At 40.0% G+C, this 253,334-nt stretch overlaps 5 protein-coding genes and 2 non-coding genes across 16 annotated transcripts; 4 read left to right on the top strand and 3 right to left on the bottom strand.

The window, feature by feature from the left end:
• The first annotated feature begins 4,315 nt into the window (after positions 1–4,315).
• On the top strand, positions 4,316–5,310 carry LOC119655803. 2 transcript variants are annotated; one of them, XM_038061902.1, is made up of 4 exons: positions 4,316–4,621; positions 4,678–4,800; positions 4,856–5,071; positions 5,128–5,310. In XM_038061902.1, the coding sequence occupies exons 1-3, from the start codon at positions 4,467–4,469 to the stop codon at positions 5,034–5,036; spliced, it is 459 nt and encodes a 152-aa protein (XP_037917830.1). In that variant the 5' UTR covers positions 4,316–4,466; the 3' UTR covers positions 5,037–5,071; positions 5,128–5,310. The 2 variants fall into 2 exon arrangements, with proteins under 2 accessions (XP_037917830.1, XP_037917829.1); XM_038061901.1 differs by having other exon boundaries at positions 4,318–4,621; positions 4,856–5,310.
• Positions 5,311–11,043: 5,733 nt separating this feature from the next.
• On the bottom strand, positions 11,044–11,576 carry LOC119656056 (probable peptide chain release factor C12orf65 homolog, mitochondrial). Its single transcript, XM_038062329.1, has one exon. It carries the CDS (start codon positions 11,539–11,541, stop codon positions 11,098–11,100), a length of 444 nt encoding a protein of 147 aa, XP_037918257.1. The 5' UTR covers positions 11,542–11,576; the 3' UTR covers positions 11,044–11,097.
• LOC119656057 (MIEF1 upstream open reading frame protein) lies at positions 11,441–12,088 on the bottom strand. Its single transcript, XM_038062330.1, has 2 exons — positions 11,641–12,088; positions 11,441–11,582 (listed from the first exon to the last, which is right to left on the bottom strand). The coding sequence occupies exons 1-2, from the start codon at positions 11,806–11,808 to the stop codon at positions 11,544–11,546; spliced, it is 207 nt and encodes a 68-aa protein (XP_037918258.1). The 5' UTR covers positions 11,809–12,088; the 3' UTR covers positions 11,441–11,543.
• A 141-nt stretch (positions 12,089–12,229) lies between these two features.
• On the top strand, positions 12,230–227,333 carry LOC119656054 (dnaJ homolog subfamily B member 6). 9 transcript variants are annotated; one of them, XM_038062319.1, is made up of 10 exons: positions 12,230–12,395; positions 47,725–47,799; positions 94,289–94,323; positions 161,463–161,587; positions 215,094–215,442; positions 215,514–215,623; positions 219,590–219,769; positions 220,551–220,751; positions 220,814–221,081; positions 225,741–227,333. In XM_038062319.1, the coding sequence occupies exons 5-10, from the start codon at positions 215,378–215,380 to the stop codon at positions 225,844–225,846; spliced, it is 930 nt and encodes a 309-aa protein (XP_037918247.1). In that variant the 5' UTR covers positions 12,230–12,395; positions 47,725–47,799; positions 94,289–94,323; positions 161,463–161,587; positions 215,094–215,377; the 3' UTR covers positions 225,847–227,333. The 9 variants fall into 9 exon arrangements, with proteins under 9 accessions (XP_037918247.1, XP_037918250.1, XP_037918255.1 ...); XM_038062327.1 differs by having other exon boundaries at positions 12,231–12,395; positions 219,590–219,733; XM_038062320.1 differs by lacking the exon at positions 12,230–12,395 and adding an exon at positions 47,600–47,665.
• On the top strand, positions 209,207–209,328 carry LOC119656349. The gene has a single exon (XR_005250051.1). It is a non-coding gene; the product is annotated as a U4atac minor spliceosomal RNA (small nuclear RNA).
• A 5,253-nt stretch (positions 227,334–232,586) lies between the features above and the next one.
• Positions 232,587–235,606, bottom strand: LOC119655955 (E3 ubiquitin-protein ligase RNF25). The gene is made up of 5 exons (XM_038062172.1): positions 235,372–235,606; positions 235,216–235,287; positions 234,694–235,153; positions 234,145–234,462; positions 232,587–234,083 (listed from the first exon to the last, which is right to left on the bottom strand). The coding sequence occupies exons 1-5, from the start codon at positions 235,377–235,379 to the stop codon at positions 233,808–233,810; spliced, it is 1,134 nt and encodes a 377-aa protein (XP_037918100.1). The 5' UTR covers positions 235,380–235,606; the 3' UTR covers positions 232,587–233,807.
• Positions 235,607–235,880: 274 nt separating this feature from the next.
• On the top strand, positions 235,881–235,954 carry Trnai-aau. Its single transcript has one exon. It is a non-coding gene; the product is annotated as a tRNA-Ile (tRNA).
• Positions 235,955–253,334: the final 17,380 nt, after the last annotated feature.

Raw genomic sequence — 253,334 nt, 5'->3', positions numbered from 1 at the left:
TGTTCCGCGGATTCCGCTTCCTCATCATAAAATGGGCATGTGTCATTTTGGAAATTTATCCAGTTAGTGAATTATGTCTAATTAAAACACACAAAATGCAAAATTTCCTGCTTCTCGACAAGATAAACTTTACAGTATATTTGTTTGTTTCAGACAGGAAAAGTTTAGTGTGTCTAGCAGAATTTAGGCTCGGCCGCCTGTCACTATGGGAAGCTGGTTCCGAATTGCTGATTGAAAAATTGAGTAATGTATTTCAAGCCGCGCCAGATGACATGTTCATGGTACCAGCAATACCCAGACATACAGTTCTATGCAGTGCGACTAGTTTAAGTTCAGTCCCCATATAATAGTAATAATAATCGTTGGCGCAACAATCCATATTGGATCTAGGCCTTGAAGTGTGTTAGAGCACTTCATTCAAGACCGTAACGGTACACTACAGTAGACTGTAGGAGGCAATGTGGTCAGCATTGCGCTCGATTATTACCCTGATTTGATTCAGTGTCACCAGTGAGATTTGAACCGCGACCAGTCCCCATGTCTAGACAAAAGTCTGCCTACCAGCCCATATGCCCATATGTATGGGTTCGATTCATAATGCATCATCATCAATGGCACAACAACCGGTATCCGATCTAGGCCTGCCTTAATAAGGAACTCCCGACATCCCGGTTTTTCGCCGAGATCCACCAATTCGATATTCCTAAAAGCTGTACCATATAGCTTCCTGTCCTACGCCATCGCTCCATCTCAGGCATGATCTGCCTCGTTTTCTTATACTACCATAGATATGGCCCTTATAGACTTTGCGGGCGAGATCATCCTCATCCATATAGATTAGGTGCAACTTATTGAGCCGGATTTTATCCACAACCAGACGATCATGGTACCGCTCATAGATTTCGTCGTTATGTAAGCTACGGAATCTTCCATCCTCATGTAAGGAACCAAACATATGATGAGACGTTTCAAGCGGAAGAGTTTTTGTGAGCTGAAATAAGCTCTGTTGGCTGTCAACAACCCTACGCGGATTTCATCGTCGTAGCTGGTGTCGGTTGTGATTTTCAACCCTAGATAGGAAAAATTATGAATGGTCTCAAAGTCGTAGTCTTCTATCTTTATTCTTCTCATTTGACTAGTGCGATTTGATGTTGTTTTTGTTTGGTTGGCTTTTGGTGCTGACGTTTCCATCATATATTTCGTCTTGCCCTTACTGTTGTACAGCCCAAGATCTCACGGGCGACCTTAAAGTCAATGAAAATATAGTGCAACAGTTTTTCCATCGCTTGCCCCAGATAAAATCTGATCTGTTGATGATTTGCCTGGAGTGAAGCCTCTTTGTATGGGCCAATGATTATCTGGGCATATGAAGTTATCCGACCTAGCAGGATAGGGAAGAATATCGGTATGCGCGATTCTTTCGTTCCGTTGCTAGCTTACATTGATCGCCGAACCAGCCGTTCCGACTTTTTTTCCGACTGAGGTCAAGTATGTTTGCGGTCGTATGATAAAGCTCTTCAGGTGATTGTGAAGATCATTTGTTGATGCTTCATCTCCAGGATCTCTGTTGACTGTGGTCATTGCGGCATGCATTTCTCCCTTATAGGTCTGTGCTGTGGATGGCTTCAGTGTTAACTCTCATCTGATTGTCAGAGGGGAGTCTAGGTGGTGTTGTTATACGAGCCCGGAGCACCATGCCAACGAAATTGTGATCCGAGTTTATATTTGTCCACTCCCGCTATATTTTCTGACATTCATCAAGGCTGAGGTGGCGGCGTTCAATCAACGGTAATTGAATAATCCACAATCCGTTATCATTAGTATCCTTATGTAAGCTATGGGAGCCGACGTATCGCCTGAATACAGGCTCCACCCCTACTTGGCTGTTAAAATCGCCATTTTGTATGATTTCGATTTTAATATCATACCTCTGACAAGATTCGAAGGTTCGTTTTGTCGCCATATTATATAATCACCTTTACATATTTATTCCGAAGAAGCTTCTTATCTAGAACAATTTCCAAATAATTCACTTCAGCTGAGAATTAAAGGGTTATTTCCTTCATCCCTGGAAGGCAAAGACAGTTTCCTCTACGATGCGTTATATAGTTTCAATAGCTAACAGAGCCACGTCATCCGCATAAGCTCCGGCGTGTATTGGTAAATTTTATAGTTCACATAAAAGTAAGTTGCTCAACATAAAAGTGGCTTTAGCACACCTTCCTGGGGGCAACTTTCCGTCCTTCTGTTATCACCCACTTCAGTACTCTCTGCGTTATCATAGCATAGATCCACTTAATTACAATTTCATCCACACCATGCTTTCTGGCAGGCTCACAAACTGTTTGCGAAGGTGCACAGTCAGGGGCTCTGTCAATGTCCGCGAACACTCTCATGGCGTAGTCGCCTTCAGAATTACATCTTCTATCTTTGATATCAAAGAGTGAAGCGCAGACTCACAGGATTCTCCCCCCTGGTAAGAATGTTGGTTTTCATTTATCGGATACGACCTTAGTTCCTCTTCGCCTATGTGGCACTCAACCCTCCTCTCTAGACATTTCAGTGGGAATGATGTTAGGCTGATTCATCAGGAGGACTTTGGCTTTAAATAGTCACTTTTCCCAGGCTTAGGTATGGAGACTTCCTTAACCTTCTGGCAAGAGGTAGGCACGTAGTCGAAAGCAAAACATCCTCGAAAAAATAATTCTTAGAAGTCGCTCTAGGTGCTCTCCTTTAGCACGATTCAGAAGTCATCTAGTTAATTTCCTGAGTGTTTGCAGTTCTTGATTCCACCAGAACACCTTTTTACCATTTAAGTTTCGGGTAATAGGACAAACCTCTTTAAACCACTACAAATGTATAAATTCAAAGTTTCGATAGTGAACCTGCACAAACGCAGTCATGAGACCAGCTAAAGAAATAAAATCAACTAGTTTCTCTCCTCTAGGACCATGTTTGCTGTTCGCCCAATAAATATATTGAGCGTTTGCATCACAATCTATTAAGAGTTCAAGCAGACAGTGCAGGCTTTCCAATATAATGGAGAGCATCTTCTTCATAGATTTCCCCGGAGGAGAATATGAATTAGGCAAGTCCTGCGAAATCTGTGTCTATTTAATCAAATCGACCACATCAATAACAGCAATAAATTTAGGATTTGTTTTCTAAATGGACTGGTTACCTTCGCTTAAGTGCTGAACAGAGCGTTGGCCACTAAATGCAATACGGACCACCTACAACCAGAGGTAAACTTCCTTGCTGCGCAAATGTCATAACTTTTATAACTCTGCTTTCGTAAGAAAAGTACACGGAGCATAGTGACAACCAGAAGTCCCCCATTGCATTGGTCAGGCGAGCAGGAGCCACCACAAAAAATAATTTATTACGAATGCGCTCGCTTTATATTTTTATAAGTAACTGCCAGTTGCCGGGGTACTGAAGTTTCTTGGCTCCAACTGTGACGTCACACAACATGGCGCGGGCTTTCCAGTCAGTTTGAATTTGGTTGAAGTTTCAAATGCTGATAATTTCAAAACACACCGTTTTTTTCAAAAACGGTCTTTGAGCGTTCGTATCATCGGAGTACGCTGGTCTGACTCTATCTCAAACGAAGAACTCGGTCGGCCTGACATATGCACTGTGATTGGAAGGCGGAAGCGGCAGTGGGTAGGTCAGACACTCTCTCAAGATGACTGACAAAGGGCATTTGGCGCAGAACAGCAAATGATTGGTGCGAGGGTCTTGGAAGGTCGTGGCAACCATATATCTCTTTACATCTTGAATAGTGCTACTAACGTATAAAATCCGGTTCATGTAAATTATGCATTCGAAATGCGTACAGTCGGCTTTCTTATTATAAATTAAAGTACTTCCTTGTTTTTCGTGGGCAAGACCACCTCTTGTAATTCTTTTACTTTTGATGAAGGAATTTTTCAATACCCCCCCCCCCCCCCCCCCCCTCATCCACAGCGCCAGCTCGTATGGGATGGACATGAAAGTTGCCAGCCTGATTTCTTCGACATTCACTGCTTCAGTGGAAGCCACATTTCTTAACTATTAAATGCAGTTAATCATAGCAGAAGTAATACTAATAGTCTTAAAGTGCTTATTGTTATGTATGGCCAATTTAAAATTAAAATTAATTAATTAACGGTTTCGTCAAATTTTCACGGGGTTGGGTTCTCAATCACAAATAAATTTCATGTAATTTGGTAACATCATCGTCGCCGGACAACCAAAACAAATGTTGTACAAATGTCATCCAGAATTTCCCTCATGCGGCACCGTCGTATGCATTGCCAACCTCCGAGGTTGGAAAATTAAATTCGTTTTACATAACTTTTTGACATTTTCGTCTGGCCGGGAGGTGCTGCATTTTTAGACGTAGTGAGAACTTCCGCAATTTTAATCGCAAATTCCATTCGTGTTACAAGCTTGTGCGTGTAATAAATTGAAGACAAAATAAGATGAGTTCCACACCAGCTGACTGCAAATTGTGTGCGAAAATTGGTTTGAGGCCACTCACACGGGAAAATGTTCTTTTTTACTATATTCCAATGCAGAGCGTAGTCTCGTATGCGGCACTTTCAGTGAATATCATGAATCCGACGCTGGTAGCGAGGTAATGGAGCGAATGCCACAGTTTTGTAGTCTGAAGTTAACCTTTTCGTTCTGCAGGCTCGTGCCTAAAAAGGACATTACCAATGTCCTCCTGCTTCACACTCTCTTCGGTGTCACGTTGTATATTTACAGCCGGCCCCATTTGAAGGCAATCACAACCGGCAAGAGGGCAGCCTACAGGTAAAACATTCACTGAATCTTGAGATGCTGAGACAAAATGAATCCGTAATTTCAGCCTGCTAGGCGGAGCACTCTTCTCCATGGGATCGGTTCTACTATGGGCAATTGTCCGCAGCGGAATACCGAAGGCAAATTGCGTCGCCACAGCAGCTGGACTAGCGTCCGGGGCAGTAATCCTCAAGCTGGGACACGACTACTTGGAGGATTGCGACAAAGCTGCATCAAATAAGAACTAAGGACTTAGCGGCGTAGTCGATAGTTTAGTAAATATGTTAGCAAGGTTTCTTCGGGTGATGAAAATCCGGCATTTACTTGCGAAAATTTCAGGAAGTCATGGTCATACTGAGAGGCAAATTGTTGAGTCGCGACAAGTGCAATTTTACACCCCATGTTGGACTATTTATTTGCTGTATCGCTATTTTGTAATTTGGATAATTTTGTAAAGGAGTTGTGTGAAAATTACCACGTTGAGTCATTTACATTATAATAAAATCATTTCTTAAAAAGTTATCGCAGTTGGACTTTGTTATCATCCAAGTGAGAATATTTCGCAACATCCAATTGAATTGGGGAATAGATAGGGCAAGCACGCTTTAATCACTTTTATTGCGTCAGAACGCGGTGCGCTTTGTTGAATGTTTCAGCCAAAGATTCGAGTTCGAGATTCTGAATCAACAGCTTTATGTATGTGTTCGGGATGATGTTGGGACAGTGATCCTATTATTGGCGGGAAGATCTTTTAGTTTTATTCCCCTTGGCCATCGCCATGTTGACACGAACACTGGCGGCGCGTGCAATGAACCATTCCTGTTGTGCGACTATTTTTGGATTTCATCAAATCCGCTTTTTAAGACGGGCGGAGTAGAGCAAGAGTTGTCTTTCAATGGTTCATGAAATTATTCAAAATGTTTTGTGCGTGCTCTCTAATTTGTTCCGGGCAGTAATCCCTAGCAGCATGAGATGCAAGCGCTACTAGAAGTTGAACACCAAATTTCGGAATAAATTTTATCCTTCCGTTTATTTAGAAAAAAAGTATATCTAACTATGCTACATTGTTGGGATTGTTGTGTTGTATATTGTTTTATGATCTGCAACCAGACGCTATTATCGCAAAAGTAGCAACCTATTTTTACTTGACAGCATGGTATATTCCAAGGGGTACCGGATTAGTCGTAACATTCTTGGTCAGCACAAGTCCGCACTGATTGCTCAAAAACTTCCAAGGAATTTAATATTTGATGATATGTGGAGTGGGGTGAGCCGTAGTTAGTGAATCTGCACCAAAAGTTTGTTGTCTTACCCGGGGGTACTCACATAGAAAATGTTGCGTAGATATCCTTGTTACAGGATGGACAAGTATCATCTTGTAATATTCCTATACTGAATATGTATATGCCCAGATAGCGAATTATGGCCAGTGAGAATGCCAACCACATTTTTGTAATTCTTCCTGCTGCTTTCCGAAAGAGTGAAATTTGTAGGATGTTTGTTTCTGAGTTTGGTGTGTCTAGCAGCATTTAGGTTCTGCCACTTGTCCTCATGGGGAACTTTTTCCCACTTTTTGATAGTGTACAGTAAGGTCTTGAATGCAGTGATCTAACACACTTCAATGACCAGATCCAATTGGATTGTTGCACCGCCAGTTATTATTACTTCTATCCTGTGCCAGGTTTTTGCTACTGACACTTTAATGCTGGTTGCGTTCATTTGTCTTTACGCGACAGACAACAGTTACCTGAAGTAGTTTTACCATATTAAATGTAAGTATTGAGTTCAAACGATTTCTACACTCTTGAACGGTTTATGATGTGAGTCTAATGGCCGCTTAGACTGAAACCATTGGACAAGATGCAACCCTGAAGGACTCCGCGTTGTTCCTCAAATTCCCCTGGGATTTTCTTTCGAAGCAGCACGTAATATTTTGCGCCATCACTCTTATAATAGTTGCTCTGGAATGCCCATCTTGCGTAAAGCGCGTCAGATCCACTCCCTGTTCACGCTATTGAAAGCTATCTCGAAGTAAATGAAGAGAAGATGAAGTGAAGATTTGAACTCCCCACATTGTTCCAGAATTATCTGTACTGTGTTGGTGTGGTCAATGCAGAACCATCCCGAACGGAAACTAGTTGGTTCTCCGTCAAGTTTCGAGGGGTTATTGGTTGCATTGTAGGATTGGTTTAGAAATTATCTTTGCCACACTCAAAACGGGCGCCGTTCTTTGGAATTCTAAAGATCATTCCCTTTTTCTACTCCCTGGGAAAGATCTAGGATTTTTATTTCTGTCCGAGTGGAAATAGTAGATCTACAGTAAATGCAGGTACAGCGATAAATAATTGTGATGTCACCGACGAGCCCAGCGGCTTTACTCCATTCAAAGCCGTTCCTGATCGAAGTAGTTTCTCTTCTGTTTAGACCGATCGGCTTCCACAATTCCACAAGTCAGCCAGATCTTATGTCGTCCCTTTGGGACGTGGCCGACCAGCTGCAAGCGAAGGTAAACCACCATTAGATGGTGATCCCTTTCGATGTCAGCGCTCCCTTGTTGCGCACATCCAGGAGACAATTACCAAATGCACCACTGTTTGCAAAGTGGTCAATCTGATTCCTCGTACGGTATGGGTCAGTTGAAACCCAATTGACTTTATGAGAGGCTCTGTGTTCGAACAATGTGCCAACATTGTCGTGGCAGCGGAAACTGAAGAAATCAATAAATTTCTCACCATTATCGTTACCGTCGCCAAGACCGTGCCTCCCCGTCACAAATCCGAGTAAGCTGTTGTCAGAACACACGTTGGCATTCAGATCACCCATCATGATCGCAATGTCATCTTTAGAAAGCCTCTGGACTGTATGTAATTGCTCGTGGAAAGCATTCTTCTCAACTATGTTGGAAGTCTCTGTTGATGCATAGCACTATACAGTTGTGATGCTTCTTAACCTGGACCGGAATCTTGCAGTGAGAAGTCTGCCAAAAGTCACCTCCCAGGTCAAGAGCGGCACCTACCTTGCGGTAGCCGTCAGTAACAATCTGAATTCGCATCTGCTACCACTTGGCTTTCCACAGAACAAAAGTACATTGACATAAGAAGGAGGTGAGTACTGTCCAGAGTCCCACCATCTAACTTCGCTTAGACGCAGAGTGTCAAGCTTACATCGTTGGAATTCTCGCTCGAACATTCTGGCGACCGTCGATACCGTTTCCGATACTTGAAAACTTTTAGTAGCGAAGCACTGAAATAAGTACTTATGTTATTTGTTAAAATAAAATCGACTTGCAAAAAGGAAAAGCTATGTGTTTAAATTGTACAATCAATGCCCTTGTTAAGGAGCGTGCGCACATTCCAGATACAAGTAACATGCTGCTTCCAGTAGCCAAAGGTCAGATCCTATCTGAGGTGTTGTTGACATTTCGGTAGCAAAAACGTTTCGAAATTTTCAGGTTGCAAGCCCAGAAATTTCGATCCCTTTTACAACAACCAGGGAAGACTTTGAATATATTTTTAGGCCGATAGGGCATCTTCCTTGGCTATTGCCCTCTCAGCAAAAATAGGCTAATAATCCTTTGGCTATTCTTCCATAGGTACAAAGTGCAATCTGTCAGGTCTAGCATTACATGTCGCTTTTTCGAAGGATCAAGTTTAAAATGAAGAAATCTATGTTACTTAACCATTCCATTTTTTTTTAATTTTATCTTGAAAATTAATTCAAGCCAGATACTATGAAATGCTGCAATTTTTTGCGAGTTGCGAATTGAATACGCGTACTTTGGCTTCATTTACTAAAGGTTCGCTGCCTTATCCTCGAAAATGGATCCCGCAAGAGAACCCTCCACTTTTTTCGTTCTCACATGGACCATTGGCCAGTGGAATGATCGCCTCATGCAGTAGGTTCTGCGGTTAAAGCTGGAGGGACAGTTTTCGACAATCGAATCCTGGTTCGATCTCTTTCAGTGGCAGAGATCTTCCCATAAATGAACGAAATAGTTATCTCGGATCTGTGGTTTCAGTCAATGATCACTGCACCATGAAATCACTTTGTGTATCAGCGTAGCTTGCTAACTCAGGCGGACATTTGCGTTATTCACCTAACTAGCTTTCCGATTAGCAAAAGCAATGGACGCCGCCGCGCTATAATGGAGGTGAAGATGTTGCTTTGTGAAGATAGTCCCGACCAATATGTTTGGATGAGTTCCATTTTCGCCCTGCCCGCTCGTTCGGACAGACAGTTGATGGGTTGCAACCATCCTTGTTTATTTCCGGCCCAAGTGGATTTACACCTCCCAGTTGGTAGCCCCGGATAATTACTATTCAACCTGGTGGTGAAATAAAGTGAGCGGCTGCGACGACCACCCGGCATAACACGAACTTATGAAAGGGGGAAAGGAAAAGATGGCTTATGATCTTATATCTATGGCATTCTGTTACATTACTACACCACAGAGGCATCTCGTGGAAACCGCTCCAAAGATAATATTACGCTACTTTGACCCCGATAGTAATCTTGGCAGGGCTACAAATACTTTCATAATTATGACATTATTTAGTAGGCAGTGCAGGCTGTTCATGCCTGATCCCGGCTCTAAACATAAACTCCCCCGCGTAACATACCTAGTTGCACAATGGGAGCATTTAAGGCGACTTCACTTTCTAGCTCAGACCCATAATATCATGACAACAATAACAATTACGACAGAATCTTGTTATTAAATTGAGGAATTCTACTATAAATATATTAATATAAATCTGCAATGGTCAACTACTGAAAAGGTAGAAAAGCCCATTGCCCCAGTGGCGTGGCACCGTGGAAAGTAGTTATTCTGACATCAGAGGGAGATGCCATCGAGGAGTTCGAACAAGGGTTACGAGAAAAGCTTTACAAGCTCGAGCTGTTTTACACTCCCTTGTCAGGAAAAGAAATTAACGTCATCCACGTGGAAACCCAAGCCATCTCATGAAGGCCACGACCCAACGTATCGCCTGAATACGGGCTCCGCCCCTACTTGGCTGTTAACATCTCCTAGTATGATTTTGATATCATTCCTGGGACAGGCTTCAAGGGTTCGAGTTGTCAGCCGTACCCAATTTCCAACCTAAAAGACCAGTTGAAAATCAATTTTTCTTGTTTTTAGGCGCGAGGGGTCACCTTCAACCTCCTTCGTCTGCAGCTTTTCGTTAAGAAAACTCCCAGCGGTCACCACGTGGAAGTGGGATAAGGTTTGATTGCTGCTTCTAGAAAAAATATTTCATGAATCAAAACTCAACACCGTCTCCGTCGCTAGTAACGATTTATTGTCATGTATAAAAATCCAATCGTTGGCAAATTTGTCGCAAAAATGAGGTAGCATAGTTCCCGATAATAATTTACAGTATTTGAAGTACTTGAATTATAAGATACAGCGGTCCAGCCTGTGGCACTCTATTGAACATGCTCTTTCGCCAGTCATACTAGTAATCTTGACTAACAATATTTTTGTGATGTTAATGGTTTTCAAGTAGGTCGAAGAGCAATCGGTTTTACATGCCTGGATAGACAACTATGTAATATTATGACTATGAATATTATATTTCACTGTTCGCTGCAAAATATCCCTGGCCGTACCCGTCGTGACTGCCAACTGCCACGTGTTGTCGGCCTAATTTGCTACATGAAAATGCCATTTTACACGGATCGTTTTACACAATAAGGACAACCAGACGATACCGGGCCTCAGTTCATTTCCTTGAAAGTCTCCAACTCTTCTTTCTTGCAACGGGGTTCGTGTTACGTAATCATATGCGAAATGCTGAATTCCACAACAGCTACTCTCCGATCAGGGCCTATTTGCCCCACAATTAAAAATAAAGGGCTTCAGTTGCAATTGTTTTTTAACGGCACAGTAAATCAATAATAAACTAAGATAATTATTTTGAAAAAGCCTTTCCTTTGATAAATCCTGAATTGGAAAAATGAATTTGAGCACGTTTTTTTCCGCCCAAAAAATGGATTATTATCAGCTTGGCCTTAGCTACTTCACCGCCAGTTTTATGAAAAACATTTCCACGGACTTTCCATCTATGAAGTCACTCAGAAGTGGCCTCTAAATCATCAACAAGGATGCGATCATTTACCAACATTATTATTTACGTACATTTGAATAAGTAAATGGGCGATAAGGCTTTGTGTAAAACAAAGGTCTAAATGAAGCGCTGCACGCAAAAAGCCGAAACAGTTCAGTATTATTCCTGAAACGATTGAAATTCCACGTTTCCAACATAGCACAAAATTTATTACGAAAACTAGCTAACAACTGGACTACATTCACTCTTCGTTACCACTATTGAATCCTGCTTTCCACCTCTCCTTCATTTCCCTGAGTTTGTTCCGCTTGCGCGTTTTCTCTGCGATTTTCTTCGACTCAATGGCTTTTGTCTGCGACTCTATCGACATTTCACCGTTCAACATGTTATCCAGCTTCGTCAACAAGATCTTCCTGGCTTCCTCTCTATTTCTCGAAGCTACTCTGTGTATGTGACATTTGACCACAATGTTTGTGGGTTTATGACGGAGGACACAACAATTGGAAGTCTTGTTTACGGCTTGCCCACCTGGACCACTTCCACGTACGAACTGCTCCTCTAAATCATCTTCATTCAATGAGGGGAACCGAGAGTAATCGACATTTTTGAACTTGGTTCTGATCTGGGCAGTGGCAAAAGAGGAAGTACGTTGCAGGATTATACCACGAAAGAAGCCGGCAGACATCCCTAGATGACTCGACCGTTGCGTAAGAGAGTCTCGCCCCGCTAAAATCATAAGTTTCATATATTTTTGCCAAATTACTGACTTACTCGACCTTCATACCTTGAAGAAAAACTCAATTTCTTTCGGGTCTTTCAAGTCCTTATTCTCACGGAACTCGTCCCGAATCCGTGAAAGGAAGTAGTTCTTGTCAGTATATTTCAGTTGGTGGCCGTACCGGATCAAATGCTTGTATAACTTTAAAACTTGCTGGCGTGATGGATTCACCATAATATCGGACGAATCAAAACTTTACAGTAGAAAAACAAGTGTGGATTTACGCAAGTTGATAACCGCGAAACAACCTCACACTTTTGTTGACATTTCACACGTGCGTTCTAGCAGTTGGTATGAACGTCAATTTAATTAAGTCATTAAAACTTCAAGTTAATTTCCTAAGGAACAATAGAGACACAAAGAAATAAAGGCACCCAATTGGCGCCCACATTACTCTGCATCATAGCATGCTTCGTCCAAAAGCCCTTGCCTGGATGTTTATTTCAATAGAACCGCCTAAAATGCAAGCATTACCAAGTGCATCAAAATTTCCCTGTTGTGGAATCCGGTGAGGCAGCCAACTGTTACGATTAGTTGGGGGCCGTTGGAAGGAAAATATTTGTTTTACGAAACAGCTGTTTCGAGGTGTTTGACACTAAGTAGAAGGTAAACGCAGGTTTCGGTAGATTTTTCTCGACCAAGTGTTTTTACAGTTTAGGCCCGTTTATTTTAGCCCTTCAGGTGAACAAGGAAGTGTGAGGACGAGTAGTGAGAGTGCTTTGCATCGCGAATTCTTGGAAGGATTTATCTGCAAATTTCAGGTGAGTTCTAATTTGTTTCTTAGACTTAGAATCCTTCCATTTTTAGAATCTCCTCCTAACCAGTGATGGAATGACGAAATTGGGGATTTTGCATATGAGGAGTATAATTTAACTATTGTAGTTCCGTTGGAATTGTTTAATTCTGGGTTTCTAATCAATGAATGGCGTCCGAAAACCAAAGATTACATCCTTTTGGTCCTGGCTCATTCCACATTATTGCTCATACAAGGATTTAGTTCTGTACAGACGGCTCGGAATATTTGTCACTCCTTCAGCATTATACAAGGAGGACAAGTTTGTTTTTAGTAAAAGCCGACACGGTTCCGAATGAAGGGTCTTGAAGGAACTAGAAAACAGTACGGTTAAATCGTTCAACATGTATGATACATATATATTAAATGAAAACACTTAGTAAGTCCATAGCAGAATTCTTAGTTTCGCAGTTCCCAAAGAGCATCAAAGTTTTTTTCAATATCTTTGGTCAGTTTTGTTTACATTTTCCGGTTTATCCCAGTTTTTAATTTGAAAGTTAGTTAACAAGCAACACGGTAATTGCAGTGATAAGGACAGGGTAAAATATTGCTAGAATGAATAAGAAAAAGTTTTATTCATTTTGGTTTTCACTGACTTATAAGAAGATAGAATATCTTGTAAATGTGATGGTTGTGGTTACAGCAAAATATCAGAATGAATTACGATAGGATTCCAGGCATTAGACTTTGCTTCCCTACTAGAAGTCATAGTCTTGTAACTGATGAGTTCCTTCATTTCGTGTTATCTTGGAAAGCCGAAGTGAGTACTGGTCAAATTACATGTCATGAACAAACCTGATGCAAGCGAATTTTGTCGTAGTTCTCCTGTGTCTGTGAAATATGACAAGGAAGGATGAAAAGAAATTACCAGGTGAAGTGGATGCTTGGCAGCGCAAATTCAGTAAAAGCTTTTTCGGTACACTCGAATTGTTTATCTAAATGAATCTTTAACATCGGACCTGCTTCTCATTGTGATGTTCACAATGTGAGAGCTTCTAAAGAGAGAATGTTATTATTTTCCGAGTTATCACAATCTCGGCAGATGTCGGATTTTACCTAATACTAGCACTAAGTGCCAGGCATTTAGGCTCAGACGATCCTACCTACTTAAAAACTAAAGGGACGCTGGTGGTAGTGGCCGGTGGTAGGTCAATGGGAGAATCCGTCCAGTACTCCCCGCAACATCGAGCACGTATGCAGAATGGTGTACTTTTGCCTGGTTTGAACCAGACTGTGCGAAAGTCGCAGGACATCAAGGGAAGCCGTGAGGGATTTAGGTACAATACCTGTAGCTGACAATATTTTGGGAACTACAACCACCCGGTCGAAACGCCAAATTTCTTTGATTTGCCGAGTTCATAGTCATAGTTCAGCTTCTTCCTACATAGTTCCGCTCATGTTGCTATCATATTATGAGGGATAGCAACATCAATAATATACGCGGAGCGACCCGTCTTGTCAACTAACAGTACATCAGGCTTGTTGTGTGGAGTATGGCAATCAGTCAGGACTTGCCGGTCCTAATACATGCTGTAATCAGAACTATCAAGTACTGCTTGCGGCTCATATCGGTAAACCGGGCATGTTCCCGTGATCAGCCCATGCTTGTATTCAAGGTTTTGATGGATAAACTTACATACAACATTATGCCTGATGATGTATGCACCGGTGCCATAACAGTACAGCCAGAAATGAGCTGGTCCAACGTCTCTAACACCAAACCACACATTCTGCACTGGTCGGTCTCCACCTGTTCTTTCATGATGAGCTTTTTATAAGCTCGGGTGGCGACCACGCCGTCCTGAATGGCACACATGAACCCCTCCGTCTCAGCAAAAAGCTCCCCAGCACACAGCCATCTGTTTGATAAATGCAAATCGACAAATGGCTATCAAAGATAATTCACGTGTTTACCGTGCATTGCCTTCGACTTCCATTCATCGATCTGCTCTTGGTCCGACTTCACCCCACTCAGAGGATTGAAAGAGTCAGTCCACAGTCTGCCTTACAGACAGCCGCATGCAAGGGACTCGCCTGCTCTTTGCTGTAAAGATAAGCGTGCAGCGAGTCGACTTAGCGCCACCACGCCCCTACCTCCGATTTCGCGGGGGTAGGTTTATCCGCTCCACGGTAGACTTTGGATGATGCATTCGGAATTTGGACATAGTTGTCCGTATCCGCCGCTGGATGTTTTCCAGATTGGCCTTCGTCCACGGCGATATTTCGAATGCATAAGCCAGCGAAGGGATAGCGAATACATTCAACGTGCTTATTTTATTCTTCCCCGAGAGATGCGATTTCGGTACCAGCTTTACACGTCGCAAGAATTCGACAGCAGAGCATCCTTCAGATTACCAACTCGAGCATGGATTCCTTGCGGAATTCCTTGGTACTAGAAGTAGAAGTCTGGAGGTCACCAATGGTATGTCCTGTATATGGCTCGTGATGACCTTTGCGGATGGCTTGGATTCGTCATTTGTCTAACCGAAACTCCATCCGAATATCACGGCTGAACATGTCCATTATTCGCAACAGACTTCTAAGGTGGTCGTCAGTGCCAGCATACAGCTTGATGTCATCTAAGTACATCAAGTGTGTCAGTTCGCACTTAGCACGTAGGCCATACTTTATTGCAAAACCATGCCCTGTAGCACCATTCAGTAGCCATGAAAGGGGGTTTAGTGCCATACAAAACCAAAGGGGACTCAACGAATCCCCCTGGAAGATGTCCCTCCGTGTACGGATGGACTCTGAGGTATTAGCACCCTCAGATGTACACACCGTGGTATGCCACCCTTCCATGACTGTGGCCAAAAACTTTATTAGTCTCGGATCAATGCGATATAGATGTAGGATATCGAATAGCCAGGTATGCGGAACGCTATCAAAAGCCTTGGCATATGCGATATAGCAACTAAAGAGGTTTTTTTGGCCTCTAGTTGCTTGTCCTACAACTACCGAGTCGATAATGAGTTGCTCTTTGCAACCCCTTGACCCAACTCGGTAAGCAAGTAATCGGTCTTGTGTCTACGGGGTCCTGCTCCGTGTCCTTCTTAAGGATAAGGTGGGTAATCCCCGGAGTGAGGAATGATGGAAATTTCTCCGGCCGACTCATGACTTCATTTATACTGCGTGTCAACCGACTGTGTACGCTGGTAAATTTCTTATATCAGAAATTCTGCACCCGATCCAGACCAGGGCCGTTCCAGTTCTTCGAGCTGTTCATAGCCCGCCGAACTTCCTCTTCGGTAACATCCGCAAAATTCATGCCAGGCGTATTGACATGGCGGGTGCCTTCGGCAGTGATCCACTCAGCATGCTCAGCATGCTGGGTCCACCCCAATATTCTTTCGCTTCCGTCACCGAAAACTGTACTGTCTGGACGCCCTGTTGGGATTCGTTGAGAGATCTGAAAAAGCTCAGCTGGTTCCTCGCGTATGTTGCATTCTGCATACCGTGGGAACCGACTGTATATGACAGAAAGTTTTTGCTTTAGTGTGTCCAGAATTTCAACTACGGATGTCTCACTGAGCATGGCATAATTCCGGTAAACTCCCTCTCCCCCTCTCTGGAGAAGTCTCTTGTAGATGACCTTTTCGAGTCTCTTTCCTACCGCGTCGATAAGTCAAATCGGGCGGTATGATGTTGGATACTGGTTGCTTATTCGGCTTCGGGAGCAAAACTAATTTTTGCCTCTTCCACCCAGCGGGGAAAAGTCCCTCTACCATGCATGTTTCAAATACGCTAAGCCAGTCGGGTCTGATTTTAACAGCTAGTTTAAGAGCTCTATTGAAAACAGCATCCAGACCGGAAGCCTTATTATCACCAAATCTACGCACGCCCCTCCTTGGTTATTGCAGGTATGGTGTCTGTCTGTCTGTCACACCCGATTTGTTTTTATATTTTATTGATCTCAGAAAATACGCTGTTTTGTTTAAATTGAAAACCTAATTAAACCTAAACGTCTTTGCTTTTGTTTTTTTACTTTTTCGTATTTTTCAACTATTTGAAATGCACACTTAAAAAAGTTACTCAAATCGAAGAATGTGAGTATTGAAAAAGGAGTTATTTTTTCCTAAATACGCAGATCTTCTCGGCACTTTTTGTACATAATTGTATTTATTTGCAGCAATTACGTAGCTAAAAGTATCGACACCAGTTAAGGGAAAATTTAGTTAATTGCGAATGCGGGCATTATTGTTCACTTTGTGGAATGGAAACGTTAATTAAAGATTCAGTGAAGGTTGTGATTCATTTTATTTCGTTCTAGTCTCTGATCGAGGCTTTTTCGGTTACCGCACACAATGTTTGGGAATTTGCTTGTAGTCCTTCTATTAGAAGAGTGGGAGATTGATCGTTTTGCGGGTAAGAATATTTCTATGATCCTGTGCATGGAGAAAAATCCTGAAGCCAAATGAAAGACGAATCGGAGAATCCTTTTAACATTATCATCATCATCAACGGCGCAACAACCGGTATCCGGTCTAGGCCTGCCTTAATAAGGAACTCCAGACATCCCGGTTTTGCGCCGAGGTCCACCAATTCGATATCCCTAAAAGCTGTCTGGCGTCCTGACCTACGCCATCGCTCCATCTTAGGCAGGGTCTGCGTCGTTTTCTTTTTCTACTATAGATATTGCCCTTATAGACTTTCCGGGCTGGATCATCCTCATCCATATGGATTAAGTAACCCGCCCACTGTAACCTATTGAGCCGGATTTTATCCACAACCTGACGGTCATGGTATCGCTCATAGATTTCGTCATTATGTAGGCTACGGATTTGTCCATCCTTATGTCGGGGGCCAAAATTCCTTCGGAGGATTCTTCTCTCGAACGCGGCCAAGAGTTGGCAATTCTTCTTGCTAAGAACCCAAGTTTCCGAGGAATACATGAGGACTGGCAAGATCATTGTCTTGTACAGTAAGAGCTTTGACCCTATGGTGAGACGTTTCAAGCGGAACAGGTTTTGTAAGCTGAAATAAGCTCTGTTGGCTGACAACAACCGTGCGCGGCTTTCATCACCATAGCTGTTATCGGTTGTGATTTTCGACCTTAGATAGGAGAAATTATCAACGGTCTCAAAGTTGCATTCTCCTATCTTTATTCTTCCCGTTTGACCAGTGCGGTTTGATGTTGCCGATTAGTTGGTTTTCGGTGCTGACATTGTCACCATATATTTTGTCTTGCCTTCATTGATGTGCAGCCCAAGATCCCGCCCCAATGGCCGCCTGTTCAATCTGGATGAAGGGAGTTTATACGTCTCGGGTGATTCTTCCAATGATGTCGATATCGTCAGCATACGCCAGTAGTTGGGTGGACTTAAAGAGGATCGTACCTCTTGCATTTACCTCAGCATCATTGATCACTTTCTCGAGGGCCAGGTTAAAGAGGACGCATGATAGAGCATCCCCTTGTCGTAGACCGTTATTGATGTCGAATGGTCTTGAGAGTGATCCTACTGCTTTTATCTGGCCTCGCACGTTGGTCAGGGTCAGCCTAGTCAGTCTTATCAGTTTCGTCGGGATACCGAATTCTTTCATGGCCGTGTCCAGTTTTACCCTGGCTATGCTATCATAGGCGGCTTCAAAGTCGATGAATAGATGGTGCAACTGTTGTCCATATTCCAACAGTTTTTCCATTGCTTGCCCCAGAGAGAAAATCTGATCTGTTGTTGATTTGCCTGGAGTGAAGCCTTTTTGGTATGGGCCAATGATGTTGTGGGCGTATGGGGCTAATCGGCCTAGCAAGATAGCGGAGAATATCTTAAAGATGGTACTCAGCAACGTGATACCTCTATAATTGCTGCACTGTGTGATATCTGCCTTTTTATGTATGTGTGCCTGGTGCGGATGCTCCCTGTACTTTTCGAGTTCACGGACCTGTTGATTCTCCCAGGCTTCCTTTTTCCGTCTGTGCAGTCGCTCCTCTGCTCGACGGTGTTCGTGATAAGTCTCTGCACGTGCCCGCGTTCTTTCAGAATGCAACATTACTCGGTATGCGACATTCTTCCGTTCCGTTGCTAGCTTACATTCATCGTCAAACCAGTCGTTCCGACTCCTTTTGAGGCTGGGGCCAAGTATGTTTGTGTTCGTATCAATGATAACGTTCTACCGGTGGTTGTGAAGATCATTTGTTGATGCTTCATCTCCAGGTCCTCTGTTGACTGCGGTTATTGCGGCATCCATTTCCCCATTATATGTGTCGCGGAGGGCTGTGTTATGGATGGTTTCAGTGTTAACTCTCACCTGATTGTCAGAGGGGATTCTGAGTGGTGTTGTAATTCGACCTCGGAGCACCATGCCAACGAGATAGTGATCCGAGTCTATATTGGCCCCCCTATATGTTCTAACATTCATCAAGGCTGAGAGGTGGCGGCCTTTAATCAACACGTGATCAATTGGGTTGAAAGTGGTCTCGTCTGGAGAGGCTCATGTATGTTTGTGGACCGCTTTCCGCGCAAACCAGGTACTTCCAACAACCATTTCGTGTGACACTGCTATTTGGATAATCCGCAGTCCGTTATCATTTGTATTTCGGTGTAAGTTATGGGAGCCAACGTATCGCCTGAATATGGGCTCCTTCCCTACTTGGCTGTTAAAATCCCCAAGAATGATTTTGATATCATATCTGGGACAGGCTTCGAGGGTTCGTTCTACTGCCTTGTAGAAGGTGTCCTTCTCCGACTCTGCAGTCTCCTCTGTAAGGGCGTGAACGTTAATGGGGCTTATATTTCTAAACTTGCCTCGCAAACGCAGAGTGCATAGCCGTTCGCTTATGTTTTCAAAGCCGATAACAGCAGGTTTCATTTTGACTAAGAAAGCTACTCCGGGCACATAGTTCACTGGATGGCCACTATAATATATGGTGTAGCGCCTTTTCTCCAGGAAACCGATCCCTGTCCAACGCATCTTCTGTAACGCTGTTACATCAGTCCTATATTGGGACAGGGTATAGGCTAGCTGCTCAGCAGCATTTGGTCTGTACAGGGAGCGCACGTTCCATGAGAAAATGCGCAAATCGTTATTCCTTTGTCGTTGCCGGGTTCGTCGTTGTATAATTCGTCCAGTCCGGGGCTCCTGTTGTGGCTTCGTAACAAGTTGTTTTCCGTGTAGGGTTGTCAGCCCTACCACCTTTTAACATTACCAATCCTCAATCCGATCGCTGCGCTCCATGTTTCGAACAACCAGAATTTAGTTCTAACTTGCACTGCTCATTACGAAGTAGGTCTTTCTGTGAAGTTGGGTGCCATGCAGTCTGCAGATCCAACCAATGGTTCCCGTGATACTGCTTTGATTTTATCCATGATTTCTGGGTATTTGAACTGTACAAGTTGCTACAATCAACATCATCGGGTTTGTGCTCCGCGAAATCTAATAAATGTGTCCATTGATCTTGAACAAAGCATAGGCGTTCTTTGCACAGTTTACCATTTAACTAATGTGTATGCCGCTTGGTGAGTTTATTGCTGACTTGCGTGGGATGCTTGGAGAAGATAATTGCCACGAGTATACTGGGATGGGATTCAGAAATCAGTTGGTGAATGGAAAATTCTGGGATGATAATTATCGAACACCTACAACTAGTGTACGTTTTAAAATAGAATTTACCATGATGCAATGGAACATTGTCTGCACTTTGTCTATGTCGTAATTATCTGTTTTTAGGGTTTATATAAAAGGCACGGGAAGATAATCGTTTCAAAAGGAAGCAACCATTCATCATCAAATTGCATTGCGCAATAAAATAGATGTCATGACGAGGCTTCAGTAATAACTTTCATTCAATTTCGCTCCGTTCAATCAAATAACGAAATGAATACATTACAAGGCATATTTTTTGTAGGAAAACGATTACGATTTTGCCAATTGGCCATTAAATTTATTTTTTGGGCCATAATCCGGTAAACATTTAATTTCGATGTTGAAACTGCGATGAATTTTCATATAATTCCGTTGAACATGTTTATGAAAATGGTGAAAGTGATTATTTGTCTGTAAACAGACTGTTATGTTCAATGGGTAAGTAATTATCATAATTCGAAGAGACCGTTTGTAATACTTTTCCATTCGAATGAGCCATTCTCTAGCCTTTTTGAACGCGGGCATATTGAGATCGAATTTAGGAACTATCATATGAAATGCAAATCCGATGCATTGGTATCGTTACTAGAATTCAAGACAATTATTTGTGATTGCAAGCCAACTTTTACGTCGCCCTGAGTTTTGGGCATAGGATAGTGGTCTATTCTACGGTTGGGAGCTGTTCATATAATTTCCAATCAGATCTGAACTACTTTATAAGGAAACTTTGAATTTGCATGCATTGTTCTTTTCAGCTATATTTCTGTAAGACATATTGTAGTTGAAACCTTCCCTGGTTCAATATCTACTACCGCTTTTCCCGTGCATATATTTTTCTAGCCGTGTTTTTCTGAGATAATCGAGTTATAGTGGCTCTGGGCTGCATAGAAATTATAACAATAACAGCATCCTAACAAGATGATAATTTACGGCTAGCTGCTGTTGTATCCGAATCGCAATAATGCAGTCGTATCTTATGATCACGAATAGCTTCCAGAAATTTCATATATTCAGAAAATGAAATCAAGAGAAACTTAGCGCATACTTTAGGAATATGCTCGTAGCATGAATGAATTTGGAGTTGTTTCCTTTGCTGGAAATGTTATCAGTCAAAATATATCTGCACGGCATTCCTTCATGCACAGTCTGAATGCACTTTGATTAGTTGAGGTTTGAGAAACCCGTTGCGTCTTACGAAGGTTACCTAATTTGAAGTTTGTGGTTAGGACCTGTACACCTCTAATGAAATTGCGTGCTGTGTTTATCTCCTTTTAATCTAAAACAAATTGCTCCGTTTTACTGTTACTACTAACATTAATTGGGCTAGGTAGAGACTTTTTCGGTTTATCAAGTTTGAATATAATTGGAAAAAATGAAATGATCCGCTACCAAACCAAATCAACAAAGACGATCATTTCTGTTATAGAAAGCTATTCTTGAAGAAAAATACTGAATGCCCTATAATGACTAGAAACTTGGTTTCAAGAGCCTACTGCGGCGCTATCGAGGTATAATTAACTGTCAACTGGTATGTGCAGTAAATCATAGTGTGATGCGTTTGCACGTTTCGACGACGCGATGCCAGATAAGTCCAGTAAAACCAAACAACATGTGGGCAATTATCTATCAATCCCATAGTGAGGCGGTTGAATGCATTATGTCTTCAGATAGAAATTGGAATGTGATGAATAAAGTAGAGAAAATGCGCGAATGCACTCACTCAAACACACCTATTAGATTCTACATTGGTGATTAATGCCTACTGTTATTAAAGAGAGTTTTCTTGTTGCCTTTTCTATCTTCAAAATGTAGGTATTCTTCATTGTGCCAGATTTGCTGTGAGACTTTCATGAGCATTCCTGTAAGTTTCTCTTTAAGCATGGCATTGCCATCATCAGTAATACTTTATCAGCTTTCCAAAATTATGGAAAATAAAGAAGAACATTCCTGTAATAAGAAAATAAACATGTTCCTTGTAAGTTGGAATCTAAGAATACAGACTACTAAAAGAGATAGGAATCTGCTAACAACCTGGTAATTTCGAAACCCTACCGCTATCGAAATGCCAACAACGGGTTATATATCAACTGACCTTACAGCTATGATTTTGGCTATCGAAAACCGATTATGATTGGTTTTTAGAACGTGGGCATGCTCCTTGACAACGATATCGAGCGTCCTTCCAATATCCACTTTCTCCAACTCGAGCTAGAGTTCTAGAGTTCTATGCTGAAAATTCTGGGTCTAACGAAGTGAGATGGTGGGACTCTGGACAGTATTCATTCCTCTTACGACACTGCATTTTTATACTTAGGAAAGCGCGAATCCGGTATCAGATTATTGCTAACACCTACCGCAAGGCACTCTCAGCATCGATCGCTTATACGATCCAATTTCCGCTCGACAGTACTGATCGGTGGTCGGTAGTCAACCAGCCCCAAAGGACAAGTCACAAGATGTGCATGAGTGCGGAGTCAGAATTGAAGGCTCTATTGATCGCTGCGAGGGGTGGAGGTCTGATAATTTGCGAAATCTTGGGAAGTTCGGAGTAATGTGCGCCATGTCAAGGGCTATTGCGCTGGTAAGAAAGCAGAAGCCACCACAGACTGGAATGAATTCAGAAGTGTATAACGCATGAAGAAAGAACTTGTATGTGGTCGCAAATCTTTCGATGGTCCTGTGAAGGATGTTAATGGTCGATTCCTCTTCCACGATGGCGAGCAGCAGAAGAGTGAGAAGACTTTACTAGGTTCTTAACCGTATCACATCCGGTGAAGTTCTACCTCTTGTGGATGAGTTCCTGTAGCATGCGGATACGGACTGTTCATCCAAACAAGAGGCCATCAATGCACTCAAAAGGAGTAAAGCCACTGGGTTTGACGATCTCTCCGCAGAGGTATTTATCGTTGTTCTTTCACAAACATCTCGACTACGCCGATAACATCTGTTTTTTCTCTGACCGATGCCACTCGACGCATTAACAGTGAGTTGAGACTGTTTAGTGTTAATGTTTTTCCTGTATTGGTATATCGGAGTAGCACTTGGAAAGTGACCACCACTGTCACTAAAAAGCTTCAAGCCTTCGTCAACAGTTGTCTGCGACTTTCATCGGGGTACGCTGGTCTGATGCAATTTCTAAAGAAGAACAGGCCAGTTAGTCGTGGACGAGCTGATAGAAAGGCGGAAGTGGCAGCGGACAGGTCACACATTAATATTTTACCGACCGGAAGCCTATTAATCGGATTTTTGTCGCCGACGTTTACCGACCGATAACCTATTAATCGGCTTTTTATCACTGATGCAACCACATCGCCTTTTAATCGACTGCCATGGCGATAAACAATTTATTATTATATGAGGAATAATTTGTTATTTAGTATTCGGTCTACTGCTCAAATACACTAACTGCTACATTTTCAACAGTTTCAAAAAATTTACTATTCGCGATGAACGAAAAAATTAGGATTCGATTATTTGTACTATTTATGAGATTGTCCTGACAGTTAGAAAGTAATAATAGTAATGAAAATAATGGCAGCGATATAATAGTTCGGAATCGGACAGAGATATTCCCGTGAGACAGTCTGAATCGAAACAGAGCCGACGCACAGTGCATCGCTCTGTAGATAAAAATCGAAATGTAGTTTGAAAAGAATCGAGTCGATGTGTCACACCCGATTTATTCGGAAACGGCGGGACCGATTGTCATGAAAATTGGATGGAGTATGTGATCTGTTGTTCCCTTTACATATAGTAAGTGGCACCATCTTGTGTTAAGTTTGAGGGCGCTTGCCATGTGGCCATGTGGGATATCAAATGAAAGGGCTCAATTAGTAGTTTTCGAAACTGATCCCATATTTGATATCGGGTGAATACGTACTTTATATGTATGTGTTTACTTTTATGCTCGAAGTAAATTGAAAATAGATGTACGATTAATTTATATACATGCATATAGAATACAGTATTCGGTAATATGCAATGTCCGTTTGTTTAGGGTGAATATATCTATATCTGTAATATGTATGTATTTCTTGTAATTAAAGAAATATGAAGGAATATTTTAGGGTTTTTAGCCATATACGAATGGAGAAATGTGCGTAGAAAGTTTCTGACATAAGATGAACATAAGGGTATAAGGGATAATATAAGGCATAGCTTTGGGAAGTTTGAATGAAAATTAACTAATAATTATTGTCGTTGAAATTTTTTCATTACACAAAAATTGGTGGATGTATGACGTCATCATCATATAAAGTAAAGCTATATGAACGGCGGGGTCCATGGGGACATTTTAATTTTCCCTTTTTAGCTTTTTTTAGTTGTTTGTATGTCAGTATGAATTACTCGAGACATACATGTGTATTTATATGTATGTGCTAATTCGGCTTGCAGGTAGTGTCCAATAGGATAGACATGTGTATACGTTAGTACCAGTGGTATTTACTTTAAGTACATATTTGTATGCCTTTATGCACGGTGTAAAGTGGAAATACGTTAAGATGCACCCGATCAATTTGGATAGGCAACGTTTGTTTATTTAGGATTAGCAAAATATTGATGTCTTTGATAAGTATGTACATATGTATACCTAGATTTTAGCATATAATGAAGGAATATTTTGCATTTTTTGCTGTGTACGAAAAGAAAATCGTGCATAGAGAGTTCTCCACATAAGATGAACACAAAACCTTTTACCCGAAGCGCCCAGCTTCTGGTATCTCGAATGGTTTAAATAAGGACTATATCAGTTGCAATTTATCTTTCGTGTGAAACGCCTCATATTTTGAACAGAAGCCTGTCTCCGAACATGGAATATACGGATAGGTTCTGAGAACGACAATTGTTACATTTTTTGGGGTACGCATTTTGAGTCCTCACTCCCCTACGTTTCATTCAGTATCAGAAATCAGTTTCGAAAAGTACTAATTGATACTTCACACGACCTTATTCTGTGGGAAAAAAATTTACATAACCCTTTTGCATGTATAGGGCGCCCACTCAATCCAGCCCAAAATTCACAGATAACACATTCTTATCAAATTGCGTGGCAATTGGTTCATCCGTTTCCGTGCAAACCAGGTGTGGCAAACAGATAAACAGACATTGAATCTGCAGTGTTAGGATACCGGGATTCGGTTCTAAGAAACCATTTGCCAATGGCGAGTTGAAAGGACTACTCGATTCCAGTGGTATAAGGTTGAATGTCCGAAAAAATCAAGTGGTAATCCTAAGCAATAAAAACTCAGGAAAGAAATAAAATCCAAGTTGGGGATTTCATGAATTTAAATTTTCAACGCTATTTGCTTTTGATGAGGAGTCCATGATAAAGATTGTAAACTCATTATACGAAACGGCTGTCAAAATTTTACATAGCAAGTCCGGAATGAGAAATATCAAATGTCTTAGTAGATTAAGTTGTTACGTTTTCCATATTTTCTATACTGTACTGTATTGTATATGATTTTTCTAGTTTGTATCGTAACTTTTGTTTTTCGTGATGTTTCCTGCCGTTTCTTTTGAATAGATTTGTAGTTGGTTTGCGGGTAATTTGTATTTTCAGTTCCCACTTTTTTATCACATCAAATAATCGGAGGAACTTATCGTTTCTGTTCTAACGCCCTTTATCATTCTCATTCAAATATTCAACAGCATGTATTCAGTAGGGTTGGTCGTTCCAACATTGATACCGAATCTTTTTCAAATCTATATAATGTAGATTAAGAAAGAAGTTTCTCCCTGCTATCATTCTAGATCGAATGGTATCATATAAAGCAATTTCTATCCCATAGATTTTGAACCTTAGGTTAGCATGATAATCAGTTGTTAAGCTCAGATTTTTGGGATACTTTCATTGTCGCAATATCTAGATCATATTCTTTCCATTTAAACGAATAAGTTGCATGCTATTGCTATTGTATAGTATGGAGAATAATACCCATTACAGGGTTACTTGTATGATATGCAACATAGAATGTTCTTTAACCCCTTCGGTACTAGTCATTTATATATCCCAAGGATTGAGCCCAGAACATTAATGGGATTGCCTCTCGCTACACTTTAAATGAAGTGTTAAATCATGTACGTAGCTTTAGTGTTGAGAAACTGACATGAAGGAAGCATTTCTGAAATCTCACTTAAAAATAATTGATTGAGACCAACGTTCATGAGGGAAGAACATATCGGATTTGTCAAGTTCTCATGGGAATTGGCTTAATAATTTTAGAGATACATTTTTCGTATCCGTCGCGTGCTTTTATACAAGAGTTCACGTGTCCTTTATCGATGTGCGGGTCCGCACTTGGTCCTGGAGATGGCTAAACAGGGGGAATCGCGCGAGCCTAACTGGTGAAATTAAAATACAAAAAATAACGTCTCGACCGCGCCCGTGGATAGCATCCTATATCGATGTTTCTCCTGTCCCAGAAGTATGGTGAGGCGCGACCTTCGAAGTTGCCTTCTTGCCTTGGTGTCATAAAGGACATTCTATTGGAGGATGCCCATTGAAAAGAAAATCGAGCGTTTCTGGAGCTGTTAAGCGCCTATTCCACTTGCTGGAAACAATAATAAATTTACTCTCATTAGAAGCGGGAGCGTGGACAGTTTTTAGTATCGAATAATAGTGCGGTGAACGCAAGACTTCGATAATTTAAGTTGAGGTGTCATCTTAGGTTTGAATTTGCTTTCCCTGTATAGAAAAATTGTAGCAGCTTCCGTTCCAATAATAAATTCACGGACTTTCCTCATTATAGGAACGTTTTCGCTACAGGAACGACAAATTCGAACTAACTAGAATTGTTCGTAAATAACGTAAATACGTAGTAATGACAGTAATAATAAATGTTCTACAAAGGTAAAACAAACTTTCGGCCGGCAGGGTATATGATAAAGCAGTGCGCTGTGAATTCTAGTTCTCCCATTCAGCATATTCACTAGATTTAGTCCACAGGTAAAAAGTTGGGTACAATGAGAAAGTTATCAATGCTGTAAATGCGTATTTCGATGAACTTGATTATGTATTTACACTACAAAAAGTCGGGAAACTAGAAGGTGGGCGCTTCATGTATGAAACGTCTTGCGTATTTCTTATATAAAAACATTTGAGGGGACATGTGCTCCATTAATACCTAGCGCATGCTATACATGCTTGTATTAATTTTTTCGTGGAACTGACATTCAAAGTTTTAGAATTTGCGATAAAGTGACAATTTTGACCTGTTGTAACCTTGTTAGTTATACTACGATTTCCACCAAGATGATCATGTTTTATATTATAGCCTATATTTCTGCAAAATTTCATGTTGCTAAGATGAACTTTAGCGGAATTTTGTAGACAATGACTAAAACTTATAGTAAAATAATATTACTAACTTTATCTGAACAGATATCGGTATGGAGGGTATTTCGGAACTTAGGCACCATATCGCTGCTGCTTCGTAATTTTTTCAAATTTTTCGGTTGGGGGAGACAGAATGGGTCCCTCTAAAGGAAATGACCACTTTCAGTCCCCGTCCTTACCCCTTGTGCATAAAATGTCAAAACTGAATTCAGGGTACGCATCGTGACTTTTCCTTTGATACTCCACATGACTAGATTTGGTGAAAAATTTTACTTGCATATCAAAACCTTTACAACAGTGAAAATATAAATGTGGGCGTCATGGGAAAAATCTAAACGCAAAAGAAGGAATTACTATCTTTGTGACTGAAAAAAAGACTAACAACAATCTCAACAAGGTTCTAAATGTTGGAAATATATTTATAAAAGACATTTAGTAAGTGCCAAATATAAGCCGTTGTAAGAATATTCTAAGAAATTCTCTTTTTTTGCTAATATTTTGAAGTTACGTTTAGTTTGTATTTTTTTGAGGTTTTGTGTAAAACAAAACCTTATTATAATCGAGTCGATGTCTGTCTGTCTGTCACACCCGATTTATTTGGAAACGGCTAGACCGATTATCACGAAAATGGTAGGAGCATATGATCTGTTCCCTTTACATGCAGCAAGTGGCCCCATTTTGCGTTAAGTTTAAGGGGGGCTCCCCATACATGTGAATAGAGGATGCTCTTATGTCCATTCTAGAACTACCAAATTTGGCATGGGTATAAGGGATAACATAAGGCACAATTTGGTCAAGTTTGAAGAAAATCCAACTATTATTAGCAAAGTTATAGTTTGAAACTTTGCCATTTTTTGTGAATTTCATGCACTTTACAACCTGTATGACATCATCATCACATATCAATTCGTCAATACCACAACGAAGGGAGTTCGTGTGAATGGCGTCGCAAAGAATTATTGTGTTTTAGTTTTTTAGTCATTTGTATATGAATATCAATTACTTCAAACAGACATGTGTGTATGTAGGTATATAATATATGTGTGCTAAATAAGTTTGCGGGTAGTGTCTAATTCAGATAGATATATTTGTACATTAAACCAACCGTATTTAATATGCGTACTATATATGTACATATGTATGCTTTTGTGCACGAAGTAAATCGGAAATATGGGTACGATCAATTTATATACGTGCATATATGTTCAGTATTTGGAAATCGACAGTTTGTCTGTTTAGGGTGGGGATAATATCTATGGCTGTAATATGTACGTATATTTTGTAGTTTGGAAAAGAATGAATGAATGATGAAGGAATATGTTGGGTCTCTAGCTATATACGGATAGAAAAATGTGCGTTGAAGTTTCTTACATAAGATAAACACAAAACCTTGATACCTTGTTTTATATTTCATTGATCTCAGAAAAAAATCTGTTTTTTGTTTAAATTCAGAGCCTAATTAATCCTAAAAATATGTTTGCTTTGTTTTTTTTTCGATATTTTTTCATATTTTTCAACTATCTGAAGTATCTACTTAAGAAAGATACTCAAAATCGAAGACTGTAAGTAATATGTAAATATGTGATGAAAGATCTATGATAAATTTAGCGAAAATTTGATTTGTATTTAAAAAAGGGGTTATTTTCTTACGCAAATTTTCTCCATATTTTTTTAAAAATAAAATACTATTTATTTGCTTTTTAAGGTTTCGTATGAAACAAAACCTTATTAGAATCGAGTAAATGTCTGCCTGTCACACCCGATTTATTCGGAAACGGCTAGACCGATCGACACAAAATTTGATGAGAACGTGTGGTCTGTGAAGTCTTTTAAGGGGAGGATGGGGGGGTTTGCCGTACATGCGAAAGAGGGATGCATTTTGTTTTACAGTGTATAGTGGGATATCAAATGAAAGGGCTTGATTAGTACTTTTCGAAACTGGTCCCATATTTGATATCGCATCAAATATAGGGGAGTGAGGGCTCAAAATATGACCACCAAAAGTCTCAGGTCTCATTCTCAGAACATATCCAACTGAAAAATCTGGTGTATCTAATCGTGTATATCGCGTTCCGATATCTGCACAAATAAAGTTAATGGTAGTATATTAGCATATTTTAGAAATTTGCCGGAAACCCCCTTAAGTTCATGCTAGAAGTATAAAATTTGGCACTTGCATAAGAGATAACATAAGGCATAACTTTGATAAGCTTGAAAGGAAATCCAACTCTTATTAAGGTGAAACTTTTATATTTTGTGCGAATTTCGAGTATTCTAAAATGTGAATGGCGACATCATAACACATCAACTTGTCAATACCTCAACAAAATAAACACATATGAATGGGAGGTCGCTGGGAAACATTTCGTCTTAAGTTGTTAATCATTTATATATCAATATCAAATACTCGAGGCAGATATATGTACATATATGCTAATGAACCTTCGGGGTAGTGCTTAATTCAGATGTATATATTTGTACATTGAACCAGCGGTATTAAATATTTTGTATATGTCATATGTATTTATGCTTTTGTGCACGACGTAAATCGGAAATATGGATACGATCAATTTATATAAGTATATGCTTATAATATTCGGCAAAAGGTAATGTTTGTTTATCTAGGGTGAGAATCTGCGTAGAAAGTTTCTCACAAAAATGAACACAAAACTTTTATACCCGAAACACCAGCTTCCGGTATCCCAACTTGTTTCTAATTGGGGTAATTTTGGCCCCAAGACAAAAATTACATATCGACAATAATTAAGGGTTAAAAATGTATAAGTCTTTATGGAGATCACTTTGAAAATTAAATGAAAAAATGATTCAACTCAATGTATTCGTTTCTATTACCGCGAAGCGCGGTTCACTGTCTTTAAAAGTAGGTAGCACTCCTAACCATTGAGGGCAAAATGGGGAATGACGCTGGGATATATTTTTGATTTGAGACGTTGATGCGTCGGTCACAAAACATGCCTGTTGTAGTACATCCCTTCATCCAGGGTAAAGTGATTTCTTTACATAGTTCATCTTTAATAGCTGATCCGAGATACTTAAATCGCTCCCTCTCACTGGCTGTGGAAAGCTCTGTTTTATTCAGATTCATTTTGGGACCGTAACGCATCAGTGGATCATTTCACTTTTGAACAAATTGCTCAAGATGAGCGTGACTGACCAAGACAAGAATTGGCGAGAGGCGCTTCCTTGATAAACACCGGCCCACCACCCAGTTTTGGTATACTTAAACCACTCCGAACTTTACATTTGGGATTGCGATAGAGCTATTTCACCTACCGTATGAACTCCTCTGGCACCGGTTGTTGGTGCACATTTAAACGCCTTCTCTAAATGAAGGAATGCAATCTAGACTGACCAATGTTTATCACGGCGTTATATCAATTTGTGGATAATATTTTTAGTTTGAGGTCATGTCTTGTTTTCTCGCGAAATGCGACCATTCAATTCGCGGGGCAGCAATCAACGTCCGATGTGTATATAACTTGCCTGGTCTACGATTTATGACAAAGGCAGTTTACTCGCTCCTAAACAGTACAAACGTTCCTTGAGCAAAATGTTGTTTTGGTGGAAAGCTTCTTATTTTAACCTGTTTTCCCCTCGAGTCGCCTGAACGAAGACGAATAGAGGATGCGGTCAATAATGTTTCCTTCAACATCTGGGAAGATTTGACTATTTGGTTCGATTATGTAGAAGATGGAAATTTATTGAATGAGGTGGACTGCACCTACGCTTTCGTTCTCTACTTTCACAATGGTTGCAGTACTCCCTACCCTTTTTTTCATGTAACTTTAAGAACAGAATCCACCCGATCATTGCATCCAGCGCTGAACATTCATTCAATTTCCGTGTGAATGAATAGTAATTTGATGCAAATTCCAAATCTATAAATATGATAAATATGAATCTTTGTTCCAACTTGCAATGTACTCGTAATATGGGACTGATATTAATCTTCATAAAATAAGGTTTCAATGTGCCATCAATCAATTATTCGTTTAATACAGACTAGAAAGGGATGTGAAAATGCTAAGATTGGTTCATAGCATACGAAATAGGGACCATAAATTTTCCACTTTACTTCTAAGCACATAAAATACAAAGCATCTACGATATTTTCTTTTTCAAGAATAAATAGCCTCGTTGTGGTGAATATGAATTTATTACTACGTGAACTATTCGAACTGAGTGACCAAAGGTAATAGCGCCGTAAACCTTATTACACTCTTGTCTTAGCTATGGCGCAGGAGACGTGATTTAGCTTAAATACACAAAAACCGTTAAGCAATAAATTTCTCTTATTAATCACAAGTTTAGGTCATAAGTTCACATAGAATCACACTTGACCATAATTTATGTTTTGCGAGATGCGATTCATTGCATTCAACATGGGGATCATAAAATATCAACGCATCAATGCACAATAACAAGAGAACCAGACATGGATGAGATAGTCGATGGCAAATGGCAGTTGGAGGCTAGAAGACGTGAAAATGCAATTCGTTATGGTTGGGTAGAGTCTTGACTGGGTTTCCTGAAGGCATGTGCAGTACACTGATCAATGATTACATTGATGACGCTAAACGATCATGGTCCTAGAAAGCTCGGACAAAAAGCATCAGCGAAGCAAGTAAGCAAGGCTACATCATGCTCAACACATTGCACATAAATTTTGCTGATTTCCAATAGAATAGACAATTAATAATGTCTTTTTCATAGTTTCGTTGCCGAACAGACATTGCTTGAATGGTTGTTCAGGTTTCAGTACAGATCACCGAGATGGAGAATGATTGATGTTGACCGTTCCAGGACAACTGAACGATCAGAGAGTTGTAACTATTAGCATTTGAGTAATATTGTAATTTGTTGCAGGCAACACATCCGCCATGCAGTGGATCTGAGATCAAACGTCCCAAATTCATGATCAGTTTGCAGTAATGGCTTTCAACAATTCTTTCATGACTGATGTTCGAGCTCATAAATTAAGATCAGTTCTACCGATCAAAGGTATCTATGTCATTATGTTTAAGCGATCCATCAAGATAATGTCCATCATCTGATCAAGATCGTGCCGATCATTCTGAATATTGCCTGAATTTCACCTTCCACATCGGAAACTAGGATAACAATGTGATAATAAGATGTTCATCGGTGGAATGCACGATTATGTTGTGGTTCAAGGCAACTCGTCTCGAGTGCTGCTCTAAATATTGTAGAACAGATACAGATCGTTTTGTCCAACACATGATATTATCTTCGGAATAAATAGAAAGGAAATTGGATAATTTCTTTATTCCTGACGTCTGAACCAAGTCTGAAAGTAGATGCCATATATTTTGACATTGGAGCTTGTTGTTGTTTTCTTATGTGTGCTCCATTTGAATCTCTGATTTAGCATTAATTTGCATATTACAGTTGTGAATCTACGGCAATCTATGCTTGCGAAAAGTATTAGAATTTTGAAGTTGTGTCAAATGTTGAAATATAATGTTTTGTCTTAAGGTTGCACTAGTCGTTTGGAGAGCTATCGGGCGCGCGCGTCTTTCAAATCGTCAAATTAGCCAATTCTTGGAGTTTGGCAGTCAATCTTCCAAGTGAAAAGCAAAAAGTAAGATGCTCCTTTTTGGGTAAAGTTTTCGTTGTTAGAATGGCGAAAGTAAACTTTCAGATTCTAGTTTTTAGTTTAGTTAGTTTTAAACTGGTATATATAATAGTTAGCAATATGATTATCTTCAACGTTTCTCTAGTCACGTGAAAGTAAATTTCGAAGAAATTTTTCAAAATCTGCAATTAACGTTCATGAGTAATAAAAATTAAATTCAAATTCAAATTTTTCCGTTTTAATTTCACAGAAATTTTTTTTTTCTGCAAACACGCATATTTAATGTTTACATGATTGATTGAAAACGACGTCCAAACCATGTTTCCACAGCTTTTATTTCAGCGAAAGGCAAATTTGTTAAACCTCATTACTGATCTCCTTTTGGGCCGTATGGACGCTTGTCTTGGAAGTGTCTTCTTGCGTTTGTCGATCAAACTATTGATGATTCGGTCGGTGTATCCGTTATCTGGATACTGAAATAGTGTTGGCCTCTTTTGGCATGTCTTCCGAAGATATGTAAAGGGTTAGCATCTGGTGGTTCATGTGGTTGAGAGACCCGGTGACCCGGTGGAGGCGACCCGGATGCCGGTTTCAGGACATGCTGTAAGCAGAACTAAGGAGTATTGCCTGCGGCTCATACCGGAAAACGGGACATCTTCCCATGATCAGTCCTCGCTTGTATGCAATACTTTGATGGATCACCTTACATACAGCATTCTGCCTGTTCGTGTATTGCATCGGCGCCATAACATTGCAGGCAGAAATGAGATTGTCCAACGTCTCTCACGCTGAACCATACATTCTGCACTGGTTCTTTTTCCACCCGCTCTTTCGTGACGAGCTCTTTATCTCGGGCACACATGGATCCCTCCGTCTCAACAAAAAAGCTCCCCAGCACAAAGTCATCTGTTCAACAGATCGACCTACTGTTGCCAGAGGCATGCAAACGAGTCGCCTGGTCCTTGCTGTAAAAATAAGGCGGGGATGTTGTACCGCAATGTTAACCACGCCTCTGCCTGAGAAGTCCCGAGGAAGGTTCATCCGCTCCATACCAGAATTTGCGTGCTGCATTCGAAATCTGGAAGCATCTGGACGTTTTCCGGATCGATTTTCGTCTACGACAATATTCCGAATGCATAAGTCAGAGAGGGGATAGCGAATACATTCGATGCACTTATTTTATTCTTCCGCGAGAGATGCGATTTCAACGCCAGCTTCACACGTCTCAGAAGTTCGGACAGCAGAGTTTCTTTCAAATCACCAACTCGAGTAATGGTCTCGGTTTCGGTTACAGCATGCGGCTCGTGATGCCCTTTGCTGATGGCGTGAATTCGACATTTGTCTAATCCCAATTCCATCCGAATATCACGGCTAAATATGTTTATTGCATACAAGGTGATATCATCTTATTCATCAAGTGTGTCAGCCCGCACTTAGCACGTAGGGCATACTTTATAGCGAAACCATGCCATATAACATCATTCAGTAGCCATGAAAGGGAGTTCAGTGCCATGCAAAACCAAAGAGGACTCAACGGATTCCCCTGGAAGATGTCCCTGCTTATACAGATAGGCTCTGAGGTGTTGGTACCCTTAGATGAGCGCACTGATAAGGTGCCACACTTTCGTGACTGTTGCTAAAAACTTTATTAGTTTAGTGCGAAACAAAACCTTATTAGAATCGAGTCGATGTCTGTCACCCGGTTTATTCGGAAACGGCTGGATCGATTGTCACGAAAATTGGTGAGAGCGTGTGGTCTTTTGTTCCTTTTACATACAGTAAGTGGTGCCATTTTATGTTAAGTGTAAGGTGGCTCCCCATATATGTGAATGGAGGGTTCACATTTCTTTTCACAGAATGTGGCCATGTGGGTTATCAAATGAAAGGGCTCAATTGGTAGTTTTCGCCATATTTGATATCGGGTGAAAAGTAGGGGAGTTAAGGCTCAAAATATGACCCTTAAACAGGTCTCGTTCTCAGAACTTACCCAACCACATCTAGGTTTCAAAATACATTCCATTTCGACATCTGCACAAATAAAGTTGACAATAGTAGTTAGCATCTTTTAGAAATTTAGCCAGGAACCCCCCTTAAGTTCATGCTAGAAATACAAAGTTTGGCACTTCTATAAGGGATAACATAAGGCACAACTTTGGGAAGTTTGAAGAAATTTAAAAGGTGAAACTTTTACATTTTGTGTGGATTTCGTGCATTCTAAAACGTGTATGACATCATCGTAATATAAATATTCGTCAATACCATAACAAAGTGAGGTTGCAAGGGAACACCGTTTTAGTTTTTAAGGTTTTGTTGGTCAGAAACGGGGGGAACTGTGAACGCTCAGACATGCAGTAAAAACCCCCCTTAAGTTTATCCCAGAGTTATATACCCGAATCGCCAGCTTTCGGTATTCCAACTTGTTTTATTGCAAAGTATTATCCAGTTATGTTACAAATGGCCATAAAAAAATGTATTTTCATTTTTATCTGAACTAGAAAAGTCGTTGGATTTAGTTAAATAAAATTAGTGTTTGATAGAAGGATTTAAAAAATACGCATTTTTCACAAAATGGAGGACAGTCAAAGTCAACGGTCCGATGTTTCACTAAAAATACGATCGTTTTTCTGCTATAAAACGGCTATTTTTTATGGAAAAAAATCGAACGATTAAGCACTACATTTTTTTATGATTGATAATCCTGCCAAATTTCAGTTCAGTAGTTTTGGAGTAATTTTGGTCATCATCATCAACGGCGCAACAGTCGGTATCCGGCTAGACCTGCTTTAATAAGGAAGGTTTTGCGTCTGGCGTCTTGGCCTACGCCATCGCTCCATCTTAGGCAGGGTCTGCCTCGTCTTCTTTTTCTACCATAGATATTGCCCTTATAGACTTTCCGGGCTGGATCATCCTCATACATACGGATTAAACGACCCGCCCACCGTAACCTATTGAGGCGGATTTTATCCACAATCGGACGGTCATGGTATCGCTCATAGATTCCGTCGTTATGTAGGCTACGGAATTGTTCATCCTCATGTAGGGGGCAAAAAATTTTTCGGAGGATTCTTCTCTCGAACGCGGCCAAGAGTTCGTAGTTCTTCTTGCTAAGAACCCAAGTTTGAGGACAGTTTTTGTAAGCTGAAATAGTGCACGGATTTCATCATCGTACCTGTTATCGGTTGTAATTTTATCAACGGTGTCAAAGTTGGAGTTTCCTTTCTTTATTCTTCCCGTTTGACCAGTGCAGTTTGATGTTGTTGATTGGTTGGTTTTTGGTGCTGACGCTGCCACCATATACTTTGTCTTGCCTTCATTGATGTGCAGCCCAAGATCTCGCCCTAATTGCCGCCGGCTCGATCTGGATGAAGGCAGTTTGTACGTCTCGGCTCGTTCTTTCCGTGATGTCGGTATCGTCAGCATAGGCCAGTAGTTGGGTGGACTTAAAGACGATCGTACCTCTTCCATTTACCTCAGCATCACGGATCACTTTTTCGAGGGCCAGGTTAAAGGGGACGCATGATAGGGCATTTCCTTGCCGTAACGCATTTAAAAATTTAACTGCAGATCGTTTACAGAACGGATATCTCAGTCAATTTTATGCGGATCGAATTGAAATTTTAAAGACGTATTTTCAGATGGTTATATATATCAAAAAATGCAATAAAATAAAATATTTTTTTCAAAGTTACAAGTGGTGTTAATCCTCTAATATCTGTTCATTGTCTGTCTGTCTGATGTATAGTATAGTATAGTATGCTATTCTCTATGGAATGGTACATATTTTGAGGCCTAGGTTTAATAAATGAGCATTGCTCTGAATTTTTTTAAATTTTTTTGGTTGGGTAGTTTGTAATGATATGTGTGGAATAGGAGATCAGGCCGATCATCCTGAGTGGCCGATAACGACCTAGAGGGCAGAGCTATCCCAAAAAGCTAAACAAATTGGCAAAATTGACCGTGAAGGTCCGCCCACAAAGATTGAAGCTCTATCAAAGTGCTCGGTCGACACGTTCTTGCACGCCTCTATGATAGCCAGGCTCGGGAATGTGGGGGGGTTCCTTTGAGCGCTTTGATCCCTCACGCTTCATTACTTAAAACAACGTGCCTTTTACGATGCGTGGGTCCGCACCGGATTTTAACTTCGATTTTACAAGGAATTTCGCGACGGCCTATCGATGGACAAACAGAACGCGAGCTAAATTGGAAAATAAAAAACCGGCTCGACCGCGCGCGTGGAGCCGTAAGTCTCCGGACCCGAGTGCCGCGATCAAGGAGGGGAAGATCCACGACGGATCTTCGTCTCGAGTGCTGTCTCTTCCGCCTCAGATTTTGTACGAGGCGCGGCCTCTGAGGTTCCCACCCTTCCTCGACATCCTCCGGCCAGTGATTCGTTTAGAGGATGTCCCTTCAATAGGAATTCTGCGGGAGTAAGGAGGAACTAAGGGGAGGAAGTCCTCAAACTACTTCAGATTATTCAATCATTATTATTCAACACATGTTAAAACAAAAATTATTACAAAAAAAAAAAGAAAGGAAAATAAAGATAACTAAAAGGTAAAACTTATAAGAAAAGAATAAAATAAAATAAAAATCAGAAAAAAAAAGAAGAAGAAGAAAAGAAAATAAACAAAACACTTACCCAGATGTCACTCCGAGCTCGGATTGATGCTTCTGGTGCCTATTTTTTTTTTTTAAATTCAAAATATTAATAATTACAAAATATATAGTCCTTAGAAAAAAACTAACGTTAATTCACTTCCTCTCTATAATTTCGTACTTCATGTTTTATGAGTTTGTTTTGTTTATACACAGCGCGGGAATTCCGACACTTTACTTCTGCCGCTAAATATTAACTTCATTCATTTGATATTTCGATTATCTGTCTTTTCAATTGTTTTTCTACTTTTTGCCTTAAATCACTGTACATTTATCATTTGTTAACGATTGAACGATTTGCCAACGATTTGAACTTATTCACGGAATCTTCGGTTAAAAATCACTTGCGTTAGGATTTAGCACGAAATGGTGTTAGCTTTCTTGATTGAATTCCTTTCTTTCGCTTGCGAAAACCTTCACATCTTCGGATTAATGATCCTCTTCTCTTCTCCAAGAATTTAAAAATTCACTTTTGTTCCTCTTCCTCCTCTCCAAGACTTTAAAAATTCACTTTTGTTCCTCTTCCTCCTCTCCAAGACTGTAAAAATTCACTTTTGTTCCTCTTCCTCCTCTCCAAGACTTTAAAAATTCACTTTTGTTCCTCTTCCTCCTCTCCAAGACTTTCCAAATTCACTTTTTCCTCTTCCTCGATCCTCAAGCCAAAAAAACCGCTCCTCTTTTCTTTTCCTCCGTCCTCACTCAGCACCAAAAACCAAATCCCCTGCCGCCAAAACTCTTCTCCCCAGCAACATCCTCGCTGTCTTTGTTCGTGCACCGCTTCTATTCCCGCTACATAGCCTTTCTCACTCGGCAATGTTGCGGCAACATGCGCATGCGCCTGCAGATGCGGCAAATCATTCGCCTCCTGTCAAGATCAATTCGCTCGTATGCATTGAATAATGTGCAATCTGCGGCGAACATTAAGGCAATTGCACACTATTAAATGCATTGTTTAAGCAAATTAATTAAGAAAGAGCCGAATGAAATTCCGCTCCCGTCGCGCAGCCGCGGTCACTACAGGGCAGCTGGGTTTTCGGGACCCACGCATCGGAAAAGGCACGTTGTTTTAAGTAATGAAGCGTGAGGGATCAAAGCGCTCAAAGGACCCCCCCACATTCCCGAGCCTGGCTAGCACAGAGGCGTGCAAGAACGTGTCGACCGAGCACTTTGATGGAGCTTCAATCTTTGTGGGCGGACCTTCACGGTCAATTTAGCCAAATTGTTTAGATTTTTTGGGATAGCTCTGCCCTCTAGGTCGTTATCGGCCACTAAGGATGATCGACCTGATCTCCTATTTCCATTCTTACCATTACAAGTTTTCAGAAACGAGACCTATCTTATTATACGTTTGCATATTTTGACCTGTCACTCCATTTTGCAACCTACGTCAAATCTGCTCATTTGAATATATGCGGGCTAATGAAGTTTGTGGGTAGTGTCTAATTCAGACAGATATATTTGTACATTAACCAGAGCCGTATTTAATGTACGTACTGTATATGTACATATGTATGCTCTTATGCACGAAGTAAATCGGAAATATGTATGTATATATCGGAAATATGTATGTACAGTACTCGGAAATAGGCAGGTCGTTTGTTTACGGTGAGGATAATATCTATGGCTGTAATATATACGTATGTCTTGTAGTTTGGAAAAATATGAGGGAATATGTTGGATCTGTAGCTATATACGGATAGAAAAATGTGTGTTGCAGTTTCTTACATAAGATGAACATAAAACCTTTATCCTCGGAGCGAGCTTCCGCTATTCCGACTTGTTTTAAATATGCCGAATTTAGGCTAGATAGTTATTGAAATCAGTCTCAAATGCGATGCATTACTTTAGATATAGTAAACTTGATCCATGATCATGCGCATGGAGGAGAGATTTTTAAACAATTTTAGGATTTGGTGTTAAGTCCTACATAAATGTAATATACTGTGCAATCAATTATCAATTTATCGATCCGTTTTCTTTCACCTATGCTATCTGATAACATTAAATCCCAGCAGGACAGAAAATTGCCAATATGTACAACCAGCGTTGGATATGTGATATAAAAAGCGCATGGTTCTCAAGCGATGAAATCCATCGAAAGCGTCGATAATCCAGCAGTTTGATCGCGATAGTGTCTGGTTCAGACCGTATAAATAAATTTACGGGTTCATATCACTTTCCACATTAATCGCGTAGAGCCGCGAGTAAATAACATGGGAGCTCATACGTATGGATATATAGCATATGTGCATTTTCGTAGCCTTGTCTTGCCAATAGATACGTATTTCACTCGAAAAGAGTTTCATAGAGGAAAAATGCAAACGGAATCGGAATCGATTCCAGGTGAGACTAATAAATCACAACCGCTTCACTCGGCACATGCACACATGTATAATATCTGTTGATTTTCTAGACCCGAGCATTTATCAAGAGTGGAACTTCTCGTATGGTTGCCGGTAGTAGATTTCTCATTAGAGGTTCCATATAGAAATAGATAGTTGCAACATGAGAATGATTCACATATGTAAGTGTGAAGTTCTTCAAAGAAGATACGTTCGAGTATTTTTCGTAAAGTGAATGAGAAGATGTAACTTTCATGCAAGATGAAACCCAATTCCTTGTCGAGGAGCGTTCCATTGCATCATGCGCACAACACATAAATTCGTTTTTCTTGACTTTGCAACAATCTCTAAATTAAGGAAGAGTAAATGAAGAAATTATTATGATTAATCGACAGTGGTGTGTCCGGATGGCTCAAGTGGTTCAAATCCCACTGGTGGCAGAGAGATTTGTTATCGTCACTGGATGTCGGATACCAGTCGACTCAGCTGTAAATGAGTACCTGAGTAAAATCAAGGTAATCATATCGGGCGAGCGCAATGCTGACCACACTGGCTCCTACAGTAGTGTAGTGTACCGTTACGGTCTTGAATGAAGTGCTCTAACACACTTCAAGGCCTTGATCCAATATGGATTGTTGCGCCAACGATTATTATTATTATTAAATGAAAGAATTCAAAATAGAGTTTCCCTTTGTCGACTTTTCTGCTCTTTTAAGAAGTAGCTAAAGAAAATTCTTGTAAATGCTTTCTGCGGGAGAACATTGTCAACTCCAACGAATTTATTTCCTTTGAAAGAATTGGCATTTCCGTTTACATCTGAAGTATTGTTTATGTACGAGTATGTTTGTATTCACGTACAAATAAAAGTTTCCCTTTCGCAGTTGGCCTGGGACTTTTGCCTCTTATCCGATTATCGAATACCGAGCACTCATTAATTCTTTTGAGGCGTTTTCAGTTCCGTTCCCGGTTAGCTGACATTACGCAGCTGGATTGTTTCCCGGAAATGCAGTGGAAATGTGTTCTCGAAAATCACATGAATATTAAGGTTACACTGTGACGATTTGTTGTTGGTGTACCGAGAGAAAACATCGTTCTACGTTACGTGTACTTCATACATGTAAAAGGCGGTTAGTACTTTCCAAAGCTGGTCTCATTTTCGACATTTAGCGAAAGAGGGGAAGTCAGCGACTGAAAAGTGACAATTTCTTTCACGAACCCGTTCTCTGAAACTACCCAATCGAAAAATCTGAAAAAAAATCCGAAGCTGTCACTGTATGATGTCTCAGAATACCTTCCATATCGACATCCGTTTGAGTAAAGTTAATTGTAGTATTTTACTGTATTTATAATCATTATATTTTTTGAAAAGTGACTGAAAGCCCCCCTAAAGCTCATCTTAGAGTTTTGCAGTAATATGGGTTATAATGTAGAGCATGATACTACCACATTTCCTGGAAATCGCACTATTACTAACAAAGTTATAATAGATCAAAGTTGTCTTTCTTTGTGCAAATTTACTGCAATCTAACACTTAATGTCATTTTCAAACTAAAATGAGTAGTCTGACATACTGAATGCATACGCATTACGGGCTGGGCGCAAACATTTCAATCCTGAAGCGCCAGATTTTGGTTTTCGATTTGTTCTTGATTTCCGTCTCTCAAAATTTTGGGCTTAGCATTCTTGTGCCTCATTTACAAGGTCCCGTGGTAGCCCGGATTGATTTCTATGTATGGTTGCGGCCATTACAATGGACTGATAGGTTCTCCTTCTACTTCTGATCTTCTAATTTTGAAAACAGGAACTTGATTTTTTAAAGTTTAAAAGGTTTTATAGCTTTTAGCAAATAATTTTACACGCACACATTTTTGGTGCGCATATTTAGGTGGAAAGAATCTTGATTTCACGAGTGTCGAAAATATGGTAGAATTTACTTTTTGAATATATTTTAAAATACACTGAATATTTGGAGCCAGATTTCACCGATAATTCCATAATGCCTTTTTTATTATTATTTTTCAAATCGCTGTCTGTTTGCCTCCCTTTCTGTCACACAAACTTTTCGCAGAAACGTGTGTACTGATTGATACGAAATATAGTCGAAAGATGGGGACTGTGAACTCGCATGCATGAGGGTGATATAGATTGCTGTACGTTGAACCTCAGCGAAGGTAGTCATACAGGGTATCAAATGAAAAGCCCCAATTAGTACTTTTTGAAGCAGTTTTGGAATTAGCTGCAAAGGCGAGGAGTGTGGGGGTCTGGAAGGAGACAATAACTTCCAAGGCCCATTCTCAGAAACTGGCCAACCGAAAACTTTGAAAAGGGTTATGGTGGTCCGTGCACATGGTATCTAAGCCTCAAAGTACTCTCTTTTACTAAATCAGTTCAAAATATAATACTAGTATATTTCTATATTTCGAAAATTTACTGCAAGGTCCCTTAAGTTCAGATACATAAAATTAGTAAGGCTTTAACAGGAAGCATCATACTGGAAAGTTTGGTGGAAATCAAACTACTATTAACAAAGTTATCCTCTCGCGTTAAATATTATAACTACTCGCTGAGGGATAAAATGTCAATATCACTTCAAATTGAACATCGGATATATTTAACATATATACCCTATATATTAGTAGCCAGATATTCATACATAAAAATCAACAAAACTTTTCATATCTGAATCGCCTAGCTTCCGTTTTCTGACTTGCTTAAATCTTTGGATTGGAAAATCCACGAGAACGAAAATAAGATTACAAGTGCGCGAGGTAGTACCCAGACTTTCCAAGTGAACTGTAACTAATCAATAGAAATATTTCTTTACCTTTTACTTTTTTACTTTTCAACTGCATACACCTAAATTTGGCCATAGATTTGGAATTTTGGCAGTTTTATATGTTTTGAACATAGCGCACTTATTTTTTGCCGTCTTTCTTATAGGAAAGTGTTTCCAAAATTTACAATAATTTTCCCAAAGTGATTTTCGTCACAATAGTCGAGGTTTAGGTGAGTGCAATAGTAAATTATGCAAAGTTTGCAAAAAAAAATTGATTAAATCGGTTTATTTGAATTTGTTCCGTACTACCCCGCGCACCAGAAAAACACGTTTTAGGAAAAAGCTTTTATTTCTGATTTCTACTGTATGAGAACCGTTGGAAACTCGCTTCGAAATAGGCTTATACATATAAAATTAAAACGAAAGTAGATATCAACATTTTACTTTGGTATTACTGGACAGATGATAAACAACTTCCGACTATAATACAAATATGATAGTAATAATAATCGATGCCACAACAGTCTAATTTGGACCTAGTTATTGAAGTGTGTTACACAACAAAGTTTGTTGTTCTTCACCAGTGTAGTTTCTTATTTTCTGCTTATATACTGGACTCGATCAGCACCTGGATTTTCCTTTATATAACTGTGATTTTGAGGTTTACTGTGATTTATTTCTCCTCTGACCGCAACATCTCCTCCATTAATTTGAGGGGTCCTATATCTATGTATGTTTAAGAAGTCGCTTAACCTCCTCATAAGTTTCGGATCTTTTCCATGGCCATTCCGTTTGGACCATAATCTCCCAAAGGAACCAGGAATGACGCCTCCCTAAAAAAAATAGAGGAAGGCAACTATCCTATTTTTTTACTACACCTTCGATAGTCACTTCTTCCATTTTCAACGTCGGAAGTGAAAAGCCTGGCGGTTGAGACTGATTTGTACAAACCCGATTTACCTATAGTTTTTTAGTCGAGTTCATAGGTCATTAAAATCGAATAATTGCCGAACAAAATTTAGTCAAAATAACAATAGAAATTAGTAAAAATAAATAGTATTTGTTGGTAGTTAGGCTTTATAAAAATTGTATTTCACTTTATTTTTACAAAAAATAATATATAAAAATTTGCATAATCCACAAAACTAATAAACAAGTCGGGAAACCGGATGCTGCACTTTTCAGGTATGAAAGGTTTTGTATTGTATTGTATTCCTTATATAAAAATATTTTACCGGACATTTGTCCATTTGTACTTATCACGAAACGTATATGCATACTTTATGTCACAATATTCATTTTACCGTGATACTGGCATTTGTTATGTTGCTCTATTTGACATCTGATGGTATAACCTAGTTTGCCTTCAAAAAATTTGAAAAGGGTAATTTGTGCTTTTGAAGTTATCAACATTCAATAGGAGTGGCTAATACGTGTGGCCAAAGCTGTATATATGCATACGAAGTATACCGTAATATCCAATTTAAATGTATATATATATATATTTTCAATACGCGGCGGTATTCAGTTCCTTGAACCAATGACCCCAGTGCCTGCTCCCCCTGCCGTATGTCAATGTCACGCTCTCCCAGTTTGCCCTGTTACACCAACATGCTTCAAACTTCTTATCGAAGTGGAACTTCGTCATGTAATTCCTTGGTATCAGTAATTCGGGATGCCGTCTAGAAAGAATATTAATTTTCCTTTGATTTAGGCTCCCCGCCTTCTGAAGATCGCTCTCCTTGCCAGGGTTCGTACGTGCAGATGGAGAAGAGTCAATCCCAGAAGGACCTCTAGGGGTGCCGTTGGGCAGGTTCTCATTGCCTCATTGATACACACACACGCTAGTCTTTGAAGTTTGTGTAACTCCTTGGCTATTGTCCTGAGTTCCATTCTTTCTGCCCAGATTACCGCCCCCTAGGTAGTCATTGGCCTTAATTTTCGGGGCGCATTTCTATTTTTCGCTTGCTATGGACCTGTAAGTCATCTGAGCCCTTGTGCCTTTCCGACATATGTCTTCAAAATGTGTTTTCGAGAGCAGTTTTTGGTCTAGTGTGATTCCCAAATATTTGACCTCTGTTACTTGTTTCTTCTCCATGCCTTGTATTCTAATGACTCTCAGGTGATCAAGCTTGCACTTCCTAGTAAATGATACCTGATATTGGCTCCGTCTTTCTACACCAGTTACTAATGATTCGCAGATTAAATCGATATCATCCACATAACCCTGAACCCGTATTCCAGTGTTTGTTATCTCTCCTCGGAGTTCATCAACTATTATGCTCCACATTAATAGTGATAGTACTCCAACCTTGAGTAGTGATCATGGCAATAGAATTTGTATCTATTTGTACCTGCTCTCTAACATTCTGCCCATTCAGAATGCCAGGATGTTTCCCACTCCCTTGCGGGTTAGGGCTCTTTTAAGTACGATCGACATTAGGCAGATTGGTCTGAAAGATTTAGGATGAAAAGGATCCTTTTTACCCGCTTCCGGAATAAAGATCACTCCTGCTCATCTTCATGCCCTTGTTATATATCCCAGAGCTATGCTGCCACTTACCACTCTTAGGAGAGATCCTGCGATGATTCCTAGGTCTTTCTGGAGTAGTGGTGGGAAAATGTCATTTGCTCCGCGTGATTTCAGTGTTTTAAAGGTTCCCACTGCCCATCTTACTTTAGCTTCCGAGCATACCCCTTTCGTTAGTTTCCAATTCTGCTTTCTTCCTCTTTTGTTCGTTGTTGGGGTGTCAGGCAGAATATTATTGTCTTCTGCCATGGAGTAGGACTTCGGAAAATGAGCTTTGAGAAGCAGATGTATCCTGCTCTCCTCATTCTCGGTAAATGTCCCATTTTGTTTCTTCAGACAGGCAGAAGGTATTGCCTTATCTTTGGCTATAGCTTTATATAGTGTGGATGCTTCTGCGGTTTGTTCTATCCTTTCATAGAATTGCCTGAAGCTGTTTGGCTTTGCTTCTCTGATACCCTTTTGTACCTCTGGCAGTTCCCGGTTTGCTTCGCCCGGTTGAAGACTTTTCGCACCTCTTTTCTCATTCTGGCAAGCTTCCTGCTCCACCAGGTTACGTCCCCTGATGACTTGACTGTCTAGCCGGACAGCTGGCCTCATATTCGCCAATAACGACTCTATCGAGGCCTTCCACCATTGCTTGTAGATGAATCATGTTGTCACTCAGGTGCCTTGTGTAGGAGTCCCAGTCTGTTCTTCTGGGATTTCTTATTATACCATTTACTTGCGAGTTGCCCTCAACGTCGAATCTGATTATTCTGTGATCCGACATAGAAGTCTCATCCGGGATCCTCCAATTCTTGACCAAGCTGCTCATCAGCAGTGTCTAGTACCTCTTGCCTGATGCTGGTCACTTTCTTGCTCGGTCCTGCCTTTTCAGCGTCTATGGCTTCCGCGATTCCTTCAGGAAACTTAGTAGGCTTAGGAAGGAGGAATTCTTCCTTGGATGCTCCCAAATCTGTAATTGATGAAGCAGTTACGACGTTTATAATTTTCGAAAGGGAGTTCCATTCCTTTCCATCCTGTCTTGGGCTCGGGTTTAGGTTTCTTGAGAGCATTTGCTTCCTGCGGACTGATTTCCGCAGCTCCTCGCTTTCTTGGTTTTGATGCCGAAGGCTTAGATCTGTCCTGAGTCTTCTTATGGGCTCCTCTGGTTTCAGACCATCCTTCAGATGGCGCAGATGCAATTTGGCACTTGCGCCACTGAGACCTGTCTCGTTCCTGACGTCTGTGTGGTGACCGCAGACGTACTCTTATTGGTTCCTGCTTTTTTAGCAAAGACCTTTGTTGGTTGTGGTGGACCTTGGCTCCACTGCTTGACCTCCCAACTACTCCCTTCTTGCGTGTGCTCATCTGACTCTCAGTGTTACCGAAATGTGCCTCCACCCGATGGCCCAGAATTCCGCTTGTTTATTGGAGGTAGGAGGTTCGCCGTGCCAGTCTTCTCTAGGACGGTAAAGTCAGGCTTACTCACCAGGTATCAGTGAGGCTCCGTTCGAATACAGTTACCCCCAACTGCAAACTATTCAATGGGTACGATCCTCATAACACCCTGGATTTGGCAACTCCTCAGTCTAAATTCGTAGCATTGTGTTAATAGTAGGGTCACCTCGTGCAGGGTGTGGTCATCACTACTAACGGTCTTGGCTTCTGGGCAGGCACACATCAACCCTAGAGAGAGAGAGGTTGGCCCCCAGAAGGCTGTACTCCGCATCGGTCTATCCTGAAGTCTACTCCTTGTTTGGGGTGTACAAAATAATGCTTCAATATGTATGTGTCCGGATAGCCGAGTGGTTAGAGCACAAGGCGGAAGGTCGCGGTGGCAGTGGGATTTTTATCGTGATTTGACGTCGGATACCAGTCGACTCAGCTGTGAATGAGTACCTGAGTCAAATCAGAGTAATAATCTCGGGCGAGCGCAATGCTGACCACACTGCCTCCAACAGTATACTGTAGTGTACCGTTTCGGTCTTGAATGAACTGCTCTAACACACTCCAAGGCCCTGATCCAATTGGATTGTTGCGCCAACGATTATTATTATGTATATTTTGAAATTTTCAAATACATGTTTGTAGATAGGGATATGTATGTATTTTTACACCTGAACAGGAAAAACACAAAACCTACCAGAAGCGTTCAACTTTCGGTTTCCCGACTTGTTATAATTATCAAACTTCTTCCTTTACAAATTAGTTCTGATTCTTAACTCTTAGTGTAAAAGGACGTTAGCATCTCTTCCCCAATTTTAGTGTCGTCGGGAAATTTGCTTTCATCTGGCAATGTCCTGCGACCAGGATATGCTGCGCGAAAGGCAGTTCACAATCGAAATGTCAGTTGTTCATTCGTGACAAGGATTCGTTGTTATTGTGCTCGCACGAAGAAAATTTCTTTGTTAATATGTAATATTTTACAAATTTTTCCTGTTTTCTGTATAACAACTGAATCCATTTCTTTTCAGAGTGACCGCGCGGACCGTGATTTTATTCATTATCTCGTTATTACGCGATCTCCGCTTAGTGGGAATCTGAAAGGGGTAAGTTTTAACATAATGAATACGGCCGTGAATCCCTCGAGTATTTTCCAGAAATTATACTAGTTTGGGTATTCACGAATTACGAATATCAATGGTCAATGCCCAGAACGTTATTTCTGAAATCACCCGTCCACGAAAGAGTGATTTTAATTAATGACCATGAACGGACCAGGGTGGAGGGCTGTAAACAATGAATATTGATTTTTGTTAATTATGCTCCAGTTGTCTCTTCATTTGTTGAAAATTGCAGTGTGGCCAGTCGTTAACATCGTTGAGATGTTAGATTTGCCGCGAAATACATGCGGTAGCTATTTATTATATATAAATGTGACTTTGGGGCAATATAAAAAGAAATTCAGTTGCCATATGCAAATTTCCACGTATGTGTCTGAAAGTGAATGTGGACCAGACTGGATGCCGAGTGAGGCGGTACACCTTCGTAGATTGTCGCAAACATGCCCATTAATTTCCATCTCTAGCCACACTACAATAAACAGAAAACACCTGATCGACAGCTCGACGCTGTGAATAGGAAAGAAAGAAGGCAAAGGAATTCAAGAGTTTAAAGGTGTGTTGCCCAACTCCATGTAACAAATTCACGTGGAAAAATAACCAAATGAAATGGGCTTTGTGCGGCGTGATTTCGGCGGAGTCGTACAACTCCAGGAATAAATGCCTCCGGTACGAGACATGCATAGAATTTGAATACCATTTGGAATTTTTTCTTTGTCAAGTCATTGATGTTTGATTGTAAAGATGTCGTATATGCATACATCGCTTTACGAAAGTGTTCGGACACTTCTGGTGAAATATTGGAATATTTGATCATACGAGCCCGAATATATTACGTACATTTTCCCTGAAGTTCGACACATTCCACTCCAGGAAGCGATTTTACATTACTTATAGGAAATGGAACCAAAATGAGAAAATTTCATTAGTTTTTCTTTCTTTATTAGATCAGGTGTTTTGTAAGTTGTGTTGTCCCATCAAGATAAAAATTCCTGCCCATTTCGTGACTCTAACCCCGCCTATTTAAGTCTAACTTTATATTAGAGGTTGCTTCCGCAAATCGTGCTAAAGTGCAGCAAAGAAAAAAGGGCTCGACTATTTCCCCGACCACCCACGTTTTCATACTAATCGTAATGGGTTAATGGCGCTCTAAATGGCCAGTTCGCTTCAAAAGATATTGGACATTACGTACGCTTAGGTGTAAACCTGTCATTCCGCTGTTTCCCCGCATCGGTGCCATTGAATTTGAAGCAATTCATAGAGTGGCCCACTTTTCCCGCCCGGACACTGCGAGATTTTGCAAATTTTTTTCTTATGCTTGGTGTGGCATAAAAAATCTTCATATCAACAGCGCAACAACCGGTATCCGGTCTAGGTCTGCCCTAATAAGGAACTCCAGACATCCCGGTTTTTTGCCGAGGTCCACTATTTCGATATCCCTAAAAATTGTCTGGCGTCCTGACCTACGCTATCGCTCCATCTTAGGCAGGGCCTGCCTCGTCTCCCTTTTTCTACCATAGATATTGCCCTTACAGACTTTCGGGGCTGGATCATCCTCATCCGTACGGATTAAGTGACCCGCCCGCCGTAACCTATTGAGCCGGATTTTATCCACAACCTGATGGTCATGGTATCGCTCATAGATTTCGTCTTTATGTAGGCTACGGAATCGTCCATCCTCATGTGAGGGGCCAAAAATTCTTCGGAGGATTCTTCCCTCAAACGCAGCCAATAGTTCGCAATTCTTCTTGCTTCTTACGCGCGATTATTTGCTCCTTTGATCATATTTCTAAAATTGTATAGCAACTGATTTTAAATTGACTAATAATACTTAAAAAACGTGATTTTGAGCTGTCTCTGAAACCCACATTACTAAATATTCCCGGAACACAAAAGTTGATACCGCAGATCCATTATAATTTACCTCAGTCCTTTTGAACTAAATATTCACTCTGTTTACATTTTATTTACTTGCCTGATTCCTCCATAAATTATTAAAATATGTGCTGTTTTACAGCTTTATTTGAATCTGTGAAAATGCTGTATCATTTTCAATATTCTGATTTTGTATATAGTTAAACTATCTTCCAAGGAACCTTGACATTTAACGCGGTCTCATGCCGCGTATGTAAGAGAGAATGGTAGCAGATAATATCTGCAGAAGAATTCGCCCCTAGATTTTTGCAGGCAATGCCAAAAAGAGCTTCCATTTAAGTTCTCGGAATGAAATGAAAATATAAACTTAAAAGGAACAAATTTCTTCACATATTAAAGTTTGATAGCAAAGCCACCAGTTACAAGTTATTTTAAGAGCAAAAATCCTTTTTGTCAAAATGGCAAAAAACTCTAGAAATGATGAAAAATGACATTTTGACTTATATCCTGATTTTGGACTAAATACTCAGTTTTCAAGTATGAATTGAAACGCTTATATTTCACTTAAAAAATAAGGAATACAGAAAATAAATTCAAATTCGGTTTATAATACCGCGTCTAAAATTGATAGACCAGTAGCTTACTCCAAACTATTTTATTTTATTGTGTATATATATATTTCGGGAGCAACTTACTCCCTTCATCAGTACAAAGCTGCTGAAAACAATTGCGATTATACGTTTCTATTTACACTAAAAAGACAAATTATCTAAATTTTAACAAAAAAAACCATTAAATTGTTAACGTAATTACCTGTTAATTACCGCGGGGAGCGGTAATTACCGGAATCTGTGTTTAATAACCGCGTCGCGTCTTCTCTCAAAATTTCTAGACTTTCCCAAGGGTCCAAGATTGTCGTTTGGTTTGTATGAAGCAAGAGTTCAAGATTTTCGCGTTGAAGGGTGTGGGTTTCCTCGACTAAGTGCGCTACCACTGATGATCTAATGCACGACTTTTGTTTCCGAACACTACTTACCGCTTCCTTGATGTGTTCATTAAATCTAGTCGTTATCAGGCGTTTTCTCTGTTCTATGTATATTTTATTACAGTCGCTGCACGTTATTCGGTAAATCCCGCTTTTTTCCTCCGCTGCCAAAGGATCTCTGAAGCTTCCCAGTAAATTCCGCAAGGTACACGATCGACTCGAACTTACAACTTCCAGTTGGTATTTTTTTACCCAATTCTTGATTTTGTTAAATAGGTAGGAATACGGGATACTTATTCGTCTGGTGGTTACCTCCTTCTGCTGCGAAATTAGTGTTGTATAGGCGTTCCTGTTGTGTTGCTTGACTTTCCTTCCAATCAGTTTCTCAATATTCTGAGGATTATACCCATTCTTAATAGCGGTGTAAATAATATACTGTCGTTCCTTATTGAAACTGTATTCTGAAAGAGGGTATGTGATCAGTCGGTGAATCATGCAATCATAGGCAGCCATTTTTTGGGAAAAGGTGTGGTGTGAAGTAGCTGGTATCGTTCTTTGCATTGCTGTAGGTTTACGTTATATCTCGAACCGTGGCTCTTATGGCAACTTGTATACGTCTGGGCAGTGATATATGTAATTTTCTTAGGTGTTTTGCCTCATTTCATTATATCAAATCTCCAAAATTATTTCATCCATATTTTTTAAAATTCTGCTAATAATGTGTGATAAATTTTCAATTGGATTAAGATCTGGGTTTTTCCCGGGCCAAATTTTCCTTGGATTTTTGAGCCTAGAAGATGGGAAATAAAGCTATTTCAGTTAAAATAACTAAATTTGAAAGCTTTGTGGGAAGTTCTTACAACGCTGGCTCGATGACACCTGCACTAATGTGTCAATGTACTTTATGGAGGACCAAATGGGGATTTGTGTGAAAGTGAATATTCGGTATTTACAAAAGTGAATGCGAATACGGCCGCATTTTCACGTCCGAAACTGAATACAAATGTATTCGTATTTACGAGTACGAGTACGAATTCGGTTGGATTAATACTAGTATTTCCAAGTGCGAATATGAATTTTTTGTATTGAAATGTAATCATTTGCCTGGGACGCGAATATTGGTGCCTTAGTGATCTGATCATGTTGTCAATTTAAAAGGCGTTACCGGTGTAGACAAAAAAGTATGTACTGTACATATAACTGGAAAGACATTTTCAAATCTGAAGAATTGCTTGAGAAGAGAAAGCTCTTGAAAACAAAGACATAACATATTCTTCTCTTTCTGTGATTTTATCAGGTAAATGTTTGCGCCTGTATCAAACATCACACAGCCAAACGTCTGTGTCAGACAAACGTCTGTTTGAGATGAATGTTTGTTTCTGGCGATATCTGCTTCTGCATCAGACAAATGCCTGAGGCTGCCTTAGACAAATATCTAAGTCTGTGTCAGACAATCAGACAGTGTATATCGGACAACAGGCAGCTAGATGTCTGTGTCTAAAACAAACAGGTTGTTGAATCACACAGTACGTACATAATTGCTACTTACGAAATATATAAATATTTAACTTTCTAAATGGAGAATAATCCAGCTCACAGTGCACCCTTATATTTGTACACATCTCAGCTCACCATTTCGCCCTGCAACCAAACGTCACAGCGCTCTTTAGACTTTGTCCCGTTCAGAAGCGGGGTTCGCTCGTCCTGATCCATTACGCTATTGTGCTCGCTTGATTTGAATGGAGTTGAGAGTTTTTCAAATCACCATCTAGCATATCAAACCGTCGCCGTTTCGGTCGATCTTTTGGCCGAGTCCTATTTTTCGATGCCCAGACCAATATCAACAAAATGAACAAATGAAAAGCATTGACACACAAAGTGTCGGACTCCTGTCTCAAACAGACTTCTCTTTGGTTACGATGACCACTTTGATTTTCTCCAGGGCTAAGAAGAGCCCGTATTCAATCCGCTGACTAGGTGAATCTCCATTCCCAGTGTGCAGTGATTTTTTTCGGCCGCACCTGCGGCAAACAGTGTCACAATCAACCAGATTCAATTTATGAGACATATTGAGTTGTAGCAAACTATCGTATGAGACGTTCCAAAGGTTAGCCGCCCCCAATGGGACCTTCATCCTGTGCTGTCCTTCGCGAATCTCATAGAACAGGGCGCGGCCCTTTAAATAGTTCCGCCGAAGACATATTCCATATTGGAACGGTCGTGCTTTCTTGATAGTCACATGGCAATAACGTGATTGAAGAACTGAGTGAGTGATGAGTCTAAGCTCTTCGCTTTCCAAAGCTAAGCTGCGATATCGTCAGGTTCTGTTGTTTTCTACGATTTGAATTGGTTGAAACGCAGTAGTGCAGAAGTATTTTCGGCATTTGCCACTGGCGGCTCGTCGATCGGTAAGCAAAGTACTATTCTTGTTATTAACGCAACAAAAATATCCTATATGACCGCTGGTTTCGGCTAGTGGGAAGTCGATAAAACTCTCTCTCTCTCTGGCCGTCCTAAGTGCCTAGTTTATCATAAACATCTTTGTAATGGGACGTCCAGGTAACATCAATCACTTTTTTTACTTTCCGGTTTCCATTCTTTTAAATTTGTCAATTAGCCAGCGTTTTATTGACGAGAAACTTATTGTAGAGGTGTTCCTTTTCACGATCCTTCATTTGGGCATTTTAAAGCTAAGTATCTAGGTTTATGAATCGCTTAGAAGACTTGGTAACCCCGAGAGTTGCGTAGGCCGCCTTGTGGATATTGTGCTTTTAACTTGATTCCACGATACGATACGATACGACGTTTGTAACGGTAATCGTATGAGATCACTTTCTCTCTTCTCTCTCGCGGTGGGTCAGTGCACTTCTCATTCGCCATCCTTCATACCCGAAGCGCCCGGCTTCCGACTTATCGATCGTCTTTATCAACAAAAATATTCCCCGGATTTACACTTACATCCAGTGCCTACTAGATTTGACACTCGGTAACTCAAAAATCTCTAGGCTCTCCCAACTGTTAGCTTTTCCGACAGTGTCAGTTGATCTAAATCTCACTTCATTCTGTTTATTCTCAGTCGAAATTGTCCTTGAAATTTTTACAATTCTTTTGGTTAAAATTAACACGAACTCAGAATAATCAAAGTAATCAAGTCAAACATGTCTAACATAACATATTTTCACGGTATAAAACTATGTAATTGTTCTCAACAAACGTCGCTCTGTATGCTGTATAACGTTGCAAATCCTATCATTTTGAATTACCTTATAATGCTGTGGTCATTGCCTCCTAAAACGAAATACTTTCATTCATGACTTTGGCCTTATTACCGCTTTATTACCCCTCTGAAAAGCGAAAACACGCAGCTTATATTACATTTATATACTATATACTAAGCACTCAAAATTTTACCAGACTGTGTTTCTGTCGACGTGAAGAGCTCCTTTTGAGGTAACTCGCGAGGAGTTTTTGAACGGTTCCTGATTCTAATTATATTCATGCATGTCACGCTTTCCGAATCGAATTTAATCTAGTCTGCCATGGTAAATATTTAATTTGCATATTGTTGTTTGTTGACGTCGTTTGGTCTTTTCGAGAACTCGTAAGACCGTTCCAAGTTTGAATTGATTAAATAGTCTTCCGGTTTCCTGGTTACATATTAGATTTTCTAGGTTAAGGGTAGTAATTGCATGGAATGATTTACTGTCTACCTTATTTGGAATGGTTTGGTATTCAGAAAAGAAAATATGGTTGATTATGAGAAACTATAGAAGCTTCCAGCGAGTGTGTAAGCTATAGCGGAAATATTTAGTGTATTTTCTCCACTATTTCATTTAGAGGGGTCAAGTTGATATACCTTGTTTAGACATTAAATAATTAGAAAACTAAAACGAAACTATTGTTTAGGATAATGAGGGATCCTAAGTCCACATCCACTTGATGTTAGACCAGACCAAATGGAGGGCAACTTATTCTCACGCTGTTTGGGGCATGACATCCAAGCATTTAAAAATAGGGACTAACGGTTTCGGCAGACGCAACTCATCAGACGCTGCCTCACCTCTGCCCTGGGAGCAGCGTGACCATAGGTGGCAACAGATGGAAAACACTCAGTTATATATTCGCAAAACACGCCAAGGGTGCGAATTATATCCAAGTGAAACCGGCAATAGTTTGAGCCTAAGCTAGGCTAAAGCCTAGCCTAGCCTAGCGCAACATCTTCGTTTCCATTACTATGAGACGCCATTAATTGTCTTTTATAGTCGGCCTACACTCAAAACAATAGAAGGCGACAGGACGGACGAAGCGGTGGTAAGTTTTAGATTCGAGGCGTTCGTTAATATGCCGATCACAAAGAAAATCAGTGGTTGAACGCCACTTCAACCAGGTTACGTTAATGCATGAAGCATAACACAGTTCTCTTTTGGCTGATAGCATTGACCTGCTCAGTTCTGTTTCATGGGGATCAGTCGTTAAAAATTCTGTTTTATTTAGATTCAATCTGAGACCGTGTTTCATGAGCCAATCATTCTCTGAAATCAGCTTCGCTATGAGACGGTTGGATCAATAACAAAACAAAGAACAAAGGTCTTTCATTAATTAACACCGACAGAGACACGAAGCCGGCACTCAGTGCTACCATAGAGCATACTAGATGAGTTTGTGTGGCACACGGGCAAACGCTTTCTAGATCCAGAAATGCAGTATAAAGGGCGCGATGTTTCTCTATGAGTAACCGCGGAGCGTGACAAACCCGGATTCATTCACGGTTATTTAAATGATGTCGGGAATACGATTGTCAAAAATGCTTGCAAAAGTTTTCATGGTATAAACCGCAGCCAAATGAGGCGCTAATTTGAACATTAACGCAGCAGTTGTGTTCTCCTGTGTGCGATGGTGTCGGCGTTTTATAAGTCGATACAGTCTCTCGTCATCTTGAGTATGCAGTTTATGGTAAAGATCTTTGAAATCAAGCGCTCGGGTAAGAGTGGTCGCTTCCTTTGCTTCCCCGTTAGCATGCTTGTAAATTTGTTAATTGGCCAGCGTTCTATCATCAAGAAACTTGTACTAGAAGCGTTTCTTTTCACGGACCTTCATTTAAACATCGTTATTCCGAAACCAAGTATCTCGGTTGATTAACCGCTTACCTGGATTGGTGTCAAAGGCAAATCAATGTAACTTGAAAATATATATAAGTCAAGGAATTACTGTCACCAACAAGAGGGGAGAGGAGAAAGTGAGTTTTTAGTTGAAGGAATCCCTTGCCATCCAGTCCCACCGCTCGAACTCAATCTTCTTCGCAAAAAGAAGAACCTGAACGTAAGGCGTAACACAATTCCATTCGCAAGCGCTCCTCAGCATCTCTTTGACAAAGTTGTCTCACCTTCCAGAAGAGAAAAAGTATGTTCGGCCTCGTATGCTACTCCATTGCAGAACACACAATCAGAAGATCACGCCTTCCCCATCTTGTGCAGGTAATATTAAAAGTCTCGGTGCCCAATTACGAATTTGGGGAAGGAAATTGTCAATCTCACCGTGCTTTCGATTCAGCCACCGATCCAAATTGTGTGTTCTTGCGGTATTTCTAGAGGTTTAATTATTTGAAATAATTAGGCGCGTTTTACTTTGGTCTCTATGCTACACGTGTAGCACTGATTAAGGAAAAAAGTGGTCGTGGAAATATCTGTATATGCGAATAACAATAAAAATACCAGTGAGAAAGCGAAATTCGTCTAGTTATTTCAAAGGATCTAAATTACCGGTTAGCTGCGCTGTCCATTTATATCTTTGCTCTCGTTGCCAAAAGAGTTGCCACTTGGTTAGTGTGCATTGCCGTTTTTCACGAACAATCACCTTAAGTTTTTGCCCTTGTGGCTGTAGGTGGCTTTACGCTCCTTAGCAAGGATGGCAATGGGATCATTCCTGCGATCACCATCGCTGTCAGACAGCGCGATAGGCGTCACTCGCTAAGTTTTCCGGCTCTGTACTTGGACAAGACGTTTATGCTGCGTGTCTTTGCCGAGAGCATCAACCCATACTTCCACGCCGTAGAGCAGAACGGACTGCGTTATTCCCGTAGGAAGACGTCTCCTAGTATATATTGAGCCGCCAACAGCCGCCATTAGCCGACTTAAGGCCGAGACTCCAGCTGCAGCCTTGATTTGCTGACAGAAGCTTACCTGGATGGATGGATGGATGGAAGGAAATCCGTTTACCCGTCGTGATTTCCATCCTTCCCTGACCCTCTAGCTTCTCATAAAGCAGATAATCCCTCACTATTCGCAAGAGACAGCTCGACACGTTAAATTGGTTTTCTAATGAGCCTAGCATATCTGTCTATTTTATGGAATTGACGGCATTTCTGACATCAAACGTGATGAGGAGTACTATCGGCGGATGTGTGCTTCGATGAAACCCGCCTACGTCCTCCATAACAGCATCCAGCGTGGATGTCCCTGCTCTGAACCTGAACTTCCTTGGGGATGAGTCCCCGGCAGTTTTTCCTGTACTCTGCCTTTGCGGCGCATGCCTCTCCGCGGGCGTGTAAATCTTGTGCCAATCGGTATAGTTTATGACACTTCTTATGTTGGTCAGCAATGTCGGCCGTCCAACAGTACATAGAAGGCTCGCCACGGCTGGGGCTTCTCCCGAGCACGGCAGCTGCACAGGCGTCTTTATCACCGAATTTACGATTCTCTTCAATGTCGAAAAGATCTTCCATCTTCTACCAATTGGAGGTTAATACACGCCTGAATCCAAAAGACAATCTCAACAGTGCCGATTCATCTTTTCACTACACGCCAAAAAAATCATAAACCACAAAATTCATTGCATCCATGTTCTTGGACCGTAAAGGTACGGATGGAATATCTGGCTCAGACCTCACACGACTAACGCCACGAAGCAACTCCTGGACGTGTTTGGATTCGCTGTTTTGTACACTTTTGTTCACTTCTCTGAAGGTGCACATTGGTCAAAAACCTCGGTCGGACTATTCTTTTGGCACTTTTCCTGTTTTAACACCATTCAGTCATCGATAGGCACTGCAGGCAATGGCTATGCAGCTGTAGACATTGGACGAGTTTGTATTTGTCAATGCAAATGGCTTTCTGGTACTAGCTCTTGAGAAGGACTCCGGCGAACTTTTTTCGAGTTTTCGGATTGCGAAAACTGACATGAGATTCGGATAGTCTCTAGGTAAAATTGCCTCACAAATTTGACTGCGCTAGTATAGCTAACACTGGTTGTTCTGAGCTAAGCAGAGCGCTCTTCCCTTCCGAGAACAGGTTTACATTTTTTTTGATAGCATAGATACTATTTCGCTTCTGCCCCACTTAAGAACGGTATTGTTCAACTCCCCAATCTGCATTCACAGTGTTCTGCTGAAGTACGGGATGTAGCTTATCGCCATGAAGTAACGATCCTGGTAGGCGAGATGTTGGGGCTCACGAAAGGCTATGTCTATTTCAACGTTTCCCCTGGTTAAATACTTCATCTGAATTTATTGCCATGCCAAAGCGCATATTGAATTCAGCAGGTTTTCATTGAAAATTAGAAAAAAAGTTATAGATGTCAAAATTACGGTTGGGTCCCAAGTATCTTTACTCTCTTTCTTTTTGTCAACAGTCCGCCGCTAATGAAAAATTTGGAAATAGCAGAGGTAACACCGCTTCAGATATTATTTTAAGCATGACTCAAAGGAGTGTCCTATATTCGCCATCATTATTATTAGTTTAAAATTAATCTATGTACTGTATGATTATGGCCGGTAGCCTGGTAGTCATGCTGTTCTACTATTCCGGTCTTATTGTAGGTTCTTTTTTTATTTTTGATTGCATCACAGTTTAGGTCCGCATTTCTAAAAATGATCTTCCCTTTGAAATGAAAGTTCAAACAGGTTTCATTTCCGGAAAATATTTAAATGGAAAACTAAGTGCAAACCGCAATGTCTCTATTCAGAAGTTAGCTTCCAAAGGGCTATTGGACCAGAATAGGATTAATTTCCCTCATAGCTCGAAAGTAATTTCAACCTTCCGATTTTTTCCGGACCAATTCTGGGACACTTAAATTGTAAACTATCCACGGTCACTTCTGGCCCATAATTAAAACAGCTACCAATATCTGGCCCGTACGCCCATTTAACTCTTCATTCGATATTTTTTCAGGCCAGAGTATATCGATGGTACCGCAGAGACAGTTGTGAACCAACTTAATAGCCTTTAAGTGGTGGTGATCACTTTCAATGTGCTGCTCTCATATAAAAGCACAGGGAGGACCTTGACACTGAACAACGTATCACGTATCACGCTGCGAAGCGTCGAATGATATCTAGCTCGGTGCCACCGTTGGCAGAAATAACGCTGCCAAGATAGAAAACTTGATCGACACCCTCGATATTCTGCACTTTGATGGAGATAGATAGAATACGATGACCAGTCAGAGGAGAAAGTTGGTTTTATTGGTGTTCATTTTCATTTTGAAATATGTTAACATTCGGAATCAGAGCCATTTGGTCCATGACCCGCTGAGAGAGCGTAGTCGATGTGAAGTTCTACACGCCGGAGAACGGCACTTATAACAAGAAGGAATAGTATCGGCGATAGAATACAACTTTTTCAGATTCCGTTTTGAACTTTTTGAACTCTGAAATTTTACTTCAATGCATTTTGAGACTGTGATTGAGTGTCGGATACCAGTCGACTCAGCTGAACTAAATCAGGGTAATATTCACGGTAGTCCTGTGGTGTACCGTTACGGTCTTGAATGAAATGACTTACACGCTTCAAGGCTTCAATTTGAAGGTCGTACCAACTATTATTTTTATTATTATTATATATCTCTCTCTAAACAAATAGAAGGAATGACTAACGGTTTCGTCCAGGGCAGAGGCAACTTATCACACGCTGTCTTACTTCTGCCCTGGGAGCAACGTGACCGTAAGTGACGATAGATGGAAATCGCTATAATCGAAAACCCAATAAGAGTACGAATTATATCCAACTTAAAACCGCCAGTACTTTTAGCCTTAGCGAGGCTTTGGGATATAAGGGATAGGAATGAAGAATGCAGTCCACATGTACTTGATGTTGGACCGGATCAGATGGAGAGGAATTCACTCTTACTTTTTGGCCTACGGAGCCCTCACATCGCAAATAAAAATGAAGAGTAAGTGAAGCGGAAGTCTGATCTCCAAACAACGCTTCAAAATTATCCCGAGAGTGATGAGGTATTCAGTTTAAGAGGGTGCAGAGCGGAATCCAGCCTGCCCTTTATCAATCAAGCTTTTGAGATGGCCTTTAATGCATTCCGGGAAAATGCAAATACCCTTCTGATTGTCGCACTCAAGACGAGTAACCTTCTTCGGAGTTCTGACAATCATCCCCTTTTACCCCTCATTGAGAAGGATGTCACATTCTCAGGATTTACGGGCTAACATGGCTAGCCCCTCCAAAGAGTTGGATGTTATACGGTTGAGAACTGTGGCGAAATGTTCCTTCCTCCTCTTAAGCTGCTCTTCTGCGTTGATAAGGAATTCCTCACAGGACCATCGAGAGATCATCTGTGTGTTCTTTGGTGATACGATATACGATAGCGCAATCCCACCCTGGCTAACGTAGAACCCTTTTGTCACGGAGCATCACGTTTGCCTTCCTTGCAACGGCAATAAGAGTTTTCAGTTCACTACGCTTCTCGATCCTCATTCAGGCAGATTTTATCGCTCGTCTTCTCCGAACGTGGATAGCAACCTGGCGCCCGAGAGCAGCTTTGATGGTGACCCAATGCAATGTCCCGTCAATGACAAAGCAGTGAAAGTTGCAGGAAACCGAAAATCTCTCACCAGTCCTCAAGGCCGTGTTCTCCATCACATATCCGAGTAAGATAAGGATATCTCACCTGGACTGCGTAGAGTTGTTCATAAATAGTCTCCTTCTCCTCTGAATCGGAAGTCGCCGTTGGTGCGCAACATATTCTGTCTGACATCGGATCTTAAGCCATGAGGGCGCAATCAGCGGATGCGACAAGCATTGACTCGACACCGGATTCACGCTTACTTCCGGCAGACTCTAGAGTAAAATAGCGCATAGCTTTAATACGGAGAGGAACATTTCCCAGAGTCCCACCATCTACCACAGTGCCACTCCCGGTTGTACTCCCGGTATGTCGTCTAACTACCAACTAAACAGCTCCCCATCGTCAGAAAGCTAGAATGGAACCGTTTGTCACATTACTTCTGGCTAGTCCCCGAACTCTCCCGCCTTGCGGAACCTTCAAATCAGGGAATTGCTTTCACCAACGGGAGGGGAGAGGAGGAAGGGAACTGTCAGATCAAGGAACCCCTTGCCATCCGGTTCCTCCACCTGTCGAGCTCTATCTTCTTAGCAACGAGAAGGGCCCGAACGTAATGGGCAACACGCCTCCACCTGTCAGCAGTCCTCAGCATCTCTTCGACAATGTTGTCTGGTGAGAGATCTCCGTGTTTCAATAGAGCTGCTGATGAACCCCATCCCACTTTCCACGGGAAAAGTGGTGGGAGTCGTCTACAACTCCATTGCAAAACACACAATTCGGAGATCGTCCCTTTCTAATCTTGTGCAGGTAAGACTGAAAACTTCCATACCCACTTAAAAATTGGGTAAGGAAATGGTCAGTCTCACCATGCTTCCGATTCAGGCACGCATCTAAGTTCCCGATGAGCCGCGCAGTCCATCGGCCTCTAGTTTCATTTTGTCACGAGAGCCGCCACTCATCTAGAGTGCATTGCCATTCTTCGCGAGCAACCACCTCCCTTGACTCATCTCCCTTCCGCTTGAAAATGGCTTGACGCTCCTTAGCAAGAAGGACAACGGGGATCATTCCCGCGATCACCATCACGGCCGGTTTAGAAACAGTGCGGTACGCAAACGCCACCCGCAAAGCTCCCCGTCTCTGTACTTGTGCGAGACGTTTACGATATACCTCTTTAAGACCGTCAGCCCATACCTCTGCGCCGTAGAGCAGGACAGACTGCGTTGAATTCATTAGGAGACGTCGCCTGCTAGTTTGCCATTAGCATACTTAACGCCGAAATTCCAGCTGCAGCCTTGTTCGTTGCTGCTTTGATTTGCTCAAAAAAGCTCATCTTTGAGTCAAGAGGTCCCGAGGTACGTTATCGCTGATTTCGACTCGATTATCGACTCGCGGAACGATATAGGACGCAGGGTTGGAATTCTCTTTTTAGTCTGATGACTACTTCGGTTTTTACCAGTACAAGGTTGAAACCATGAGTAGTCATCCATCCGCTTACCCGTCGCATCAATATGTGCTGCTTTGCTCCTGTTCGACAGTGCGTCCAGGAACAAGCGCTGCGACATCATCTGCATAGCCGACCAGGCGCGACTCTTCTGGCATGTCGAGTTTAAGTAGACTGTCATAGGTAGCGTTCCAGAGGTCCGGCCCTAGGATGGATCCCTGTGCTACGCTTGACGTCAACTCCATCCTCCTTTGACCCTCTAGTGTTTCATAGAGCAGGGAGCGGTTTCTCAGATAGTCCCTCAATATCCGGAAGAGATAGTTCGGCACGTTGAAAGCATTGTCTAGTGTGCCTAGAATGTCTTTCCATCTTATGGAATTAAATGCGTTTCTGACGTCAAGTGTTACGAGCAGCACCACCCGTCGAGTTCGGCGGCTATGTGCCTCTGCTCGTCGAACGGCGTCCACGATTTGCATGGCAGCATCAATTGTGGATCTCCCTGCTCTAAAACCAAACTGCCGGGGAGATAAATCTCCGGCAGCGCGTATCGCTTCAACGAGTCCACTTCTGATGAGCTTTTCGAGCATTTTACCAGCAGTGTCAAGCATACACAGTGGGGGGTATGCAGACGGCAATTCGGGGTCGCCTTTCCCTTTATGGATCAGCGCAAGCCTCGCCTCCTTCCAACGAGCGGGGAAAATGCCCTCTGTCAGGCAAGCCTTGAATGCGCCGAGCAGTAGGTCTGCCCGGTGTTGGAATACCAGTTTGTATACCTCTGCTGGAATACCATCTGCCTTGCTTTACCCAAGTATGTCCAGTCTGTGTCACTGAAATTCTCGCTAAAGCTAGGTCATGGGAGCATCCTGGGGTGGAAAGGAAATTCCAGAGTTTGGTGGACTAGCAACCTGCTGCCTACAAAATTGTATCCCCTTCGATTGCCTTCTACGACAAATAAATTCTATGTCCCCATTTCATATCGGGGTGGATAGTAATAAATACAAATAGTAAATGCAATTAGTCTGGGTGAAGTTGCGACGCCTGGATGCTACACGGTCATTTACTTCTTGTTCATGCAGTATGGTTACGCACTGTTAATGGTAAAGGGCGGAAGCGAAGTAGTGAGACTACACGCAATTTACTGTGGTTCTTAATTTTGCGGGAAAACATAAATGCATAGCGACTAATTACAGCATCCATCACTGAATTATTGTTTTGTTCATTCCGATAATAGAAATTTCCACCACTATATACGCTTCACTGCTATCAGTAGCATATACTCTGCAACTTCCTGGATGTATGAAAGTGGTAAACATAAGCTCGGCATTTTTCGGAAGCTTCAAGAAAATACAAACATGGCTAATTCTCGCTGCAGCTGCATGTTGAGATGTAATGCAAAAACTGTATCTCTTCAAAACTTGAATGTGAATGAGAAAGATACTCATCGTTCGCTGCGTGTGATGCCTGTCGTTCTTTATGTTAAGTTGATGCAACAATTGGGAGCAAGTTGAATAGAGTTTGGCAGTCAACGGTCCTAACAATGGGAGGAACATGGTGCAGCTTGAAAGCCACACATTTTGCTGTCTCACAACTGCTTTGCTGCCGTTCAACGATTCATTCAGTCACTCAATCAGTCAACTTGAATACTTTGCGTAGTACGAGCGTCGCGTACTGTGAGCTATGAGCCAACCATAGCTGTGTAATCCAGTCTCACTGTCGTTTTCTAGAGAAGCTAGAATAATTTGAAGATAGGGCAAGATTCCTCTAATTAAAGAAGTACAACCCAAATTACGTAAATGGTGAACGTAATTCATGTCAGTTGGAAGTGCTCCTAACAATGTGCATAGTGGTACCAATAAAACTTCCCCAATAGATCCTTGCGAGATTGAATCAATTTACCCCTACTGAACTGTAATTGGTGCGGAGAGTAAGGTGTGCTCTACAAACGTGCAAAATGTGTGGCTCTGATGTTGTGTTTCGCTTATCGTGATGCTGATAACAGAAGTGGTGTTGAAATTACTGTGTTGGTACTAAGTGATCTAGTTTTTTATCTTATTTGCATTATTAAAAGTTCCGTCAATATTGGCATTGCTTGAAGTGCTTCCCCAGGTATATTGGTAAGCCTTTTTATAAAAATGCAACTAATTTAGCCCACTAGCATTCATTAGGTTACCTTCAGCATTAACGTACTTCTGTGTTCCATGTCAATATTGAGTAGGATGGATACACTTCCGAACAGTAATAGTTTTACGATGTTCGTTTCTCGCACAGTTACTATGATAACGATATTGTATGCGAGCTTTGCCCCATTTATTCCCAGCATTTATTATTACTTACAGCGATATCGCCAAATTTGACAATTAAAAGCAACGATGCGAAAGTATTTCAAGGTTATGGAATATAAAAGATACAATTAGCACTGGCAGCAGCATTGTAATCGTAATTGCGTTCATTATTGGCTAAGTAATCTAAATTGATATTATTCAATTACATGGTCTGCTTTTCCTAAAAGCCTGTCAGTTGTTATTTTACACATCATACGTAGATTCTTTTACCTGAACGCACCGGCACCGTCTTGCGACCCATAACTAATAACTATTAGTGTTCGGTGCATTACAAAATTTGTATTGGGTTTGTTTGTTGACTGCATTTTACAAGTATTGTGTTGAAAACGAGGGGGCCTCGTCAATGACTACAACAAAAACTCGTTTGTGGTCGCCAAGCGGCTGTTTTTATCCGACCCAGGTGGATTGGTCGATAAATATACAATATCTTTGGTGCTAGGCATGTGATGTGTTTCTTGGTTCGTCGGCTGCATGCATGGTGATTACCTTGGAAACCAAAGGCGAAAAAGTGAGAAACATATATAAATTGATATATATCCAGAGAAGCTGATGACCAAATTAATTTCAAGTAACGATAGATGCATAATATCGTCCTTCCTCAAGAAATTTGAGAAGTTGATAAAAGTTTTCGAACCAGTTTGAAAATATACATTCTTAGCGTATGAGGCATTTTTTCTAAATAATTTGAATCTCAAGTTTACAAATATAGATATACTCAGCAGATACATATATAAAATTTTCGCGTGCATATTCCACAATCTGGGCAGAAATTTAAATGTGGTCAGCAATATGATATGAAAGAGATATACATTCCGAATGGATGAACTTATTTGGGAGATTTTATGTTACATTGTCGGATATGACAAAGCGAAACCAAGGCACGCAGGCTTTTTTATCTTCCCATTCTCCATCTTTATGTTTTGTATGTGCATACCATGCCATCCCTCGGTTTATCTTGTCTTAGCCTCTCACTGCACAGAAGTCAGAGTCAAATCTGTGATGTGTATGACGCTACAAATTACTGTTTATTTAGTATCCATCTGCTGCGATGCTCGCACCTTCTCAAGTTGGTAGCAAAGAGTAAATTGCTGTAAATGAAATTCTCTTATTGTTAAAAAAACTGGAGTAAACGATTTGAATGCAAGTGAACTGATGCGAATGTTGTAATATTATTTATTATTTAGCGCAGACATTTTCACCCATTTTTAATGTTCTGTGTAAAATAAAACTATTGGAATCGATACAACAACAGCTCGTTTGCCACACTGAATTTACTCGGAACCGGGCTGGCACGAAATTTGGTGGGAATGTGTGGCTGGGTGTAATGAGTGGCATGATTTTCGAATAAGTTCAAGAGTAGCTCTCGAAACAGGTGAAGGGGGTGGGGTGTATTTTTTTTTGCTCAGAAGACGGTCGTGTGAAAGGGCTCAACTAATGCTTTTCAAAACAAGCCTAACGTCCCACATTAGCTACAAGGTAGGAAAGTTCATACTCAAAATGTAGGTGCCATAAAGGGGAACCGGTCTCGTTCTTAGAATCTATACAACTGAATTTATTTTTAGAAAAAAATAGTAATGTATTTGAATCTTGAAATACATTCCAATTCGATAATTGTTCATATAAAATCAATAATGGTAGAAAACTATATTTAGGAACTTGTCAAAAAATCGCCCTCATTCTAGAAGAAGCAAACTTGGTGTGAATATAAAAAATCATACATGGCTTATTAATGGAAATATATGGTTCCCTTACGCGCCATCGTTCGAAATTCCTTAAATGCGCTTCAGCTCCACCAGGCCTTCCAGAGACAGCCGCACTCCTCTATTGTTCTGTGTGCCAGGTCTGTGCGCTGACCAAGTTCTTCGTTTGTAGTTGTATCTGGCCAGCGTACTTCAATGACACGACGCAGGCAGCAATTGATGGAGGCTGGTAGCCTCCCGGTGACAGAGGAGATCACTTTCCATATGTTACTATGATCTAGCAACACAGAAAGAGCACTAGCACAGAACAGTCTCAACTTGATCTGAGCTAGTTCAGTGCCACCGTAGTCAGAAACCGCGCTTTTCTGATACACGAACTGGTCGACGCCTTCGATATTCTGCACATTAATGCAGATAGGCACAGTGCGATGACGGTCAGATTGAGAACCTCGGTTTTGTTGGTGTTTATCTTCAATCTAGCTCTACTTGTCTCTCTTTCTAAATCCAAAGCCATTTTGCCAAGGTCCATGACACGGATAGGAACATTTTAAATTTACTTTTTTTATCGTCCGGATAGCTGAGTGGTTAGAGCATAAGGCTATCGTACGGAAGGTCATGGTTCAAATCTCACTGGTGGCAGTGGGATCCGTATCGTGATTTGACGTCCGATACCAGTCGACTCAGCTGTGAATAAGTACCTGAGTCAAATCAGGGCAATAATCTCGGGCGAACGCAATGCTGACCACATTGCCTCCTACAGTATACTGTAGTGTACCGTTTCGGTTTTGAATGAAGTGCTCTAACACACTTCAAGGCCCTGATCCAATATGGATTGTTGCGCCAACGATTATTATTATTATTTTTTTTTATCGTTATTAAGGTTTTGTGAAATAACACCTCCCAAGTCCCATTTCAATATCTGCTCAAATAAACTTACTAATAGTTTATTATGAACTTTTTAAAATTGACTAAAAAAACCCCTTAAGTCCAGATACAATCTATCTGATACTTCACGATTACAATATATTTTGGCACTAGTAAACGATCTAGCTTTTGCTTTCCTTCAATTTGATGAATCAGTCCATAAAAATCACGAAAACCATGGAATATTTTAGGATCACTTTACATTAAAATTAAATGTGTAAGAGCTAACAATTTGTAAATAAAATACAAGTCATTAAATTATTCGACAATACTTATTTTGTCACCTTTAAAGTAGGCTCCATCTGATGCAACACATATGTGGCAACGTCTTTTCCATTCCTCGAATTATTTTTCGTCGACGATTTTCGGTGTAGCTTTCAGTTTTTCAACGAATTGCGTTTTTTTTGTTTGGTTTCAGCTCGCCTTTTCTCAGGGATACTGATGATTATTAACTTATTTCAATGTCAAATTCACAGAGCTATGTCGCATCACCAATTATTTTTTTTTTTGGAGTAGGGTAGGTGAATGCGTTTACGCACAGAGTGTTGGACTCCCGCAAAAGCACGCTGGCGGACTACCAACTAAACACCTCCTTGTCATCAGAGAACTAGCCTGGAACCGTTTGACACATTACTTCGGGCTAGCCCTCCCGCTCTCCCGGCTTTGGGAGCCTTCAAGTCAGGGAAATCCTTTCACCAACGGGAGGGGAGGAGAGGAAGGGAGTTGTTAGTTCAGGGAACCCCTTACCGTCCGATCCCTCTGCCGGTCGAGTTCAATCTTCTTCGTAGTAAGAAGAGCCCGAACATAATGCGCAATACGATTCCAGCTGCCAGCGCTCTTCAGCATCTCTCTGACAATGTTGTCTGGAGAGAGCTCCCCTGTGTCTGCATAAAGCTGCTGGCGGAGGCCATCCCACCTCTCGCAAGAGAAAAAGGTGTGTTCAGCGTCATCCGGCACTCTATTGCAGAACACACAATCAGGAGATCGCGCCTTCCCAACCCTGTGCAGGTAAGACTGAAAACCTCCATGCCCACTTAGAAGTTGGGTAAGGAAGTAATCAATCTCACCGTGCTTTCTGTTCAACCATGGGTCTAATTTGTCGATGAGCCGCGCAGTCCACTTGCCCCTTGGCTCATTTTGCCAAGAAACTTGCCACTCGTTAAGGGTGCGTTGACGTTCTTCACGGGCAACCACTTCTCTTAAGTTTTCGCCCTTACGGCGGTAGATAACTTTGCGCTCCTTGGCAAGGAGGGCAACGGGGATCACTCCCGCAATCACCATCACAGCCGGTTCGGAGACAGTGCGATAAGCAGACGCCACTCGCAAAGCTCCCCGCCTCTGCACTTGAGCTAGGCGTTTACGATGCACCTCCTTGTCAAGGGCATCAGCCCATACCTCCGCACCATAGAGAAGGACGGACTGCGTTGCTCCCGTGAGGAGACGTCTCCTAGTTGATATAGGGCCGCCCACATTCGCCATTAGTCGACTCAAGGCCGCGACTCCTGCTGCAGCCCTGTCCGCGGCTGCTTTGATTTGCTCGAAGAAGCTCATCTTCGAGTCGAGCATTAAACCAAGGTATTTAACCGCTGGTTTTGACTCTATAGTCAACTCGCCGATCGATATGGGACGCAAGGTCGGGATTCTCCTTCTGGTCAGGATGACTACTTCGGTTTTCTCCAGCGCAAGGTTGAAACCGTGAGCAGTCATCCATCCGCTTACCCGTCGCATCAATATGCCAAGTCTGCTTTGCGCCTGTTCAACAGTGCGTCCGGCAACAAGTGCCGCAACGTCGTCTGCATAACCGACCAGGCGCGACTCTTCAGGCATATCGAGTCTCAGCAGACTATCGTAGGAAGCGTTCCAGAGGTCCGGCCCTAGGATGGATCCCTGCGCTACTCCCGACGTGATTTCCATCCTCCTCTGGCCCTCTAGCGTCTCATAGAACAGGGAGCGGTCTTTCAGATAATCCCTCAATATCCGCAAGAGATAGCTTGGCACGTGAAAGGAGTTCTCTAGTGTGCCCAGCATATCTGTCCATCTTACGGAATTGAAGGCATTTCTGACGTCAAGCGTTATGAGGAGCACTATCCGTCGAGATCGGCGGCTGTGCGCCCCGGCTCGATTAAACGCATCTACGACCTCCATAACAGCATCCACTGTAGATTTCCCTGTTCTAAACCCGAACTGCCTTGCGGATAAGTCCCCGGCAGCACGGATCGCTTCAGCGAGTCTACCCCTGATGAGCTTCTCGAGCACTTTTCCGGCCGTGTCAAGCATACACAGCGGTCGGTATGCAGACGGGAGCTCCGGATCTCCTTTACCCTTACGGATTAACGCGAGTCTGGCCACTTTCCAGCGAGAAGGAAAAATGTCATATAGTCATGTAGAGTATCAAATGAAAGGTCTCGATTAGTACTTTCCCAAACTAGTGTTAGTTTTGACATTTGTTGGAAAGATGGAGAGTGTAGGGAGTTGAAAGGGATCATTTCTTTCACGGCCGCATTCTTAAACTACCCAACCGAAAAATCTGAAAAAAGCAAGAGGTTGCCGCTATATGGTGCCTAGGCTCTGAAATGCCCTCCATACCCTCCAAATAAAGTTAACAATAGTATATTAATATAATTTTTAGTATTTCACTGCAAAACCTCCCTCAAGGGAATCACGAAATGTAGGCTATAACATAAAGCATCTTTCTACTCAGTTTGGTAGAAATCGCACTACTACTAACAAAGTTATAATAGGTCAAAATTGTCGCTTCTGTGCAAGACTTTGAATGTCAGTATTCCCATATAATATATGCGTATATTACGTGCTAGGTACTAATGGGACAAGTGTCCACTCACATGTTTTTCTCAAAAGGAATACACAAAACATTTCATACCTGAAGTGTCCAGCTTCCGGTTTCCCGATTTGTTTAATTTTATCTATAAACAAAAATCATAAAGCAATCATCCATGTGTTAAAGGGTCTCAGAGAATATCTTCCTATGTTGGCCTTGGGGAACTAATTAATCAAAAACTTACCAGAATTTAATAGTCAAAGTCTGTAAAGGAAAAAATAACATTCGCAAACACAAAATACAAGTGCAACATAGATTGAGAAAGTGATGGATTCCTTACGAAGTAGTTTCGACACTTGACTAAATAAAATTTGCCCACAAATAAAGAGATAAGTCCATTAAAGCGAGCCTAAGCAAAAATTGCAAAATTAATTAACAACAGCTCCGCCAGGTCAGTAACCTGCCCGACATATCTTCAATTTCTGTCGTTTTCTCTATAGTTTTAATATCAGATATGTAGCCATTTGACTCTAAACGTTAGATGTAATATTAAGATACAGACTCGTCAATCTCTCAGATGTTAAGTAGAGAATTATAAATATCAACTTAACAGTTGTTTTTTATCTCCTCCAAAAGAAAAGTAGGTAATATCAATGTAGCCAATGCACGCTATTAAGATCTCAAAGAAAGATATATATGGGAATAAAGACGGGGTCAGCAGTACATCGTTTGCTGTATGTATATCGTATTTAATTCAACCCACTCATCATTCACAAAAGATGTAGCGGATCGAGTGTCACTTTTTATATAAAGCAGGCTCACATGTCGATATTGAAGTGAGAGGAAATGGTTTGGATCTTTTCTCATATTGTATTGTATATATTTCCACTGTCTACTATTTCGAGGTTTTCTACGGGCGGTATGTGATCATCGATGCCTCAGAACCTCCCACGTTCAGTCTGAAAACCGAGGAACCTCTGGGAAGACAAGAGTCAGCACATAGTATCCATATTGATTCGAAATGGAATTAAGAAGTTATTAACAAAGAATCAGTCGTTTTTGGGGACAGAAATGTTCGTTGCTCATGAGTCTTGTGTAGATCAAAGACTTTTTCTTTCGAGTTTTACTGCATGATTGTCCGGAGCATGCAAAGTAAGTAATAAGTTCCGACATTATTAAGCTTGGAGAAGTTTTTAGGTATATCAATATTTGGGGAAGTTGAATTTGCTGTTTATAATTTTTTAGGTACAATGTTGTAAGAGGCGGTTCTTATATTTCGAAAATATTCCAAGTTCTGCTGCGCTAGGAATAGAGTTATAATTCGCAGAATCATTTATCAATCATTAATAACATTAATGATATATCCTTCATTTTTTTCTGTTCTAACGATTTAGTTTCAATATCAAGGCGATTTCTGTAATTTATAATCGATACGGTTTTAAGCGTATTGGAATAAATGAATGCCTTAAAAAATTTCTTCATTCATCCACTTCTAACTCCATGAGCTCATCCCTCTTGAAGTGCAGTAGATGTCCGTAAGTAGGAAAAGTTTCGTCTTCTGTACCAAGGACTTGTCCTTGGGATGAGCATATGTTCAAAAACTGGTTCAGAGATATAACCCTATATGGTTCTCGGGAAGTTCATCTCAAGTAGATTGTTTGCCGTTTCCTTACCATTCTCAATCTACCTCCTAGTATGCGTTCATCAACGGCACAATAGGCAGTGTCCGGTCTAGGTCTATTTCAGTAAGGAGCAGACGAATTAGGTGACACGCCCACCGACCAAAATTACTTCAGAGGATTCGTGTCTGGTCCGCGATTAAGAGTTGGTAATTTTTGCTGCGAGGACTCTTGAGGACTGGCAAAATTATTGTCTTGTATAGTACAAGTTTTGATTTTGTGTTGAGACTTTTTAAGGAAACAGTTTTTATGAGCTGAGATAAGGTCTGTTGTCTGAAAGCAATTGTTCATTTCGTCATCGCGCAATGGCGTTATTAATGTTGAAAGATCTCGAGAGTGATTTGGCTGTCTTTATTTGGCCTTACACATTTGGTCAAGGGCAACCCAGTCAGTTTTATTGACTTTGTCGAGATACCAAATTCTCTCATGGCCGCGTAAAATTTTACCCTCTCAATGCTATCGGCTTTGTACTCGATGAAAAGATTGTACAAGTGATGTCCATATTCTAACAGATTCTCCATCGATTGCTGCTGAGAAAATTTGATGTGTTATGCGGAGATAAATGGTACTCAGCAACGCGATGCTTCTATAATTGCTGCACTAATGTCACTCAGTCATCTCCTTTTTATGTATATTTTTCTCCTGTTAATTCCTTTGTGGAGTATAGGCCATCCACACCGTTTCTTTGTTGTTAGTGTTTTTTTCCTCCAATTTCAGTGAGACTGTGCTTTATTTTCTTTGCCATCACACTTAATGTCGTGTAAATGATAGCCTCAGAGTAAAATTACGAACGCAACATCTATGGCAAGGGAGATTCGAACCCTGGGCATCGAGATTGAAAGGCTAGCGCTCTTATGTATGTAATGTATGGAGCAAGTAATCGTTCGTTACGAGTCGTCAAGCGTTGATTCGCTGTTCTCAATTTTGATGGAGTTGCTCGCTCCATATTTAGCCAATTCGGCTGTAATTCGCATCCGCAGAATTCTTCCGTTCTGTCACTAGTTAACGAGTTATGTTTCTGGATCTCTTTTCGCGCAAACCAGACATTTCTAACGACCATTTTATGTTATACTACTAATTGTATAGTCCGCACTCCGTTGTCCTAGGTAATTTTCATCAAGCTTTGGAAGCCGTTGTCTCGCTTGAATGCGGTCTCCGTCTCTGCGCAGAGTACATAGCCCTTGGTCTTTGTTTTCAAAGCGGATAACAGCAAGTTTCATATTTTGAGTGATTAGGAAAGCTATTTCGAGTTTACAGTTCACTGGATAGTCACAATGATATTTGGTATAGTCACTCTTCTCCCGAAAAACCTGTCGCTGTGTTGAGTATTTCTTGCAATTCGATGAAATCATTCTTATACTGTGCCGGATATTAGCTAACTGCTTTATAGTGACTATTTTGTATAGAGTTCGTACGCTACATGAGAAAATGCGCAACTCATTTCTTTCGTTTCTTTGCCGAGCCTGTCGTGTGTCCGATCACATCCGAGACTCCTTTCGCGGCTTCGTAACAAAGGGTTTTTCTGTGTAGTCAACCAACACTAAACCTGGCACACTTTGTACCAGTTTCAAGCGCGGGGCAGTTTCCTTCATCCTGCTTTCGTTAAGATCGTTGGGCGGTGGAGATAGGTTGGGCAGTTGGTGTTGGTGTTGGTTCAGCAGATCCGCAATATCCTTTTCCATGGATACTCCATTTTATGCATCCTATCCCCGAAATGGTTTTCTGCATTCTGCAAAGCCCTTCAAATCTTGTCTACCAGGTTTTTTAAGATTCTGACGCCTTTGCTTTTCTTTTCTTAAAGCAACTTCGGCGAACAAAATTAACTTTATTCCTTCATAAAACTTTATTTCAATGCATTTTTTTGTCATATCCGAAATGTACGAGCTCAGTTATTGTCCTCTACTTCGAGCAATAATTCTTTGGGAACTAACGATGATTGGTCGAATTTTTGTTATCTATCTTCAATGTTGATACGGTTGGAATTAACTATTTATCTTTTAACTGTTGCGTATGAGGGAACATCCTCCCTAGACACTTTCACTATGTCATCATTATTTCCCTCCAAGTGTCTAATTGTTCACTGCATTGGAAGATTTTCCAATTTTATTTCACTTCAAACAACTATACAAGAAAAACCATTTGATAGATGAATATAAAATTTGCATGTGTTTTTTGGAAGACATTTAGCTATAAGCTATATCAGCTGACAGACCCATCTATATGATAGACTGGAAATTAATTGACAATCCCCATGCAGTACAGTACCTCTGATGGATATATATATTGTTTTTGGCTTGTTTTTTTCGTTATTTATCTGCACGATGTGCTGTGTTCTACATCTCTAAAAAAATATTGATGCCAAATTACCCTTATTATAGGCAGTACCTCATATAATAAAAGTAAAAAAGTATTTTCAAAATTTACACTATAAATACACTCAAGAGGGTGTGAAATTAAATGCATTTGTATCACATATATATCTCATTTTTCCTTCGAAAAATGAGTATTTTTACCCACGTTTCATGCAATATGCGCGAAGTGAGAATATTTAATAAACTTTCTCACCTTGAATGAAAGTTTTTTAGAGAGGTATGACAAGTTAACATTGGGAGTACAAGGGGTTAGAGCTAAACAATCTACATCGGCAGTTAATATCATTTGGCACAATTCCGTGATAAATGTCTTCACGTTATTCACGTGGCACAAAGTGATAGTAGCAATCAAAGATGCCCCACTTTCGTGCGGATAAGTCACAAACAACAAATGGTTTAAGGGGGTCATCCCGTGTGTCGGATCCGTGGAATCGATTTTTTTTTGTATTAATTGTATCTAGAAGTGTAGTGTAGAATATATGGGCAATGCGATTTTTTTATATCCGGAGTCGTTTAGAAATTATAGTGCTAAACACGTAATAAGTCACATGCCACATTTATGAGGATCGCCGTAACAAAGCGCGTATTTATCGGTCCGAATGTCGTTTGAATGACTTCGTTAAATGGACAAGAATTGAAGCCAAGGCTGTACATCTGTTTCTACAAGAAACCTAAGGTTTATGGACTAGGTATAGCAAATTAATGATAAAAAAAAAAAATTCAAAAAAAAGCGAAAAAAAACGGCTTTCAAACGAGATGGGCCCCTTAATGCAAAAAATATACTATGACTCAAAATATGTACATTCCTTTTCAATATCTGCTCACATGAAATTTATAGAAATATATTATTTGCTATATTTTCTTAGTTTTCTAGAAGTTCATCCTAGAGCCATAATTGAAGATAATATACTGAAAAGTTAGGTGGACATCCAACCATTTTTAAGGTCTTGTTTGCAAAACAAAACCTTATTAAAATCGGTTCAATATCTGTCTGTCACACGCATTTTTTCTCAGAAACGGCTATACCGATTGACACGAAATTTGGTGATAAGGTGGGAACTGTGAACGTCCACACATGCAGTGAGTGATATTCTTCTGCGTTGAGATTTAGGGGGAGTCCCCATACATGTAAAAGGGGGGTGTAAATTTTTTTTTCACCGAATATAGTCATGTGGGGTATCAAATGAAAGGTTTCAATTAGTACTTTTCGAAGCCGTTAGTTTTAAGATGCATTGGAAAGGCAGGGAGTGGAGAGTTGGTAGTAGTATAAAATATAATATGAAGCTTATTATCCCCAAGTTTGATCAAAATCATACTATTAGTAACAAAGTTACAGTAGCTCACCGCTGACTTTACCGTGTAAATTTCCTGCAACTAAATATCAATACCACACTAAAGTTGGTAGTCAGGCATGCTAAATGCATACACATAACGGGCTACGTACAAATGGGATAGTTCTACACTCAAATATACTCACAGAAGAAGCAAACAAAACCTTTCATACCTGAAGTGCCCAGCTCCGGGTTTCCCGACTTGTTAACGATGTTATAGTAGGTCAAAGTTGCATCTTTCGTGTAAATTCACTGTATTCTAAGACATCGTAGAGTGTCACTAGAACCCCATTCCAGTAAAGTGGAGAAGTATTAAATAGTTCCAATTTATCTTATATAGATGATGGAGGAGGATAGATTAGATCAATAAAAGAAGCCAATTAATAAATTGGTCTCATTCAATTTTCATGCATACAAATGAGTTTGTAGCTGTGTACAAATGGAGAAGTTCTTCTTCGGAAGTGTTTTACACAAGAAAAACAAAACCATCCATACGGGCAGCATTCAGAAAATCTTGGGAATTAGCTGAGTAAAGTATAGACTAAAGAGAAACAACCTCCTATGCCCGTAACTCGAATCTCAGCATTTCAACTGGTTCTTTTCTAAGCCACTTATTTTCTCTGTAAGATCTTACCATGTATATATCGTAATGGATTGACACTAGTGCAATATATTTGTATTTTATATAAGAACATGGCAATGTTGCCCTTGGTTACACTCCACTTAATTCCAACCCTACTTTTCTCGAGCTTTCTTGAATTGCAATTTTATCCACATTTCCGCTGATAACAGAAATACAGCTCTTGTTTCACCTTGAAAGAAACCCTAACTGCCTAAAGACAATGTAATAAAATCTGTTCTCATTTTGCAGCCAATTGAGACGGTATAATACACGCAGTGCTTTGAAACGATGAACAATGTCAATAAAATTACAACAACGTAATGCTTTTAAACGATTTCAAAATGGTGCTTAAACCCCTTGCTAGGCTACATTTGCAGTTATGGTGAGAAGTACGAACGACCCAGCTACTAAAACGGCAACATAAGATGGGACTAAAGAGATGCAATAAAGATGCACTTTAACCGTACGCCTTGCATGACTGCTTCTCATTGCCTCAATAACCCTGAATGGTGGTATCATCGTGACTTGCTCATGTGAGGCTTCCCAAACTTCGCTGCGGCTGGGTGAAACAAGGAATGCGGTTGTTCTGCACCTTACAGTCGAGATACTGGCATTGTTTAAATGGGACTAAATATAAAATCGTAATCGCCAACTATACAACATAAATTGTTTCGGATTCTCTGGGAAGAGATTAATCAGAAGCGTTGAAAGGTTCAAACGTGAGTTGTCTGGCGCGTGCGCTAAGTGATCATGATTTTGTTTGTTGATCACGAGTTTAGGAGATATCTCTGGATTGGAGTCAATGAATTGAAATCGGTCGCTTCCTGCTTCGTTCATTAGGGAAGACAATACTGAGACCAATTTGATTGGCTTCAACGCTTTCTGAATAGATAATTAGGGCGAGTACGAAACCCTTTATGACTGAGAAAAGTAGCATTTGTTCAGTGTAACCGTAGTATTCATATGTTCTTATTATCACTTCTCAGTAGCTTTCATCCTCAAGGCAGTTTAATAGCAATATGTATACCTGTAACCCTTATGATGTTAAGAAAATGCAAATGTGCGAAGGCCTGTAAATTATACGGTCTCATTATCAGCCACCAGTTCCATGTGTCTTCAATTACTAGCCTTTCCACGGAGGTCGTTAAACGTTTTTTTATTTGGTGGAATATTTTGAAACCTAATCCCCCACTTTAACTCAAATTCTGGCAACACGAATGGATGTGCTCAACAATATAATTTGCACCTTTTGGTTTCCTACTAGGAAATGAACGAACAACTATAAAATAGAAGCAAAGGTATTGAAGCTTTTAAGAATAAACGCATAAGTAATTAGTAATAGAAATTCAAATCAATTGAAATTCAAAATATATCACATGTCTAATCACGAACGTTACGGTCGACTTGGCATGCATAATAGAAGCGATGTAAATGGCTATAGGGAACAATGAATGGATTGTAAATTGCCAAGAAATGGAATTTTTGTCCCACGATTTATATGTTGTGAATTTAGGCTGCCAAAGCGAAAATCGGGAAACGCTTTTATGGGTGGATAGTCGGGTTTTGTGCAGGCATATGTAGTTTATCGATGGCTGCAAGATAAAGCAATAAGAAGAGCCCAGCGACATAAACCTTCTTACTGAAGCCTACGGAAACTAACTCGAAAAACCTAGAATACTAATCAATAAACGGCACTGCCTACAATGAATAAAAGCCCTCAACAGATGTGAAACAACAACTTACTACAAATATTTACGAGTAGTTTAGTGATGCATTCAGCGAAAACGGGCATAAATTTCACGCAGTGCTACTGGAATGACTAACATCGTTACTTACTCCGAAGATGGATGAATAAAATGAAAAGCAAGATGGTAACATATCTCTTCACTCTAAACGGTCTTTGCATTTAATTACTCAAATCTATTATATACCATATAACATGAGAAACAATGGAGTTAATCCCTGAATATTTAGAGACCAGCAACGTCTTTTACTTCACTTATAAAATATTAATTATAGAAGATATTAAAATTTTTATTGTCTGCTCAGTATGTCTGCGAGATATTTGGACAATCATTTTATTTTAAATTTCAAATATTGAATATAATTTACATTGAATGCACGTACTGTTTACATTGGTGTTGAACAATAGTGTCGGGAATATTTTCAAAGATTAACACCTTCTCTTAGTATAGAACGACTTTGTAGGTCAGTAATGCTATCTGTCGATCGTTCATTGTTTACGGAAAAGTGCAGTTATGAGTGTGACTGAGAATTCGTTGAGCTGTGACAGATGCGACTCACATGTCTCTTTAGTATTCATTTCAGTATCAGCGTCGGCTGAAGTAGCGCCTAATTTCACTCACTTTATATTATAATTTACATTTATTTGGTTATATTTGCAATATTGTTATTACGCTTCTACTTCCTAAGTTCTCAATGTTAATTCGTGAACATTTTTAGTAGATTTTGTTATTGTTGCTGGAGAAGTCAAAAGAAGCCTTCTTTTCGCTGCCTTTCATGAAAATCAAAATACTATATATTCAGGAAGTCTATTTTGTGCTGTTCCTCCGTATTTGGGATAATAGTCATTGGAGATCTTGCCCCAAAATTCGCTGGACCGTAAATTTTGACACATAAATACTGTTGCTTTCGGCCGTTGCTATTCGAATATCCATATTGGTTGTGGGCGAATCTTTCTAGAAAATTCGTACCAGAGGTCAACTAAGCCTTTCTTCTGATTTTAATTCCACATTCACTTCCTTCTTGTCTGCCCTTTTTCCACTTGCATTGTCATACAGCTGAAGGAGAGACCTTAAAACATTCTCAAACGTCTTTTAAGCTTTCTCTTCTTTCATTTTCTTCTATAATAAACATTTTTTCATCACTTGACAACATTTCGTTATCAGACATCTAAAATAAACACTTTAAATACTAAATATAGAGATTGCTTTAATTTTTTGGCTCGCTGGATTTTGACTAGGTTTAGAAAAACCGTTGACAAACTAAAAAATCTGATTTCCGACAGAATGGGCATATTGGAGCGATGGGTTGAGTATTTTGATGAACTGCTCAACAACCAAAATATCAGCGAGTTGTAGGTCCCACCAACTGAAGACGACGGACAAATGCTGTCTCCACCAAGCATAGAAAAAATAATCCATGCAATTCATTGCCTTAAAAACCATAAGTCGCCAGGAGCCGCTGAAATTACGGCCGAATTGGTTAAATATGGAGGCGACCAATTACACCAAGTGGTTCATCAACTTATGCTCAAAGTAGGGGACAGCGAATGAATGTCTGACGCCTGGCAATGAGGTATTATCTGTCTCATACACCTATTATAGAGGTATCATGTTGCTGAGTACCATCTATAAGATATTCTCCTCTATCTTGCTAGGCCGGATAGCCCCATACGCCCACAATATCATTGGCCCATACCATAGAGGCTTCACTCCAGGCAAATCAATAACAGATCAGATTTTCTTTCTACGGCAAGCGATGGAAAAACTGTTGGAATTTGAACACCAGTTGCATCATCTTTTCATCTTTAAAGCCGCCTATGATAGCATAGTCAGGGTAAAACTGTACATGACCATGAGAGAATTCGGTATCCCAACGAAATTGATAAGACTAACTAGCCTGACCCTGACCAATGTACGAGGCCAGATAAGAGCAGCGGGATCACTCTCGAGACCATTCAACATCAACATCGCTCTAAGAGAAAGGGATGCCCTATCATGCGTCCTCTTCAATCTAGCCCTAGAGCTCTTACTGTATAAGACAATGATCTTGCCAGTCCTCATGTATTCCTCGGAGACTTGGGTTCCAAGTAAGAAATATTGCGAACTCTTGTCCGTGTTCAAGAATTTTTGGCCCCCTACATGAACGGTTGTGTAGCCTACATAACGACGAAACGACAATACCATGACCGTCCGGTTCTGGATAAAATCCGGCTCAATAGGTTACGGTGGACGGGTCACTGGGTATAGATGAGGATGATCCAACCGAAAAACTCTATAAGGGCAATATCCATGGTAGAAAGAGAAGACGAGGCAGACCCTGCCTGAGATGGAGCGATGGCGTAGGTCAGGACGCCAGACAGCTCTTAGGGGTATCGAATTGGTGGATCTCGCCGCAAAACCAGGGTGTCACACGATGTGCTTGCTACTCACTTGTCTTGTCTTTATCCTACCTAAGCTCCATCGAAGAGCTTGACGTAACCTTCGGAGATAAGCTCCGTTTCGATAGCCACTGCTTCGAAGTCACCTGCCATGCTTCCAGAATGTCACACTTTATATTGCATTCTACTTCTTCTTGGCTCCGTTCAATTAGTACTTTACAACGCCATTTTTAGAACTATCCTTAAGTATTGCTCCCTGCTTTCGTCTCCCTTCCCCAACAGTAACTATTTTGTTCCTAAGAAGATATAACGCAAATTCACTCGACCTCTCCCTTTTAAGTAAAAATTTCGTCGTGAGGACTACCCTCTCTCCTCTTCTAATCTCCTTTGCGTGCAACAAGGCAGGACCTTACTCGATATATATTCTCGCATGATTTTTTACATGGCGGTAGGTTCATTGATCAACCTCTACTGACATTACCTACCGCGGCGAGATGCCCTTCAAACAGCTCGAAATCTATTTCCGCCCCGCGGTCGCGAGCTCACGTTGATTCCTTCAATTTTTTATATTTACTAAATCGATCGAATATGGTCTCTAGAAATATTCCAAGTTGAAAGTCCAAACTCGCCATAGTTTTTTTGGATTTTTTCTTGTGAAGGCAAATCAGGAAATTTCATACAAGTCACTTACTAACAACAAGACACAACACATAGTTTCCATATGAGTTGTTTTTGTGTTGTGACACGACGTTTATCTGGATACTTTTGAAGATTTCTCGGCTATTTATTATTCAATTTGCTTGATTGTTTTTTAACAAGGTTCTTCGCAAATATTTTCTGAAACTTTGAACGTGGTTATCTCGAAAAGACGTTTCTCGGTGCTTTTCCTCATTTTTCCTAGGAAATATTAAATCGATTTTGATAACTTTTTCATCAAACTAATCGCAACATTCGTCACTATGGCTCGAATGAGGATTTCCGAGATTCGTTGACATCAAGTCGTTTTTAAGGTTTTGTTTATAAAACAATGTCCTTTTTTGGAGGAGCGTGTTGGATTTATACCCACTGAAACCACCCCCGACTTCCCCATGCTACGTGAAACCACCATAAGGTATTACATCACGGGGTAGAATCAGCTCACTTTAGCTTGGTCAATTTTCGTCTTTACGCGGCGTACGTAAGTTGATCGCATCTCAGTCTTCCTGATATGCTAGCATCCTCCGCATCAGATTTTCTGGTACGAGGACTCCTCCCAGAATCTTCTCTAGGTTTTTCCTTTCTTCCACAAAACTACCTATACCTCACAATCGAAGCTCTCTCCCTTTCGGCGTTCTCGTCTGCGCTAAAGGAGAAATAGACTTCGCACTGTATGTGTTCGTCATTTCATCTGCCAAGATGTCAATGGGCATAATTCCCGAGATGACGAATACTGCATCATCTGAGTCAGTCTTGAATGTAGATCGCACCCTTAGGGCTGTTCTTCTGTAGACTGCATTGAGTTTGTTTGTTTGTTAGGATCGCTTTTATTTTTACCTCCGCAAGAGTCAGACCAGAATTCTATAGCAAACACATAATGGCACTGATCGCTTCGCATGAGTATAACTCGGCATCTTCAAGATCCTTTGCGACTACAACCAGCGATATATCGTCGGCGTAACCTACCACTTTGGCTTAGTCCGACCCCGGACGATTAAGAACATCGTTGCACCTGCTGAGACAACAAACTCCTGGGGTCCGTCATCGGTGTCACACCAGAAGCTCCGTTCTTGTAAATAGCTGTTGACAATAGCTGCGAACTAAGACTCCCGTATTAGGTTCCAATTGGCAGAATTGAATGCATTTGGATATTTGCTAGTATTACCATTTCCGTGAATTGCATCTTCAGCCAAGTCAGTAACCATTGCGATGGCATCAATGGTTTTGGCTGGAAACCATACTGACGATCTGAGAGCCTCCCTGGCTCTGAACAACTTAGAGTTATCTATTGTAGTTCTCATTTTTCCACAGTTTCCAAAAGACACTTAGGTCTGCAGGACGGTAGAAGGTTGGCTCACCTGGAGGTTTATCAGCCGTAGGCAATAGTACTAACCTTTGCCGCTTCCATACTGCAAGAAATATCTTCCCGGACATGCACGCTTCAAAGAACTCGACGAATATGTCCGGTCCGGATTTGACGGCAAGGTTAGATTCAGATCCGTGGTTTTGTTATCTGCTATTCTACCGCAAATCTCTAGCAACTAACTGGCGGTATTGCCGTCACTATCAGGGCCCTTTCTTTCTGAGGAAATAACCCCTTGATGATTTTTAAGAAGAGAGTAGGGCACGTGATCTGCAGAGATGAATGGCCTCTGAATCGCTCCATCACGACTATATAGGCGCTCCGAACACGTGGTTTACGTCGACTTCTAAACAGAGCTTGTTAAAGCATTCCTCTTGCTCTGTTGGATGGTAAGCTTGAGGGTTTTGCGAGCTTCCTTATAGTCCCGCTCTTTTTGTCCTTGGTTGATTCTGTCTACCGCCCTCTGAGCCGCTCTTCGGGTTTGGTGACAAGCTGATCGAAGGCTGGGCAGCTCAGTATTCCACCAGTCTACTGGATAATGAGCACCCCCTAGGCATGGACGCGCCACATGCTTTGGCGATGCATTGGGCCACAGGGGCAGTTCTTTTTGTACAGGCGCCTATTTTACTAGGTTGGTATAGCCACACCTCCATGAAGGTCTGCTTATCCGGGCCTTTTGCAGACCAGGCTGACATCTTTCAGGCACCCATTTCTGAAAGGTGTTTACATAAACTTCGCTAACCAGAGTTATATCTAACTGTGCAAAAGCGTCTAATAGACTGCGCTTCCCTGCATTTGTCACTCAAGGGTCCAAGCATTGAAGTCACCGGCAGGAAGCCTTGGACTACGACTCCTTGCATCGAGAGCAAAACTGTCAAGCACCTCCTCGAATTCGGAGAGTCCCAAACTGTGTGGCGTAACAGCTACACACAGTCTGGCCGCCAATATCGCATGCCAATATCGCCGCCCCATCAGTCGTATCTGTCACCTACACGCCACGGTGACAATTTCTATAAGGTTCGATAATGGTGGAAATTTCCACCTCGAATTCGTAGGTGGTTCTCTCGAGTAAATCCTGAGCATCAGCGCCTTCCTGAATTCCGGGCATTTAGCACTTCCGGCAATATGCCGATTTGCCGTCCCTACTTTTCTTCGCACAATAAGCATTTGGTGTCCCTATTGCACTCTTTGGCAATATGGCCTTTCTCCCTACCACCCTACCCACCTTGTGCATCGATCGGACCGATCAATGCCGCTGGTGCATGCCTTCGCGAAATGATCAAACGTGAGGCACCTCTTTAAAGAAATCTGCTCAATCAGATGATGGACAATTCATTCGATTCGAACTATCCCGGCCGCCAATAATTCCTGCACTGCGTCCTCGGGTAATCGCATTGTGGCCGTTTCAGAGACGGTTATAGCGATTGACACCAAATTTTGTAGAAATGTGGGAACTGGGAACGCTCACGTATATAGTGAGTTACATCCTTTTACGTCGAATTTAAGGGGGGGTCCCCATACATGCAAATTTTTTTTTCATCAAATATAGTCATGTGGGGTATCAAATCAAAGGTCTCAGTTGGTACTTTTCGAAACCGGTCTTAGCTTTGACATTTGTTGAAAAGGTGGGGAATGCGGGGGGTTGAAAGTGGTAATTTTTTTAACGAACCCATTTTCAGAAACTACCCAACCGAAAAATCTGAAAAAAATCAGGAGGCTGCGACTATATGGTGCCTAGGCTCCGGAATACCCTCCATACCGATACCTGTTCAAATAAAGTTAATAATAGTACATAAACATATATATTATAAATTGATCGTGCACATACTTCTGACAAAAATATATGTACATATACTGAAAACCGCTGGTTTAAGGTACAAATATTTCTAACTCAAAGCTTCATTACCGTATACATATAAATACATCTATATGTCTGTCTCGAGTAATTGATATTGATTTATAAATGATTAAAAAGCTGAAACGAAATGTTTCCCTACGACCCTCCTTGCATATGAGCTGGCTTTTTGTGGTATTGACGAATTGATATGATATGATGACGTCATACACGTTTTAAATTGTATGAAATTTACATAAAATGTAAAAATTTCAACCTTCTATAACTTGGATGATAATAGTTGGATTTCCTTCAAGCTTCCCAAGGTTATCCCTTATACCACTTCCATTTTGTACTTCTAGCACGAACTTAAGGGGGGTTTCTGATTAAATTTCTAAAATATGCTAATATACTATTATTTACTTTATTTGCGCAGATATCGGAACGGAATGCATTTTGAGGCTTAGATTTCGTTTAGATACCACTGATTTTTTCAGATTTTTCGGTTGGATAGGTTTTGAGAACGAGACTTGTTACACTTTTTGAGAATCATGTTTTGAGCCCTCACTCCCCTATGTTTCAGCCTATATCAAATACGAGTTTCGAAAAGTATTAGCCCTTTCATTTGATATCCCACATGGCCATATTCTGTAAAAAATGTTGCACCCCCTTTCGCATATATTCATAACTAAGAAGAAAATCGCATTTAAAACACTTTTTAATATGGCAAAGAGGCTGGGCGCAACATTACAACACCCAGGAAACAGCTGTAAGAGCAAATTGTGGTTATGGAAGGGCAATTGTATGATGCTGGGATAGTAGAGTGAAGTTGATCAGGTATTTTATTTGGATTCTTTTAGAAAGCGCGTATAGAAGCAGAATAAAAACTAATAGAGATTAAACGAAGAACCCATTAGAAGGAATGTGCTTTTAAATAAATAAGTCTGACTTTTTTTCTAAGGAAAATCCATAGAAAAGTCCTTTCAATCTTTTTATTGTACTCTGATATACATTACGTGCATTAGCAGGTTTCATGTTATTGTATCACTTTCAAGAGAATGTGAAAATGGGCTTCTATGCATATATCCACACATACACATATGTTTACCGTCTATATCGTGGAATTTGCACATATCTTCTTGACAGCTCCACACCATGTTCACTTCTTAACTTTTAATTCTTCTTTGGCTGCCACACGAAGCAAAAAGAGAAAATTTCATGTAAATTTCTGAATTGAATCTTGACTTCATTTATGAAATATCTTTGTTTATTCCTTCTTTCTCATATAGAAACGAATGGATGGAAGTTTCCTAGAAGAAAAGGATTTTCAATTATCTCAACAATATATGTAGATATAAATGTGTCTGGAATAAAGGTATTTTCCCACAAGTCGACGATTACGATCTGTCGGTGTTATCTTCCATTTGCGTACAGTAGATGTGCAATAGAATGGAAAATTATTGAAATGCTAATGAAATTTGATGATTATAGTCATAGACTTGTGATTTTGACGTGTGAAAAGGCAGAACTTTGCATACAATGGACTTGTTTTAAATCTCATTTGGAGTATTGTTGAATTGCCTTCAATTATATATTCAGGAAAGTGGAAAATACTTAGTGGATACGGTTGAAGTACATAAATTTCTACTCGAGTGTTTTCCTCGTTACTATACTAACATTATAGATGGCGGAAAAACGCCCCAAATGTCCGTAAAGATTATAAAAGATATTTTTGTCACTTACGTCTCTAACAAAGTTATGAACATTACCTGCTTCATGACCGTACTTTCGAGCACTAGGGAATGTTAATAAATTCTTTGTCACTCAATCAAGTGTCACTTCTACCTTTATTGAGTAGTTTTGTAGGTCGAAAGAGGTATACGAATCCAAAGTATCTTTTTTAGCGCTCGTTAGTATTCTCTAACAACTCAACACCTACATTTCAAAGCCCTTTTCGTATAATAGCAGTAACACGTATCTCACTGACCGTTGCTTCTTAACGGAATTTTCAAATAAATGAATTTCTCTTGACCCCGTTGGCTCGCTATTTAGCGGCTTCACTCGTTTATGTCCATATTGTATCTAAGTGGCATTCGTGCCTTTTTCAGCTGGCCCTAAGATGGGTTCGAAAGTGCATTCATGTTTGTACGTGGACTTGATGTTCACAGTTAATTGCGTGGATATAATCGGATGCACCTTTTTACTACATCCGCATTTAGTGGTTTCCATGATTCCTACCCAAACCACATATAAATGCTTGAAGCCATGCCGCGGAATATCTATATTATCGTCGACCAGTGAAAAATCCATGTGAGTGAGGCCTCCTTTTGGCTATCGAGTACCTTTGGGTATGTAGCACGGAAAATTTGTACTTGAAGCGGCTGACCAGTTTCGCCTTTGTTGTTACCGGCATGGATATACACACATAAATGTACATCACATGAGAATACAGGATTCATGAATCAATTTCGAAAGCTGCATATTTAGTTAAGATAGTGTAACATGCACCTGACGTCGTTGCTACTCTTGTACATCTTATGTTTATGTGCAGAAAAGTTTACAACACGGGTTTCTTGCCTGTCGGCGCTGTGAGCCTTTTAAAATAACATATCTGAACCTCATATTCGGGCGCAACGATCCAAAGTTTCACAAATCAGCGGCACTCCCATAGTGGAAAATTCCCTCAAAATGACAAGGAATTGAAGAGTGTCGTTTGCACTCGACGTTAAAGGTTCATCATTCCCAATTGAGACAATTGCAAATCGGGCATGGGTTTTGCATTCTTACATGTATAAAATGGTTGGTATGCGCAGACGATCGTTACAGTTTGACTGATAATTCAAAGTGCTTCCTAGCGAATAATAAAATTGGAACTGAAAGCAATCTTTGGTGATTCAATAATATACGAAAGGGAGCATCAAATTTTTTTTCATATGCGAATAAAAAATTTGGTGGTCATGTATATGATTATCAAATGAAAGAAATCGATTAGCACTTTTCGAATCTTAGACTTATCTTAATCTTATTTTTGATATTGGTTGAAACACGGGAGTGACGACTCATAATGTGTGTCCAAAAAAGTGAAAGGTCTCTCAGAATCTATCCATCTATCAAAATAAATCCCATTATGATATCTGCTCAGATAAAGTTAATAATAGCATCTTTTTTTCTTCAGCCTTTTCCCCGCTCACAACTGCGATCGCCTCGTCGTGATCGGTTGCGCCACTTTGCTATATCAAAAGCCTGATCCGGAAGCAACCGGGGGGCTCCTTTCAAATCCCTACCCATCGTATCAAGCCAACGTTGTTTCGGCCGGCCTTTTGGAGTTCAGACCAATCTTGACCAGTGAATTTTCGTTAGCGTGAAATACATGCCCATACGATCAAAGATGACTCTCTCGCACTTTTTCCAAGATCGGTGCAACCCCATATCGATCGGGGATATTCTCATTTCGGATGTTAAGTTCTTGAGGGTTTAACGTGAGCACCTATCTGGACGACTTAATCCCATGGTCTTCTTAAGACACGGATTGATTTTGTAACCACAGTCAGAGCCCCGCTGAGACAAGCAACAACGGTACTAGTCTATACCAAGTGCATGGATTAGTATTCATACTGGTGGATGCAAGACCTACCTAAATCTACTAAGGAATACGGCACCCGTGTTGAAACGCAACACCACACCGAGGTCCGAAGGTCCCTTCTCGCTTGAGCACAACCAGCAACCTCCATGAAGCTCCCACTAAGGGGCCAACCGCAAATAACCGAGCTGTATTCACATACAACGGGAGTTCACCCGAAGTATGAGAGTCTAGGGGCTATCCCGGTTCCCATGGTACCAGTATACCACCTCTGAGCACCCCCATTTCGGATGTGATCAAAACGTGTCACGCCACTAATCCAGCGCAACATCTTCGTCTCCATTACCGCAAGACGCCGTTCATTGTCTTTTATAGTCGGCCAATATTCAGAACCGTAGCAGGCGACAGGACGAACGACATTGCGGTAAACTTTAGATTTGAGACGTTCGTTGATACGTCGATAACAAAGAACACCAGTTGTGGATCACAACTTCATCCAGGTGGCGCTAATGCGTGAAACAATTCCATAACACCGTTCTCCATTGGCTGATATCAGTGACCCGAGATATTTAAATCGTTTGTTTTCAAAAAATTCAGTTTTCATTCAGAATTCAATCTGATACCGTTTTGCATGCGGCGATCATTCCATTTTCGGACAAGTTGCTCGAGACCATTTTTGCCTCATCTGCCTAAAGCAGGACTTTGAATGTCCCGTGTGACGATGTCCATAACAAGAACAACGTGGAGTGGTGAGAGGGCGCTTCCTTGGTGAACATCATAGAGACGTGAAGCGATTTTGATACACCCGTCACACGAACTTAACTTTTCGGATCGTGGTAAAGCAATTGAACTCAGCGCATGGGTCCTTCTGGCACTAACTGATGTCGTAGAGCATACCAGATGAGTTCGTGTGGCATACGGTCGAACGCTCTCTCCTGATCCAAAAATGCAATGTAAAGAGGGTGATGTTTCTCACGGTTTTTCTCTATACCCGCGCAGCGTATATTGCGTCAGTAGTTCCGCAGTTCTTGACTAATCTGGCTTGATTCACTGTTGTTTGTACCATTTCGCGAATACGATTGTCAAGAATTCGTTCAAAAATCTTCATTGTTTGGGAATGTAACCGGATCAGATGGTAATCTGAATATTTTACTGGACTACCTTTCTTTTTCCATGTTGGAACTGTAGTACCTTCTTGCCCTTGCCCTGCTTGTTAGATGCTGTCTATGTTCCTGGATAACCCCATTGAAGAATTCACTTAGCCACAGTTCTGGGTCCCATCTCTTCGCTTTACAGAGCTCAGATGCGATGTCATCAGGTCCTGCTGTTTTCCTCAAATTCAATCGTTCTGTTGCTTCCTCGACTTTAGTCGCACTGACAGGTGGAATTGCTCCAATTGTCGGTAATACTTGTGTAAGTGCAGCATGAAAAATTTGGTCGAAATATTCTCGCCATCTATCCATCGCTACTCGACTGTCGGTCGAAGATGTTGCAACAGAAGTGTTCGGTATCCTGTTTACGTTCGTTTCGGCTTTTGGCAAGTCGATGCAGATCCCTCTGGCCATCTCAAATGTCCAGTTTATCGTAAAGATCTTTGCAATGGACCGCTAGAATGACAGCGATCGCTTTCTTTGCTTCCCGATGGCATTCTTGTAAATTTGGCAATTGGGCAGCGTTTTACCGTCAAGAAACTTATAGGAGAGGCGTTTCTTTTCAAGGATATTCATTTGAATATCGTCATTCCAAAGCCAAGTATCTCGGTTGATGTACCGGTTATTCCACTTTGTGAATCGTGTCTTTGACTTGGTTCCACGATTCTTCCACATTCGTAATGGTTGGAAATCTCACAAATGAGATCATTTCTTCTCACAAAATCGCCACCATTTAATGCGCGGCATTGAATGCGTCCCTCATGCTGTTTGATTGGTGGCTTGATTCGCGAGACGGCAAATAATTTCCGATGTTGAGGTGCGATGGACTATAGGGAAAGGCTTGCAATTAGTGGCGGTGGAAAAATGTCGGCGTCTTATGAGAATATAGTCGATTTGCGTTTTACTGCCCCACTATAAAAAGTAGGAAGCTGAGACAATCGTCCTGGATCATTACGCGCTACAAATCCCTTTCTCTCATGGTCCCTATTACCGTCTGCCTTTCCATCCACATGACCATTAAAGTTGCTTGTAATGATGATGTAGTCATTAGGGAGCACGTTAAATTTTTTGCATCGAGAAGTTGCCGGAAGGCATTTTAATTGTCGTCAGGTTAACTGTTCTGTGGTGCATACGCAGTGAAGAACTGAATAATGCAATCAGCTGATATGATGATGAACTTAATCAGCCGATCATCAAATCGTTCGACTTCTTGAATGGCGTCACGGAAAGTCTCTGAGATGGCAATGCCAACACCGCATTGAATGTGTGGACTACCAAAATAGAGAAGTCTATAGTCATTTTTACCGCGTTCGCGTTCTAAGTCGCCTTTTTCGAAGGGCGTTTGCGAGTTTCTCTAGTGAAAGTGCGAAGATTTAGCGCGCAGACACATACACTAGGCAGAAAAAGTGTGCGTACACTCAGTAGTATGATACTTTTCCTTAGTAAAACAAAAAAATTAAGCTAATTTTTGTGGCGAATTTATTGTCCAAACATTACAAATAGTTCCGTAGTTTTAGTGTATTTAATTCACTAAGTTATAAGTCTTACAAAAACCAGGTTATAAAGCCAAAAATTAAAAGAATCGCAATAATTCAGTAGAAAAAGTCTGCGTACAGTAAACAAATATTTAAAAAAAATTATATTTGAGTAAATATGAAAAGCAAATCAGTAGCTTGTAGGATACCCTTTTCTTTTTATGACCTCTTTTAATCTTTTCGGCATAGAAGATACAAGTTTAGATGTTTCTTCAACACTTATTTTATTCCATTCTTCTTGTAATACATTTTTCAGCATATCCTTTGAAGTTATATCGTATTGGCGAATTCTGCGTTCTAATAAATCCCACAGATGTTCTATGGGATTTAAATCTGGCGATTGTGGGGGTGTATGTAACTGTTTGGGAACATTATATAATAGCCACAGCTTATTAACCTCAGCCGTATGCTTAGGGTCGTTGTCATACATAAAATAAAATTCGTCACCCAGGCGTAAATTTTCAGCACTTTGTTTTAAATTACGTTTTAAAATATTTAGGTAGTCATATTTGTCCATGGTAGATTCTATAAATTGCAGATTTCCTACGCCACCACTTGCCATACACCCCCAAATCATTATTCCGCCACCACCATGCTTTACCGTTGGCATCAAATTTTCTTTATTCAATGCTGTACATGCTTTTCTCCATACTATTTTTCTTCCTTTTATTCCAAAAATGCAGTATTTACTTTCATCTGAGAAAAGCACATTTTCCCAGAATTCATTTGATTGGTTTACGTACTTATTCGCAAATTTTATTCGTTTTCGCCTATTAGTTAATGAAATAAATGGTTTCTTACGTGCAACTCGCCCATGGTAACCAGCTCTCTTGAGTATTTTCCGTGCAGTATCAGCACAAATTTTTTTGTTGAACTTAAGTTCAATATCTTTCGCGATTTGTGGTGCAGTTATTCGTGGATTCTTTTTCACCGAACCTATAATACTTCGCCTTTCCCTAATCGACAACTTCAATGGGCGACCAGATCGTGGCTTCGATGTTATTATTCCCGTCGATTTAAAGTTGTTAACTACCCTTTGAACAGATGAATGTCGCCTTCCTACTATCCTGGCTATTTCGCGGAAACTTTTTCCTTCTTCCCATAATTTTATTATAACTTTTTTTTCACTTACACAAATCTCTTTTCGCTTCAATTCCATAATAACAATTATACACACAAAATAACGAAAAAACGTCCTTATTTTTCACACTTCAAACACAGCCATAAACCAATAACTCACAATCAATTTACTCCAAATGGCAAGGATTTATATTTCGGGGAATCACCTAATTATGTGGCTGTACGCAGACTTTTTCTACTGAACATTTGTGACTTTTCTTATTTCCCTTATTTTATTTCAGTTTCCTTGAATTCTAATTTCGTAAAAGTGGCCTTATCAAAGCAACAAGACCACAAGCAATATGCAAACAATAAAATGTTTTTAAAAAACTAATTTATTCGTGTGTTTTACTAACGAATAACCAGGAACTGCTCAGTGTACGCACATTTTTTCTAGCGAGTGTATGTGTTTTGCTCAGACTAACTTTCTTACGTTCTGACGTAGTTCATGCGTTAAGAACCTTTGCCCATTTCTCAACAGGACCGGGGCCCGTTTTTTTTTGCGTCGCCTGAGGTGGACGCCCTAGCATTTCATCGAGGTTTGTGGCTTAATCCAGTCATTTTGTTTTAGCGACATTGGATGCATCTTCTTGGCCGGCCTGTCGCGAGACCTGTCGCCAAAAGAGATTAGGTAGGATTTAGTATAGTGGAATCACTCCAATTACATTCGATTTATCTCTTTCCCTAATCTCAGCATGTTATTTTTGTTTTACTGAGGATAGTACAAAGTACGTTGCCTCAAACCCTCCTTCTTTACCTAGGTCTGGAACCAGCATGCTATGTGAAGAACATGTAAGTTTTAAACAAAATATCGATGGCGGGTCTAGTCCTTTTAATGCGTCGAGCGATGTATACTGTCATCAGAAATAATGTTTCCTACAATACCGGAATGGGACATATTTTGAGGCCTAGATTTCATCTAAGCCCACCATCCTGACTTTTTTCGGATTTTTAGGTTGGGTAGTTTCTGAAAATGAGTCCTGTCTCACCTTAAGTGCGTACATTTTGACTCCTTAATTTTTTTTAAATCTCCCCTTTGCATGTATGGGGAGCCCCCCTTTAAACTCCACCTAAGTTTATACCATCCACTGTATGCGTGAGATTTCATAGTTCCCATCTATCTACCAAATTTCGTTTGGATCGGTTTAGCCGTTTTACACAAAACCTTAAAAAATGGAAATCTGTGTTTTTCAGAATGAATTCTGCTTCACCGTGATTTTATACTCTCTGACCCGTCACTATCTTCTGTCACAATAGACGCCAAAACTACAGCTATTTGTCAATGTAGTCCATAAAGGGGTTCGGCTTTATCTCGATTTATCTGAAAGATTCCCTTACTTCCAATGCGTAGCGATCACGATACCCCATGTAAATCAGTCTACCCTTTGATCGATTATCATATCTAGTATATATCAAATATATCTTAATTTCAGTATCTAATTTTCGGCATTTAATTTGATAGAATTAGAGGCGATGGCTGAACTTTATCTCTGAAATCTTTGTTTAATAACGTAATATCCATTGATCAATTTTCTTTTGTATTCTGGATGAAAAAGTCTGAATTCTCTACTTATAATTTTTCCAAATGTTTCATTAATAAATTTAGTTAGGGATTGTCAACTTTCGGCGTTGAAATGTTGATACTTCTAGAACTATCTTAATATCTTCCCCCCTTTCGCTAGACTTTATCTTTGTAGATTTCGAATTCTTTTGCCACTGAGTGACTTTTATTTGACTTACTAGCTTTTTTGTTGCCGTCATTTCCTAGAAGAAAGGGTTTGGTATGTGGTGAAAACTTTCCCTTTTCAGTATTATTTTAAGCACTATGGACAAAAGGAAAGCAATTTTCTATTTCCTAATGACTCGAATCGAACAAAAAGCATCTACGTGTGTCAAGTTTATTAACCACCCATGGTAAATTAGTCAAATAAACGTGAATGGTCAACGACTTCAGTACATGTGGGTGCCGATGTCAGTCATGCATATGACTCCATTTACTGGAATTGAACTTGGACAATGGAGGGCAAAGCTTTGTTCACGCTAATTACGGTTTCTAGACTTAATGACTGTCTAGCTTTTGAATATCGTTATAGGTCATTTGTCAATGATTTGCACACATAAATGATTGCAAAGGATCCCAGGTTAAGGATATGAGACTGCCATGCTTTCTCTTGGAATGAAACAATGGTTGTAACAGTGAATAGATCAAAAGTAATTTGTTTGTAGAGTTTTTATTTATCCATTTGTTCTTTGCATACGGAGTTTGGAACGAGTGACCTAAGACGCTAATGCGAAATTGATACTGAAAGACCCCTTTCTATTGTTACAGCTTCTTAAAATTGTAATTTTGGCATTGGCGAGGTAGTAGTGCCTGTTCCACCTTTACCTAAATTACAATAGGGAGTATTTTTGAATCAATCCTCGCCTTCAAACAAGATTCATTTCATAGTAAATTCCATGAGCCCCTTGTGGTTGGGCAAAATAAAAGTTACATACCGGTGCAATGGTACGAGAACAATGTATTTTCTCTACTTGTTATTTATTTTTTCGCACACCGTACGTTCTTCATGAAAACCATTTAGAGGATAGTAAAAGTATCTTTTGTATTTTCCACACCCGAGCGAAGTGTGTGTGCAAAATTACTTTCGATTAAGAAGTAACCTCTTGTGCAAAGTAAAAATAGAAATTGTCATTTGCATATTCGCATAAGATGCTTGAGGCGTTATCGTAATAAATTAAAAGTGGCTGCCTCTCGTGGCTCGACTAAAAATATGCTGATGTTAAATTTGGGCTTGAACCAAAAGCCGCCAAGCACGTGTAGGCGAGATACTTCTAGTGACGAAATCCAAATTTATTTATAAACATTATTAGAGAGACAGGAAAAAAACCGGCGAACAATCGATTGTTTGACCATTTATTATCAAAATGTGATAGGATAGGATGGGAATAATTTCACTGGGTGGGGACTCAGAAAGAACTTTGAAATGTGTTCTAACATATGATGGTTTCTGGAGCTGTTCATGCAACTGGTTGTGGTCATATGCGACTGTTGGAAAACACATAAGAACACCTTTCGCTTATCGTGTTTTGATTCGAGGCATGGAAGCAAATGCAGGAAATTCGATTAGGTATCTATTAATAAACCGAGTATGAGTACTTTATTTTTAACAGAATTTTTGAAAAGAAAAGTACCTGCTACTGTGCTTTGTATTGATACTATTTTTTGCTTGATTTCAGATGGGAGTCATCGAGGCGTAACGATTGGCATTAAGGTACGCATAGAAGAAATTATGAATTCTAAGGTAATACATACCTCATGACTTTCAACATTTTTACATGATAACTGAGATAGTAATCTCATCTTGGTTATAGCGAGTAACGGCAACGGAAATACTCAAAAATTAGTTGAAATGAATCAATTTAATCATAGATTCTCACGTTTGTCTGCCTAATTCATAAATTTACGACAACAATGGTCTTAAATTCGAATTTGAGGACTTGAAATGAGTGTGCAAAATTCTATCGCAAAAGTCATTGAAAACTACAGCTTTGCATTAGTGGTTACGATATAATAAGTCAAATTATCTTGTCAAATACAAAAATTAGGCAGTACGTATCTGAAAGATATTATCGTGTACTTTTTTGGAGGCCACATGTCGTTTGGTGGAAGGTCAGATTTAGTTAATGATTTAAGAACTGGTAATTTCGTGAAAAAGCTTGAATGCTAATATGGGAAAGAATAAAGGTTGATGATTTAGAAGTTTTCCAGGTTGGTTGTTGCTTTGACCTATGTTGTGAGTGGGGGCACTGAATGCTTTGTTTGAAGCTGAAACTAGATGAACTTTAACTGTGGAGCAAATCGTTCACTGCAATTACGTGATAACAACTCGAATAAGCGTAATATACATAAACTCTCTCTATAAGCAATAATTTGATTCCAAACTAATTTCTTCACCTGTTCCCTGAATGTCGTAACAGGCGACTGATGGGGATAAAAGTTCGTGGACCAGCTACTTGCAAGTTTTGAATCTCTATTGCTTCCGAAATGCCAACAATGGCTCAGATTAGCACTGATCACAGGGTCACGAGCTTTGGCTATCGAAAACAGTTTACGATTGCTTCTGGCATGTACCCACTCTTTTCGACAACGGTATCCAACGGTATCGTATACCCTATCACTCAAAAACTTGCAGGAGTCGTAAGCCTTGTGATGGTTCTGTGAAAGGGACGATATCGTTAGACTTCCCGATAATAAGTATGATAGCTAAAGAAGTCAAAGAAGCACTTCACCACAATTCTAAATCATATAAGATCAGGTAAAACTTCGCCTCTTATTGATGATACGGCAAGTCACCGTAACATGCGAATATTAACTGCTCGTTCAGACAGAAGCGAAATTATCTTTCCATCAATGCACTAAAGCGGGATAAAACCGCCGACCTTCATATTTTTTCTACGAAATTTTTGCCGTGCAGCCCTTGCAGTTTCTACTGATTTCCTACTTCCATTCATTTGTAAATCATGATAATCAGAGATATTCCCCAGTGAGTTTATGGAAGGTATCATCGTTAAATTTTGATGAGGAAGAAACAAATAGTTATTATCAGAATGACATATGACGATGTAGAATGTCACAGAATGCATCGGAGTAAAGTCTCAAGGGAATTTGTAGTCAACAGCGGAGTCTGGCAGGATTGCATTCTGTCATCAATAATTTTTCTCCCCGTTATCAGTGATGTTTTTCATTTTGAAAAAGAGGATTGAGTTCAATTGGAAAGGGCGAAGTATTTTTCGTATTTATATTAATGGGCAGAATAACGAGGACGTCCAAAATCTGAAAATACTATTAAGTTAACATCAACATCCCTGTTACTCGGAAGCTCCAGGCTCCAGTTATAGATGTTCAATGATTTGCATTTCTCGTGAATTTATTGAACTCCAACACGCATTATCATATCAAGTGAACGCATATGAACGGCGGAGTTGGCGGATTTACTCATGCAAGATGAACGCAAAACCGTACAGCTTCTGTTATTCCAAATTGTTTAAGGTTTTTTTGCAATCGTGTTTTTCTCAGAAATGGTTACCTTTATTGACACGAAATTTGGTAGAAAGGCTAGAAATATGGAAGCACACGCATGCAGTGAATTACATTGCTACACATTGAACTTAAGGGGGTTCCCTAAAAGAGGGGAGGTAGTAGAATGACATTGCTTGTAATTGGAAGGAGTGCGAGAAACCCATAAAAGTCAGTTACTTCAAGGACCCGTCTTCAGAAACTAGCCAACCGAAATATCTAAAAAGATTGTGGTGGTCCGTGCACGTAATACTCAGAATACGCAGATAAATCTGCTGAAATAAAGTTAATAATAGTATATTATATTAAGTTCATCCTAAATTGGTATAATTGAAGTAATATAGGTTTTAATATTAAGCGGCGTACTGGAAAGTTTGGTGTAAATGCTACTGTTATTAACAAAGTTGTAGTAGGTCAAAGTTGCCTCTTAGGCATCAAATTTCTACTCCGTAGAAGATAAAATCTCAGTACCACGTCGAATTCCATATCCGGTATATTCAACGTGTATACACTGCGGGCTATATAAGTATAAATAAAACCATAGGGTACCCAAATGTTCTTATATAAAAAATCAACAAAACTTTTCGTACCTGAAACGCCGAGATTCTGCTTTCCGTTTTATTTTCATTTAGTTTATTCTCACTTGCAATTTTGCAGATAAATCACTATGATGAATATGACATTGAAAACTATTTTCGGCTTTAGGTCTGAAAGGTTTTGTTGATTTTTTATGTAGGAGTATTTGAATACATGATATTTCAATTTGTATGTATCTCATAGTGTACATAGGTGAATATATCTGATATTGAATTCGATGTGGTATTTGTATTTTATCTCTTACGAAGTAATAATTTGATGCTGCCTATGACTATATGCGGTGAAAAAAATGTGCGTCCCTTTTTGACGTGTATGGGGGCCCCCCTTAAGTTCAATATACAGGAATGTATAATAATTCACCGTATATGGGGGGGTTTACAGTTCCAACCTTTCTGCAAAATTTCGTGTCAATAGCCCGTGTAACAGAGACGGTAAACTGATTTTAATAAGGTTTCGTTTTTAACAAAACCTTAAAAATGGAAACGGTTGCATTTCCCTTAAATGACATTAATGAAATTTGAGAAATTATGCTGAGACATAAGATAGAATCACGTTTATGCTGGACCAGTAATCTCCTTATAAAAACTCAATACCTCTTTACCAAAGTTGAAGTAAGTAGAATTAAGCTGAGAATCACAGATAGCTTATAAGTTAATGCCACCTTTACAGCCCACATTGGGTTCCTGCAGTTCGAAAGTTTCAATGTATGTAATATCTTTCCGAAATCGACAGTCTAGCTGTGGAGGCATTAATTCGTTGTAAATCCATTCCCATCGGCTCTAGTAAGCATCATACACATAACTACAAACTGGATATTATGCAATGATAATATTATGGAATTATGTCACCTCGACTTTGATTCGAAAGCGGATTACGAGTTAACACGCTATTCTAGCTTAGGACCTGAGTGTACTATATTTCTTTCTACGTGATTTGGATGAGCTCCCCTTAGCACCAAAATGTGATGAGCTTTAAGAATAAATTAGGTAAATTGGCCTTAATTGGATTTTATCTAAACTATTGAATACGAAATTAATTGGGGAAACGGAATAACGGCCCCACTGTGGCACCTATAATACTGTTTATGTTTAACTTCGAAGCAACTAAGGAAACAAATCATTTCAAGAGAATCAACTTTGGCTGGGATTTCTCCGCGCGGAATATGTATACTGTCCGTAAAGGTGGTGCATGCATGCTGAGAGATGGCAATAACAATGAGATCAAAAACTATTATGTCTTTAACGGTAAGTTCGAACAATTTGCGCCTAGTTTGAAGGCGCACAGATGCAGATACAATCTTATACCGCCCAGGGCTCAGTATCGGAGGATTACATGTTGGTATTCATATAGCTTGCAAGTGGGGCGTCCATATTCTATCGGTGTGTATGTCTTCTATGCAGTCACTTCCAGTCTATTGCTAGTGATGATATTGAACAAACAAACAAATGTTCGAACTCCATTTGAGTCGGGATCTCTTACAAAGGAATAATCAAACGCATGAGGAAAACGCTTTAGGTCAATGTTTGATGGATTTTCATGTTCATGCTCCCCTGGATAGGCGGGACCTCTCATTGAGTCTGAAGCTATTTTGGGCGGCGACTGTGGAATTTATTCTAGACGACTAATTGAAACATATAGTACATGATCACGATTTTCATGGGCTCTAAATTGAGTTGTGGTGAAGTTATAATTAATATATATGTCCCGAACTGGTTCGTTTTAACTCAGTCAGCTTGATATAAACTAAAATGAAGATTATTTAATTCACTGACAGTTTGATACAGTATGGAAGTTCGCTTCCAATAAATGGACGGGTTTTTCGAACTCTAGGATCTATCTATATCTACAATTTTATATCTCTTTTAATTGTTGCTAAATATACTGTCGGAACGCTTGCTACAACATATATTTGTCTGAAGCATATTTTTCTGTTCTTAATGACAAAATAGCTTAAGAAAGAACCTGTGTATTAATTTCTGTTGTAGCCCTTACTCATGCACAAAAACAGTGATTGACATCAGTGAGAGAAAAAAAAAACAAAATATTTTTATGGTTCTAGGAAGTAAGCATTATTTCTCATTGCAATCAACCTAAAGATTTGGTAGTAATGACACAATTACAAAGCTAATCCGATAACAAGAGCCGAAAAATGTGCCAAATTACTCATTATTTGTCCAGAAAAGCGGTCTCATATTTTGAACAAAAACCTCGCACAGAAAATAAAATAAAAGATGAACTGACCGACCTTGAGTAGCTTTAGCGCACAATGTACTTTTGAACATGTAATTGCATCGAACTCATAATATTTCAAACTTGAAAACCAGAGAATTTGACTTACAAAGGTTTAGTGTAAGTTTCTCTTATAATTACTAATATATATTTTGTGTTCTCTGTGTGAATTTACTGCATTCCAGTGTCATCGAGTGATAGCTTACGTCGTTAATCCATACATAGCCTTGCCTCAGTAGTTTTATCGCATGGGTATATGTAGATATTTAGAATTGTGTCTATGCACCATTCTTACTTAGCCCTTTGATTTAGGCTTTGTTAGAACGGATTATCCCATAATACAACACATTCCTGTTGATGAAAATTTGAAGCTGTCAAGTGGCAGAAACAGGCATTTTAGTGTAAATTATGAATCAAGCTCGATATCGCCACTGTATAGGAAGAGTGAGTCAAATTAAGTCTTGAATTAGTTTGTGCTAAGTCTGAAGGTTTATATTCGAGAGATGAGGCAAGATACCGTTCCCCATTAAATCCTGCCCTGGCCCCTAGAAGCAGAAAACAATATGAAACTTATTGTTTCTGTGATCCCATTGGAACTCGTTCGGTGCAAGTCGCCTCTTTTGGTACTAATTTGGATGCGTTTCCGCCATTTCGCGAGGATGCGTAGCTTGTGTAACGAGTCCAATTAAGGTACGTTACTCTCCAGACCCTCGGCGAGCCAGTCTGTCAGCATCCTCATTACTAGTGATGTTAGAGTGCCCCGGCTCTCACATCAGGAATGTTTCATTCAGTCGACCAACTTTCAACAGCACCTGATGACAACTCCACACCACCTGGCTTGATATGTCATTGCTGTTTAGTGCTGAAAATGCCGCCCGACTGTCGAAACAGATTCGAATGCGCGACCCCATTTTTGCCGCAGACATTCTTCTGCTGCCAACGAAATGGCATATATCTCCGCCTGGAATATGGTCGTCATTTTTCCGAGGGGTCGGGTCAGTTCTATAATTGGATTCCCCGAGATCATCCCTGCGCCCGACCCGCCTTCCATGACTGGCCCGGTGAAGATTATTAAGTCTGTAATTTGAAAAGACTCATGGGCACTTGTCGACCATTCTTCTTTTTTGTTCTTGGGTGATTACGGTAGTGTATGTCTTTTCAAAGACGAATCTGGAAACCATATGATGGGTCAGCATCAGAGCTACCGGTTGTTTGTCAAGAAATTTCCAGATAGACGCATGATCGTGTGATTGGCCGCCTTTCCACGCTCCAATGGTATCGAGTCTATATGCGTTTCACCTCCAAGTGAATGGGAGGTAGATTTAGGATAGCTTCAAGTGCCGCAGTAATACTTAGGCAACCAAGCCTCTAAATCTGCGTTAGCAGCTTCCTGTTGTTAGCAAAGTTCAGTCTCGGCCACCTGACGATGCATGCATATATCAAAATGGGTTTTATTATGGATGTATACTTCCAGTGTATCCCTTTTGGTGAAAGTCTTCAAGTCTTACCTATCGCATTTCTACAGCACCAGCGCAATCTCTAGGATTTCTGATATTGTTCCTGGATGTGGTGCTTCCACGTTAACTTGGAGTCGAAATATATTCCTAAATACTTGACTGGATTTCCTGCAGAGTTACATTCACGCGTCACATACTGTGTCCGCAAACGCTTTTGCGAAAATTTTTTTGGCCTCCACAGCATTCCATTACCAAGAGCCATAACATCGGAGGGAGAACTCTTCCCTGTGGCCAGCCCCTAACACATCCTGCTTCAATAGACTTCTGGCCGACCAATATGTGGATTTTTCTCCACTCTAGCATGTTAAGGATCCAACTGATTAGCAGCGGTTCGATTCCATACTGTTTTGCCGCATCACAAATTGCCACGAATGAAGTATAATTGAAGGCACCTTCGATGTCCATGAATCGTCTTTTCAATTTTTGCCGTGAGTTCATGGAGTGTTGTCTCCGTGGATTTACCTTTCTGCTAGGCGTGTTGCCTATGGTGAAGTGGCTACTTAGGAATGTGTATATCCCTTATGAACCGATCTACTAGTCTTTCTAGTCCTTTTAGTAAGAAAGCCGTTAAACTGAGCGGTTGGTAGCTTTTTGCGTCTGTGTAGGCGGGTTTCCCTGGTTTGGTAATGAAAACCACCTTCACATCACGCCAGTTAATTAGAATTTAAGCATGTGCTAGGCATGCACTATATATATTCCGAATATGTAGACCCATGGCAACCATTCCCTCTATTACTAGCGCAGAAATGATGCCATCCGGACCTGCAGACTTGTATCTATAGAACGAATTAAATGCTCATTTTACTCGCTCCAGTGTTACTACTTTGCATGCCAGATTCCAGTCTCTCGGTTGAGAGCTATATGCACTTGTCGACCTCGAGATTAGATTTTGGATGCTGCCTGGGAAGTGCACTTCAAGCAAATGGTTTGCCGTTTCTTCATCGTTTTCTGTGTACCTCCCGTTCTGTAAACGTAAATAGCCCAGCTTCTGGTTACATTCTTTAACCAGAATTCGTTTCAGCTTTGAGGTTGCCTCAGTCTCTTCGCAAAAGCGTGTCCACGATGATCGTTTAGCCGATCTTATGCTCTTTTTTAGAGCCTTCTGTGCCTCTTTATAGCGATTCCAGCTAACGTCTGAATCACACCTTAGAGCACGATTGAGGAGCATTCTTGTAATTCTCCTCTGTTTTGGTAAATCCGAGTTCCACCATGATGTTTAACCCTTCTTTGGCATTTTGAGTGGACAGCTTTCTTCAAAAGCTTCTCTCATGCTAACTGTGATCATCTGGGTTGTTGTCTCAATTCCACCAAGGGATTTGATGCACTTCCCAAGGATTGTGACTCGAGCGCTCAATTCTATTTTATATGTCACCCAGTCTGTCTTCCACGGATTCCGAAATGGAGTGGGTGGAGGTGGATCCATGCCCATTACGAAATCAATACGTCTGTGATCTGAGAATGTGATATCGTTTGATACTCTCGACTCTGCGACCAGAACCGCGTTGTCAGTGGATGCCAGCGTGATGTCGATGACCTTTCGCCTGATATTTTATAATATTTAATGAAGATATCAGTGAAGCCTTGGATATTATAAATAAGTCAGGATTGCCGTTTGTACGAGAGGGCGAAGCATAAAATTGGTTGCTAAATTAATTGATAGAAATTGTTTGAATTTGACGGTTTCTTCCAGTAAGAAACATTTATCAGATTTTTTTCTGGCAACGTCAAGAGATCCTTCCCAACTGGAAGGCTTTCTTTCCAGTGAATATGAGTGCCTTGGAATATCCTTTTAGATATCCAATTGCAGTTCGTTCTCACCCCACTGCAGTTTCCATAACTTTACAACCACTGATCTTTATAGTAGTTGTACATAGGAACCTTTTTTTTTTCTTCCTGTTGTGTGAGAATTAAATTAAAGTAATAAGTCTTGTGTGCCACCTTTATTGAATATCGTTAGGCGATTTACGCCAAGATGAATAGATTTTTTTGATTTGTCTTCTCAAATGTCGTTTCTAGTTATTAGGCCATTATCTTGTTAATTTCGAGAATTTTTTTTCATAAAAAAATTTGATAATAGCACGATTCCATGCCAGCAACGAATCTAGCAATTTGTGAAGATTTGTAAAATAATATTCTCATGTCTAACGACGCGTTGAAAGCATACTTAGTGTGTGCCGATTGGCGTTGTTTGGCACTTGGAGGAAAGATGACTAAAGATCCTTCAATCGCTGTTTTCGATTTAAGAACAAAACAGAAGAGTGGAAATGGGAAGATGGGAGGGAATTTTGGTGAGGATTAGGGATGGGAAATATGCGTTAGAAACGGTATAGGCCGTTTTGTTTAGTTTGGGGCCGCACATCGGATGCGTGGACCTAGACGTCACTATGAATTCACCTCGGCCACTGCATTCGATGGCGGCAGAAACTGACACACTTTAAGCAAATTCGTGCTTGAACATGGGGAGAGTAGAGTGTTGAGTTTGCATAAAATGGGTGTCCAGCACGTTCACTTTATCTGGAGGGGGTGAACGTGTTAGAGCTCAATATTTGAAAGGCAGTTATGGAGCCACTTAGTATACAGGGTCGGGAACCTTTCACGGATTTTAGTGTTGGGATTATAAACCTGGATCTTGAGGAAAGAATACTACAGAGTATATCTATTTCTAAAAAGTCTCCACCCTAGAGTTTTCTTATATTCTAGTGGCTTTACATAATGGTTATCAGGAAGTGATTAAAGTATGAGTGACTTTCTTACACTGACAGTAAGGAATATACGGGTAAAATGGGGAATGTCACGTGCTGGAATATCATCAGGCAGCATTGTAGTTGACGGCCATAATTATTGACATAACTGTCCAATAAGAAAGTATGTTTGGCACTTAAGTCGCTGTCCAAGATGAGGGACTCCGATTTGCCAGCTGGTTGGAGTTCGTCCACACAGAAGAATTTGATTGAGAGTGTTTGCATCAAAACGTTGATAAAGGACAATAGAACAAAACGATTTGATAGAATTTGCTGAAAGCCAACTCTTGGGTTGGGCCGATTTGATCGGAGATTAGAGTTGCGTCGGAATTGAAAATGGCAATTCGGTACAATTTGTATTACTCACTGGCAGTTTTGCACTTCAATATTTGCTTGCATACGATGTTTTCGAATGGATTAGAATGCGATTAATTGTTTTAAGTGCCACAAGCGAAGCTCAGGCTACGATCTCTTCGACTCGGATTTTACACTGTCGATGCGTTCCGTTTTTTGATGCTCGATTATTTCGGTATCGAGTAACTGCGGTGAAGGCCACTAATAATCAACATAGTGATTTCCTCCAACTGGCAAGTATATGTGAAGTACTTCATCTTGTTCTCCATGGGAGAGGTTTATGTAGTGGCGTAGTCTTCTTTATTTTTGAGGATGATTTGATGGTCTGAGCTTAATGATTTCTTTACCAGGAAGTCCTTAGCTAGGGGCATAGAGATGACGTTTGGGATAATTCTGAAGTTTTAAGATTGAAGGGATTTTGGTAATTTATTTTATTTTTGCTAGGATCTGCGTTGAATTCACAGAATTCTTCGAGCGCCCGTTTTCCTGTAAAATCTGGTCCATCGCAGATAGGTTTTCCACTAGGTCGGACAGCTATACTAGCTACATTTTTGATGTGCATCTAAAAATAAATTTCAGTTCAAATTTTACCCTTATGGCAGTTAATAGGCCGTTTTGATTTCTGCAAATTTTTAAAATGAGTGGCTGGAGGAGATGTCCTATGCAACTCCTGCCAATCGGTAATAGTTCAATCGAAATAATATTATTTCTTGCTGCTTTATTTAATGTTTAATCTCGCAAGGCAGCTTTAATTCGCTAGAAGGAGACTCGGCAAAACAAAGCAAGTCGGGAACCAAAATCTGCTTCAGGTTTTGCGTTTTTGTTGTGTGGTTTTATTTTGAGACTTTGACGAAGTATTAGCCTCATATTATCCTTTATGTTCGGGAGATCTTTTTGATAAATTTCAAAAATATAGAGATGCATACCGCATTGTTAACTTGACTTGAGCAGAAAACAGGATGGGATATATTTTGAGACCTGGATTTTATATAGAATGGAGACTAAGAACGAGATCTGTTACACTTCATGGTACCTACATTTTGCATCCTAGTATTCTTATGTTCCAACTGATATGGACAGTTAGACTAGTTCCGAAAGGTGCTAATTAAGTTTTCATTTGGTACTCCACACAACCATCTTCTAATAAAAGAAATACATCTCCTTTCACATGAATGGGGTGCCTTCCCGCTAAACTCAACTTAATCGGTCCACTGATTCCATGTAAAGGGACTTGTAGGCGGTACGTTCTCACCAAAATTCATGACAATAGATTCAACCGTTTCGAAGTAACTTAAATGCGACAGACAGACTAGCACTGAATCCACTTTAATAAGGTGTTGTTTTACACAAAACTTTAAAAATAATCCGAATAGGACTCAGTGAACTTCCCTGCCATCATTGTTTCTATGTATTTCTATGATATTTGTATTATAAGTTTAAAGTTGTTAGACATTTTTACGGCGAACAAGGTGCAATTTGGCATAGGGTTGCGTATAGTGTTACGCAAAAAAAGCTGCCTTCACAGGATTATTAATTAATTCTATTAAAGCCTATCCTATAGTAACTCAAAACCCACCAAACAATTGCAAATTGTCATCACAAGCATTAAAACATGTGGAATCTTGTGAACGTTCTCAAGCAATTGTAATCTGTTTTCATTGTTAAACTCAATTGGATCCAATTTAAAAATAAAAACATCGCCGACGGGTCATTGTCTCAAGGAGAACGAAACTTGGCATATGTTCTCCATTGTTTACTTAATTTTTCTAAATTGCAATGAATCCAAAGATCATATAAATCTTGAGATTTCCGTCTTGACCTCGTCTCCATCGGTACTATCTTCATTCTAATTTTCAATAAATGACCGAGTTGGCGGGTTGGTTTCATTCGATTTCAAGCTGGTTCAATCCTACTTGAAACCAATTTACAATGCCCATTATTCAAATGTTTAAGGAAATTGTTTTAAAATTTACGCTCACCGCTCATAAACATGGAAATTAACAAAGAAAGCAAAAAATGAGGAAATGTTTTACATCTCATCAGAAAAATGTGCTTGGTTATATTTAACTTGGACGGTGAGCTTGAGTTGGTGTAATACTTTTTAAATGAGTTTCCGCATTTTTATGTGGTCATGTTCTTGTATGCGTGCACATATAATTTATAGGAAAGTGACAAGAGAAATTCTTGTAATGAAATCTTTGTTAGAAGGCAAACGTGAGTGAAAAATGATTAGGCTGATTTCTTGTCTTGTATACAAGCTTCCTCAATGGGGACTTTCTTTCTCATTTGTAAAGACAAAGTTGATAAATGCGACAGTGGATACTGAGAGATTGTATCAGTTTTTGTTCACGAACTGAGATCGATACTTTTTTGTTAAATCCAAAATCTTGCTCTTTATCCTTTCTTAACTTTGTTCTATTCAACATGACAAGGCTTATTAGTTTCAAAATAGTTTGTTACTTTTGGAAGGAGAGGTTCAAGAGAGATGTTCCCAAGGTTATTACTACTGGTATTACGCTACTTTTTCCAATAACAGGGTGAATGCAAGTTGACATCTTTCATATATTGATATTACCAAAATCCTTTCCTAGGATAAAATAATTTAATATAATAAATAATAATTTAGTTTATTCTTTTTATTTAACAGACCAAGTCGAGTCTTGTCATCCAGAATAGATTGTATGAAAATTCGGTCGATTCAATGGCCGCACTTTTCGCAGTCTGAAAGCGAAAGGCTGTCTACGTGGTATTCCTTCAGGCCGTACTTCTTTTTAGATGTAATTTTTCAAAGTCTTAGTGTTGCCTGAATAGTTTATTGGCTTGGATTTGGGTTAGGAGTTGTTTGTTTTTGATTCATTGACTTTCAGCCTACTACAGCTGGGCCATATGGCCGACCTGATTAAATGTTCGTTAGAGGTCAGTCGAAACCCAACTAACCTTCCCGGCGATAACAACACTGTGAATTTTGCAGAAGTCCACAAACCCTTAAGTATTACTGTGACGGTTACTAAGATTATAATATACCTGAGTAAGATGTCAGAGTCTACCTTGGTGTAGAAACCATCCATCACAATTACAATGACACTTTTAGGAAAATTCTTTTGAACTGCGTGTAATTGTTTACAGAAAGCATCTTTTGCCATTATATCGAAAATTTCCGTTGTTACATAGCACTCCAAAATTATGATGCCTTTTAACCTGGATCGAAATCTTGCACTCAAGATCCTGTCAGAAACCGGCTCCAAGTCAAGAGAGCTTGCGGTAGTCGCCAGCAGTAGTCCGAAACTGGAGTCGCGTCTGCTAACACTAGGCTTTCCAGAGTACGAATGAACCGTGCTGTAAGAGGAAAAGGGTTACTTTTCAGAGTCCCAGCGAAGTCTTTTCCGCCCATATCCAATCTATATCATTGGCATTCTCTCAGAAGCTAGAAAAATAAGTATTCTAGGGCCGTCTTCTCACTGAAAATGTAAGGAAAAAAAGAAGAAAGAGTCTGTGTAGATGCCCCATACTCCACAAGGCAGTGTATTGGATCGTTTTCGATAGCTAAAAGTTATGGCGGTGACTTTTACGATAAGCAAGAAATACTTTGAGTATATTTTTAAACCGCAATTCACAGGCTCTCACCATATCTTGATATCTAAACACTTGAATGTAGGAAGGGGCTCGTTTTTGAAACAAATTTGAGTTCTAAGAGAATAAACGGATGAAGATCATTAATTCACAAAGTGTAATCAACGTAAGTGCAAATTAGATTTAATACTCTTAATCAATCCAATAAGAAAGTTTTTGCTATTTTCTTACCTCAAGAATAATTATACCGAATAGCATCGATGGGAGGTGAAAATAAACAAATCCTGCTCTTGCTACTCTCAGACAAGTTTTATTATTTTACTGTATAATAAATTAATTTCAATATTAAATTGAGTTGTATCCAGTGTCCAGTTGGTGCTAGTTTTGAGCCAAATGAAAACAAAATAAAGCTTGGGAAAATTTGAAAAGTAATGTGATATTCAAAACAAAGTGCTTTGTAGTTTTGTTTAGTATTTTTGTCGCATCCCAGAGTATTTTCTTCTTTTAAGTTACAAGATGAATAATTTGTTGCTTCTCTCCCTACGTCCAGGGATGTACGTAATCTTGACCGTCTTGTCTTTAAATTCCCCACAATTGTTCAGCTCCTATCCATTAGTCGATTTCTTCAGACTCCCAGTCACTTTCGATTGCCTTGTCATTCCCGTCAACGCATACAAACTGATATTTCAGATCAATGTATCCGCTCACAACTGACCCCCATTTTCCATTTTTCCATTGCCCAATTATTTATAAAACTGAAAACAATTAATGGGTTTAGGGTTAGGGAGAAAGTTTTAATATTAGGTTGGAGAAAAAGTAATGTCGTATTTTGTCAATAGATGGCCACACATAAACATATCTTGTGTTGTACTTATCGCAACGGGTCATACTATACGGCGATTTGAAGATGACAATCTGGGCTGCAGGTGTCTCTTTGACAGTTTTATGATCGTACGTTTCAGTCTCAAGTTATAGCGCGTCAAATATGGAGTCCACGAAAGAAGAAATTCGTCATATTTTACATTTTTACTACCTGAGAGGTAAAAATGCAACAAAGGCAGCCAGAAAACTTTGTGAAGTTTATGGGACCGATACTGTAACGATCCGCACAGCACAGCGTTGGTTCGATCGATTTCGTCCTGGTGTAGTGGATGTCGAAGATACACCCCGTACTGGTAGGCCAATCGTCTTAGAAACCGATGAAATCGTCAAAATTATCCAAGTAGACCGGCATGTGAGCATTCGCTCGATTGGCCAGGAACTGGGTAAGGATCATAAAACTGTTTGGAACCATTTGCAGAAGATTGGATTCCAAAAAAGCTGGATGTTTGGGTGCCACACGAGTTGACGGAAAAAAGTCTCTTGGACCGAATCGACGCCTGCGATGCACTGCTGAAACGGAAGGAATTCGACCCATTTTTGAAGCGGATGGTGACTGGTGATGAAAAGTGGATCGTGGTCGAAATGCGGCAAACAGGCCCAAACCATCGCCAAGCCTGGCTAGGAAGGTTTTGCTGTGTTTGGTGGGATTGGAAGGGAGTCTTCCACTATGAGCTGCTCAACTATGGCCAGACCCACAATTCGGTCCTCTACTGTGAGCAACTCGACCGTTTGAAGCAGGCGATTGGCCAGAAGCGGCCAGGATTGGTCAATAGGATTGGTGTTCTGTTCCACCAGGACAACGCTCGGCTTCACACATCTTTGGCGACCTGCCAGAAGCTACGGGAGCTCGGCTGGGATGTCCTATTGCATCCACCGTATAGTCCGGACCTGGCACCAAGTGATTACCATCTCTTCCGGTCCCTGCAAAACCCTCTTAGTGCTACTAAGTTCGCCTGTCTTGAGTTTTTTGCAAATAAGGAGGGGGGGGGGGGGGGGGGGGTTTCTATTCGTATATGGCTAAAAACCCAAGACATTCCTTCATATTTTTTTCAAATTACACGTTAATATTATGGACAGCCTAAGCAAACAAACCTATTATCGTATACTGTATTATATATGCACGTATATAAATTGATGGTACACATATTTTCGATTTTTTCCTGCACAAAAGAATAAATATGTATATATAAAGTACGTATATTGAATACCGCTGGTCTAATGTAAAAACATTAGCACGCATATACTACTATATCTGCATAAACACATGTCTGTTTGGAGTAATTGATATTCATATACAAATGACTAAAAAACTAGAACAAAATAATTCTTTGCGGCCCCATTCATATGAACTTACTTCGTTGTGGTATTGATGAATTGATATGTGATGATGACGTCATATACGTTGTAGAAAGCACGAAATTCACAAAAAGGGGCAAAGTTTCACCCCCTATAACTTTGTTAATAATAGTTGGATTTTCTTCAAATTAGACCAAGTTGTGCATTATGCTATCCCTTACACTCATGCCATGTATTTCTGGGGTGGACATAAGGGGGGTTCCCAGTAAATTTAGAAAATGGAGAAATATACTCTTATTAACTTGATTTGTGCAGATATCGAAACCGGATGTATTTTGAGGGCTAGATTTCGCAGAGATGTCACTGTGATTTTTTTCAGATTTTTCGGTTGGATAGGTTCTGAGAACGAAATCTGTTATATTTTTTGATGGTCACATTTTGAGCCCTTACACTCCACTATATTTCATCCGATATCAAATATGGAACCATTTTCGAAAAGTACTAATTGAACCCTTTCATTTGATACCCGACATGGCCACATTTTATGAAGAAAAATTTTGCACCCTCCATTCACATGTATGGGAAACCCCCCTAAAACTTAACACCAAATGGTGCTACTTGCTGAATATAAAGGGAACAACAGATCACACGCTCTTGTCAATTTTCGTGAGAACCGGTCCTGCCGTTTCCGAATAAATCGGGTATGACCGACAGACAGACACAAAACCTTAAAAAGTTACGCGACATTGTTCCGCTGAAAATCGTAACTAGAGTTCTCCAACTTCGGGACGTGTAACGATTCCAATTTTTATCTGCAGCCAAAAAACTTTTAATTTTACATTATTAATTTATTTTCTAAGAATATGAATCTAAATGCTTTTTTAAGGTTTTGTTTTTAAAATAAATCGAAAGTGACGATTTCTTTAACGAACCTATTCTCAGAAACCACGTAATTGAAAAATCTGAAAAAAATCACGAAACTACCTCTATACGGTGTCGAGTCCTTAAAATACCATATATGATAGATATCTGCTCAATTTAAGTTAATAACGGCATATTACCATGTTTTTGGGGAAATTGACTAGAAACCCCCCTGATGTATTGATGTGATCAATGCAGGAGGATCTGGAGTAGAAACCAGAGAACAGCCAGCCCCTCAAGTCCAGCGTCCCCGTTTGAGTGACTTGACGGCCGAAATAAATTCTCGTCAGTTTGGGGGATTGATTTCAGTTTATCCTAGAGTGTACTCTAGGATAAACTTAAGCAGTAATTTGTACTATAATACTATGAAGCATGATATCGTCAAATCGTACTATCCCTACCGCAACGCAAAATACTAAATATCAATATTAAAGTGAGTGGTTTGACAGGTTAAATATACATAAACATTACTGGCTGCGTACAAATGGAGTAGTTCTGCACTCAAATATACTTACATAAGAAACAAACAAAACCTTTCATACCTGAAGCTTCTAACTTCCGGCTTCCCGACTTGTTTTGCAAATATCTAGGCAGAAAAGCTCCCTTAAATATTCTGTATTGTCCCAAATGGTTCATGTTCTTGGTAATTACATATAGAATCAAATCAACAAATTTTATAATGGTTGATTTATTACTTTTTGAGTTAGAATTCGCGCAGATGTGAAAAACGTCATTTTAAGAAAAACGCGTTTGAAAAAAAATTATTTGAAAAGTCGCGTTTCGGATAAGAGGTCATTTCTCACTCGCAATTATAATCAAAATACAATTACAAAAAAATTAAAATGCAATTGTAGAAGAAACTGACCCAAGTATTTTAAAATCCTATTTATTCTTCTGTAGCCTTTGTCCCGTCCTTTATAGACAACATATGTGTATTTATAAAAATAACATACATACGCATACTACGAACTTCTGCACGCACTTTTCTCGAAACTACATTTTTGCACTGGTTGACCTGATTGTGAGCGATCTATTTGACCGATAATTGTAGGCTAGGATCCTGACAATTTTGAAACTTTACTGCTACCGAAATGTTCAATAACGCCTCGGATAAGGACTGACCACACGGCAATGACCTTTGGCTATAGAATAGAACGATAGCGATGGTCCTCAGAATGCTCGCTTTCTCCAACTTGAGTGAAAATTCCAGCGAAGCTGGATATTCTGGCCTTAAGCGCAGTAAGGTGGTGGGATTCTGGAGAGTACTCCTCTCCCTCTGTGGCAATGTGCTTTTGTACTCTGAAAAGCCAAGTGGTAGCAGACGTGAATCCGGATTGCTTCTGACGGCTATCACAAGGCGCGCTCGCTTGACCTTGGAACCGGTTCCTGACAGACTTCTAACTGCAAGAATCCGGTCCAGGTTCAATAGCATCATAATGGTACAATGCTACGCACCAACGGAGTCTTCCGATGTAGTGGACAAGAATGCTTTCTATGAACATTTAAACGCAGTTTAGGGTGAGCTTCCTAGAGGTGATATTGTGATCGTAATGGGTGATCTGAACGTCAAAGTTGGATCTGACAACACCTTTCTCCGACATGTGATGGGGAAATACGGTCTTGGCAACCGTAAAGGTAATGGTGGGAGGTTCGGCGATTTTTGTAATTTCCACCGCCTCATCATTGATGGCACATTTTTTTAGCACAGCAGCCATGGGGTCAGTTGGATTTCAACTGACCGACGCCGTCGAGCATCAGATCGACTACTTCGCGATCAGCAGTAAATTTAAGAGTTGTCTTCTGGATGTGCGTAAGAAGAGGGGCGCTGACATTGGCCTAAAAAGATATCACCATCTGATGGTCGTTTACGTTCGCTTGCGTATTGCGTCCGGCACTTCCTGTAGATTTGGGGTACCCTCTAAATTAAACATTATTAAGCTAGTTTGCTGATCTAGCGACAGATATATTGAGTAACCCGTTTGAGAATAGCAATAAGCGGAATCATGGAAGTGGATCAATTAACGGAATCAATTAAAGAGTCTACTGACTGTGACAAAAGAATATTTTCTATTGCACTGGTCACGGAAGCGGAAGATGCCGCTGGTCGCAATGATTTCAGAAATGTATACCGTATCATGAAAGAGCTTGCATGTGGTTGCAAATCTCCCGATGGTCCTATGAATGATGCCAACGGTCGACTTCTCATCCACGATGATGAACAACTGAAGGGGTGAAAAGTACACTTCACTACTGTTTTTGACCGTATCACATCCGGTCAAACTCCTCTTGTGGATGAAATGGCTAGTCACCGTAACATGCAGATATGGATTGTTCCGCCAAAGAAAAGAGATTTCATTTCGGCAGTTACTGCAGATCAGCTGCCTTCACTCGTATGGAAATCCTGGGAATCCGAGACCTTTCCCAGAAAGTGAAAGAAGGGGATGATCATTAAGATCCCAAAGAAGGGGACCCGTTTTGAGTGCGACAATTGGAGGAGTATCTGCGTGTTCCCTTTCGTCACAAAAGTAATAGCTAAAATAGTCCTAGAGCGCATCAAAGAGCATCTTGAAAGCTTGATCGTCAGAGAGCAGGTTGGTTTCCAAAGTGCTCCACGCAGGGGGGGGGCATTCCAGAGAAAGTAATAGTTATTAGCAGACCGACATACGATGGCGCAAGATGTCACGTGCTGCATCGAGGTAAAATCACACAATCACAAACCAGAAAGCCAGAGTCTCGTCAAAGTTGTATCTTGTCATCGATATTATTTCTTCTTGTTGTCGGTGGCGTTTTTCATGCTGTCTTGTCTAAAGAACGTGTAAGAATTCAATGGACATTGACATCTTACCTCGAGTACGCTGACGACATTTGGTGGTTCTCTCATCGGGTCATGGACCTTCGCCAAATGGCTCTTGATTTGGAAAGAGAGACAAGTAGAGTTGGACTGAAGATAAATACCAACAAAATCAAGGATCTCAGTCTGCCGGGCTATCGCACTAACCCTATCGACGCATTAACAGCGGTAGATCCGTTTTCGCTGCCCTGTCTAAAATTTGTAAATGCAATTATCTCAACACCAAAATCAAGTTGGGAGTGTTCTATGCTAGTGTTCTTTCTATGATGCTATATGGGAGTAGCATATGGAAAGTGAACTACAATGTTATTCAAAAGCTCAAAACTTTCGACAATACCTGTCTGGGTCGTATCTTCGGAGTGCGCTGGACTGACACTATCTCAAAGAAAGAACTTCGTCGGCGCACAGACCTGGCACTTGTACACACTGTGATCGGAAGACGGATGGCACACACATTAAGGTGGACAATTGCAATCAGGCACAATCAAAAACTCGGAATGTGTTTTTTTTTTGACCCTGTACAGGCTATAACGCCAATATCATGCTTCATACTATACTCAATATTAGCAATTTATTTTAATAATTTAATTACTAATTAATGACTAGAAACTCCAGTTAGGTTTATCCTAGGGTGATAAAATTACATACTAACGGGGGTTTCTAATCTTTTTCTTAATTCTGAGAAAAGAGTGTGTGACAGATGGACAGACAGACATTGCAATGATTTTAATAAGGCTTTGTTTTACAAACCAAAGCAAAGGGATAGATATGTGAACTATAAGTAACAGTGATTATTTGGGATAAAATCTGTCTCTTTCTCAAGAGCAAAGGGTGACTTTCTTCCTTCTCCGGTTCCTGTTAGAAGTCTTAATTTTTAGTGTCTATCCCCAATAAGAGAAAATGTTGTTGACGCCACTAATAAAGTGATATAATCTTTGCAAAAATACATTGCCATTGAAATATCAACACGTCAACGTAAGAGCTCGGTCCCCTTCGCCTACTTGTGGATCGAGCTATCGTGATTCTGTACAATCATATCAAAGAGAAAACTTTCGGTGTGGACTGTGGCACTGATAACAAGCAAATTATATAAAATACAGGGAGAACGTCAACAAATAAACTGAACGCTGCTGGGCTATTATTGTACGCTCTGATCTGTGTGCACTTTCATGGCCATGTGTATGCTTTGTGCTATATTTATTCTTATCGGTAGCAGCATATTTTCGAAGTTTTATTTTCTACTTTTTACGTGACATTGATAAATGTGAATGAGGAATTGTTTATCAAATCATTCACTCAAATGTTGCAGCTCAACATTTATTCTAGAATAATTTGTATACTTGAATGGATGTACGGGTGGCAGGTCGAACACTTTCAGGTAAAAATGTGTAGTACATTTGGAGGCTCTAATCATCTATGCAATTTAGAACGCAGAATAAAGCGTCTTTTAATGTTTTTCAGTTTAATCTTGATACTAGTTGTGTTAAACATTGTGAAGACTAAGCTTTATAGAGTGGAAAAGATTTTTGGCCTATTTCACACAATCCCTTCAATTTTTAAGGTTTTGTGTAAAACAAAACTTTATTAAAATCGATCCACTGTCTGTCTGTCACACGCACTTTTCTCCAAAACGGCTAAACCGATCCAAACAAAATTTGGTGGACAGATGGAAACTATAAAATCCCACCCATACAACGAGTGACATAAATTTAGATTTCATCGGATATAGCCTTGGTGTAAAATGAAACGTCTCGGTTAGTACTTTCCTAAACTGTTTTAATTTTGGCGTGAATTAGAAAGTGCGCGAGTAAGGAGTCAAAATGTATGCACTTAAGGTGAGACAGGACTCATTTTCGGAAACTACCCAACCTAAAAATTCGTACAAAATCAGAGTGGTGCGCTTAGATGAAATCTAGGCCTCAAAATATGTACCATTCCGTTATCTGCTCAAATAAACTTACTAATAATATATTACCAACTTTTAGCACTTGATTAAAAACCCCTCCTTAAATTCACCGTAGGACTTCCAAATTTTGCACCAGCATAGAGGACGATATTTCGTATACACTTGCCTGGGCATTTACGCCAATGTCCTAGCAGTTCAAACTTAAAAATTTCGCGCGAATTCACTGCTTCCAAAGCCATGCAAATAAGATGCTGACGTCATAGTTGACGAGAATAATTGACATTCGCGTGAAATATTGAAGTCGCATTTATGAAGAATCTACTTCTTCCCAGCCCTTTTTAAAGTTTTGTGTAAAACTGTCTGTCTGTCCGCCACAAGCATGTTTCTCGGAGACTGTAGCAGCGATTGACACCAAATTTGGTAGAAAGGTGGGAACTATGAACGCTCACGCATACACTGAGTTACATCCTTTCACGGTGAATAATAGTATATTACTATAGTTTTCAGTAATTGGCTGCAAAACCCTCCTTAAGTTCATCCTAGCACCACAATTTTGCAGTAGTGTAAGTCATAATATAGAGCTTGATCCTAACAACTTTGGTGGAAATCGCCCCATTATTAACAAAGTTATAAGTCAAAATTGTCACTTCTTTGGAAATTCAAGATTCATGTCAATATCACTTGAACGTGGATATTCTCACATAATATATGCGTATATTTCATGTTACGTACTAATGGGACAAATTCACACTCAAATGTCAAAATACAGAAAACCTTTCATACCTGAAGCGTTCGGCTGCCGGTTTCCCGACTTGTTTTAGGTTAAGTTCTTCACATTTGCTAATAATATCAAACTCCGAATTTGAACCGTGTGAGGTTGACTATTATCAATACAGTACTTTCCATCAAATGATTTATTTAAACCGCTTTCTAAAGAATAGAGGGTAATGGAATTTTTAACCATGTGGCACGGAACTGTCATGCACTCGTCGCTCTCACATCTTCTTCTTTTCCTTCAGCCTTTGTCCTGTTCACAAGCGGGGTCGGCTCGTCGTAATCGGTCTGGCCATTTTATTTTATCAAATGCCTTATCTGGATGTAATGACGATGTTTTTAAATCCCCATCCAGCGTATCAACCCACCGTTGTTGTTTGGGTCGCTTTTGATCGCTTACCATCGACTTCGATGTTCAGCCCAATCTTGGCCAATGACCTCATATTGATCGCAGATATCCTCATTTAGGATGTGATCAAAACGTGTCACTCCACTAGTCCAACGTAACATCTTCGTCTTCATTACCGCGAGACGCCGTTCATTTTCTTTTATAGTCGGCCAACACTCAGAACCGTAGAGAGCGATAGGACGGACGACATTGTGGTAAATTTTAGATGAGTCAATGGTATCAGCCAATGGAGAACTGCGTTATGCTCCTCACATAGGGAAACATAAAACCGTTAATACCTATTCAATGAAAATTTTAAATATATGTATGTCATTTTAAAGTGGTGTTCCTGAAAGCTCTCAGTTGTTTCTAATTTGTTGAGACATGTCCTGATAGGGATAGCCCCATACGCCTAGAACATCATTGGCCCATACCAAAGAGGCTTCACTCCAGGCAAATCAGCAACAGATCAGATTGTCTCTCTGCGGCAAGCGATGGAAAAACTGTTGGAATATGGACAACAGTTGCACCATCTGTTCATCGACTTTAAAGCCGCCTATGATAGCATAGCCAGGGTAAAACTGTACACGGCCATGAGAGAATTCGGTATCCCGACGAAATTAATAAGACTGACTAGGCTGACCCTGACCAATGTCCGAGTTTAGATAAAAGCAGCAGGAACACTCTCAAGACCATTCGACATCAACAACGGTCTACGACAAGGGTGTGGCGCGGCAGGATTCGCAGCATTTGAAATTTATTTCGAATGTTGCGAGTGCGAGCGAATAGATGGCGCGGATCTATCCACTTTGCGTAGCACGCCACGGGAGTGGAAGATCGGAGTAAAGTGTGCCATGAGTTTGAAAAAACGAATTAAAAAAATATTCCTGATGTCAATTGAATTGAAAATTTTGTTAAGAGAGTTGAAAAATAGAATTAGAAAGTTTTGTTATAAATAAATAAAATGAAAAGTTAAAATGTAATAACCAAAATATAAATGTTGTTGAAACTATAAGTTAAATATACTAATTTTGAACAACTAAAAATAATAAAACTAATCAAGTTTTGTCAACTTAATTGGTGACCCCGATATGTAAAAAAAAAAAACGACAAATTATCCGCCATCGCCGCCATTAGTGAAGTTCTATTGACGACAAAATTCGTCCGAGCAACACGGCAGAAATAGAACTTCCAAACACCGAGAAGTCTATCAAGAACATCAGTAGACCGTACGGCAAGTGATTTTCACGCGTTCGCATCTACAGTTGAGTGTGGAGTGCCGTTGTAAACATCACGAAAACGTGTCGCATCTCCACATCCCGAGTCGGAGCAGAGGCAAGAAAAAACGCGAGAAAACCTTCTCTACACAGTGTACTGTGCGACACACGTCGGACCCTCTCCAGAAGTAGATTTTCACGCGACTTCCCGTACGCACGCCCTCCTGCACAACACCTTTCACGCACCGGACTAGTCATCATTGTCACAACGATCAACAACAGCAGCAAACGGCTGTCCCCGTCGCCGCCACCGCTGCCGTCCACAGTCGCCGCAACCACCACCGCTGCCATCACAGACGCAGCAGCTGTCACCGGTGCTGCCACAGACGCAGCAGCTGCCACCGCTGTCGCTTCAGACGCCATCAACGCAGCCCCAGCCACCATCATTGCCGCAGCCACTTCCACCGCCGGAATCGTCTCCACCATCGCCGCAGAGGTCGAAGCCGCCGCCGTCACTGCAGCCCTCGCCGTCAAGATCAGCGCAGCTGACCGACACCAGCATCACCACTATCAGGCAGACACCGAAGACCCCGCCGCCATCGCTGCAGCAGAAGCCGCCACCACCGCCGCCGCCTTCACATCAACGCAGCAGTGAAGCATTATTGTAATTTATTATTGTTCAATACATTAAAAGTTTAAAAAATTGTAATAAAAGATCGAAATCGCTGCAAAAGACGGCGAAGAGGTGTTTGGCATCGCGACTTCTCCATTTTCATTGGTGGTGTTTTTGGTCTGCGCTGGAGAGCGTCCGCTTCGGTCGTCGTTTGTTCTCGTTTCGTGCGTGCATTTGTGGGTGCGGTCTGCCGTTTCAGTATAAACTCACCGCGTTCGCATCTCAATCTCGTACTTCTCGGTAGGAAAAATGTCGTTTGACAATAAAGACGCGGCAGGCCCATCGGACCCGCAAGTGACCGCCCTCGCCGTACGCGTTCCTCCGTTTTGGCGGCGGAACCCCGAGCTGTGGTTCGTGCATTTGGAAGCACAATTCCAAATGTCCGGCATCACATCGGACGCTACCCGCTTCAACTACGCGGTGGTCGGCCTGGACGAAGAGTCCATACTTCTGGTGTCCGACGTGGTGAAGTCGACATCGTACGTGCAGCTCAAGAGCGAGTTGATCAAGCGCCTGTCGGCAAGCGAGTCGGCAAAATTAGACCACTTGCTGGCGGGTTTAACGTTGGGTGATCGAACTCTCAGCCAATTGCTTCGTGAAATGAGGCAATTGGGTGGGAGCAAGATCGGCGACGACCTCATCAAGTCGCTCTGGCTGCGTCGGCTCCCGGAGGGCACCCAGGCGATCCTCGCTTGCGTCTCCGGTTCCTTGGAGGAACTGGCAGCGACGGCCGACCAGGTCCAGGAGGTGTACGTACGCCCAACCTTGGCGGCCGTTCAACCACCGTCGGATGAGGTGGGTGAATTGAGGCGCGAGATTGCTGCGTTAACAGCCAGCATGGCCGAGATGCGGGCGACGTTGGACGCTCAGCGTTCGGGCGCCAGATCGCGAGCACGCTCACGGTCTGCCATCCGAAAAGGGCGATCAGGTAGCAGGTCGTCAAGACAGTCCACGGACCCAGGGATTTGCTGGTACCACCGCAGATTCGGGGATAAAGCGACAAGATGTACGCTACCGTGTAGATTCTCTCCTACCGCAAAAAACTAGGTCCGCGGGGGGTCTTGGCGGCGGCCACCCAGAACGCAGCGCCACGTCGCCTAACTATTTTCGACCCCCTCAGCAGGCGCAACTACCTCGTCGACACGGGTGCGGAAGTTTCGGTTCTTCCCGTACCCCAGCATCATCAACTTTTCCCTCAACCGCTCAAACTTGCGGCAGCAAATTCCTCCCGCATAAACACGTACGGGTATAGGCAAGTAGACGTGAGTCTTGGCTTGCGTAGGACGTTTTCGTGGCGTTTCATCCTGGCGGATGTCAGCTTCCCCATACTAGGCGCAGACTTCCTGTGTCACTATGGATTGCTGGTGGACTTGCAAAACAAGTCTCTTATAGATTCCACGACCAACCTTAATTCGTCGGGACATATGGTATCTCACCCAGGCAATAATCTTTCCGTTCTTTTAGAAGACATTACCGACTCTCGTGTTCGGGCACTTCTCCAAAAGTTCAGCCAGATTACTACCAACTGTAGTCTCTCCAAACCAGTGAAGCACAATGTGCAGCACCACATTATCACTACTGGTTCCCCGATCTTCTCGAAGGTGCGTCCTCTACCATCTCAGAAACTGGCAATTGCACGGAAAGAGTTTGAACAACTCGTTCAACAGGGTATCTGCAGGCCCTCAAACAGCTGTTGGTCTTCCCCACTGCATATGGTCCCTAAGCCAAACGGCGAATGGCGCCCATGTGGGGATTACAGAAGGCTAAATGCACAGACTGTTCCTGACCGATATCCAATTCCACTCATCCACGACTTTGCGCATCACCTCGCAAATTGCCGCATCTTTTCAACCTTGGACTTAACTAAGGCTTATCACCAAATTCCAGTAGCTCCTGAAGACATTCCAAAGACGGCAATATGCACACCCTTTGGACTCTTCGAGTTCACCCGAATGACTTTCGGATTGTGCAATGCGGCGCAAACCTTTCAAAGGTTCATTCACTCAGTCCTGCGAAACCTCGAATTCTGTTTCGTATATTTGGATGATGTTTTGGTCGCTTCTTCCACTGAGTCTGAGCACTTAGCCCATCTCGAGTGCATTTTTCAACGTCTCCTTGAGGCCGGTTTAGTCCTAAACGTTGAGAAATGCAAATTCCTTCAACAACAGGTGAGATTCCTCGGCCATTTCATTTCCCCTGAAGGAATACAGCCCGATCCAGACAAGGTGCAAGCGATAACAAGCTTCCCGCGTCCAAAGACAGTGAGGGAGTTGAGGAGGTTCTTGGGCATGCTAAACTTCTACCGTCGTTTCCTGCCCAAGGCCGCCCATCTCCAGTCCATTTTGAACGCGTACTTGTCTGGCCCCAAAACTAAGGACACACGAGAGATCGTGTGGTCTGAAGAGGCTATCTGCGCGTTTGACAAATCCTGTCAACAACTGGCTGACGCTACACTCTTGGCATTCCCTCTGCAAGATGCACCCCTAGCCGTTTTTGTTGATGCCTCTGACATCGCAGTAGGTGCTGCCCTTCACCAAAAGGTGGACCAAGTTTGGCAGCCGTTGAGCTTCTTCTCGAAGCAGTTGAATCCCGCTCAACGGAACTACAGCACCTACGATCGCGAACTGCTCGCCGCATACCTGTCCATCAAATACTTCCGTTTCTCCCTAGAAGGCAGGCCGTTCACAGTGTTCACGGACCATAAGCCTCTCACGTTCGCTTTGAAACAGAAGCCCGACAAAGCGTCCCCTCGTCAGCTTCGACACCTGAGCTTCATAAGCCAGTTTACGTCGGACATCCAGCACGTGTCCGGGAAGGACAACATTGTTGCTGACGCTTTGTCTCGTGTCTCCGAAGTTAACATCCCCGCCTCACTCGATTTCTCGGCTATTGCCAAGGCGCAAGTGGATGACGCAGCACTTCAGAGCCTCATGTCCAACTCCAAATACAAATTTCGGGAGTTGCCCATCTTCGGCTCAAACCTCTCGCTCTGCTGCGAAGACTCGGAAAAGGGACCTCGGCCATACATTCCGGCCACATTTCGCAAGGAAGTGTTCCACGCAGTTCACGACTTGGCGCACCCCGGCATCAGGACAACAAACCGGTTAGTCACCGGAAAATACTTCTGGCCCTCCATGAACAAGGATATTAATTCCTGGGCCAGAGAGTGCATCGCATGCCAAAAGTGTAAAGTCTCCAGGCATGTTAGGAAAGAAGTGGGCTCATTCCCCCGCACTACCAAGCGTTTCCACACCATACACCTCGACATAATAGGGCCTTTGCGAGACTCGCACAGTTATAAGTATTGCCTCACAATCATCGACAGGTTCACGCGGTGGCCTGAGGCAATACCTCTGAAAGACATTACGGCGCAATCATGTGCTGAAGCCCTCTGTCGAGAGTGGATACCTCGCTTTGGCGTCCCTGCAGTGGTCATCACTGACCAGGGAATGCAATTTGAGTCCACCCTTTTCTCCGAGTTAGGCAAACTCCTTGGTTTTAAACGCCAGCGGACTACGGCATACCACCCACAATCCAATGGGATGTTGGAACGTTGGCACCGGACGCTGAAAGCCGCCATTATGGCACGCGACGACCCGTCCTGGACGCAAGTCTTGCCTCTCGTCCTACTCGGCCTTCGTACAACCCGCCGAGAGGAATTTGCTGCCAGCCCCGCGGAGCTGGTTTACGGGGAGAACCCAAGACTCCCAAGCGATCCGGTCTTCGACAAGAGATCGGGTCTCACGGAGTCGGGGTTGGTGCGTCTGCTGAGGGACAATCTCCGGCGCATCAAGGCGCCACCACCCACTCGACACTCGTCCATACCTGCTTGTTCGCCCAAGGAACTGGACACATGCACGCATGTGCTGATCAGAACGGATGCCGTCCGGAAGCCGCTGCAGCCTCCATATGAGGGCCCGTACCGCGTTCTCGAGCGGGGAGAACATTTCTTCCAGCTCGAGATCGGTGGTCACAAAAAGGCGGTCTCTTTGTCCAGGCTGAAACCCGCGTGCGCCCCGAAGCAACGTCGTGTCCGCTTTGCAGATTAACGGCGAACGAAGTTCGGGGATCAGTCGCTGAAACCCCTAGGTTTCATCTGGGGGCGGAGTGATGTGGCGCGGCAGGATTCGCAGCATTTGAAATTTATTTCGAATGTTGCGAGTGCGAGCGAATAGATGGCGCGGATCTATCCACTTTGCGTAGCACGCCACGGGAGTGGAAGATCGGAGTAAAGTGTGCCATGAGTTTGAAAAAACGAATTAAAAAAATATTCCTGATGTCAATTGAATTGAAAATTTTGTTAAGAGAGTTGAAAAATAGAATTAGAAAGTTTTGTTATAAATAAATAAAATGAAAAGTTAAAATGTAATAACCAAAATATAAATGTTGTTGAAACTATAAGTTAAATATACTAATTTTGAACAACTAAAAATAATAAAACTAATCAAGTTTTGTCAACTTAAAGGGGATGCGCTATCATCTCTCTCTCTCTCTTTAACCTGGCCCTCGAGAAAGTGATCCGTGATGCTGAGGTAAATGCAAGAGGTACGATCCTCTTCAAGTCCACCCAACTACTAGCCTATGCTGACGATATCGACATCATGGGAAGAACCACCCGAGACGTACAAACTGCCTTCATCCACATCGATCAGGCGGCGCGAGATCTTGGGCTGCACTCAATGAAGGCAAGACAAAATATATGGTGGCAACGTCAGCACCGAAGACGAATCAACCAACAACATCAAACCGCACTGGTCAAACACAAACACGAACAAGAATAAGGATAGGAGAATACAACTTTGAGACCGTTGACAATTTCTCCTATCTAGGGTCGAAAATCACAACCGATAACAGCTATGATGATGAAATCCGCGCACGGATGTTGTCGACCAACAGAGCCTATTTCAGCTTACAAAGACTGTTCCGCTCGACACGTCTCACCATAGGGTCAAAGCTCTTACTGTACAAGACTATGATCTTGCCAGTCCTCATGTATTCCTAGGAAACTTGGGTTCTTAGCAAGAAAAATTGCGAACTCTTGGCCGCGTTCAAGAGAAGAATCCTCCGAAGAATTTTTGGCCCCCTACATGAGATGGACGATTCCGTAGCCTACACAATGACGAAATCTATGAGCGATACCATGACCGTCCGGTTGTGGATAAAATCCGGCTCAATAGGTTACGGTGGGCGGGTCACTTAATCCGTATGGATGAGGATGATCCCACCCGGAAAGTATAAGGGCAATATCTGTGGTAGAAAAAGAAGACGAGGCAGACCCTGCCTAAGATGGAGCGATGGCGTGGGTCAGGGCGCCAGATAGCTTTTAGGGATATCGAATTGGTGGACCTCGGCGCAAAACCGGGATGTCTGGAGTTCCTTATTAAGGCAGGCCTAAACCGGATACCGGTTGTTGCGCCGTTGATGATGATGATGGTGATGTCCTGATATAACAAATGGGTTGGCAAAGCAATTATTGATTAATTAAAAATTATAGTGCAACAGTATTCTATTGGTAACTATTGATTCAGCTGTGCGTATTATTTTTACTTTCGGACAACTACAATGAGGTTCAGGTCTGGAAAAAATATAAACTTCGTCCTCACAAAGTTTATTTCTAGTTAGGCTCTGGAGGTTCACAAAAAGATGTTGATGTGAATGAAAAGCAGTTCTGTTCTGACTTAACCCATTTATTTCTTTGTGGAGTAAAGTATTATTTTCATTATCATCACACTCATTGCTATGTAAATGATAAGCACACATACAACAGCGGCGCAAATGCATGTCGCACCCAGAATTCATTCGAATTCGGGGTATGAGATTGAGACTCACGCTGAATTCTCTCGCACCGCCCATCCTACCCGACGACAGTAAATTCAAATTGTCACCTGTGTGTCAGTTGCATGCTCCACTTCCCTTTACCAGTAAGTTTCGGAAAACACGGTTTCCATTGGTCGTTCAGATGCTTAAATTGATCTATCTGCCCCTAGTGTTTATTTGAATGAACCAAAGATCTGCGCGAATTATTAGTGAAAAGAATAAAAATCAGGTGTGCCTTTCCGGAAACTTGTTCACATCTAGCTATTATAATAGTATTAAGGATTACTCCTATCATAAAATATAGCTAACTATATTTCGGAAATTCATTGGGACCTTTAAATTTCCTATACTATGCCGAACGAAATCGACAGTAATGAAAACGTGGGAATGAATCCTAATGCAAATAAAGCTGCTATAAGTCGAAATTGTAAGGGACTTTACACCATCAGTATTTCTTCAGTCTACCATAAGTCACTCCATCAAAAATGGATTGCTGAAAAACTAATGGACTGACGTATTTGGTATAAATAAGACGACAAAAAATCAATCAAAGTTATGCTGCCAGCTAGATTCACAGGTTTTGTTTAAAAATTTAAATTTTCATCAGACCATCAGTCATTGCCATCGACATATCCTATGCGAACAGTTTTAGTTTTTTTTTACTGACGTCAGATTGATGAAATACTGATTGTGTAAGGTCAGCCTAACTTTACCCGGTCATGAGAGAATTCAGTATCCCGACTAAATTTATAAGACCGCTTAGGCTGATCCAGACCAATGTGCGAGGCCAGATTAAAGCGAGATCACTCTCGCAACCTTTCACCATCAACAACGGTCTGAGACAAAGGTGAGCCGTATCATGCATCATTTTTAATCTGGCCCTGGAAAAAGTGATTCGTGGTGCTGATGTAAGTGCAACAGACACCATCTCCTTCAAGTCCTCCCAACCACTGGCCTACGCTGACGACATCGACATTACAGGAAAAACAACCCCAGACGTACAAACATGCACATTGAGCAGGCAGCAATCGGTGCAAAACTTTGGGCTATACATACATGGTAGCAATGCGCGCACCAGCACCTGCCAAATTTATGTCTGTCTCTCACACCTATTATCTCAGAAAAGGTAACTAGGTAGGTAAACCAACCCAAAGTTATGTCTCTATTATCGCCTAAACTAATGCCAAAGTTTGTGCTTCTAGGATAAACTTAAAGGATGGTTTTTGGGCAAATTTCCAAAAATTTTAATAAGGCAAAGGCAAGGGTAAAAGAGCTGGGGTGCTTCTTCATATATTGGACTTTAATATTTGACTTGAATGACAACTATTCTCGGTAATTATGACGCGAGCATCTTATTTGCATGGTTCATTGATAAGTTTGAACTACTATTACATATCTTTGGCACTAATGGACCGATTTCCTTGAAACTTAGCATGCGTATGCGAGATGTTTCACTCTACCCTGGTGCTCTTAGGATGAACTTAAGGCGGGTTTTCAGTCAATTTCTAAAAGTTGGTAATATGTTATTAGTAAGTTTATTTGAATAGATATCGGAATAGGACATATTTTGAGGTCTAGATTTCATCTAAGCGCACCTTCCTGATTTTTTGTCGGATTTTTGGGTCGGGTAGTTTCCGAATTTAAGTGTGTGCATTTTGACTCCTTACTCGCGCAATTTGCAATTCACGTCACGACTAATATCGGATTCGGAACGTACTGACTATATTCGAAGAAAAAAAATTTCATCCCCCCTTTTAGGTGTTGGGCGCCCCCTTTTAAACTTCACATATATTTATGTCACTCACTGTATGCGTAGGATTTCATAATTCCCATATGTCCACCAAATTTCGTTCGGATCGGTTTAGCTGTTTTTAAAAAAACGTGCGTGTGACAGACAGACAATGAATCGATTTTAATATGAATAAGGTTAAAAACGATCTCCTTTTTGTTTTCTTTATATTTGCAACTGTTGATTTCACCTATATAGGAGATTTATCTTGAGAAGACCACGTGAAATGCAGTCACTTTGATTCAATCATAATCCAATTAAATTTAAGTGCTTTCGAGATATTTTAACTTTTTTGACAGCAACGTTGTCACGTTAATTTAGACAGTTTATTCAGTTAAATGCACTTTTCCTCATTCAATTAATACTTGGAAAGAAATATTTGCAGTGTGATGTGTCTTTAAGCTGTCTGCTTATCAAAAATATTTGCTTTGGAGATAATTAGGTGATAGGGAGAAATCAATTTATAATATAATATATCCATATCTATAAGATGACACAACAAATTTCAAATTAAATATGCAAAGTTTATTCCATCTGAGGATTAACTTTCCCACGGTTGTTCTGAAATATATTTAGCTGTTTCTTGTATAACCCGAAATTTCTGCAAAACTGCTCCTACCTGGAGTGCAATAATTTGGAGAGCTTCTGAATTCTTTCTGTTTTTATAAGAGTAGCTAAAATAATGTTGGAATATGTGAAAGGACATCTGGGAAGTTTCATCACTAAGGAGTAGGCTGGGTTCTGCTGCAGATTGACTGCATCAACATCTTACGGATCATAATGCTTTCAGTCGCTCCTTCGTTTACCTACTTGCGAATTGCCATCTTATATATGATGTGTCTCCTATTCCGCCCTTTGTGAAGTATAGGACACCTCCCCACTTTCAATTTTCAATGAGACTGTGTTTTAGATTCATTATCGCCCCACTTCACGCCGTGCATATGCAGGTGGAGCAGCACAAGGACGAAGGGAAACATTTTTGACAAGCGGGATTCCAACCTGGGATAACGAGCTATCTCGCTCCATACTACCCAATCCTCAGCTGACTCTGAGTTTCAGTGATAAAACCCGACTCCTGGCCCGTCAATTTTAGAGGTGCAGATCAAATCTCACGCGCCCTGCACCGCAATGTCTAAGGCATCGACGAAAACGGCTAGGGGTGCATCGGATTCAGGGAATGCCAGCAGCATAGCGTCCGCCAATCTGTCGTTTGGCTAGCTCAAAAGCCTGGACGGCCTCTGTAGACCACAGAATCACGCGTGAGTCTTTGGTCTTGGGTCCAGACAAGTAGGCATTGAGGATCGCTAGATGTTGAGCGGCTGTGCGCAAGGAACGACGACAGAAGTTTAACATGCCCAAAAACTTTCGCAGATCCCTGCGAGAAGTCTATGATGGTCTGAACGCTCATGGAAATCATGTGGCCTAAAAACTTCATCTACGGTTGAAAGAATTTGTACTTCTCAACGTTAAGCACAAGACCGGCCTCAAGGAGACGTTGAAAAATGCATTCGAGATGTTCCAAATGCTCAAACTCTAAAGAAGAGGCGACCAAAACATCATCCAAATATTCGAAACAAAAGTTAAGTTTTCGTAGGACAGAGTGGATTAACCTTTGAAAAGTTTGCGCCGCATTGCACAGACCAATAGGCATCCGTGTGAACTGGAAGGATCCGAAGGGTATGCATATTGCTGTTTTCGGAATATCTTCTGGAGCTGCGGGGATTTGATGGTACGCCTTGGCTAAGTCGAAGATCGTGAAAACACGGCAGTTGGAAAAGTTCTGCGCAAAGTGTGTCGAATTTTCTTAGCAACAGCGAGCATCTGGGATGGTAATAATGGACGCACCCAGCCAGTAGTGCTGATGTGGTGCTGTACATCATGCTTAGCTGTGAGAGACTACTTTCGGTTGTTATGTTGCTGTATTTTTGAAGAGAAGAAGCGCGCGAATGCGATGGTCGGCTACCTCTTCAAGATTCAAAGACTGACAGTAAAGCAGATGGCAAATTTTCCTGAAGACCTGAGCGAAGTTACGTGATCTATAAGAGACCTATTCTGCAGATCCACTAGCAATCCATAGTGGCCTAGAAAGTCTAGGGTTTGGTAGTAGAGCTGTTGGTGTTGGTTGATCAGGCGTTTCCCAAGTTTTAAGCTCCATCCATGTTTCGCCCTGGAATCTATACTATTCTTTGACCGCCCAGTTCAGTTCATAGCTTTTCTTTTTGTCTTTGATTCCGCTCAAATTGAAATCATTTCTATTAGCATCAATAGCTGCAGAATCCATGCTACCATTCTGTTTTGTGGGCGATTCCGTCACTTTGGAGCAATTTTTAAGCACTATGCAAACATTCTAATAGAGATTATTCTTTCTGTCTGTCTGTATGTCCGTCACACGCATTTTTCTCGGAGACGGTCATAGCGATTGACACCAAATTTGGTAGAAAGGTGGGAACTGTGAACGCTCACACATACAGTGAGTTACATCCTTTTACGTTGAATTTAAAGGGGGGTCCCCATACAGGCAAAAGGGGGGTGTAAAATTTTTTTTCATCAAATATAGTCGAAAGTGGACATATGCATATATTACGTGCTACGTACTAAGAAATACACAAAACCTTTCGTACCTGGAGCGTCCAGCTTCCGGTTTCCCGACTTGTTTAGCCTTCTATTCCTTTTTCTAGCGGGGTGTTTTAATAAGGATCAATAAATATCTACTATTTTGCTTCTTATTTCGATTTGTGGAAGTGTATTGATGGATCCAATGGATGATTTGTTTATTGAAACTTAGGTTATGCGATAGGAATTAAAACCACTATCCTGATATCAAAACTTTGATGAGTAATGTCCACAATAGATAGTCTCAATTGGATCATTGAAAGTCATGGTCTCTGCAAGTTCTTCGAAAATGCTGTATGCATATCTTCTATTTATAAAATCCCGAAAAGCGGTATTTGAAGGCATCAGTAGGAAAGCAATGCAAAGGGTGAGAACAAGAAAAGTCAAATGATTTCGTGGTAATGTTAGGGAGCCGATATTCGACATTCGTTAAAGGTTATGTAACTATCAGAAACAGATACCTTTTTTAACCAATTTTTATTCTTCTTTTCCTAGGGACGCGCAAATGAGACCTCCTGATCAAATATTAACATTATCATTAACAATTTCAGTCTACCGTTTGGGTGTAGATAAAATTCGACTGACTAGGTGGAGTGAGCTGGTTACTATACTATAGGGGGATATCTATGGTAAAACAAGTCGGAATACTGGAAGCTGGCGATTCGGGTGGAAAGGTTTTGTGTTCATCTTATGTGAGAAATTTTCTACGTACATATATGGCTAAAAACCCAAAATGTTGCTTCATTTTTTTTTTTTAAACTACAAAATATACGTATATATTAGAGACGTGGATATTATACGCACGCTAAACAAACATTGTCTATTACCGAATACAGTATTCTATATGCATGTATATAAACTGATCGTACGCCTATTTTTGATTTACTTCTTGCATAAAAGTATATATATGTACACGTTTAGAATACATGAAATTCTCATAAAATGTAAAAGTTTCACCTTCTATAACTTTGTTAATAATAGTTGGATTTCCTTCAAACTTCCTAAAGTTATGCCTTATGTTATTTATGTTATCCCTTATGCAAGTGCTAAATTTCTAGCATGCACTTCATGGGAGTTTCGGATAAATTTCTAAAATATGGCAATATATTAACGGAATGTATTTTGAGGCCTATATTTCATGTATCTAACACCGCTGTCATTTTTTTAAGATTTTTCGGTTGGATAGATTCTGAGAACAACACCTGCTACATTTATCGGGATTCACTCTCCTACGTTTCATTCGATATAAAATACGGGCCAATTTCAAAAAGTACTAATTGAGCCCTTTTATTTGATACCCCACATGGCCACATTGTGGGAAAAAAATTTAGCACCCACCTTTCGCATATATGGGAAGCTTAAACTCAACATTTGCTGTATGTAAAGGGATCCACAGGCCACACCCTCTCACCAATTTTCGTGACAATCGGTCTAGCTGTTTCGGAATCAATCTGGCATGACACACAGACATCGACTCGATTCTAATAAGGTTTTGTTTCACACGAAGCCTGTGAAGATTAAGCAATGTCAGGATCCCAGACAGCTGCTAGCGATATCGAATTGGTGAACTTCAGCGCAAAACCGGCACGTTTGGAGTTCCTTAAGCCCGGCATCCAAATACAGTTTGGCCTGTCAATTAGACCTGAGTAGTTAATATTTGACCGTCGGCCATAACGTGGATGGGATGCATTTCGTCTGTCCGTTTTGACTGGTGCTCAGAGGTGGCGGTGAGGAAGACGGAGTGGCAACCCTGTCGGCCAAACCAAAACCCAGTGGCTGAGGAGAACATCCATAGTGGTGGCACCGGGAGACGCTGTATTCACTTTGCTTTGCCGGCCGTGATGCAGTAGGCGAATGGTCCAAAGGCCTAATCAGGGCGATCAGACCCGAGTCTGCACGGGGACTCATCTGAAGTGGCAAATTGGTCACGAAACCTTACCAGGGGTATAATGGTACCATGGGAACCGGGAAAGCCCTTGGACTCACATACTTCGGGTGAACTCCGGTTGTATGTGAGGACAGCTCGGTTATTTGCGGTTGGCCCCCCTAGTGGGAGTTTCATGGTAGTTGTGGTTGTGCTCAAGCGGGAAGAGACCTTCGGGCCTCGACGTGGTGTTGCGTTTCAACACGGGCGCCGTACCCCATACTTCGGTAGAGATTTAGGTAATTCTTGCATCCACCAGTATGAATGCTAAGCCATGCACTTGGTATAGACTGGTACCGTTGTTGCTTGTTTCAGCGGGGCTCTGATTGTGGTCACAAAATCAATCCGTGTCTGAAGAGGACCCTAGGATTAAGCCTCGCGACAGCTACCTACGTTAAATACCATGGACTTAACTGTCCGTTTTGACTGTTCACCGACTAGTGATCGAATGAAAAATGATGGTTGGCCAGACATATTTGTTTAGGATGTGACCGAGGATTTCATGTTTGTTTAGACTATGAGCGAGCATTTTATGGGCATCTTTACCGCTACTGAACATTTTTGATAAATGTTCACGTACAAGATTATTTGAAATTTGAATCTCAACGCTTTCCACGTCCACCGGTACGGATGGTGGTGAATTCAGTTCAACTGCTGAGCGGGTGCATGGCGGGCTCTTCCGGCGTAACTGACAGGCCGAACTGTACTTGGATGGCGGGCTTTAGTAAGGCAGGCCTAGATCAGACGCTGGTTGTTGGGCCGTTGTTGATGATGATGGCGCAAGGTTTGGAATTGAAAAATCATAACTAATTTTATCCGGAAAGCATAATTTATTATAAAAACCTATTTTGGTTCTTAGTAGCTTCTTTGTGAATACCGATTTTTCGTTTTGTTTAAAATGATATTTTAAGTAGTAGAAGGAGAACAATTTTCCTCAGAACAAGTCAAGTACATCAAACTGAAATAACCAATTTGGGTCGCTTTTCAGCAAGGTATTTCCAATCTTCTAATTTCATTCTTAAGCGTAGAAGTCCCCATTTTACGTTTTCTAGACTTTTCCACTGCCAGCGATGTTCAAGTGTGCTATATTTTTGAATCAAGTTGTAAATAAACTGTTATGCAAATTACACTGAACATTTAAAGACGCTTACGTACATTCAATACACAAACCTATTCTTGCATACGTTACACATTTGGCTTCTACTCGATAGAATCTACGTCAGGGAGTGTTAAAGGGAATAATTATATTTCAGTCAAACAGGGGAAAGTCGCCCAGATAAGACAATTTGGAGAGAAGAGAGAAAAGTGCTCGGGCTCGGGCGGGAATCATATTGTCCGCAACGATGTCGCAAGAGAGTGTATTTTTCGATGAGAACTTTGCGATGTTTGCATTTTTCTTTGTTCTTGTTCAACGAAACCCAATTTTTATTAAAAAGTTATTCAATTACAAGAATGTTGATTTCAACTTCACTGGCTTTAAATAGTTTTTTTTATTTCTTTTGCAGGTAAGGAAAGCCGCCCGGAACGGTCTCTGAATATACAAATTAAACAATTTATAAATAGCTTTGAATTGGAATTCGTGGAAAGTAAGAGCCATTGAATGTATGAACCAAGTCTCCGTAAGGAAATTAATTTGTTAATGTCAATTACCTTAATTTTTTTACTGCATTATTCGAAAGGTGCTGAACAAGTATGTTTACGACAACCAATACAGATCGATTTCACTGGATTGCCTTAAGCCTTAAGGGTCAGTAATTACCATTATTCATCCGCTATCCAATATCATATTTCTGAATACAGTTGTGTCTATCTTTCTCAGGCTTTTCAGCCGAACCTGGACAACTTTCTCCTTTCTTCTTTAGTAAAAACGTTTCGAACGAGATCGTTCAAACATTCAACTCCACTTCGGGTGGAGGAACTCGATCGTAAAGATCAAACAAAATTTACCTTATAATCAGACAAGCAATTAAGTGTGCACTTCACATTGTTTGCTCATGGAGTGTTGTGTGTGCATCATGAGTGCCTCGCCGTTGCCTCACTGTTATACATATGATTTTCGTGCTAAAGTAGTGAACTTTAATCTCAATCAAACATAATTCCAACCGACTTTCCATATGCAATTCAAAATTAAAGAGGTTCAATACTACAGCATCATGAGCCCGCGTTCCTGAATATGCAGATTATATATTGTGTATTATATTTAGATTGAAAACACATATGGAGACACATATGGTATAGTGGCATAGTGCATGCTGAGCATATGTGCGCCAATTTACGTTTTAATTGGAGAAATCGTATCAAGACGAATGACAGTAGTCGATTGTTGATGGTCGGTTTGTTTGAAATTTCAGCATGTGTAGAGGCGAACAGTAATATAACCAAATGTGAACGAATTAAGAAACTTAAATGTAAATTGTATGTTTCTATCCATATTAATGAAGTAGTACCATGAATAAATGCATCATGACTATCGATCTTCCATAAAGGGTACTGCGATGGCAATGGGTTTTAAATGGATTTGTAGGATCGAGGCACCCGCAGTAACATCATAAATTATCCAACGAAATAAGCGTAAATTAGGGTTGCATGATGCAACATTGCATAGTGTGTTTGTTATAATGACAATATTCGTTCCAGGTAGATAATTAGATACGTTTGTTTTCCTACATGGATACTTGATCCCAGGAGGCCTTTAATGTTGTCAAATCCCTAAAACACTTTAATAACTACTTGGCATGTCAGTTAATTAGTTTTATATTGAGCGCAATTCCATTTAAAAAATGGAAGGAACATTATAGTCTGAATGTCCACAAATGATTTAAACTGTTGGGAAAGTTGTAGATGCGGTTTGGAAAGATAATTCCTTCATTGGGGTGTAGAGTATAAATTCCTTCACAGTATGCAATGTATATCATAATATAAAAACACAAAATACACACACACAATACAATTTGAACAATGGAAAATGTTAATTTTTGGTGATCGCTTTCACAAGGTTTAACAAGAATTGATAGGTTGGAAAACAAAGTAGACGTGCAATTCTAGGATTCCTCCTGTATTGTTATTTTCCGCTAATCTTTCCATAGAAAACTATTCGGAAATGAATTCAGTTGAGGATATTGACAATTTTCACAAAGCATAATTTTATATCCCGGTAGCCGTCTCAAACAAGATAAAGATAATGGAGCAGAGAAGATATATTTTTCTTCGTAACGCTAGTCCCTTTTCGCTCCCTGACTTCCTTTAACATTAGCCTCTAACTGTCTCGCCTTCAAATTTCTCACATTTAGCAGCATTTCCCCATGGGATCGGAATATTGTTGCGTTATCTATATGCTGTATAGATGACCAACTCAATGGAGTCGTTGTAGACTTATTATCGTCCCCATAGATTTTATACAACTCGTTGTATCTGATGCCCCACTCATCCTCACACACACTGCTCCCAATATTCTTTTCTGTCTCCTTTCTGTCTTAAGACATTCAGTATTTTATTGCTGGTATGATGTAGTACAGGTATGATAATCATTTTGTAAATACGCAAATGTGCACCCATTTTGGTATTAAAATGTGGAGAACCAATTAGTCAGTTTTATTCGCCAGCTGTATTCTTACCTTTACTTCGCCAATTTCATTGATGCTCTTTAATAGGTTACTTTCTATAAAAATATTCTGTGTTTGTGGCGTCTTCTTAATATTGTGTTTGCGACGACTTCTTTTGCTGACATTTCAAAGGCTATCAGCGTCTTTTTGCACCGGAAAAAATTTGATTGCTACTCACCCCTCACAAGGTATAGCGCGTCAACCAAGCCTACTCGTCATCATAGTCAAAATGCGCTTCCTGAGACGCCCGCGCTTCGCCTCTTCTTTTCTGCACGAAGTGCTCTTGGGGACTCTCTTGTCGGCCATCTTGGGAGAGTGGGTTCCACTGCATTGCATAGCCAGCACGGGAATTTTCGCCCCTCCTCAATGTGGAGGCCTATTCACTGCTACTTACACCTTCCGATCACATCGCCCACGGGTAGCTAGTCTCTGCGGTGTCCTAGTTCTTTGTTCAGGATAGTATCAGGCCAACGTACTTCGACGATGAGTCGCAGACAGGTGTTGAAATTCAGTTTCCTTGTGGTACTCCCGTAAAAGAACATCGGAAATCCGCGTGTAGTGATGCAGACCATTGTACAAATGTGATGCTCCTTAACCTGGACCGGAACCTTGCAGAATGCCCAGAATGTATCTTTGGAATTCTCGCTTGAGTCGGAAAAAACAATCATCCTGGGAACCCTCGATACCATTGTCGAGGAGTGCGCGCACATTTTCGATAGCCAAAGATCGTAGCCGTGAGACCAGTCCCCATTCGAGACATTTCTGAGGTTTAGCTAGAAGTAAAATTTGAAATTGAATCAATATCATAACATACTATACGCTCCGGAGGAAGCTTCTGTCTTCCATAAATATCATTAACTTTGCTGATTTGAAAGCTATGGGTTTCTCCTTAAAATCAGTAATTAAGAGGCCATTCTTGTACACGGAGATTTCAAGCCTATGTGGTCCCATACTTTTAACTTCCGTGCCCGCAGTCAATCTTTCCCTATTTCTATCAAGAGCGCCACTGTCGATTAATAATAATAATCGTCGGCGCAACAATCCATATTGGATAAGGGCTTTGAAGTGTGTTAGAGCACTTCATTCAAGACCGTAATTACAGTACCCTATAGGAGGCAATGTGGTCAGCATTGCGCTCGGCCGAGATTCTTCTTTCTTCTTCTTTTTCTTCAGCCTTTGCCCCGTTCACAAGCGGGGTCGGCTCGTCGTGATTGGTTTCGTCATTTGGCTCTATCGAATACCTGACTTGGGTGCAATCTCGAGGCTTTTAAATCCCCATCCAGCGTATCAAGCCACCAAAAAGGCCTTGTGGTAGTTTACCAGCGACTTCGATGTTAAGACCAATCTTGGCAAGTTAATTCTCGTTGGCACAATTTGCGTGACCATATCATCGAAGACGTCTCTCTCGCAACTTTTCCGCATGTGACGCCACTACTCCAGCGCAAGACGCCGTTCATTGTCTTTTATAGTTGGCCAACACTCAGAATCATAAAGAGCGACAGGACGGACAACATTGCGGTAAATTTTCGATTTGAGACGTTCGTTGATACGTCGATTACAAAGAACACCAGTTGTGGAACGCCACTTCACCCAGGTTTCGTTAATGCGTAAAGCAATTTCATAACGCAGTTCTCCATTGGCTGATAGCGTTGATCCGAGGTATTTAAATCGCTCAGTTCTGGGCAGATCACTGCCGCTGACAGTGATTGTGCCTGTTTCACGGGGATCGGTCTTTAAAAATTCAGTTTAGTTTAGATTCAATCTGAGCCCGTGTAACATGATGCGATCATTCCATTTTTGGCCAAGTTGCTCGAGATCATTTTTGCTATCAGATGCTAGAAAAACATCATCTGCATAAAGCAGTGTATAGGGCGCTGGACGTTGGATATCCCGTGTGTCGGTGTCCATAACAAGAACAAAGAGGAGTGGTGAGAGGGCGCTTGCTTGATGAACACCAACAGAGACACGAAGCGGTTTTGATACACCCGCCATACTTCGAACTTTACTTTTCGGATCGTGGTAGAGGAATTGAACCCAGCGCACGAGTTCTTCTGGCACGAAGTGTTGTCGTAAAGCATACCAGATGAGTTCGTGTAGCACACGGTCAAACGATTTCTCTAGATCCAGAAATGCAATGTAACAAGGGCGATGCTTCTCACGGTGTTTCTCCATGAGTAACCGGGCAGCGTGTATTGCGTTAGTAGTTCCGCAGTTTTTGACAAATCCGGCTTAATTCACGGTTATTTCAATGATTTCGCGAATACGATTGTTAAGAATGCGTTCAAAAATCTTCATGGTATGGGAAAGTAATCGGATCGGACGGTAATTTGAACATTCTGCAGGAATACCTTTCTTTTTCCATATTGGAGCAGTAGTACTTTCTTGCCAGTCAGATGGTATTCTTCCTTCCTGAATAACCCGATTAAAGAGTTCACTGAGCCACAGTGTTGGGTCCCAGTTCTTCGCTTTCCAGAGCTCAGATACGATGTCGTCAGGTCCCGCGGTCCTCTTCAGACATGGATTGATTTTGTGACCACAATCAGAGCCCCGCTGCGACAAGCAACAACGGTACCAGTCTATACCAAGTGCATGGCTTAGCATTCATACTGGTGGATGCAAGAATTACCTAAATCTCTACCGAACTAAGGAGTACGGCACCTGTATTGAAACGCAACACCACGCTTGAGCACAACCACAACCACCATGAAACTCCCACTAGGGGGGCCTACCGCAAACAACCGAGCTGTACTCACATACAACGGGAGTTCACCCGAAGTATGAGAGTACAGGAGCCATCCCGGTTCCCATGGTACCAGTATACTCCGGGTAAGGTTTCGCGACCAATTTGCCACTTCAGATGAGTCCCCGTGCAGACTTGGGTCTGATCGCCCTAATTGGGCCTTTGGAGCATTCGCCTACTGCATCACAGCCGGCAAACCAAAGTGAGTACAGCGTCTCCGGGTGCCACCACTATGGATGTTCTCCTCAGCCACTGGGTTTTGGTTTGGCCGACAGGGTTGCCACCCCGTCTTCCTCACCGCCACCTCTGAACACCAGTTGCGCTGACAGGTGGAACTGGTCCAAATGTCGGGAATGATTGTGGAATTGGAGGATGATCAAATTCTTCAGTAGAAATCTGCTCGAAGTATTCTCGCCATCTATTCGTTGCGGCTTGCCGGTTGGTAAGCAAAGTACCGTTCTTTGCATTAACACAACAGAAGTGTTCGATATCCTGTGTACGTTCATTACGGCTTTTAGCAAGTCGATAGAGATCTTCGGTATCCCGAGTGTCCAGTTTATCGTAAAGATTTTTGTAATGGTTCGCTCGGGTGGCAGCGACCGTTTTTCATTTGGTTCCACGATTCTTCCCCATTCGTAATGGTCGGCAACCGTATGAGTGAGGTCGTTTCTTTTTTATTCTCACCAATTCGCCACCATTTAATGCGCCGCGGACCAGCGGGTCCCTCACGCTGTTTTGTGGGTGGCTTAATCCGTAGGACAGCAATCAACGGCCGATGTTGAGGTCCGATGGTCTCATAGGGAATGACTTTGCAATCAGTGACAGTAGTAAAATGTTGGCGTCTTATGAGGATATAGTCGATTTGCGTTTTACTGTTGCCACTATAAAATGTAGAAAAATGAGACAATCGTTTGATGAACCATATATTCATAAGTACAAGGTCATGGGTGTCCGCAAAATCGATTATACGCTCGCCACCCTCATTGCGCGCTCCGAATCCCTTGCCCCCATGGCATCTTTTACCGTCTGCCTTTTCACCCACATGACCATTAAGGTCGCCGGTAATAATAATATAGTCGTCAGAAGGCACGTGACAAGTCTTTTCATTGAGAAGTTGCCAGAAGGCATCTTTCTCGGCACCAGGTCGACCTGTCTGTGGTGCGAATGCAGTGAAGAAGTGAATAGTGCGATCAACTGATATAATGGTGAGCTTCATCAGCCGATCATCGAATTGTACGGTACGGAAACCCTCTGAGATGGCAATGCCAACACCATATTGAGTGTGTGGGTTACCAAAATAGAGAAGTTTATAGCCATTTTTACCGCGTTCGCGTTCAATGTCGCAGCTTTTGGCATCAGACCATCGGGTTTCTTGCAGAGCGCAGATATCAATGCACCTTTTTCGAAGGGCTCTTGCGAGTTCCTCCGTCTTTCCAGTTAGGGTACCAACATTTAGCATGCAAACACGTATTTGTTTTGTTCGGACTAACTTGCTTACAAAGACAAAAGAAGAAGACGAAGTCTAAAGAAGAAGCAGAATGCTCTATACTGCTTTCTAAAAAAATAGGGTGTTTACAATTATTATAAAATTATTGCCAAATAATTCAATCTGAACTCCTACTCAATTAACATCAATGCAGGTTTCCGTGAACTAGAATGAATAGAATGGCTAAGTTGCGAATTTAAACCAACGAGCGCAAAGCTCTATAGTTTATGGAAACAGGTCTCTCAAAATTAATTCAGTTCCCAGTATAAATGTTAACTTAATCAAAGGGGACTATTATCTATTCTTTTCTAGGTGCTTTTAACCCGCTCTTGCTTTTACAAGGAAAAAGTGTAGCAAGAGAAAGGATTTCAATTTTATTGAATTAATTTCAGTCCTGAATCAATTTGATTAATTACCATGAAATTTTATGTGAGTTTTATGATTCTACTAAACCAAGTTTTCCATTCCAATCACCGTTTAATGTGAGTCGTTTATTCAATCATCATTTAATGAACATTACATTATTACACTGAACCGACGACAACGCCTCTGTAAATTGAATATGAAATTCTACCATATTCAGGTTTCAGGCGTTGGCGATAATATTCAAAAATGTAGGTGGCAAGTACATGCATTTATGAGGTGTGTGCGATATCGTGTGAAAAGCAACAAATAAAAAATATTCCAAAGAGAATTTACGTAATTTCTTCAAACAAGAGTTGAGTTGTTCGTTAATTACAGGTGTGAGCGGATCCAGTCTCAGCCAAGTACTCTGATTGTTGAAATGTTTCTTTAGATAATACTGTAGAGCAGCTTTCAGTACAATAATGAGAAGATCAGGATTCAATATAGACAAGAACTTCTGAAATTAATGGAGCCTTTTTAATCACTTGAAAAGGTTATACAATGACTAAAGCATGTTGATTGTAAGTATTAGAGCCTAGTGCGGTTAAGAAAATATCTAGATATTTATTTGATTCTTCGTACAAGAATTATGGGTCAATAAGTAATTGAAAATATTGAGATCTATCTTGGGCACAAAAGTTTTATTAAATGTTTGTCACAGCCGACATTGGTTAGATATCTCTAGTAAGACAAATGAATTTATCTCAATGACGGTACACCATTTTCTTGTATGCCATTCACCCTTGTCAAAGATTCCAATCTCAATTCGCAATCGTAATCCGTTAATCGATGCAAATCTCGGACAAATTAGGCAGTGATCCGTGTCATTTCTAACTATCTATCGAACGACCCGGTTGCCACTTATCTTGTTTTATTAATCCATTGTACACTCGCATTCGTAAACACAGCAATGTGGGAATGCCTATTAAGAAATTTTCTATCTTTTTCCCAATCAATCAAAATTTGCATGGAATTCCTGCTGGATACATTAATCTTTCTCACTAGCGATAGATGTAATGGATCTTTTTTGCCCAGCAATTAACTGTTAAAAATGTAATCAATTGATCGTGGCCCACGGTAGGCAGCGTGGCAATGGTATAGGATGGAGTGGTAATCATTTATTGCAGCAATTTTATTGCTACTCAGTTTTGTTTCTCGATTGGAAATATAAATTGAATTGATGTTATTCGCGATTACTTACCATCATAATTTATATGGAACTAAATTACATGATGAAAAAATTTGAATGAACCATTGAAGGAAGAATTTAATCATTTCAATGAAAGGAGGGAATTTAGATTTTCACGACAAACCTTTATCGAATCCATTATAAATTATGGCAATCGCAACCGGTGATAAATCACTGGTGCGTCCAAGCGGTATTCGTTTTGGAAACTTTCTTTTGCGGTCTGAAAACTGGTTAGCATTTTTTTTGTAATAATTTTGAATAATCCCACTATGTGCTGCTAGTAACTAACAGCTTTGTACACTAGACAAGAGAAATGTTTCTTACCCCATTTAATCCTTATCCTGATCAGGCATTTGATAAAATAAAATGGCGAAACCGATCACGACGAGCCGACCCCTCTTGTGAACGGGACACAGGCTGAAGAAAAAGAAGAAGATGTGAGGAAGCGATGAGTGCCTGACAGTTCCGTGTCACATAGTTAAATTATTTTTTAGAAAGTGATTTAAATAAATCATTTGATGAAAAACCCTGTATTGATAATAGTCAACCTCATACCCTTCACACTCTGAGCTTAATATTATTAGCAAATGTCAAGAATTTAACCTACATCAGATATAAACAAGTCAGGAAGCCGGAAGCTGGACGCTTCAGGTACGAAAGGTTTTGTGTACTTCTTAGTACATAGCACGTAATATATCCATATATTATGTGAGATTATCCACTTTCGGGTGATATTGACATTCATAGTGTTCAATTTTCAAAGAAGCAACAAATTTGACGTATTATAACTTTGTTAGTAATAGTGCAATTTCCACCAAACTTGGTGATATCATGTGTTAGAATGAACTTAAAGGGGGGGGGGGGGGGGTTCCAGCCAATTATAAAAAATTATAGTAATATACTATTATTAACTTTATTTGAACAGATATCGATGTGCGAAGCCTAGGCACCATATAGTGGAAGCGTCCTTGTCGTTTTCAAATTTTTCGGTTGGGTAGTTGCGAATGGCCCCCTTAAAGAAATGATCACTTTCAACCCCCCGCACTTCCCACCTTTCCAACACATGTCAAAATTAAGACCAACTTCGGAAAGCACTAACCGAGACCTTTAATTTGATACCCCACATGACTATATTTGATGAAAAAAAAATTATACCCCCCTTTTGCATGTATGGGGACCCCCTTAAATTCAACGTAAAAGGATATAACTCACTGTATGTGTGAGCGTTTACAGTTTCCACCTTTCTACCAAATTTGGTGTCAATCGCTATAACCGTCTCCGAGAAAAATGCGTGTGACGGACAGACAGACAGTACACCGATTTTAATAAGGTTTTGTGTAAACACAAAACACAAAAAGGGCTGAGGAGAATTAGATTCTTCTTGAATGGAATTTTAATATTTCACTCGGGAATGAATTTAAGGGGGTTTTTTCAATAAATTTCTAAAAGTTGGTAATATACTATAAGTAATGTTCCCAGAACTTATCGTACCGAAATATCTGGAGGAAATTCAAGATGGTGACAAAACATGATCTAGTGAACTGGCTATATTTTGGCACAGGAGGTCACTAGATGTCAAAGTTGGTATTATGTCGATATTTTTCAAAACGAAATACATTTTTTAGTATTAGATAACATACGAAACTATTTTTGTAGAAGCTGCGATGGCAAATACATTGGGAATGTTTAATTATAGTGATTTATCTTAAATAAAAGGTTGTATCGAAGTCTTTCATGGAGAATCGTTTGGAATGCAACCAAGTTATTAAACGCGAAGCTACTTGTCCAAGTAATTATGAAGAGCTTTCATAAGGATTTCGTAGGGCAAAAATGCATTTGCAGTTTACCAATTCAATGAAAGCATCCTTCTTTGTTATGAAGTACGTTCTAACTCGAGGCAATCGTTGAACAAACTAGCAAACATGGGGTTGTCGGGCTTCGGCCAAGGATATTTTAACAATCCTTTAACAATACCATATCAGGCCCTGACACTTTATCATTCTAAAGTCACTCGGTTGCATATCACTGTGTGTAGAATGTTTGGATATCTGTGGCCTCATCGTTCGAATGGCAAAAGGCCGCAGCTGCTAATGCATTTGGATCCGTTCAAACACACACAAGGATGTTTTAGATGCCATCAAGCTTATCTATCAAGATCTGAGCAAAGATGCCCGCCTGGAGCGATGTTTCGGAGGTTTTACGCAAAACAATAATGAGAGTTCCAGCCAACTTATATGGAAAATCTGACCAAAGCACTGGGGTGGAACCGATGACAGTTTAGGTTGCAGTTACTAATCTTTATGCAAGGCATAAGAAACAACAGTGAATGGGCGCGATAAGTTGAGCGGAGCCGGGGATTCATCGTAGCCAGGAGCAAAGAGTTGCTTTAAACATCATGTAAGATAGCAACATCCTTTATGGACCTAGCGCCAATGATTCAGTATGAGCCAAGTTTATGAATGTTTTATTCCAAATTTTTTAGTGTTCAAAATTTTTTCTTTTTCTTTAGCCTATGTCCTATATTTGTAAGCGGGGTCAGCTCGTGGTAATCGGTTGCGCCATTTTGTTTTATCAAAGGCCTGATCTGGATGTAGACGAGAGGCCTGCGAATCACCATTCAGCGTATCAAGCCACCGTTGTTTCGGCCGGTCTTTAGCCCGCTTAGACAAATCTTGGCAAGTGAATTCTCGTTAGCGCGAATAACATGATCATACCCCTCTTTCGCAATTTTTCCACAATCGGTGCAGTCCCATATTGATCGCAAATATCCTCATTTCGTATGTGATCAAAGCGTGTCACGCCACTAGTCCAACGCAACATCTTCGTCTCCATTACCGCCAGACGCCGTTCATTGTCTTTTATAGTCGGCCAATACTCAGAAACATAGAGGGCGACCGGGCGGACGACATTGCGGCAAATTTTGAATTTGAGATGTTCGTTGTTGGGTTGATCACAAAGGACGACAGTTGTGGAACGTATAGAGCGGTGAAAGTTGGATGTCCCATATGACCCTTCCTTGATGAACACCGCCAGAGAAACGAAGCGGTTTTTATACACCGGTCTCATTTCGAACTTTACCCTTTGGATCGTGGCAGTGCAATTGAGCCAAGCACATGGGTTGCTCCGGTACTAAGTGTTGTCGTAGAGCATGCCGGATGAGTTCATGTAAGACACGGTCGAACACTTTCTCCAGATCTAGAAATGCAATGTGTATTTTATGAGTAGTTTCACAGTTCTTGACAAACGCGGCTTGATTAACGGTTTTTTGAACGATTTGGTGAATACGTTTGTCAAGAATGCCTTAAAAAAATCTTCATGTTATGGGACCGCAACCGGATCAGACGGTAACTTGGACATTTTGCGACGACCTTTCTTTTTCTATATTGGAACTATGGTACTTTCTTGGCAGTTAGATGGCGTTCTGCAGCCACAGTGTTGGGTACCAGTACTTCGCTTTCCAGAGCTCAGATGCGATGTCGTCAGGTCCTGTTGCTTTCCCCGATTTCATTCATTTTATTGTTTTCTCGACTTCAGTTGCGCTGACATGAAAGTCCTGGGGGTTTAACGTGAGTACCTGCCGTGTAAGCATAATCCCACGGTCCTCTCGGACACGGATTGATTTTGGGACCACAATGAGAGCCCCGCCATGACTAGCACAGCGGTATTGGTTTATATTGAGTGCAGGCTCAACATTCATACCAGTGGATGCGAGGCCTATCTAACACAACCGCTGCAACTAAAGGGTACGGCACCCGAGTTGTACAATGCAACTCTACGCTTGCACTTCGAGGAGCTCTGCCCGCGATGCAGGCATAACCACAACCACCATGAAACTCCCACTAGGGGGCCAAATAACCGGGTCGAGTACACATCCTCCAGGAATTCTCCCGGGACATATGCGCTCAGAGGACCATCCCGGTTCCCATGGTACCAGATAACTCCGGTGAGGTTTCGTGGCAGAGCCACTTCAGATGAATCCCTTGCAGACTCGGGTCTGATCGCCCTCCTCGAGTACATGGGAACGGGAAGTTGCTCTGACAGGTGGATTGCTCTAAATGACGGCAATACTTGTGGAGGTGGTGGATGAAAGAATTCTTCCGTTAAAATCTGCTCAAAATATTCTGGCCATCTATCCGTCGCGGCTCAACAGTGGATAAGCAAAGTACTGGTCGATGTTGAGGTGCGATGATCTCATAGGGAACGCCTTTGCAGTCAATGGCGGTGGTAAAATGTCGGGGTCTTATGAGAATATAGTCGATTTGCGTTTGAGATAACCATTTGGTGAACCATGTATTCATAAGTACAAGGCTTTTTTCCCGTGACACCTGTTTCCGTCTGCCTTTTCAATCACTTGACCATTAAGGTCATCTGTAATGATGATATAATCATGAGGGAGCATGTTAGAAGTTATTGCATTGAGAAGTTTCCCCAAGAAATCCTAATCGGGATCAGGTCGACCTGTCTATGGTACGTACGCGGTGAAGAACTGAATAGTGGGATCCGCTGATATAATGGTGAGCTTCATCAGCCGGTCATCAAATCGTTCGACTTCTTTAATGGAGTGCCGGAAACCCTCTGGGATGGCAATGTCAACATCATGTTGAGTGTGTGGGTTACCAAATTAGAGAAATTTATAGCCATTTTTACGACATTTACGTTCTATGTCGGAGCTCAAACCCTCCTGTACTGGGTTTGGGACCAGTATGCTATGTACATGGCAGAGTTTAGTGTTCAAAATTGCATTGTTTTTCCCACAACTCACATTTCTAAAGCCGGTGTCCCTCATAATTATATTACTGCACCAATCCATTTAAAATGTAGTACACTATTTCTGTACATAGTTGACAAGGTAACGCTCGAGAGTTTTTTTTTCAAATTTGTTGGTTTTGTTTTTCATAAATTAGCCGATTGTTTTGCACAAAAATCACGCTTTTCACTTCAAAGTGCTCCCAAAAACTGAGAAATTGAAATTCGGAAAGAGCCTCTCAGCATTACCTTGGGGAAGCGGTCATCTAATGAAAGAACTTTGATTTTTTGATGATTTGATTTGATCTCGTGAAAATTTTACGCAATATTCTTCGAATGTCATACCTTAACGTACCATTAGTTTTAATAAATAGATTTCAACTGTGTCTTCAAAAAAAGTTCACAAAATGGCGCGACGAGCCACGATCCAAACAAAGCCTTACGTGCAAAGCCCAGGTAGGTTTTCAGATAAAAGCAGGCAATCAACGTTCTTATTATCGTGAAGACAGCTCATCACATTTCAATCCATTTCCTGTCACTTCGATAATTTTCATTGTGTTCTTATCGCGCTCTATATAGAGTTGAATCCCATCGTACGTTGGTATGTTGAGCTCATAAAACCACCATCTAATTGGCAATCAATTAGCCATGAGAAGCAACGAACGAGACGTTCGCTTCCTCGAATGCATTACATTTCCTACTTAGATTGCATGTACTACTATTGCTTCCAACAATTATCTCCAGATCCAACTAATTCTCCGACATGCGAAGCGCATCAATCTAGTCACTATCTGAAAGAAAAAGCACTTCAATGCGATTTTATAATCTAAAATCGGTAGCAACTCAGTCTTTGTGATTTTGAATAGATTTTATAGTCGGTTGGTGTTGATTCAGGCGAGTAAAGAAAGCGTGAAATTTACGTTATTGTGAACTACTACAGTAGGACTATTAGTTGATCTAATTGATTTTCTCTTGATTGTTAGCGCTATTCGAATACGAAGGGGAAGGTAGATGATGCAAAGTGTGATTGCGCCAGTCAAACATTGAATTAACATCGCCATTCAGGAAAACAATAGTTGTTGTGAAAGCTGCTTGTTGGATATGAATATGCTTATTTTTATAGGCTTCCCTATTGAATTGAAATTACCCCAGATTGTTAAGTATATACATTTAATAACTGCTTTAGCATGCATCTTAGATTGCTATTCGTTAGTTTGGAAATATACACAGTAGAGCTTCTTATGAAATAAAAAATGGCATCATTTTTAAGGTTTTGTCTAAAACAAAACCTTATTAAAATCGGTTTATTGTCTGCCTGTTCCTCCGTTGTTACGAAAAAAAGGGGACCTGTAAATCCCCTTGCATGCAGTGAGTAACATAGTTCCATGTTAAGTTTTAGGGGAGAGGGGGCCACCATACATCCAAAAGGGGATGAACATTTTTTTTCCACTGAATGTTCCATGTTTCCAAAGCTGGTATTGGTTATAAAGGAGAGGCGTATGAGGCTCTAGTAACTAATAATAATAATAATCGTTGGCGCAACAATCCATGTTGGATCAGGGCCTTGAAATGTGTTAGAGCACTTCATTCAAGACCGTAACGGTACAGTACAGTAGACTGTAGGAGGCAATGTGGTCAGCACTGCGCTCGCCCGAGATTATTACCCTCATTTGACTCAGGTACTCAATCACAGCTGAGTCGACTGGTATCCGACGTCAAATCACGATACAAACTCCACTGCCACCAATGAGATTTAAACCGCGACCTTCCGTACGACAGCCTTGTGCTCTAACCACGCAGCTATCCGGACACACTAGTAACTATTCAACCTAAACATCTGAATAGAAGAATGGTGGTCATTTTCCAGGGTATCTAGGCCTCACAATATTTTCCATACTGACACCTGTTTAAATAAAGTTAATAATAATATATTACTTTATTTATTTAATTTAAGGGGCAACAAACAGAGAAAACTCCAATTAATTATTGTCCTCAGTAGGAGGAGAAAGAAAAAACTAATCCTACGTTTAAAACTACTTAAAGTAGAGGAGTTCAAAGGACCAATCTGTTTTGCGTTGTAATTTTGGCAGAATCTTGGAATGGGGGAATGAAAGTAGACTTCGAGCTCTGCGAAGGGCACGTTGGAAATGTCTGTGCTACGTGTATTATAAGACGCAGGACGGCAGGTGATGTCGTCAGCGGCGGAGCAATCCATCAGACCCGAGGCAAGTTTAAAAAATGTGCATAGATTCAGATAGGATCTACGCTGTTGTAGGAAGGGAAGGTTCAGAAGGCGGAGGCGAGAGGGGTAGTCCGCATGGGGGAAATTTTTCTTAAAGAAGAGGGAACGGGTGAATTTACGTTGCACATTTTCAAGGGCAAAACAATCATGGTTACAGGAGGGAGACCAGATCACAGAGCAATACTCGAGGGAATTGGAGAGAGCTAAGAAAGATTGGATGGAGTCAAATTCAGAGGAGGAACGAAGTATAAAGCCTGACAATTCTGCAGCTCGATGGATGACATCGAGGCAATAGATGTCAAAGCGGAGCTTATTGTCGAAAGTGACACCGAAGTCTTGAGTGGAATTTAAGCAGGATAAGGAATGCCCGTTAAGTGAGTAGGAGAAAGAAGTGGGTGAGGATTTTAGGGAGTAGCAAATAGAGTGACACTTTCTGACATTTAGCGCTAAACCATTAGTCGAGCACCAACGAACCAGAGTGTCCAGATTAGATTGAAGGGAAACACAGTCCATAGGCGACGATATAGCGGAAAACAGCTTAAGGTCGTCTGCTTAGAGCAAACAAGGACAAGTAAGGAGGGGAGGACGGTCATTAATAAAAAATAAAAATAACAAAGGACCCAGAATAGATCCCTGGGACGCCAGAGGGGGGGAGGGGCAAGGAGCGGGAAGTACAGCCGTCAAAAGAGACGCGGCAGGGTCAGTTGGAAAGGTAAGAGGCAAGCCATAAAACAAGTGGTATGGGAACGTTTAGAGACGAGAGTTTGGATAGAAGTATCTTGTGATTTACAGTGTCGAAGACTTTAGCGAAGTCAGTGTAAATGGTATGCACTTCTTGCCGTGAATTTAAACATTTGGGGACAAAGTTGGTAAAGTCAATTAAGCTGGAGGCAGTGGACATACGTTTAACGAAGTCATGTTGCTCTTTCACTATGTGGTGGCCAAAGCGGGCTGACAACCAATCACTGACATATCTTTCCAGGATTTTGGAACAGGAGGGGAGGGAACGTAACAAGGAAGAAGATCAGATAAAATGGTATAGAAAGTGTTGAGTGCTTGGTCACACGTAAATGGAGAGAGGAGGGGGACCCAACTAATTGACGCGTTATTATAAGTATAAGTATATTTTTTAGAATTTGCCTGGGGACCTTCCTTAATTTTATTCTAGAATCATTAGCTTTTGCAACAATATAGGCTATACTATAGAGGATGATACTACTAAGTTTGGTGGAAATCGCACTACACTAACAAAGTCATATTAAGTCAAAGTTGCCACTTTTGTGCAAATTTCTTGCATTCTAAGTCTTTGAGTGTCAGTATCCTACTAAAGCGAATGATCTCGTAAACTAAATGCATAAACTTTACCAACTAGGTACAGATCGGACAAATGCCCATTCAAATATGGTTATATAAGCAATACGCAAAACCGTTCATACTTGAAATGTTCAGCTTCCTGCTTCCCGACTTGTCAATTTGATGATTTACAAATGATTTTCCATTTAATTTCAAAATAAATCAAGTTGGAAAATTTAAAAAGAAAAGCAGATTAGATTCTAACTTATATCATAGAATATACAACATTTTATGATTCAAGGATGAACTCATCTTAAGGCCTAAATATCGTATAGGGGCAGCTTCAATTTTTTCGATTAAATGATCATCTTCAAGCAATCCCCCCTTTTACAACTAATCGCAAGACTAACAACTTTTAAACTCAATGTAGGGCGGTGTTGCTACGTTCATTGGCGTTCACAGTTCTAACCTGTCCATCAAATGTCATAGCAGTTGGTGTAACGGTTTCTGCATATGATAGATAAAGAAGGCGGACAAGCGGACAGACGATGAACCGAATTTAATAAGGTTTTGTTTTACACAAACATGCTTTTACAGTTGAAACCCATATTGATGATCCTGTTATTAAGGTGTGGTAGTCCTGTAGTTGATTCGATATCCCTAAAAGCTGTCTGGCGTCCTGACCTACGCCATCGCTCCATCTCAGGCAGCGTCTGCCTTGTTTTCTTTTTCTACCATAAATATTGCTCTTATAGACTTTCCGAGCTGGATCATCCTCATCCATACGGATTAAGTGACCCGTCCACCGTATCTTATTGAGCCGGATTTTATCCACAACCTGAGGGTCATTGTATCGCTCATAGCTTTTGTCGTTATGTAGGCTACGGAATCGTCTATCTTCATGTAGGGCGCCGAAAATTCTCCGGAGGATTGTTCTCTCGAACGCGGCCAAGAGTTCGCAATTTTTCTTGCTAAGAACCCAAGTCTCCGAGGAATACATGAGGACTGTCAAGATCATTGACTTGTATAATAAGATTTTTACGGTCTTGAATGAAGTGCTCTAACACACTTCAAGGCCCTGATCCAATATGGATTGTTGCGCCAACGATTATTATTAATAAGATTTTTGACCCTATGGTGAAACGTTTCGAGCGGAACAGTTTTTGTGAGCTGAAATAGGCTCTGCTGGTATTCAACAACCGTGCGTCTACGTCTCGGGTGGTTCTTTCCATGATGTCGATATCGTCAGCATAGGCCAGTAGTTGGGTGGACTTAAAGAGGATCGTACCCCCCGCATTTACTTCAGCATCACGGATCACTTTCTCCAGGGTCAGGTTGAAGAGGACGCATGATAGAGCATCCCCTTGTCTTAGACCGTTGTTGATGTCGAATGGTCTTGAGAGTGATCCTGCTGCTTTTATCTGGCCTCGCACATTGATCAGGGTCACCCTAGCCAGTCAATTCAATTTCGTCGGGATACCGAATTCTCTCATGGCCGTGTACAGTTCTACCCTGGCTATGCTATCATAGGCGGCTTTAAATTCGATGAAAAGATGGTGCAGCTGATGTCCATATTCCAACAGTTTTTCCATCGCTGCCGCAGAGAGAAAATCTGAGCTGTTGCTAATTTGCCTGGAGTGGAGCTTCTTTGGTATAGGCCAATAATGTTCTGGGCGTGTGGGGCTATCCGACCTAGCAAGATAGAGGAGAATATCTTATAGATATAGACATTTTTCCGTTCCGTTGCTAGCTTACATTCATCGTCAAACCAGCCATTCCGATTTTATTTTGCCGCTGGGCCAAGTATGTTTGTGGCCGCAGTTATGATAACGTTCTTCAGGTGATTGTGAAGATCATTTGTCGATGCTTCTTCTCCAGGTCCTCTGTTGACTGCGAATATTGCGGCTTTCATTTCCCTCCTATAGGTGTTGCGGAGGGCGGTGTTGTGGATGGCTTCCGAATTAACTCTCACCTGATTGTCAGAGGGGATTTTGGGTGGTGTTGTTATTCGAGCTCGGAGCACCATGCCAACGAGATAGTGATTCGAGTCTATATTGGCCCTCGTATATTTTCTGACATTCATCAAGGGTGAGAGGTGGCGGCGTTCGATCAACACGTGGTCAATTCGGTTGAAAGTGGTCCCGGCTGGAGAGGCCCACGTATGTTTGTGGACCCCTTTCCGCGCAATCCTGGTAGTTCCACCAACCATTTCGTGTGACACTGCTAATTGGATAATCCGCGGTCCGTTATCATTTGTATTTTGATGTAGGCTATGGGAGCCAACATATCGTCTGAATTTGGGCTTCTTCTTTACTTGCCTGTTAAAATCCGCAAATGTGAATGTGATATCATATCTGGGACGGGCTTGGAGGGTTCGTTCTACTGCCTCGTGGAAGGTATTTTTCTCCTACTCTGTAGTCTCCTCTGTAGGGGCATGAACAATCATGATGCTTATATTTCTAAATTTGTCTCGCAAGCGCAAGGTGCATAGCCGTTCGCTTATATTTTCAAAGCCGATAACAGCAGGTTTCATTTTTTGGCTGACTAAGAAACCTACTCCGAGCACATGGTTTACTGGATGGCCATTATAATATATAGTGTAGCGACTCTTCTCCAAGAAACCGGTCCCTGTCCGACGCATCTCCTGTAACGTTGTTACATCAGCCCTATGTTGGGACAGGGTATCGGCTAGCTGCTTGAGTTTCATTCAAACATGCATTTTGTCCGAGAAATGCTCATTGTTGTGTTCCTTTTTCAAGCTTCTTGCATTTAACTTTCCTTAAAAAAAAACCTGCACCCAGTGTATAATTCCTATATTTTGTTTCAAAAGTACAGATTGGTTTTATTGCTTGATTAATTTTTATATCCTGGCTTTGGTAGTGTCTGATAAGCACTCCAGAGGAATCTAACAAATTAATACTCAATCCATTTCAGGTAATTTTGTTTGTATGGGTTTATGGTAATACCTAATAAGAACGGGAAGCTGAACACTTGCAAAGCAGCGATTATTTTTTCATGTTTTCTTTTCGCATTGCATATGGGCTTATGTGGGCACTTTTACGCTTCGTTTCAAAAGCTTCAGTGAGATATGAGTGGCCAACATTCTTGGAATTGTGAACCACACAAGGTAGCAGCAAAAAAAAGAAAGCAGCTGCTGGATCAGATTCAAAGTTCCCTTTATTTAATTACCATTTCCTAGCAAACGGATAGTACGGTGTCTCTCGGACAGTGAGTTACCGGCAATTCCTTCTTTTGGGCGAAATTGGAATCATGAAATGAGAGAGGCTCCCCACAACAGGGATGTACTTTTTTATATCATTATGGGATATCAAAGGAAAACATCGATTAACGCTTTTCGAAGTTTTCACTTTAATTATAAAGAAAGAGGGGATGGATTAATAAAAATGGCGCACTTAAACCAGGAACCCATTCGGAGAAATTACTCAACCGAAAATTCTAAAATTGAAGATGATGATGATCCTATATAACTTAGCTGGCAATTTGTCATTATCTTCAAAGTTAATAGTTATTACTCTTCTTCTTCTTTTTCTGTAGCCTTTGTCCCGTTCATAAGCGGAGTCGGCTCGTCGTGATCGGTTTTGCCATTTGGCTCTATCGAATGCCTGATCTGGGTGCAATCTCGAAGCTTTCAAATCCCCATTCACCGTATCAAGCCACCGTTGTTTAGGTCTGCCTTTTGGTCGTTTACCATCGATTTCGATGTTCAGACCGATCTTGGCGAGTGAATTCTCGTTAGCACGAATTGCGTGACCATACCATCGAAGACGCCTCTCTCGCAACTTTTCTACGATCTGTGCAACCCCATAACCATCGCGGATATCCTCATTTCGGATGTGATCTAAACGTGTGGCGCCACTAGTCCAACGTAACATTTTCGTCTCCATTACCGCAAGACACCGTTCATTGTCTTTTATAGCCGGCCAACACTCGGAACCATAGAGAGCAACTGGACGGACGACATTGTGGTAAATTTTCGATTTGAGACGTTCGTTGATACGTCGATCACAAAGAACACCAGTTGTGGAACGCCACTTCATCCAGGTTGCGTTAATGCGTGAAGCAATTTCATAACGCAGTTCTCCATTGGCTGATATCGTTGAGCCGAGGTATTTAAATCGTTCAGTTCTGGGCAGATCACTGTCCCTGACAGTGATAATAGTCGTTACTATGTTTTTTAAATTTTCCGGAAACTCCTTCAAGGTGACCCTTAATCACAGAGTAACAATACAATACCGGAAAATTTTGTAGAAATCCTACTAAAATAAACAACGCAAACTCTCATTTACTAAACCCCAAAGCATCATACAATATTAGTATCATATGAAAGTGTGTAATATAATATTAAATGCATACACAAATAAATAAATTCACAAAACCTTTCATATTTGAAGCCTCAAACTTCCGGTTTTCGATTTGTTGTAATCTAAAAAAAGTGCTAAAAAGTTAAAATCAGTAATGCATAAAAATTATATTTCTAATCCGTTTAGTAGAAATATTTATTACCACCGTTTATTCTGAACATTCAATACATATATATTCTCCATTTAGTTACCTAATAACCAATCAATCTTGTTCAGTTTCCATCTGCTTTATTATCCCATAAAATATCAATCTAATTTCTGATTATCAGCATGAAGCATAACAACTTCATAATCTGAAAACATACACCTTGATACCCCTTTATCTACTTTTGGTGTTTAACATGACCTTCGTTTCGTCTGATCCATCTATTATTCAACTATTAAGATCCTAAGCTTGATTTTACGCCAAAGGTCTGCAACTAGATGAATGTAACTAACATCAAATTGGCCGGATTTGAACGTCTTTTATCCGTGAATCTTTTGTGTACCTTTCCATCGTCTGAAAAAGAGACATCAAAAATGTTTTTCTCTGCAAAAAGCCATCGATTTTGTACCCGGCACGAGTCGAAAATGAACATCGAAAAATCAATGCGCGCGTGATTATATAAACAAAGAAGAAAGGTAAATGCATTTCATGCAATAACCAATGACTCAAATAATGTCATGGTCATTTGGTGTGTTTTGTTTGACCTCGTTTTGATGCTTTTTTTAAAAGGTAACAGAAATTCTTCTATTTTGGATTTCTAGTTTGGTGTCGTAGTATTGCCGTAACTAGCAACCGAGAGGGTTATATTGTGATTACATTTATGTTTCCATCATTAAATATCGAATTTAATTGAAATTACTGTGTGCCTATAAACGGTCTGTCTAAAAACTAAAGCTAATTTCCTCTCTTTTATAACGCAGATAGTTGGAGGGATGGGGGATAGTGATGGTAAAAGAAATCCAGAAAACGATAGAGTAAATGTTTCCTCCAATTTTTGTTATAACGAAATTGATGGTGAGGGAAACACGATAGAAGGTATATGCTGCTCTGATTATACGTCCAAAATGAAACCCGAGAATTTACGACCATAAAAGCAGGAGAATTCTTTATAAGAACGAGGAACAAAAAAAACAGCAAGGGTCAAGACGAACGACAAATAGACACAAAAAAAATTGCAGGGTATTCTGAGTCCGCATCCACTCGATGACGGACCGGACGGACCACTTGGGAAGCAACTTACTTCCTCTCTTATCGTCCTCAACGAAAAATTCACTTCTTCCTAATTTAGGTCTGGAAGTACGATGGATTTTCCTTCGATATAATTCGCATTCATGTCGTGTTTGCGATTATATATAAATGGAACGACTATCACCTGTCGACGCTTTCGGTCACGCTGCTTCCAGGGCAGAGAGGAGGCAGCGTCTGATGAATTGCCTTGTCCTGGACGAAATCGTCAGCCAATTTTTTAAAAATTTGTCGTTACTTTTGAATAAATTGCATGAAGTTAAAAGGAGTCAGCTATGCTCTGTTAAAATGAGGTGTCGATATACTCCCGAATTAGCTTCTTGAAAATAAAGTGATCCATTAAACTAAGCTAAAAAGACCTTTACTCTGATAGAAACAGGTCCAAAAAGCTGCAGCAGTAACAAGAAAATGTCAGTTATGCGCAAGACACCCTGATTCATCGGAATCTTGGACCCAAAATTGCTAGTGCAGTTTTATAATACAAGTCTCGTTTGCTGGAAAGTTGTTTAGTAGACTATTTGAACGAATAGTACACCCGTACTGATAATAATAGTGGAAGTTGCACCGATTTTCGAAGAACTATTGTTCCCCTTTAATGATCATAGAATTCTGCCCCATATTGTTCTTTTCGAGATTGAGGGAGGCATATCTATCTATGGTGCATATTTCCGCCTGAAATGTGGTGGTGTGCGCACCCATTAGTTCGAAGTATTTTTTGCTGGAAGCAATGAGCCGGGCGTTCCCTATGCTGTGAGGGATTTGTCAGTTTACCAGCTAATCAGTTGCCAGGTTAAACCCTAGGTCACTGTTACGATCTCCAAGTTTGCCCTATTACTCCTTCGTGTTTTCAATTTCTTTTGGAAACCCTCAGTCATCAAAAGGCAATTAAAAATTTGTAAAATAACAAACGGGCACATTCCTCTCCTTTTTTAACTTTCATCGGCAAGAGCATCTATTCGTTTAGATGATGGAAATCAGTGGAAATCTTACTATTTTTAAGGTTTTGTTTGTAAGACAAAACCTTATTAAAATCGGTTCAATGTCTGTCTGTCTGTCTGTCACAGGCACTTTTCTCAGAAACGGCTATACCGATTGACACGAAATTTGGTGAGAAGGTGGGAACTGTGCACCCCCAGACATGCAGTGAGTAACATCCTCCTACGTTGAGATTTAGGGGGGGTCCCAAACATGTAAAAGGGGAGTGTAAATTTTTTTTTCACCAAATATAGTCATGTGGGGTCTCGATTAGTACTTTTCGAAGCCGGTCTTAGTTTTGAGATTTGTTAAAAAGACGGAGTGAGAGGGGTTCAAAGTGTTGATTTATTTAACGGACCCAGAAACTATCCAACCGAAAAATCTGAAAAAAATCATGAAGCTGCCCCTATATGGTGCCCAGGCCTCAAAATACTCTCCATAACGGTATCTGTTCAAATTAAGTTAATAATAGTATATTATCATATTTTTGGGAAAATTGAGTAAAACCCCCCTTAAGTTTATTTCAGAGTTATAAAAGTTGGTAGTAGTATAAAATATAATATGAAGCATATTATCTCCAAGTTAGACCAAATTCACACTATTAGTAACAAAGTTACAGTAGCTCAAAGTTGTCTTTACCGTGTAAATTTACACCCCAAAGTACTAAATCTGACATGCTAAATGCATATTCTTAACGGGCTACATACAAATGGGATAGTTCTACACTCAAATATACTCACACAAACAAAACCTTTCATACCTGAAGCGCCCAGCTTCCAGTTTCCTGACTTGTTAACAAATTAACTGTAAGTCAAGATTTCCTCTTTTGCGTCAAATTGGTAATCCCTAAGAGATAAAATGTCAACACTACATCGAATTAAATATCGGGTATGTTCAACGGATATACACTACTAGCCATGCATAAATAAAACCGTCTTGCAGCCAAATATTATTACATAAAAGATCAACAAAACCTTTCATACCTGAAGCGAGGATCTTCCGATTTCCGACTAGTCATATATTACAGGGTGCGGCAGCATAACTTCCTTTTTTCAAAACTCAATAAAAACTATTGTATGCGTCGGAAAATATTTATATATTTTTTATAATATAGGTACATGTCTAAAGTTTTTATTTACATTGTTTTGAAGATCAAATCTGTTAGGTGACGTCCCCCATTCTCCATACATTGCGTAAACCGATTTCTGGCGTTTGTCATGTCTCTTGTTAGCATAGCAGGTGCTATGTTGACAATTTCTTCTTGGATGTTGGTCTTCAAATCTTGTAGGGTTCTTGGACGGTTCACATAAACACGGGATTTCAAAAAACCCCATAGAAAAAAATCACAAAGGGACAGATCGGGAGAGCGTGCCGGCCATTCCAAATCGCCTCTAATTGAGATAAGGCGCTCTGGAAAGTGTGCCCTCAAAACAGCTATCGATGCTCTTGAAGTGTGTGCTGTTGCACCGTCTTGTTGGAACCGAGTGTTCCCCAAATCCAAATTTTCTAGCCGTGGGAAACAAAAAAATTCTGTAGCGTGTTTATATACCGGTCCGAATTCACTGTCACTGTAACCTCATTTTTCTCAAAAAACCAGGCACCAATAATTCCAGCTGAGGAAATTGCACACCACACTGTGACTTTGGGTGAATGCAAAGGTTTTTGATGCAATTCTCGAGGGTTGGTGTCAGCCCAGTAGCGCATGTTTTGTTTGTTAACCGACCCACACAAATGAAAATGGGCTTCATCGCTAAAAAAAACAATAGCACCCTCGGGAACGACATCAAGAAGAAGCTCACACGTGTTCATCCGAGAATTGAAGTAACGTTCTGAAAGTTCCTGCACTATCGCCCTTATAGGGATGAAAATGAAGATCATCACGAAGAATTCTTCTCACAGAACGATCGGATAGTCCAAGGGCAGATGCGTGTTTGCGCGCAGAACGCCGTGGCGATCGCAACATTGACGCTCTCACTGCTTCAATGTTCTCAGGTGATCTAACGGGCCGAGGGACTCCAGTTCTTCCTTTTGTCGCACTTGCAGTTTGTCTGAATGTAGTGACCCATGTAACAATTGATTTGCGGTCTGGGACGGGAGCCAACGGGGCTAAATTAAAGCGATTCCGAAATGCACGCTGTGTTGCAATAACCGAACATCCGCTTGAAAAGTAAACCTCAACGGCAAAGGCACGCTACTCACTATTCCAATGCATGATGGCGACTGAACCGTGTCGGGACAAAACTTTACAGTATCCCCTCTTGAACGAGACCACTAGCGCTCCGCTATGACATCAACTAACTGAGTGGCGCGCATTTTAAAAAAGGAAGTTGTGCTGCCGCACCCTGTATTATTAAGGTCTTGAATAATGTTACAATTTTTTTAATTAATGAATTTAATCCTTTGTATTTCCTTTCCTCGAAAGAAAGGGATTTTGCTAGTGAAAAGACATTTCCATTTATAGCAATCTGGAACCAAAAATTCAAAACGTTTTCTTATTCTGTATACTTGCCTCTATCTTCCAAATCACAATTATAATTTCTCCTTACTAAAGATTAAAATACTGAAGTTGTGAAAAAAATTTATCTTTTACATTAAGAATTAAAAATAAAAAATTATTAACTGAAAAACATAATCCCCTTATTATTCTACTTTAATTTCTGGAAACCTTCACATAGGAAAATCCCTTAAGTTCATTGTAGAATTATCAACTAATGCAGTAAAGTAAGCGATATAATACATGGTACTATCAAGTTTGGTAAGATCATACTGTTACTAATAAAGTTAGACTTGTTAACACTGATGAAAAGAACAAGTGGATCCTGAAATATCGGTTTTGCAAGATCAATAAATATTACTAGCGAATAGAAAAAAGCAATTCTTAATTATATCAAAGTTATAGTAGCTCAAACTTTTCTCCTTTTTGTGTAAATTCACCTCAATCCAAAAAACTGAATATCAATACCGGTGTAGTAACTGAACAGTCTGACATGCTAAATGCATATATGTCCATTACAAGTTATGTGCATATGGAACACTTCTGTCCTCAAGAAATACTCAAACTTCCGTACCTGAAGCTTCTAGTTTTCGATTTGTTTCGTTGTGCATATGAACAGTATATTTGCTGCAACCATTTTTCCCATGGCTCTGTCGATATATCCGACCATGATACTCTATTTGCCTCGAGTCATTAAATAGATCCTTATCCTTATATATGCACCTGATAAATGTGATATGTTTCGTCCGTGGATTCTGCAATTGACAAATTATTGTTTGGGCTCAGCAAGTTTCGAAGTAAGGCTCCTTCTTTTATTACTGAGTTGCCAAAATGCTACTATTCTCATCTCTTAAGGCGGCCTTCTACCGTCAAGCGTCAATTTCAGACCTGTTTTTGGGAATTAATTGCAATGCAACCCCTGAAAAAAATCGTGAAAAAAGTGATGCCACAATATTTAAAAAAAATCAACTTTCGAGATAAACGTGGGGTATGGCATAAGACATGATATCAGAAACCTACGATTTAATCTACAATGCCAGAGCCATAGAGTCCTTCCTCATTAAAAAAATTCTCTCGACTGGCCACATTTCCTATATATGTTGAATCTGAATCCCCTTTGCGGCGTCACCAACTCTACGTTCAGAACAGTAAATGCGTTTCCCGTCTCCAAAGGTCACCAACACTTCCACGACTTGCAAAGTGAACAAAAATTCTTCGTTGAAGATCATTACTGCAATTTCAACCACCCGTTTGCCCGAGTGCAAATGTTTTGAAGCCAAAATCCAAATACAGCTTTTGAGGGATGGATGCTGTGCGCATCCAAGTAACTTTCTAATAAATTATCAGCGGACAGATTCTTGTATGTCGATTTAATCAATTGTACAATCTGGGATCAATGGGAATTGTCTTGCTGAAAACTTGTGAAAATGCCTTGGGTTTCGGTATGTTGCCACTTGATGAACGGAGCGGTCGCATGCAACTGAATACTCGAAAATACCACAGGTGTTTATGTTTCGCCGCCAAGATACGCTTGAAGGAACGTGCTTGTCACGAAATCGTTTTTCTGGCGTATTCTTAACATCATCCACTTTCAAAATATACAAATTAATTTGTTGGAACCACGACGGTAGAAGACCTCCTTAAGTTAATCAGGCTGGTTATGTGCACGGCCTTTTTTAAATGTCTCTGTGTAAAACGTTTCAAACCCACAATTAGATCTTACAGTCGATGAAGTGTTTGCCATCATCAGTATTAGAATCGCGTAAAATATTCTCCTTATTCCTCATCTGCTTAGAATTTTCCTTATATTTCGCAGTGCTACTTTGACATAATTTGGTGGCAACAAATCGAATAGAACTTCCAATGAGCTATAAAACTTATTTCCTAGCTGTTCTTTGTAAAGTTTTCTGTGAAATCCATTAAAATCGATTCAATGTCTGCATATCTGTCACACGAGATTAACTCCGAGGCAGCTGGAGTTATCGTCACAAAATTTGGCGCGGAGATGTGATCTGTCAACCCCCACACGTGCAACAAGTGGCATCATTTTGTGTTGTTTTAAGGGGGGAGGGGGCTCCCCATATATGCGAAAGGAGGATTCACATTTTTTCATCATGTAGGTCATGTAGGATTTCAAAAGAAAGATTTCAATTAGTACTTGTCGAAAATGAACTTCTTTTTTATATTGAACTACAGGGAAGTGAGGATTGGAAATATGTGCCCAAAAAATTCAAGTCTCGTTCTCAGAATCTATCCAACCGAAAAATCTGAAAAAATGATAGTAATGCATTGATAGAAAATTTAGTCTTCAAAATACAACCCGTTGTGATAGTTCCTCAAATAAAGTTAATAATAGCATATTACTATATTTTAGAAATTTATCCACAAACCCCTTAATATTACCATCAAGATTAGAGAAGGTCAAAATTTTGTATTCCACGGGAATTCATCAAATGCCAATGGAATCCACTATCTACTAATGGCGAGTCACATAATTTCGAGAAGCAACTCGCTCCGTAATTTACTAGTAGGGCGGGCCCAGGAGCACTCATTCCTAAAGAAAAGTAGTTGTAATAGCTAAAACCAGTCTAGGTGCAAACCTACGACTAGGACAATATTCATCTACTTGTCGGGTTTTGGAATTAACCAAAAGCAAGTCGGCAATCTGCAGGCTGGACGTTTCAGGTATGAAAGGTTTTATGTATGTCTTTTATAAAAACAGTTGAGTAGTGGACATTTGTCCCGTTAAAACCTAGTACGTAATATATGCATCTAATATCTGTGAACATCCACTTTCGCGTGATATTGACATTCATAGTCTTGAATTTACACAGGAGCGACAACTTTGACCTATTATAACTTTGTTAGTAATAGTATGGTTTCTACCAAGGTGGGATCATACCACCTTTCAATCCATCTTTCCGAGAAAAATGCTTGTTGCAAACAGACAGCTAGTAAACCGATTTTAATAAAATTTTGTTTCCCACAAAACCTTAGCGGTCACGCTATATCGAAGGGCGGCAGTGTCTGATGAGATCGCTTCCACCCTGCCATCGATATCGACCAGCCACAAACATTTCTTTCTGGTAGTGTTCCATCCACATGGATATATATTTATGTTATAATAGTACCAGCGGTATTCAGCTTTGGCATGACTTTAATAGGTGCATACGTATAGTATCTGAAAGTTTGGAAATATATGAAGCAATATTTTGAATTTATAGCTATCTGGGAAAAAAGACGTGTATAGAAAGTTCCTCACATAAGATGAACACAAAACCTTAATACCTGAAACGGCCAGCTTAAGGTATTCCGACTTATTTTTCTTGCACCGAAGTGTGAACATTTACAGGTCATTTATTAAGAAACTCCCAAACACCAACTTTCTGAAACTGTTCCACTGTTGGTCGCCGCCAGTTTTTGCTCACTGTAAACCTACGAGAATACTCCATATTTATTTTACGCAATCGTCGCTGATGATTAGTTAGTTTCAAAAGTATATAGGCTTATTGGTCCTCTTTCTTGGTCATGCATGTAGCATCTCACCCTAGCTAGTGGCGTTTTTGGCATTATTCAGCAAGTATCCCAAGCAGATGATGGTTCGCTTTATATACCGTTCGTTGGTGTAATACGATTCACTGAAATTGTTTTCTGAAACATATATTTTTTGAATGTATAACTACTTGCCGTAGGAATGACTTTACTAAGACGATTCACTACGATAGAACATATTTATAACTTGAATCTTGGCTGTATCCATAGGTGATAATTATTTGAAACTCTCAGAAAGTTTACCGAGTCCTAGTTTTACGTTTGCTAAGCTTATGGCACTCCAGATTGTGTGGATTAAGCTGAGGTTATTATTGGTTACTTTAGGAACCAGGTAGTCAGTGATGAAGAAGATCGACTTTTTTTAAGTCGCTTCTTATTCTCTATTAAATTTTTAGCTTGATGTAATAATATCTATTTAGTAAGTTTCGCATTGAACAAAATGAACAGCTGGTTCCAAAAACGACTTTGCGAAAATAAAAAACTTTTTCGCCAAAATAAATCTTTTAAATTTATTCACCCAATCGTCTCCACAACTGCTAAGGCTTAATCCATCGGATTTTATTTTCTAACTTAGTATTTCTTGAACAATCTTGCCACAGATTTCACGAGAATCGCTTTAGCGTCCTATTCCAGCAAAATAACGCATCGCCATAATATAGTCTTGATATAAAAAAGTGAAACCCCAAATCAAACGTTCTCCACATTCTAACTGTCGAATTTGATTTTTTCATTTTATCCCCTGCTGGGACTCTCGAGGAGGAAATTTGTCATTCAATTAATCTGAGTTTCAATAGAAAACATTTCCAAAAGGATACCCCATCTTACTAGATTCCTAACACTCATGGTCTCATTGTACTGATTTGCAAATCAAAACAATATTTTCCGACGATCTCTTCCATTTTTTTGTTATTTTACCTTTTTAAATTTTCTCATTGCAGAGTACGAGCAGCGAGTATTACTGAAAAAACGCAAACTAGACACAATACAAAATCATTGTTGATGTTTAGTAAGTTGTTTGCCGCCTGCTGAATTCTTACGGAAGACAGATCGTACACTTTTTCTGGTAAGCACTTACAGCATAAAAGTAGTATCTACTGAATTAGCTCCAGTCAATCCATGTTTTTTATTGGCTAGCATAGAAACAAGATGAGGTAAGGTCTTACTCTAAGGTTACCTCGAATGGTAGAGAAGGTATTTGCTTCTGATTTTTTCAATCGAAGCAAACGAAATTGAAAGTTTGTTTGCGATATAATCTAAGCGCATGCAACTCGGACACAATCATCGACCTTAGACTTGGAAACACAACCGAGATCTTTGGTTTGATTTAAAGTGCTTCATCATCATTACTTTTTGTAGACCCAAAACAATTAAAGATAGAATATGGGATTTGGTATAATTAGGACCTTGCCCCGATCAGTCCAAACTCAGGTGTGCATTCGTTCATTAGTTTTCGTTGAATAATTATAATTATATTTCAAAGCGGCGAAATAAGCGCTAATTTATGTGGAATAGCTGGTAGTTTCCTGAAAGCATTGTTGCTGTTCAAACGGAGTGTATATTTGCTTAATGGTTTCACTTCCAATATGCTAACTGCTCAGATAAACAATTATTGTGGAGATTTTTCCCGAAAGTTATATGGGTCAATTTTTTCGGCCGTTTGTAACTAACATGCATATATGAATTTCTAATGTCCGTTGACATGGTTAAACTCTTACGTGCTAATTTGACTTACCAATTACCACAAAAATAATTACGAGCTGCAGAAACATCGATCATTCATTCACAAATGGCATAATCATCCTTCAATTGGCGGTAAATATCAAATATCTTTAAGCGCACTTCATGCATACATACATGAACTCATACGTTATGAAAGATTCAACATTTGTCCTCAGCGTGTGACTTTTCGTTCTATGACCATATACTCGGATCGAATAATTCCTCAGGGAAAGATATTCCTATGTTATTCCATAGGCATTGCTCGTAATATACAGTTTTACATTCCCCTGAGTATTCATAATTTATCTGATGCATCTGAGACTTTTGTAACAATTCTCGGTTTTCGTCTTATAAACGTCAAAAAATTGAAAAAATGCCTGCGTGATGAATATCTGCTTTCTGCTCAACTGAGACTTTTGCTGATTGTGTTGCGGTTTGCGGATCGTTTTTATTCTCGATTTGCGCAATAACTTTAACTGATTGATGAAATATGCAAAAGGAAGAGAAATACTGCGCGAACATCTGAATATCTCTTGTAGATAGTAAGGCGCTGAAACTAAGATGGGGTGTTTCTACTGGTCGGTGTGAAGTTATACCAATTTGCTTTTGGTTCTCTGGCATCTCTACAGGAAACATGTCCAGGGCGCTGTAGTTTTAAGGATTTCGTTAAACAAAATCTTTCTCGTCTGTCTTTTTCTATGTGAAAATCTTCAAATGAAACTAGCTTAGATACGTCAATGAACAAGATTTTTACCCACCAAAATCACTTCGGGTACCCTCGCATCGCGATGCGGAATTAGCTCACTTTAGCTCAGTCTCTTTTCTTCTATACGCGACGTTCCAAGATTTTCTTAGAAACCGTTACCCCTGTTGATGTGAAATTTGGTGGAACGATTATACTGTTGGTTTTAAGAGGGGCTCCGCCTATATTTTTTCCCCGAATATTTTCACAGGGTGTCAAATGAAAGGTATCGATTACTACTTTTTCGAACTAGCCTCAGTTATAATGATTGATTCTGGAACGGGATCATTTCTTTTACAGACCAATTCGCAGAAACTACCCAACCGATAAATCTGAGAAAAATCGCGAAGCTGTCACTATACCGTCTCTAGGCATCAAAATACCCTTCATACATATATCTGTTTAAATGAAGTTAGTAATAATTTATTACTATATTTTTTTAGAAATTGACTGAACAGCCCTTAAGTTCATAATTTCAGTAATATAGGCTATGATATACGGCATAGTACTACCAAGTTTGACGGAAATTGTACTATTACTTACATAGGTAAAGTAAGTCACAACGGTCTCTTTTGTGAAAATTTACTGCAATCAAAGACTTTAAATGTTAGTGCAACGTTAAGAGGGAAACCACATTAGCGGATTGTTAGAATCGATTTTTTCATTGCATAGATCGTTAGTTTAGCTAGCGCAGAATACACTGCAACTTTGAAAACGGAATGTATGTTCCTTTAGATATTATGGGCGTAGAACAGACCAATTATTGAGTGCAGGCTCAGACTCGAGCAACCAGGAGATGTCCTTACATAAACTTATAGTGCTATATAAATAGTTTATTTATAATTACTTGGCGTCAATCCCTTCTACCAGGGCATTTGTATTTGTCTAACTGTATTTGTTTGTAATTAAAAATGAGAAATGTCTTTATATCCGAAAGGCAACTTTTCAAACATTTTTTTTAAACGTGTTTTTCTCAAAATGACTTTTTCACATTTGCGGGCATTCAAACTTGAAAAGTAATGAATCGATCGTTATGAAATTCGGAGGAATGATTGTTTGTAAAATTATGGGATGTTATCATATTTATAAGAATGCTTTTTACATAATTAGTGATCAAATTGTGATAATTGAAATATTGAAAAATTGAGCAGTAGCAAAATTTATGATTCTGATTATTTTCGCTTGCAGTCTAAGAAAATAACCTTTTCGGTTTCAGATAAAAGTTGAAATCGTTACACGTTCCACAACTTTGTTATTTTTGACTCAAATTATTCAAAAAAAAATTTAAAAACTTGTTCGAAAGATGGCTAATATGATGTTCAAATTTCATTGAATACTAATTCTTCTCACCAGAAAAAAAAAAAACAAAAAATCTGAAAACCAGCCTTCTAATGTGTTTTCCCCCTTTAAGTGACATAAATAAAAGCATAGATATTACCAACTAGGTGCAAGTGGGACAAATAACACATGCGAAACAAAGAAAGTATAATGGATAGATGCGATAACAGTATTGATCGCATCCCAAGTCTCCTGTCATGTTAGCATTCTCCATACTAGATCTTCCAGTACAAGCATCTTGGACTTTGGACTTTGCTGCTGCTTCGGGTTCTCCGGGATTCTATAGTAGTTTGGACAGTCAAGTGAAGTGTTCACTTTAAATTTGTGGGGGGACCTGAATGAAATAAACTTGTCTTCCAATGGTTTCTCTCTAACCACTCCTTAATGGCAAGGGTCAGTCCTTATATATCTGTTCACCATTTTCTTTCGGTGTTCTTCGTTTACAATACAGGGGGAGTTCACGTTATGTGTGATATGTTGGTTGACATCATTTTATCATTCTTTTCTCAACCCTGACACAGAACAAACCGTTAGGATTGTCCTCTTGTAGACTCCATTCGGTTTTTTGCGCTACATGAGATCCTCTCCTTAAACGGAACTGTGACTGCATCGAGTAGGATGGAGCCCCCCGGTTACTGTAAGCAATCTACAGATATTCCACGACGACTTCTACATTGATCATCGCCCTTGTCAAATCTATTGTCGGGATGACAGCTTTTTTTACGTCTCTGGTCTAATCTTTTGTGGAGTATAGACATCCATATAGTTTCTTCTTTGTTACTGTTATATTTTCACCCTATTCAGTGAGCATATGCTTCATTTTCATTATCATTACTTTTAATGCTGTGCAGGTGGTAAGTTTACAGCAACGAGACTACTTCGAAGAGGAGTATACGCATTTTCGCGTTGCTTAAAACTGACCTGTGCCTCGGCTATCACTCTCAAATATTTCATAGGCGGCTTTGAAGTGATGATTTGGTTCCCAATTCTGATGTAAGCGAAATTTCTCTTATAAACCCGCCATCCGTTCAGTTTGGCTTGTCAGTTACTCATGAAGAGTCCGAATTTGACTAGCGGCGAGAGCGTGGATGGTCTGTCAGTTTTGACTGTACAGGCGGTCGGCGAACGAATGTAAAATGAGTGAGCCAACCGATCAGACATGTTTGTTTTGGCTTTGAGCGAGGATTTCACGTTTATTTAGACTGTAAGCGAGAATTATTTGGACATCTTTATCGCTGGCGAACATTTTTGATAAATGCTCACACATAAAAATATCTCAAATTCCCGCCTGACGGCTTTCCACGTCCAGAGTTGAACTAATGATGTTGCGGCTTGCCGGTACGTAAATGGTGTTTTTAGTTAAACTGGCGGAAGGTACATAGCTCTTCCGGCTTAACTGACAGGTCGAATTGAATGTGTATGGCGAGCTTTATGGCGCTCGGTGTTGCGAATAATTTCCGTTTTCTCTTCGTAAGTGTGATTTTAGTGCTCTTTAACCAAGCCCTGTCAGGTTATATATAGGAGATATTTTGTAACCCTAATCAGTGCTAACTCAGCACCGTGACCTCCTCCCAAATAAGACGATTGACTATATAATTGTACATGATGGCCTACAGCTTTGAGCCCTGTGGTATATATGCGGAGACCACATATGTACTTGGATCGATCATCGGTGTCATCTGAGTAATTAGGTGCGAGAGAGGTATCTTCGATGGTACTGTCATGTAATTCGCACTGACGAGAATTCACTTGCTAACATGGCTTTGGACTGGATCCGGGTTGGCTTTAGACTGGATCCAGGTTGGCTTTGGACTGACTTCGGGCTGGCTTTGGGCTACAATAAAAAATAATTTCGCATGTCGTGCATGTGAATATGAGGGATGCAGATTCTTGACTTTAAGTAATTAATTGTTGTTAGGACTTGGAATAAATGTCGGCTGCTAGTTGATGTGTATGTACAATCGACCGAGGCGACTATCGAGTGTGGATGCCGACTATCAGTTGCAAGCCTGTACTCTCGGCTGGCTTTGTTGTGAAAAGATAATTTCGATTTTGTGTGTGATAGACAAATTTTGATTTTAATTATCCCAGTGAAAGATAACTCCTAAGTGAAGTAATGCTTGTCCGCAAAACTCATGATTTCCTGTTTTTTTTTTGCGTGTGAAAACATTGTATGTACAATTAGATAGTACATAACGGATCATTTGGTTTTTTCTTCTCTTGCATAGTGCTATCGGTTCCCGAGTGTTAATATGTGATGTTGATGATATAACATCATATGTACGATTATGGTAATAAAAGGTGATGTTTGTGATATCACATTGTAAGTAATATCACTTATTTTTAAAAACTGATATCATATCACATTACCTACTAAGGTGATGTTTCGCGCACCTCTAGTGGTCAGATGTTAAGGAAGGGCGTTAACTCCATTGCTGGCTACGCCATCCAGTGGAGTCCATTATCTCAAGCTGGCCGACGAGTGGATCGCCCCAGAAATATACGGCGCAGAAGTGCAAGTGTTTCGGGAAGTTCTGAGAGGAGCTGAAACACATTTTACCAGTATTGCTAATAGAGCCTTAGACAATAGTGAATTCTTAGCTGCATACAAATAGAACGGTCGTGCAAAGTTGCTCACTTAAAAAAACGCAAAACTTTCGTTATCTGGAACGCCTAATTTCTGGTTTTCCGAATTCCTTCTGGTTGTGACTAAAAAGTTATCTGAAACACTTCTTGTCAACTATTAAACCAATTAAGTATCGATTTTGAGAAAAAATTGTAAAACAATGTACGATTCCATCACCGCTTCTCTCATATTATTCTCACAATGGGGACAAAACCATATCAACCACGAGTCATTCTGCTGATCCAGCATAACATTTTTGTCTCCATGTTCGCGAGACGATCATTGTCTTTTGCGGCTGCGCCGTTGTGGGGCATCACTTAATCCTGGTTACGTACGATGATACATGAAGTATCTTTTTGGCGTAGTTCACCATTGTATGAGAGTGGAGAATCGTCGCGAATGCGATTGACAAGATTGTAATCCAAACAATTAGGCTGGGGCACTTCTCAAGACTACTTGCTCTTTTTGTTCCCTTGCCAATCAGAATATGCTTATCGACTTCAATACTCCTTTTCCAGTTCTACTTTCGACAGGGGTAGATGAGCAAATTCTTCTGTTGATATATATGTGCTGGAAATGTTCCCGATCCTATCCGCGCCGCATGCCGGTCTACAGCCTCCTCCTCATTAACACATACATATTTTGCCTATATATGCATTTGATAACCACTTTAGTCCAATGATAATTAGTAGATTCAGAACACGGGTTTTTTCAACGACATTTATAAGCGTCAAAATAGTTTCCAAAAAGCTGATGCAACCTTATAGTATTAACGGGGTCATCCCGTGTGAAGACCGTTTTTTTTTGCCTTTTTTTGAAAATTTATTTTGGAGGACTGGATAAAGATAGAAACGTGATTTTTTCACCATATGTTTATTGATATCTGTAGCATATGTGATAAAGCTGTGATATTGTAGCTAGTTTTCGGATTACGTGTCAATTTATGCACCCACCTCCAAAAAAAAGGTGTTTTTCAGCTGCCACGCTGGAGGGCGTTGTGTTCATCTGAGGAAAAAAAACTAAACGGCATTTTAATGTGGTGATAATTAGAAAATATTAAAAGGTAAATTTTTGGTGGGCTTTTAAACTTAATTTTTTGGATTTTGGTGTTTCTTTACGGCTTTTTTATGAATAAAAAAAACGACCCATCCGATTGCAATTATGCTAATTTGCGGACCGTAGAAATATGTATTAAAGAAGCCGTGAAAATTTCAAAGAATTTGGTTGGATAGCTTTTGAGCTATGGTGGCAGCCGATTTTCAAAATGTAGTTTCGAGAAAAACGCATTTGAAAATTTAAATGTGATTATCAATCGCAAAATTTTAATTCCCCATTAATCTGCTATACGTAGTCCATAGAGAGCACCCTCCGTTTCTTCAAAAAAGTCTTGTAAGGCCGATTGTTGCTCTCTGGTTTCAATTCTGGCTCTTTTAGCGAGGTCAGTCGATCGTCGTTCGGACCGCCAAATTCGCACTTCATTACGGCGGTCGACATAAACCTGACATATGTGACCAACTTGACATCCCATTGTCACTAGGATTTTGAAAATGTCATTGAATCCCTCATTGAAAATAATTACAGCCAGAAAAGTGGCTATTTCTACAACCTTGGCCCCAGAATGAAGGTGTTTAGGAGCGAAAGTCCAGATCAATGCATTTAACGACTCATTGTTATTCCGGGTCTCTGCTCCTAAACATCTGTTCAAGAGATCATCCCGTGACAAATCTTCGTAGATTGGTTTGATGACTGTTTGAACTTCTTCAGTCAAAGGTGCCTTCTCGTGGTGGAAACTATCCAATTCTCCTTTAGCTTCCGCTTTGCGCCATTTGCACCAAATGTCCTCGCCTGCTGGACAATTTTGATGCTGAGGATTTTCGTCTGTAGAACATTTATGGAAGAAAGTTTCCCAAATTTCCTGCTTCATTCCTTCTATCGAATTTGCGTGTCGACGTTTCGTCCAAACATGTAGTGAGGTCGTTAATAACCTTATCAGTAAGTTTTCCAGTCCCTTTTCCACTAACGCCTTTGCGATTATTCTTTGCATTTCTAAGCCGGGTTCCCATTCTTTTCTCGACATGTCCTACGCATTCCTTTTTTACTACTACGTATATTTTATTATTTGCAGAAATACCGGAGAAAACTCCAGCAAAATCCAATATACATATACAAAACTTGTTGCAATTGGAACATCGATGTTCATGCTTGCTAAAAGTTTCTTTGCTGATGTTGATGCGAAGTCCTTTTATTCTCTGATAAGTATCGATTCCCATGAAGTACTCGTTTTTTAGCGCGAGCATGACGTTGAACGTTAAAGCGATCTCCCTTCGTACGATCTATTTAAAAAAATCACTGAACACACAAACAACACAATATTTACAACAAAATATAACTGAGTATAGCTTGAAAGCCTTGAAGTGCTCACTCTAGACTGGATTATCCTTTTTATTCCAAACAGCAAATAGGTTTAGACAATTGATTGGTTTTTCATCTTTTTATATTTATACCTGTGTTCGAATTTATAAGGCTCAGGTAAAAAGAGATTCGATGCTCTTTCTCATCGAGTACTCTAGCCGCGGCTGCATCCTCCTTACAACACTGTAATTTCTGAACGACTCGGAATATCGGAAAATCCCTTTGCGCACATATTCTCCACTATATATAGATACAATTCATGCAAAAAAATCGATTTCTCCAACCCGACACACGGGATGACCTCCTTAATTATGGATTCGTGCAATGCTTGTTCTACATTTTTGTCAGAAATAAGTCAAGTTATTTTATAGTTATTTAAATCCGGCAAAATAAAACACTTTTTTGTGGGCTAACAGGTACCTAGATATGCTAAGACTGAGCATAAAGATTTCCATGGCGAAATTATGATTCGATTTCGGGGCACTCCTGTCCTTGCGCGATCATCTTAATCGGTGAGATCTGACAGGAAATTCGTCAAAAGCTCACCTACGTCTAATTTGGCATTTTGAGATTGAAAGAGATATCGGCTGCTTATTATTGTAATTAGGGTTTTGTTTCATAAGCAGTTGCAAATCTGATATTGAACTGATACTGATGCAGGTTCGCGAACGCAGACTTTCGTTGTCTGGTTGCCATCAACACGTTGTGCACAGTTACAAAACATTGATCCCTGCAACAAACTGTTCGCGTAATGAACTTCCATTCTTTTTATGGTTCTTTTATGTTTCAATATAAAACTTCGTAGTCCACGCTGATGATGTTACCACATAATTTCCTGCAGCGAAAACTGTTGATATCGAAACTCGTATAAATTTACGGACCATTACGATTTCTTATTTTAGATTGGCATTCTAAATGCATAAGGTATGAACCATCAAAGATCTTGGGAAAGACACGATTCTGTACGCCTTCTCTCCACAATAACATCTCCCTTTTCCCTTCTTCTATACACAGAACCCACTGTTGCTCCTTCCGAGTTTATTTTTGAAAGAAAATTGCCTATTGCCAAGAAAATGAAATATATTGGCTTTCAAGTTAAATATAGAAACTTGTGCGGTATGCGATATTTAAAAGCGTCTATATATTAAGAATCGAAATGAAAATGGAAAATGGTTGAATGATTGCGGAAAAAGTCCAAAGAAAACGATTCACAGGTCAGTACAGATGAATGAAAATGAACTCAATTTGGGTGGCGAAATGATTATCTGAATGTATGTCAGCGAATATGGGTTGTGGTTTTCTTGTTTTGAGTTCTTGCCAATAATGAGTACAAAATGACCTTTAAACCCCATTTAAATATATTGTATTCTCCACTCAATTCATGCCATTTGTCTAAGAAGACGGAAAATCCATTGAGCACATTGAATTCCATCACAAAACGCAATCGTCAACTCCTCTATCTAATCAATGTCAACTGCACTCTGAATACGCAACGCTGGTAAAATTTAATTGTATAATACAAAGAATAAAATGTGTTTCATTTTGTTTATCATATGCAAACAATAGTATATATCTTACGACTCAGGGACATTCGAGTGAATCACTTCTGGTTGAATGATTCATTTTTATCAAATCATATGTAACTGTAGTGTTACACTGTGTAGTTGGTTTCCTAATAGGTAATAATAAAACTTGTTTTTGAGCTACTCAGTTACATTGCGGCTGAGATAATACATTAACTTTTTCCTTGTTACTATAAAGTGCAAAATGCATATTCTGTTATTACAGTTTCGAAATTGTAACGACTACAAGCATAATAGGTTCGAATTTTACTCATCAATCTCTGGGGGCTCATCATATGCACTCCACACATCCGTACTTTATTGCGCAAACACAATACATGTCTTCATAATTTTCTAGTACCCATAAAATCTTGAAGAAATAGATATAAAGTCAAGGGAATGCGAATAAAAACATTTCTTGAAGCGTTGCATGTTGCATCTATCTTACTGAGTTTACCTATTCACGCATTTTCCACAGTACTTTGTCGTCTCGATGGGGCTTCAGCTAGGTTGGCATTTCAGTAAAAATAATGGCAATCGACGTTTGATTGTTATTTTCGCATATGCATAGATGCGGGTTTCGTGAAGTCACATAACTATCATTTTATTTAGTTCTCTGTAAATATATTGCTTGTGTTGCTTGTGTTGTTGACTTCTCGGTTGGCTTACTTGATTCCGATAAATATGTGTTTGCACTGTTACACCATGACTAGCCTTTCAACTCTTTTAAATTGTTTCGTTTAAACCATGTCGACCAATGTCTGATATGAAGACTGTGATAGTAGAAACACTCTTGAAGCTAATGTTATCTTTACTGCGTTTAATAACTTTAGTTAGAATTCCTGATATTTAAAATTGACAAGAAAGTTCTCTGCTAGCATTTTTGATACGTTAGTCATTGGCAGTTTTGCCCAATATTTCCAGAAATCACACACGTGCATATGTGTAATCTTAGCAATGGCCGTCCAAAAAGTGTTCTTATAAGTGACGTTCCTGGTCTGTTCAAAAACAATATCTGCTACAATAATTGATATTGGGTTGGGAAAAAGTAATGTCATATTTGTGATCGAATTTCAACGTTTTATTTAACGTACTTAGAATTATCCAATTTAAGTCAAATATGCGCCGTTTTGTTCGCAAACTTGTTGCTATTTAAAAGGCAACTCCATTATCCGCCTCCCTCCAAAACCGCCTCCTTATTTGCAAAAAACTCAGACAGCCAGTTTTCGCAAGCCTCTTTTGGGGCGAACTTAGTAGCACAAAGAGCGTATTGCATGGACCGGAAGAGATGGTAATCACTTGGTGCCAAGTTCGGACTATACGGTGGGTGCGATAGGACATCCCATCCGAGCTCCCGTAGCTTCTGGCGGGTCATCAAAGATGTGTTAGGTCGAGCGTTGTCCTGGTGAAACAGAACACTATTCTTATTGACCAATCCTGGCCGCTTCTAGTCAATCGCCTGGTTCAAACGGTCAAGTTGCTCACAGTAGAGGACCGAATTGAGGGTCTGGCCATAGTTGAGCAGCTCATAGTGGATGACTCCCTTCCAATCCCACCAAACACACAGCAAAACCTTCCTGGCCGTCAATCTGGGCTTGGCGATTTTTTGGGCCGACTCGCGCGATTCGACCACGATCTTTTTCGCTTGAGATTTTCGTACCCACTTTTCATTACCAGTCACCATCCGCTTCAAAAATGGGTCGAAATCTTTCCGTTTCAGCAGTGCATCGCAGGCGTTGATTCGGTCCAAGAGATTTTTTTGCATCAACTCGTGTGGCACCCAAACATCCAGCTTTTTTTGGAATCCAATCTTCTGCAAATGGTTCCAAACGATTTTATGGTCCTTATCCAGTTCCTGGCCGATCGAGCGAATGCTCACATGCCGGTCTACTTGGATGATGTCGACGATTTTATCGGTTTCTACGACGATTGGCCTACCAGTACGGGGTGTATCTTCGACATCCACTTCACCAGAACGAAATCGATCGAACCAACGTTGTGCAGTGCGAATCGTTACAGTATCGGTCCCATAAACTTCACAAATTTTTTTGACCGCCTTCCTTGCATTTTTATCTCTCAGGTAGCGCAGAGTGTCGCCTTCAAATCGCCGTATAGTATGACCCAATGCGATAAGTACAACACAATATATGTTTAAGTGTTGCCATCTATTGACAAAATACGACATTACTTTTTCCCCAACCTAATATTATTTTATACACAATTACTTAGGAAACGGTCCTGTCAACCGGCAGTTTATAAATATATTTGTAGAGATCACATTTGGAAAATCTTCTCTTTATTGCAGTTTACTGAGCGGGAGCTTCTCGACTTCGTTGCCCAGATTTGAATTCCGGTTCGTCATGGATGTTTGTAGACGTATTTGTGGTGTTCCGCGACTCTAACCTTATCGCTTACATAGAATGTCTGATGACCAGTGGCGTTACGTCATTGGAAGCATTACTTCTCTTACTTAAAAAAAATTTAATGGCAGAAAAATAACAGACGAAGCTACTATAAAAATCGTAACACGGCTCAAAATGTTTCTCAACAGCAGTTTCACAGAGCAAGAGCAGAACAGCAACAGAAAATACCCTCTTCGTGATATACATTCCTTGAAAGACATTTTAAAATCTGCCTCTCTGACGGTCCATTGAAAAATTCATTTCCTTGTCGAACGTTCATTGCGGATTCATAAATTGTATGGAGCCAATGGGATGAACTACATTCTTGTGGAGGTGTTTTCAGATTTGCCTCCGGAGCAGCAGGATTGATGGCTAATTAATGGTGTGATGTATTGGCCCGATCGAATGAACAAGAATACTTAACTTTCCAATTTGATTTGCCCTTGCATGTGATTTGTAGTTTATTTCTTTATTTGAATAGTAGAGTTTTTCGCGCGTTATAAATTTGCAAGTGCGCATGTGATCCAAAGTTAAAAGTAGTGTTGGGTAGTTTTGCAATTGACAGTAGTGTCTTTATTGAATCAATGGAAGGAGAAGGTATTCATTTTTGTGTAATTGATGACTTGTTATCGAAGTCTTTTGGACGGCGACAAATCATCATCATCAATATTATTAAATGCAGACATTAAATATTAAAACGGAAAGAAATCGTGCATTCGTGATTTTTTTGATGGAAATTGTATTATATAATGTTGGGAATTGATTTATCGATTGCGACGTTAAGAACAAATTCTTATGTGGATTATGTGTGCTATTTATATATTTCATGTATGTTTTTGCATATGTTGTTGTCTTTTAAATAATTTTAATGTAAACCAGTTACCATACTAAGGCTATTGTGTTTATTTATTTTTTACGAATTTATTTATTTTTTACATGTAAATATAGATGTAAATATTTGTTTATATAAATATTTTATTGTTATATTCTTCTTCATTCTCAACACACCCCACAACTGGTGATGACAGTTCAAATGAAGTAGTTTTATTGCAAATCAAATAGGAACAAATGTCAGTTCAAAAAAGAAAATGGGTTGAATATCCTGTACTCCACAGAGTAGTAAAGATGAGACATTATTCAGGCTTACATTATTAAAACAATGTTATAAATCTCAATCAACGAATCCAAATTTTCTAGCAACATAAAGAATAATGAAAACCATTTCTTGATGTTTTGCTATATACTCAGGGAAATATTTAACATAAAAATTGAGATATCACTTAGAAGTGCACACACTCAAGTGATGAGTGCATATTCGAAGATATTTATCTCAAATACTATTTTTTAGGTTTGCATCATTGTGTTTACTTATTTGTGCAAATTTTAGTATCACAAATGGATAAAGGCCGCCGGAACAGCCCGCAGTGCATACGGCCGCTAGGTGAATTGAAAGCAACATTGACGTAGCGGCAAGCAAAATGATATTGAGAAATTTTTTGTGTGTAATTAAGATGTCCATAAAATGTTCGTTTACAGCCTCAACAAACATGAAATTTTCGCTCACTGCCTAAACGGTCCGTCTACGACGACCGTTAACAGGGCACACCAACACACAGATGTATCGGCTTTCCTTATCTACATCTAGCCGAATCACTTTTCATTCGATCACCGACCGCCTGAAAAGTCCAAATTGGCAGGTTAGCTTAACCCCATCCACGTTCCGGTCGGCGGTCAACGCCGGACTGTTCATACGTAACGGACAGGCCGAACTGATCGTGGATGGTGGTCTTAACTGTGTGACTGTTTGAAGTGCGTTTACATCTTTGAGTGAACTGACTTTTTAACTTTCAGTTAACAGTCAAAAACGAAAGTAATTACCTTATACTACTTGTTAGCGGTGTCCCACCTAAAACGACTATTTATATGAAAAAGGTAAATCGTTCAGAAAAATTTAAACATAATCTGTAAAGAATTATGCCCCAAGCCACAGTATGTTCCGAGTTGGTCCCGGACTTGCAAATGTATTAGGGAAGCTTATCTGTACACATCTAGCAGTATCTATATGTGGTTTAGTGCCTATCATGTGTACGGATAAGCTTCCCCACTACGTTCGCAAGTCCGGTCTATTCATTGTGGGTATTACTTATTAGATGTACTGTGCCCCAAACATCGGAAATTACGGAATTACAGAACCATACCATCGAAGACGCCTCTCTCGCAATTTTTCCACCGTCGGTGCAATCCCATATCGATCACCGATATCCTTTCTTCGGATTTGATCAGGCCGTGTTACGCCTCTCGTCTGCATTACCCCAAGAAGCTGTTCATTGTCTTAAGTCGGTTAGAACCATAGAGGGCGACAGGGCGGACGACATTGCGGTAAATTTTAGATTTGAGACGTTTGTTGATACGTCGATCACAAAAAACGCCAGTTATGAAACGCCACTTCATCCCCGTTGCGATAATGCGTGAAGCAATTTAACAACGCAGTTCTCCATTCCCTCATGATATTTAAATCGCTCAGTTCTGGGCAGGTCACTGCCACTGACAATGGTAGTGCCCCTTTAGTATTTAGAAGCACGTAATGATAGATTTCTACCCAGTTCAGCCACCATGCGAATAAAGTTTACTTAAAGTAATTTATCTGGTACTAGCGACACGTTTGGCCACCTTCCAAAATCAAATTAAAGTAGCATTTGCATCGATGCTGTCCCATCACTCTTCTTTCCTACTTTGATGGGTTGACACACACGAACGGCGATGATATTCCTAAAAGCTCTGAATCTACATTTTACCGAAGGGTTCAGTCACAGGTAGCGTAATAATGTTGTGAGGAAGAATGAACAAGCCAAAACTTCTCCTCGATCCTTCAGGGTCACTAATGGTCCTCTAATTCTGCACACTTTATCCAAGAGTCCCAAGAACCGACGAATGCCTGTCCCTGATGGGAAACAACAATGCTCTCTTTTATTACTAGCTGGTATATTTCATAATCTTTACACAATAAATTTTACTTATCTTATACTACTTCTTTTATTACAAAATAATAGTGTGATAAAAGGAAACCGGTACTTTTTTTTTACTAAACACTCAATTATGTGTGTGACGGCTACGAAGCCTGGAGCAGAAGAGACCGGTTGTTCTCCATGCTGTCCCTCTTTCTTCAACCAACGACACCTTCTCACCGTTGGCTCTCCAATTCTGTGGCGAGTTCTAAAACGCGTGGAAAGCGCCGGCCTGCTGCGCCACACCCTTTTCATTGAGATCGGTCGTGAAAAATTCTGTTCTGTTTAGATTCAATCTGACACCGTATTGCATGAGGCGATCGTTCCATTTTTGGACAAGTTGCTCGAGATCAGTTTTGCTATTAGACGCTAGGAAAGCATCATCTGCATAAAGCAGTGTCTAGGACGCTGGAGATTGAATGTTTCGTGTGACAGTGTCTGCAACAAGAAAAAAGAGAAGTGGTGAGAGGGCGATTCCTTGATGAAGAGAGATTAATTTAATTTAATAACAGTCCAATCGAAAATGTACGAGGATTGTCCCAAAAGTACCTGGGCTCACAAAGAAAACACAAACATTTGGAGGAAAATGTATTTATTTTTAACATAATCTTCTTTTAGCCTTATACAATTTTTCCAGTGATATTCAATAAGTTCGATATTCCTTTTATAATAAGAATTGACTTGTACCTCAAAATAACCATTAACTGCCGACATCACACCTTCATCGTTGGAAAGTCTTTGACCACTGAACCATTTTTCCGAGCTTAGGAACATAAAATAATCCGAGGGCGCTACAAATCTGGTAAATAGGGTGCAAGGGGTAGCAACTCAAAGTTTCTTTAATTTTGACCATTGGAGTAACCAATTTGTAACTTTTTGTGCATTGTCTTGATGACTTTCTTCTTGGCCAAATGCGGCCATTTTTGATTGATTTTTTGGCTTGATGCAATAATTTTGTTCAATACTCGCCGTTAATTGTTTTTCCTCCCTCAAGATATTCGATGAAAATTATCCCACGCGCATTTAAAAAAACCGAGGAATGAGTGACCTTGTCTGCAGATGAAATGGTGTTCGCCTTCTTTGGAGTCCGTTCTCCCTTTTGTGTTGGATGTGAAGTGGTGAACCCATGTTTCATCTATGGTTATGAAACGGCTCGACTCACCTGGAGTGTGTGTGCGCTGGTGGTGGGGAGAATCTATAGACTTTGAACACTCAGATCGTGGTGGCCCATTTTACTCGACTGCCCTGTCTAAAGGAATATCTCGGATTCGTTAATGTATCGCAGGATCTCCGTTACTGGATGTAATTCTACCCGTTGCAACTGGAACACACCTGCACCAAAGATTTGATGTTTGAGGTCCATAGGCGGGGCATTCACATAGAAAATGGATTCCGTTTCCTTAATACAGGAGGGACGGGTATCATCTTGAATAATTCCTATTCTGGACATATGTTCAGCTAATGAACTATGGCCCGTCAGAATGCTTTCTATACTCCTGCAAGTCCTCCTGCTTTTCGACAGGATAAACTTCGCGGTATGCATGTTCGGCTCTGATAGGAAAAGATTGTCGTATCTAACAGCACTTAGGCTCTGCCAACTGTCACTAAGGGAAGCTTGTTTCAAGTTTATGAAGACAAGAGTAGAATCCAGTTCAGTTTTTACACTGGTTACGCTGAGGGCTTTCAATTAAAAGTATTGTATCACATAACGATGACCAGTTTTCTTCATTTTCACAAATTCACTAAAATCGTTCACTATTGATGGCTACCAAACAAGTACTAAACAACGTCGCGTCTCCAAACTTGAAACATATGCATAGGCATTTGTCAGACTCACATTTGTCTGTCTGTTGCCTAAACCAGGCATAACTGAAAACAGTGTTTTCAATAGGTATGCATATGTCGCAAATACACTAGGCAATATTTTATTTTTACCGTTATCAGTAGGTTAGACAAATCTGTCGTGTTGTATAATCTTGTCGTCACTGGTTTCATTCCTCTAGGTTGGTATCAAGGTGCCGACATGTCCCCTTCATTTTACAGAGAGAGTCGGTTTCGATGATTGACATTACGGTCTTCTTGAAGAACACAATCTGAATTGCTTTTGCCAGATCATTTTTCAATTAATTTCAGCAAACGAGGTTTGCATAATTTCATTATCATTTTTGCGAATAAGATTTTGGTGTAGCAAATTAACTGGCCAACGCCTTATGTCAGGAGAGGTAAACAAAGACCGTCTCAAAATGGTTTACGTTGCATTAAAAGAGCCTTTCATTTTCCTCACACCGCACACATTTCGTCACTTTGGACATCGGAAAAAACGATTTACTTGTGAAATTAATTTTCGCCGCATTATTCCTAAACCCACTGCCGTCGTTTTTACACTTGTTTCTCTGAGAGCATTGGTTTCCTTTGCATATTTTTGTGGACCATTTTATTTTTGAAAAGTTGTTGCCTTGTTGTATTAAGGGATGTGTCCACACCGCTTTCTTTAGAAGAATAGTTCTGACTTACCTCAAATTCATCAAGTTATTTTTCGAAAAGGATTAGGTGAACAGTCGCTCTCCATCCTCTTCGTCCCTCTTCGTCGATATTATCTGACCCTTGCATCTACTAGACCATTTATTGATAAAGAAAAATTTTTTCGTTTTTTCTCCTTTGTACCGTTCAGTATCAGGTTCAGCCCACCTAGATCGGATTCTTCTCGGTCTTAGGCTTGGTCGAGTTGGAATCGAGAGGCCCTAAAATCACCTCTAATGTATCAAGTCGTCGTTGGACTGTTTCCCATTGATTTTATGTTTAGGCCAATCTTAGTTTACGAGCTCTTATCAGCGTGGATTTTATGAAGGCCACTCTTTCGCAACTTCTCCACGATTGATGCCACCCCATATCAATCGCATATGTTCTCATTTCGGATTTAAACATATCATGTTATGCCACTGGTGCAATGCAACATCTCTGTCTTGAACGGACGTTCACTGTCTGTTTTAGCGCTATAGAGGGCAACAGGGCGGCGCCATTATGGTAGATTTTACCTTTGAAGTCCTTGCTGATACGTCAATCGCAAAGAACGCTACTTTATTCTGTGGCCTAGAAGACATGGCACTGAGGTGAGTGCCAGAATCACAATTCTCCTCTGTGATAGCACCATCTGCAAAATAAAGGTAGTGGCCCATCATCACCAATTTTAGTCCTGCCTCAACTGCGATTTTTGTGGACGTAGATTTTAAGGACATCCGTTTCACAATGGACAAAGGAAATTACTCTCAGGTTACTTCCACATTCCTGTTTGTTAATGTGCCTAGTCTTTAGAATACAATTAGAGTCGAAACAGAAATTTATCTTGATTTTTATTTTTTGATATCGCATTTCAGTCATTTCCACCGAAATGTGATACCTTTCTTAAAACGAAATTCGAGAGCCACAGTCCAATGGACATAGCCGTTTCGCATCCAAAGTTAAAAGATTATTAATGCTTTACCTATCTTTTTTCGCTACGTTTAAAAGTAAGCTCAACAGTTCAAGGTTAAATAATGATAATGGAGAAGAAGTAGGCAAGTCTAATGATCGCATAAAATTTGTCTACTTTTTCACTGTTTCCATCGAGATACCATTCGGCCGGTGTTCATTCCGTTCACTCTATTCTTCTTGCTTCATCACCTGAGTAAGAAAAACATGCGCTCGTTTTAAGAACTGTCCTTGAATGTTTTTTACTTCACTTGAGAGTTTCAAGTGAATTATATATCTACATATTTGCGGAATCATCCACCTGATTGTTATCCATGATTACTTATTTATTCTCATTTTCTACACGAATAGCGCGTATACCTAGCGAACAAATAACTAAGAGAACCTGAGTCTGCACGTTAGATATTACTGAGGCGAAGCGTGAATAGTTCATTATTTTCTCGATTTTTGTCATGAATATGTATGTACTCATACCCGCACGTAACGTTTTACAGCACAACGAAATGTTTATTGACCTCTAATGGATGTAAGGTAGCTTGTAGCTAGGTTCCGCGATTTTCGTGAATTTTACGATCCCCGTGATCATGATTTTCCAGATAATGCTCATAACGCTATTATTGCAGGCTGGAAGCTGCTTTATAGTAATTTAATGACGGAACCAGTTGATAGAAGCCGTTAGATAATCCATATACATGTGTTTTTCGATAAGGTTGCGTAACCATAAATTCTATATGTTTGTGATATATATGCCTCTTATGTAGGACAGGCTCCTTAAATATCGTAGTCAACTAACTTATTTTTGGGGAATTCGATTACTATATTTGGAATTGCATGGATACACTGGCACATTAGCTAGCGTTTAACAATTGAAATGTCGGCTTCCTTCTGCTCAAGTAAAGATTGCTACAAGTAAATTTGTACTCTTCATTTTTCATGTAGAAGTTTTTTCATTCAATCACTGTGATGTTCATTGCCATAGGCTCCCTTTCTTTAGTCAAGATCTAGGAAAAACTAAAAATGTAAACTCCTTTCCAAGAAAGCAGATGCCTCAGTTAAGCGAGTTCTGATCACACTACCTGACGACGGCTATCTCCAAGGAGGTGTGCTTGCCTCACTACTCTGTCCACTTCTTCCTTCCGACAAAAACCTTTGCTCAGGATACACTACAAAGGTTTCAAAATGTATGTATTTTAACTTAATCACTAACATGCGCTGAGGCCGCGCATTTCTTCCATTTAAGATATATCTACCATTGGATACTTTCGCACGGAAAAATTGACTATAGTCAAGGTTTCAAAAAATGCGCACTCCAATTACCTCTCTCTATCGCTTTCAATCTCCAACCCCCACTATTCCTTCATAGTCAACTCGCCATTTAGCTGAGTTTTGAAAAATACCACACAATTGAAATTAGCTACGAAAAACTGGAATATTTCTGCATCCAATGCATTTCACGCTAGAAATTCATAGAACCTTTCACAGTCTCCAGTTTTCAGTGTTGAAGGGAGGGAGGTAAGTAAGCATTTCGAAATATGCTGCATACAGAGGAGATAAATCTCGGATCCTGAAATCATCTGCTCTAGAATTGAACTGGTGACGGTTTTTTGAAATTGGATTTGCTATATGCCACGAAAGGTGCGTATTTTTCCTAAATCCTGATAAAAAGGCTAAGGGTTTTGATAACCAAATCAAGGGGAAAAGGTTATGTTGAGTGTTTAGTGTTCGTTATCCCAGATTGGTTGACAGAAAGCGAGTATTGCATCAGCACAGTTAGTTCAGTTTGATGGAGTGAAAAACGAGAGTCGAACGCTTAACGCTTCTAAACAAAGGAATGCCACCATCGACAATTTTTTTGCATTAACAGAGCATTAAATACAAATTGTAGAAAATAATAGTTCGAAAAATAATGCTAATATTTAATCGTTTTTCGTAAAAAAAACATTGTACTTTTATCGAAAAATCTAAGGATAACCTAACTTAATCCAGTTCTTGCAATGGGTTCTGATTCTTGGATCTCCATATCATCCTGTTTGATAGAAAACACAAAGTCAACTTGAAGCGCACAGGAAATTGGAACAGACCAGAAGATTACATATCAATTGTTCGGGAATGCAGAACACTTTTGAATTTTATATCTAGATTCAATACGTTGGAACAAAACTGGGTAGCTGGTATATGTTTTGGGGGGAGAAATGAAATCTCGGTCGCCTTAGTAACAGAGGGTACAGTTTTTTCACATGCTAGAACCGGAATCAACAATTAAATAAACATTTTCAGTTCATCCTATCGAAAAGCAGAAATATTTGCAAAAAAATTAGGTTTGCCTGTCAAACGGACTTTTCTGAGAAACGGTTGTACCGAATGACACCAAATTTGGTGCGAAGATGGGCACGCCCACGCATACCTATTAAAATGAAGTTAATAATAGTATATTTTTAAAATTTACTTCGAACCTCTTTAGGTTGATCCTAAAGCCGTTGTATTAATATAGACCTTGGAATGGAGCGGCCTACTGGAAAATTTGGTGGAAATCCTACTACTATTAACAAGGTTACAGTAGGTGAAATTTGCCTCTTGTGCATCAAATTGGCACTCCTTAAGAGATAAAATGTCAATACCACATCGAATTGAATATTGAGTACGTTCATCGTATATACCCTACGAGCTACCTGTAAATGAGACCATCGTTTATGCAAATAATACATATTATCTGAAAGATCAACAAAACCTTACATACTTGAAGGTTGTGGATAAAATCCGGCTCAATAGGTTACGGTGGGCGGGTCACTTAATCGAATACGGATGAGGATGATCCCACCCGGAAAGTCTATAAGGGCAATATCTATGGTAGAAAAAGAAGAGGAGCTAGACTCTGCCTAAGATGGAGCGATGGCGTAGCCCAGGACGCCAGACAATTTTTGGGGATATCGAATTGGTGGACCTCGACGCAAAACCGGGATGTCTGGAGTTCCTTATTAAGGCAGGCCTAAACCGGATGCGCTGTTAATGATGATGATCTTGTTATTCTTCAAGAGTGTCCTTATGCTAGCTGAAAAGGATAACATTAATATATTGTGTTGTCATCACTAAAAAAATCACAAAAATGGCCATTTTGTGCCGCTTATGTCGATTGCTCCCTTAAGTCGGTGTATACGTCGTGAGTAGATATTTTTCCAAGAAGTTTGTGTTTAAAAAATTTAGATATAAAATATCATGTTTTTAAAACAACGTTTTTCTACTTCTCTTTACTTGTACAGCCTCGGCAATGAACTTAATTTACATAATAATCGTTGTCAGGACAATCCATTTGGATGTGGGCCTTGAAGCGTGTTAGAGAACTTCATTCAAAATCGTAACGGTACACTGTAGTAGGCAATATGATCAGCATTACACTTGCCCAGTGAGACTTTAACTACGACCTATACGCTACAGTCTTAATTTTATCATTGAAACACTTTTATTGTAATAAAGTTTCAAAGGATTTTACAGAACAAATCGAAAAACCTCTATTCACTGAGTGGGAATAAGGATGGAGTGCGGAATCAGGATCCTCCTGCGTTTATCTGGGAATTTGTAGCGAAAACCAACGGTGGCGATGGGAAATTTGATGACCTGGGACTTTAAGCCGTTGCCGCTATAGATAATTCTTCTTTGGGTGTTGACGAAACGGTTCTATGAAATGAAATGAAAGAGGTCTCATTCTCAGAACCTATCCAACCTAAAAATTTGTATCTACATAAAATCTACGCCTCAAAATACGTCCCATTCCAATATCTGCCCAAATTAAGTTAATAATAGAATATTAATTTATTTTAGAAATTTAGCTGAAAACCCTTAAGTTCATTCTAGAAGTACGAAATTTAGCGTCAGTATAAGCGATAATACAAGATACAGTTTGGGAAGGTTTAAATTGGAGTGCCAATTATTACTCACAAAGTTATAGACGATCAAAATTTTGTATTCCACGTTAATTCATTGTATACCAAGCCATGTGTTACGTCATCATCATATAAAGTGAACTCACATCACACGCCATCTACTGAATGGTGACCGTACTAATTTGAGTAGTAGCTCGCGTGGATTTAGGATGCCTCATATCCCACACAAAAATCTAGCTTTGGCCTAGTTTAGGCTCAAACTATTGGGGATTTAAACATCTAGTATATGTGGACTTAGGATCCCTCATATCCCAAACGTAAATATCTTATATTTCGTGATGGTTATTGGCAAACGTATAAAGTAATCTACCAAATGTGCCAATCACATTTTTATTCGTTCATAATTGGTGGTTTTATTGAAGTATTGTTTTCTGAATATTTTATCCATATGCATATAAATTAATGCAGGCATATTTTTTCTTTTTCGTTGTCATTTGTGAAATTTTTCTTACCTTGCTACAAGCCGAAATATAACCAGTGGAGCAATTATCGTTGAAGGTTTGTATACAACATTATTATACAAATAAACAACTCACCATTTTCAGTCGACTGAGTAAGCTTTTAATCTACCAGTAAAAGATACAATTTACTAAACATTGCTTACACGATCTGATCAGAATATGACTCATGGCTCTTTAGACTCCCTTTATCATGCTGCCTTGTCGCAGTGACCCAATAATTTCACAACTGTTTTTTTCTTTAGACATAAGACAGACTTGAAATATCTCACCTTAGGCTGTTTTCCGTACACTAAAATGTTCATGGTTCAAACTATCTTATTCAACTATCTGTAACAGTTGATTGTGAAATTTTTAAAAACTTGAGTGAACTGTGCATAGAATTTGATTTTTGCTGCACAACTCGCACCTGTGGATTAATGGTATAACGGACTCGAATGGCTTCAATTATGGATCGAATGGAACAATTGAGAGAAATAAAGCACGAACTTAAGAGATTCGTATATTAGTTGTAAACTACTGCAAAACATTTGAAATGCTGGATCATGTAATAATGCTTGTCTGGATGCACTTATATGATTACGTATATGTATGTGCACAATTTTATTACACACCAAATAAATAATGGTAAGTGAATTACCGATATTTACACCTTTGGTGGAAATGTTGTGCGGCTGCTTTATATAACAAAATTTTACAATATACCGCGGCACTGAAACAACAATGGTTTTTAAGGTTTTGTGTAAAACAAAAGCTTATTAAAATCGATTCAATGTCTGTTTGTCTGTCTGCATTTTTTCTCCAAAACGGCTAAACCGTTCTGAACGAAATTTGGTGGACAGATGGGAACTATGAAATCCCACGCATACAGCGAGTGGCATAAATTTAGGTGGAGTTTAAAGGGGGCTCCTCATACATGCAAAGGGGGGATTTCAAAAATTTTTTCACCGGATATAGTCGTGTAGGGTATCAAATGAAAGATTTGTACTTTCCAAAACTAACATTAGTTTTGGCGTGAATTGCAAAGTCCGTGAGTAAGGAGTCAAAATGTACGCTCTTATAGTGAGACACGACTCATTTTCTGAAACTATCCAATCTAAAAATTCGAAAAAAATCAGGGTGGTGCGCTTAGATGAAATCTAGGCCTTAAAATATGTCCCATTCCGATATCTACTCAAATAAATTTACTAATAGTATATTACTACTTTTTAAAAATTTACTGGAAAACCCCCCGTAAATTCGTCCTAGGACTTCCGAATTGTACCAGCATAGAGGATAATATTTCCTATATACGTGCTTAATTTCGTCGAAATCTGGGCATTAACGCCAAAGTTATAGCAGTTCAAACTTAGGAATTTCGAGCGAATTTACTGCTTCCAAAGCCATGCAAATTTACTAATAGTATGTTATCAACTATTAGAAATTGACTAAAACACTCCCCTTAAGTTCATCCTAGGTGTACTAAATTTTGCACCGACATAGAGGACAGCCTCGTCCATATTATAATTACGTGCTAATTAACAGCATCCTAAGCCATACAAATAAGATGCTGACGTCATAATTAACGAGAATAATTCTCCCTAGCCCTTCTTAAGGTTTTGTGTGAAACAAAACCTTATTAGAATTGAGTCCATGTCTGATTGTCCGTCTGTCTGTCTGTCACACCCGATTTATTCGGAAACGGCTGGACCGATTGTCATGAAAATTGGTGAGAGTATGTAATATGGTGTTCCCTTTACATTCAGTAAGTGGCGCCATTTTGTGTTAAGTTTAAGGGGGGCTCCCCATACATGTGAATGGAGGGTGCAAATTTTTTTTCCACAGAATGTCCCAATTAGTACTTTTCGAATATGGTTCAATATTTGATATTGGGTGAAACATAGGGGAGTGAGGCTCAAAATACGACCCTCAAAAAATTTAACAGGTCTCGTTCTCAGAACCTATCCAATCGAAAAATCTGAAAAAATCACAGTGGTGCATCTCTACGAAATTAGGCCTCAATATATATATATAAAGTTATAGGGGGTAAAACTTTATCATTTTTTGTGAACTTCGTGCATTCTATAACTTGCATGACGTCATCATCACATGCCAATTCGTCAATACCACAACGAAACGAGTTCTTATAGATGGGGACGCAAACAATTGTTTTACATTTTTAGTCATTTGTATGTGAATATCAATTACTCCAACCAGACATATGTGTATATAGGTATACAGTATATGCGTGCTAATGAACTTTGCGGGTAGTGTCTAATTTAGATAAATATATTTGTACATTAAACCTTATATATGTACATATGTATGCTTTTGCGTACGAAGTAAATCGGAAATATATATCCGTATGAAACCTTACCTTAAATTATCCTTAGGGCTGCATAACTGGAATGGTTTCAAAAAATAACGCTGCTTACTATATATAATTCCTACAGTTGATAATTTGGCCATTGTTCTGTTTTCAGTTGCGATTTCACGCCTTAGTGTAGTCTTCACCTATAACCCAAAAGCTTTAGACGACTTGGAGACCATTTTTTAAAATCCATGGTAAATTGACTTCCCACTAATGTATTACATCTTTTTATTTGAAAAGGTCGATTTGCTCGTAAGAGCCGATCCTATTGACATTGAATAAGCTCCAATCAACCGTATTCAAATTTGTTCGGTTAATTTGAAAATCGTAACCTAAGTAGCTTATTTTCTCTGGTATCCATCAACTGTTTACATTATTGTCATTTCACCAGAAAGTCACGACTGGTTCACGTCGTTGCGAGATACAGACAATATGTAAGTCTACAACTTCAAAAATAAAATATTCATATTCAAAAATGCTTAAGGAGTCGTTTCTGATAGTAGATAAAAATTGGAACGCGTTATGTCGAGATGATTCGACTCAAACTTCACACATGATATTTCATCCAAATTTGGCAATATTTCGACTGATGTATTATTAATTGTATCTTGTTCCAACTAGATTTAGATACTAAGTCTAAAAACACGATGCATACACGAACACATATCACTCCATTTCGAAAGTGAAACTCTCTATAAAATTACATCTCTCTATGACGCTGTTGTCGGTGATGTATGCAATCACATCTTCCATCTTTTTATTAGCACTCATTGAGTAGCAGCTTTGCTAAAAATAACAGACTCGCTACTTTCAGAATTTCTCAATGTAAAAACTGTTTGGAATATTCGGTTGCCAAGAATTATTATCAAGGGGAAAATGGTACCAACGCATATGCTGAAAACGTTTCAATGAGAATCGCTCAAATAGGGAAGTGTGGATAAAATCAGGAAGAGAATTATGAGATGTGTCAGTCTTTGCTTATAAGTAGATTTCATAAATTTCACAAGGAAATTATCTACATTGAATGAATAATGAAGGAAAAGTATGACAGGTTGAACTGATGTTTGATGTTCACTCAATTGTGACCATGTTTCACATAGGCCCTACCTTATGGAATTCTGGACAAAATAACGCCGCAAACCAATAACCTTTTTTGTGTTTAAATAGTTATCTAAAAAGTATCAAAAATATATATCAGTACATAGTCTGAAGTTTAGGCCCTGTTTCAAATCCATTTGTCTAGGTATCCTCCTTCTCACACTTCTATTAGGTATCGAACAACAGCAATGCAACCTAACTGAGCTAGTTAGTAACTCATAGTAGACAGCCTATCACTGCACATATTTCTAATCATTGATTACTGCATGTGATGCCACAACAGCGGAGCTCATGAGTATAAATGATAAAGACGGTATGATCAATGACTTGTATCTCATTGGAGACGGAAAGTATTTAAATCAAATCATCGATGGTATAATATGTGAGTGAGTAATTTATGTTGATTGAGTACGTCGTCATCCATTAAGCGCATTAAAACTTCCTAGATAGCTACGCCACACGAAATGCCACTTAACCAAAGTGGTTTTAAGAAGTCGATAAGACCACTTAGAAGGTGGCGATGATCCATTTCACATACGTTGGAGTTTGACTGTTCTTTCAACATGCTGGGTAAGCTTTGATAGTGTTAGTTTCCTAGACTATCACTGGAGAAATAAAAGAAGCGATTCGGGTGCATTCATCAAATCTTTTCACAGTTTTCGTTCCTTTATCGGTAACACCCATACGAAGATGCGCGCTGAAGAAGCTACTTACATTGTCTCACGCACGCAACCATTTCACAACTTGGCTATGAATATGATGCAAATTATATACCTGACTATTGGCCTTGTAATCGCTCTGTCTCGAGCTCTTGTTGGTTTTATTTACCTTTGGAATCTTGCCGGCCAAGTCATAACCTATTTCATCCAAAACCAAACAGCATTCCCAACTGGTCGAAATGTAAATGCAAACCTGGTAGCCGTTGTTGGAGTGACTAACATGGGGGTGTCAACAATGACTCTACTAACTTCTTTTCTAACCCCCCAAGTTTCTTGCCACTGTAATGAAAATGATTGTTCCATTCTCGAACCGACCACTTGCTTTCCAACATGAATGTAAAGTCACATATAACGGTGATTCTTCAGGCATGGATGACGTCTTTTCTCCGATCAATTTGGAAAATTCATCGGATGATCACCTTGTGAAATAGTTGTCTTGCCAATTCTAGCGAATTTTTATTATACTATATTTTTCCAGGCTCTGACTCATCTGATCATGGAGTGTGTAAAACCTCCGCAATGTATCATATCAAATGTGGACATACGGTCATTTATATTTATCCAAATTAAAGACTGGGGCGTCAAGAACAACAGCAATGAGAAAAAGAATATCATATTCGATTGTAAATTATGAAAATTCTTGAATTCCATTAGAAGAGCATGCAGTGATTTAGATATGTGTAGACTTTATTTATCCAAATTAAATATTCAATCCACTTTTCAATTATGGTTTGAACCAGTTCATTTATTAGGTTTTGAAATTTATTCTGCTGGCAATAAGCGGGCCTTCAGGAGCCCATATGTTCTACAATTTGATATTGGGAAAAGGAAATCAAATAAAATTTGTCACAATATATCAGGTTGTCCACAAAGTTTTCGCACAAATATTAATGTGACAATTAAAAAGCAATTAGCAGACAAACCAAAACAGCAGGTACAACATGTGATATCCCAATGGAAAGGTCAGAGTCCTAACTATAAAATGCATGGTAAATTATCCTTGAAGGATCAGTGTTGTGAAGGATATTCAAGGATAAACATGGAATTCGACAAAGTACATTTTCGTCATTGCATTTTGTACGAGTTTCAAATGGGGACGAAGGTGCCGAAGGCGATTGAAAATTTGTCGAAGGTATTCGGTGAAGGAAAGGTAAAGCGCAGGACAGTTTACGATTGGTTCGAAAAATTCTACAGCGGAGACCTGACACTTGAAGATGAACCTCGCTCAGGAAGACCCTATACGATTGACGACGATATCCTGCGCAACAAACTGGAAGCGAATCCTTTTCTTTCGACACGTGTGCTTGCAGAGGATCTCGGTGTATCAAAATCAGGAGTAGCAGTAGCCATTACGCGTCTTGGATATGTTTTGAAGAGCACAAAGTGGGTACCGCACGAACTGACTGAGCGAAATCTGGCCGATAGAGTGAGAATTTGCTCCGCTAACCTTTTACGGAACGAAAACGACCCTTTTTTGAATCGATTGGTAACTGGCGATGAGAAATGGATTGTGTACGAAAACGTAGCGAAGAAACGAGCCTACACTCATCGAGATCAACCGGGTCCATCGGTAGCAAAGCCGTCTATTCATCAGCAGAAGCGAATGCTCAGTATATGGTGGGACGTTCGTGGCCCCATACACTACGAGCTTTTGGGACCAAACGAGACCATTACCGCCGATAAGTACTGCGAGCAGCTCGACAGATTAAACACCCAGCTACGTTCGAAACGACCAGCATTGGTCAACAGGCGAAATATTGTCTTTCATCATGATAACGCCCGGCCGCATACATCTTTAACTACTCAGCGAAAATTGAGTGAGCTTGGCTGGGAAGTTTTGAGTCATCCTGCGTATAGTCCCGACCTTGCTCCTTCTGATTACCATTTGTTCAGGTCCCTCCAACATTTTCTGGATGGTAAAAAAATGGCTTCTGAAGCTGACCTCCAAAGTGCACTTCGCACGTACTTTGAGGGGAAGGGGGAAGAGTTTTATAGAGGGGGGATTTTGAAGTTGCCCGATAGATGGAGGGAAGTCGTATCTAATGGAAGCAATTATATATTAGATTAAATAATTAAAGGTTTTTATAAACTTATCTGCTGAATTCTGTCTTTGATTTGTGCGAAAACTTTGTGGACAACCTGATAAAGTAAAAAAGCTTTCATTGAATATGTTTCAATAATTTTTGCAGGTAAGGAAGAAAAAGTGACTTTATGATGCAAAATCTCTGAATCCCTCCCACACAATGATGTCAACCCTATTTTTTTACTCTGTCTTGATGAAATTTTCTTGGGTGTGAAAGAGCATTTTCTTTAAACTGTTCACAGGAACTACACAGAATTCCAAGTGAGCAACATCAACTCGATGCTCTTCTTCTACTCTCTGGGAAAGATCTCGGATTTCGAGGAGTAGCAACATTGCACAAGCTGGAAGAGCTTTGCTATCCAGCCTAGCGACTTTACTCCGTTTAAGTGCATAGATGGCCGAAATGGTTTCCTTTCTATTTAGACTGGAACTTCACTGGATGTTATAGAATTTAGGAGCGTGATAAAAAGTATTCCTTTCGCCTTATAAATTTTTTACCATCATGGCCTGGCGTTAGCGTTTTTAACTGACCATCTGCATGGTTTTTTTTCGTGATATTGGATTACAAGCGCATCTTCTTAATCAAAACTCCGTTCTATTAATTACGATGTAAATTAATATTTTATTCAAATAAATATATATTATATTGTGTTATAATAATATTGTAATTTTAGTTACCTATAGTTTCGTGAATACACAACTTACCAATTTCCTTAATCAAATAACTGCGTCCTACAATTCGAAGAGCATTGTGTACATATATGAACTCGGTTCTCTGTACGCATTCGTATAGCACTCATTTCGGAAGTATTTCAGTTTGCTCAAGTTAAAATATGTCCATGGTCGCTTAAAAATAATTTATACAAGTGGTGGTTGTGTCTTATTCTCAATATATCTCCTTTCACTGAAGACTTTCCACTCAAATATCAAACCAACTCTTCTGAAGTCTGTGTCACAATCATCATTTCACTTCCATACAATAGTTCTAGTCATATTAGAATTTGAAAGATGGTAGGTTACGTCTATGTCTACGACCGGCACTGTTTTTGATTTGTTGGCCTTTAGCCCACCTTCCTCAGTAGCCGACTATATTTTTTTCGAACACTTCCTCTGCACGCAGTAGCATTCCATGATATCAACATTGTCAATGCACGCTACTCTATGTGGGGATTATATTGATAGCAAGTTTGTTGCGCAATTGGAGGTCACCTTTCTGTCAACAAATTTCAGTACAACGTTAAAGGACGATGCAACCTCCTTATTCTAGATCCGACTCAGTCCGGAAATGATGATGCCTGTTATTCAGTCTGATGAATTTCCAAGCAGCTCCTAGCTTAGCAGAGATCTGTAACAGTATTTTCCACCACTTGTTTAATGGAAAGTATTTGGTCCTTCGGTCATAATCCAGATTTAAGCCACCTTGATAGTTTCCTTGAATGCTTTAAGTCAAATTTTATGTTTTTTTGTCAACATTCTGTTGAACGACACAAGAATCGGAAATACAAAACCCACCTAGATTTCATTTCAATAGCGTTACTTATGATATTAGGACTTTGGTCTAATCAAAAAGAAAGAGCTTATATGCTTATCCAATTTAGTTCACAGTCTTGAATGTTTTCTCACAAGTCTTGATATTTGATGTTCTTCATTGTGTGCCTTTCTACTTCTCCTTTTTTACCCTTTATACCGTTCACAAGCGGGGTCGGCTCGTCGCTTGTGTTTCCCTTCATATATTTTTACGTTCTATAGCCATCGCATCTGATATTTTATTTACACCGCCTGTAGGATTTGTCTCCGACTGATGTCTTTACGCCCTTCTACCCCTAATCCACCACCACCAGAAAATGCAAGGTAGCGGCTGGGGATGAGAGGCATCATTTTCTTAGGGATACATCATTCCATTTCTAGATTCTGGGAATGTTGACGAACGCAGAATATAATAAATAAGGTTCTAATGTGCAAGGCATAATGAAAGTAATTTCATGTCAGTCAATCCTCTCGAGGCTGGAATGGCTAATGTTCAGTTTTTGCATTTTTTTAGCTATGATTCACACGTAATCGAAGATCAGTTTCACTATTAATTGGCATTGTAATCGTCTTATGTTGGCAATCTTTTTTTCGAAAGATCCTTTCAAAATTGACATCATTTCGACAACACTGCACTCGTCTAGATCAACCGATGTATTGAGTATTGTAAACTTACGAAATAGTATCTCTGTCTTCCATCTCAAGAACTCATTTTCAAAAAACAGGATAGGAACATCTCGACTTAAGTCATTTAGATTTACACCACTTGAGAAGAATGTTAAGAACAATTTTATGTTGGAGTACAACATAAAATGCTTCTGATAAAACTTCAGTGTAATTATTAAATATAAATATAATTAATATTTTCAATTTTCATCATTTTTTATTCAAAACAAGTTTTCTGTACTGTGTATTTGAAGGAACACGTGTAGAATACAACCTTATTAAAATCGTTGACTGTCTGTTTGTCACGCATTTGTCTCGAAAATGACAGCACTTCTTGGGTTGAAAAGTTCTTTGGCTAACCGAAAAGTTTTTTTTTTTTATAAAATTTGATTTTATTATTCAATATAGTTGTCTTTGAGGCGATTACCTCTTCATCAATGCTAAATTTCTTTCCAGCGAGGTCTGAGGACCCAGATCTGGAGAAAATGGTGGATATGGAAGCAATTCGAAGCCCAATTCATGCAATTTTGCATCGTTTTCATTAATTTGTGACACGTTGCATTGTCTTGAAGAAACAGCATTTTCTTTTTCTTCAAATGGGGCCGTGTTTCCGCAATTTCATCCTTCAGACGGTCCAATAGCGCTATATGATAGTCACTGTTGCTGGTTTTTCTCGTCTCGAGATAGTTGATGAATATGATATCATACGCATCCCAAAAAACTGATGGCATACCCTTGCCAGCCGACTGTTACGTCTTTGTACGTGCAGTCCACTCAGTTGATGATCGTTTTAACTCTGATGTGAAATAAAAGAACCATGTCTCGCCCATTGTCACATATCGACGCATAAATTCGGGTTTTTTTATGAAGAAAGAGCTTCATACATGAGCAGTTTTGAATTTTCAAATCGTTGTTGTTTTTGTTTGATTGTGAACTGGCGCGGTAGCACCCACTTTGAACAGAGCTTTTGCATAACCAAATATCCATGCGCGTTCCTTTGATATGTTTAGAATCTTGGCTGTTTCGAATAACTTCACTTTGCGATCATCCAAAATTATTTTCTGAATTTTTTAAATATTTTCGTCGGTAACCGCCTCTTTGGGGCATCCACTGCGTATACCGTCCTCGGTGCTTATTTCGCCTCGTTTAAAACTTAGCAAACCACTTCTCAGCGGTCGATTTTTTTGATGCAAAGTTCGAATAATGTGTATTCAGCCTTTTTTTTTTCGCCAAAAAACAATGCTTTATTAACACATGAAATCCCTTTTTATCCATTTTCTTCAAATTAACAAAAGTTGTTTCACTCAAAATGCATTATCCCCCAAACTAATAATCCGACAGTTGCCGAATTTGTACACGTTTTTGTTTTTTAAGGTTAGGGTTAACTGAAAATCATATGAATTTAGTACTAGTAGCGCTATCTTTTTTCTGTAAACACACGGCCTTATTAAAATCGATGCAAGGTCTGTCTGTCTGTGACATCCGATTTACTCGAAAACGGCGAAACCAATTGTCACGAAATTTAGTAAGAAGGTGTGATCTGTGAATCTCTTTCCATATAGCCGTGGCGCCATTTTGTATTAAGTTTGAGGGGCTCCCCATATATGTGAAAGGCGGGTGTACTTTTTTTTCATCGAATTATGGGGGGTATCAAGTTAAAGGACTCAATTAGTACTTTTTAAAAATGATCTTGTTAATTATATAGGGTGAAACATAGAGGAGTGAAGGCTTAAAATTTGTGCCCAAAAAATGGACCGGGTCTCGCTCTCAGAAGCTATCCAGCCAAAAATCTGAAAAAAAATCGAAGTGATGCTTGTTTATTATTAACAAAGTTATAGGGGGTGAAATTTTGCCATTTATTGTGAATTTGGTGCATTCTTCAATTCGTCAATATCACAACAAAGTGAGCTTACATGAATGGGGGATCACAAAGAAATATTTTGTTTTGGTTTTTTAGTCATTTGTATATCAATATCAATTACTGCCTAATTCAGTTAGATATATCTGTACATCAAAACAGCGGTATTCAATATACGTACTATAAATGTACATATGTATGCTTTTGTGCACGAAGTAAATTGGAAATATGGGTATGATCAATTTATATACGTATACATACATATGTACAGTATTCGGAAATAGGCAGGTTTGTTTGTTTAGGGCGAGGATAACATCTATGTCTATTTGAAAAACTATGAAGGAATATATGTGATTTGTAGCTATATACGGATGAAGATCTGCGTAGAAGTTTCTCACATAAAATGAACACAAAACCTTTATACCCGAAACGCGAGTTTCCGGTATTCTGACTTGTTTCTAACAGCTCAGGTTGCCCGATGTAGTGAACGTAGATGGTGAGGCATTGCTATGTCAAAACCGGGAATACATGAAAATTGCCATTTTTCTCCTCAAACACAGAATTACTAGAAATATTTACAAAGCAATAAAAATGGAATATGTCCCTAGTATCTGTAGATGTGTGGCTTGATGTCTAGAGTTGAGATAATTACTTTCCCGGTCAATCTGAAAAAAATCTTTACAGAAATCATCATCTGCTTTCCTGCTAAATTATCCAGGCAAAGAAATTCATTGCGATCTGTAGTTTATATTTCAGCAAGTTTTTGCTAATATTTACATTCTTTGCAATGGCTTACCAGGCAATATCAGTCATATCATTCCTCCTTGCATTTAATTTATTGCCAACAAACTAATGTTCCCTCAAAAATGTTTACATTTTCTCATAATTTTTACCTGAATTCTAGAAATTTTATAAATATTGAATGACCGGCATTTTGCCACAAGGCGTCTACCACCAGGTATCTAATTAACACAAGCTTACCTGAAGTAAAAAAACCTAACTCAAGAACAAGCTGAGAATCAGACTAGAAACAAGCACTTATAACAGGTTTTTCGAAGTTTCATTCTTTTGCTCGTATAAATTTTATGGTATGACTAAGGCACAAGCTGCCTGTGCACGAGTCACTGGAAAGTCACTATGCAAAGTGGTTCTGGATTTAGCCAAGAAATATATTCGCTTTGTCGTCACTACCATTGTGTTTTTAGATCAGTTATTTCATCAAAAGATTCAATATAAAATATGAAATTTCCAGGTCTATGAGGGAATATTGTTTTAAACTTTAGCCTGCTCCATTCCAATGTTTCGACCCTTGGGAATCGATGAAAAAATGTCTTCGAAAACAAATTCCGCAGCGAAATTATTTAATATCCTTTATATTGTGAAGAGCTGCAGAAAACTTTACAAATAGGTCACACCACCAAATACAACTTAGGAGAGGAAACCCCCGTCAAATAGATATTCAAACAATGCATATAAATCATGGGCAGATTTCATGAAATCGGGAAATCAGTAAAAAGTTCAGTAGTATATAATGTTTTATGAACAAAAATCGATGATAAAATCGATTTGGACCTTCACAAAACCTTCTCACAAAGAGTCGCGGAATTTCGATTGGTAAAAAAATGCGATATGCTCCTGAAATGTAACAAAAAGAAGGGGTTTTTGACAACAATTTGAATCGTAAACGGCCTTGTTCCGGGGGAACGATTCGTCTCGATTTCAAAAGCTGGATTTAAGGTTCAAGGTTCAAGAATCAATTTTTTTATTTCACATCTTCCAAATGTCATCAAAAATACGCCATGTGGATGACTGTATTGAATGCACTTTCCTTCGTAGGTATATGTACCCTGGAACATAGCCATCTCGGTCCTTTTCGAGTGCTTTAGCAGCGCATGGACGCTGGGTCCCTTCAGGTATTTCTTCAATGACAAATCGAAAACAACGATGAAGAAGAGCTTTACTGTGTTGGTAATTACAGGTTAAATCGTTTATCATTTTTCTAATCAAATCACGTTTTATAACGCGATTTCCAAAAAGTAGCCTTTCTCAACTTTGTGATATAAATTCTATACGTTTGGGGGCTCCCTATACATGCAAAGAGGGAATGTAATTTTTCCCCCCTAATGTACACGTGTGGGGTTTTAAATGAAAGGTTTCATTTAGTACTTTCATAAGCGTAAATCACAAAGTAGGGGAGTAGGGTCAAAATTTGCAAACTTAAAGTAAGGCTGGATCCAACCCAAAAATCTGAAATAAAAATCAGGGTATAAGCACATTATCCTGAATAAAATCACCAGATACTTAAATAAATTTAAAAACAAGTATATTACTAACTTTTTGAAATTTACCGAAAAAACTCCTTAAGTTCATCCTAAGAGTACCAAATACAGTAGTTTCATGGAAATCCTGCTATAAATGTCAAAGTTATAGCAGTTATAGCAGTTCCTTTGTAATTCATTCCCGAATTATCGGTTCGAAAATAGACGGAAAAGGGAAGGAAGATTATGCTCTTAGTATAGTGCGACTGGTAGGGGTGGGACTTGTGGTTGTGCCAGACTTCCCCTTGTTTCGCTATCTTAAATTCCTTGCGTGCAATAACGTTATACTCAGATGAGGCTCTAGATCACTGCCTTGCTCAATTTTTCGTCATTAAAGACAGGTCCTTCTACGAAACTATAGAAGACCCCAAAATATGGCAAAGGCGATCGAACAGAACGGATAATATTTCATTTAATTGATCTTAGTTTTTTATGTAAGACACGAACTAGTGGCTAAGGCAGTACTGCTCCTCGCTCAACGATGTGTGGGAGGGTGCGCGACTCACGACAGCTCTGACTCAGCTAATTTGGTTAACGACCATGCAATGGCGACACCACATCGGCTAAATTAATCATAAAAAGTCAACATGGAGATAAAGAGATACTATGCTATGCTATGCATATTTCCCCTATGACGCAGAAGAAGTTCCCAGTGGAACATTCATCAGAGCTATCCAATATGCCAAAAGTAAAGGCATGGGGGTAATAGCAGGACATCAATGCAAGAGGATCGAGAATACTGGAGTATCTAGTAGGAATCGATTTTCAGGTCCTTAATTTGGGTAATGAACTCGCTTTTTTCAACGGCCAGGCGAGAGGTCATCGACATCACGGTGGCATCCCGGCTCTGGTCGGAGTGTAGAGAGTATCAAACGATATCACACTCTCGGATCAAAGACGCATTGATTTCGTGATGGGCAGGGATCCGTCGCCACCCACTCCATTTCGAAATCCGCGAGATTGATTTGGAGGACAAATTGGGCGACATATAAAATAGAATTGAGCGCCCGAGTCACGATTTCTGGCAAGCGCATCAAAAGCATTGCTGGAATTGAGAAGACAACCCAGATGATCACAACTTGCATGAGAGAAGCTTGTCCACTCAAGATGCCAAAGAAGGGTAAAACACCATGGTAGAACCAGATTTGACAAAACAGAGGAGAACGACAAGGATACTCCTCAGTCGTGCTTTGAAGTATGATTTAGGCTCTAGCTGGAATCGTTATAAAGAGGCACCGAAGGCTCTAAAAAAGAGCATAAGATCGGCTAAACGATCATCATGGAGACGCTTTTGCGAAGAGACTAACTTTCTTTAGGCAACCTCAAAGCTGAAGCGGATTCTGGTTACAGAACGTAGCGAGAAGCTGGGTTATTTGCATTTACAGATTGGAAGATACACAAAAAGCGATGAAGAAATGGCAACCCATTTGCTTGAAGTGCACTTCCTATGCAGCATCCAAAATCTAATCGCGGGGCCTACAGCGGCATACAGCTTTCAGCCAAGAGGCTGGAATCTGGCATGCAAAGTAGTAACGCTGGAACGAGTAAAATAGGCATTTAATTCATTCAATAGATGCAAGTCTGCAGGTCCGGATGGCATCATTCCTGCGCTAGTAACAGAGGAAATGGATGCCCTGGGTCTACATATTCGGAATATATATCGTGCATGCCTAACACACGCTTATATTCCAATTAACTGGTGTGATGTAAAGGTGATATTTATTCCCAAACCAGGAAAACCCACCTACGCAAATAGCTTCCGACCGATCAGTCTAACGTCTTTTCTACTAAAAGGACTAGAAAGACTAGTAGATCGATTCATAAGGGATACACACATTCCTAAATTGCCACTTCACTATAGGCAACACGCTTACCAGGAAGGCAAATCCACGGAGACAGCACCCCATGAACTCACGGAAAAAACTGAAAAGGCGATGTCTGAAAAAGAATACGCCTTAGGTGCATTCATGGACATCGAAGGTGCCTTCAATTATGACTCATTCGCGGGAATTTCTAATGCGGCAAAATAGCATTAAATCTGGCCGCCGTTAATCAATTCGATCCTTCACATGATAGAGTGGAGAAAATACCACATATTGGTCGGCCAGAAGCAGGATGTTTTACGGGCTGCCCACAGGGAGGGGTTCTCTGGAAGCACCATATCCAGAAACAATATCAGAAATCCTGCAGATTGCTCTGGTGTTGTAAGAATGCGATAAGTAAGACCTGGAGACTTTCACCAAAACAGATACATTGGATGTATACATCCATAATAAAATCCATTTTGATGTATGCATGCATCGTCTGATGGCCGAGACTGAACTTTGCTAACAGCAGGAAGCTGCTAACGGACATTCAGAGGCTTGGTTGGCTTGTACTACGCCGACTGCGGCACTTGAAGCTATCCGACCTAATCACCAAAAGAGGAGAATGGTTGATAAATGATCCTTTCCACATTACAGACTTAATAATCTTCATCGACGGGTCAGTTATGTGTGCCTGGTGTTCTCGGGGAATCCGATTATGAAACTGGCCCGAGCCCTGGGAAAAATGACGACCATATTCCAGGCGGAGATATATGTCATTTCATTGGCAGCAGAAGAATGTCTGTGACAAAAATAGGGGGGTCGCACCATTCGAATCTGTTTCGAAAGTCGGGCGGCATTATTAGCACTAAACAGCAACGACATATCAAGCCAGGTGGTGTGGAGTTGTCATCAGGTGCTTCTGAAACTTGGCCGACTGAACGAAACATTCCTGATATGGGAGCCGGGTCACTCAAACATCGCTGGTAATGAGGTGACTGACAGACTGGCTCGCCGCGGGTCTGGATCCACAATGGTGGGGCCAGAACCAGCTTTTGGAATCGACTATCCACTGTCAAGTCTACCCTGAACACCCTGAAGTGTGAAATAGCAAGAATTCACGCAGCCGAGTGGGGAAATTTGAACTCTTGTCGGCAGGCGAAAATCCTTGTGAAAGTGCCTGGGGTCACTAGAGCGACATTTTTGTTGTCCCTTAAGAAATGGGACATGAAAACCCTGGTAGGGCTTTTAACGGGACACTCCTCCTCCATGTGGAAAATATTGAGATGGTAGTTTCAGCTATGTGCAGCCAATGTGAGGAGAAGGAGGAGACGGCCTTGCACTTTTTTGCACCTGCCCGGCTTCCTCAGATCTCAGACGAAGACACCTTGGTAAGGTTTTCTTCAGTGAAGAATCTGCAGACTCTCTGCCTCTGGAGAATGTTCTCAGATTCGCTAAAGCCTGCGAACGCCGTAGGCGGGAAACCATTGAGTAGGCGATTTACGGGGATAGTACAATGGGCCTAACAATGGCTTGAGTGCTCGAAGCTGCGGCTCCCCCAGTAAACTAAACTAAAACTTATATAAATAAAAAGCTTTGGAAAATATGCAAATAATACACAATGACTTTTTACTCAACTTTGTAGCGGCAACCATAAACTTCTGTTTGGGAAGCAAAGAATATTGAAAAGTAGACCTTCCTGCAGAGGTTCTTTTCCAGCAAACATATAAACAATGAAAACTCACTGATTTTAACATTCCCTAAGTTTCGTAGATGAACTGACAAATATTTTCTCGTCCTTCCCCTTACACTGTTTACCAAATTTAGCAAAACAGCCGCAACACTTCGTATAAGTTTGAATGGATCATCTGTAGGAATAGTAAATATGCCAGTGCGTCTCTCAGATGGATTTGAAGGCAAATCGTACGAAACTTAAAAGTTCCAAGTCAAATCCAACGATATCTTCGTCATAAATCTCCTGATCTGGAGTTTGGCCGACGATGGATTGTCAAATTCGCCTGTTGACTTATCTGCCTTGCATTAATAACGGACTCTATTGTGTAATCAACAACAGAGCGGGCTATTTCCTGATTAAGTGCACTTTGCATTATCACTTCCTCTTCTTAATGGTGTATGAGCACCTGATGTGAGCATATAATTTGATTACGTTTGGAAGTACATTGGTGTAGACGTATAAAACATGAACGCCGGAATTGGCCCCATCTTTTATTTTTAGACTTTATTTTTCTAAACTTGCGCTTGCCAGAGAACTTCAGTGTAGCCAATAATTGCACAAATGCTGCCATGAATGTTAACTAATTCGCCTTTGAATTACACTTCAAGAAGATTTGTTGCGAGTAGGATATGATTAAACTACGCCTATTCATCGTAGTTATCTTAATTGTTGGTTCTACTTTACTCTCGACGTTTGTAGATGACGCAACTTAATTAATAGCAGCTATAATGCTCTCGCCAAGCGCTCGGTTAGGAGTGATAACTATGTTTATTAACAATAGTTAAAACACTGGGAAAGCTTTTCCACGAACATCTGATCGATTTTTGCGAATTATTCGCTGAATCACAAACGGAGACATTCGAATGGGTTTCAGACTTCCCCGAAAATGTATCATAGTCACCAATGATAACGACTATCAATGTGACTAGAAGATAAGAGATTATTCCCCACAAAACAGGTTAATTTAAATGTGGCTACATGCTTCGAACATCCACTTATGAAGTACGAATGTATCAGAAAATCTTCACGCGATAATCGAATAGACACATTACCACATACGAGCCCCTCTCAGTATTGTGTATACGTGAAGTATCTTTTTCGAGAAAAAAAAGATTGAATTGAAAGAATTCATTCGACTTGGTTTAGTGGCTTTTGTCAGTTCGTGGTGAACGTACTAAGCGTTCGTATAGCGCTCCCTCGCTCGGTAGTTCGTTTAAGCATGCGTGCTATTCGAGTGTTCACAACTCATCGGTGTCGATGGATAGTGCCGCGTTTAAAGGGTTAAAAAGAAAAAAATCAGTCTAAAGAGAGAAAAAGTGAATAAAAGTAGAAGTGATTAAAGAAAGCAAATAGTGTTATTGCAGTTTATATTGTTATTATTGAAATAGTGTTACTTGTTGACAAGTCTGTGATATTTTTGAAATATTGGATTCGGAGCGAGCCGGGATCCATCTGTGAGCAAACTTAACGTTTTGCTTGGAGGAAATATTCAATCTCTTGCGGTGTGTATTGAAAAGGTAATTCTGCTCATGATATAAGTAATCTGCGGGGAAAAATCCGCGATTTGCACGCGAACGTTATGCCTATTTTTGAAACCCACCAGCAATCGTTCCACCCACCCAGCGAATTTCCGACAGTGACCGTGATCTTCATGAAATTGTAGCTTTACACCAACCAAATCGGTTCGGGCCTTGTTGCTATGTCTGGTTGAGATCAGTGCTTCTTGAATATAAGTATATATGTGTGTATCCAAGAGATATTTTCTTCTACATGAAAGATATTAATTATTCTTAACCTCGAAAACTTGGAGCAGTCGGCTCACTATCATCAATGTGATCCATCACAGACTGTTCTCCGACACAAGATCGATGCAGATGTTTGCTCCTCGGTTGGTGATGATGGTACGAGATCGTCGGTCAAATGTCGTGGACCAAGGAGATCTTGCGCGAGCGTTCGTCACGCCCGCGGTTTGTGCCTCCTCCGAGTGGCCTACCTTGAACCTAGACGAAAGCTTGAAGTTCGCTTCTTTGGAAGCAGCACACGAAGAGTTCATCACAATTTCCGTTCGCTTTGATGATGCAGACTATGATTAGATTATCAGAATTATTTCATCGTGTGCTCGCTGAAGAACGACCATCGATTTATTAGTATGCACATCACACAACGTCAATCGTTCGTCGCTGATTGAAACATATCCCGAGCTGATAAGGTATAATATAGGAGCAGTGGGCGTTGCGGACACCTTGAGGGTACTTTGGATTCTGAAAAGTTGAAAATTACCTCATAGCCATGTTGACGTTGCCGTTTTATAACGTCTCTGAGTTTTGACTTATTCCCTTTTTCTAGAGCTCAGTGTTTTCACACTTTTTGTTTCCTGCCTATAACCCGAAATAAATTATAGAAAGAAAGAATTTTTTCTTCCATTAAAGTTCAAATAACCACAGTTTATGTTATATATCGTTGAATATAGCTTCTTCAAAAAGTTCTCTAGAACAGTTTCTGTTTCAATTAAAATATGTGTTAGCCTTCTTATTCTCAAACCAAATGCTATGGAGGTGATTTGTCTCAAAAGCGAGTCAAACACAAATATCCTGGCCTGAGTCCGTAACGTACAAAGGGGAAGCTGACGCAGAATTTTACACATTGCATTGTATTTCTGTGGAAAAGTTATATTTCTAATGAAGTTCCTAATATTGCTTTTCAAAACCTACCTCATAATTTTCTCAATTACTTCCCTTATATTATGATGCAATTGTTAAAAAAAAAGTTATTGCATCTAAAAATGTTAAATACGGGTTACGTTGATCACAGAAAATATACGTCAGCGATGCATTCTGTCACCAACAACTTTTTCTTCTCGTTATCGGTGATCTTGGCTGATGGATATGATGGAGTTCAATAGCTGATGGTATTTTTGGGAAATGTAGCTGTAACTGGATTTAGATGCTCTTATGGAATATATGAAGATTAAATCTTCAGAGCCTTCTTTTCGACGACGGAAGTTGATTTATTTATATTGCTTCTTGTAAAACCATTTCCAATCGCAAATCTTCTTTGAATGAGAGTACTGGGCAAGACAAATTTCCTCAGTTGCTCCTTCGCAGGATTTTACTTCCATTTATATGTTCGTATTAAATGTCGTAGAACAATTAACCGTAGTTTGGTTTTAAGTCCCTTGCTCTAAAAGTTTTGTGGAAAACACTTTGCCCGTTTTATTTATCATGAGGTTGCATCGAATTTACGGTAGAAAATGGTGGTACGTAATCATTATTAATCAGTGCCAAGAGTCAAAGATGCCAATTAGTATTTATTGTTACTTTATTACTTGTGAAATTTGTAAAAGCCACGACCGTTCGATGGTCCCCTGGTTGAGCCCCAATAGCCCTGGGTTCGAATACCAGTCGTCACGTACGTTTGAGTTTGTCTTCGTGTTTTCTGGCTACTACGAGTTTAAATATATAAACTAAGCGTTAAATCTGGTGATAATGAACTGTTGGGAAACAGAAGTTGTATGATGCCTTATATTTCAGAACCCCTTGAAGAGAGGACATATTATATATGCATTCATATACAAAACGTCATAATGAAACTCCTCGTACCCCGAATGTATTCAACAAAGAAACCTGAAAGTAACACGATGATGCCCTCTTTTGAAATTTGGGCTACTTAATATAATCAAAAGTTGTAAAATATAACCAATATCAAATTTACCATTTTCTAAAAGTTTGTTCAACTTATTTAGGTTATTATTATAGTGGTTCGAAGTAGTGGTCGTTTTTTTTTTAAACAAAAACTCCGAGGAGGTAGAGCAAATTCGGAGTTATAGCAGCAATATTTTTTGATATAGGAAAAAATAAAACGAAATGTGGAAAAAAAGAACTGAAATATTATATAAAGGGGATACATGGGTTTTGAAGTGAAAAATCAACGCCAATTTTGCCTGAAGGGCCTTTGAAAAAGAAAAGAAAGACATAAGAATTGCACGAGTGTGCATTTATAGTTTTATTTAGGTTTAGTGAAGATTTTGATTTCACTTTGATGTTTCTTAGTATGTATTACATCTAGGAGTAGGAAAACACCCCAATAAAATTATCTTTTCTGTAGGATATGAAAAATAAGCAATGAACTTTCCCTTAATAGACGCTCAGTTTTATCTGATTTATGCGAGTTGGCTTCGTTTTCCTCTACATAAAATACTTTTCAACGACTGCGGTGGATTTGCCGTCACAGATCGTTAAAATATGCGCTCCCATTCATATATGTATACACGCATGTGTATGAACTACATATACAAATTGCACTGAAATACAATAAGTTAACCTTTTAAATCATCGCTTCTGCTTTCAGCTGTTGATAATGAAAGCACAGCGTGACAAGGGAGTCGTTCAAATGTACAATAATTAACAATAACAGGTTTTTACACTCGCCGTTTTCGGAATCTTTGTTATCAACACTTTTCATCACACCGTAATTGAATTGTAACGATTCTCTAGAAACGCAATCAAAATCCTATCACCTTCAGGTACGAAATATTTTTTATGTATTTTTATCTCTAATGATTCAATCGATAAACGGTGTTACCCATAGCGAGGCTGCCTCTGCAGGAAATGTAATGTCTAAATTAATTTAAAATGAAAGAAATCAATACCACATGTGCAAACTCGGGGTATAGTGTTTTTGTTTTTTAAGAAAAAGCGAATATGCGTAAAATTACTAATTGTTTGGCATCAAATTCGGGGCAATTTCATGGTATAATTAAGGGACTAATAAGAATAAGTGAAAGTTGAGTGTGAAAAGCAGTCCAGCGAATGCTTTTGGGAGTCTTTATTAACTATAATACGATGTTTATTCCGTTTGGATTAGAGTAAGATTATTTCTTGGGAAATCATGAAGAATATTGTTAAATAAAAAAAGGCAAACAGCAGATGGAAACGATGTATAATCATCGAAAATACTGTTTGCTCGATCTCAAATTGTTTGATTATTAGATGTACTTACTTTAGAAATGGAAAAGAATGTCTCAAAATGGGATCTGGGGAACCTACTGCAATTTGCTCCATCAGCCAAGATGTTTGAATTAAACGGAAAAGGACCAACTACAAACTCATGGTTGTAGACATTCCGCAAGTCCTTATGACACTGCAATAAAATTTTCCATTAACTGTGATGTGAAAAATTGCTTCAAAATTTTATTGAAAACAGAAGATAGTCTAATACAATAGTTCGGGTGACTTAGTAGTTAGAGCCTTAATTTTTCAAATCGAAAGGTCACGGTTCAAATCTCACCAATGGCAAAGGGATTTGTATCGTAGAGAGTGAATGAAATACTAACGGGAGGTTTGTCTTATGACGCATATCCCACTGGAGGACATCAAGACCGACTAAAGCTTAAGGGGTTGCACCCAACTATAAATACCCAGCAAGTCACTAACACTATACGACATTCATATTTGTTGCCATAAATAAATTCGTAGATAAAATTTTGGGGGAAAACTGATGTAAGTTTGCTGGGGTTACTGGGCTACTGTTCTTTATAAAAAATCATTTGTTTCGTGGAATCAACAGATAAGACATAATATCAGGTATGAGAATAGATTTATTTTAAAATATAGGGGTAAATTTCTGAAAATCGGAGTAAGCTCTTATTAACTTTATTTGAGTAGATATCGTAATCGAATGTTTTTTGAGGCCTAGATTGTGTATAGATACATCAGTGTGATTTCTTAAGATTTTTCGGTTGGGGTTAGGGCACACATTGTGAGTTTTCACTCTGTCTGAAAAAAACCCAACACAAAATAATGCACGCTGTACGTCTAGTGGTTCACAGACCACATATTCTCTCCAAATTTCACAACGATAGCTTCAATGGTTTCGGAGTAAATTTCGTATGACAGAGGGACGGACCGATATATATAATCCGATTTTAATAAGGTATCCTTTCATACAAACCCTTAAAAAGCACACAAACTTAATTTTAAAATGAGGCGTTTATTAGAAAATATGATGGTATATCAGGTTAAAACCAAGTAAATTTTTTTTTATGAAAGCCGTGAACAAATATAAGTACATTTGTATGAAAATATATAATAAAAATATGTTTATCAATTGTTACTTTGGCGCACATTGTATTAATATCTACTTATACTATTATTTTTTTTTTGTAAATCCAAGAATAATTTGTATAGTAACGCAGTTGTTCTTATATTTCTGCCATTCGGTATTGTTATCAATTTCACTAGACAACGATATCACATTCTCTATCAAAGCCATAAGACTTTGAAGTTGGTCAGCAATTACTGTGTTGACTTGATCTTCAGAGCCTGCATATTCTAAATTTTGAGAGAAAGACAGTTCCAAAAGACCTTGGTCGATTGTTTCTTGATTAGGGTATTCTTCACTCTTGGAGCGGTGTTTTTTCGGTCAATAAAAAAAAATTGCATCTTCAATGTTCAATTTTGTCCAGGAATCTTTAACAAACATCAAAGAATTATTTCGGCAAAAAGCAATGAAAAAGAAAAAGGTTTGAATGTTGACATGATTTCTGTTGGTGAAATAATAGGAGAGATGACTTAGTTGCTCAAAGGCAATAACATCACTGTAACATTCGAATGGAGCAAATTCAGGTGTGCCCTACGTTTCCTAAATCAACGATATTTTGAATGAAATATTTTTTTTTGCAATATTTTTCAACTATCAACCGTCATCCCAAAAGTCTGGATGAAAATCAGTGAACATGTAAAGATAAGTGAGATATCTCTTTTAGCGCTCGAGTATTCTGGGACTTATGAAATAATGGGAGTTTACATTTGAAAATAACAACAGCATTTCCACGAAACAGCAGTATAAAATCCGGTATACGTTACGATAAATCGGAGAGGTGCAGGTCACCTGTACCGGTAAGCCTGAACCTATATACCAGCTACAGAAGGCCGAACTGTATAGACGAAACGACGTGTGCAGGAGAGAGGTTACACCAACCGAAATTCAATTCTTTCTACCTGCGCAGGCGAGTCGACCTGAGTGTGGGTGTGTGTTAGTCCACTGAGAAAAATCTTTTGGTTAACTTTAGCATGTTTTTCCTGCAGCATACGAAGGTACATTTTCCGGTTTACTTGGGTAGATTAGTCTGACAGGTATACCATAACGTTCTCTGGAAATCGATGTCAAAATATTTTCTTTGTAAAATCAAATCATCGCAGAAGAAAACCTCTTTATTCCTGGTTATGTTTTACGTAACCCTTTAACAAGTCGGGAAACCGGAAGCTGGACGCTTCAGGTATGAAAGGTTTTGTGTATTTCTTATATAAACACATTTGAGTGTGTATTTGCCCCATTAGTACATAGCACGTAATATATGGATATATTATGTGAGAGTATCCACTTTCGGGTGATATTGACATTCATAGTCTCAAATTTACAAAGAAGCGGCAACTTTGACCTATTATAAGTTTGTTTGTTTGTTAGTGCGATTCCCACCAAACTTGGTAGGATTATGTTCTATGTGATAGTTTTGTTTCACACAAAACCTTAAAAATGACTTCAGCAAGAACTTAGTAGTAAGGTTCGTGTTTTTTTTGTGTAAATATATGCGTAGGAGGAATCAAGAGATTTAGAAGTTTGATTTAGTACTTTTACAAGCAGTCAGTTTTGCATCCGTTTCAAAATAGAGGAGTAAAATATCAAAAATATAAACTCAAAGTGAAATTATCCAACCAAAAAAATCTAAATCTAACTTCATACCTTCCTAGGTCCCAAAGCATATACCATTTCGATATTCACTCATATCAATTTAAAAATATTATACAACATTATATTGAATATATTATTTACCGGAAAACAATTCAATTTTAGCGAAAGTAAAAATACACCTTTTACGTCATTCATTTATTTAATCGATAGAAACACCGCTAATGTACATTTTGTTATTTACAGTTTGAAAATTAGTATGAAAAGAAAAAGGATATAAAAACTAAAGTAAAGTGATCAACAGTTTTCTTGGGGGCCCGGAGTTAACATATTTTCTGAAAAAAAAGCGATAATAGAGGGCCCTGAAGAATTTTCAACCTAAACTTGTACAATTTTCTTCCCGGGCCGCATTTGTCTGCATAGTTTTCACCGCGGGCCAGGATTTTCTCTCTGCGGCCCTGGTGCTGACCTAAGAAAACGAAGGGTCGTGTTAAAAATATTGAACTCAATCAAAATGAAAAATATTGAAATCTCAAAAATTAGAGAAATTGAAAGAAGTCCCATCGGTCATTAGTTTATAAAAGTGCAAAGCGGAAAGAGTATTGTATGTGTATGTTTTGAAAAAGTGTAAAATAACGTCTAATTTAGACTTATGCCTTCTTAAATTAGGAGTAATGTAAAGAAAATTCAGAAAACAACCATTATATTGCCTCTTTGCAATGCAAATGGGAAAGGAAAATATGAAATATCGTTTTTCATTGAGTTTTAATCCAAAGATTTCAAATGTTGATTCAGTTTTACCAATACTATTATTGTTTTCTATAGAAAAAATCTTTTCATTAGAAACTATCGTTAATAATAACTTCAAAAACACTTTAATGTAGCTTAGATGCAAAATAAGACACTTAAGAAATCATAGTAATGTCGGAACGAACGATAAAATAAAGCATATTTGCAGATAAGCAGGTTTCCATCTCATTCTTGATATTTTTGAATCAAATCACTTTAGTAAAAGTATATTATGGTTGATATTTCAATCTAATAAGCATAAAATTCCTTAATTTGACATATATTATAGGCTTTAGATTGAAAAACTGTTCACATGGTTATAATTCATAGTCATGTTGTGTTTTCAAGAGTATAAATAACTTTGGAAGCAGTGCCTCTCCCTTCCTTGTCAAGGGGAGCATTAATATCCAATGAACGTTTAGTGAGGATATTTTTGCTGACACCCTTATTTGAATAAACCCCCGTCCAATTACTCGTGATTGAGCGGAATTTTTGGAAATCCCCTTTACTTTACAAGGGGACGCAAATCATATGAACTAAGTACCGATGGAGTATGTTCTGATTCCATCTAGAATAAACATTGTGTGCATTGGAGTGGCGGCCGGTTTAGAGAATTACTCTGCATTCTCGAACAGACAGGTATCTTCATTGAGGGGAATGAGTATCTGTGGGAATGAATTTTAGCGAAGGAGTTTTTTCCTGTGGAGTCCAATCTTTAAGGCAATCGAAACCTTTATAGCAATTTGATTGCATATCTAGTTAGTGCGGAGTATTCTCGGGGCTTGCTACAGTTATTTCAATGAAAACTAGGAATAACAGTGAGGCCCGCATAATTTTCTCCTCAGAAATGGATCATTTGCACCCCGGGCCCCGTTTTCCGCATAACTTTCACCCCAAGGTATGATTTTCTCCCTACGGCTTTGATCGCGATTATTACCCTTTGTGAAGGTATAAAGAATAAAATTGTCTGCATATCGTGTTACATAATTCTGATTTTGGCTGGGAAATGCGCAGAAAGGATGGTACCTTATTGGAGGAGTCATTAATTTGAAGGACAACTCGAAGATTTTGACAATGGAGGGAGATGATTTTCTTAGATGTACCAACATTGTTAGTCGTAGATGCATTTTCACAACTAAACTAACTCTTCTGTGGAGTGGAGGACATCCCTAAATTTTCTTATTATTTTCTCCACTTTGATTTTTAAAAAAACTTTAATTTCACATCACCCATGACGAACCATAGTTTGAACCTGGGCCAACGAGTGTAGATATGTGCAATTGGTTGATAAGCTATCAGTAGGTCTTCCTGAAATCAGATGGTCTTCCTGAAATCCGATGGTATTAATGTCGTCAGATGAAGCATTCGATTATGGTGCCATGGGTTATGATCCAAAGAATTGGAAAATATCTGTATTGGAAGTTACGTTGATATTACTGCTAATCAGGGAATGGGCTGACGTTTAGATAATGCAAAAGAGTTGAATGTTCTTGAATATGATGTATACAAGCTTGGCTGTGGTTATTTCGAATAATTTAAACAAGTTTTAATGTACAGGGAGGAGAGAATCTGTTGGAGATTGATAATGTGAGTGAGTACATTTTGCAGTAGTATAAGCTAGTTTAGCACAAGAACAATATTTGAAGTTTGTTTGAACTATGTCTACAAGCTTGACTGACCATGGAGTTGATATTCAATATGTAGTGGTCGAACATCTGCATTGCATTGGGATTGTCCGGCAAATTGTGGGGAGTTTGTAGTAGGACGGATTTAAGGTTGATCTCTTTATAATTAATATGATAATGAACCCAAATCATGTCCTCCTTTTCTTCCATTTCTTCAAAGAAAAATCTCCTGTCATTTGACGTTTTGTCTTTAATTGTTTCATCGGTGCGAGCTGTGTCAGACGCAGACACATTTTTCGTGTTTTAATTTCATTTCATTGAATACACAGTACCACTGGATTTACGATGCTCCTTTCCTAATTGTATCTTATTTATGTTTTTCCATTGGATGTGACATAGTTATCTGGTTACATGTGACTTTAATTTTTAAGGTTTTGTGTGAAACAAAACCTTATTAGAATAGAGTTGACGTCTGTCTGTCTGTCACACCCGATTTATTCAGAAACGGCCAAACCGATTGCCACAAAAATTGGTGACAGCATGTGATCTGCTATTCCCTTTACATAGAGCAAGTGGCGCCATTTTGTGTTAAGTTTACATGTGAATGGAGGATGCAAATTTTTTTCATAAAATGTGGCCATGTGAGGTATCAAATGAAAGGACTCAATTAGTACTTTTCGAAACTGGTTCTGAATATTTGATATCGGCTGAAACGTAGGGAAGTAGTGGCTTAAAATATGACCACCAAAGAGTATAACAGGTCTCGTTCTCAGAACCTATCCAAACGAAAAATCTAAAAAAAAAATCACAGTGGTGCATCTCCACGAAATCTAGACCTCAAAATACATCGGGTTCTGATATCGGCACAAATAAAGTTAATAATAGTATATTTCCACATTTTGAAAAATTTTCCCGACAGTCCCCATTATGTTCATCCCAGAAGTGCAAAATTCGGTATGGGGACAACATAATGCACAACTTGGTCAGGTTCATATAAGTTTGATGAAAATCCAACTATTATTAACAAAGTTATAGGGGGTGAAGCTTTGCCATTTTTTGTGATTTTTGTGCATTCTATAACGTGTATGACTTCATCATCACATATCAATTCGTCAATACCGCACCGAAAGAAGTTCGTATGAATGGGGTCGCTGAGAATTATTTTGTTTTAGTTTCTTAGTCGTTTGTATATGAATATCAATTACTCCAAACAACGAACATTATTCCTTTCTTATATAAATTTGTTATTGCTTCTCGCATTAAACACTGTAGTTGGATTGATGCGACACAGAACCTTCTACAGTCGTATTTTTCTTCTATTTTAACAACAAAGCAAACACTGTTCTTGGTTGCGACCAAAAAGAACTTTCCATCAAATCATTTCTACCTATTCACATTCAGGTGAAGCAAATCTTTGTGCAGAACGAAGGGTCTTCATTGGTTTGTGAAAGATGAACCCTTTTCTCTAGGTGATAAAATGTACATTTAATTTCATTTGCAAATTATAAAATCTGTGCACCCAGGTCAGTTAACAACTGCATTTAAAGGATAACTAATTTGAAGAAATGATTGTAGTACATAGTGGCAATTTATTTATTATTATATTATTTATTATATAATAACCACCAGTGAAAGGGAGATCTTCGTCGGCCAGATACTCTTAGATATATTGATTAGAATGTGGAAGTGGCAGTGAATAGCTGACACATTACGGAAAGGCAACAGTTCTTTCACTGATGTGTGCAATGCAGTGGAATCCACAATCCCTCAGCAACTTTTTTTTAAAAAAAAAACAGCCTTTTGTAAGGTTTTGTGTAAAACAAAACCCTAATTTTTGTCTGTGTGTCACACGCATTTTTCTCGGAGGCGGTTATAACGATTGACACCAAATTCGGTGGAAAGGTGGGAACTGTGAATGCTCACGCATACAGTGAGTTACATAATTCTACATCGAATTTAAAGGAGGGTCCCCCTACATGAAAAACGGGGGTGTACATTTTGTTTTCATCAAATATAGTCATGTGGGGTATCAAACGGAAAGTCTCGGTTAGTACTTTCCGAATCCATGACATTTGATGGAAAGGTGAGGAGTGTGGGAGTCGAAAGTGATAATTTCTTTAACGGATCCATTCTTAGGAGGCTGCCGCTATATGCTGCCTGAGCTCCGAGTTAATTCATCGTAGAAGCGTGAAATTTTTCAGCAATGAAAGCTATAATATAGTGCATGATCCAAAACTAAGTTTGCAAATCGCGCTATTACTAACAAAGTTATAATAGGTAAAATTTATCGCTTCTTTGCAAATTCAAGACTTTGAATGTCAATGTCACGCGAAAGTGGATATTTTCACATAATATATGCATATACATACATACTCAAATGTCGTTATAGAAAAAATACACCAAACCTTTGATACTTGAAGCGTCAAGCTTCCGGTTTTTCGTCAGGTTTTTTTTTTTTTAAACAAATTATGACTCAATTTTGCATTACTTGCATGGTCTCCCCATTTCCTCATAATCAGCCAGTTTCTTTGATGATTTCAAGAAATTAAAAATAGAAATTGGTTCCTACCAAAAATATCGCCAATGTCAATGAATTAAAAAGAATCAAATCTCGGACGTAATAAATCATTTCATTACCATGTCATTTACGCAATAGAGACGAAGTTGTAAAGGCCCCACTCAGCTTAGCCATCTAGATGTTGAAAGCCAAAGTTTAGAACTTCTTTGTAAGAGAGGTTGTCCATTCACTCAAAATTAATTTATACAATAATTTTTATTTTCAATTCATTATTAATTCATACATATCTTCTCCGCAGCACTAGAGACCAGATCAGTTCTTAGCCTCTGAACAACAACTTGGAACATAACTTTTACTTGTTTTCAATTATTGTTTGGGTGTTACTAGCCCATACACTCCAAAGTTGTATTCTGTCAAAGATTTTACTTTGCAACGCATCTCACAGAGCTTCTTGTCAGATCTACCTAGTAACACCTATTTTGTAGACTATATTGTCTTTTTTTCATATACACATCGTTTGATAAATTGCTCTGCAGCACGTTGTTTGCTTCATGTAAAGTTGAGAAGTTTCAATTAATATAATATCAATTCTTTTCTGACAATTGACTTTATATCATACGAACCTTTTTGTTTCTATCAATAGCGTACGTATGGTTGTTTTTCATCCCTTGGTGAGGTATAGCGCGTCAATCACACTTACGCGCCCTCATTCACGAAACACTGAAATGCACTTCAACTTCCTTTAGGATTTCCCAAGATGTCCAAAATACGGTTCTGCGTGCTTTTGGAACGACCCATCTTGGGACAGTGGGTTCCACTGCATGATGTGGCTATTAATGGAGTTATCATCCCTCCTTAATGTGTGACCTATCCACTGTCACTCGCGCCTTCCGATCAGATTGTTCACAGGTAACAGGTCTGTGTGCTGACCCAGTTCTTTGTTTAAAATAGTATTAGGTCAGCGTACTCCGATGTTACGTTACAGATATGTGTTCGGGTTTGGAGCTCTAAGCCACTTTTCATGTCCCACTCCCATATAGCAAAACTGAAAAGGCACTGCCACGCTCGACAGAAACCTTGATAGAGAAATTGATGCAGATAGGAAGAGTGTGTTGGCTCGTCAAAAGTTGGTTTTGTTGGTGTTTATTTTCAGCCCCACTCTACCTGCCTCTCTTTCTAAATCTGTTTGGGCAAAGTCCATGACACGGTGAGATAGCAAACAAATGTCATGAGGTTAGTCGAGCAGTTTGAGGAAATACATCATAGACTATAGACTACATACTACTGAAAATGTCAAAGAACTTGACCAATTACTCTATTCTTCATAAAAAGCACAAAATTTCCATTGATTCTTACAAATTGATTCGATAAAAATTAACTGCAATGAGACTAGCTGAAAAATCACTTTCTAATCGCTAAGTATAATTTTCTCGTCCTTTCGCTTACCAAATTCCTTATAAAATTTCCAGAAGTTGAAGTTTTTTAAATATTATTTGGCATTCCAATCTAAAAGTGGGGTTCGTTTAATTAATTCAAATAAAATACAAATTTATGAAGAGTGCTTCATTGGAATTGGCACTAGATCCTCAAATTTAGCTTGTAATAATTACAAAACCAATTGTAATATTTGTGAAAATATTACCCACCTACGCGCATAATCTACTTTCTACTTGGACTTGAATAGCATTCAAGTTTTGGTTTATTTACAATGATTGATTACTAATCGTTTGTTGACTAAGTGTATTTAGTAGGTAGCGCCTATTACGTACTTTGGGTATTTCTTCTCTGGAAGTTATTATTGCATGTTCGGGAAATCTGTACTCATTTATAGAAATACAGACACAGTTCTGAAAGAGAATTAACCATTCAATGAAATAGAGCTAAACATTTTCAACCTAAGACCTAAGGAACTTGTAATAATGTTAATTCGAGCTGTTGTGGTATAGAGAATGAATCGTTGAATTAAGTCAATCAATTCATTACTAGATAGGAAATAAACTTAGCAAACTACAAAATTGACATATTTTAAATGTTTTTGTTTATAAGTCAAACTAAGATTTTTTCCTACTCGTCAAATTTCAGTCAATTTAACGTTTAAAAAAATTTTCGTGTTTTGTTTCAGTTAAGCTTGGTCAAGTAAAGGATCTACAGATACAGATACAGAAAACAAACATCTCGGATTAGTGCATCTTCAAAAGCACGTGTGACGGATCGAATTCAACTAGTGATTAGGACCCAACCAATCCCCGCATCCATTACTTTTTATACAACACTGTCATATCACGTACAAGTCAAGTTTTATCTTCAATATTGAGGATCGCTATTGTACAAACTTACAATCATACACAGATAGATTTTTCAAAGTTGTAATCAGTTGCTGAGAACGAAAAAAAGACATACGCCACAATGGTTGACTACTATAAAGTATTGGAAGTATCGCGTACAGCCACTGAAGCTGAAATAAAAAAAGCGTAAGTATTCAATGATATTTGATTGTCGTTTTGAATAATTTATTGAATTAAGCCTTTTTTGGGTTTTGCAGATACAGAAAATTGGCATTAAAATGGCATCCGGATAAGAATCCAGACAAACCAGAAGAAGCTAACCGACGATTTAAGGAGATCTCAGAGGCTTATGAAGTGCTATCAGATGGTGAGTAAATTCAGAGCTTATACGAGACTGGTGCACAGACATTATTTCCAAGGCTACTTCAGAGTTCGAATAGAAGTTTTAGATATTATATGGGTAGTTCGGAAAAATTGAAAGATAGGATGGTACGCTCACAGTTGCAACCAACGAGCCCCAAGCATCTGTACACCGTTGGTGAATTGGTAGAAATTTTAGGTGTTCCTATATTTTCATATTAATTTAAATTTTGATGATTTTCAAAACTAATTACTGATTTAATTTAATATAACTCGAAATTCATAGCTAGAGAAGCAGGCAACTCTGTGGGAGTATTTTACTATAACGAATGAGCAAGGCCATAAAGTATAAGGCAAGGTTTTCTACAACTCATAAGATATGATTAATATGATGAGAAAACCAAGTACCTCGTAATCCAAGTACCTCGTAATACTGCAAGCAGAGAAAGGCTTAGGTATTCTGTTTCATTCCCCTTATAATTTAATATCAGCACCCTATTATTTATCTGCGCAATAGGCTTTATAAGAGGAGGGTATTTTTTATGAATCCTTCCTAAACTTATGTAGATAGTTATTATATATAACTTCATATCAAATACTATTGAGATTGCATTGAGTTTGTATAAATACAATTTCCCTTATTTTTTGCACACGCCCTTCGAATTATTCCTAGGTCGGAATGTCTATATTTTGAGTCTTAGCACTTGGAAAGATGAATATTATTCAACTTGATAACACGTCGGCTGCGGGCGGGGATTAGCGTAACCCTCCTTTGTGGCCGAAATTTTATTTTACTAATTAGTTTCGTTTTAAGTTGTTATGAAATTCTGTAACTTTAATTTACTTTACTTACTTTACTATGTTTTTTGAAATGAAAAAAAAACTCACTGCTCTGTAATTTTGCAAGTGCCTACCACGTGGGGGCAAAAACACAACTGCCTTAAGATATACGGCGCTACCATCTGAGGAGAGACTGTTAGCGCTGTATATATACTATCGCCAAGAACTTTTCGTTAATTCTCGAACTTTCCGTTAATTTTTATTTTATGGTTTTATTGGGTCGAAATTCTACATTACAGCATGAAATTACTGTTAGGTGCAAATTATTGATTGATAAGGAACATATGGTGGCCATTTACTCTTGAATGGGATATAGTGCGTCAACCACGCCTACGCGTCTTCATTGACGGTTTGCTTTAATTTGTTTCAGCTCCTTCCTGGACTTTCCGAGAGGCTAAAAATGACATTCTCTTGAAAAATTGATTCACTAATTGTTATATCTAATTTATTTGAAATTAATTAAAATTATTATTGTTAACTTTGAATTAAGTACCTTGCCCTTAAACAAGTCACAGAATTCCACATATGTACATGAGAAAAGGAGATGTACATTTTTCTTAGAAAAAAGCTTCTAATTCTTCAGCTTTTGTCTCGTTCACCTCACCATTCAGCGTATCAAGCCATGGTTGCTTCGGCCGGGCTTTTGATCGTCTACCATCAACTTGATGGTCAGACCAATTTTGGTACCTTAATTCTCTTTATCACGAATTACATGACAACATCATCGAAGACGCCTCTCTCAATTTTTCCACCGTCACTGCAACCCCATATCGATCGCAGATATCGTCATTTCGGATGTGATCAGAGCGTATTACGCCATTAGTCCAATGCAACATCTTCGTCCCCAATACCGCGAGATCTCTTTCACTGTCTTTTACAGTCGGCCCACATTCAGAACTATAGAGGGCGCAGTGTTGTCCACTGCAGTAAATTTTAGATTTGTGGACCACCTTCATTCAGGTTGCGCTAATGCCTCCAGAAATTTCATAACGTAGTTCTCCATTTGCTGATACCATTGACCTGAGATATTTATTCGCTCAATTCTAGGCAGATCACCTGTGTGCCTATTTCATGGTTCAATCTGAGATCATGTTACATTTTTAGACAATCATCTTTGATTTTGGACGCTAGGAAAACATCCTCTGCATAAAGCAGTGTATATGGCGCTAGACGTTGAATCTCGCATGTGACAGTGTTCATAACAAGGACAAAAGGGAGTGGTGAGACGGCGCTTCCTTGATGAACACCAAATACAGTTGTCGTAAATGTGTAATCTTGTAATCTTGTATGGGACAGCAACCGAATTGAACGGTAATTAGAACATTCTGCTGGAACTGTGGTGCTTTCTTGCCAGTCAGGTGATGTTCTACCTTCCTCAATTCGCTGAGCCACAGTGTTGGGTCCCAGCTCATCACTTTCAGATACGATGCCTTCAAATCTTGTTGCTTTCTCGAATTTCAATCGATTTATTGTTTGTCCTGGCAAGTGGAATTGCTCCAAAAGTCGACAGTGCTTGTAGAAGTGGAGGGTGAACAAATTCTTCCGTTGAAATCTGTTCGAAATCTTCTCGTCATCTATCCTTCGCGGCTGGTCGGCTGGTAAGCAAAGTGCCGTTCTTGTGATTAACGGTACCGAAGTGGTCGATATTCGGTGTGCATTGGCGTTGGTTTTTGACAAGTCGATACAAATCTCTATGGCCATTTCGGGCATTCTTTGCTTCCCCGTTGGCATTCTTGTAAATTTGCCAATTGGCCAGTGTTGATCCCGATGTTGATGTGCGATACTCTCAAAGGGTGTGAAGGTGGTAAAATGTCGCCGTCTTATGAGAATGTAATCGCTTTGCTGTTTACTGTTTTCACTATAAAATGTATGAAGATGAGACAATCGTTGGATGAACTAAGTACAAGGTCATGAGTGTACGCAAAATCGATTATACCCTCGCCATCCTCATTGCGTGTTCCAAACCTTTTCTCCCCATTGCACCTGTTGCCATCTACCTTCCCACTCACATGGCTATTAAGGTACAGGTGTTTGCATCGAGAAGTTGCCAGAAGGCAACTTTCTCGGCATCAGGTCGACCTGTTTGTGGTGCGTATGCGGTGAAGAAGTAAATAGTGCGATCAGCAACATTATATCAATGGTGAGCTCTATCAGCCGGTCATCAAATCCTTCTGAATCACGGAACCACATTCTGTGGACCACTAAAATAGAAAAGTTTAGAGCCATTTTACGGCCTTCGCGTTCTATGTCGCAGTTTTTGGCACCAGACTGTCGGGTTTCTTGTAGAGCGCAGATATCAATGCGTCTTTTCCGCAGGGCTTTTGCTAATGCCTCGATGTTTCCAGTGAGGGTGCCAATAGTTAGTGTGCAGACACTTAATTGTTTTGCTATGACTAACTTACTTACGCTCTGACGCCATCCAGGCATCAAGAACTCTTGCCTATTTCTCGACAGGACGGGGTCCCGTCCTGCCGCGTCGATTGAGGTGAACGTCTTAGCATTTCTCCGAAGTTCAGGATTTTTCAACGCGGTCATTTTGTTTTTAATGACATTGGGTGCAAAGATAGTACAAAGTACGTTGTCTCAACCCCTCCTTCTTTATGTGATGTAAATAATATAGCGGAGTTTTTTTTAATGAATAATCTATGAAATGAATCTCTTTCAACACAAAAAAACAACAGTTTATATTAGGGGTTTTAGCAGTTTTTCTAGATACTCTTTACTCGCATTTTACTCTTAAATTTTCTCATATATGCTAAATATGCAGTCCCTTGTTGTTGAACTTTTTCGTAACAGTTTTCCGTTCGCCCTCATTTGATCTTCACAATTATGAAGCCTCTTAAGTTAAAATGCAAAAGTTTTTTTAATACAAGTGGTTTCTCCCACTATAAATTAAGCCAAAAAAACGACACATATAACAGAAGAAAAAACTACTTCCCGTTGTTATAGTTCTGTTGAAATTTTTGGATTTCCGTGAATTTATCAGATTCAAATTCAAGAACTAATTTTATCTTAATCCGGCGAAAAATACTAGCTTTTTAAGAAGTGCATCCAGTCTCTTAATTTGCACTTGATTTTTATTATTTATTTTTATAACTAAGTCGATAAATAATTGTTTACAATAACAATTTAGAGCACAAACGAAAAATTTTCGATACGAGATCAACATATAAAAGTCATCAAAACCATCATTACACATATCGTAGTAATTCGCCGTCAACAGGTTCAATGCCATCGTACAGACGTGGCAATCGTTACTCTGGTTTCACATTTCGAGGTCTGTTTGAATCAACACCGATTTTCAGATGGTTTGGTACGCTCAGCGCTTATCATTTTTAAGAGAAAAAGAGAAATGTTGAGAGATAAAAGAGAGAAAGCGTGAGAGAAAGTGCCATCACATTGCTTTGTGTCCATGTGTGATAATCAATTTTTTAACGGATTTTTTAGTGTGAATTTTTACTACAATTAACAAGGATCATTATGAATACATATGTTTTCAATTGACAACCAGCTTTACTCCTTGATGAAAAGTTTATACATGTGCATAAATAAGCGGCATTTTATATGCGACCGTCGTTTAGCTCTTGCAAATTCTTTAAAAGCAAAGAAAACCGATAACTTGATTTTCCTATACCTATGAGAAATATTCTATCAATATAACTGATTCAACGTTCACTTGGAAATCATATTTACAAAATGAGAGTTTTTCCATTGAAAACATAAGAAACTTCTATATTCTGCTAACAGACAAACTGCAAAGTTCACCATTAACTAACTTCGATTGCTCTCATGGGTATTCCATCAGTTTGACAATTGTGACATCATTCAACAAAGATACTAACAAAGTCTTAAGAATGGTTCCTTAGATTGTCTACTTTGATACTGTAAGTGCTGCTGTTGCAAGCCTGCCCTGACAGCGAGTATGCCAGCGACATGCCACCCCTCACGCCAAGCCCTTAATTTTTGCAGCGTTTTGTTTGTGTTCTAATTCAACAATTTATTGATAAGTTGATTGCATACAAGTTTTGTTTTCGTTTTTCATTGCAAAATGTATTTTATTTATACATGTTCCTAATTCTTACAAACATTTTCAGATAGGAAACGTCGCATTTACGATCAGTATGGAAAAGATGGACTCATGGATCACGGTGATCGCCATCATCGAACAAGCGGTCGCCACGAGTTTGATGAATTCGACGATATACTGGGTGGATTCGGTTTTGTTTTCCGACCGCCTGAAGAAGTTTTCAGAGAGTTCTTTGGTGTGAATTCACCTTTCGCTGAACTGTTTGGAGGTAGGGTATTATCTATTTGCCTGAGGTGCAATTGTTTTTAGCATTGTATCGTTACTTTTCAGATATGTCACATGCAAATGGTAGTCACAGACGTGGTAGCAACCGTCATGCACACACACCAAACACAATCATGTCGCCATTCATGTCGCCAATGATGGGTTGTTCAATGATGGATTACTTCTTCAACGCAGACGCGCCAAGCAATGGATTCACATCGTTTTCGTCCTTTAATTCCATATCGAATGGCAGCGGTGGTGGTGGCGGCGGTGCTGTTAAAAGAACATCAACCTCAACAACCTTCGTTAACGGAAAGAAAATTATGACTAAGAGGTAATTACCCCCATTTTATAAAGTTGAAATTATGTTGGCATTTTTTTCTAATTAAAGGGAAGTTGAGAACCACTCAACGGGTTTTTCTAATCAAGAGAAAATTTGAGAGAAAGAAGTTGCCAATTTGAGGACTTTATTCAATATGAACTCGATTGACAACTACACCCTTATGTCATTGCATTTGTCAGGTGTTGTTAGGTTTCCCGGATGTGGTGAATAGATATGCGTCAGCAGACTGAAAAACGAATAAAAATTGAATGAGCCTCTGAGCAGAATTTCAGCTGGTTGAAGTCGACCTTTCCACATATGTGTTCTAAATGCTGAAAATCTATAACTGATTCTTATAACTGCTTTGTCAATTTTAAGTGTCATAGCAGCTTATTAGTGCACATACTTGTACATTTTTGCTTGCTAATCGGCATTAGAAACCCTCTACAGCTCGAAAGACCCCTTCCTTGATCATTGCATTGAGGCTTCTCGCCAATACATCGGCCAACGATATTGAAAGTTGGCGGCGTAGATTTTTTTAAATTCTTTTGAGAATGAGACAATTTCATTTCAAAAATAATGAGTACTTTTTTATTAATTAAAAATAAACTTTATTATATGCAATATTCCTTTTCAACGCTTATTCTTCCCATCACTTTGTGCATATATATAATATGCTCCTTTTATTTAAAAACCAGTTTGGTGAACTCATGTCTGGCCTGCAGGGTGCATGAAACAAAACGTCGTGTTGGCGCAATGCATCAACCGCAATGGGCCCGATGAGTAGACGTGCGTTGCCATGCAAAATCACTGCTTTACAAATGAGAAGGAAGGTGTAGTAATGTCGCTTTAACATATCGTTCCGTTCAATTTCTGCAATAAAACGTTTCATAGTTTTATATGAAACTCTATTTGCTGAAATTAACTCTTGATGATCATAGACAAGAATTATCATCTGCTTGACTTTTGATTGCGGTCTTTCTCGTCCACTAGAGAAACAACAATATTGAGTTGCCATTCCGGTAGCACATGATATATTCTCATATTTTACTGGAAGAACTTTATTGAGAAAGCTGATCGCCAATGCTTTTACGGACCTCATGGAAGCGGCTAGCTCACTATAGTCTAAAATCTATTCATTATAAACCTCCTTTGAAACCTTATGCATTTCTAGAGGATTTTTGGCACAACATTTCACGAGTTCAATTGCAATTGAGACAATTTACATTTATATTGCTTCATGCACTAGGCAGTATTACGATTTTGTGCACTACTTTGGAAACAACTCTCATATTTTCTGAATTGGTGCCACTATCAACACATAGAAGAAGAAAAATAAATATATTGTTGACATTTACCACTTGGCGGGATATAGTGCTTCAACCACACCCAATCTGAAATGCGCTTTAGTTCCCCCAACGATTTTCTCAGATCTCCTGCACTGCTCTACTGTTCTATGCCAAGGGCCTTTCTGGTGACCCATTCGTCGGTCATCTTGGGAGAGTGGATTTCACTGCATGGCATAACTTGCAATGCAATTGTCGCCCTTCTTTAATATGTGACTTATCCACTGCCACTTCCGTCTGTGTGCGTGGGTTTTATTGGTGTTTATCTTCAGTCCAACTCTATTTGCCTCTCTTTCTAAATCCAGAGTTATTTTGCCAAGGTCTATTACCCGGTGATAGAGCAAATAGATGTCATAGGATAGTCGAGGTGAGGAAAGATACCATCGTCCATTGAACTCCTTCACGTCCTGCGGACAAGGCAGCATGAAGAACTTCATCGATAGCAAGAAGAAATAATATCAGTGATAAGATGCAATCCTGGCGGACTCCTCTTTGGACCTGAAAATCTTCTAAGATTTTACCTAGGTGCAGCACGCGGCTTTTTCCGCCATCATATGTCGCTCTAGTTTCTGAATGTCCCTCCTGCGTAGAGCACTCCCTGGTCACGCTGTCGAAGGCTTTCTCGAAATCAATGAAGAGGAGCGGGTGAAATGAAGATCTAAACACCGGGCGCTATTTCAAAATGATTCGTAGACTGTGTCAATGCAGGAATATCCGGAAAAGAGAAAAAAGTTTCTAATTATATTTCAAAACCTTCAGTTTTATCGCTTACAACATTTGGCTAAGAGGTAATGCTTCTGTAAGTAGTCAGAAGTTATTAGCCATATCCTTAACTGGACAAAACCAATGTTTGGATTAAAAAAGCAGAAAATGATTACCAAGCCACGTTTATGAATATCTCGCTACGTGCGAGAAAGCCTGAATGTCAGCCTATTCAAGTTAGTTTCATACTCTTATTCTATGCTACCTTAGAGTGCAATAAATTCACATGAAATAGGAAAATTAGATCTACTTTTAAATTGTTAATCATAGTACGATTGTCTTCAAGCTTTGCAATATTAAACTCTTTAATGTGCTTTATATGTCTCCAAAATTTTGTAATCCCAAGATGAATATAAGGAGAGCATTCCAGAAAAGCTCAAAGATATAGTCCGGTAGAGTCCCGGTTACCCGCCATAAACAGAACGGTGTAATGACATATAAGCCAAAATGGTGAATAATCGGGAGAATTGAATAAAACAAATATTTATCACACTGTTTATGTACGAATGTACATATTAATATTTTATATTGTGAATTTAGTGAATAAATAGTTCTAGCTGTGAGGCTCTTGCTCGGCAACATTCTATAGTTAAGGCCCATTTCGTCGGAATTAGTGTTTCATCTCGTATTGAGCTTTCAACCATCTGTGCCATCTAGTCTATGCCTAAAAATACCTCCCATTTCGATATCTTTAATAAATTAAATTGAAATAATATTAAAATTCACCCGAAAAAAAACCCCTTCGATTTATTATAACGGTACCAGTGAGATAAACGACGTACTAAAGACCCATATATGAAGTAGCTACTTTTCCCTGTTCTGTTTTAAGGTTTTGTGTAAAACAAAACCTTATTAAAATCGATTCCATGTCTGTCTGTCACACGTATTTTTCTCCAAAACGGCTAAACTAATCCGAACGAAATTTGGTGGACAGAGGGGAACTATGAAATCCCACGCATACATGTAAAAGGGGGATTCAAAAATTTTTTTCACCGGATATAGTCGTGTAGGGTATCAAATGAAAGGTCTGGATTTATGCTTTCCGAAATTGACATTATTTTAGGCGTGAATTGTAAAGTTCGCGAGTAAGGAGTCAAAATGTACGCACTTAAAGTGAGACGGGACTCATTTTCGGAAACTACCCAACCTAAAAATCCGAAAAAAAATCAGGGTGGTGCGCTTAGATGAAATCTAGGCCGCAAAATATGTCCCATTCCGATATCTGCTCAAATAAATGTGCTAATAGTATATTATCGTCCTAGGTGTACTAAATTGCACCGTGATAGAGGACAGTCTCGTGCATACACATGCCAAATTCCATGAAAATCCAACTATTAGTGTCAAAGTTATAGAAGTTCAAACTTATTAATTTCGTGCTAATTAACAGCATCCTAGGCCATACAAATAAGATGCTGACGTCTTAATTAACGAGAATAATTGACATTCGAGTGAAATATTAAAATCCCATTCAAGAAGAATCTAATTCTTCCTAGCCCATTTTTATATTTGATGTTGGTTAAATTGTTGGCATTTGCTAATAATATTGAACTCAGAGTGTGAAGCGTATGAGGTTGACTATTACCAATACAGGACCTTCCATCAAATGATTTATTTAAATCGCGTTCTAGAAAATAGAGGGCAATGGAATTTTTAGCTATCTGACACGGAGCTGTTGTGCACTCGTCGCTCCTCACATCTTTTTCTTCAGCCTTCAGTTCACAAGCGAGGTCGGCTCGTCGTGATCGGGTTCGTCATTTTATTTTATCAAATGCCTGATCAGGATGTAATCGCGAGTCCTTTAAATCCCCATCCAGTGTATCAAGCCAACGTTGTTTTGTTGTTGTTGTTGCTTTGGCTGCTTTTGGTTGCTTACCATTGACTTCGATGTTCTGACCAATACTGGTTGTTGAATTCTCGTTAGCGTGAATTATGTGACCACACCATCGAAAACGCCTCTCTCGCAATATTTCCACGATCGGTGCAAACCCATATCGATCGCGGATATTCTCATCTCAGACGTGATCAAAACGTGTCACGCCACCAGTGCAATGCACCATCTTCGTCCCCATTACCGCAAGTCGTGTTCATTGTCCTTTATAGTCGGCCAACACTCAGAACTATAGAGAGCGGCAGACGAACGACATTGCAGTAAATTTTAGATTTGGGACGTGCGCTGATACGTCGGTCACAAAGAACACCAGTTGGGGAATGCCACTTTATCCAGGTTGCGTTAATGCGTGTTTCAAGGGAACTCCTGCATGCTTGCTAAATTATATTGAAATCCGAATGTGAAGCAGACTACTAACGGAAGCAAACTATAACATACAGTACTTTCCAAAACAAATTGGTTGTCTGAATGGTTCTTAAAAAAATAGTGCACAATTGAATTTTTAGCTATATACAAGTGGAATTGGCGCGCACTCAAGGTTCGTCCCATATAGACAAACACAAAATCCTCCATACCTGAAGCGTTTCTCGGCTTGTGAAACACCCAGTCTTTTTAACTAAATATATAAAACGTTACTGTGTTTTATAATAATTGTTTATATTGTGTGTTTTTCAGGGTATATGAAAATGGCAAGGAGACTGTCATGAAATACGAAAATGATGTCCTCAAATCAAAGACTGTGAATGGAGTTGCTCAGAAGATTCCCTCAATTAAAAATTAATCTAAGTGCGGAGAAATAGAAGTGAGAATAAACAGGAAATCATAAGGAACAATAACTTCAGCAAACAATATCAGCAAACAGACAAAAATCGTTCTCGTCAGAATGCACCATGCTAGCCATAATAACATGAATAAATTAAACATGACGGTCTGAATAAATTTACATGAAATCCCCTCAAACTGCAGAAAAATACGATTCTAATTCATGATGGAATGTACTAATAATAAATTTTTTACTTTTCCCTATTTCGTTTTCAAATTTCCGTTAAAATGGAGAAGGTGAACACGAAGCTTTGAGATTACCTCGATCAAAACTGAAGTAAGCGAAGTCAATTGGAAATGAATAAGTTCTGAGTTTTGTTTTCTTCCATTTTTCTGGAACAATTTCAATGGCAAAATATGAATACAGTTTGTTTTTCTGGATTTGCATTGGAACTTCCTAAGTGATATGTAACATGAGAATTTTGATAAACGATAAATGAATAGAATTTTTGAGAACTCATAGCGTTGGGAATTTGTTGTTAAATGATGTTCAAGGGTCCACCTAATTTACAATGTCGTTACGAACTAAAATATGATAACACTTTGAAACTGTCCGGGAATTCAGAAACACCGTAGATTATACTTGATAGAAGGAATGAATTAAACAGTTGCAACAATACTTTGAGCTTGACATTAATAATCTGTTGTATATTTGATCAATTCACTGCATACTGAGCGTGAAAGATTTGAACAAGTTGCACTCTTACATTTCACCGTCACACCTACCCACTGAGGTGATTCGGAATATCGCTCAGCTTCACTTGGGAGCCCCTCGAGTGTTTCCATTTGTAGTAGACTTCCAGGGACAAATTTGAAGCATAAAAATGGTCATGTGCAAGGAGCTAAACTGTACAGCCGTTCCGAGTCATTTGAATTCGAAAGTAAAGTAATCACTTTGATCGTTTTCTCGGTACGACGGGTCACCACGTATTTGCGAAAATGACTGTTGGTTCGCGTGAATATGACGGAATATTACTTTAAGTATTAGCTTTAGTTACGTACATTATTCTCCCAATTTTGTTCATTTTAAAATATTAATTTTTCTCCTACAATTACGCGCGAATTAGAATTTATGTTTTTTTATTGGTTTAATTTTAGTGAGAATTTAATCTTTTGCATAACTATTAATTATAAATCCTAATTTTACTTAGTAGCCGTACATAATGAATGATGATGATGATAGTTGGTAATGTAGTATACATGAAGCGGAAAAACCCATACATAGAGCAGAATTCTTGTGTGAATGGTGAATGTATTTCATTGCAAGCGAGAAAGCGATTTATAATTATAATACATACAAAGATTTCATGAGAATAGTTCTAGATAAAAAAGAAATTGAAATAAATTGAAACATAAGAAATTCACTTTAATAATTATAAATGTACTCGAAAGTAAACAAACGAGGTCATTCGAAGAAGAAAGAAAAATAGACGAATTAATAACATACATTTGGTGTTTTCATTACAAATCCCAATAAGCGGGAAAATAGCTCTGTAAATTTCGAGCTCAACCTGAACACGGATGGTGAAAGTAAACAGGAGTGCACAAGCACAGCAAATGTTTTGCCCTACAAGAAGAATATTTTGTAATGCGTACAGTAGCAGCTTGTGGCGAAGGGGAAGATCATTCGATTGAAGATCTCATGGGCGCCAAGGTGGACACAGGGGTAGAATGTGAAAAAATGTAACATATTTGTTCAGAGCCTTCAGTAAATATTCATAACTAACTTCATGCCCATGCCCACCGATGATTCTGTGTATGAAATTGCTATAACTTCACAACTGCACTGTCAATGGATGATGATTCAATTCTGGACTACTTTGCAGGCGAAAACGGTATACGAGGATTACCTGAAAAGTTTTAAATCTGAACTACCGAAAAACGTTTCTCATCAAAACCATTTAAAAGATGCTTATTACAATTTTAGTAATTTTCTGGTTTTATTTAGCGGTCATTTGTGTTATTCACCCTTGGTGTTTTCATGAAAACTGGAAAATCAACTATAGGACCCTAATAATATGCACGTTTGCTCACCAATCAAAAGTGGATTCGAATGAATATTTGTAAGTCATTGTTCGGACCGTTTAAGCATAATGAGATGATTTTTGTGTCAATTCGAAATTGGAAAATAAGCTAAGGGTTGCGAAGGGTAAAAGGACTCCAAAAAACCCGAAGACGTTTTCATTAATTGGTAACGTGATTTTCTTCTCATTCAGGCTTTGTGTCGTTCGGCGGCGGGATCTGTTTATCTAGAGTTCGCCAGTTCCTTCGATTATTGGTCTGACCCAGGTGAAAACTCATATTAGCATCTTCGGTCCTCCTTTCGCTCGTTTTCCATTCCATTAAATGCTGAAACCATACTTTGCTAGTGATTTTTCGCCAGCGCAGATTACGTGACCACATTGAAGACCTCTTCCTTCTAGGCAGGACACTGTCACTATAGTGATAGTGCCGGTTTCGTTGGTGTCGATCGTCACCAGGTCGATCGCCTTGTCCAAGGAAAATCTAACGAGAAAATGCATTTAATATCTAACATTTCTTCATTTTCCCACGTTTCAGCATCCCTTAGCTTTCCAAATTTACTCCCTTCAATTTCCTAATTTTATTTTATTTAAAAACAAGTCGGAAACCGGAAGTTCGGCACTTCAGGCATGAAAGATTTTGGTGTTTTTTTGTGCATGTTTGGGTACATGATTTACTGACATTTTATTTCTTATGGAGTGGTAATTTGACACGAAAGAGGCAAATTTGACCTACAATAACTTTGTTAATCATTGAAGGATTCACACTAGAAATGGGTAGGCGATGTATGTACAAAACTGATATCACCTTGAAGTGTAATATCATATTACTATCAACGATCGCGACTGGAACATCAACAAACAGTACAACATCACCTAGCATCTTCGCGTTACTGTATCATCTAATATTAGCGCATTACCTTGCATTACCACATCATCTAACGGCGTATTACCGCATCATCTAACATCAGCGCATTACGCGTTACATCTAACATCGTCGCCTTACAAAAGTGATGATGATACTGCTTCTCTAAAAGTAATATTTTGTAATGTAATGTCAAATTACAAAGCAACATCGCCCTTCGTAGCGCAAGTGGCGACGGCAGTTTTCGAGAGTCGAGCTGATATCAATGCCGAGCAAGAATCTTGTGAATCTATTTTTTTTTGTGGTTGCTTGTTCTCTTGGCTTCTTTGGGTTGGCTCGGCCCTGGTTTTCGGTTGGTTTTCGGCTAGAAAAATTATTTCGGGTGCAAGTGAATATGTGGATGCAGATTCTTTGCTTTAATTAAGCGTTCGGCTGCTGATTGATGTGTGCATATTGCTGACCAAATGTAGGATGTAAGCAAGCAACCGAGATCAATACAGTGTTTGCCTTTTATGATATGTGCTCCTCAAAAGTTCTAAGGGTGTAATCTATTGCACTTCACGTTTCTTATGTAAGGTGCAATTGGGTTGGGGAAAACGAAATGTCGTATTTTATCAATAGATGGCGACACTTAAACATATCTTGTGTTATACTTATTGCATTAGGCCATACGGCGATTTGAAGACGACAATCTGCACTACAAGTATCTCTTTGACAGTGTTGTGATCGTACGTTTCAGTCTCAAGTTATAGCGCGTCAAAGATGGAGTCCACCAAGTAAGAAATTTGTCATATTTTACGTTTTTACTACCTGAGAGGTAAAAATGCAACGAAGGCGGCCGAGAAAATTTGTGAAGTTAATCAACCCGATACTCTAACAATTCCCACAGCACAGCGTGGGTTCGATCGATTTCGTTCTGGTATAGTGGATATCGAAAATGCACCCCCAACTGGTAGGCCCAATTGTCGTAGAAACCGATAAAATCGTCGAAATCATCCAAGTAGACCGGCATGTGAGCACTCGCTCGATTGGCCAGGAACTAGGTATAGACCATAAAACTGTTTGCAACCATTTGCAGAAGATTGGATTCCAAAAAAAGCTGGATGATTGGGTGCCACACGAGTTGACGGAAAAAATCTCTTGGACAGATCTCTTGGAACGCCTGCGATGCACTGCTGAAACGGAACGAATTCGACCCATTTTCGAAGCGGATGGTGACTGGTGATGAAAAGTGGATCACGTACGACAACCGACTTGCGCCAAATTGGCGAGTCCTTAAAACAAAAAGCATAGTCAGCGACAAAACCTACAGTCAGACACAACCCACCATTATCAACCTACCAGTGGAGATAGGACTGAAACTGTTGACAGTGTCTTGCCTTCTTCCACATCGTGAGATTATGTATCAGTGCAAACAAAACAATGCAGGACTTGCAGAGCTGAGGGCCAAATCAGCAAGAGCTGTCGAGTTGACTGATTGCACACTGTGTAAAAGGAAAAGGGCGTGGCCATTGGTGTTCGTAGTATAGGAGAGCCCTTAACGCAAATCGCAATCGGTTGATACAAATCAACCTTAACTACTGCCACCAGGCAAACCGCTCGCACCAAAGATAACAATCTGTAAGCGGTGGTATTTGGTTCAAAGATCAAAAAGACTGAGCAGCGTTGCGGGCTTGCAAAGAAGCCTTCCAGAAAATAATGGAATATCTGAAGGGGGGACACATCAGAGCGAAGGTAGAAGAGCTGCGTTTGCTGAGTTTGGACAGATACTGGGCGTTCTACTTTTGTCAACACCATAATTTCTGGCGGCGTCACTGAGTCCTTGGAAGGCGCACAGTCAAACGCCTCTTCAATGTTCATGAACACCCCTATCGCGGACTTGCCTTTTAGAGTTGCATCCTCTATCTTTGAAAACAAAGAGTGAATAGGAGACTCATAGGACTTTCCACGTTGGTAAGCGTGTTGACTTTCATATAGTGAGTGCGACCTTAGTCCCTTCTCGCGGATGTGACGCTCAACCAGCTTCCAGACATTTTAGCGAAAATGACGTTAAGCTGATTTGCTTGAAGTTCTTTGGATTTGAATAGTCATCTTTCCCAACCTTAGGTATGAAAAGTACTTTAGCCTTCTGCTAGATTAAGACATCCTCAAAAAATTTCTTAGAAGCTGCTCTAAGTGCTCTATACCCTTCTTTACCATCGCTGAATTGATGCTATCCATGCTATGGCATTTTTAAAGCGTTGAAGCTAGTTATCAAGTCTAAGCTCGACCTTTCGGGCAACACCTTCGAAGTGTGTCATTATGGTACATGCTTCCTCCCGGTTGTTTATTCGTTGTGCTAAGTGACTTAGTCTGTGATACTCTTTGCGGAGCTCTGCGATTTCCACGTCCATCAATACACCGTCTCAATGCTACCAGGTTCATAACTGAATTTATGACAGTGTCAACTGCAGCGCCACCACTCCAAGGAATACACTTCAGCGCGACCCCAACTGTTCCAAGAGTTTCGACAAACTTCCCGGTGTTCACCGTGGCAACGTTCAATGCACCAGGGTGGCGCACATCGAGAGTTTTGCCCATCACTTCGAAGGCAATATATTGATAGTCGCTTGTCGAGAAAGTCTTCCCCCGTCGCCACCCGTCCACCAGCGACACCAGTGAGTCCGGCGCGAAGATTACATCTGGAATGCTTCCCTGGCAGCCTGGGCGCCGGAACGTTAGGGTGGATCCGATACAGTCCTGTTCTTGTCGCCATTTCGGGAATTCCCTCTGGAGTCTGAACCCATTCAAAAGCCCTGCCGTTGAAGTCACCCCCGACCAGGATCCGCCTATCCATGCTTAAGATAGCATCCTCCAAAACATGAAGCCTGCGTCGAAAGCCCGGCATCGTTTCATTCGACGTACGATAGACATTGAAAACCCTCGACCTTGGGCAAGAACCTTAAAGGCCCGGATTCGTATCCTACACACTACCCAACTAATTTTTTTCCGCAATTTAGAAGCTTCTTCGCGTATTGCTCCGCAACTTCCACCACAGCGAGTTTTTGGTCTCGGGAGTTCGGAGAAGTGATACCAATCCGGACATTCACGTTTGATGGCCTCTTCTACCTCGTGCTTTTCTGTGAGGCAGTCAAGATCTCGGATTTTCAGAGAGCACGTGGGTTCCAGGCTAGAAACCAAAGCTTTCTCTCCCAGAAACCTCTTGAGTGATTCACATAACGTAACTTTATTTGTTGTACTCGGGCCTAGTTCGACCAGGGCTCCGCCACCCTTCATTTTACCAATTGAAGAGACTTCTGCTCCGCTATCTTCGGGTTTGATTTTGCAAGGGATTTTACTGAGGACTTCCGCAAAAGTCTTGCCTTCCGTCGGCTTAATAAGCAGAGCTGGCGGTCTAGTCCTCCTTCATCTCCCCACCTTTTCTTTTGGTGCTCCGTCCTTCGTGTCCGCCTTAATTTTAAGTAGATGTTTTTCTGATGACGCTGCCTGTTGTTGCCTCTTGTCCCTCTTCGTCCTCTCATTTTGAGACGACGGATTCTACAGAAAGCTGCAAACCTCTCTCCGTTGCGTTGTGAAGTTGGCCTCACCTACTCCCTGAGATGCCAAAGTTTTACATGACTACTCAGACGGTAGTGACTCTTCTCTCCTCATTTCGCGAAGAGTCCAGGGATCGTCTATGGCGGTGTTATGAGCTAAAGGCCCTCAAATAAAGGATCATTAAGCAGACCAACACTGAGTTTTGCCAGTCAGTATGTAGAGCTCTTCCACCCTCCCTCTAAACGAACATTGGAATGAAAAGTTCACACGTTAAGGTAATTTCCAGTTTTTTATTAAATTTGAATCGAATTTCTCTTTTTATCATCAAATACTAAATTCCTTAAGTTGTTAATAAAATATAGTCGTTACAACTAATGTCCAGCTATTCATGGGCTGGAGTTGAACAAAGTCACAAACAAAAGGAAGAGTACATAAATATATTCGATATATCTATTGTTAAAATAAAATCGACTAGGAATGCATTAAAGTATCTCCTTACTCTAAACACACCAACAGTCTCACGCTATGCTTAAATTCATAAATACATCCACTATGAAGTCTTTACTTCTTGAGTATTTCATATTATATATGTGCCTACGTTCTGAATGATTCAAAACTCTTAATTCCAATCGAATCGATCAAGTGTACTTCCATCACGGGTGTTTCTAGATTGCACTCTGCAGCCGCTCCCGCTCCCACATTCCCTGCCACAGCAAAAACATCACTTAAAAGAAAAGTCCAAGTGAAAACTAAAGAAAGATCTTCTGAAAAACATGGGCGGATCAAGAAAGTGTCTTCTAAACCATTCGAGATCAGGGGGTCCCATCGGAGTCATGGAAATAATTATTTTGTATGCAAAGTTTTACTAAGAAGTCATTTGAGGATAGTCGGTTTGCCGAAGTAATAGGAAAGCGGCGCAATTTTAAAGATCGTCTCCGTTTTGCCGTCCTTTGTCTAATTCGTAACTTTACCTCGCTCGTTACGTAGGAGATGCACAACAAGGTCTTTGAGTGGGTTCATGATGAATTGAAAAATTTGTAAAGCTATCTAATCGAGTTTTTCCGGTGTGGTCCTTGCCAGTTGGTAGAATGCTAATTGGGGAGGTAACGTAATTGGCTGGAGAATTTCACGTAGAGGGATTGGGTTGAAGACAAATATTGGGAGGTTGCATTCGGAGGACGGGAATTTGGGTAATCAGACACGAAGAACCATAGTTGAAATTGGAAATTTAAATGGTCATCCTCTTGTGGGAAAATCCTGCAACTCAACCCAATGTAACTGGAAAACATGGACGCACTTGTTGCTGGCTATCTGGGAGAATTAATAATTGAAAGCGGTGAACCTGAGCCACCGACTTAGAAGTTCGATTAGGACTAGACTATTTGCTTCGAACGAGCGTGAATTTCCCGACGACGATGGCGACCGCGACACGATAAATCATAAGCAAGAAATCGGCGTTTTCATTCCGATAGCGTTGTTGGCAGCCGAACGCCATTGTCATCTCGTGCTCGGGCTGCACGAAGTCTGGTCGTTGGCTGGTGCTTGCTGCTGTGATTGTTGCTGATAATGATGGTGGTGACCATGGTTGTGGTGCCGTCGCCCACGATTGTAGTGACGCCGGTTGTGGTGTGAGTAATTGTTGTTCGTCGATTCGTTGGTGTAACGTTGAGTGCTGGCGGCTGGCGAAGGATGGCTGTGGTTCCGACTGCTTCCGCCGCGGTGATGGTTTGAGCGACTGACTTGCTGGCGTTGTGTTTGTGCATTTGGCTGCTGCTCAAGAGAGGGTTTCATATCTTAGACAAATCTTTGGAAAGATGATAAAAGCGGCGCTTACCACTGGCGTGACGAAATGCGGTTCTGCTGGGATATCACTGCGACTTGTACTGTCCACTGCGTCCTCCGAGTTCTTCTGTTCTTCACTCAACTGTTCCTCTGGCGCGAGGGATATAACGTTGTTTTCTTCGGCGCCCGCGTCTATAATTCCCCCACGACTCTTTTGGTGTAAGAACAGGCTTGTCATTCTCGTTTGCAAATGTCGCAGTTCCTCGGTCAGATGGAATTCAGGAGCCATTTCGAGTTCTGTGGGAGGCATAGCCGTTCGCAGGTGATCATAATCATCCTTTATCGGTTCCCGACAAACCGGACAAACTGGCTGCGAAAAAAAAGAAAAATGGGATTTGCTTCAAACAAATAATATCAGGAACACGAAAGGTGCCGGGATCAAAGCCATTTTCAATCCCGGTCCAACTGCGAAGCACACGAGTTTCACAAAGAGCACTGCATCATATCAACCGCACCCTGCTTGACCTATTTTCCAAAATGCGACGTGCATTCCTCATTATTGATTTTTCGGCCTGAGGGCATATTTCACAGATCGACCTACCTCGAACGGCTTTGATTGCTTCCTTTGCCAGGCAGGCAGCTTGTCCTGCTCCTCGTTGTAATTTCGCCGCGAGGCAACCAGGTGTCTGGCCAGACAGTAAGAGTGCAGGTAGTGATAGCACTCGGTCTTGGTAAACTCGTCGCCGTCCTGGAACCCGTACAAACACACTACGCACTGCCCACTCGGCAAGTTGCTGCCAGTCAGATGTTCACGGATCACCTCAATCAAGTCGAAAACCACGGGGAACCCCACAGACTCTGAGAGTTTCTTCGTGCACGCATCCTTTATTTCTGCCAGACGAGCGTCGTCGAGCCCACGAGGCTTTTGTAGTTTGAATGTGGGGCTAACGTCCGGATACCCGGTTGATGGGAGTACCTGCAATGTCACGCATATATACTGACGTTCCGTGTCCTCTCCAACTGTCGGGAAAACTGTCGTCTCAATGATTTCGGGAATATCTCTGAAATTTTCACGAGCTTTAATCGCACGCTGGCAACTATCAATTAATTTATTGTCACTCACGTTTCAGGGTTCCTCGCAATCCTGACGTCGTCCATTAAAATCGCCTCCAATGACTCGACCTCATCGAACAGTCTGAAAAAACAAGAAGGAATCAGCCAGTGCTCCCCAAATCCCGACGCAGGTTATGTGCAGTGAAAGGACACTCGTGCAACTTACGCCTCCATCGTCCTTGGTGAGGTTGGGCGTTTCTCGAAGACTGAAGCGAATATTCGACGGCTTCTCTGGTCAGAACCTTCTCCACTTTAGCAGCAAGTCCGTGGGAAATTGCAACCTGCACTCTTCGAACACCTTTGACAGCGACAGTAGCAATATCAAAATCAATTTCGCGACAAGAGACAAGTCCCACTACTACACGGACAGAGTAGCCGCGGACGGCAACTGTCAAATTTTCGGAGTAGTTTGTGAAGGTTTCCGAATCGTAGAAGATTGAAATTCCTGGGTCTGGCAGCGTTGGCAATGCAGTGCATCCTTTACTAAGTAAGCGGATTCATTTCGTCGCTGCAGTTTGCACCAGCCAGTGTGATTCGATAAAATTACTTATGAATCAACAGTTTGCGAAAAAGAGGATACCAGTGATTTCCCGTTAATGTGCTGATGAGTTCATAATTCTAGGAACAACAAAATAGAATGGGTTAATGGGCTGTGTTAAGAAAACAGACGCTCATGGCCCATTAGCTCAGTTGGTTAGAGCGTCGTGCTAATAACGCGAAGGTCGTGGGTTCGATCCCCCCATGGGCCAGCTTTTTTTCTCGTTTTAGGATAATTTTCAGTTAAGTTTAACCCTCCGTATAGCGCATGGGACCATCCAAATGTTTTTCTAAATTTCATTGTATTTTTGATATACTATACTTTAAGGCGGCTTCACACAGTGTAATTCGTGTCAGTCACTAGGACGAGAAGAGAAGAGGATAGTGGTAAAATTGCTTTGTAACGGCTTATTGCCAATTTCCAGCAGCATAATTTTGTCCCTTATTTTCTTGTAAAATGAGCACTAGATGAAAATCATATTAAAGTGTTGTGTGAAGAATTGGCAGAAGTAATTGAATCGTAAAAAAACATGGCAACAAAAGGTGGGTGAGAAAATAGTTAGTTAGAAGATCCGCACGTGGGGCTTCAAGAATGTTTCCCAAGGATCCCGCCATCCTGAACGCGAAATTGTATGTGAATGATTCTTTTAATTTACTTTTGGAGGCAATACCGCCGCGAATACAGCAATGATAATGAATTCTTGATTATAAGTGGATCTTAAAGTTTTAATTTTAGCCTCAACAACACCAAAATTAGATACAAGTACCTATTTGTTTCGTGGTCCTTAATAAAGTTGATTCTCAGGCGATTTTGTTCTAGTCTTGTCCCTGGCCAAAAATTACAAACACTTGGAAAATTTAAATAACAATCTTTTTATTTAAATATATTTTGTAGTATGAAAGCTGATATATTCATAAAAAACGTATATATAATATTATAGCAGTAGATTTTAAAAAGAGATATATGTATATAATATTTTTCAGTTTCCCGAGTTGTCACAATCTCGACAGATGCCAGATTTTCTCTAATACTAGCACTAAGTGCCAAGCATTTAGGCTTGGACGATCCTACCTGGTGATGGTGGCCGGTGGTAGGTTAGTGGCAGAATCCGTCGAGAACTCCCTGCAACATCTCTACGTTCATCGGTCAAATCCTTAATAGGTAAGTCCAGGAACGAATATTTGACCAGTGTTGAAGACTCACTAAAGCACGGAAACCTCAAACCTTTCCGGTCCCACATTCGTAACTCCCGCTGCCCTGCCCAGTTATCCCCTCTGTCCATCAAATTTTCTGGCTTCTCAGCTAACTCCCCCTAACTATCTTGTGATTTACTCTGCCGCTACTTTTCGCCAGTCTATGTTCCCCCTCCTTCCTCCGAATCCCTCCCTATAGTGGATGTAACCTGCCCCGCATCGGCTACCATTCCCCTTCTTACCCCTATCCTTGTCGAGTACCTCATTGGCAAACTTGATGCCAATGTTGGACCTGGCTACGATGGTCTTCCAAACCTCTTTTTGCTCAAAACTGGTAACTCCATCTCCTTTCCCCTATCTCTTATTTTCAACAAAAGCCTCGAAGAGAATCATTTTCCCGGCTTGTGGAAAGAGGCCCTCATCCAGGCCACAAAAGTGGCGATCGTACGCTTGCCGACAATTACTGTCTCATTTTCCTCCTCTCCTGTTCCAAAATCTTTGGCCAATACATAGTGAAAGAGCTGGCTTCGTTAACCGTAGGTCCACTACCTCCAACCTGCTTGACTTTACCAACTTTGTCCCCAAATGTCTAAAATCACGGCAAGAAGTGCATACCATTTACACTGACTTGGCTAAAACCTTCGACACTGTAAATCACAAGATACTTCTATCCAAACTCCCGTCTTTAAACGTTCCCATACCACTTGTTTTATGGCTTGCCTCTTATCTTTCCAACCGAGCCTGCCCCGTTTCTTTTGACGACTGTACTTCCCGCTCCTTCGCCCCCTCTTCTGGCGTCCCATAGGGATCTATTTTGGGTCCCTTGTTATTTTTATTTTTTATTAACAACCTTTCCCCTCCTTCCTCCCCTCCTTACTTGTTCCTGTTTGCTCTATGCAGACAACCTTAAGCTGTTTTCCGCTATATCGTCGCCTATGGGCTGTGTTTCCCTTCAATCTATTCTGGACACTTTGGCTCGTTGGTGCTCGACTAATGGTCTAGCGTTAAAAGTCAGAAAGTGTCACTCTAAGTGTTACTCCCTAATATCCTCACCCACTTCTTCCTCTTACTCTCTTAACGGGCATTTTTTATCCTGCTTAAATTCTACTCAAGATCTCGGAGTCACTTTCGACAATAAGCTCCGCTTTGACACCTATTGCCTCGATGTCATCAATCTAACTGTAGAATTGTCAGGTTTTATATTTCGCTCCTTTTCTGAATTTGACTCCATCCAACCCTCCTTAGCTCTCTTCAATTCCCTCGTGAGGAATACCCTCGAGTATTGCTCTGTGATCTGGTCTCCCTCCCGTAACCATGATTGTTTTGCCCTTGAAAATGTGCAACGTAAATTCACCCGTTCCCTCTTCTTTAAGAAAAACTTCCCCCGTGCGGACTACCCGTCTCACCTCCGCTTTCTGAACCTTCCCTTCCTACAACAGCGTAGATCCTATCTGGATCTATGTGCATTTTTTAAACTTTCCTCGGGTCTGATGGACTGCTCTGCTGCTGACGAGATCACCTGCCGTCCTGCGTCTTATAACACACCTAGCGCAGACATTTTAAACGTGCCCTTCGCAGAGCTCAAAGTCTACTTTTATTCCCCCATTCCTAGGCTTTACCGAAATTACAACGCAGAACAGCTTGGTCCTTTGAACTTATCTACTTTAAGTAGTTTTAAACGTAGGATAAGTTTTTTGCTTTCTCCTCCTCCTGAGGACAATAATTAATTGGAATTTTCTTTGTTTGTTGTCCGTTAAATTAAATTAAATTAAATAAACATTGAGCAGATATGCAGGATGGTGTATTTGTGCATTGTTTGAACCAGACTGTGACAGAGTCCCAGGTAATCATGGGAAGCCATCAGTGATTTACACTCAATACCTGTAGCTGACAATATTATGGGAACTAAAACCACTCGCGCGAGATGTCGAATTTCTTTGATTTCCCGAGCCAGTGGCTCATAGTTCTTCGTCTCCACGTATTTGCGTTCAATGTTGTTATTAAGGGGGATAGGAAAATCAATAATATATGTGTAGCGACGCATCTTGTCAACTAACAGCACGTGAGACTTATTGTGTGGTATGTGGCGATCAGCCGGTTCCACAGTACATCTAATAACTAGTAGACTCAATGGCCCAGACTTGTGAATATATTGAGGAAGCTTATCCGTACACATCATAGGCATCAAACCACATGTAAATACTGCCAGATGTTGAGGGCTTATGAAGTGTACGGATAAGCTTTCCTAATACATTCGCAAGTCGGGTCCATTGAGTGTGGGTACTGCCTGTCCCAATGCATATTGTAAGTAGAACTGTCAAGTACTGCCTGCGCTTATATATATATATATTCCCGTGATCAGCCATGCTTGTATGCAAGGTGTTGATGAATTACAGCATTATGCCCGTTGGTGTATTAAACACTAAATAAAATGGGTTTGCAAATGTATTGCGCTAATCTAGCTAATCCAAACACATCATAGTCATTAAACCACATGTAGATACTGACAGATGTTGGGGGTCTATGATGTGTACGGAAAAGCTTTTCCAATTCATTTGCAAGTTTGGTCTATTTAGTGTGAGTACTGCCTATTAGATATACTATGCCCGAATAACATTCTGCACGGAACGTTCTCCACCCGATCTTTTATTATAAGCCTTTTATAAGTTCGAGTGGCAACCACGCCATCCTGAATGGCACACATAAAACCCTCTGTCTCAGCAAAGAGCTCTCCAGCACACAGCCGTCTGTTCGAAATATGCCAACCGACAGATTGTTACCAAAGACAATTGACGTGTTTACCGTTCATTACCTTCGACTGATTTATGTTATGTGCTAACCGGCTGTGTATACTGGTAATTTTTCTATACCAGAAATTCTGCACCCGATCCAGACCAAGGCTTCTTTAGTTCTTCGAGCTGTTTATGGCTCGTCGACCCTCCTCTTCGGTAACATCCGTAATATTGATGCAGGCGTAGTAGCACGGCGGATGCCTTCGGGGGTAACCCACTCAGTATGCTGGGCAGGTAACGACAAAATTCTACCTCAATTTGTTTCGCTTCCGTCATCGAAGACTGTACTGTCTAGACGCTCTGTTAGGATTCGTTGAGAGATTTGAAAAAACTCCGCTGGTTCCTCGCGTACGTTGCATTCTGAACACGTCTGAAGTGACTTCCCCCATACCGTCGTAACCGATTGCATACAACAGAAGACTTCTGTGTCCAGAAGTTTAGCTACGGGTGTTAGGCTGGGTGTGGCATAGTTCCTGTAAACTCCTGCACTTTATTTCTCACCCGTCTGCTGGCATTGCCATTGCTGATTCGAATCATTTGAATCAGCTTAGCAATGTCCTGCATTAGTAAGTCCCATCGACGTTTCCGATGAATTTTCATGGTGGATCTCTTGGGTCACTAAAACCAATAGCGCGAAAGTGATTCGTTTGACTATGGAATCTAACAGTCGTAACTGCACCAGAATACACAACTGATTCTAGTTGCAGCAGCAGCATACCAGCACACAACCGAGGCTCTTTGACTCTTGGTCACCAATTTCGCGACGACCACAAGTCTCCCTTATGATGACCGGAATTGAGTTGTGTGTGTGTGGTGGAGGAGAAGCTACAGCTTCTGCGCACTCAGGTCGTGTTGGCCCATTGTACTCGCCACCCCGTCTAACGGAATATTCCGGATTCGTTAACGTATTGCAGGATTTCCGTTAGTGGATGTGATGCTACCTGTCGCAACTGGAGAAGATCGGCACCAAATATCTGATGACTGCTGCGTCCATAGGCATTCACATAGGAAACGCTCCGTGGATTTCGCTTCCTCATTACAGGAGGGACACGTATCATCTTGAGTAATTTCTATTCTAAACATATGCCCAGCTAGTGAATTATAGCCTTTCAGAATGCCTACTATACACCTGCAAATCCTCCTGCTTTTCGATAGGAAAAACTTTGCGATACGCATATTCGGTTCTGGCAGGAAAAGTTTGGCGTGTGGAGCAGCATTTAGGCTCTGCCACCTGTCATTGTGGGAAGCTAATTCCCCAACAGACTTAGCCAATGCTACTGATATTCCAATTGCTGGTTCCGGCCCCGGCATAGGGGAGATTGATCCCTTTTTTGCTAAAGCATCCGAGATTTCATTTCCCTCTACGCCACAGTGACCAGGTACCCAGAGTGTTCCACCGTATTGAATCTAGAGAGAGAGTTCAAACGGTTTCTGCATTCCTGAACGATTTTCGAATTGATCAAAGGAATACTCAACGCCCTCAATGCAGCTTGGCTATCACTGCAGATTGCGATGCGCCTGCCTCAATCATCAAGTTTGCCGCCCTTAGTATCGCATAAACTTCGGCAGGAAAAACCGTTGCATATTATTCCAAAGGAAAAGCCCACTTCTCGTTTTTATTCGAGAGGTAGACTCCGGCTCCAGAACCCTCTTTTGTTTTTGAGCCATCGATGTAGAAGACTTCCGTATATCGCGCCACGCATTGCTCTGGGACTTCCCAGTTCTCTCTATGCTTCAGGGTAACTTCATATCTTCTACCAAACAGATGTATGGGGACACGAGAATCGGAAGGCATTGTAAGAACTGGATTGAGTTCTCCCAGTAACCCTTGCAACGCTCTGTGCCCCCCACATCCGTTGTTTCCGCATATATCTAATCGAATTAGTCTATGAGCTGTTCTCATTGCAGTGCTTTCAATAAATATATCCAGGGGCTGCAAATTGGGTAGTGCATTCAGAGCTGCGCCGAATGTGGTGCTCATGGCACCAGCGATACCCAGACACACAGTTCTTTGCAGTGCGGCTAGTTTACGGTTAACATCTTTTTTTCTCACCTTAACCCACCATACTACGGATGCATATACGAACATCGGCCTAATGATGACAACATATATCCACATTACCACATGAAGTCTGAGTCCCCATGCGAGGCACAGCCCATAAGCTGTGGGAGCTCGTTTCATCTTTACCTCTACATGTTTGTTCCAAAGAAGTTTTTTATCTAGAGTGACTCCCAGATATTTCATTTCTTCGGAGAGTTGAGGGGTAGTACCCCTCATCTGAGGGAGGCAAAGTCCATCCACTTTTTTCGTTTTTGTGAATAATACCATTGTGGTTTTTTTGGATTAACTGAAAGACCATATCTGAGGCACCAACTGTCTATCAAATCAAGGGCACGTTGTATATTCCTACGAACCATTCCAAGATCCCGATTAATAGCAAGCACAGCCACGTCATCAGCATAAGCTTGGGCGTGTATTGGCAAATTTTGCAGTTCGTATAGTAGTGAGTCGATCAGCATACTCCACAGAAGTGGCGAAAACACACCTCCTTGGGGGCAGCCCTTCGTTGCTTCTGCAGTCAGATAGCAATCGACACACACCTCTTCGCACAGCAATGTCTGCGTTAACATGGCATGGACCCACTTAATCAAAACATATTCAACACCATGCTCTCTGGTAGCATCACACAATTTTTGAAAAGCCGCACAGTCAAAAGCTCCTTCAATGTCCATGAACACCCCCATCGCGTACTCACCATTCAAAGTTGCATCCTCTATCTTTGTGACCAAAAAATGAAGAGCAGACTCACAGGACTTTCCACGCTGGTAAGCATATTGGTTTTGATTAAGTGGGTGCCACCTAAGTGCGTTTCCACGAATGTGACGCTCCACCAGTCTCTCCAAACCTTTCAGCAAGAATGAAGTCAAGGTGATCTGTCTGAAGTTCTTTGGATTAGAATATTCATCTTTTCCAGGTTTCAGTATGAAGACTACCTTAACCTTTTGCCAAGAGGAAGGCACGTAGCCCAGAGAAAGAGATCCATACCCTCCTTTAGCATTGCCAGATAGATGCCATCCATGCCAGGTGCTTTGAAAAGGACAGTATGGCAGCTCTCATCTTTTCATGGGTAACAACCGCTTTCGCAGTGTTCCAGTTCCCCTTGCAGCACTTGCGTGTTGAAGGGGTTGCAAGAACCGTCAACTCTCCTCCTGCCACTTCTCTCACCCGTTCTCTCGGGTGGTGTCCTTCCAGGAGGGTCTGTACGGAATCCAGTCTGGAGCTCGTGAAAGAACCGTCAGGTTTTCTGAGAGAGTCCAACTTGGCCGAGTCATCACATTGGACTTATTACTTCTACAAGAACGGTCCAGAAGTCGCTTGGCTGGAAGCCTAGTGGTTTTATTAATGCAGGACTCATCGAGCTCCTCTTCCGTCCGCCTTTTGACAAACCTATTGGCTTCCATAAGGTGTTATAACGAGTTGAGTCAATAAAAGGGAGCAAATACCACCTTGTATCCACTTCGGTAACGCTGCTCCCAGGGCAGAGGTGGGGCAGCGTCTGATGAATTGCCTCTGCCCTGGACGAAACCGCAATATTCTCCACCGAATTTTGAATATTCTTTAACAAGTTTAAGTCTCGCTTTTTTTTTTATTGCATGTTTTTTATGGGCCGCCTCCGTTGAAAGCCGGCATTCTCCAATCTCTATGCCAGTATCATGAACCCAATCCACAAAGGAGCCCTGTGGTTCACACTAGCAAATGCCACAATTTTCTGTTGTGTCCACAATTTGCCCGCCTTGTAGAAATCACAGGTGGATTTTGCTTTATTTTACTCGAGATCTGGACCACTACATAAGGTGAAACTCCCTGAAGACGGAAAATTTCTTTCATTGAGTGATTCCCTGTTCTCAGTAGCGCAGAAATCGCACGTCTTTTTCTTTGGATACATCAGTTTTTGATTAGTTTTTTTTTTTTTTACTATAATTTTTGCAAATACACCAATCTCACTACTATTTCATTATCTACTTCCACAAAACTTTACAATCGAAAGAAAACTAACAAATATTTTTTAATTAAGACACCCAAAGGACACTGTCAATTTACCTAAAGCACATTAATAAACGGCACCTTCCACACCTCTGAATCGTCTTTTTGTACTTTCAACCCTGGAAAAAGGACCAGCGTTTCATTACTGTAAAATAATTACGTAATTCCGACCAATAAACATTATTACGGCGCGAATTTAATTGTTTAGCCAAGGACTGTATTCGCTCTGCTTCATTTTCCAAAAACATATATACTTCTACAAATTTAAAAGTGGTATCTTCACCCCATTTGGTCATTTTAACTAACCACACGGTCAACTAAGCTGCGCGAGTTTGGTCGAAAAAAAAATGGAAAATCTTTGAACTAACTCCTTTATTGAACTTATCTTCCATCCGTCTACTCTATTTATATCCTTTTTAAATTCCAGATTCTTATTTTTATCTATAAATTCTTTATCAATTCCTTCTTCAAATTGGTTATCAACACGAACATTAATGTTTGTCGGTTTGTCTTCTATTATAGATTGTTTATCGATACTTTCCTTATCTGTTCCGCTGAAAAATCTTATCATTGTTGTCCAGTCGTTCAGTCACATTCATTACGTTTCTTATCAGTGGGTTCTGCCACGTTGTAACATCAGTTGCGTGTGACTCATGGTTACAGGATGTAACTCGCACTATTAATGACTTCAGTAGCACTCTACTAACCACACGGAAGGCGTAATCGGCCTCCTACAGTCCAGCATTGTAGTGGAGAGTTATTGGCGGGGAAAAGAACTCGTGCCAGTAAATGGGATCACATTCTATTCACTCGACTGGCATGAATGCACTTTACTGGAAAATAGAATACCAATTTAGGCAGGGAGAGTACTAAAAGGGAGTACTCGGTTTTAGTGGCTCGTATCAGTTACTTCTATCGTGTAAAACGACTTTTAAATTAAGCTAGAGACTTGCAATTTTCTGAATTTTTCTTGAATAGCCCTAGAAAAATATCTGTCGCACCAGGTAATTACAGGGAAATTTTTAAAGTTTTTTACAAAACTCAACTTTATTAAAATCCGTTCATTACCTTTTTTTCTTGAGCAGGTGGAAATCTTATGTGGGATTTTTATTCACTAGAACTTCCTCCTCGGTCGGTCAGTAGCGTATATTATTCTGTCATTTGCCTGATCTGGCTGAAGTCAAATCCCCATCCAGCGTGTCGTCGGCCTGGCTTTTGGCCGCTTGCCATCAACTTCGATGTTCAGACCAATCTTCACTTGTGAAATTTCGTTAACGCGAATTACGTGATCGTACCATCGAAGACGCCTCCCTCGCTATTTTTCGATGATCGTTGCAACTCCATACCGATCGCGGATGTGATTAAGGCGACATTAGCCCATCGCAAGGTCTTTGTCTCCGTTACCGCGAGACGCCGTTCATTGGCTTTTATATTCGGCCAGAGGGCGACAGGGCGGACGATATTGCAGTAAATTTTAAGTTTGTAGTGCGATGTTCGTTGATACGTCGATCACAAAGAACACCAGTTGTGGAACCTAACTTCATCCAGGTTTGGCTAATGTGTGAAGCAATTTTACAATGCAGTTCCTCATTGGCTGACAGCATTGATCCGAGATATTTAAATCGCACAGTTCTGGGCAGGTCACTGCCACTGACAGTGATAGAGCCTGTTTCATGGCGAAGGTCGGCAAAAATTCAGTTTTATTCAGATTCAATTGGAGACCGTGTTGCATGAAGCGATTATTCCATTATTGGACAAGTTGATCGAAGTCATTACTGCTGTTAGATACTAAGACAATACCATCTGCATAAAGCAGTGTATAGGGTGCTGAATGCCCCGTGTGATAGTCTCTATAATAAGAACAACAAGTCGGGAAACCGGAAGCTAGACGCTTCAGGTATGAAAGGTTTTGTGTATTTCTTTTATAAAGAGATTTGAGTGGGCATTTGCCCCATTAGCATGTAGCACGTAAAATATGCATGAAAATAGCCACTTTCAAGTGATATTGACATTCATAGTCTTTAATTTGCAGAGGAGCGGCAGCTTTGACCTAGTGTAACTTTGTTAATAATAGTGAGATTTGGCAGGATCATGCTCCATACTGTAGCCTACATTGCTGCAAAATTTTGTGATTCTAGGGTGATCTTAAGGTGGGTTTTCCTGTCAATTACTAAAAATTATAGTAATACACTATTATTAACTTTATTTGAACAGGTATCGGTATGGAGAGTATTTCGGAGCCTAGGCACCATATAGTGGCAGCCCCCTGATTTTTTTCAGATTTTTCGGTTTGGTAGTTTCTGAGAATGGGTTCGTTAAAAAAATGACCATTGTCAACCCCCCGCACTCCCCACCTTTTCAACAGAATTCAAAACTAACACCGGCTTCGAAAAGTACTAACCGAGACCTATAATTTGATACCCCACATGACTATATTTGAAAAAAAATTTACACCCCCCTTTTGCATGTATGGGGACCCCCCCTTAAATTCATCGTAAAAGGATGTAAATCACTATATGCATGAGCGTTCACAGTTTACACCCTTCTACCAAATTTGGTGTCAATCGCTACAACCGTATCCGAGAAAAATGCGTGTGACGGACAGACAGACAGACAGACAGACAGACGGACAGACAGACAGACAGTATACCGATTTTAATAAGGTTTTGTGTTTACACAAAACCTTAAAAAGGAGTGGTGAAAGGAGGCTTTCGTGATGAACACCAACAGAGACACGAAGTGGTTTTGATACACTCGCCCCACTTTGGACTTTTCTTTTTGGGTCGTGGTATAGTAATTTAACCCAGCGCACGAGTTCTTTTGACATTAGGTGTTATTGAAGAGCATACTAGACAGTGGTACACGGCCGAACGGTTTCTTTACATTCAGAAATGCAATGTAACGAGGGCGATGCTTCTCACGATGGTTCTGCATGAGTAACCAGACAGCGTGTATTGCGTTGGTAGTTCCGCAGTTCTTGACAAACCAAGCTTGATTAACGGCTATTTGGACGATTTTGGGGCTACCGTTGTCAAGAATACGTTCAAAAATCATCATGGTATGGGGAAATAACCGGATCGGATGGTAATTTGAACATTCTGCTAGACCACCTTTCTTTTTCCATATGGGAACTGTGGTTCCTTTTTACCAGCCAGATGGTGAAGGATGAACAAATTCTTCCGTGAAAACCTGCTCGAAAGATTCTTGCCACCATCCGTCGAGACTCGTCGATCGGTAAGCAAAGTACCCTTCTTATGACTAACGATAGAGAAGTGTTCGATATCTTGTATGCGTTTGTGTCGGTTTTCGGCCAATCGATACAAATCTCTCTCGCCAGCCTGTGTCCAGTTTATCGGAAACATCTTTGTAATGGACCGCTCGGGTGACAGCGATCGTTCTCCTTGCTTCCCGGTTGGCATTCTTGTAATTTTGCCAATTGGTTAGCGTTTTATCGTCGAGTAACTTCTGGGCATGTCTTTTCACAGACCTTCATTTCAACATTCTCAATTCAAGACCAAGTAGCCACTCGCAAATTAAAACTAGCAGAAATTAGAAAAGCATGGAAATTTTACCGATCAATTCGTACATAGCTAAGAATTCAAAAGATTTCTCCATTTATTTATAAATTAAAGACGGATATTGTGCTCATCCTAAACAATGAAACATTGTCTATACCGCACACTGGCGCATACATGTACATATATATCCTTAACTGATCAAAAGCATCTCAATATCTCCTCTTTACTCCGTGCACTAAAGCATACGTGCATATATTTATACATATGTAAGGAAATTGAATACTACTGGTACTAACTTACTCATTTACCTTAATTGGATACTACTCGCAAACTTCTTTGGCATATACAAATATATAGTAGTAGTTGATACTGATATACAAGTAACTAACGAAAAACTAAAAAAGGAAAACTAATATGTCCCCTTGTGACCCGCCGCACATATGATAATTTTATACTTGCAGTATGAAGTGAAGGAGGTTTTCAGGTAAATTTCTAAAATATGGTAAGATGCTATTATTAACTTTATTCGAGCAGATATCGGAATGGGTTGTATTTCGAGGTCTAGATTTCATATAGATGCATCATTGTGATTTCTTTCAAATTTTCCAGTTGAATAGGTTCTGAGAACTAGACCTGTTTCTTTTTGGGACTCACATTTTGAGCCCTCACTCCCCTATGTTACAACCCATATCATAAATGGAACCACTCCGGAAAAGTACTAATTGAGCCCTTTCATTTGATAGCCCACACGGTCATATTCTCCAAAAAATTTCGTCCCCCTCTGCAGGAAAAGACCTTCAGATATCCTGTAATCCTTCAAGTCCTTTTTGCCATTTAATTCTCTTTGCGTGGCTCTTTTTCGACATGTGCCCATAAGTACTCTATCAGATTTAAATCCGGGTTCCCAGGTGGCTAAGCAAGAGTCCTTTTGATATTATAGAGGACCTATTTTTTAGCGACCCTGGGTGTGTGTTTGGAATCATTGTAATTATTTAACATTATTTCAGATGACAAGCCTAATTTTGCAACCATAGCTGGTAGGTAAGTAATGGCTTGGTATGAAAATTAAACGTATTTAAGTGACGTTTTCTTGGATTATACGCAGTAATCCTGGTTCTGTGGGCCCCGTAGCAGCCCCCATCATGATTCTACCATCGCGTCTTTAACTGCCGCCTAAATATTATGGTTTTTTTAGGCAGTGACCACCCCTCTCAATATCTCAATAGTTATAGGCGCCATCGGAGCCGAAAATTTTGAATTTAGATTCATCGCAAAAAATAACGGTTTTCCAAAGTTTTTCTGTCTTATTCACAAAACTCTTGAGGATATTCAAATCGTTTTTTTCTCTATATTTGTTTGAGAAAGCAATGGCTTCTTTGAAGCATACCGAAAGCGGGCAGGTTTCACCACACCACAGCGTGTTGAAGACCCTAAAGCAAGTCCTGGTCATCTATTTAAGAGCGATTATGCAAAGAACGCTTTCCTTTAAATCCCAGCATGCCTACCTCAAAGGCAAATCCACAAACCGTTCTCCACGAGTTAATTGGCATGGTTGAGCGGTCACTGCAGTACAATCAGTATTCCCTAGCTGCCTTCTTGGAAATAGAGGGATCATTCAACAACATTAGCGTCAACGCCATCAAGGAAGCCTCGACCAGAACTGGATTGGAGGGGTATCTTACGCATTGGATTATATCCATGCTAAGAACCAGGATAATGCAGCCGGATCTGGGAGGTAACCACTTGACCAGAGCTGTGAACAGAGACACGCTCCACGGTGGCGCCATCTCTCCGGTGCTTGGTTAATAGCGATGGACGAAATTTTGCGAATATTGGACAGGGATGTTTCCGTCCATTAAGAGCGACATCATGAAAGAAAAGGTGTGCTTGTGGACCGCAAGATGAGGACTCGGTATAAACCCAACCAAAATGGAACTGATGCTATTCACCACCAAGACCTGAATTCCACCTGCCGCGGCTGAATGAATAAACAATGGTTCTTTCCTCTAATGTAAAGTATCTGGGTGTAATCCTGGGTACAAAGCTAAATAGGGGATTGAACATAGAGTTCAGGGTTAAGAAGGCCTGTATAGCCTTCCATGCCTGCAAGAGAACCTTTCCAAAGAAATGGGTTCTCCGGGCGAGGATGGTTCTTTGGATGTACACAGTTGTTTTGCGTCCAATCCTAACGTACGGCTCTGTCGTATGGTAGCAGGTTTTGAGCAAAAAGTACAATAGGTACAGTAGAAAGAAACTTCTCCTGGAGCTCTGCAGTCCTGCCCGACAGATGCTCTCAATGTACTCCTACATCTCCTCCTCATAGATCTGCACATTAAATACGTTGTAGCGTGCAGTGTCGTCAGATGCTGGACAACAAAGCTCTAATAACATCCTAGACGAAGTACCAAGGGAAATTTGGGCATTCCTCATGGACTATGTCACGCGCAAACTGAACTTCACGAAGAACTTTGCTGTGGACTTTCCAACCAGGGCAGAGTGAAAGACTATGACACAGTATTCTTCATCGATGAATCAAAGATGGTTTGTGTAGTTGGCGCTAGTTTTTTCCTGAGTACACACAGTGTATCGAGCTGTATGGTTTCTCAGGTTTCGCCAGTGTTATCCAAGCGGAAGTACTGGCAATACTGGAAGCCTGTTGATGGCTGGGGCATGATGCCAGCCCCAAACGTAATATAGTCAGTCTGTCCGATAGGCAAGCGTCCATTAAGGCCTTGTACTTGGCGATAACATCTTCCGGGCTAGTGGGGCAATGCAGAAACGCGCTGAGCAGTCCGGGCGGCGCGCTCAAGGTCACCCTCCTCTCTGTTTCTGGTCATAGGAACATAGACGGGAGTGAGCGGGTTGACAGCTTGACCAGGCGGAGTTCTGTTCTTGGCAGCTCTTCTGCGAGTACAGCTGATATCTCGCTTTCGACTGTCAGATGGCGAAGGCTCACCGCCTGCGCCCGCTTGTAATAAAACCGAATTACGGCGGTCTGCACGGGTCACTAGCCCATAGAAGACCATTCTTTCAGTCTCAGTATGCCCTACATCGTCGAAGTTGTGGAGAAGAGGGGGGAGACCCCCCGGTACTTCCATTGCGATTACCTAGCTCTAGCTAGTGTCAGGCTACGGACTGGGTAAACCATTCTTTGGAGACATCAGAGAGATTTCTAGCTGCTTTCCTTCGTGAATGCCGCGGGCTAGTTTTGAAGATGTGAGCCGACTGGACTCTGCCTTCCTGCTTTGGTAACAGCAACTATGGTTTCAGGAGTTTGTAGCATTAAAACGCATCATCAATTGGGTTCCTCGCAGCGGCCACTGATACCTACCTACCTCGTGTATGATAAAATTCCGGAAAGATTGGATAAAACAGCCAAATTTTGGAGGTGAAAAACATAATTTCTTCATTCGGGGAGTTATTGGTCCTTTCTTTTTCCAGATAAACCGTTTTATTTTAGAATGATGCCTTAGTTGTGGTTTAACTTTCACTCCAATATTCTTCCTATCGTAATTTTGACGTTATTAATCTTCTAAAATTATAAATGCGTCAAGTTTTTTTTTTCAGAAATTAAAATGCCTGTGGTGGTTAAAGTGTTAATAAATCGAAAAAATTGATTTAATATTCTAGTCTTAGAATTACATGAGGGATCGCTTTGTATTCTGGGTCGTTACTTTGCACTGCGTGGAAAATTTTTCCTTAGAAATTCTACACAGGTTTCGTTAACGTTTGTGTTGTCAATTACCATTACTTTGTCGACTCCTGAAAGCGCTCACAGAGCTCCAAACGGTGACACTTTTTCCCACACGCTTAAACGGTATAACCCTAAGCGTCAATCCAAATAAGAACGGTGAAAATAACTTTTCACGGTTCAACCATACCTTCGTAAGGCAAACTCGGTTATAGTGTTAGGAAAATTGAATACTATTTTCCCAAGGTAAAGCAATGCACCAATGCCAGGTTAAGGCGCACCAAGAAATGGTGCAATTCCCCCCAACTATGCCTTCAATGCGTCCCCAGTCTGCAACCCAACTTCCAATGCAATATTGTGTATCCTCTGCAATAGCAACGATAACTCTGCGGCGTTTGCGCCCACAAATACTTCCAGGAGGCAGACCAGGAAAAAAGTGCTACTCCCAAACAATACGTTTGAACTTCTTAGTTCGCTACCTGTGGATGAAATTTCCCAGTGTTCGACCCAAAAGTGAAGAAAACAAAATTCCACAATCTAACCATTCTTGCCAGCGGCCCCAAAACCGGTCCATCCTTCGTCCCCACGATGTGTATGTATGATAAAAATTCGAGAAAAATATTTGGGGGAGAAAAATACAATTTTTGTATTTGGAAAGCTACTATTTATACGCAGCTTACTTTTTTGTTAGAAATAAAGTCTCTTTTTCTAGAGTGAAGTCCTAGCTACGATTCAACGTTTATTGCAATGATCTAGCTATATGAAATTATAAAAAACTTGTTTTTTCTTATTCGCTAGAGTTAATATTTTTATTTTTGCAGACAAGTTTTGTTAGCACTGATGAAGGGAAGAAGTGGTTCCCGAAATATCGGTATTTGCAGAAATAAAAATATCAACACTAACGAATAAGAAAAAACAAATTTTTTATAATTTCAAATAACTAATCGCTGGAAACACCGCATAATTGCACTTAGATCTAGCTATAGTAGCTTTTGTGTTATTATAATTTTAGTGGTGTAAAGGCGACATTTTTTTTTAGGAAATTAATGTGTGTACCAGGTGCCAAAAGCGCTGGTCTGGCAGGGGCTGGCACTGCCCAAAGTGTCTGGCTGCAAAGGAAATAAATTCTTATAGTTAATAATAATAATAATCGTTGGCAACAATCAACAACAACAACAATGACGTAGATAAGTCTATATTTTATTGGATTTTGGTCTGTGGCGAGATGTTACCACTATGATAATTGTCTGGAATGTAAAACTTGATTTCAGATAATACCCCGAAAGATAGAAGATATAAAAAATACCCTTTATACTATAGCGTGAATTTTATTTACCTTGCTTACCTGCGGGGCCCACTAGGACTTAAACTTTGTAGTACGCTATTGTTCGTATACTTGTGGGGACTTTCTACAGACGAATTTTCAAATTTTAAACTATGACGTAGGTCTCGGTCCGTGGGCTCTTACTCTAATATCGTTTAAAAATCTTCCTTGTTAAAATCTATGATTTCATTTCGGCAATATTCCGAAAAATATTAATGAAGCGGCAGAGAAATATTTAGTGTGTAGCATCTCGTCCATGGTGATGTTATGTTTCCTGCTTACCATATGCTTGGCTACTGACAAATTTAAAATCACGCACGGTAAGAAAAACGCGGTCATTGAAAATCCCAGACTACCGGAGGAAAATAGGATGAACATTCCACCAGCCTAATTTAGAAGAAAAAAAAGGAGTAATATTTAATTAATTAAAAACTAGTACTTTTCGAAATTTACCCTACTTTTGATGTTGGGTGAAACATAGGGGAGCATTTATAAGCTCCTGAAAGTGAAACAGGTTTCATTCTTAAAACCTATCCGAATAAGCATTCTACAAAAAATACAGTTACAATTACGTTCCGGTGTCTGAACAAATAAAGTTAACAATAGTAAATTGCCATTTTTTTGAAAATTACCGGAAAACCCCCCTAAAGCTCGTTCCAGAAATACAAAATTTGGCAGCGGCATAGGTGATAATATAGGACATAATTTTGAAAAGTTCGAGCGCAATCCGATAAAGTTATAAAAGGTCAAAATTTCGCATTTCAGGTTAATTTACTGCACCTCAAGACATGTATAACTTCACCATCATACAAAGTGAACCTATATGAACGGCGTGGTCCATGGGGACGATTTAGTTTTCCTTTTTTGGCTGTTTGTAGTTATTTGCATATCAGTGTCAATTATTCGCAGTTTACTTCGAGATCTCGAGGCGAGCGGACGTGCGCTGCGAAATAAATAGAACAAGTCGGGAAACCGGAAGCTGGACGCTTCAGGTACGAAAGGTTTTGTGTATTTCTTAGTACGTAGCA

The sequence above is a fragment of the Hermetia illucens genome, chromosome 4 (genome assembly GCF_905115235.1).
Source record: "Hermetia illucens chromosome 4, iHerIll2.2.curated.20191125, whole genome shotgun sequence".
Lineage (NCBI taxonomy): Eukaryota > Metazoa > Arthropoda > Insecta > Diptera > Stratiomyidae > Hermetia > Hermetia illucens.
This window is presented reverse-complemented; position numbering and strand designations above follow the sequence as displayed.

What these genes read in the sequence shown, in the direction of transcription:
- LOC119656054 (XM_038062322.1), top strand. Translation starts at nt 215,378, where the DNA reads ATGGTTGACTACTATAAAGTATTGGAAGTATCGCGTACAGCCACTGAA. An exon ending in GAAGCTGAAATAAAAAAAGC is followed by an intron (nt 215,443 to 215,513) that starts GTAAGTATTCAA and finishes TGGGTTTTGCAG; the next exon opens with ATACAGAAAATTGGCATTAA. An exon ending in TTATGAAGTGCTATCAGATG is followed by an intron (nt 215,624 to 219,589) that starts GTGAGTAAATTC and finishes ATAACAATTTAG; the next exon opens with AGCACAAACGAAAAATTTTC.
- LOC119656056 (XM_038062329.1), bottom strand. Translation starts at nt 11,541, where the DNA reads ATGTCTGCCGGCTTCTTTCGTGGTATAATCCTGCAACGTACTTCCTCT.
- LOC119655955 (XM_038062172.1), bottom strand. An exon ending in ATTGCGAGGAACCCTGAAAC is followed by an intron (nt 235,154 to 235,215) that starts GTGAGTGACAAT and finishes TGAAAATTTCAG; the next exon opens with AGATATTCCCGAAATCATTG. An exon ending in AGCAATCAAAGCCGTTCGAG is followed by an intron (nt 234,463 to 234,693) that starts GTAGGTCGATCT and finishes TTTTTTTCGCAG; the next exon opens with CCAGTTTGTCCGGTTTGTCG.
- LOC119655803 (XM_038061902.1), top strand. Translation starts at nt 4,467, where the DNA reads ATGAGTTCCACACCAGCTGACTGCAAATTGTGTGCGAAAATTGGTTTG. An exon ending in AATCCGACGCTGGTAGCGAG is followed by an intron (nt 4,622 to 4,677) that starts GTAATGGAGCGA and finishes TTCGTTCTGCAG; the next exon opens with GCTCGTGCCTAAAAAGGACA. An exon ending in GGCAAGAGGGCAGCCTACAG is followed by an intron (nt 4,801 to 4,855) that starts GTAAAACATTCA and finishes CCGTAATTTCAG; the next exon opens with CCTGCTAGGCGGAGCACTCT.
- LOC119656057 (XM_038062330.1), bottom strand. Translation starts at nt 11,808, where the DNA reads ATGGTGAATCCATCACGCCAGCAAGTTTTAAAGTTATACAAGCATTTG. An exon ending in AAATTGAGTTTTTCTTCAAG is followed by an intron (nt 11,583 to 11,640) that starts GTATGAAGGTCG and finishes TTATGATTTTAG; the next exon opens with CGGGGCGAGACTCTCTTACG.